At 33.7% G+C, this 286870-nt stretch overlaps 26 protein-coding genes, 1 long non-coding RNA gene and 2 pseudogenes across 41 annotated transcripts; 16 read left to right on the top strand and 13 right to left on the bottom strand.

Moving 5' to 3' along the window:
* The first annotated feature begins 13793 nt into the window (after positions 1-13793).
* LOC131174741 (uncharacterized) lies at positions 13794-16039 on the top strand. The gene is made up of 3 exons (XR_009144972.1): positions 13794-14377; positions 15121-15177; positions 15734-16039. It is a non-coding gene; the product is annotated as an uncharacterized LOC131174741 (long non-coding RNA).
* A 3280-nt stretch (positions 16040-19319) lies between these two features.
* Positions 19320-23043, bottom strand: LOC110643879 (beta-amylase 1, chloroplastic). Its single transcript, XM_021796405.2, has 4 exons — positions 22346-23043; positions 20671-20881; positions 20445-20561; positions 19320-20262 (listed from the first exon to the last, which is right to left on the bottom strand). Exons 1-4 carry the CDS (start codon positions 22882-22884, stop codon positions 19465-19467), a joined length of 1665 nt encoding a protein of 554 aa, XP_021652097.2. The 5' UTR covers positions 22885-23043; the 3' UTR covers positions 19320-19464.
* A 33157-nt stretch (positions 23044-56200) lies between these two features.
* On the top strand, positions 56201-59917 carry LOC110643863 (luminal-binding protein 5). The gene is made up of 8 exons (XM_021796381.2): positions 56201-56401; positions 56967-57234; positions 57318-57532; positions 57636-57878; positions 58009-58488; positions 58620-58774; positions 58857-58939; positions 59041-59917. Exons 1-8 carry the CDS (start codon positions 56347-56349, stop codon positions 59534-59536), a joined length of 1995 nt encoding a protein of 664 aa, XP_021652073.1. The 5' UTR covers positions 56201-56346; the 3' UTR covers positions 59537-59917.
* A 925-nt stretch (positions 59918-60842) lies between these two features.
* On the bottom strand, positions 60843-67208 carry LOC110643868 (glutamine-dependent NAD(+) synthetase). The gene is made up of 13 exons (XM_021796388.2): positions 66702-67208; positions 66323-66628; positions 65992-66215; positions 65697-65800; positions 65377-65511; positions 64562-64730; positions 64173-64308; positions 63813-63951; positions 63117-63293; positions 62235-62402; positions 61626-61721; positions 61412-61540; positions 60843-61331 (listed from the first exon to the last, which is right to left on the bottom strand). Exons 1-13 carry the CDS (start codon positions 66893-66895, stop codon positions 61107-61109), a joined length of 2202 nt encoding a protein of 733 aa, XP_021652080.2. The 5' UTR covers positions 66896-67208; the 3' UTR covers positions 60843-61106.
* A 133-nt stretch (positions 67209-67341) lies between these two features.
* LOC110643867 (glutamine-dependent NAD(+) synthetase) lies at positions 67342-72066 on the bottom strand. 6 transcript variants are annotated; one of them, XM_058137562.1, is made up of 15 exons: positions 71949-72066; positions 71748-71821; positions 71465-71694; positions 70988-71236; positions 70675-70901; positions 70493-70596; positions 70167-70298; positions 69821-69989; positions 69198-69333; positions 68969-69107; positions 68627-68803; positions 68292-68423; positions 68053-68148; positions 67831-67959; positions 67342-67743 (listed from the first exon to the last, which is right to left on the bottom strand). In XM_058137562.1, the coding sequence occupies exons 1-15, from the start codon at positions 72061-72063 to the stop codon at positions 67576-67578; spliced, it is 2277 nt and encodes a 758-aa protein (XP_057993545.1). In that variant the 5' UTR covers positions 72064-72066; the 3' UTR covers positions 67342-67575. The 6 variants fall into 6 exon arrangements, with proteins under 6 accessions (XP_057993545.1, XP_057993544.1, XP_057993543.1 ...); XM_058137561.1 differs by having other exon boundaries at positions 71009-71293; XM_058137560.1 differs by having other exon boundaries at positions 70988-71293.
* Positions 72067-72491: 425 nt separating this feature from the next.
* LOC110643869 (ABC transporter F family member 3) lies at positions 72492-80305 on the top strand. Its single transcript, XM_021796389.2, has 18 exons — positions 72492-72888; positions 73420-73632; positions 74922-75111; positions 75264-75472; positions 75585-75743; positions 76063-76191; positions 76277-76378; positions 76466-76612; positions 77142-77204; positions 77311-77357; positions 77475-77534; positions 77777-77859; positions 78043-78137; positions 78467-78553; positions 78764-78851; positions 79107-79192; positions 79811-79873; positions 79969-80305. The coding sequence occupies exons 1-18, from the start codon at positions 72685-72687 to the stop codon at positions 80089-80091; spliced, it is 2148 nt and encodes a 715-aa protein (XP_021652081.1). The 5' UTR covers positions 72492-72684; the 3' UTR covers positions 80092-80305.
* Positions 80306-80923: 618 nt separating this feature from the next.
* LOC110643856 (uncharacterized) lies at positions 80924-81610 on the top strand. The gene has a single exon (XM_021796371.2). The coding sequence runs from the start codon at positions 81129-81131 to the stop codon at positions 81378-81380; it is 252 nt and encodes an 83-aa protein (XP_021652063.2). The 5' UTR covers positions 80924-81128; the 3' UTR covers positions 81381-81610.
* Positions 81611-86174: 4564 nt separating this feature from the next.
* Positions 86175-90546, top strand: LOC110643883 (trehalase). Its single transcript, XM_021796407.2, has 11 exons — positions 86175-86912; positions 87203-87322; positions 87939-88054; positions 88134-88234; positions 88342-88451; positions 88699-88771; positions 88857-89024; positions 89113-89200; positions 89629-89728; positions 89791-90004; positions 90162-90546. Exons 1-11 carry the CDS (start codon positions 86386-86388, stop codon positions 90243-90245), a joined length of 1701 nt encoding a protein of 566 aa, XP_021652099.2. The 5' UTR covers positions 86175-86385; the 3' UTR covers positions 90246-90546.
* A 5675-nt stretch (positions 90547-96221) lies between these two features.
* LOC110643872 (short-chain dehydrogenase TIC 32 A, chloroplastic) lies at positions 96222-98950 on the top strand. Of its 2 annotated transcripts, none has more exons than XM_058138519.1 (8): positions 96222-96818; positions 96905-97136; positions 97238-97317; positions 97410-97566; positions 97676-97757; positions 97916-98054; positions 98258-98306; positions 98398-98543. In XM_058138519.1, exons 1-7 carry the CDS (start codon positions 96698-96700, stop codon positions 98290-98292), a joined length of 846 nt encoding a protein of 281 aa, XP_057994502.1. In that variant the 5' UTR covers positions 96222-96697; the 3' UTR covers positions 98293-98306; positions 98398-98543. The 2 variants fall into 2 exon arrangements, with proteins under 2 accessions (XP_057994502.1, XP_021652085.2); XM_021796393.2 differs by having other exon boundaries at positions 96230-96818; positions 97916-98003; positions 98260-98306; positions 98398-98950.
* Positions 98951-99049: 99 nt separating this feature from the next.
* Positions 99050-101737, bottom strand: LOC110643877 (myb-related protein 308-like; annotated as a pseudogene).
* A 6648-nt stretch (positions 101738-108385) lies between these two features.
* LOC110643875 (uncharacterized) lies at positions 108386-112729 on the bottom strand. 2 transcript variants are annotated; one of them, XM_021796399.2, is made up of 9 exons: positions 112462-112729; positions 112257-112343; positions 110718-111945; positions 110480-110570; positions 110127-110284; positions 109988-110039; positions 109685-109764; positions 109494-109587; positions 108386-109258 (listed from the first exon to the last, which is right to left on the bottom strand). In XM_021796399.2, exons 3-9 carry the CDS (start codon positions 111903-111905, stop codon positions 108666-108668), a joined length of 2256 nt encoding a protein of 751 aa, XP_021652091.2. In that variant the 5' UTR covers positions 111906-111945; positions 112257-112343; positions 112462-112729; the 3' UTR covers positions 108386-108665. The 2 variants fall into 2 exon arrangements, with proteins under 2 accessions (XP_021652091.2, XP_057993849.1); XM_058137866.1 differs by having other exon boundaries at positions 112257-112701.
* A 10721-nt stretch (positions 112730-123450) lies between these two features.
* LOC110643857 (dof zinc finger protein DOF4.6) lies at positions 123451-125528 on the top strand. Of its 2 annotated transcripts, none has more exons than XM_021796373.2 (2): positions 123451-123581; positions 124171-125528. In XM_021796373.2, exon 2 carries the CDS (start codon positions 124177-124179, stop codon positions 124999-125001), a length of 825 nt encoding a protein of 274 aa, XP_021652065.2. In that variant the 5' UTR covers positions 123451-123581; positions 124171-124176; the 3' UTR covers positions 125002-125528. The 2 variants fall into 2 exon arrangements, with proteins under 2 accessions (XP_021652065.2, XP_021652064.2); XM_021796372.2 differs by having other exon boundaries at positions 123455-123743.
* A 1816-nt stretch (positions 125529-127344) lies between these two features.
* LOC110643858 (uncharacterized) lies at positions 127345-132120 on the bottom strand. The gene is made up of 3 exons (XM_021796374.2): positions 131651-132120; positions 129017-129165; positions 127345-127840 (listed from the first exon to the last, which is right to left on the bottom strand). Exons 1-3 carry the CDS (start codon positions 131825-131827, stop codon positions 127702-127704), a joined length of 465 nt encoding a protein of 154 aa, XP_021652066.2. The 5' UTR covers positions 131828-132120; the 3' UTR covers positions 127345-127701.
* A 16989-nt stretch (positions 132121-149109) lies between these two features.
* On the top strand, positions 149110-157642 carry LOC110643876 (transcription factor LHW). Its single transcript, XM_021796402.2, has 10 exons — positions 149110-149453; positions 153062-153151; positions 153334-153442; positions 153568-153609; positions 153726-153785; positions 154234-155871; positions 156248-156349; positions 156463-156609; positions 156709-156834; positions 156945-157642. Exons 1-10 carry the CDS (start codon positions 149359-149361, stop codon positions 157131-157133), a joined length of 2598 nt encoding a protein of 865 aa, XP_021652094.2. The 5' UTR covers positions 149110-149358; the 3' UTR covers positions 157134-157642.
* On the top strand, positions 149464-152059 carry LOC131174492 (auxin-responsive protein IAA27-like; annotated as a pseudogene).
* Positions 157643-166809: 9167 nt separating the features above from the next.
* On the top strand, positions 166810-169132 carry LOC110643881 (aluminum-activated malate transporter 10). Its single transcript, XM_021796406.2, has 6 exons — positions 166810-167302; positions 167392-167532; positions 167632-167904; positions 167981-168075; positions 168180-168323; positions 168418-169132. Exons 1-6 carry the CDS (start codon positions 166969-166971, stop codon positions 168889-168891), a joined length of 1461 nt encoding a protein of 486 aa, XP_021652098.2. The 5' UTR covers positions 166810-166968; the 3' UTR covers positions 168892-169132.
* A 1370-nt stretch (positions 169133-170502) lies between these two features.
* LOC110643864 (uncharacterized) lies at positions 170503-171064 on the top strand. Its single transcript, XM_021796382.2, is given in 2 exon segments — positions 170503-170748; positions 170750-171064. Coding segments are annotated over 2 exon segments (561 nt in total).
* Positions 171065-171575: 511 nt separating this feature from the next.
* Positions 171576-175573, top strand: LOC110643871 (plant UBX domain-containing protein 10). Its single transcript, XM_021796392.2, has 4 exons — positions 171576-172712; positions 174238-174408; positions 174611-174814; positions 175079-175573. Exons 1-4 carry the CDS (start codon positions 171876-171878, stop codon positions 175304-175306), a joined length of 1440 nt encoding a protein of 479 aa, XP_021652084.2. The 5' UTR covers positions 171576-171875; the 3' UTR covers positions 175307-175573.
* Positions 175574-181326: 5753 nt separating this feature from the next.
* On the top strand, positions 181327-184748 carry LOC110669499 (serine/threonine-protein kinase WNK8). 2 transcript variants are annotated; one of them, XM_021831190.2, is made up of 7 exons: positions 181328-182013; positions 182399-182436; positions 182579-182806; positions 182901-183121; positions 183211-183368; positions 183457-183859; positions 183933-184748. In XM_021831190.2, the coding sequence occupies exons 1-7, from the start codon at positions 181945-181947 to the stop codon at positions 184520-184522; spliced, it is 1707 nt and encodes a 568-aa protein (XP_021686882.2). In that variant the 5' UTR covers positions 181328-181944; the 3' UTR covers positions 184523-184748. The 2 variants fall into 2 exon arrangements, with proteins under 2 accessions (XP_021686883.2, XP_021686882.2); XM_021831191.2 differs by lacking the exon at positions 182399-182436 and having other exon boundaries at positions 181327-182013.
* Positions 184749-184756: 8 nt separating this feature from the next.
* LOC110669500 (protein yippee-like At4g27745) lies at positions 184757-187985 on the bottom strand. Of its 2 annotated transcripts, XM_058137707.1 has the most exons (4): positions 187831-187985; positions 187171-187316; positions 186575-186842; positions 184757-185026 (listed from the first exon to the last, which is right to left on the bottom strand). In XM_058137707.1, the coding sequence occupies exons 2-3, from the start codon at positions 187261-187263 to the stop codon at positions 186615-186617; spliced, it is 321 nt and encodes a 106-aa protein (XP_057993690.1). In that variant the 5' UTR covers positions 187264-187316; positions 187831-187985; the 3' UTR covers positions 184757-185026; positions 186575-186614. The 2 variants fall into 2 exon arrangements, with proteins under 2 accessions (XP_057993690.1, XP_057993689.1); XM_058137706.1 differs by lacking the exon at positions 184757-185026 and having other exon boundaries at positions 186409-186842.
* Positions 187986-198123: 10138 nt separating this feature from the next.
* Positions 198124-203770, top strand: LOC110669513 (oligopeptide transporter 7). Its single transcript, XM_021831215.2, has 7 exons — positions 198124-198512; positions 198621-199141; positions 199236-199333; positions 201800-202369; positions 202457-202712; positions 202846-203028; positions 203108-203770. The coding sequence occupies exons 1-7, from the start codon at positions 198461-198463 to the stop codon at positions 203717-203719; spliced, it is 2292 nt and encodes a 763-aa protein (XP_021686907.2). The 5' UTR covers positions 198124-198460; the 3' UTR covers positions 203720-203770.
* A 413-nt stretch (positions 203771-204183) lies between these two features.
* Positions 204184-209588, top strand: LOC110669519 (N6-adenosine-methyltransferase MT-A70-like). Its single transcript, XM_021831221.2, has 7 exons — positions 204184-205502; positions 205847-205945; positions 206780-206863; positions 207730-208085; positions 208227-208443; positions 208662-208741; positions 209138-209588. The coding sequence occupies exons 1-7, from the start codon at positions 204339-204341 to the stop codon at positions 209415-209417; spliced, it is 2280 nt and encodes a 759-aa protein (XP_021686913.2). The 5' UTR covers positions 204184-204338; the 3' UTR covers positions 209418-209588.
* A 676-nt stretch (positions 209589-210264) lies between these two features.
* On the bottom strand, positions 210265-212263 carry LOC110669521 (early nodulin-like protein 8). The gene is made up of 2 exons (XM_021831223.2): positions 211043-212263; positions 210265-210825 (listed from the first exon to the last, which is right to left on the bottom strand). The coding sequence occupies exons 1-2, from the start codon at positions 211233-211235 to the stop codon at positions 210434-210436; spliced, it is 585 nt and encodes a 194-aa protein (XP_021686915.2). The 5' UTR covers positions 211236-212263; the 3' UTR covers positions 210265-210433.
* A 144-nt stretch (positions 212264-212407) lies between these two features.
* LOC110669520 (uncharacterized) lies at positions 212408-216610 on the bottom strand. The gene is made up of 8 exons (XM_021831222.2): positions 216356-216610; positions 215747-215891; positions 215498-215666; positions 214966-215236; positions 213979-214244; positions 213664-213879; positions 213391-213499; positions 212408-212820 (listed from the first exon to the last, which is right to left on the bottom strand). The coding sequence occupies exons 1-8, from the start codon at positions 216504-216506 to the stop codon at positions 212765-212767; spliced, it is 1383 nt and encodes a 460-aa protein (XP_021686914.2). The 5' UTR covers positions 216507-216610; the 3' UTR covers positions 212408-212764.
* A 5700-nt stretch (positions 216611-222310) lies between these two features.
* On the bottom strand, positions 222311-225519 carry LOC110665917 (uncharacterized). 3 transcript variants are annotated; one of them, XR_009144957.1, is made up of 3 exons: positions 224613-225519; positions 223844-224529; positions 222311-223683 (listed from the first exon to the last, which is right to left on the bottom strand). XR_009144957.1 is itself a non-coding variant. In XM_058138554.1 (3 exons), exons 1-3 carry the CDS (start codon positions 223871-223873, stop codon positions 222549-222551), a joined length of 306 nt encoding a protein of 101 aa, XP_057994537.1. In that variant the 5' UTR covers positions 223874-225519; the 3' UTR covers positions 222311-222548. The 3 variants fall into 3 exon arrangements, 2 of the variants coding, with proteins under 2 accessions (XP_057994537.1, XP_057994536.1); XM_058138554.1 differs by having other exon boundaries at positions 222311-222704; positions 223564-223683; positions 223844-225519; XM_058138553.1 differs by having other exon boundaries at positions 222311-222734; positions 223564-223683; positions 223844-225519.
* A 183-nt stretch (positions 225520-225702) lies between these two features.
* LOC110665915 (uncharacterized) lies at positions 225703-227350 on the top strand. Its single transcript, XM_021826213.2, has 3 exons — positions 225703-226285; positions 226401-226761; positions 226862-227350. The coding sequence occupies exons 1-3, from the start codon at positions 225836-225838 to the stop codon at positions 227047-227049; spliced, it is 999 nt and encodes a 332-aa protein (XP_021681905.2). The 5' UTR covers positions 225703-225835; the 3' UTR covers positions 227050-227350.
* On the bottom strand, positions 227147-230126 carry LOC110665916 (uncharacterized). The gene is made up of 6 exons (XM_021826214.2): positions 229695-230126; positions 229406-229615; positions 229239-229318; positions 227820-227895; positions 227567-227695; positions 227147-227475 (listed from the first exon to the last, which is right to left on the bottom strand). The coding sequence occupies exons 1-6, from the start codon at positions 230109-230111 to the stop codon at positions 227332-227334; spliced, it is 1056 nt and encodes a 351-aa protein (XP_021681906.2). The 5' UTR covers positions 230112-230126; the 3' UTR covers positions 227147-227331.
* A 502-nt stretch (positions 230127-230628) lies between these two features.
* LOC110665919 (serine/threonine-protein kinase BLUS1) lies at positions 230629-240485 on the bottom strand. 3 transcript variants are annotated; one of them, XM_021826218.2, is made up of 21 exons: positions 240118-240484; positions 237793-238047; positions 237549-237673; positions 237427-237471; positions 236276-236357; positions 236080-236148; positions 235725-235895; positions 235561-235626; positions 234650-234718; positions 234471-234545; positions 234021-234364; positions 233579-233715; positions 233341-233435; positions 233233-233271; positions 233086-233145; positions 232580-232681; positions 232394-232445; positions 232248-232300; positions 231558-231622; positions 231424-231475; positions 230629-231226 (listed from the first exon to the last, which is right to left on the bottom strand). In XM_021826218.2, exons 1-21 carry the CDS (start codon positions 240289-240291, stop codon positions 231158-231160), a joined length of 2199 nt encoding a protein of 732 aa, XP_021681910.2. In that variant the 5' UTR covers positions 240292-240484; the 3' UTR covers positions 230629-231157. The 3 variants fall into 3 exon arrangements, with proteins under 3 accessions (XP_021681910.2, XP_021681909.2, XP_021681911.2); XM_021826217.2 differs by having other exon boundaries at positions 232248-232303; XM_021826219.2 differs by lacking the exon at positions 233233-233271 and having other exon boundaries at positions 232248-232303; positions 240118-240485.
* Positions 240486-280854: 40369 nt separating this feature from the next.
* On the bottom strand, positions 280855-282279 carry LOC110658972 (uncharacterized). The gene has a single exon (XM_021816771.2). The coding sequence runs from the start codon at positions 281792-281794 to the stop codon at positions 280985-280987; it is 810 nt and encodes a 269-aa protein (XP_021672463.2). The 5' UTR covers positions 281795-282279; the 3' UTR covers positions 280855-280984.
* Positions 282280-286870: the final 4591 nt, after the last annotated feature.

The raw sequence follows: 286870 nt of genomic DNA on the forward strand, positions 1-286870 counted from the left end.
TTAGATGTTATTAAAAAAAACAGTTTGAAAAAATTGTTTTGTTATTTTAATGTTCTTATAACTAAAACTTATCAAACTCAATTTTAAATTATTTTTTAATACTCTCTAACTAGTCTATCTGAAAAAGTAATTTTCTCAACAGTGATTTCAACAGTAATACCAAATAGGTCTAAAGAGAAGTAAGAAGAGAAAGGCGAGAACTATAATTATTTTTATTTTCAGTACCCATAAATTTACTCTCTTTTTTACCTTTTTTTTAAATAAAAAATATTCATAATCTCTTTTTATCTTTTTATTAATTCATTTTTTTAAATATATATATTTTTAATTATAACCCTTCTTATCTTTTCATTATTTAACTCTTTCCTCACCCTTTTCAATGAAGGATTGTCTTAGTAATCGAGTTCACTCACTCAAGCATCAAACACTGATAGATAATGGAAGCACATTTTGATAAAGTGAAATGTGAAGATAATTTTGACTCTTCCGGGCTGAGTTTCTCGGGTATTTCAAATACAATTACAAGGTGCCATTTACGCATGTGTCACGACCCGAAATTCTATATCATGACGGCGTATAATTTAAATATTCTTAAATCATGCAAGTCTTATCAAAATATCTTGAATAAATATATTGTTGCTTACTAATCTTAAAAAAAATAAATAAAATCTAAATAAATAAAATACTAAATAAACATCATAAATATCCCATAAGTAAACTGCAGAGTCTTTACGGATTTCAAATAAAAACTTAAACTGTTCAATAAACTAAACTAATTATTAGTCCGAGGAAATATGAATTCGGGCATACCATGAGAATAAATTAAAGATTGTCCCTCTCTAAAAACTGGACTGAATATTTGGATCAGCTGCAGAATTCTACTGATCTAAAATAGATAATAGACAGAGAAAACGTAGTTTGAGCTAATGCTCAGTGAATGATAATTATAGCACACAACGGAATAAAAACAGGTAAACGCTTAATTAATTTCATAATAAATTTTTCATTCAATTAAATCATGCTCATTCTATCAAAATCATTAATAAAATAATTCCATAAAACATATATATAAAAGAAGTTCATTCAAAAAAATTTATGATACAGTATACTAAGGTGATTAAAATCCAACATCACCAAAGGTTAAATGTAAAGCGCGCTATCAGATATTAGATAACTTTTTCCTCCTTCACAGATATCAATGCATATGATACTAATGTAACTCATAAAGTGCAATGATGCATGACTCAACAATGTAACCTAATATCGTAACAGTTCACGCGGTGGGGCCAGATAGCAGATACAGATACTGGGCACAGGTACCAATTCAAAATAGAAAATCAATTTGTACAAATCAATCAAAATCTATGAAAAATTTCAGATAGCAAATAATAACTGATAGTGCAATTCCAACAGTTTATTTCAATAATTTTAGAGAATCAATAAGATCAAATCGATCTCAAATAAATTTAGTGTAACACATCGATAAATTTTATAATCAGATATCAATAAATATAAAGACATTAAAGGCCTATTCCAGAAATTCTAATGGCTCTAATGCAGAGATAATTAACAAAATCAATTATTTAATCAAAATTGGAATAAAATTCAATAATAAAATAAAACTCTAAAAAATCACATGTAAAATAACTGTTAAAATATTGATTTAAAATTTCATTTAATAACAAATTTAATGCTAAAAATTTTTAAAAGGGAGTAAAACGGTGCCATGTACTATAATTACCACTAACCTGGAACATTCAAGACAATAGTTATTTTCAATGGAAGATAGATAATTTCAACTAACAAATTGAATATTCGAATCTCCTACACACCCAAAATATAAAATAAAAATATCAAATAAAAAAAAATAACTTTAATATATATACATATATATATATATATATATATATATATATATATATATATGTATATCTGTATATATGTATACATATATGTATACATATATGTATATCTGTATGTATGTATATATATACATATATACATATGTATGTATATATATATATATAAAATACCGTTCGTCCACTGTCCGTTCATCCTATGTCATACATATATTTTTTTCCAGTGGACATAGGATGAACGGACAAGGATTTAACGGTATATATATATATATATATATATATATATATATATATATATATATATATATATATATATATATATATATATATTTATTTATTTATTTATTTATTTATTTATAAAAATAAGCTATTGTCCAACACTAATCATGATCAATCAAATTCAATACCAATGATCAAAGAAAAAAAATGAATTTCTAGAGTAGTTGTAATAAATCAAGGAAATAAAATCAAATCAAATTCACCAATTATTGAACAAAGAACGAAAATTTTTACCTTAAAAACAGAATCGAATGTGATAAATAGAAAAGTAAAAATTTAGGGATTCTCTGCGCACATCAGATTATAAATCAGAAATTTTTATATATATATACACACACACATACACACACATATAACAATAAATAAAAGATGATGAAAATACATGTTGAGAGTATTAGGTATAAAAGGAGGTGATAAACAGACTTTGAGAACAAAGTTTAGCAGAAAGAGATTATTAAGTTATATATATTTCAAGAGTTTCATTAGGTATAGAATGGGATGAGAGTTATTATTGAACTGGGTTGTTCAGATTACAAATATATATTTAATTTCAATATATATATATATATAAAATAAATAAGTAGGCTATCCAATAAAATATTCCCTTTTTTTATATTATTGTTAGCTAATTAAAATAAATAGATAAATAAATAGATAAAATATTGGGTTTTCACATGCCTTCCCTTAAAAAAATTCGGTCCCCGAATTTAAATAGATAAAATTCTAACCTGAAAAATCAAATAAGTGAGGATATTTAGCTCGCATTTCAGATTCTGCCTCTCATGTGGCCTCACTACTGGAGTGATTATGCCACAAGACTTTGACCAAAGCCACTTCCTTAGATTAGAGTTTCCTAATTTGTCGATCTAAAATCTTTACTGGTTGCTCCTCATATGACATATCATCCCTAACCTCATGATTTCTTTCATAGGAGAAACTCTCGGAAATACATGATCACCAACCATAAACTCTACATCTTTACGCTTAGGGTCAGCATAACTTCTCTGTCGACTCTGAGTAGTTAAAAGTTTATTCGACCATATAATGCCTCGTACGGAGCCATTTCTATACTTGTCTGCTGACTATTATTATAAGCAAACTCTACTAAAAGCAAATGATGATCCCAACAGCCACCAAAATCCATAACACATGCACAAAGTATGTCTTCCAATGTCTGTATGGTCCTTTCTGACTGTCCATCTGTCTGAGAGTGAAAAGTAGTACTAAAGTCTACTCGTGTTCCCAAAGCTTCTTGGAATTTCTTCCAAAATCGAGAAGTAAACTGAGTACCACAATTAGAGATAATGGAAACTAGAACACCATGAATACTAACAATCTTGTTTATATACAACTGTGCAAGTTTAGCAAAGTCATATGTAGTCTTCACAGGAAGGAAATGAGTAGATTTTGTCAATTTGTCCACTATCACCCAGATTGCATTGTAACCACCTCGTGTATTAGGTAAACCCACAACAATGTCCATAGCAATGTACTCCCACTTTCACTCAGAAATAGGCAACAGCTGAAGTAACCCAAATGGTCTCTGATGTTCTGCCTTAACCTGTTGACAAGTCAAACATTTAGAAATAAAGTCTGCAACATTCCTCTTCATGCCACCCCACCAATAATGCTCTCTTAAATCATGGTACTTCTTAGTTGAACTCGGGTGTACCATGTAAGCAGAGTAGCGTGCCTCCTCTATTATCTCTCTTCTTAACTCATCAACACTAGGGACACAAAGTCTAGCACCATAATGAAGAACTCCATCATCATCTAACACGAACCCTTGAGCTTAGCCTTGATGGATACTATCTATATTCTTACACAACTGAGAATCTCTCTTCTGAGTAGCCTTAATTCGATCAATCAAGATAGGCCTAACTCGAAAATGTGCTAAGAAAGATCCAGCTACAATTTCAAACTTTACTTCCTAATCTAGCAACTCATGTAATTCAGCAATCAGAGGCCTCCTCTTGGTAGATATATGAGCTAAACTACCAGAAGACTTCCTACTTAGAGCATTAGCTACCACATTAGCTTTTTCAGGGTGATACTGTATGGTGCAATCATAATTCTTCAGCAATTCTACCCATCTCCTTTGCCTAAGATTAATATCACGTTGGTCAAAGATGTATTTGAGACTTTTGTGGTCAGTGCAGATTTCACAAGTCTCACAATACAAATAGTGCCTTCAGATTTTCAAAGTAAATATTTCTGCAGCTATTTCCAAATCATGAGTTGGATAATTCTGCTCGTACCTTTTCAACTGACAAGAAGCATATGCAATAACCCGTTCGTGCTGCATCAAAACACATCCTAAACCAATCCTATAAGCATCGCAATACACTGCATAACCCTCTGATCCAAACGAAAGGGCTAACACTGATGCTGTAGTTAAACGAGTCTTAAGCTCCTGAACACTTTTTTCACAAGCCTCAAACCACTGAAATTTCACATTCTGTTGTGTTAACTTAGTTAAAGGTATTGCAATAAGAGAGAAGTCTTGAACAAACCGTCTATAATACCCTGCTAAATCCAAAAAACTACGAATCTCTGACACAGTTGCGGGTCTAGGCCAATGAAGCACTGCCTCAATTTTCTTATTATCAACACACACCCCATCCTTAGACACTGTATGGCCTAGGAAAGCCACACTATCTAACTAGAACTCATATTTGGAGAACTTGGCATATAGCTTGTGTTCCTGTAAGGTCTGAAGGATAATTTTCAAATGTTGCTCATGCTCCTCTTTACTCTTTGAGTACACTAGAATGTTATCGATGAACACTATAATAAATTGATCTAAGAAAGGCTTGAAAACTCTATTCATGAGATCCATAAAAGCGGTTGGAGCATTGGTAAGACCAAAAGGCAATACAAGAAATTCATAGTGTCCATACCTAGTCCTAAAGGCAATCTTAAATATGTTTTCTTTCTTGACCCTCAATTGATGATACCCAGATTGAAGATCAATCTTGAAAAACACTTTGCACCTTAAAGTTGGTCAAACAGGTCATCTATGCGTGGAAGAGGATACTTATTACGCAAAGTCACCTTATCCAATTGCCTATAATCAATGCACATTCTCAAAGACCCATCCTTCTTCTGCACAAATAACACAGGAGCATCCCATGGAGAAACACTAGGGCAAATAAACCCCTTATCTAATAGGTCATGTAGCTGTTTCTTCAACTTCTTAAGTTCTACAGGTGCCATACGATAAGGTGGCATAGATATGGGCTCAGTTCCAGAAATTAAAGTCTATACCAAACTCTACCTCTCACTCCGGGGGTAAACCTGATAAATCTTCTGGAAACACATCAAAGAACTCCTTAATCACTGCAACATTCTCTAAACCAACACTTCCTGCTTAAACGTCTCTAACATAAGCTAGACACCCCTTATACCTCTTTCGCAATAATCGGCTAGCACTCACTACTGAGATAAGATTACTAGAGGCTATACTGCGATCTCTCTTAAATTGAAATTCTGCCTCCCCAGGAATTTTAAAGAGTACAACTTTATTATGACAATCTAATGAAACGTGATAAGTGGCTAACCAATCCATGCCTAAAATCACATCAAACTCAAACATATCCAAAGAAACAACATCTGCAGCTAATTCACTATCTCCAATGTGAACTATACATCTCCTATACACCATATCAGTGTCTATTGCATTCCCCATAAGTGTTGATACAGATAAATGATACTCTAACAAAGTATGTGGAGTACTAAATCTCATGGAAAAGTATGGAGAAACAAAGGAATGAGTGGAACTGGGATCAAACAGTACTCTAACATTAAATAAACAAATAGAAAGTGTACCTGTCACTACTACATTAGATGCCTGAGCATCCTGCTGAGTCAAAGCAAAAACCCTGGCTTGACCTCTACCACCAGATGTCTATCCTTGAGTTTGAGCAGATCCTTTACCACCAGAACCTTTACCACCCTGACCACGACCACCAGAACCCTGACTTTTACCACTATACTATGAAAGTGGTTAAACCTGAGAGGGAGTAGAATGTGCTGCCTGACCAGCACCTTGAGTCGTCCCACTAGTAGGATAGTCTTGTCTACGGTTTCCCAGCTGTCCACAACCAAAGCATGCTCCAGTGACCCAATGACAAGTGCCCTTATGTGGCTTACCACAATGCTGACAAGGAGTGGAAACAAGCCCAGTGCTAATCTAACTATACCGAGCATTCCCTGCATGAGTCATTTGCTCACGTCCCTGACCAACTCCAGATTGATGTGCCCTATTACCAACTGTAGACTGAGAACCCAGCTTATTACCCTGATAGGAGCCCTAATGACTCTGTCCTCTGTTAAACTGATTACCCTGACCATCTTTCGTAAACCACTTATGCTGCTCACGAGCCCAACGTTCATCATCATACATCTCCATCTGTCTAGCGTGATCAACCACCTCCTCATATTTAGGTAGTCGTAAAGGAGCTACGCGATCAATTAGCTTGTCTCGTAAGCCCCTTTCAAACCTGCGAGCCTTCTTCTCCTTATTTGGAATTAAGTGTTTACCAAAGTGAGATAATTTGGTATACTTCATCTCATACTCTATAACTGTCATGTTGCCTTGCTTCAAGGTTTCAAACTCCAAAGCCTTAGCCTCTTAAACACTAGAAGGAAGAAATCGCTCTAAGAAGAGAGAGTGAAACTCAGGCCAGAGGATAAAACCTTCGGATCACCCATTCTTCTTAGAGAGATACCACTCACGAGCAACTCCCTTAAGCTGATTTCCTACCAACATCACCATCCTAGCACTACTGTAACCCATTGTGCCATAACACCTCTCCATGTCATTTAGAAAATGTAAGGGATTAGCTAATGCATCCTCTCCAGTGAACTCCTTTGGTTTTAGCTTGAGAAAGTCTATAGAGTCAAGAAATCGAGCCCTATCCTGAGCTGGTGCTGAAATAGGGCTAACCACAAGTTGCTGTTGTTGAGTTATAAGGTACTCAGTTATAGTATTAACAGCACGATTCACTGCATGCAATCTCACTACCAGATCTACTATAGTAACCTGATCAACTCTAGGTGCTTGAGCTGCAGTAGCTAATTGGAATGGTTGTGCCCCAGTCTTAGCCATAGGCGTATGTTCAAATGTCTGATTAATAGTTTGAGATGATACCTCCCCTGTTGGATCCAAGTTTGCACCATTAAGACCCTTGGCCCTAACTCTCCTCTTACGTTTAACAGACCCAGGCACCTATTCATTTTAATAAACAAGAATTAAATCTAAAAATGTGAGCCAAATTAAGATAGGTGAAAAAAAAGTACGAAGGACGCAGATATCTAAAGCAATGATAAACTGAAAAGACGTTAAGGATCTTATGCTCTGCAAGTTTACTTGACCTAAATCAGGCTCTGATACCAATTGTAACGGTCGGGCTCCAACCACTAGAGGAATTATCCGCTTTGGCCATAAGCCTCACAGTTTTATCTCATAGGTGGAATGGAGAACTTCTCAAGAGGTCACCCATCCTAGGATTTCTCTCAAGCGAGCACGCTTAACCCTGGAGTTCTTCCAACTCTCCAAGCTATACTACCAAAAGGCACCTCTCGTGATTAGTTCCCCCATTTTATATATCATTACTTTTTCAACTCAAGACCATCTTCATGCTTTGCCGATGTGAGATTTGCCAAAGGAACCTTTCTCCCCCCCTTTCGGGACTTAGCGTCCTCGCTGAGGTTTGCCCCACCATTGCCCAAGAGGACATGTGAGCGGCTCTGATACCAACTTTGTCACGACCAAAAATTATGTGTCTTGATCTATACATAATTTAAGTATTCTTAAATTATGCAAGCCTTATCAGAGTATCTTGAATAAATATATTGTCACTTACTAATAAAAAAAATCTAAATAAACAAAATACTAAATAAACATCATAAATATCTCATAAGTAAACTGTGAAGTCTCTACGGATTTCAAATAAAAATTTAAACTATTCAATAAACTAAACTAATTATTAGCCCGAGGAAATATGAATTCGGACATACCATGAGAACAAATTAAAGATGTCCCTCTCTAAAAACTAGACTGAATATTTGGATCAGCTGTAAAATTTTACTGATCTGAAACAGATAACAGACAGAGAAAACATGATTTGAGATAATACTCAGTGAATGATAATTATAGCACACAACAGAATAGGAACAGGCAGATGTTTGATTAATTTCATAATAAATTTTCCATTCAATAAAATCATACTCATGCTATCAAAATCATTAATAAAATAATTCCATAAAACATATATATATAAGAAGTTCATTTAAAAAAATTTTATGGTACAGTACACCAGGGTGATGATACCCCACATCACCAAAGGTCAGATTGTAAGCGCGCTACCAAATATTAGATAACTTTCTCCTTCTTCAGAGATATCAATGCATATGATACTAATGCAACCCATAAAGTGCAATGATGCATGACTCAACAGTGCAACCTAATACCATGATAGTCCACATGGAGGGGCCAGATAGCAGATACAGATACTGGGCACAGGTACCAATTCAAAACAGAAAATCAATTTGTACAAGTCAATCAAAATCCACAAAAAAATTCAGATAGCAAATAATAACTGATAGTACAATTTCAACAATTTATTTCAATAATTTCAGAGAATCAATAAAATCAAATCGATCTCAAATAAATTTAGTGTAATACATCGATAAATTTTATAATCAGATATCAATCAATGAAAAGATATTAAAGGCCTGTTCCCGAAATTCTAATAGCTCTAATGTAGAGATAATTGACAAAATCAATTATTTAATCAAAATCGGAATAAAATTCAACAATAAAATAAAACTCTAGAAAATTACATGTAAAATAATTGTTAAAATATTGATTTAAAATTTCATTTAATAACAAATTTAATGCTAAGAAATTTTAAAAGGGAGTAAAACGGTGCTATGTACTATAATTACCACTCACCTGGAACCTCCAAGACAATAGTTATTTTAAATGGAAGATAGACAATTTCAACTGACAGATTGAATATTTAAATCTCCTACATACCCAAAATATAAAAGAAAAATATCAAATAATAATAAAATAAAATAACTTTAATATATATATATATATTATTTTTTTTTATAAAAATAAGCTATTGTCCAACAGTAATCATGATCAACCCAATTCAATACCATTGATCAAAGAAAAAAAATGAATTTCTAGAATAGTTATAACAAATCAAAGAAAAAAAATAAAATCAAATTCACCCATTAGTGAACAAAGAACGAGAATTTTTTTCTTGAAAATAAAATCGAAGGTAATGAATAGATAAGTAAAAATTTAGGGATTCTCTGCGTACTTCAGATTATAAATCGTAAATTTATATATATATATATATATATATATATATATATATATATATATAACAATAAATAAAAGATGATGAAAAATATTATTGAGAGTATTTGGTATAAAAAGAGGTGATAAACAGGCTTTAAGTGCAAAGTTTAACAGAAAGATATTATTAAGGTATATATATTTCAAGAGTTTCATTAGGCGTAAAATGTGATAAGAATTATTATTGAACTAGATTATTCAGATTATATATATATATATATATATATATATATATATATATATATATATATATAATAATAATAATAAATAAACAAGTTATCCAATAAAATATTTTTTTATATTATTATTAATTAATTAAAATAAATAAATAAAATAAATAGATAAAATGTTAAATTTTCGCACCACATAACCTTCTTTCTTCAGAATAATCATTAGGTACTTTCCTTAGAATGATCTTCTGGGAGTTATCTCTAGCATTTGCAAGTGGACCTATTCGTTTCGTGAGCTGACTTGCTTAGTTTAGGCCTTTTAATTCAGTTTTATGCTTTGATCAGGCCTGACCCAACCATATTTATTTCTATATTTATACAAATTTACTTATTTATATATATAAAACAAAGGAATTGCTATATACAAATAAAATTTTATCATATAGTACTTATTTTATCGAAATTATAATTGTAATAGTTATATTCTTTTATGTTAAATATTTAATTTTCATTTTATTTTCTTTTTAAATATTATTATTATTATTATTTCAATTTTAATATTTATTTAATTGTAAAATTTTTGTAAATTTCCTTTTTCATTTTTCTTAAATTTTGTACATTTCATTTAATTATAAAAATTTAAAAATTATATATCTTACAATCAATTTAAAAAAATTAAAATTTATCTATTTATTATATATATGAAGACAAATGTAATATCAAAAATTTTTAAATAATTATTTTTTATGTAAATTTTGATATTTTACTGTATTAAATATTATGGTATTTAATTTGAATTTTTTAGATTTTTAAAATAGGTTTTTACTTTTTAAAATAATTAATTTTAATAATTTTTAAAAATTTATTTAAAGACCATGTGGTAAGTTTAAAAATATTTTTGAACTTTGTAAATAGTTTTCTATAATTTTTTTAAAATTTTCGAGCATTATTTTGGATTCTAAGGCAGAGTAAAAATCGAATTTCAGGTATCCTGAATCAAATTGGCCAAATCAAACAAGACTGGATTGGACTAATGAAATCGAACTGGCTCTTTTCTTTTTTCCTCTCCTCCCCCTTCCTCACTGCCGGCCACCACCTCCCTCACCGGTGCACCATTGGCACACCTTCCCTGCCGTTTCCGCCTCCTTTTCAGATCAGAATCACCGCCCAAAATGCCCCTTTCTTTCACATGCATTTTTCCACTTTCTCTCATCATTTTCGATGATTTCAGTCACCAATCGGACCGGATATTGTCCCTGTTTTGTTCTACTCCTCGAGAGTTTTCTATAGACACTAATTTAATCAATTTTCATAGAGCGGTTTGTGCAAATTAAGTCTATAAAGTTTTAGCCCTTTTTGAATTTTGGTCAAGATTCCTCTCAAATCGTGAACTCTACCAAAATTCTGAGACTACCAGCGCGTCCTACTTGTCGAGAGCTTTCCAATGACATTAATTTAGAATTTTTCCAATACTAAAAATTTGGTGGGTCCCAAGAGCTTGCCAGTTCTTTTTTGGGTCCTTAATGAGTCTTTTTAATTAAATAAAAATTATATTCTAACTCCTGGTGTTGTGGGCTTTGTGTAGGTTTTTTCATTTCGAAAAAATTCCATCGACGACCAGGATTGCAATTTCGAAGCAGACACGTGGGCTATCGGACCCACTTCAGAAGTAGGTTAATATTACAATATTTTTCACCATTTTCAAATGCCCCAAACGTGTTCTAGGTGTCAGAATTGGTGTAGGCAAACTTGAACTTCAAATACCCCTTTTTACCTAATGTTGAGTTTAGAATAAAAATCCATAAAATATTCATGGGTAGTTAGAAAATTATAATTCCAATTATATTAATATAATAGCATTGTTAAGGACTGCGGGGCATGATCATAGGATTTTGGGGTTAGTTTGGATAGTTTTTACAAAATATTAGTTTTAAGTTTAAGAGCTGAATAATGTAAATATGTAAAATCTGATTGTTTTGGCAGGCCTAAGAGGCGCATTATGTTATTGTTGTGTTATGGACCTAAGGCCTTTAAATTAAGAAGTGTTATTTGAGCTGTTTTGTAGGTTGAGTAGGTTAATTCTAGGTGTAGAAGAATCTTTGTCAGATTTTCTGCATAAAATTTAGGGTGTCTTTAACTCTTTAAGTTCTTTATTTTATTTTATTATTGATAAATTCATAAATATAATTGTTTAGGTGATCTAAGTCAACCTTTCTCTTCTTTTCAACCGCCCAAGTGACTTTTGAATAATCAGTGAGTTTTTATTTGTAATTTCAATATTATTAAATTATATTCAAGGCATGCTCATGCATTCACGTATATATATATATATGCTAGGCACGTTTTTGTGTTGCAATATGTTCATGAACTTGTTTGTGAATGTCGCCTTAGGATAACTTGGAGTTGTGTATATATGTTAGTGTGAGTATAATGTGGATGTGGATATGGGTAGGACGGGTAACCGCGGCTGAAGCTTGACTCATTGGGACTTGATCCTTATATATGGATAAGTCGGGGTGTGCACGGCTTTGAGTTGATCTTGTTGGCCCCCGCACTTAGATTATTAAGTAAAAATTCGGCTTAAGTTGACATTGCTAGTAGGTATTGGATTAAGAGAGCTGTATAGGGGATCAGCTCTCATATATATAGATGTGACACATGGATGTGTGAGTGCTCCAAATTATTTTTTTGTGAATATTAGTTGAATTATTTGAAACTATGTTAATATGTTGCATTTCATACTTAAGAATGCGTTAGAATTGGATAGTTATAGAAATTATATTAAAAATCAATATCTTACTCTATGAGTCGAACGCTCACCTCTATTCAATTATTTTTTCTCAAGTGACATGTGGATTTATTGAGATTAACATGTTTTCTTTTTTTGCAGGTTTTACCAGAAACATTTAATTTTACTTTTATTATCTTTGTTCAATTCTATAACTCTGCATGTACCAGTAGTTATATTTTCTATATACGGTTGTAATAACTTAATTTTTCTAGAGTTGTAGACTTATTTATGTGAGAGTGCATAGATGACAAGGATATCTATTACTATGGATAGAGGATCTGAACTCTCAATGTTTAGTTATTTATTTTGAAGATAGTGAGAGTGAGTTGAGCTCCCCAGATTTTTGATATTATGTGTTACAAGTCGGGTGAGTTACCGTTGCCCGTTGGATAGTCCAATTTATGGCCAGACTGTCCGTTTATTTTCTTAGAATTGGGCTACTGTTATAAGCTTTGTGCATGGTTTAAGAATAGTTAGGCTTATTAACAGTTTTGAGGGCCTTATACTGACCCAAGTCCTAGTACCGGTCTAGCTTAGAAATCGGGTCATGACAACAAATTTTTGTATGGTGTTGCCATATGGATAGATTTTTTTCTTGGTACCATATAGTACTTACCAAATAAAGATAGTTATGCTTTATAATTATAGTAGTTATTATCTTTTATGCTGAGTATTTAATTCTCATTTTATTAATTTTATGTATTTTTATTGTTGCCATCATTATCTCAATTTTCATATTTATTTAATTTTTAAATTTATCTATCTATATATATAAGGCAAATATATTTTTTGTGGTGTTGTCATGTAGATAAATTTTCTTTTCAGTATTACCACATGACACTTACCATAAGAATTGTTATATTTTATAATTATAGTAATTATTATCTTTTATACTAAATATTTAATTCTCATTTCAATTTCATTATAAGTACCTTTATTATTGACATTGTTATCTCATTTTTCATGTTTACTAAATTATTTTTATTTAATTATTAAATTTTCATAAATTTGCTTTTTAATATTTCTGTAATTTTTATACATTTCATTTTATTATAAAAATTTAAAAATTTATATCTTAAAATTCATTTAAAATTTAAATTATATTAAAAAGTATAATTTTAAATATATTGTGCAATGCACGAGCATTTAACAAGTAAATATTATAAAGCTAAACTTCGAAATAGGTTAACACAATTAATGTAACAACTAGAAAAAAAAAAAAGATTTGACTATTGGCGTGTGACAGTGGGTTTCCACTGTCACTACCAACATTTAAAAAAAAAAAAAAAATTTCAAAAACAGGAGGAGGAACCCCCCCCCCCCCCCATTCTCTCTTTTCTCTCATCTCCTTCCCTCTCTTCTTCTTCTTTCTTTTTCCGGTGACCGACCGGCGACCTCCCGAGCAGCCCCCACCTGGCCGGCGACCCTCCGGCGACGGCCAGACCACTAGAAACTGCGGCAAGAGAGGGAGAAGAGAGAGAAAACGTCCGCATAGTGGGCAGCGGCTTTCCAGCGTGATTCCGGCTTCATCCGACATCCGATCGAGGCGATTCAGGTGGCGTTGAAAAACTTGTTCCGAGAGCTTTCTTTTGATACCCATTTTGCAGCAAATGGAGGTCGGATGAGTGAGATATGGAGAAGAGAAGTTTCGGGTTTTTCAAGCTTTTTCTTCAGATCTACGACGATCCGACCGTTGGATCGACGATCCGAGACCACCTATAGACTGAGGAAGATGAGAGGAACATGGTGGTATGATCAGATCCGGCAAATGTCGCCGGTGACCGGCGGCCGGCCACCGCGCGAGGTGGTTCCAGCGGTGGCTCCGGTGGGCTATGGAGATGATTCAACTTCCAGAGGCTTCCTCGTAAATTTTTGGAATTTTTGAGACACAGATAAACTTCGGGTAAGACAATTTCTATTATTTCTCGGTCTGTGGAGCATAAATACAGTGTTTCTTAAACAGGAAAAATTGGAGAAAAATTCTAAGAAAAATATATGATGAAAGTAAAATTATTTGGAGATATTCTATGGTATTTGTTGAATTTTTGAGTGATTGTAGAATATTTTTGAAAAATATAGATGGAATTTAGTTAGATTTTTAGCATATGGGCATATAAGATTATTTGAAATTAAGATAATTAAATTTTATATAATTGGTTGAAGCTTGAGGATGGAAGTTTAAATATGTGAATATTTAATTAGGTTGAATTAAGAATATGTTAGATGTTGAAAACTTATGGAATCGAGTAAAATTCTTGAATAAAATATTCATGGGTGATTAGAAAATTATAATTCATTTTGCAATAGCCTTATAATATTATTAAGGACCGCGGGACAAAATTTTAGAATTTTTAGAGCTTGTTTGAGTGGATTTTTGAAAAATGTCAATTATAGGGACTAAAACGTAATTTTTAAGATTTTGAGTATTGTCTGATTTGGAGGGCCCAGGAGGGGCCATGTGATATTGATGAGTTGTGGTTGTTGAAATTGAGAATTTAGAAGTATTATTTGAGCCTTTTTGCAGGTTGGGTAGGTCCCAGGTATAAGGGAAACTCTGCCAGATTTCCGGTATAAATTAGGCTGTCTATTGCCTCTTTAGAGTTTTATTTTGATTTAGTACTAATAAATTTATAATTTAATTATTAGGTGATCGAGGTCCGCTATTTTTCTGCATCCAGCAGCCACAATAGTCATCGGTGTACTGTGAGTAAAATATTAATTTTAATTGTAATTTCACTATTATTATATGTTCAAGCATGCTCATGCATCACTTATATACATATATTTATGTAGTTAAACTCTAGGCACGATTTATGTTGCATTCATAACTGTTAAAGTGCCATGGATGTTGTTGTGGTAATTTGGAGCAGTGTGTGTGATGTGGTGTGGACTATGGATAGGACGGGTAGACACGGATTGAGATCTTCGCTGGGACCCGGTCCTTCGGGGTAGACACGGCTTGAGTTCTTCGCTGGGACCCCGATTTGGTTATTAAGCGAAAGTCCGGCTTGAGTTCTTCGCTGGCATCAGGTTGGATTAAGAGAGCTGTATAGGGGATCAGCTCCCATATATTACGATTGATATTACTGGGTGTGTGAGTGCTCCAAATTAACTTTTTGCTGTTATGATGTGAATTTATTGCTGATGTTGCATTTCACTCTACAGGGTGCATTAGTATTAGATAGTTATAGAGATTATGGTTAAAATTGATATTTTACTCTCTGAGTCGAACGCTCACTCCTGTTCAATATTTTTCCAGGCCACAGGAGGAGACATTTTCAGCATAACCTGTCCCTTTCCTCACAGGTTATGAAAAGATTACTTAACTGTATTATTATTATCTAAATTTGTAATTTAGAACTCCGCATGTACTAGTAGTAGCATTAATCCTGTCAGGGATTGCATGAACTTAAGTTTTTGTATTAACAAATGAAAAATTTTTATGTGTTTTAAATAGTTTGTAAATTGTGTAACAGGGTTGAGCTGGGCTCCCCTAATTTTAGTTTCTGATAATTACTGGGCTAAGTTGGCCCAAAATAAAGTTATAACAGCTTAATTTAAATTATTTCATATGCATATTGGGCCTAAATTATGGGCTTACTCATGGGTTGAGGAATAGTTAGGCTTACTACGGGCCTCGGGGGCTTTAGGCTGGCCCAGGTCCTAGTGCCGGTCCGGCCCATAGGTTGGGTCGTGACATTTGCCAAGTGCTTATCATATTTTCTTGCCAAGTAGCATCTAATGTGGAGAAAACAAGTTCATCTGCGCGTATTCTAAGTCTATTTTTCCTTGCTTGCTTATCATTTTTCACATTAATAGATAACTTCTTTTGATCTTCCATCCCATTCAAATTTTATATCATGTTACAACGATAAAATACGTCTTTATTGCTAATTTGTGATTAGTTGTTTAAATGAACAATGCATTATGTTAAGGAAGCAACAAAACTGTGATTAGTTTGTCGAGATGGTCAATGCATTCAGTTAAGGTAGGAGGTTGTTAGCTTGAACCTCTAAGTGATGAAGATATTATTAATGAGGTTTCAACAACAATATCTAACTTTTTATGATCATCCCAGAAGGAAGTGAATGGTATTTTGTTAGCGCACTTTTCTTTTGAGATTGATACTGATGAAATATTTACATTAACTTTACAGCGCAAGCACAGTGGCCGACACCTTATAATTTCTTACATACAGGTACAAGTTGAACTTCCCAAGCACAAAAAACGCATCAATATACTCGACTTTGAGCCCTGTGCAATACATGTAATGGAATAAACGCTCACCCATTGCACAATTACTCTCACAATGAATAGACAACAATGATGGAAGAACTCACCACCTTGTACGAAATGTTAATTCTATTCAAGGGGGGATCATACATCATCCAAAACACCATCTCAACATCATTCTGATGTTCTATCCCTTCATAAATCGAATAACAGATATATAGCATAGCTCCTTGGCAAAAGGCAGTTGTCCACAGCAGATGGCTATTGATGTCCCATGCTCAAATCAGAGACCCAACATTTGCCTCCATCTACCTGCAGTTTCTAATGGTTCACGGGAATGTCCATCCGGTTGATCTGCTTCTCCTTTGGAAGGCAATCAATAGGAATATAAAAATATCCCTTAGGTAACTGCTGATTCTTCATAGATGATTGATCTAATGTCATCACCAGCTCTCTCTCAAATGTCTCAAAATGCTTTCTAAATTTTGAGCTCCATTCTCCATTGTCCAAAGGATTACGAGATGCTAGGGAAGCTCTATAAGGGATTTGCTTCCTGGCAAATGGCATTCTCTCCATAGGTTTTTGGGTAAAATGGTGTTGGGATATGGAATTATCATCTGTCTTTGATCTACATCTACGGCAACTCTAATTCGATGCTTAGTAGAAACAGTGTTGTTCACTATTGCGTCATCCGATCTTTGGGTTGCACATTGCAAGATTTATACCCATCTGTATTCCCTTCAAGGATATTGTAGATGATTTTGAACTAACATCCGAGAGAAAAAAAAAAAAAAAACATATGAACAAGCAAAGAACGAGCAACATGGTCTCTTTTGCAAGCAAGTATGCTATGTGAGCAAGAACCAAATCCCGCTACAAGAATCCATAAGAAAACAAGTGCTCACAAGATATGCTCATTGAAAATAAAATAATATCTACCAGACAGAAAAATATTAATAAGAAAATGAGAATGAATTCAAAAAGAAAAATGTTCATAAGAAAAATCTTACCTTCAGCTAAGAAACTTACCTAGATGCAATTAAACAAGTTGGTAAGTGAATGATTGTTTTTGGCGTTGAATATTGCAAAGGTTACAGCAAAAGAGAAAGAAGAGTGCAAAACTTTAGATCTCCGCTTGTGTTAATATTTGTTTTTTGGACAGGATCCGAATGTAATTTAAACCTAAAGGAATAAAAATCAATAAGAAAAGAAGAAGAATTCTTTATTTACATGACAACTATGCAAAATCCATGAAATAATAGAAGACAAAAAAGTCTACAACACAAATTCACTTTGATATAGAGACTTTCATTTGTGTTTTTCAAACTCTTCCCCTAAATAAATAAATAAAATTAAGAAATTATCGCTCCTAAAAAGAAAGTATGGATCAACTTGCTTTTGCTTTCGGTTTCTATACATATTGGCATTTGAAGTGCTACATTTGAATGGCAAATTTTTGAAGTCAACCAAAAACAATGGTAAGGAAAATAATCTTGGGTGGCCCTTTAATTTGACCTTAATATATCCATATTCTTAATCATGATAAAGTCGAGTGGCACACTTAAACTTTTAATGCATCCTATTTTCATATTTTATTTATTTTCTTTTATCATTAATAATAATTAATGTGTATATATTAAATTTAATTCATTAGTCTAATTATTAACATTAATTAATAAGTAACTTTTAATTTTCCGATACATATATGACATGTTAATAATGCTTCATGCTTCTACTTTTTAAGCTATATTTTTATCGTTAAAAACAATTAATATATACCTTAAATAAAATTCATTAATTTTTTTTTATTACCATCAATGACTATGTGACTTTTTGATTTTTTTAATATTTAAAATAAAAGGTTAATAGTAAATAAAATAAAGAGTTAAATATCACTTATATGCATGCCGATTCATTTTCTCTATGAATTTCGCGGGCCAATAAAAAAAAAAAGTTTAATATTTTTATATACATACCCATGCATTTTGTTTTTACATTAAAGGCAACAATTCAATTTTCAATATCAAATTAAAGTGATATTCATTATTTAGATAATTTTCGCAAAGTATAGCTAATACTAACTAATGTTTTTTATTTGGTTTTTCCTCTTCTCATATGTCAGTATTTGTGTAGCATCAACAAATATAAACAATGAAAATGTAACAAAAAAAAAAATAAAGTAGCACTCTAAAATTTTATATAATCATAATTTTAAAAAATTTTAAAACCTACACATCGTACGGGCAAATGACTAGTGTATATTATGGGCTTTACAGGTGGCATTCGTGTCCTATCATCACGTAAAAAGTTGGAATTCAAAGGCCAATCTGAATATTTAACTTCATACTGACTCTAGCAAGGACTTCCAAATTAAATAGCTAAGCTGCACCATTGCAGCTTATTCTATTGTTGAACAAATCTGAACTTCAGGATTTCATTCACCTCGTTAGGAAATTAGGATATCAACGATAAGCAATATGTGCTACCATAAGCAGAAGAAAGTATTTCATGCCTAGGGCAACTGGAGAGATGTAAAAAACAATATAAAGCCAACCACTTGAAAAATATTAGGCAGGCAAGGCATCATGATATACACAAACAGCTATGCAGCATAGTGAAAAAAATGAGGCATTTACTACACATTTCGCAACAAGAACAGAGATCATTGAATTATGTACTACTATAAGGTATACACTTCAAATGATGGTGGTCAAAGTATAAGATTTGCCTTGGTAGAGGAAATGGAATGGAGCTTCCTTAACAAGCTGCAAACCTTTCCCCAAATTTTGCATCATCTGACATCAAAGACAGTTGCATATCATCACCAAAACCTAAATTGGCTAGAAAAAGTTTATCATCTGACATTTTCCTTACAAAATTACTAAATCGAACCCAGTTACGTTGTTCAAACATGTTCTTTTCCATCCTCACAAAGTTGAAAGAAAAGGAGGGTCTTTTCAGACCATACGAGTAGAACCTTCTCATTTTTAGCACCTGTTGAAACGATTTATCATCCCAAATAGCAGTTGAATTTTCGCCTTCCAAGGGGACACGACAAATCCTAGCAGCCCATAAAAGCTTTTTAAGAAAACCCCCTGGACTACTTACTTGGTTCAGAGGATTCTCTTCCACATCTTGCATTTCAAAACCTGCACAGCACATGGTGAACCGATACCTACTGAACATCTGAGCAATTGGTAGGTACCCATCTCTGGTGGAAGTATTGTAGTAGCCAGCTGTTAACTCAGATGGATGAGACTGTGTGCCATAATGCCAGTGTATCACAGCCACTTTGGCAGAGGTATTAATGTCAATACCCCGAAAAATGTTCTCAACATCCATACATATCCTTTGCCCATGAAGCAGCAACATCCCTGAGTACCATTCAAGGAAAAATTTTCCATTCGGTTTATTCCAAGTTCTGTCATGACTTCTGAAAAATTCAGTATTCTCAGGATCATTTATCAAACTACTAACACCAATTGGACCTCCATTTCCCCATTCACGCAGCATTCCAGCTTCACCAGCACAAGCATTCAGAGATGCAAGTATGTACTGTTCATAGCACTCAGAAGGGAAAAAGAAAGACATCAAATCAATGATTTAATTAAGGGATGACGAAGGGCCTGGAGGAAGGGGTGGTTGGAAAGTGCAGAGAATAATATGGTTGAAGAAACCTACTCCAGAGGCTAGAGGAACATTTTAAACTTGTAAATAAAGCTCACATATTTGTGTACCTTATCATAGCAGTGAAACTCTCCAAGTTCACCTGATCGCCACGCCTGTTTTAGCTTCTCTGGTGGGCAGAAAGGATATCTCAGTTCACCTGCAGGACCCATCCCAACTTGGACTCCCTAAGAAATAAAGAAATCATAATCAAGAAAACCCACCTTTCCACATCACAGAATCTACCGCCAATAAATAAAAACAGAGATATATAACACTATATCAGTATCAACTTACCATAATGATTTCACCGAGTAGAGGCCTAAAAGTATCTCTGAAGTTCCTCATAAAATCGGCATATGCTTGGACTGGTGATCGTCCCCTTAAAACAGGAAGAGTATCACATCCTAGGGAAATATATTCAGTACTTCTTCTTCCCAATCTATCAGAGTAAGCTAAATCTGGATTTTTGTCAATCTCATTAAGCACCCAAGGAGGGAGTGAAATCCTTCAATCATAAAAGAAGTTTCAGAACCACTAGCAAATTAGCAGGACAGAAAAACAACCCAAATTTAGGAGGAGAAATTTTATTTAAGACAACCCGAAGCCACATGAAGGAACATGGAATATTGAAAATTACAAAAGGAAATTTATTGCGTAAATAAACCACAAGTATAATTTTACAAACCAAATAAAGATCTCCTTCATGCATGCCCCATGCTGAAATGACATATGCACCTTTATACAGAGTACTAAATGTATCCATAAATTATATAAAGCTAACCCAAATACAAAAGATGAATAAGGGATTTCTTTTTCTTCTTCTCTTTTCTCTCAAGAGCAAATTTCTTCTCCCTTTCTTCTTTCAATCTCAAGAGCATTACAAGTCGTTACCTTGAGACTTAAAAGTAGAGAAAATGTTTCTCTACTTATCCGTACAAAAACCAAAGGCAGTTGAACCTCTTTTCTTCTTGTGTTATTGGTGGCCAACCAAAGGAGAGACACAAAGAGAACTTGCGGTTCAAGAGTTGGGAATGTCGAACACAAAGGCTCATGTGGACAGACTAAGAAATCCCTAAACCTAAGTTAGGTTTGCTCTTTATCTTCTCTTAAGTTATCTTAAGTTTTCTAATGGCAAAATAGGTTAAATACTAATTAGTGTTATAAGAGTTCTAACCATATATTGGGAAAATTAATTGCTAACATAGAGATTAAATTGGGTTGCATTTAAAATTTAAAATTGCAACACTCAACCCCGCGCTTCCATGTGTGTGTGTGTGTCTCTCTCTCTCTCTCTATATATATATACCATTTGAGACCAATAATGCAGTGAGACTAATAGCACTATCTGAAGAATATCACTTATCAAGCATTTATATGATTATATCACAGGGAACCATACAGTAATCTATGTGAGACCTGCTGTCTCACGTCTCAGTACCTTTCACTGGAAAACACTTCGCATAATATAGTTGTATGTGACAAGAAAAGAATTGCAACCACATGATGAGCTCCTACCAGGTAGACATGCCAATAGAAATAAGGATAAATGCAGCCAAAAACTCTCACAGGTAGTACGATAATTGCAGAAACTCCAACTATTAACACATTAAAGCCACATTTTGGAAGCTACACTAGAAAGCATTTCTTGCTCATCAGTCCAGCAATTTAACAAATGCATAAAATATCCAAGCATATAACGAAGGCTACCCAAAATAATGAACACTAGGTATAACAAAATTCGAATTCACAAAATAATAAAGTGTGATATATCATTAATAATAACATAATCGTAATAAAGATAAAAGGAACGCATTCCAATTGGATGAAAAATGCTATTAACTCGATAATGAGATCTTTGGAGTGAAACAAGCCAGGATCACCAAGGTGAGGAGTCACATTACTATTGCAATTAACAATTAAATGCGAAATCAGATAACCAATCAAAGATTTCGATGGAATCAGGACTTACCAGTTGGGATCTTCAGGCCCGCTTCCTCTCTGATGAAAGGCCAGGACAACTCTCACCTTCAAGCCGCACTTCTCCACCATCTCCACAAGCTCCAAATAAGGTTGCCAGTTGTAAACCCCAGGCTGGTCCCTCTCCACCAGTCCCCACCACAACTCAATGACCACGCCCTCCACCCCGGCCACGGCCAGCGCTCTGAGCGAGTGCACCATGATCTTCTTTTTCCGCACCTGTCCTCCCACTCCCACTATGTCCACCGGCAGCATCACGAACACCGACGATCCCTTCTTCCTTCGCTGCGCCGCTCCAAATCCTTGTGGCATCTCGTACTCGTTGAACTCGTCGCCGTTGTCAGGAGAAACGGAGCCACCAGCATCCGAGGGTTTTGAGTGGACACGCGAAGAAATGACAAGTCGACGAGTTAACGGGAGATTCCGATGAGTAAAAGCGACGGAGAAGCAGCGAAATACAGGATTGAACTCAGCGCGTTTGCAGCAGAAGGAAGCTGAGAAGCTTGGAGTGGACGGAGACGCTATCGCCATTGACAAGATATTCAAGAAAATAGAAGGATAGAGAAAGGAACTGAAAGAAGAAAAATGGCAGTTTCTTGCAGAGAAACAGAATGAAACGATGGAGAATGAGGACTGAAACGAGTCAGTTATTAAGGGCGTGAGTGTAGTCTATAACGGTAGTGTATGTAACGGTGGTGTATGTGCTCCACAGGAAAAGTGGTTGGCTTTCACGCTTTGAGGAAATGAAAAATGCGGCATTTGATTTTGCTACTCAAATTATTTTAACGGCTCAGATTGCCCAACTTTCAATCAAGGTGGGGTCCAATGATTTAAACGGCTGATATTGTGGGACAAGTGTTACATTTTTTCTGATTGATAAGAATATTGGATAGGTTAATAAATGTGACTACGAAAGTCAGGGCGGCAAATCAGCTTAAGTTATTAAGATGATGACTTAAGGTTGGCTCTCATTTGGGAATTTTTTTTTTTTAGCTTTTAATCGAAGATATTAAAAATTATGTTTATTTGTAAAAAATAATTTTTTTTTTATTTTTTACAAAAAAAAATTAATTTCTTTCTAAAAAATAAAGAAAATATGTTTGTTTATTAATAAAAAAATAAATTTTTAATAAAATATTAATATCCTTCATAATTAAAAAGTTATTATCAAATATATTTAAACATTACTAAAAATAATATGTATTATTTATTTTTTAATAATATAATTAATTTTATATTACTATAAATAAAAATTTTTCTAAATTTATTTTTCTAATTTGAGGTATGTAATTTTTATTGTTATAACTAAAGTGGTATTCAAATAAAATATTTTCAAAAATAACGACTTTAAGATTCGAAAAGTAAAGTTCACTTATGATGAACTCACCCATTGATTCAATCAATTATTGATAAATTTACTTAATTTTACTTATGAACATATATAATATAATTTTAATTGTAAAATTTTTATTTTAAAAAAATATGAATACTAAATTTTTCTTATAAAAGAAAATAATAAAAAAACTTAAAATTTATTAATAACATATTAAACAATTGTAATAACCCAATTTTTCTAATAAATATATTTTTATTATTTTCTTTTATTGAGCTAATAATTTATTTATATTTTATTCATAAATTTAAATTAATATTTTACAATGATAATTTTTGTTAAATGGGTATTTTTTTTATAAGTATTATTATTTTTTATCATTATCATTATTATTATATTTATTTTCATTATTATTACTTATTTATATGACTAGTCTTAAACATCCATATTAAATGTTTAATGAAATATTATTATCAATTTAAATGTATTAAAGAAAGATTAGGGACCTATGTGAACAAATGAGAAAAGTTTAGAGATTTCAATAAAATTAAAAGTTAAAAAAAAAAAACAAAAACCCAAAAGCCCCCCCCCCCACCTTTCTTTCTCTCTCCCCGATTCCCTCGTTCTCCCTCCCTTCTCCTTTGCTTCTAGCCACCACCCCTGCCACCCATCGCCGGCCAGCGTTTCCAACCACCACCCCCGACACCAGTAACCTCCGGCGATGCCCCGATGGCAAGCTCCGGCCGTAAAAATGCAAGGAAGGATGAGAGAGAGAAGTCGCGCGCCGTCGGAGCTTTTGGCCTCGATTCTCAGTGTTTCTGACACCGGATGGCTGTAGTCCCATCGGCGTTCACCTCCTCATGACTTGGTGCACTTTTCTCGACCGGTGATGCTTCAAACTGTCACCAGCAGCCGTAGTTCCAAGGAAAGAGAAAGAAGAGAGAGAAAGTTTTGGGCAATGGGATTTCTGACAAGTTTCCGGTAAATCCGACTGTCGGATTGAAAATCTGAGGCCACCGATGGACTCAGGACGGCAAAATCTTTGAGATAGGACCAGTCCCGCTCCGATCGAATACTGTTTGAAAAAGGCGATAATCGGACGGTTTAGATCGTTTGATGAGATTTTCGAACTTGTTCAACTCCCAAAAATAAAAAATAATTTTATGATAATTATTAATAATTTTTAGGTATAATTTAGGTGCAATTGGATCGAAGATAGCTCACCGGTGCCAGGACTGCATTCTTAGCCAAATCCGGCTACCTTGCGGCTTGTCTCAGAACGTGGTTAATATTATAGTCAATCCTAGAATTTTCAGACGTTCTGGACGTGTTCCAGGTGTCAGATTTGGCATGGGTAAACCCGAACTCTACATTACTCAATTTTGTCTTGTACTGGATTAGAATAAAATTCATAAAATATTCGTGGATGATCAGAAAATTTTGATTCCTTTTGCAATAGCCTTATAATATTGCTAAGGACCGCAGAGAAAAATTTTAGAATTTTTAGAGCTTGTTTGAGTGGATTTTTATAAAATGTCAATTATAGGGACTAAAACGTAATTTTTAAGATTGTGAGTATTGCCTGGTTTAGACGGCCCAAGAGGGGCCATATAATGATGATGAGATATGGGTTGAGTTTAGAAGTGTTATTTGAACCATTTTTGCAGGTTAAGTAGGTCCTAGGTATAGGGAAAATTCTGCTAGATTTCTGGCATGAATTAGGCTGTATGTTGTCTTTTTAGAGGATTATTTCAACTTAGTACTAATAAATTTATAATATAATTATTAGGTGATCGAAGTTAGCTATTTTCCTCCATCCAGTAGCCACAATAGTCCTCGGTGTATTGTGAGTAAAATATTAATTTTAATTATAATTTCAATATTATTATATGTTCAAGCATACCCATGCATCACTTATAAATATGTATCTAGGTAGTTAGACCCTAGGCATGTTTTATATTGCATTCTTAATTGATGAAGTGCCATGGATGTTGTTTATGGTAATTTGGAGCAGAGTGCATGCGTTGGCTTGCATATGGTGTGTGGTATTAGATATGGATAGGACGGGTAGACACGGCTTGAGAGACACTCGCTGGGACTCGGTCCTCTTATGGATAAGTTAGGGTAGGTACATTAAGCAAAAGTCCGGCTTGAGAGACACTCGCTGACAGAGGTTGGATTAAGAGAGCTGTATAAGGGATCAGCTCCCGTATATGTACAGTTTGAATATTATTGGGTGTGTGTATGCTCTAAATTATCTTTTTACTGTTATGATGTGATTTGTATAAAATTTTTGATGATGTTGCATTCCACTCCTTAAGATGCATTAGCTTTAGATAGCTATAAAAATTATAGTTAAAATTGGTATTTTACTCTCTGAGTCGAATGCTCACTCCTGTTCACCCTATTTTTTCAGGCTACAAGAGGAGACCTTTTTCAGAATAACCTGCTTCTTTTCTCGCAGGTTATCAATAATTACTTAATTTTATTATTATTTTCTAAATTTATAATTTAGAACTCCACATGTGTTAGCAATAGTATAGACCCTGTTAGGAATTGTGTTAATTTAAATTCTTGAGGTTAATAAATAAATATTTGTATGATACTTAAACAATTTGTAAATGATATAACCGGGTTGAGCTGAGCTCCCCTAATTTGAGTTTCTGATAATTATTGAGTTAAGTTGGCTCGAAATAAAATTATAATATTTTAATTTAAATTATTTTTATATATATGTTGGGCCTAAATTATGGGCCTGGTCATGAGTTTGGGAACAGTAAGGCTTACTACGGGCCTTAGGGGCTTTATGCCTGCCCAGGACCTAGTGCCGGTCTGGTCCATAGGTTGGGTCATGACAAATGTGATATCAGAGCTTAGGCTCTAGATTCATGGGAAGTACATGTCTAAAGCTTTAAGAAGAGTCCAATTAGGAGTTCACATGTAGAGTATAGGATTCTGTTTCATTTTCTTCTGTAAATCCTTGTTTCTAGATTATGCGTTATTCCTCAGTTAGTATAAGAGTGCTTCAGTTCAGCACCTCGGTTTTGTGAAGTATATGGTAACGTGAAAGCATTAAGGTCTACCATAGAAACACGTACTCCAAGAAATACTATGTTTTTATCAGTATGGGTTTAAGTGGTGTGCCTATTTGGTGCAAGGCACGAGTACATAAAGGTGAGTCTTGAAAGTACAATTGCCCTAGATAAGGATGAGGATACCACTGCTGGCAGTCATCAGTGGATGACCCAGTCAGAATAAGTTTATGATATCAGTAGATTCAAGAGAGATAAGAGATTGGAAGACTTAGTCTGTCAGGATGTATCGTAGTAACTATACAATATTCTTAATGTCCACTCTATAAGTTGCAGATTACAGTACCGATATGAGATTATTGTGTAGAGCTACGTGCATCCTCGTGGTGCTTCATAATGAGGGTGTTTGTGGATGGCCTCTGTTTTGGTACAGTTATGCCATAACAAAGTTCTATATCTGTAGAAGAGTTGGGAACTCTTGGTTAGGGATCTAGAGTTAGAATATTGAAAGGTCACAATTTGGTAGTAACTAGAGTCAGTGACTCGGTTACCCTAGCATGAGCTAGAGTTACATCAAGAGTTGCCATCAGACCAGAGGTTTCGGATTAGTTGTAAAGTAAAGGTAACACCTATAGAGTGAGACCATCCGGTCTTCAGTATGGAATTTTGGATGGTTTTTGCAATACGATAGACGTTTTGCTTAGAGCTTAGTGAGAATAGTATACCCGGTGTATATCAGCAAGGTGTAAAGTACAACCCTACTACCTAGAGAAGGTTGGAACTGTGAATTGATGATTTACAGAGCTATGACATGATAAGAGAGTCATTAATTTGACATGGTTTTGGCAAGGTGGTAAATGTAACACCTTTGTTGCAGTAAGTTAGGGTATACTCCTATCTTTTCAGAAAGGATCGAAGGTTATTACTGATAATGATGGCTTATGGAATAGTGTCCCAAATGAGACTGTAGCGTGAGATAGAGAGTTGTTAGCTCAGGTGTTCTGGAGAGAGTACAGGTTCCATGTAGGAATCATAAGATGTAAGATCAAGATGTATGTAAGCCTTTAAATTGAATGATAGGTTTGGATACTTAGTATTTTAAGTTTCAGCTAATTAAATGGATATGAAAAATTAGAGTTGCTGCAGATCCCCTCCCTAAGGTAGTAGGAGGTAGCATGTAGTCCAAAAGGGTAAGAACAGAGATCACGAAGGAGAAGTATGATTGTTATTCCCTAAGTTCATCCTTAGCTTCTTAGTGCTTAAGACAAAAGTAAAATAAAAAAAAAAAAAAGACAAAAGTTAGCAAAGTTAAATCATAAATCATATATATATATATATATAGTGCGGTTCAAATGCAGTAGGAGAGATAGCCTAAATGCCAGTAGAAGTTTAGCTAGGGTAGTTAGAGGATCAATTCTGAGTAACATTGAGGTATATATGACGTGGTAGGGATAGTGTAAAGGTATAAGTTTCTGACATGACAATCAGGTTCAAAAAGAAAATAGAGCTAAAGAATAAAAGAGTGAAAGTTCGGATTTAGGTAAGATAAAAAGAGTTGGCTAAAGAATAAATTGAAAAAACAGATTAGGATAAGATTAGGAAGAATAGAGCTAAGATACCGATGAGCTGAATGTGGTTCTAAGAAGGGTAAACGAGATATATAAAAAAAAAAAAATGATAGAGAGCGTAAAAAAGGATGGCATTAGGAAGAACACTGTCAAGTTATGGAACCCAGAAGTACAGGACTTAGTGAAGGAGCAGAAGCGTGAAAAACATAAGTTTATATCATTGAATTCAAAAAATTTTACCTAGGATCACATGCATCATACAAGATTCATTTTTATCTATTTAATTTCAATGATAAACCGCATATTAAAACTCTTTTAATATGTTTTTGGATCTACATTTGCCATTTAAGATTTTAGAATTAATAAATTAATTCATTAGAACCCTATATTAGATCAAGAACAAGTGCACTAATCTTTTTGATGCACTGCAGTGTGTTTGGCACCTTTGGAATGCACCTAGGACACCAGATGTTATCCCTCTAGCTTGTCCACACCAAGATCACCAATGCCAGCCCCTTGAACAGCTTCTAAAACTTTTCCAATCAATTTGAAAATTAGGTTTTGCCTTTTGAGAGATTACAGATGTAAACAGGACACTAGAAACAATTTTTAATATTTTTAATTCAAGAGATTGTTGGCAAATCTCTTTGAATTGATGAGAGATAAAAAAGAAGAGAAGGGAGAGGTCTCCAATGTGGCGGCACAAAAAGAAAACCAGCAGTTTGTATTTTTGTTCTTTCATCCTTACACTTATATAGCTAGGTCACCACTTAAAACCCTTGCCACATGTCACCTTCTGGTTGGCTCTAAGTTTAATTGACCTAATCACATTGTGCCAAGTGTCAAACCTATATTTAATCTTGACTTTGATCATCTTACATGATTAAAAGACATATGGCAAACTTATGTGTAATGCTATGTGTCACCATTTCATGATATCACATGTCACCCTGTGAAATGACCAAAATACCCCTGTGTCTTAATTTTGAGTTCTCAATCCAAAATAATTATTTTTCTTCTTCTAATCAATTTATATCAAATATAAATTAATTAATTAATCTTTATTAATTAATTTCTCATTAATTAAATTCATATTTAAACACTTTAAATATAAATTTAACTTATACTATACATCCAATAACCTAGATTTGGTTTTAAGCCATGCTAGGGACTTTACAATCTAATTGCAAACCAAACCTATTTAATTAATTAATTAAACTCTTTAATTAATTAATCAAATCATATTTAATTTGGTGATTACTTGTGTATATGTGTGACTTACTAGGCTCATCACTAATTGGCAATGAGACGTGATATCAACTCTTAATATCATCAGAACTCTTTTTTACCATAAATAATTTCTCTAAATCATTTTATGTAGCTCATAGACTATGGTTAACACCTAGCATAGCATGCCATAGCCACCCAATCAGTAATAAGGTTTACCTTAAATGAACCTATAATCATATGTTACCATGCACTAGAATCTCTCTATTACAAAATCCTAATTCGAGCTGGAGTCGTGGTTTATATCAAACCCTATTTGCTATGAATATTATGTTCTCTTTTAATTTCAGTTCTTGATTAAAAAGATTTTCTCATCATAAACTCTTTTCTGATTAAATCTATAAATCCTGGGTCTCCGGCCGAGAACTTAAAACATCAAGAACAATTAAATGAACATAGATTTTATCCTATTTACTTAGAGAGGACAGAGATTCATCTTGATCAACACCTACCTCTATATAACTGTAGAGCCCAACACATGCCCATATTAATTCTTACCAGTTATTTTCAACCACGAAAGTATGAAAGTGGTATCAAACTCAAACCACCTATATACAAGATAACTGTGGTTACATTATCTAAGGTCTTATATAAAGATTATATGCAACGATATGATTTGATATGATTTGAAGACAATATCGACAAGACAGAGTAAACTCCATGTGCTTGTCATAAATGTCATCGGTTATGGATTCCGACCCACTTATCATGTATAAGTGTCATCATGTTATATGGCATGAGACTCACCATTTTATCTTATTTATATACACTTATATATAAATCTTAGGAACAAACATGATTACAATCTTTATCATAAGTAAGTATGTCACTTACATGTGAAGTATCTTATGATTGTGAACTTATTAGAAATCTGGCCACTGATAGATTCTTAACAACTTATGAATATCACACCATTTTCTTAACAACTTAAGAATAGAATTTCTAACAAACTATCAATAGACCTTTTCTATTACACATAAATATATTATGTAAAAAAAGATAAATTAATAAAATACATAAAGATGTACTAAATGATATGATTTGAGGCGTACACTAACTTCACAAGCTCCTACTAGCACTAGAGCCATTCATTACAATATCTTAGACTCATTTTCTCAAGTTTGTGACCTAGCTCAGTTAGTGATCAGGTTTTTGGATTTTCGCTGGATTTTCATATGCTACATTTTCATGGCTACATCGCTCGCCCAACTATTTCTCTAATAATTGTGGTAGCTTTCTATGTGTTTGGGTTTTTGGTGAGACTGTGGTTTATTGTTGTTTGCCCATTATTGTCACGATGGTAGTGGAATTTCAAATGCACTCTGTTTGGAATGCTTCCAACTGACTGCACCTCCATTACAAATGAACACATATCCAGAGGTAGACTTTTTATCATCGATATCTGATTGAAAATCAGAATCAGTATAACAATCCAATTGCAAGTCTCCACCTCCATATATCAAGAATAAATTCTTAGTTCTTCTCAAGTACTTAAGGATATTCTTGATAGCTATCCAGTGTTTCAAACCTGGATTGGATTGATACCTGCTAATCAAACTAACAACATATGCGATATCCGACCTAGTACACAACATTGCATATATCAAACATCCAATAGCCGAAGCATATGGAATCCTGGCCATTTTATCTCTTTCTTCAAGTGTCTTTGGAGACATCTCTTTAGAAAGGTGGATACCATGTCTCACTGTTAACAATCCTCTCTTGGAATCAAGCATGTTAAACCTTTTTAACTCCTTTTCCAAGTATAGACTTTTGGGATAAACCAATTATTCTTTTCGCTCTATCTCTATAGATGCGAATCCCTAGAATATAGGTTGCCTCCCCTACGTTATTCATGGAGAATGTATTTGACAACCATACCTTTACAGTTGTCAACATACCTGTGTCATTACCCATCAATAGAATGTCATCCACATATAAGACAAGGAAAGTGTAGCACTGTCACTAACCTTCTTATATACACATGGCTCATCCTCATTTTCGATAAAATCAAATGACTTAATGGCTTCATCAAAATGGATGTTCCAACTCGTCGAAGCTTGTTTTAACCCATAAATGGATCGCTTTAGCTTGCATACTTTGGAACCATCTTGGGATTCAAAACCCCTAGGTTGTTCCATGAAAATGTTTTCTTCAATGTATCCATTGAGAAAAGCTGTTTTGATATCCATATGCCAAATCTCATAATCATTGTATACAGCTATTGCTAATAGAGTCCTAATTGATTTAAGCATGGCAACAGGCGAGAAAGTCTCCCCATAGTCAATTCCTTGCCTTTGGCAAAACCCTTTCACTACTAGCCTTGCCTTATAGGTCTCTACCTTTCCATCAGAACTAATTTTCTTCTTGAAAACCCATTTGTTCCCTATAGGTACAATACCTTCGGGTGGATCAATAAGATATCAAACTTGATTCTTATATATGGAATCAATCTCAGATTTCATAGCATCAATCTATTTTGAAGAGTCTATATCTGATATAGCTTCTTCATAGGTAAGAGGATCATCTCTATGATCAACTTCTTCATGAGTAGACAACTCTTGTTCTTCTTCATGAAGGAAACCATATCTCACTGGTGGGTGAGATACCCTGGTTGTTGTACGAGGAACAGCTGTAGATGTTTCATCAATAGGTGTAGGTTGACTAGATGGATCTATATCCATCTGATCTATTGGTTGGTCAGAATTCTCCAATTCTAACTCTATTTGCCTTCCTTTGCCTCCTTCTTGAACAAACTGTTGTTCAAGAAATATGACATCTCTACTTATTATAACCTTTTGTGATGTAGGCAAATAAAAATAATATCCAAAACTATCTTTTGGATATCCAATAAATCGACCCTTTTTTGATATGATTTCCAATTTATCAGTGTTCAACTTTTTGATATAAGCTGGACAACCCCAAATCTTAATATGCTTAAGACTTGATTTTCTTCCATGCCATATCTCATAAGGTGTGGAAGAAACTGATTTTGATGGAATCCTATTCAGAATATACAAAGTTGATTTTAATGCAAATCCCTAAAAGGAGATTGACATATTTGTATAGCTCATCATACTACGTACCATATCCAATAGGGTACGATTTCTCCTTTCAGATACACCATTCAGCTGTGGAGTTCCTGGAGGAGTTAGCTGGGAAACAATGTCATGCTCTCTCAAGTATTCATCAAATTTAGTACTCAAATATTCACCTCCACGATCTGATCGAAGAGCTTTAATACTTTTTCCTGTTTGATTTTCTACTTCAGATTTAAATTCTTTGAACTTTTCAAAAGATTCATGTTTGTATTTCATCAAATACAAATACCCAAACCTTGGTTTATCATCAGTAAAGGTAATAAAATAATGAAAACCGCCTCTAGCCATTTCTTTAAATGGACCACATACATCACTATGTATTAGCTCCAAAATATTTTCAGCTCTTAGTCCTTATCCAACAAAGGGTGATCTAGTCATTTTTCCCTAAAGACAGGATTCATAAGTTGGAGTAGGCTCAGAGCCCAATGAAGATAAAGTCTCCATTTTCTCCAGTTTTGTAATCCTATCTTCTGCAACATTACCTAACCTTAAGTGCCAAATATTTTTTAAACTTGATTTGATTTTCATCATGGCATTGCATTCTTTTTAGATTGCTATACTCTGGGCAGTTCCCTTTCAGTGCCCATCCTGCTGGTAGTGGAAACACTTTTCTTTGCCTCCATTAGCTTTAGTATTCCCCTTCTATTTAGCTATTTTCTTAGAAGGACTAGGAATCTGAGGTTTCTTTTTCTTATTACCTTTCTTCTTGTTGGACTTTCTAGCAGAAGAAAATGCGATCAAAGCTATCTCTTTTCTTTTATTGCCTGACATGTTCTTTTGGGCAATAACCAACATGTTGAGTAAATCAGCCAAGGTGCATTCCTGCTTAGTCATATGGAAATTTGTCACAAAATTCCCAAAAGACTCAGGAAGGGACTGAAGGATCAAATCCGTTTGCAGTTTGAAATCCATGTTAAAGTCAAGATGTTCCAGCTGCTCAATCAGCCAAATCATCTTGTGGACATGATCCCCAACATTCTGTCCCTCAGACATCCTCATGCGGAACAGCTGTCTAGATATCTCATACCTAGCATTCCTGTTGTTCTCACCATACAACTCTTGTAGGTGAAGAAGGATCTCAATCGCACTCTGCATGTTCTCATGCTACTTCTGTAACTCATTACTCATAGAAGCAAGCATGTAATACTTGGCTCTCATATCATGCTCCTTCCACTTGTCCAAAGTTTCATGTTCCTCTTATGTGGCCTCTAAAGGTAAGGTACCAGGAACCTGTGAGTCTAGAACATATCCTATATGTTCAAAGTTCAGGACAAGTTTCAAATTTCTTAGCCAAATAGATAGATTAGGTCCTGTCAACCTATTATGATCAAGTATGCTTGCAAGGATATTGGATGGTGGTGGTTGTGGTGTGCTCATTATTATCAGAAAATTAATTACAGAAAATAACCAGATTAATTAGTAAATGTATCATGTAATTAACCAAAATGATTATGGTCTTTTAATCAAATTGGTCTTCCCACTAACTTAGCGAATCCTACACTTCCAAAGTAGAAAATAAAAATCCTAGTTGGATGGATTTCTAGTGGGTGATTGAATTCTTATAATTCTTTTGATCATCCTCAGGTACATCCATTATTGGAATTACAATAAACTATAAGTGAGCGACTCCTTGCCCATCACATCTCATGTGAGGTTCAATCCTTTACGTAGCCCTTAATGCTCAAAATCTCAGGTACATCCGTTATTGACTTATCTTGCATTAGTTAAGTTGATCCCATTGAGCCAGTAATTATGTTAATAATTTTAATGTCCTCGGGTACATCCAATATTGGCCACCAAACTATTTACATATTTACAACATCTCATGCTTAACAATTATTCTTCAGAAAATCTTTTAAATTAATTGCATCTTATGCAAGTATTTAAAATTTTTTAAAATAATTGCCTCAATGGAGGGTCCATGTTATAATTACTTTAATTATAGCATATCCAACTTAATTATTTGTTTGGAAGATTTTGTGGTCGTCCTAATTACTATTATGGTCTCAGTTTGCATATTATCCAATTAGCATGCATATATCATATACTTGCATACATTCCCATACATCTCATGCATTCATGGATAAACAGTAAATATGGTATGATCATGGACTTTTCTAAGGTATTCAATTCTGAGCCACCAAGAATTGAATCAGGGCATTCCTTGGTGCATTTCATTCATTCATATTACAAGAGTTGCTAAAGGAGTATATAATCAACACTTGATCTTAAATTCCTCTCACTGGTTCCACCAATGCTCTTGACCTCCTTGATCTTCTTGCAATCCAATTACATAATAATCCTTAGCATACCAAGGCGAATTTACAAGAACTAAATAAATGAAATTACAACCCAAAAGTATTACAATCTTAATAATACATGCCCAAAAACAAATTAAAATAAATTAATCAATTTACAACCCAAAGAAACATAAAAGAAATAAATCCAATCACATTGGTCTTTTATAGTCCATGATCATCCATCATGCATATCACTATTTAACAATTAAATGAAACATACATACTTAAATTAAATTGAATATCTCATATTCAACTTAAAAATCCATATTTGAATATGATTCAAACAAATTTAAAAATTCAAATTTGAATTTCATTCAAACAAATTTAAAAATTCAGATTTGAATCACATTCAAACAAATTTAAAAATTTCAGATTTGAATCAAAATTTAATTATGTGATTAAAACTCTAATTAAATAATTTAATTAGATATAAAATGGACAGATCACACAACACTTGCACACACAATACCCATCACTTACCATGCGCACCATGGTGGTGCACAAACCATGCGCACCATGGTGCATCCAAGCATGCCGCCACCTTATTTATTGCAACCAGCAATGATTTAATTATCTCATGATCAAATCACATAATTAAATCATATAATCAACAATCTAAATGGCAAATATAGTGGCTCTGATACCAATTGAAGGAGCGGAAGCGTGAAAAATATAAGTTTATATCATTGAATTCAAAAATTTTTATCTAGGGTCACATGCATCATGCAAGATTCATTTTTATCTATTTGATTTCAATGATAAACAGTATATTAAAACTCTTTTAATATGTTTTTGAATCTACATTTTCCATTTAAAATTTTAGAATTAACAGATTAATTCATTAGAACCCTAGATTAGATCAAGAACAAGTGCACTAACCTTTTTGATGCACTGCAATATGTTTGGCACCTTTGGGATGCGCCTAGGACACCAGATGTTGTCCCTCTAGCTTGTCCACACCAAGATCACCAATGGAAACCCCTTGAACAACTTCTAAAGCTTTTCCAATCAATTAGAAAATTAGGTTTTGCCTTTTGAGAGATTACAGATGTAAATAGGACACTAGAAATAATTTCTAGTATTTTTAATTCAAGAGATTATTAGTAAATCTCTTTGAATTGATGAGAGATGAAAAAGAAGAGAAGAGAGAGGTCTCCAATGTGGAGGCACAAAAAGAAAACCAATAGCTTGTATTTTTGTTCTTTCATCCTTACACTTATATAGCTAGGTTACCACTTAAAACCTTTGTCACATGTCACCTTCTGATTGGCTCTAAGTTTAATTGACCCAATCACATTGTGCCAAGTGTCAAACCTATATTTAATCTTGACTTTGATCATCTTACATAATTAAAAGACATATGACAAGCTTATGTGTAATGCCATGTATCACCATTTCACGTTGCCACATGTCACCCTGTGAAGTGACCAAAATACCCATGTGTCTTAATTTTAAGTTCTCAACCCAAAATAATTATTTCTCTTCTTCTAATCAATTTATATCAAATATAAATTAATTAATTAATTTTTGTTAATTAATTTCTTATTAATTAAATTCATATTTAAACACTTTAAATATAAATTTAACTTAAACTATACATCCAATAACCTATATTTGGTTTTAAGCCATGTTAGGGACTTTGCAATCTAATTGCAAACCAAACCAATTTAATTTGGTGATTACTTATGTATGTGTGTGACTTACTGGGCTCATCACTAATTGGCAATGAGACATGATATCAACTTTTAATATCATCAGAACTCTTTTTTACCATAAATAATTTCTCTAAATCATTTTATGCAGCTCATAGACTATGGTTAACACCTAGCATAGCATATCATAGCCACCCAATCAGTAATAAGGTTTACCTTAAATGAACCTATAATCATATGTTATCATGTACTAGAATCTCTCTGTTACAAAATTCCAATTCGAGCTGGAGTCATGGTTTATGTCAAACTCCATTTGCTATGAATATTATGTTTTCTTTTAATTCCAGTTCTTGATTAAAAAGATTTTCTTATCATAAACTCTTTTCTGATTAAATCTATTTGTACTGGCCAGGAACTTGAAACATCAAGAACAATTAAATGAACATAGGATTTTATTCCTATTTACTTAAAGGAACAGATTCCATCTTGATCAACACCTACCTCCATATATAACTAGTAGGAGCCAACACATGCCCATATACCCATACACAGTACAAATATGAAAGCAGTATCAAACTCAAACCACCTATATACAAGATAACTGTACTATCTCAGGTCTAAAGATTATATGCACTAATATGATTTAAGACAATACATTGATAAGAGTAAACTGTATGTGCTTGTCATAAATGTCACTAGTTCGGCCTACTTATCATGTATAAGTGTCTATCATGTTTGTTATATGGTATGAGACTCACCATTCCATCTTATTTATATCTCATATAAATAACTTGGGAACAAATATGATTATAATCTTTCTGGATAAGTCATGTCCTTATTGTGAAGTATCCTTGATTGTGAATCTATTTATGATACTCTGTGCTAGAAATACTATCACTCGTATTTTTAATAACTTAAGAATAGAATTTCTAATAAAATATCAATGGACCTTTTCTATTACACATAAATATATTATGCAAATGAAAAAGTGAAAATGCCTTTTTATTGATAAAACATGTACAAGATACATACTAAATGATATGCTCTATGGCATACTACTAACACTTAGAGCAGGTCATAATTGATGTAGTGTTAAGAGCCTGAACCTAGAGCTTGGAGTTACAAGATCTGGATTAGACCTTATCTATTTTCTACCCCCAAGGTAGGATAATGGGGCAATGATATAAGAACCCTTTTGGTTGTTGATAGTATAATAGAAATTAGGTGAGGTCTGCGACCAAAGTAGGTAGTAACTATTGAACGTGCTGTGGTAACTTGAATTTTATTATCAGATAAAGAAGCAAGATCAGTAGGAGTAAGTGGGATAAAAGTCAACATAAGGGTTATAAATATGCAAGATGAGGGATAATGTCACAGAGGCTTGATGTTAAAATTTAGAGTGGTGAGACCTAGAGTCTAAAATTGGAGTTAGACAGATATTTTCAGTGTGATCGATAGGATAATTATGTAAAAAAAAAGAGTAATAATAAATAAATAAATAAATAATAGTATGATACTGTGTAGCAGAACGCTAATAAAGGTTAGAATAGGACAAGATAGGTATAGGTGTAATTATAAGATATTGAGAAGTACATGGATTAGAGGAGTGATTATTGGTAAGATTGGAGTAGATCTAAAAGAATCTGTGAGTGCTTTTATCTTCTAGAATATAACCAAGTATAAGGAGCATTGGACAAATAATTATAAGTATGGAAGATAAATGAAGAGTAAAAAGGAAATAGTAAATTCTAAGATGATATGTCAGGTAGGACAACAGTATAACAAATGGTAAATACAACTGATATCTTGTAATAAAGCACAAGAATTACAAAGAAATAATGAAATTAAAAAGGGAGACTAAGGGGGTATGAGCTAAACCTTGTTTATGAAATAATGGTATACCATAAATGGTGGGAGAACATTTCTCCTTCTTTTCAAATTGGCTCGTGTTTCGATTCTAGGAGATTATGTTAAGAAGAGAGGTTGTGTCAAAGTGACTCAATTAATTGAAAATTTGATGGGCGTTAGTATATATCCAATCTTTTGAGGCAAAAATGACGATAAGGTTGTATCTAATTTTAAGTATGAAAGGGCGATCGGAGTAGTGACAGGAGTTAAATTGAGTTAGTTATGAAGGCTTGCAACCATTTTAAACTATGAGCTAGAGGAAGTACTAATTGTGGATGAGTTTCAATAGATGAAATTATTGCTAATGGGAAAAGTTGAAGCTGAAGTTTGAAAAGCTATGGGCAGTATATGTGATTTTATTAAGGAGAATGAACACGTGAAGTATCTTATTTGGAATTAAGGCATGGCACACATTTCCCACAGCTGTGTTAGTTCAGATGGAACTTATAGTTTCTGGGGCTCCTATCCATCCAGGATGAGCAATTCCCTACTAAGGTTGGTAGGGAATGATAATGTTCTGATAGTTAAGTTGGGAAAGGGGATACAAAAAGAATTTTCTATGGTTAATTCCAAGTGTTACATAATGTGAAGAATATGCTAATAGGAGTCAATCGTAAGGTTAGAATTCTCGAAGTAATGGAACTAGTAATCAAGATAAGACTAAGAAATAAAAAGAAAGTTAAAGTTGATGATGGGATGGACATCCTTGAAGGAAAAGGTGTAAGGGTGTGAAAACCCAATATTTATCTATTTATTTATTTATTTATTTTAATTAGCTAACAATAATTTACTATATTTATCTATAAAAAAAAGAATATTTTATTGGATGGCCTGCTTATTTATTTTTATATATATATTATTTTTGAAAATAAATATATATCTGTAATCTGAACAACCCAGTTCAATAATAGCTCTTATCCCATTTTACACCTAATAAAACTCTTGAAATATATATACCATAATCATCTCTTTCTGCTAAACTTTGCTGTCAAAGCCTGTTTATCATATCCTTATATACCAAATACTATCAACAGGTATTTTTCATCATCTTTTATTTATTGTTATATATATATATATAAATTTACGATTTATAATCTGATGTGCGTAGAGAATCTCTAAATATTTACTTCTCTATTCATCACCTTCGATTATATTTTCAAGGAGATTCGAATATTCAATCTGTCAGTTAAAATTGTCTCTCTTCCATTGAAAATAACTATTGTCTTGGAGGTTCCAAATGAGTGATAGTTATAGTACATGACACCGTTTTAGTTCCTTTTAAAATTTCTCAGCATTAAATTTGTTATTAAATGAAATCTTAAATTAGTATTTTTAACAATTATTTTACATGTGATTTTCTAGAGTTTTATTTTATTATTGAATTTTATTTCGATTTTAATTAAATAATTGATTTTGTCAATTATCTCTGCATTAGAGCCATTAGGATTCTGGGAACAGGCCTTTAATGTATTTATATTGATTGATATTTGACTATAAAATTTGCCGATGTGTTACACTGAATTGATTTGAGATTGATTTATCTTATTAACTCTCTGAAATTATTGAAATAAACTATTGGAATTGCACTACCAGTTATTATTTGCTATCTGAAATTTTTTATTGATTTTGATTGATATGTACAAATTGATTTTCTGTTTTGAATTGGTACCTGTGCCCAGTATCTATTTCTGTTATCTGGCCCCACCGTGTGAACTATCACGGTATTAGGTTGCATTGTCGAGTCATGCATCATTGCAGTTTATGGTTTGCGTTAGTATCATATGCATTGATATCTGTGAAGGAGGATGAAGGTATCTAATATCTGGTAGCGCACTTACCATCTGGCCTTTGGTGATGTGGGGTATCATTACCTTGGTGCACTGTACCATAAAATTTTTATTGAATGAATTTCTTTTATATATATGTTTTATGAAATTATTTTATTAATGATTTTGATAGCATGAGCGTGATTTTATTGAATAGAAAATTTATTGTGAAATTAATCAAGCGTCTGCCTGTTCCTATTCCGTTGTGTGCTATAATTATCATTCACTGAGTATTTAGCTCAAATCACGTTTTTTCTGCCTGTTATCTATTTCAGATCAGTAGAATTCTGCAGCTGATTCAAATATTTAGTCCATTTTCTGGAGAGGGACAATCATTGGTTTGTTTTCATGGTATGCCCGAATTCATGTTTTTATATATATTACAATCATTATTGTAACACCCTAGGCAAATCCCACATCGGCAAAACACGAGAGAGATGTTGGGTTTATAAGTTAGCGGTTCGTAACCCCTAGTAACGCGTTTTAAAACCGTGAGGGCTTCGGCCCAGAGCGAACAATATCACTAGTGGGCTAGGCCATTACATTTGTGGTATCAGAGCCGCTCCGAGTGCAACCTTGGGCGATGGTGGGGCAAACCTCAGCGAGGACGCTGAATCCCATAAGGGGGGTGGATTGTAACACCCTAGGCAAATCCCATGTCGGCAAAACACGAGAGAGATGCTGGGTTTATAAGTTGGCGGTTCGTAACCCCTAGTGACGCGTTTTAAAACCGTGAGGGCTTCGGCCCAGAGCGAACAACATCACTAGTGGGCTGGGCTATTACATAATACCACAAATGTAATGGCTCGGCCCACTAGTGATATTGTCCGCTCTGGGCCGAAGACCTCACAGTTTTAAAACGCGTCAGTAGGGGTTACGAACCACCAACTTATAAACCCAGCATCTCTCCTGTGTTTTGCCGATGTGGGATTTGCCTAGGGTGTTACAAAGGGTGAGACAGGACTAAGATTAAGGAATAAGTACAGCAGGTTGAAAAGATATCAACAATAGCAGAAATAGGAAAAGGAAGTGGATAAGATCCAAAGGACAGGAAGAAAGCTCGGTAGAGCTAGTTATAATGATGAGGATAAGAAGGAATAGGTATGCTAGGAATACACTAAGAGATGTTTGAAACAAGTTATTATGAGATAATAGATTAAAGGAGTAGTGGAGCCTCGATCTAAGTGCCAATATGTCAGAAGTAGGCCATATACTAAAAAGCTTTGGGAAGAAGTCTAGATATTTCCATTCCAGATAAGGAGTGGGAAACGATAAAGTTGCATTAATTGGGTTATCAGGGAATACAAATACATTTGTCCTATTAGGGAAGAGGCCTAGTTTACTCTCTAATATTGATAGATGGTGTAGGGTACACTTGACACTTGGATAGAATTCTACCTGACTAGTTACCTAAGATGGACAGAGGTTGGTCTAAGTACCTTAGTGATGACACAAATAGATTGAAAATTTGAAGTATCATGAAAATAAGAAGATGCATAAGTGTTGACTATTAAGGTCATAGGATAAGTAAAGATGTTGAATGTCATGACCCAACCTATGGGCCGAACCGGCACTAGGACCTGGGCCGGCATAAAGCCCTCAAGGCCCGTAGTAAGCCTTACTGTTCTCAAACCCATAACCAGGCCCACAATTTAGGCCCAATATGCAAATAAAATAATTTAAATTAAACTGTTATAATTTCATTTCGGGCAAACTTAGCCCAGTAATTATCATAAACTAAAATTAGGGGAGCCCAGCTCAACCCCGTTACATCATTTACAAATTATTTAAAACTCATAAAAATTTTTCATTTGTTAATACAAAAACTTAAATTCATGCAGTCCCTGACAGGATTAATGCTACTACTAGTACATGCGAAATTCTAAATTACAAATTTAGATAATAATAATAATACAGTTAATTAATTTTTTCATAACCTGCGAGGAAAGGAACAGGTTATTATGAAAAAGGTCTCCTCCTGTAGCCTGGAAAAATAAGGTGAACATGAGTGAGCGTTCGACTCAAAGAGTAAAATACCAATTTCAATCATAATCTCTATAGCTATCTAAAGCTAATGCACTCTATAGAGTGATATGCAATATCCTCATAAATTTTTCATACAATTCATATCACAATCAGCAAAAAGGCAATTTGGAGCATTCACACACCCAACACTGTCAAACAATACATATATGGGAGCCGATCCCCTATACAGCCTTCTTAATCCAACCTCTGCCAGCGAGTGTCTCTCAAGCAGGACTTTAGCTTAATAAACCAAATGCGGGGTCCCAGCGAGTGTCTCTCAAGCCTTGTCTACCTCGAAGGACTACATCCCAGCGAGTGTCTCTCAAGCCGTGTCTACCCATCCTGTCCATATCCAATACTATACCACACGCACGTCAACGCACACACACTGCTCCAAATTACCACAAACAACATCCATGGCGAATCATCAATTAAGAATGCAATATAAAATGTGCCTAGTGTTTAACTACATAGATATATTTATAAGTGATGCATGGGCATGCTTGAACATATAATAATATCAAAATTATAATTAAAATTAATATTTTACTCACAGTACACCGAAGACTATTGTGGCTGCTGGATGGAGAAAAATAGCTGACCTCGATCACCTAATGATTATATTATAAATTTATTAGTACTAAGTCAACATAAAACTCTAAAGAGACAACAGACAACTTAATTTATGCTGGAAATCCGACAGAGTTTTCCCTATACCTAGGACCTACCCAACCTGCAAAAGGCTTTAAAATATACTTCTATATCCGCAAATTACACAATCACAACCCAATCACATCACAAAGCCCCTCTTGGGCCCACCCAAACAGTCAATAGTCATAAACTTGAAAAATTACGTTTTAGTCCATATAATTGATATTTCATAAAAATTCACTCTGACAAGCTTTAAAAATTCTAAAATTTTGCCCCGCGGTCCTCAACAATATTATTGAGCTAACACAAAAGGAATTATAATTTTTTGATCATTCACGAATATTTAATGAATTTTATTCTAAATCGGTATTAGCAAAAAATGAGCAACTTAGAATTCAGGTTCACTTATGTCAATTCTGACACTTGGAACACATCCAGAACGTCTTAAAATGCTAGGATTGACTATAATATCGATCACGTTCTGAGACGGGCCGTCGGATAGCCGGATCTGGCTGAAAATGCAGTCCCAACGCCGGTGAGCTATCCTCGATCTGATCGCACCTAAATTAATTCCAAATTTTTTAATAATTATCATAAAATTATTTTTAAATTTTGAGAATCGAAAAAGTTTGAAAATCTCACCAAGCGATCTTGATTGTCCGATTATCGCGTTTTTCAAACGGTGTCCGATCGGAGCGGGACCAATCCTATCTCAAAGATCTCGTTGTCCTGAATCCATCGGTGGCCTTGGATTTCCGATCCGACGGTCGGATCGCCGGAAAAGTGGCCAAAAAGCCACTGCTGTCACTTTCTCTCTCCTCTCTCTCTCTTCGAAACTCACCAAAAACCTCCATGGAATGGAGCACCGCCAATCGGGATGGGAAGCCTATGTCCCCAGGAGTCGAGTGCCACCCCTCCCATGCCGGTAGGCCGCCGGAAATGGCTGAAAATGGCTGAAAATGGCCTTGGAAGTCCTCGCCATTGTCTCTCTCTCTCTCTTTAATTCTCATCGCCGCCGCCGTCTTCCGTCACAGTTTCTTATCCACTGGTGGTCGTCCGGTCACGCTGAAGCCACTAGGGTGGTCACCTACAGCGGGTCCCTTACCGGCAAGAAGAAAAATGGGAGGGAGGAGGAGAGGGAGTTGGGAAGAAAGGAAAGTGAGAGGGGGGGGGGGGGGGTACGGGCCTTGGGGGCTTTAAGCTGGCTCAAGTCCTAGTGCCGGTCTAGCCCATAGGTTGAGTCGTGACAACGATTAAGCTTTAAAAGCCTGAAAAAATATTCTAAAGTTTTTTTTGAATTACAAGTGTAAATAAGAAACTCTATTCCCTTATAAAATTTTTATATAAAAAAACCTACTATAATTTTCTTTGAATGATCCCATATTATTTAATTAAAATTTGTTAATATTAAATAATAAATTTAAATTAAAATTTTTTTTTTTATTAAATAAATGAAATGACTCGAGTCAATTTATATAAAATTAAAATAGTTATGAATTCAAGATTCCTTTCATATTTTAAAAGGAAAATTAGATATTATCTTGAATAAATCAATTTAAATCATTGTTTGTTTGAAAAAAAAAATACACTTAGACTTAGACATTTTGAAATTTCTTATGTCTTAGCTAAAAATTTCTAACCACTAGCAAAAACATATTTTCCACATTTATAGCCTGCTTGGGTTTGGGTTGGAGGTTTGGAAAAGCTAATGCAAGTTTCATACTCAATAGCTACTCTAAATAAAAATACTATACAGCGGTTGTTCAATTCGCACACCTTTTCAACTATTATATTTTCAAAAGTTGTAAAATTATAGGGTGTTGGTTCAGTTGTTGGACATAACCGATAGCTGTTGGATATTAAAATAGTTAAACTAATATGTTTGGTAAATTCATTAAAAAGATAACTAATGGCCGATAGAGCACCTATCAGGTACATTTTCTACCAGCTCTATAATAGAAACTGTTCATAAATTTTTGTGTAATTTTTTTATTATTTGACAAAAATACCCTTAATCCTAATTTTAATTCAACTAATTCTTATATCTTTAATAGTGACACTGATTTTTTTTTATATATATAATATCATCATTTATAACATCAGGTTTTAAATTTTTTTTTTTATCTTTGTTAGTGATATAAAACAAAAAATATTTATTTATTATGAAAATACAATTTTTTATGTGTAAAATTTAATATTATAAGATTGTTTTAATATAATTAATGTATTGTTTCAAGAAAAAATATAATTATTATATTATTTTGCACTTACATTTTTAAAAACCATTTAATTTTTATTTATTTATTAATAAAATAAATTATATAAACATAATAAAACAATAATGGTATATTTATTTTAATAACATAATAAATTATACGATATAATAAATTGATAAATATATATTTATTTTAATATATATATATATATATATATATATATATATATATTGGTCATTTTATATATTAACAGCAATAACTACACTACAGTAATAGTTACACATAATTTTACCAAACACTTTACATAAATCAGTTATTATCATGTATCATATATTAGTTATCTGCTAATAATAACCGTTATCAGCTGTCAGTTATTAGTTGTATTGAATAGTTATACTAAGCTGGTCCAATAACTGCTTTCAATCAGTTATTGCTGTTCAAAATAAAATTATCACTTTACCCTCTCTCAATATTTATACATCTCCGTATTATGTATAAAACTTGCTACTTATATTTTTCTTATACTATTTATTTATTTAAATAATAAAATAAATAAGGTAAAATAAATAAAAAAATTGTATATTTGTTTAATAATTAAATAAATGATATGATGTAATAAATTAATAACTATATATTTATATGTTAATAAAATAATAATTATATTTTTATTTCAATAATAAAATAAATTATATGATATATATTCGTATTAATCATTTTACATATGATAAGATAAAGTTACACCAAATACTTAACATAAATCAACTACTAGCTAATAAAAATAATTATCAATTATTAATTATTAGCTGCATCCAATAGTTAAATTAAACAAGCCCAAAAAATAACAAATTTAGTGTTAAGGTTGACTCTTGGTTGCTTATTTATTTATTTTAATTTAGCTCCTACATGAGTTTAAATGGAGATACTAAGAATTATATTTACTTGTAAAAAAATAAAATTTATTTTTAAAAATTTTTAATTTTGTTCTTTAATAAAAAAATAAAAAAAAATTCATTTATTAAAAATAGAAAATATATTTTTCATTGAAAATTTTATAAAATTATTGATGTCCTTCATAATTAAAAAATAAACTATTATGAAATATATATAATTTTTTTCAAAATTTAACATGCATTATTTATCTTATAATAATATAATTATTTTTAATTACTATTTTAAATTTAATTATGAAAAATTATAATATTATTTTTATTATAAAATAACATTATTTTTTTAAAATAAATGAAAATGAAGAAAATTATGAAAACTTAAAATTTATTAATATTAAATATTAAATTCATATTAAAAAAATTTATTTATTTAATAAATAAATAAATAAAATGACTCGAGTTGATTCATATTAAAATAAATTGATTTATATAAATTTATTTATTTATAAAATTAAAAAAAAAATTAAAACTAAAAATAATTGTAAATACAATACTTTCCTTTCGTATTTTTTATGGGAACACTAGACGTAATTATATTGAATAAATCAATTAAATCATTATTATTTTTAAATTACACATGATTTAGATATTTTGCTGGCTAGAAATTTCTGACCACTGTGACTCGCAAAAACATATTTTCCACGTTAATAACGTGATTAACCATATATAGTCAAAAGTACAAAATTTAGTGCCAATCTCACCGATTACCGCTAAGTTGTCGCGATGCGTAACTGCGTGTCATCGTCATTATTTGCTAATATTTAGTACATAAATAAACTAAGCCTCAATAATGAGAGGACTTAAAAAATTAACATCTGATACAATTTTTTTTTTTATATATAAAAAAAATAAATTTATCATATTAAGTATTATTTTTTATTTAAATATTTTTAAATTTTAAGACATAAAAAATAATAATTACCTAAAATTTTATTCACTACAATTTTTTAAGCTTTTTAAAATTCTTAAATTTATAATTTTAAATGTTATAAAACTTTATTTATCATATTATATATCTCTAAAATTAGTTATTTTTTATTAATTTTTAATTGGATTAGATCAACAGTTAATTATGTAACAAAAATTATATTAATATATATATAAATAATTTTTTATAAAATTTGAAAATTATTTTTAAAATTATTTTTTATATTTAAAATATAAAAATTTTAATAATGATATTTTTAAAATATTCACATTGCATATGTATTTCTTTTTCTACTTTATTTATCATTTTATTGACATATTTCAATTAATTTAAAAAATTATTATATTAATTAACTTATTTATTTATTGTCACTGGAAATAAAATTATAATTAATTAAAAATTTTATTATTAACATAATTTTATAATATAATTATAAAAATATAAATATAAATATATATTAACTTATATTATTAATATAAAATAATAAATAATCACACAAAACAACTAGTTAAGAAATAAATTCATTAAACAAAATCTAAGTATCCCAATAATATTAATCCTTAATAGCTTAAGTTAATTTGGATTTCTAATTATCACAAATTGGGCTGGCGTGATTTATTGACTTTAATTCAACTCACATAATTTATGCAATTTTAGATTGTGACATTGATACTCATTATCCTTTTCATCTCTTCCCCTTTGTTTGGATTCTTAGTTATGTAGAATAAATTAAGAATGGCAATATGACAGATCAGAGCAGAAATCGCTCCTCTCATCCCCATCCCCCAAATGAATTTAGAGTCGAGCCGAGACAGAATGTTTTTCTTGCAATGAGTTTTTTTATTTTATTTTAATTTGTTAGTATATAATATAAATTTATTTATTTATTAAAAATAAAATATAATTAGAAATATAAATTTTAGACATGATTTTAATAATATATTTATATTTTTTTACTATAATTATAATATTTAAATATATAAAAATAAATTATTTTTAATAAAAATAATAATATGTTATTATATAGGACGGATTACGAGAATTCGAGTGGGGAGAAATTCTTTTCATCTCTGTCCCTAAAAAATTGAGTAAGTTCTGAACTAGTCGGATTGATTTTGAAAACTTTTTTCAGTCTTAGAGAAAAATGAGGAGAAATTAAAAAGAAAAAATAAAGAGATAAAAAAAAATTATTTTCTATTGTTTGGATGTCTTTCTAAAATTAAGGAGAAATTAAATTTCTCTCATCATATAATCACATAATTGTTTTGAGTTTGTGATTTTGTTATTATATAATATTAAGAGTGTATAATTAATTTTAATATATCTAGTTTTTTCTATGACATACGTTACATGTTATTGTTCTCATTATAAATACTTGTGTTTTAATTTTTTATATATAATTTTTTTATTAATTCTTATATATTATATAATATTATCATAGTATTATAAATATTATATTTAATTATTTAAATTAAAATATTATTTTTAATGTTATTTTAATAATTATATAGATAAAAGTATTTATTAATTTAAAATTATTATATTTTTTATTGAATCATATTTTTATGAAAGTTATGTGTTATATTAAATAATAATATAATTATAAATTTAAATGTAATATAATGAAAAAATTATATAATAATAAGTTTTAAGAATATAATAGGTAGAGATATTTAAAAGTTGAAATAAATTAACAAAAAAAATAAGTTAGTTGGTTGAATTAAATTTATTCAAATTTTGCTATTTTACTTTTAAAAATTTAGATTTGTCTATATTATATTTTATTATAATTTAAAATAATATTAATTTGCATAATAAAGTTACATATATAATAAGATTAATGTTAAAGAAAATTATTTATAAAATTATAGAATAAGATAAATTTTAAAATGTATTTTATAGTTTAGTTCATTATTATTTTAAAATTTTCACTTTCATTATATTGATATCTTGAATTTTTATATTATCGTATTGTTTAATATAAATAACTTTAAAATCTATTTAATATATTTAATAAGTACTTTTATTTTTTAAAATATAGATTCTATTATATACATTTTAAATACATTATATATTAAAATATAAATATAAATTTAATCATGCATCTTTAGTTAATTTATATTAATTATATAATTAATACTTTTAAGTAGTCAAATTGTTTTTTTTTTTTCTTATTTTCTTATTTTTATCTTCCTTTCATTTTCATTATTTTAAAAATCCAAAATATAATAACTTAAAATTAATGTTGATAGGAGTATAACTTTTCACATAAATATATACAAAAATATAATTAGATTTTCTTATAACCTTATAGCCAAAATTAATAATCTAAGTAAGATTGACAAATAATTTAAAAATAAAAAAGTGTTCATGCTCATAAGGAATTAAGTATATTAACAACTTATAATTAATCTATATTTAAATTAAATAGAACCAAGAAAATTAAAATCTTATACAATCATATTTAAAAGTAACTAGTGACTAATTTTTTTCACTAATTTATATTATTAACGACAAATATATACAACTGTCGCTATAGATATAATTTTTATTGGTATTTTTATAAATAATATAAATCACGAAGGGCATTATTACCTCTAAATTGGTGAGAAATATTTTGGGTACAAAAGAAAATGTGAAATATAATTTACCTTTATTTTTCTTATTTATTTGCAAATATAAATAGTATCTATTTACCATCCAAACAAACAAGGGAAATCTAACAAATCATATTTTTTGTTTCTTTTCTCTTCTATCCATTTTCGTCTATCTAAACAAAGGGTTAAGGCAGGGTTATGAGCTATATTGTCAGTACCCCATCCATTTCATGATCTAACAAGAATCCACCAATTTGTAAATAAAAAACTAAGCAGCCCCGTGAGTATTTCAAGTACATGCTTTTAGCAGCCTCATTAGTAACACCAAAGCTTAGCAGTTAGCACGTAGGTTTTAGGAAAGTAATATTTTTTTCTCTCAAGATTTTGATATGATTCGTTAAAAGGGAAAGAAAAAAAAATTATTAAACGAATTTGTAGATTAAGTATTATAACTTCACAACCTCATAGGGTATACATAGGTAATCCTTGAACACCAAGGCAACTACAAACTCATTATTTTCAAGTTGCAATTAAATTACACATACTATTTAGGAAACATATAGAAGCCAAGCAGCTAGCCACCCTATCTTTTGAGCCAAATCAGTTTCTTGTTGTAAGAGAATAACTAGCTAGCTTGTTGACATAAAGGCAATGGCAGAATATTCTCGACATAATTAGTGACGGTGACGTCTTTGCAAGACATATTAAAAGGATCATAATTAGGCAAACCAAATATTTGGACCCTCCTAAAATTACCTTTTGATAGATTATAGTATAATACATAAAAGGGTGTAAATGGTGTAGATAAGTATTATGGTGCTATTATGATCTCACCTGTATCAATGGTTCCTGAAACAAAAAAGTTGAGTCCAATTATTGTTTTCTTCAAATATGATGGAAAGTTGATGTAACACTTGGTCCAAGTCTCATTCTAGTAGGCCTTTAGCAGCCACAAATAATAATGCTCACGATCAAGTTTGTAGTCAATTATAACCAAATGCCTTGCTACTCGAATCAAATAAGACATATCTATATTTTGTGGTGCACCTCTAGGAAGATTGATCACTAGAAAACTTTCAGTTTGGACATCAAAAGAAACCATAGCTGCCACCCAACCAGTGGTTTCTAAACTCATCTAACTCCTAAAGAAGATAATCCCATTTATACAAATGCTTTCCCTTTGAGCAAAGTAATTAGGGCCACCATGCACTCGTCGCCATTTCTTTGTCCCTAATGTGAAAACTCTATATTATGTAGTGCCCATTTTATAATTACCCATTTTATAATTCCCCCATGAGTTCAAGACCTTATATTGCTTGTCATTCAGATTGAATCCTAAAAAGTTTACTTAAAAGTAGGCAGTGGAAACAACAACTGAATTCTTTGGACAAGGGAATGGGATACTAATGGCTTGCCTTGTGCTAGGATTGCAAATTGTTGCACAAATGCCAAAATCCATGCACCATATGCCATTAATTGATTGTGTAGTATAGCGAGAAAAACGATGAGGGATAGTTAAGCAATAAGTGGCTCGGCCACCATTTTGACTCGTCGTGAAGAATATTTGCATTAACTGAAGTTTGGTGGCGCAGGTGAAGAGGAGGCTTGGTTTTGGCCTGGGATATGGTTGATGCACAAGTGCAAATGATGGGTAAGTTATGATAATGGAGTAAAATTTGACTACTCACCTGAATCGAATGAGAGATTTGACTGGAAGTCTTATGAATATACCAAATATAAGATTATAAGAGACTGGTTTTGATGAGGATGAAATGCTTCTCACCTCTAAGATTGATTTTGAAGGTGAATTTAGTGTCACCCTTTTTTTTCCTTTCCTTCTCTCACTTTGGTGGTTGAAATTGTAAACTTCTTATTAAACTGATTCTTTAACATTGCTAGTTCTCTAATAAATTTAGGCCTACAAACACAATTTATCCCTCGTTAGTAACAAATTTATAGGGAGAGATTCATGTAATTTATTAAGATTTATTGAATTAATAGTGCGCGATGTTTCTGTAATTTATCAAATCAACAGTGATTTGACGGATTTATCAAGAACCATAAATTAAAGAGAGAATATTTTTTGACAAATTGCTATATATGTATGGGGCTAATTAATACTAAGGATATTATATGGTTTAAGTTAAAAAATCAAACTGAATGGATAAAAATTGTTTTTTTTTGTTAAATTTAATTATTTTAATTTTCAATATTTTTGCTATTATTTTTCAACAATTCAATTTTGTTTTGGCTTTGATGCTTAAAAAAAAATATTAATTGAATTGAGCAAGTTTATATAGAATAAACTTTTAGTTTTATAGTATCATCTTATCTCTCTAGTCTATTCCAATAACCTATTTTCTCTTTTTATATTCACTCATTGATTAAAACTCCTAAGCAACTTATACTTTTTACATTCAGTGTGTTGATTTGAATCAAATTAACGTTTCATTTCATTTACAAATGATTTTTATATAAAAAATTCTTAATTAAACCCGTAGTTGAACAAAGTATAATAGGTTTAACAAAAATGGCAAGTAGTAAATGTTAAATGATAAATTGAATTTATACAACAATATGTCATGTATAGTAATGCAATACTTTTTTATGGAAATGTGGTAGATAGGTAGAATTCAACATTGCTTAAACAAGATTCATATTTACGTCACTCTTTAGCTCATTATAGCAATTTTGATATGGAAGAGACTGAAGGTCAGGTGCTAGTTGAGATTTGAGCCCCAATAGCCCTTTAGTGCTTGTGCAAGTTTTCTTTTAGATTTTTAGGCTTTTGTGGCTTTCTATTCTTGTTGGCAGTCTAGATTGATATAGATAGAAGAGCGGTGGCGCTTGTCTTCTTCTTCAATTCTAGGGTTTTTAAATAGGAATTTTGGGCTAGGTTACCACTGTGTATGGGTTGTGAGCTTGACTTTGGACTTCATTTTCTCTATTTGCTTCTGTTTTTAGGTTCATATTATGTAATTGTGCCCTCCTATCAATGTAATTGCAGTTACGGATGTCACGACCCAATCAATGGGCCGGACCGGTACTAGGACCTGGGCCAACCTAAAGCCTTCGAGGCTCGTAGTAAGCCTAACTATTCCTTAACCCAACTCTAAGGCCCATTTGGGCCCAATTTCAGGAATTCAACCGGATAGAGTCCGACCATAAAATGGACCATTCAACGGGAAGTTTTTAACTTGTCCGACCTGTAAACATAATATATAATAAATTGGAGAGCTCAGCTCACCCTCCACATAATCAAAATGTCATAACTCAAATAGGAGCTCAACTCTCTCGTCCAATTCCATCATGCATACAGTTAATAATTTTACAGGTCCAACATAACTTTTATAATACAGGCCCAAAATAAAAATAAGTGTTTCTAACACATGCGGAGTCTAAAATTTAACTCAATTTTACAAAATACATTAAATACTATCAATGGATCTGCGAAAAAAAAGAGCAGGTTAGCCACAACAAACAATCCTCTTGTAGCTTGGAAAAAAATAGATGAACAGGAGTGAGCGTTTGACTCAGAGAGTAAAATATCAATTTTAACCATAATTTCTATAGCTATCTAAAACTAATGCACCCTATAGAGTGAAATGTAACATCGTCATAATTTTCATATCATAACAGCAAAAAGGCAAATTGGAGCACTCATACACCCAACACTGTCAAACAATACATATATGGGAGCTGATCCCCTATACAGCCCTCTTAATCTAAACTCTGCCAGCGAGTGTCTCTCAAGCCGGACTTTCGCTTAATAAACCAAATGCGGGATCCCAGTGAGTGTCTCTCAAGCCGTGTCTATCCCGAAGGATCGGGTCCTAGCGATTGTCTCTCAACCTGTGTCTACCCGTCCTGTCCATATCCAATACCATACTACACGCATGCCACACACACACACTTCTCCAAATTACCTCAAACAATATCCATGGTACTTCAACAATTATAAATGCAATATAAAATGTGCCTAGTGTTTAATTACATAGATACATATTTAAAAGTGATACGTGGGCATGTTTGAATATATAACAATATCGAAATTATAATTAAAATTAATATTTTACTCACAAACTTGAACTGAGGTCACTGCAGTGGCTGGGCGGAGGAGGAAGGTTGTCCCGGCTCGCCTGACAATTTCATTGCAATTATTAATATATTTGACTCAATACAAGTTTAGAAAAGACCAAAGATACCGTAAATTGTGCTGAAAATCTGGTAGAATTTCCCCTATACCTATGACCTACTCAACCTGCAAAATGGTTCAAATAACACTTCTAAACTCAACCCACATCTTATCATCATTATATGGCCCCTCTGGGCCCTCTAAACCAAGCAATAATCACAATATTAGATAACTCAATTATAAGACTTCAAAACTAATATTTTTAAAAAACTATCCAAACTAACTTTAAAAATTCTATAAACCTGCCCCGCGGTCCTTAAACAATATTATAACGCTATTGCAATAGGAATTGTAATTTTCTTATCATTCACGAATATTTTATAAAATTTATTCTAACCCAGTACAAGGCAAAAATTGAGTAATGTAGAGTTTGAGTTTACCTATGCCAAATCTGACAACTGGAACGCGTCCAGAATGTCTAAAAACGGTGAGATAGCCTATAATCTTGACCCAGTTCTAAAATGATTCCAGCAGTTTATCTGCTCAGCCCGAAATTGCAAATCCAGGTGACAATCGAATTTCTACGAAATGAAAGTACATATGCAAAGTTCACAATATCAGAGTTAGCATTGTTTAGTACTCGATCATATGCTTTCCATGTCTCACATTATATTAGAGTTTCTACAGTTGCTGTAAGTCCTATTATTTTTTAACACACACACACACACGTATATATAAATGATAAGATTACTATATATTAGGATTTACAGCAACTGTAGAAACTCTAATATAATGTGAGACATGGAAAGCATATGATCGAGTACTAAACAATGCTAATTCTGGTATTGTGGACTTTGCGTATGTACTTTCATTTCGTAGAAATTCGATCATCGCCTAGATCTGCAATTTCGGGCCGAGTAGATATATATATATATATATATATATATATATATATATATATATATATATATATATATATATATATATATATTAATAATTATTTGAAATTAGGGATGTTACAACGAATAGAAAGAAAAATAGTAATCTTATCATTTATATATATGTGTGTGTGTGTGTGTGTTAAAAAATAATAGGGCTTAGAGCAACTGTAGAAACTCTAATATAATGTGAGACATGGAAAGCATATGATCGAGTACTAAACAATGCTAAATAAAAAAAAATTAAGTTAAATTAAATTAATTTTTTAATTTATCGATTCAATTTTTTTATAAATTTTATAATTAATTTTAAATTTAAATTGATTAATTTAATTAAAAAATTGAGTTATAAAATTAACTTTTATAATTTTTTTAAATTTTAAAATCGATTCAGTTTATGCTCATATGTTGTGTTTGTTGTTGATTGTTTATGTGTTTGAGAACTCTTTAAGGAGAATTGTGTGTTTTGCTTTTGTATGTTAATTTTTTTTTTTTTTTTTTTATCTCACTTGGATATTGACACTTGATAACTCTTACATGTATAATGTGAATTGAAAGATCAATGAACTAAATTGGAATTATTTTTTTTATATTTTTTCAATTCAATTTGATCTGTTTCTTATATTTTAAATTTCTTATTTTTTTTAATTACTCCGATTCATAATTAAACTGATAAATTATATATTCTAAATAAAATTTGAAATTTGAAATTTGAAATGACAACATAGACAGTATTCATGAAAATTATCATTCACAAATTTAATTAATATTTTCAGTGTTTATAAATTCAATTAAAATTTATTACAAATTACACATCAATTTCAAATTTAATTATATTATTTAAATACTAAAACTCATTTAATTTTTATATTTTATTAATAATTTATATAAAAACCTTTATTGATAATTTATATTTTAATAATCTGATAATATTGGAAATATAATATTTAAAAAATTATAAATATTATTATAAAATACACTTTTTATATTTAATTAATTACTTATATAAATAAATTTAAATAATAAATATTTAATATATAAAATTTAAATTCAATAATAATATTATTTTATGTTATATAATATTCAAATTTGAGGCTTAATTTTCAGCCCTAATTGGAGCTGTTGGAATTCGTAGCCGAAATCATTGGAATTGGGCTTAGGCTGGCAACGGAATAGGCCCATCATGAACCGACAAAGATTAGGAAAAAGAAAGAGTTTCAAAATTGGAGCAAGGGAGCGAAACGCAGACACGTAGATCTTTCCAATAATCATAAACGGCCACGATTCTACCAACACGAGAACCAATTTAATTGGCTGAACTCTTTCATTTCGAAAATTGATTGGTCCACGTCATCAGAGATGACATATTCCCTTCTCGTCGACCTGACCAGCAGAAGCGGCATCGTGCTGAGTTTCTATAAGAAGTTGAAGCCTCTCACACGCGATTTTATGGAGAAACACAGTGTTAAAAATAGCAATAAAAATTGAAACACACAACTTGAAGCTGAGATACAGAGAGAGGTAAGGAAAGAGAGAAGAGTTCATTTCCATGGCTGGCTCTTGGAGATCTCGTGGAGTGATTGTATCCGCTATCGTCTTCTTAGGTGAGTGTTGCTTCTCGTGATCAAAGATCTGATTTTCAATTTTTCCTTTTTGTTTGTTCGTTTTTGTTGATTTGTTTGTTCATCTGAGAGAAAATAACTGTCACAGATCGGGCTTCATTTCATTGTTTTGATTACTATTTTCAGCTATTAATGATCGATTCAGTAATGCGTTAGATCTGTTTGGATTTAGTTGTTTATAATGGAAATGTTTGTTGTATTTACAGTAACCAATACTGAGATACTAGCGATTACAGTGTTCTGTCACGTGCTAATAGTGTCGATTTCTCCTGTTTTCAAGAATTTTAACAAGTAGTTAGTGCGCGTTTGATTTAAATCGTAGTGGTTGATACAAAGCCATCATGCATGAAGCTTTAGCTTTCATGTGTATTGAGGCTTCTTAATTCTTGCGTTCTACGCTGATAGTTGTTACCTTATTGCAGTCGCCTTTTCGCTTTCTAGATTTTTTTTTTTTTAGCTTCTATGATTACGCCACTGGAGTTAATAGTTTTCAGTTTAGAATTGTTGGAATTTGTCCAGTTTTAACGTAGTTTTGTCTGCATTTTAGGATGTCTCTTTGCAATTTCCATTGCGAAAGAAGAAGCCACCAAGTTGGGAACAGTCATTGGGATAGATCTTGGCACTACTTATTCTTGTGTTGGCGTTTACAAGAACGGCCATGTTGAAATTATAGCAAATGACCAAGGAAACCGTATTACCCCATCATGGGTTGCTTTCACTGACAGTGAGAGGCTTATCGGTGAGGCTGCAAAGAACCAGGCAGCTGTCAATCCCGAAAGGACCATCTTTGACGTCAAGAGACTTATTGGAAGAAAGTAATGCATTCCACTCAATTTGTTAATCTATGTTTATGGGATGTTGCTGAGTTGTATGCTTATTGTGGCTTCTCTTTTTAAAGGTTTGAAGACAAGGAGGTCCAGAGGGACATGAAGCTGGTTCCATATAAGATTGTGAACAAGGATGGCAAGCCATACATCCAGGTTAAGATTAAGGATGGGGAGACCAAGGTCTTCAGTCCTGAAGAGATCAGCGCTATGGTACTGATTAAAATGAAGGAAACAGCTGAAGCATTCCTTGGGAAGAAAATCAAGGATGCTGTGGTCACTGTTCCTGGTTAGCAAAGCTATATTCATATGTTCCTGGTTAGAAAATTTATATTCAAATGTTCTGTCAATTCTTTACTTTTACTAATTTGGTCTTCCTGTTCATTGTGCAGCTTACTTCAATGATGCCCAGAGGCAGGCTACCAAGGATGCTGGTGTTATTGCTGGACTAAATGTGGCAAGAATTATTAATGAACCAACTGCTGCTGCTATCGCTTATGGTTTGGATAAGAAAGGTGGTGAGAAGAACATTCTTGTCTTTGATCTTGGTGGTGGAACATTTGATGTCAGTATCTTGACAATTGACAATGGTGTTTTTGAGGTTCTCTCGACAAATGGAGACACTCATTTGGGAGGTGAGAATTTTCTATGCATATTCTGTTACTTTTCTTTGCACTTGTATCTCTAGGCTATGCATGCTTTGTAATCACATTGCTATCATTTTCAGATGTCATGAATGTATGCATATTGTCTATTTTCTTCCAGGTGAGGACTTTGATCAAAGGGTTATGGAGTACTTCATTAAATTGATTAAGAAGAAGCATGGAAAGGATATCAGCAAGGACAACAGGGCCCTTGGAAAGCTCAGGAGGGAGGCTGAGCGAGCCAAGAGAGCTCTTAGCAGCCAGCACCAAGTCCGTGTGGAGATTGAATCTCTTTTTGATGGAATTGACTTCTCTGAACCACTCACCAGAGCTCGGTTTGAAGAATTGAACAATGATTTGTTCAGGAAGACCATGGGACCTGTGAAGAAGGCCATGGAAGATGCTGGATTGGAGAAACGCCAGATTGATGAGATTGTTCTTGTTGGTGGCAGCACTAGAATTCCAAAGGTTCAACAGCTCCTTAAGGATTATTTTGATGGAAAGGAGCCTAACAAGGGTGTGAACCCAGATGAGGCTGTTGCGTATGGTGCTGCTGTTCAAGGTGGCATCTTGAGTGGAGAGGGTGGTGATGAAACCAAAGGTAAGTGCTTGGTGATTCTCATTTAATTGTGAATGATATGTCATTGCTAATGAAAATGGTGTTATGTTCTTGTGAAGACTGCAATTTGACCTATATGACTTACAATGGATCTTGTTGCATGCTGGATGCAGATATTCTTCTTCTGGATGTGGCTCCCCTTACACTGGGTATTGAAACAGTTGGTGGGGTGATGACCAAGTTGATTCCAAGGAACACTGTTATCCCAACCAAGAAATCTCAAGTTTTTACAACTTACCAGGATCAGCAGACTACTGTCTCCATTCAGGTATAATTATTGTTATATTTGCTTGCTTTTTGATGGATTGTATGCTTGAATCTTAACTTAGTTGCTTCTGGTTTGATACCAGGTCTTTGAGGGTGAAAGGAGTCTTACAAAGGATTGCAGACTGCTTGGGAAATTTGATCTGACTGGAATTCCTCCAGCTCCAAGGTCTATTTCCATCTTTAGTTGTCTCTTTCTTCTGTTTTTTTTTTTTTTTGAGAACTATTGCCCCTTCTGGGAGTTTAACATTCTTTGATTCTTTGAAGCAGAGGAACCCCTCAAATTGAGGTTACGTTTGAAGTTGATGCCAATGGCATCGTCAATGTGAAGGCCGAAGACAAAGGCACAGGTAAATCAGATAAGATCACAATTACCAATGACAAGGGTCGACTTAGCCAGGAGGAAATTGAACGAATGGTGCGAGAGGCAGAAGAGTTTGCTGAGGAGGACAAGAAAGTGAAGGAAAGGATTGATGCTCGTAACAGTCTGGAGACCTATGTTTATAACATGAAGAACCAGATTAATGACAAAGACAAGCTTGCTGACAAGCTTGAGTCTGATGAGAAGGAGAAAATTGAAACTGCTGTGAAAGAGGCCCTTGAGTGGCTTGATGACAACCAGAATGTTGAGAAGGAAGACTATGAAGAGAAGCTCAAGGAGGTTGAAGCTGTTTGCAACCCAATCATCACGTCTGTATATCAGAGATCTGGTGGAGCCCCAGGTGGTGGATCAGCGGAAGATGAAGATTCACATGATGAGCTTTAAGAATCTTTGCTTCGGAGGGAAAAAAAATGAGGATGTAGGCTAGGCGAGGTTGATTGAGAATACTGTAAAACTCTGATGGTAGAAGCTAAAGGGAAAGGAATTTTCCCTTCCTTCTCCTGTTTTTTTTTTTTTTTTTTTTTTTTTGGAGGTTAAAATGCATTGAAGAGATTCCTTTATGTTTTTACTATTTCTGTAGTTTCTTGCGTTAAAACATGCCTTATTTTGTTTTAGCTGTCCTGCTGAGTTTCAAGCTATAGGATGGGTTTGGCTTTTGCCAAAGTATAATTGGATGAACGCACTATTATTATGGAGGGTAAATTGTTCCTAAATTTAGGATGTTATTTTATTTTTAAATCTAAATTTTAATTTGTTGTAATGAAATTACAATTTCATTTTTTTTTATTTCATATTAATAATTAAATTAATTAATAATTATTGATGGATGGTGATTGTTTAATTTTATTAATTAACTTATAGATTTAATCTAATTGTTTAATTCAATTATATTTTTAAAAAATTACTTTTCAAAATTAAAGAGGATAACTACGCTAATTGATATTTAAATTATTTAGTTAAAATTAAAAAAAAATTACTAAATAGTAAGGTTAAAGGTAAATTGATAAACTCAATTAAGGTTTAATAAAATTTAAATTAATAATTAAAAAACAGATAAAATATAAACTAATGAATAATTTTTTTGTCAATAGATTTAATAAATGGTGCATTTAAATAAAAAATAAAATAATTTTGTTAATAATTAATTTAAACATAAAAAAGAAATAAAAGAGAGTAAGTAAAACAATAATTATATATTTTTACTTTGTTAACATACTATTGTAAGCAGAGAGAATTTTTTAAAGATAGAATTAAAATTGAGATGCTTTATTTTAATAGTTTAAATACAAGAATGAAAATGAAATAATTTTCTAAAATTCATTTTAAGGTTGAATAATCACTTTATGTTTTAATTTGAATTAGTTATGCAAGTATAATAATATTTAATTTGACTAAGCACATACTGTTAAACATTTAAATTATTTAAAAAAGTTCAAAATTCATAACTATTTATTTTTAAATTAACAAGTAAAAGTATATTTTAAATCAAAATTAAAAATAAATAATCAAATCAAGACTCAATTTGTGAAAGTTTAAAAAATAATATTTTAAAAAAAAAATTATTTTCCTTAATATTGAGTCTCCCAAATACTAGAAACTGTAAAAAATATATTTTCTTATAAAACAAAGTCTTAGCCTCTAAAAGTCTACAATTTCATTTAATATTGGTCATTAAATTGTTTCACATTAATTGATAGAACTGTAAATTTTGAAATTGTATTTGGTAAACCTTGTAATTTAGTCACATTGAAAGTTATACACTGCTGAATTTGTTACTGCTTACAAAAAACGGCTGGAATGTTGAAAAAGAATATAAGTTGGGTCTGGCCAGATGGTTGAGAAGAGGCAATGAAACCATGTTGTATGCCTTTGATAGAAATCAAAATGGACACGGGCAAACAATTTATTTGCATGTTATTATTTCTGGTGCAAGTTTCTACTTCGCTCTTTAAAATTAAAGGCCAGCTTTTGGATCACCGGAGCCTGCTGCCACAACCCCCATCCCTACTACTCCGTTTGAAGAAGCACCCAATTTTTCCTTGTCATTTGATTCTCTGAAAGCAACTTTATCCCCATTTAATTCCGGAACAAGTTGATCAATCTTACGGAATTGATAGGGCCATCTTGCATTGTACAGAAACTGACGAAGATCGAACCTGTTATCCTCTGGTGAATAACTCTGCAACCAAGATAGGCATAAGTTCTTTGAACAAAGATTTGATAAATGGACATTGAATTTTCTCTTTGACATTGAAATACCTCCGCATGATAAGAAGGTGTTAAGATGGTCATTTTGTGGCGATTAATGGAATAGTACTTGAAGAAGTGTTTCACTTTATCAGCCACCTGTGATGGAGTTAATCTTGAACCCCATTTGTAGCAGAGATTCTGTAACAGTCACCATTATACAAAACAAAGTGAGATTTTGAACACAATAAGCCATTTATGAAATATGGTGAACTCTGAACCACACCTCAAACATCGACACTGGTCCACAGCGGAAAATTTTGCGCAACCTTCCATAAACTGAGAGCTCCTCATATGTCATTCCCATGTCAACTTCATCAAGCTGTTCAATGCAGCACATAGTATTAGAGCTCCAATTATCACTTGAATAAAAATAATGCTTCTGGACAGTGAATAAACTGCCACATTAGCCAATTCCAGTAAAATGATTTATATTATGATTGGAGTGGAAGAATGAATGGAAGAAAGAAATTTTGGCTGTTGAAGGACAAAGGAATAATCCAACTGCCAGCAAGTTCCCTACTTGAAAAAATGATGGTGAATAAGACTAGCAGCCAACACATGTGAAATTAATCAGACCATCTAGCTAAATTGTCCATTTAACCTCACGTATACTGGCTACCTAGGAACTTCAACCATCATTTTTTATTGAACAGAAAATTTGAGGCAAAAAATAAACAGCGGTAAGTGGGCAGATGCAGACAACACCCTATAAGAGAAGTAAAATTTTTAAATAGCATGGGAGACCACCAAGGAAAGAGCCAAAAAAGGGAAAGGAACGGGTTTAGCAGATCTTGACACAAGGGAAATAATTAAAGACAACAAATGAGTATACCTGACTGTAGTTTGAACGTATAGGCTCCAATTCAGCAGTTGGAGGTGCTGCTTCAACTTCTGCCAAGGATAAGTAACCAAGATGGATGGCAGCCCATCGCAAAAATGCCCGAAGATCCTGCTTGCTAATACTTCCTATTGGATTTATATCTGCCGAGCTACAATCATACTGCAAAAGAAATAAAAAAGTGAATTCTTGTTAGAAACAGTTAAGACAGATTAACTACCAATCGCGTCAATTTCAAGTTAGAAATGAAGAAATCATCATCAAACTGAAAAAATCAATGGCCATGATCAATTTGGCTTTTTTTATCAATGGGCACTTATCACTAAATCTAACATAGTCATTATTCATTAAGCTTCAATTTGTATGAACAAAATCACATGTCTGTGATTTTGTTTCAATAAGACCATGACTGCCAGATTTTTATAAAATTTCAACTAAATTTTTTGCATCATAACCAAGTTTTTTTTAAACATATTCCTAAAATTAAAAATTGATTTTAGAACTTACTTTGCCAACACAGTACATTTGACTACATTTCTATAAAGAGTGGCAGTAGTGACCATACCGAAACAAAATTAAACCTTAGTATTTTGTTGATACCAATTAAGGGCTAATGGCCGTGTAGTAATTTATTGATATGTTTAGTGATTACAAGTAAAATTAATCCTATCTAATTTTCTTAACTTATGAAAAATTGAACAAGATATTTGAGGCAACAAACAACATTTAAATGGTTAGGAAAAGTTAGCGAACTATACTCCATCCATACGTGGTTAGAAATGAAGTACCCAAGTTTGCTAACAAAGAAAAGCAATTTCGGTTTGAACAAAAAAAAAAAAAAACTGAAAATTATCCAATTAGTAAATAGGGTACTACCTTTGTCAGGTAACCACGCAGTCCTTCATCCACATTAGAGCTACCCAAAACGAGATAAAAACCTGATTTATTATGAACCCAAGGCAAGAGTGAGGCTAACATAAATGCTAGCACCATTCTGATTCGAGCTTGAATGTTCTGCAACCCTAGGTTCTCAATATTAGAACCCCCATCTACCTGTTAAAAAAAAAAGCTGATTGAAAATTTTAATGAAAGGATTGGTGCTTGCCCAAAATCAGGAAACCGTGGTAATGATTGAAACACAAGAACAAACTCAAATGAAAAGGAAAAAAAAGGCTTTTAGTTCTCAGAAAGAAAATTTTGAAAATAAAGTTATAGATAAGATTTCAGCCCATGATTAAGATTTCATTGATGAAATGAATAATTAGTGCACAATGCAGATATATATATATATATACCTCCTATGAAGACCTTCACACAATTAGAGGCAGAAGCATGAAAATGAGAATAAAAAAGTAATGTCCTCCAATCAAGCTAAATAATGCTTAAAGAACCATAAGCCCATAGAGAAGCTCTTGAAGCATAAGCTCGTAGAGAATCTAGAATAACCACCTTATCTCATAAACTGACTTCTCTTTTGGGCAAAGAATCCTTAGATGGCAGAGAAAAATGCTGATTGGGGTTGGAAAGAATCTTCACACTGAACTGAAGGATAATTTATAATAACCTTTTTACCTTGTAACGTGGTCGCTTTCCAGTTAGGGTTTGAAACAACGATAGCAATGCAGAAATAACACCATCTATTGAAACATCAAGATGCCATGAACCAATCTCATCTGCTAGAACCTTTGCCCGCTGTCTTGTGGCTTCAGAACTGCAGAAAACAAATCCTGTTACTGCAAATTAATGACATTGTAACAATCAAAAACCAGAAAGTTCTTCATTCAGCAATAGAACAAATAATTGAAAAGTCAAGTGCTTGTCTTTGATACTACTTTGATAACTATGATATTTTCTGAATATGAATGCAAGTCTAACAAAACCACAAGAATAAACAAAGTAAGAAATGCAAAATATCTGTCTGCATGTACCAACCTGTTTTCAGACCCCATAAATACAGTATAAAATATTCGCTTTGCAAATTCTTTGCTGTCGGTAGGAAATTGCCCATTGGTGTAATGTCCAATTCGTATTGCATCAGCTTTGACTTGTTCATCCCCATTTGCAATCTCTGCAAGCAATGTGACCAACCAATGAATAGTAATTATAGGATTCATGCTTGAGGATCATAGAATAGGAATAAGCCTTTTTATCTCTGTTGCACATATAAACTTATGCTAGTTGGGAGCAAAGATACTACCTGAAAACATTTATTGGTGCATTTTTCTACCCGTCTCATAAACAATAAAATCAAGGCTCTCAAACACTAAACTAAGAGACAGTACTAGAACACAAAACCAGCACTTTAACTTTATAATACTGACCTTTCACAACAAGTTGGCACATGCAACCAACAATAGCAGCCACAGAGGAACTATCCGCTCCACCAGAAAGAGGAAGCAGAAATCCAGAAGCTCCACTTCTTCTTAGATAGTCCCAGAGCCAGCAACCAGGGCCAAAGGCTATTTCCTCTTCAGGAGAATGATAGTTGATCTATAGATCATAAATCATTGATTAATTTAGCAAACATGGTTGTTGACTTGCAATTGTCATAATTGATATTTCAATGATTAGTTAATACAAAGGATTGTCAAAACATACTAATTTCCACATACAAGGAAACCAAAAAATAAATACTAATAAAGATAGCAATACTTTAAAAAATGAACTCTGCTGCTGCCCAAAAGAATAGTCTGTGAAGGCTATAATATATCAGCTACAGGATCAGTTTCTGCAGTTGTTTTTACCAAAAGATTATATCAAGCATACTAAAGAGCACTGTGGGTGCTGTTCTATTGCAAACAATCTTCTTACTGAAAATTTAAGTTAGTGCTAAGCCATGTTTCCATCTTTCTAAATGGATTTGCACTAGGAAGGACCAAAACTGTGAGCCAAGTCTATTCTAAAGCATCAGCCAGTGCTAACTCAGAAGAAAGAGAAAAAAAAAGGAGGAAATTCCATAATTTCAAAAACTACATTGGATAAGCAGGATCTTATTGCATTGAGCATGTCAGACAGGATAGTAGTTTCAAAAACAAACTTCAATAAGACATGTAAAGAACAAAATAATCTGGCAACAATTTTAGGTGTTGAAATCAAGCAATCTTGATTTAACAATAGTGCTGCATCAAGACCAAACCTTAAGGGGGCTGGAAAGGGACATTTGCAGGTTAAAGGGCTGACAGAGATTGTACGGCACTGCTACTGATGATACTGTGGTTTTGCAACTTGCTTGTTCTTGAAAACTACTTATAGATCCTCTAAGGCTAGCAACCTGCCATCAAACAAGAGACAGGATGTATTAGAGCCAAATCTTAATAGCAATAATGAAAATATAACAGTGACAAGTTTCAAAATGGTACATAATTGCGTCAAGAAAATTTCGGTGACAGTTTTATGTTGCAAGATATTTAGAGAATGTAAATGCACAAACAAGCTACCAAGCATCATAGATCATACCGCATCCAGATCTACTTGGGCAATTACAACTTCAACATCCTTTAAAGAAAATTGGGATCCTTGGGCAACCACTTCTCCATTTACAATAATGCAAGAACATCCATCTGAAACAAAGAAATCATCAACATGCTGAAGCATTTAATAAAAGGATAGTTATTAAAGGGTATAAACAGCAAACCAGAAAACAACAATAAAGTGTAGTGCTTGATCAATAACGTGTTGAAGATTCTTGAGATAAGCAAAAGACCAACAGCCTGAAAATTAAATACATGCCCAACTAAGAGCATTTATATACCATAATAAAGGCGGCCACCATCACATCCTTGGTGATTACTGTACATATAAACGCCTCCTCGAGTATGAGTAGCACCTATAAAAGCACGAAGACGAAGATCAAGCTTCCTCAATTGGTGGTGACTCCCACTCGCATTCATAAACACTTCTACCCCATTAAGGGCAAGCTCAGCATGAGGTGGGATAGGGGTGAAAAGTTCTTCGCAAACTTCAGCAGCAACAGCTCTAAGGAATAAAAATGAAAGAATTAGCTTCTTGCTAAGCAGCCGATCAGTATGCCAAGATAGCAAAACCAAGAAACAGATTATCAAGACACATCTTTTATTTCTTACGTATCTAAAAACTGAATGAAAGCATAACCAAAAGGCACTGAATCCTGATTTATAGCCTTTGAAACTTCATTTGGGAGATGAAAGTCCACAAGCTGATCATTTTGCTTCCATGCAGTGAACCATCGAAGCTCCCTGTAATTACCATCATTAGCGAGCCACATTTTTGGGCGTATCATTATAATTTTCCTGTTCAAACACAAAACTTGACAATTGTAACGCTCTGATCCTTTAATAACCGGCATCCCGAAGCTGCACAATATCCCATCAGTCCAATCCCCCAGCAGAATTTCTTTCAAGCAATCCCATCTGCAGTTCAAATCACCCCAATTAAACAACATTGCATAATTATCGATTGAAAATTAAGGCTTCATTGACCTACGCGTGAGTGACGGTATCGAGCTCCAAGAAATGATCTTCACAGCCATAGCCAGTGATTTCAAGCTCAGGGCCGAGTCTAATAACGGCACCAGCTTCTTTGGCCTTGGCTATGGACTCTTTAATGTTCTTTAAATTGCAGTCGAAATCCATCGCCCACTGGTTCAAGTTACAGGTAGCTACCTTCAACAGCCTCATCTTCTAATCCTTAAAAAAAAATGCGAATTTTTGCTACGGACACGAAATTTGATGGCTATATGGTAGGCGGGTAGGCCTCGGCGAACAGGAGGAGAAATTTGTGGCCCTGTTTGCTTGGAATCGTCGGAATTGGACTCGATATTGGAATTTTGGTGGGGACTTACAATGCTTTATATAGGAATTTTGAGACACTGCGTCTGCGTTTGATTTAACTCGACTTTAACCTTTCCCAAAAAAAAAGAAAGAAAACTCGACTTTCACGGTGTTTGAAATCTGGTTCCCGGACCCTTGGACGGGTTTGGCCCGGTGTCAGAACAATTTAGGCTTTTTTGACACGTTTCGTAGGTTGACACGTTTCGTAGACTGACACGTGTCAACTGGGCATAAATTAATTTTCTATCAGTTTCTTCTCGTTCTTTTCTCATAGAATATTTCATTTTAAAGAATAAAAATAAAAATAAAAATTTCATAAAAAAGATCGAACAAATTACCAAATAAGATGTAACGCACTCGTGACATATTTGTTCCACAAACTTCTTGTAGTACATCAAGAAAGGAACTGTGGGTAACTGATTATGATTAATTTCCAAATAATTAGCTCAAATGCAAGCTTTAATTTTGTGCTAAAGGCTGGTTTTAGGATTGCCTTATTAGCCTGCTGCCACAAGCCACCCCTGCGATCAGCCTAAAGAAGCTCCAATGTTTTCCCGGTTACTTGATTCTGTAATGCCAACTTTTTCACCTTGCAAGTCCTGAACAATTTCATCAATCTTACGGAATTGATAGGACCATCTCGTATTGTAGAGAAACTGACGAATATCGCATCTGTTATCATCTGGTGAGTAACTCTGCGTGCAATTGGATTGATTATAAGTGCAAGTTAACAAAATAACAATAGTATACTCTCTGAAAATTGTTTCTTCACATTGAAATACCTGAGCATGATAAAAAGGTGTTAAGACGGTCATTTTGTGCCGGTTAATGGAATAGTACTTGAAGAATTTCTTCACTTTATTAGCCACCTCTAATGGTGTTAATGTGGATCCCCATTTGTGGCAGAGATTCTGTAACAACCAATGTACATTTATTAAGCATAGCAGAAGTTTTGAATGCCATAAGCCTTTCATTCATAAGTGACGATGAGCCACAAGGCACACCTCAAACATTGATACTGGACCACACCGGAAAATTGTTCTCCACTTTCCATAAACAGAAAGTTCCTCAGATGTCATTTCCCTTCCCCGATCATCAAGCTGTTTCATGCAAGATGAAGTATTATGCTTAAGCCTATTGACTTTTACCACTACTTGGATAAAAATAAAGTACGTTCCATATCCTATATGTATGGCAAATGAGCTATATGGATAATGCAAATCGCAACATTAATTTTACTGACAGTTGGGAGAGCTGCTTGAATTTCTGCCAAGGATGAGTAACCAAGATTGGTGGCAGCCCATCGCAGAAATGCATGAATATCCTGCTTATTGATGCTCCCAATTGGATTTATATCAGCTGAGCTACAACCATACTGCAAAAGAAATAAAAAGTAAACTCTGGCTAGAAACTAGTTGGGACAGATTAAAGATATACTGAACATATCCACATTAAAAAGTGAAGATCTAGCCTAGGGTAGAACATGATTAGGAGGATAAAAATCCCAGTTTAAAACAAGAATGGACTTGGATAAAAATGACGGAGAAATCAAATTTACTAAATTAGATAAATGGGTACCTTTGTTAGTTGACCACTCAATTCTTTGTCCACATTAGAGCTACTCAAAACAAGATGAAATCCTGACTTCTTGTGAACCCAAGGCAAGACTGAGGCTAACGTTAATGCTAGTACCATTCTTATTCGCGCTTGAATGTTCCGCAACCCTTGAATCTCAACATCAGAACCCCCATCTACCTGTGAAAAGGAAACCGGATTAACAAAATCACAACAAGAATGATGGTGTTTAATGTTTACTCTAATTCAATCAGTAATCATTGCGGATAGCGCATTGCTTAAACCTTCAAAGTCATCAGAGCACAGCAGAAAAAGCTTCTGATGCCAGAATAACTGCTTATTTACCTTATTGAGTGTTTGCTTGCCTGTAAGTGTTTGAATGACTGATAACAGTGCAGAAACAACAATTTCTATTGAAACATCAAGATGCCATGAACCAATCTCATCAGCCAGAACCTTCGCCCGTCCTTTGATAATTTTGGAACTACAAAAAATGGAACCCGTACTGTAATATCATATCAAAAATGTGAAAAAGTTCGTCAAGCAATTTTTCTATCAGCATATGCCTGCCTACCTGTTTTCGGACCCCATGAATACAGTGTAAAATATGCGCTTTGCAAATTCTTTGCTGTCTATAGGATATTGTCCATTGGTGTAACATCCAATTCGCATTGCATCAGCTTTGACTTGTTCATTTCCTTTTGATATCTCTGCAAGCTTAATCAATTATTAACAATCATAAGATTGCAAGGACAAATTTTCCAGGTTCCTAAGATGGGAAAGAGCCTTTCTATGTCTCTACTGCACGCAAATAAACTTTAAAATACCTAGCAGCCAAGATACTGTACCTGAAAACTCCTCTATATAACTCTACCAACCAGTCAAATCTAAGTCAATTTTTTGAATTGCATGATAGTCTCCAATTCCAACTTAGGACCCCCACCTGAGTGGGACCATAGAAACTGGATTTCCTTCTCCTTTCTTTTACTTGGCAGACAGCCATCATATGTCTGCCACTAGTGAAGAATAACATAATAACAAGCATCTGCTCCATCCCTCATACCAAAAGATGGATCATTTATAGCATAAAGAACCATATACCCCTAGATTAATGAAGTTGAGATTTAATTGGGAATGAAAAGGAAAAAGATGCAGTATTAGATTAGTAAAATAATGCGTGAACTTCATAGAGCTGACCTTTCACAACAAGCTGGCACATGCTACCAACAATAGCAGCGACAGAAGAACTGTCAGCTCCACCAGAAAGAGGAAGCAAAAATCCAGAAGCTCCACTTCTTCTTAAGTAGTCCCACAGCCAGCAAGCAGCGCCCAAGGATAGTTCCTCCTCAGAAGAGTAAAGATTGATCTACGAGTAATAATCATGGCCAATTTAGCAAACTTGGATAGTTGATTCATAAGTTCCAGAACAATTAATTTCCCATATGCCATGAGAATTTTGTTGGTATAGGGAAACAAATAAAAAAGAGAAAAGATAAATCAACTCTACTAAACAGCGCTAAACTAGTTGTGAACTGCAATAAACCTTAATAGGGCTAGAAATGGGCATTTGAAGGTTAAAAGGTTGACAGAGTTTGTATGGTACTGCTACAGACGATATTCTGGTTCTTCCATTTTCTTGTTGAAAAACACTTGTTGATCCCCTTCTAGCAGCAACCTGCCATCGAGCAAGACACTAGAGGACATAAACATGGAAGGTTTCGAAATGCTACAACCATATATGTTGATGTTTTATGATTTTTCAATTAAAACACAAATCTAAATATCCTCTTTCATTTCAAATCTAGATTTATCCAAATCCCAAGATCCATTGACGTAGTTACAAATTACAGATATCTAAGCATAGCGTACCGCATCCAAATCCACTTGGGCAAGCACAACCTCAACATCCTTCAAAGAAAACTGTGAGCCTAGGGACACCACTTCTCCATTTACAAGAACACAAGAGCATCCATCTGCAACAGAAAACTATTTGTAACAACATTTCAAAGAGTATGCTTAAACATATGCCCAGTGGCGGTGGCTCTGTGTACCGTAGTAAAAACGACCGCCATCACATCCTCGCTGATTGCTGTACATGTAAACACCTCCATGGCCACGAGTAAAACCTATCAAAGCGCGGAGACGGGTATTAAGCGCTTTTCCGATTTGGTGGTTGCTTCCACTTGCATTCATGAAAACTTCAACACCATTGAGTGCGAGATCATCATGAAAAGGCAAAGGGGTAAATAGCTCTTTGCAAACTTCTGCAGCAATAGCTCTAACAAGGAATAGAGAATACAAATATAACATTACCCATCTATATACCGCAAGCACATCAAATTAAAACAGATCACTGTTCCTCACGTGTCTAGAAATTGAATGTACCCATAACCAAAAGGTACTGATTTCTGTGATATAGCCGCTGTTATTTCATCTGGCAGCTGAAAATCCACTAGCTGATCTTTCTGTTGCCATGGCTTGAACCATCGGGGCTCCATGTAACCATTGCCATCTGCAGGCCTCATCTTTGGGCGTATCATTATAATTTTTCTGTTCATGCATAAAACTTGGCAATTGTAACGTTCTGATCCCTTGATAACTGGCATTCCTATGCTGCATAATATTCCATCCGTCCAATCATCAACAAGAATTTCTTTCAAGCAATCCCACCTACCATTTTTGCATAATTATCATAATTATCAGTTCAATCACCATAGATCATGAGTTCAAATGCTCATATATTTCACCAAAAGCAAAACACACATATAACAAATGACACTTCCACAACCTTGTAAATTCATGGGTTTTCTTGCAAAAAATAATAATATAGAAGAAACTTACGCGTGAGTGACAGTATCAAGTTCTAGGAAATGATCTTCACAGCCATAACCGGTGATTTCAAGCTCAGGACCGAGTCTAATAACTGCACCAGCTTCTTTAGCCTTAGATATTGACTCCTTTATGTTGTTCAAATTATAGTCAAAATCCATTGCCCACTGATTCAGATTACAGGTTGCTACTTTCAACAGCCTCATCTCTAAATCTTGAAAATGAACAAAAAAAACAATCAACTGATCATAATCTAACACATAAAATGAAACTAAATGCAAGATTAAACTCTTACTTTTAGGTAGTTCACAGCAAGTGACAGCAGCAAAGGAAGAAGAAGAGAGTCGCGCGTAACTAACCCCCAAATTTCTGGACAAAATGTCGAAATCCACATTAAACATGGATTAAGCAGCACTAGCTACAATTCGACAAAAAAAAAAAAATAAAAAATAAAAAATAGCACTAGCCACTAGTACTTATTGTTGTTAACACTGACCAATGCGAAACAGCTCATCTTTTAAGCGAGAAGGAGTTCTGACCAAATAATTTACACCTTGCTTTAAGATCTGTGTTGGCCTGGTGTGCATGGGAAAGGAAAATGAGTCGGACATGTCATAAATTTATTCATTTTTAAATAAAAATTTATAAATTAAATGTGTATACACACCCTAGATTTTTTTATTATAGAATAATTAAGTTAGGAGATGCCCTGTGATGTGATGTCTTTTTTTTTTTTTAGTATATATTATCAACGGCATCTTTAAATCAATTTTTATGTGAGCGATTCTAAAAGTTCAGTATTTTATATTAACTTAATATATTTAAAATAAAAAATTATAAAGCGTTTTCGATTAAACCAAATGTAAGGTTGGAAGGCCTGAATTTGATTCCCAAGCAAATGGCCGAGCCGAAGAATGCCATGCGGCCCATCTCTCAACACACAGTCTAAAGCCCAACTTTTCAAAACAAAATGGCTCGCAGCATTAGATCAGCCTCTGTTTCTCTAGGCTTCTTTTATTTCAGAAGGCCGGTGGGTCTTGTGAGTCTTATCGTATACCCAGGTTTATCAGACACTCCTTGTCTCTGTTATACGACGCCGTGCACTCATTGAGCGGAGGAGCTCTGTACCTCTTTGTCTCTCAATTGAGCTCTTCCTGTATTTGTAACCTTACCTGCTTTCCGTCTTTGCAAAACCTAAGTACCATTTTCTTCTTTGATTCGAGTATTCGGCCATGACTGAAGTGGCCAGCTCAGCGGTGCACGAGGTGCTCGGCCGCCGAGTCCAGGATGTGGATCAGCCAATCATCGATTACATCATCAACGTCCTCGCCGATGATGATTTCGATTTCGGCGAGGAAGGTGAGGGTGCCTTTGAAGCTATAGGTGAACTCCTCGTTGGTGCCGGCTGCGTCTCCGACTTCTCTGAATGCCGTTTGGTAAAGAGCTTTCAATTATTGCTTGCTTGCGTTTTGTTTGGTTTTGCTACTCAATTTCCTTTTATTCTAGAAGCAGCGATTTCAGCTACTGTACGATTGATTTCATTAGTCTTTTAATTGGCGGATAGCCGCCAGGTTATGTAGAGAAAGCTAAGATATTCCAAATTGTGTACTTCGTGTTGGTTAGCTTATTAGAGATCTAGCTGCTGTGTCTTTGGCCTTAGCTAAGCTAAATAACGAAGTATTATCTCTTTCTTTATTTGGTGGCTGAGAAGATGTGGAGAAATGAAAACCGTTGGGACTGGGGAGTAAAACTTTAGATAGTAATAGGAATTCCGTGCTTCATTTGCTTCTTATTGTAGGAATTGGGTATCAAACCTTTATTAAGCTATACAGTTGTCGATAAGCACATTTCAATATAGGCCTTTGTTTTTTTTTTTTATAGATGTGGATACACAAATTTAATTTATGTGGTGACTGCCCGGTTTATTCTTCATCTCCCCTTTTCATCGTTTTTGGAATTTATGATAGGTTTGTTGTAAGCTATCTGAAAAATTTGGAAAGCATGGGTTAGTAAAAGCAAAACCAACTGTACGGAGCCTTACGACGCCCCTAAGAATGAATGATGGAATGGATGAGGAGGTTCCAGTGAAGAAGCCTGAGGTTATGGATGGTCCTGTTCTGTCTGAGCGTGACCGTGCAAAGCTAGAGAGGAGAAAGAGAAAGGAGGAGCGGCAAAGAGAGGTAAAAATTGGGCCTTATCCTGTAATTGTGCTACTTCAATAGCGAGCAAGTCAGTGGCACATGACCATGCTCATCTTTTATTTTAGTATTTTTAAGTGCTGCTTCCAAACTTATGCTTCACATAATTTGGTTTTGTTTTATTTTAACTTTTGGGAACTTGGTTTTAAATCGCGGTCGCAGTCGCAGTCGCAGGTAACGGAAATGGGCCTATAACGGCTGTAACGTAACGATAACTGCTTGGCGCTACGCAAATTTTTTTGAAAAATTTACAAAATTCATAAAATGAGTAGATATTGTTAGAAATAAATAAAATTAAGGTATACAATTATATACTAAGCATTTATATATCAAATAAAGACGTTATTATCTATCATATTTGGACGTCATTAACTAATTTAGACCTGAAATAATTATATAAATTGTAAATAACTAACTTTATTACCACCAAAATGAATGTTTAGGAGGTTCTTGATAGTCTTGACTTTGATCCTCACTTTGTTGATATTGACTCAATTTATAATATTGTGATGGATTGAAACTAAATAAGGAATTAACGGGTTGTGGAAAGTATGATTGCTCTGAATATATAGGAGGGGGGTAATTATATGGATATGGATTTGAGTGTGCTTGTCCATGTCCATATCCATATCCATAATCACTAGTAGACGTAGATGATGAGCCTCCATGTATTATATTTCCACCATGACTATACCCATAGCTAGATTCAGAATCAAAAGAACACTCTCTATGTTGAACACCTTTGCCCTTTGATGACGTTAATTCAGCACCCCCAAAACCCCATGATCTACGATGTCGATATGTCTATGGCCATTCTGGAAATGGAGCTTCGCCACCAGGCACTCCACCACCTTCGCCACCACCTCCACCACCTTCTTGTAATTGTGAAGTTTGAACTAAATTATCATTCTGAATTATTCTCTGCTATTTTGGACTGAAATTAGATGGTTTTTGAATTGTTTTGGACTGATAAAATCATGTGATTTCTGTCCCCCACCAGTCCACAAATTCTGCCACATTGGTAACGGCCGTTACCGTTATTTAAAGGCCGTTACCATAATGGTAACAACCATTATTCTGCAAATTAAAATAGGCCCGTAAATAACAGCCTAAAGGGTAACGGCCTCCTTTAAAACCTGTAAATAACGTTACGTTATTTGATTCCATGTTTGGGAATGTCTACTGATTATGTATAATATATGATCTTGATTCTTGAATGTTTACTTTGGTTTTCACAATTTGTTTCCATTTAATTTTTTCTAATTCAACAGGCACAATATCAAATGCATCTAGCAGAAATGGAAGCAGTTAGAGCTGGCATGCCAGTTGTATGTGTGAATCATGATATTGGTAGTGGACCAACCGTCAAGGATATTCATATGGAGAACTTCAGTATCTCAGTGGGTGGCCGTGATCTCATTGTTGATGGTTCAGTCACACTTTCTTTTGGAAGGCATTATGGTTTGTTTTCTTGCATTTCCCACATAAAATATCTTGCATTAGTGTCAAGACATTAAAGAAAATAAGAAGGAATATAATATCTGTTAAATAGGGTTTCTCATAATTGTTATTTAGTTGATAATATTTTATACTTTCTTGTATTTTGCTTGCAGGCCTTGTTGGAAGAAATGGTACTGGGAAAACAACTTTCCTCAGGCACATGGCTATGCATGCTATTGATGGTATTCCTGCAAACTGCCAAATCTTACATGTTGAGCAAGAAGTGGTTGGTGATGATACATCAGCCTTGCAATGTGTTCTGAACACTGATATTGAGAGAACCCAGCTTTTGCAAGAAGAAGCTCGTCTACTTGCACAACAGGTGACATTGTATCTTTTGTTGCGGAGGAATCTATGGTCACAATTTATTTATTTGTTGTGCTTGATGTGATCAGTCCTTTTAATCTTGCTGACATATTGATGATTTCCTGAAGAGAGAATTGGAATTTGAGGGAGAAAATGGAGATCTCAAAGGGGATCACAATGGGGCAATTGACAAAGATGGTATTGCACCAAGGCTTGAGGAAATATACAAAAGGCTTGAGTTTATTGACGCATACTCTGCAGAAGCACGTGCTGCTTCCATTCTTGCGGTCAGTTCTCTGCTCTTTTTTTTTTTTTTTTTTTTTTTTTTTTTTCTGGCGGTTGTGGTGCTCAGTTGACTTAGACCTCTAACTAATACTGGAATGCTTGGATCTAAAAGAATAGTAGAAACAATAGTCTAAAAAAGACTTTGGATAGCTGATAATGAAAATAAGGGAAATTTTAGGATTATCTGATTTTTTTTTTTTTAAGTGACATTATGGATCATTTGGCAAAAAAAGATACTACTGTACAAAAAGCCTGTAATTGTCTGGTTTGAACAGTTAACCTCATCTTTATATATTCTCACCATTTCTTGAATATTTGCAGGGCCTCAGTTTCTCTCCAGAAATGCAGAAAAAGGCAACCAAAACTTTTTCTGGAGGATGGCGAATGAGAATAGCTCTTGCTCGTGCCCTTTTTATAGAGCCTGATTTATTGCTACTCGATGAACCTACAGTGCGGCATATATTTATGTGCTATTTGAGATATTTGTTCTATTTATAATGACTTGGTTTATAATTTTGTTATCTTTTTTCTGCAGAACCATCTTGATCTTCATGCTGTCCTATGGCTGGAATCTTACCTGATGAAGTGGCCAAAAACATTTATAGTTGTTTCTCATGCTAGAGAATTCTTGAACACGGTAACATTCATACTGCTTATTTAGTATTAATGGATTGTCATGATAACCTTTGCCTTCTCTTTCTATAACTTTGGTTTGGTTTCTCAGGTCGTCACAGACATTCTCCATCTACATGCGCAAAAGTTGAGTGCTTACAAAGGTAATTATGATACATTTGAGAAGACACGGGAGGAACAAATTAAGAACCAACAGAAAGCATTTGAAGCAAATGAACGATCAAGAGCCCATATGCAGGTCTTTGTGTCAAGCCAGCAAAAGAAGCAATATATTTCATTTGTTGTTTATGGTTTCACTTTTCTTTTCTGTGTGCCTTTTCATGTTACTTTGTATTTGTATGGCAATAAAGTATTGAGGAATAAAAGAAGTTTGACAGCATTTGTTGTTGAACGCATGTAATCATATTTACTTTCATCAAGTGCATTTTCCATAAATTGTTTCTGCATAAAGCTTTACATGATGCTTTCTCCCTTTTCTCCATTTTCCATACCTGTATGTGGGCATTCATTAGGTCCATTCACTGACTCCTCAGTTATCAGGTCCTAAAAACTAAGAGTGCTGTGAATGTCAGACTCATGATATCATATCTACATTATACTGATAATCTACTGTCTTATGATCTCCCCGACATAACCTTCGCTTTTTTTTTTTTGGTTGCTTTCCCTATACTTAATGCTCTTTTGAAATTGGCATTCAATATTATTTCAGGATTTCTGAATTATAAATCTTGTGTTTAACAAGCAAATGTTATTTTTTCTTCCTGCAGTCCTTTATTGACAAATTTCGTTATAATGCAAAGAGGGCATCTCTTGTCCAGTCACGAATCAAGGTGCTTAATGTATTATGGCAGATGATCTTAAATTGAATATTGTAAACCTTTTACTGCTTCATTTGCTTGATATACCTGTGTTCATTCTTTCCCTGGACTTAAACAGGCATTGGAGCGAATGGGTCATGTAGATGAAATTGTTAATGACCCAGAGTATGTATTGCTCTCCTTTATCACTCTGGTCAACTCATACGGGTTTTAGATTTGACATAATTTTTCTTTTTATTTACCCTCTCTCTACTTAGTTGTTTATTTTTTTTCGTTGCACAGCTACAAATTTGAGTTTCCTACTCCAGATGATAGACCAGGTCCCCCTATAATAAGTTTCAGGTTAGATTTGCAACTTGTGGAATTTTTATGGTAAAGATGGAGTGCGGTGCCTTGCTTACAATTTGTTTTTTTATCACTGCAAACTTGAAATCCTATGCTTCATGTTTCATTTATATAAAGTAATGGCCTTAGTAAATTATTTCAGTTGATTCAAAATTTAGAAATGTTACTTTTATTTCTACTTACTAGTACTGTGTTTGACTAGGATCAAGAGCTCACATTTACTGTGATTGTGATTACAGTGATGCATCATTTGGTTATCCAGGGGGGCCCATGTTATTTAAGAACTTGAATTTTGGGATAGATCTGGACAGCCGCATTGCAAGTAAGCATGTTTTTCAAGATAGAATATTCCTTTTTCCAGCCTGTTCAGTGTTCATATATGTATTAATGTCTACCATATAAGAATTAGAGCAATCTACCATATAAGAATTTGGGCAATTAATCTATTAACTTATATTAGGCATATTTGCAATAATCTGACAGGTTCTTTTCCTCATTTATGTAGTGGTTGGGCCAAATGGCATTGGGAAATCAACGATCCTTAAATTAATAGCTGGAGAACTACAACCAAGCTCTGGCACCATCTTTCGTTCTGCTAAGGTGTCTTGCTTTTTTCTTATGATTCCACTTTTTGCATACCAATTTATAATTAATTATAAAACCTCCATCATACATCTATAAGTGTTTGTTGTTCTACCAGATAACGTCTCAACTGTAAAATTTGTCTCTTTCCAAGGGGGGAAATTGAAAACAGAAAAGCAGCCTGTTTACACTGTTTGGTGCTGGTCGAATGGAGATTTTCAAAATTTTTCTTTGTTTAACCATTTTCTCTATTAAAATTGTGTTATGCTAGTTATTGTGCTATTGATGACTTAAAGTCTGCTTTCTATATATGAATCTGATGGATACTTGTATTGTCCTGTTTGAAGGTTCGAATTGCCGTGTTTAGTCAGCACCATGTTGATGGACTTGACCTGTCTTCCAATCCTCTTTTATATATGATGCGCTGCTTCCCAGTGAGCTCTTGCTTTGACCAATTACATTTTTATTATGATTTTCCTCTGAACATTTATTTCCTAAATTTTTCTTTCAATCCATGGTTTAATGATGATATTGAGAGGAGTTCTTTGAGCTTTTGATAGAATTATAGTATTCATGTATTTGGACGTCTTTTTTGTTTGTTTTCTGCTTTGCAAGCCATTTTATTTGAAGATTCCTTCTTGTAGGGGGTGCCTGAACAAAAGCTTCGTGCTCACTTGGGTTCTTTTGGGGTAACTGGAAATCTGGCACTTCAACCAATGTACACACTATCTGGTACATTTATCATCTCATTGTCCTTCATTATTTATATTGTAGACTGAAGATCAAATTTATCCTCTTGAATTTTGAAGAAGCTTTCCTTATTGGCTGTGTGATTTGAGTTAAAGGCTTACCATGATGAATATGCAAATCACATGCTATTTGAGTGCTATGATAGAGCCAATCTCAGTTATGACTTCTAATAGCTCTTGCATGAAGCTTTTCTCAGATACACTGTTTGTATGTGTTTGTAATTGCTCTATACATTAGGTGGTCAGAAAAGCAGGGTTGCATTTGCAAAGATAACTTTCAGGAAACCACATATAATATTGTTGGATGAGCCATCCAACCATCTTGTAAGTCATTTTCTCCTCTTCCTTTCTCAATTTTTTTTTTTTTTCACTAGATGTTGTTGGGATTTTGGAACCTTTGCAATGAGCTTTTGCAGGGGAAAGACTGCTAAGGTTCCCAAATTTGCTGTTCTGAAATTATTTAGTTTTCATTTTATTATTTGATGAGCATTTTTTTTTTTTTAATTTGATGGGATGAATCTCAAGGAAGAGCACGTTTTATTTAATGCAAATTGCATTATTCTGCGACTTTCAATAATTATACTAGAGAAAAAAGGTTATGAAACATGGCATATAATCATGCTTGGAGAACATTTGAGCGTGAGCTTTACCAAATTATATATTTGTTTAGTGAAGCTTTCTTTTGATAGAGAGTTAGAAATTTTGCATATGGTTTTTGTAGGGATAAATACAACTGTTAACATATTGGCTTGCGCATTGCAAATGCTTATTTAGCAAAATCCCACATTGTCGATGTTAAACCTCATAGAGCAGACATATTCCTGTGTTTTTAGTTGATACAATTGCAGCCTTTGAAGCAACCTTTTTCTGGAATGCTGCATCAATACGACATTGATAACATTTTCTACTGCTTTTGACATGCTTATACATGTTAAAATGTAGGATTTGGACGCAGTGGAGGCACTAATCCAAGGCCTTGTCTTGTTCCAAGGAGGGATTCTCATGGTATTGTGCCTGTTGTCCTGATGGTTTTCATTTTCTGATTCAGTTTCTCAAAATAAATGATCAAATCAAGCAATTGTTATCATTCTTGCTTGCAGGTTAGTCACGATGAGCATCTAATATCTGGAAGCGTAGAGGAGCTATGGGTGGTTTCACAAGGAAGAGTGACACCTTTCCATGGAACTTTCCAGGATTACAAGAAGATACTCCAGTCATCTTAAAACACATTTTGTTGACTTCATAGCTATTCCTGCTGCAGTTGGCAAGGAGCAACATAGAGATTGATTGCTGCTGCAAATTACATAAGATGATACAAGTACCTGCAACGGAACGGTTTTGAATTTGTGTTTATCGTCATAATTGGGAGTGGGTTAATTTTTTCATGCGAGAATGAGCTTCAATAGAGTCATTTTGCAAATGTTTTTAGCAACACAATATGATTGTGGTTTTTCTTTTTAAAAAAAAGAAAACAAAAAAGAAAAAAACTAAATTTCAACTCAAAAGGTTTCTTAAGCTTGCTTTTTACTGCAGTATATCGCAAATGATTAGAAATTTAATACCATCTCCAAATCAGAAATGTCTGGAAGATTCGGTCGGTGTGGAAGCAGATTATTATTATTATTATTTTTTCTGATCGGGATTCGATTATTAAAAAAATTATATTAAATTAACGTAAAAGTAGAAATATTTTTATAATAGAAATAATATATATATATATATATATATATATATATATATAATTCCTTTATAAAATAATGTAATAAAATATGATTATAAATTAATAATATGTTTATTACAAGTATTATAGCTGTATAACTTATTTTTTCGTGAAGTGTTATATTTTTTTGTTAATAATAAATATAGATGAATAGAATAAAATCATAACATATAGCTAAGATTACAAAGTAAAAAAAAAAATATAATAAGAAAACAAAGTAATAGTAAAAAGCAATCGATAAACTCTTAAAAAGAATAAAATAACCATAAAAAATAGTAATAGGTGAAGTATTTAATTTTATTAATCGTAATTACGGAGGAGATCAATGCATTAAGACAAAATAAATAAAAATAAAATAAAAATGAAACCATATTTCTTTCTGCTTACAACCTACCCCTCTCTCCCTCTTGATTGTGCATGTCGGATCCCTATCATCCGCGCACTTCATACAATTAGGGTTCAATCTTTCTAAATTCTTTTCCCAACAACGAACTTCATTCCATTATTGAAATTATCAGCCCTTCACTGAGATCATAAACAATGGAAAACGACAACAACGCCACCACAAACACCACCGGCATCGTATCCATGGAGAACCTCAATCAGGTTGCCAACTGGGTTAGCGCCACCGTGATCTCCGCCTTCTTCTCGTCCCTCGAGCGTTTTTCTTGCGTTAATGTTGCTACCACCGACCCCGACGACGATGATAATGAAGATGATGCCAAGGACAGTCCTCTCGCTCTCACCACCAACCCCCATCAACGCGACGATGTCTCTGACCTCCCAGTTTGATTATCCAATCAAAAATTCCCCTCGCTATTTGTGGTATCGCTTCCCTGCTTATCCCCTCTCAAAAACCCCAAGGCCCCCAAGTTTCAACATTTGTGTTTTGTTTGTGGATTTTCTGGGTTTTATTAATACAAATCGTTATACCGTGATTATTGTTATAATGATTGTTACCCTTATGAAGTTTGAATTCGTTTCTGTCATGTGAGGCTCATTGCTTAATTGAGCTTCTTCTACATTGGTGTGTTTCGATGATTTAGTTTTCTTTTTACTATATATAAACGTGCCTATTCTAGAGTTAAATATTTTGACGATAATTGTCTCTCTGTCCTTCTCGAGATGATAGGCAAGTAAGAGCTGGTTACTATGAATTATTAGCGAAACTAAACTGAATTTCATTTGAATTTGCCATCCAGTTGCGGAATTATTTACCATCTAGTTCCTGTTGTGACCTGCTGATGCTTGAAATGAAAGGGCACAAAAGCCTTGTGAAATCGGTCACATGAAGTGTCACAATATCAAACTGGAAAGAGTCATGTGAGTATGTGTGTTCGTGTGTGTGTGTGTGTGTGTGTGTGTGTGTGTGAGTACGTGTATGCTTGGTTTCATGGACATATGACATTAGTAGTGACACAGAGCATTGGAAAGCAGTAACACGTTGAGTATCCAAATAAATAATTATTTGATTGATTATAGATTAATAGAAATGAGAAAAGAAATGTATCTCAGCTAGCGTGTTATCACAAGATATGCAACAGTGATTTTCCTTTGGCAAATTGTGCTGTGAACTCCCATTTCAGGAGTCATCGCTGAAAGTTTGTTTGAACAAACTCCTTCCTTGCATGATGAATTTTTTGGGCAGTGTTATCTTGGGTGATAGCCTGACCTCTGTGGTTATGAATCTAAAGGTCCTGGATCGTCCTACCAATGGAGCAATTATTGCTAAGAAATGTTTTGGGTTTGATTTCATCCTGAATAGGATAGGGGATGATAGAAATTTTTATGTCCACTCAGGCAGTTAGGCTACTATCTCACTTGACCCCTTTTTTTTTGGTGAAATAATCTCACTTTACACCTTTGTTTCCTTATTTCTTGAATCCACTTCCTTCTCTTTTTTCAGATTGTCTGCATTAGTTTATCAGAAGTAGCATCTACACTGTATGTGGGAATTATTCTGTCATATTGGTGCAGCATTACCCGTGCCCAAAGAAATGACATACCGAGAAAATTTATATACTTTATAGCAAAAAAACAAAAAAAAAAAAAGTAGAATTATGTTGCCAGTATCATTCGACAGCTTAAAGGACTATACCATGGACTTCCTTTATGATCTTACTGCCTCTGCTCCGCCTCTACATGCATTTATCAATTTCTTCTTTGTCCCCATTGTATGCACACTAGGTTCCTACTTCCTAGTATAACTAAACAAAAGTGCTACATAGCTATTCTTGAGCAAGACGGAAGTCCGGTGAATGTTCAACTTACCAGCATTACTTATCTTCATGCTCCTTCCAGCAAAGCAGCATAGTGATGCACCGTCTGATTATGTAGAGCCTTGCTTTCGTCCCTTTCAAACCCTTCTTCTTTGTCTGAATTTTGGTTTGCCTCTTGGGGGATGTAATAGCTTTCTTGCTTTTGGAAGTCGACAATTCCATGGAGTTGACTCTTTTTCAGGTGTTTCTTTCCGTTTTCTGTCACAGCCTCTTTTGCGCTTGTTTCAGTCTTTATAAAGACTTTCTTTTTTTTGTTTCCATGGGAATCTTCTGTAGCAGTTACTAGAGTTTATTTCGGTTTTATTTTGGAATTAGTAAAGAATTGGTGAAAATAGAATGGCTGAGTTACTGACGCTACTAAGCTTTTGCAGTCAACCAGGGAGCTGGTTTTCTGTCATCTGCTTCCCTGGTTAGCATCCAGATTTTCGGGGTAATTGTCTTCTGTATTACCCGAACCAGTATTCTGCTTCCAAGATTTATTGCCTAAAAGACAAATGAATTAGTAGGCCTTCTATACATATCCGGCAAGTATTGTCTGTATGAAGCTTATCTCAATACCTTAGTCATTCAAAATTTTTGATGGTTGCTGCACAAGTACCTTAGCCGAGTTAGGCCTAACCCTTTCCATGTCATGAAAAAGGCAAGACCTGTCGTTTTGACCTAGTATAATGATTTTCTTTTCAGGTTAAGTGTTTTTTTTACTAGTTACACTTGAAAGATTTTTGTTTCTTTGTCCAGAGAATTTATGTGGTCAACTTAAGTTTTGGACGCTTAAACTGCTCGACAATTTAGTTTTCTATAATTGATATTATTGACTCTGCAAGTATGAGAGGTATAACAAAAAAATCTCGTTTAAAGTATTTGGTGGTGGTGATTCCTAAGACTCAGTGGTGTTCTTAGGGGATTATTTTTCCAATGTTTTTCATTCATAATGAGTTGTATAGCACAATTATTGCCTGAACCTTGCACAGAGCAGTATTACCAACTCATGAGCCTAAACTCTCATTTGGTTGATTTATTATTAGGCAGAAAACTGTGAGAAATAGGGGTTACAATGATGTCTTCAAGCAGGGAAGCAAGCACAGTATTTTTCTTTCTACCTATGCCTTAGTAAGTTAAATGTGACAAATTAAATACTAACAAGAAAATAGCTAGACGTTGGCGGGCATCCTGATGGAGAGTGATGGCGGCTCTAGAATTGGGTTTAGTAATATGCGAGAAAACAAAAAGGTATGTTGCTGGGTGAGGGGACGCTATGCTGATTTCCAGGGAGAGCTGGTTGCTGAGAAACACTTCTTGAAGTTTGAGAGAATGAATTCCCTCTACAACTTATGCCTTTCTATGTTGCTGAATTTCTTTCAAAATGGGGGGAAAAAAATAAAATTTTGTCCAATTTGAGAAGCATATGTATTATAAGGCTAAACTTGATTTTTAAGAGGCATCTTTCTTTCCTGGACAGGGTTGTATCAGTGAATGTGAATAGAGAAATTAAAAGATTTCATGCCTAGAATATAATAGTAGTATAGCATTAAACTAGGACAGGTATGAGGACAAACAAGGGTGTGGTGGTTGAATGATGTGATCAGAGTAGTTGTACAGTTTGCACAAATACATACTATTAATTATACAAATATGGCTTCTTGTAATTAATCTCCATAACTACCCCAATAGTTAACCTGTTATTGATGCCTTTTTTTTTGTCAGTTGGGATCATCATGTGGTAGTCATGTGATTATCACTTGAGACTCTCCTCCTTGGACTTGGAGCTCACATGGCTGTAAGCCTGGACAGGTTTGGGTTTAATGCGAAATCAGATGGATTTAATTTAAAATCAATTTAAATTATTTTGAATCCAATCAAAATTGAATAATTCAGTTTGATTTTGAATTAAATTATATTTTAAAATTAAAAAAAATTAATCATTAATTTATTAAAATTTAAATAAATTTAAATCAAAATAGAACTAATGGCACTTTCCATTGCCCTTTAATCAATAAATTAAAATAATTGATTTTAGCCCAAAATTGATCAAGCCAAATAGGCAACCAGACCCTCGTGGCTCAGTCTGACAGGTAAACTAAATAAATAAATAAGTTAAAAAAGAAAAAGGACAGTGCATGGGCTGCGAATTGGGCCTCTTCGCCCATATATATATATATATATATATATATATCCTTAACAAATGAGCTCATTTGGGGTGGGACAGGAAATTTGGGGTTAGGGTTGGAGAATTTTCTCTTTCGAAATTGAATATTTAATAAATGGCTCCGGTGATGATTACGGCGACATGCCATCTGTTGTTCCAATTTCTGAAGCTTACGCAGCATGAGCTGAATATAATTCTCTGAGGAGCTTCATTTTCTGACCCTTCCTCATCTCTCTCTCTCTCTCTCTCTCTCTCTCTCTCTGTCGATTCCTGGGTTTGGCTTTCACGTATAATCAAGATTCAATAATACATGTTGTCATCTTGGATTGTTTGAAACATTAAACGCTGGTTTATGGTTGATTCTTTCATCTGTCTTCTCATCGTTTCTCAGAGAAAATGCTTTTTATGTTTCGTTTCGTGATAGCGTCATCTACTCGAAGGCTTCCTTCCATTATAGTTTTTGGTAAAAATTCCTGATATAAATATGAATTGGCAAAACTTTCTTAAATTTTTAGAATTCTTTTGTTATTAAATATTATCACAATAAAAAACTAGAAATTTATTTTTTTATAAAAACCAAATTTTCAATAAAAAAGTATTCTTTTTATAAAAATTATTAAAAAAAAAATTTCCGATAGAAGTTTCAAAGAAGGCTCGCACGTGATCCACTGAATGTTATAATTATATTCCTTCTTGACTGGAAATTTAAAATATATGGCTTTGTGAAGCAATCAAAGTCAATAATTGAAACTTTATTTCCTACAAAAAGGGGAACATTTACCATTGGAACTTTATTTTTTATTAAAAATAAATTTTAATTTAATAATATTAAAATTATCTTCGATGAGTGCTTGAATAATTTATATCATTTTAAAGATTTTTTAAAAAATAATATTAAATTTTTTGTATGATGATAAGCTAATTTATATATTTCTTATTAAATTATAATTTAAAATAAATTTACATTGAAATGTACCTACTTTTCAAATGCAATGTGCTTAGGGTCACAATCATCGCTCAGAATATTTAAGGTTTTTTAATTATCTTTGATATTTAAAATTTTTTATTTATATTTAATTTATATATTAATTATTTACCAATGACTCATAGATATGAATAATTTAAATATTTATAAATTTAAATTATCTATTTATAAATTAATTGTCGTAAACCAAAGCAACGTTGTTCCACCACCCACAGAAAATTCCAGCGACAGAAGAGCCTTGAAAGCTTCATCAGACAAAAAATTCCAGCCAAAACCCAAGAACTTTCAATTGCTGGCTTCTTCTTGAAATTCCCCTCCATTATCTATCCAAATCCAATCGTAGGTCCATCTCTAATTAAACCTTCACTGTCACTCCCTTAATCAAGAATGGCCAGCTCTCATCAATCTCAAAATCTTGATCTTATTTTTATATGCAAGGAGACAACTCCCTTGGTTGCCTTTCTTGAACGTGTCCAAGAAACTGCACTATCCACCTTTGTGGACAGACACTTTGATCCAAAGTTTTACGTTGATTTGTCCTTAAAATACAGTCTCTCAACCACTGAGAAGGCCTTTGATGGGCTTCCAAGGACTGAAAATGGGGCTGTTTCGGTTAAGGACTTGGAGGAGTTTTTAACAACGTACTTTCAGGATGCAGGGAAGGATGCGGTGCACTATGATCCACCTGATTTTCTGCCAGAGCCTGTTGGGTTCTTGCCTAAAGTGGAGAATCCAGAGGTGAGAGCATGGGCGCTGGATGTTCATTCTTTATGGAAGAATTTAAGTAGAAAAGTCTCGGATGAGGTTCGGAAGCAACCTGAATTGCATACTTTCCTTCCCTTGCCAGCGCCGATGATCGTGCCGGGATCACGTTTTCGAGAGGTTTATTATTGGGATTCCTATTGGGTGATCAGGTTAGTCTTGGTCAAATTGTTTTGTTTGTTTGCATATTTGTTTACATTTTCTTGTACTTTCTGCATTTCTCTCTCTGAATTCCACAATACAACGAAGTTTCATGTATTGAGCATATTTTAGGAATTAGAAAAGAGTTTGGATCTAATTCTGGCCATCATCTTATTAGGATTTCTTCTAAAAATGCAATGATGTTTCAGTGTGGCGTGGATCAAATTTATTGTTGGAAAAGAAAGTAGTTGTGTGTTCCAATAGTTTAATGGTGTTGGTGATATAAAAATTTCTCTTGCAGGGGCTTGCTTGCAAGTAAAATGTATGAGACTGCAAAATCAATTGTGACTAATCTCATTTCCCTTGTAAATGTATATGGCTATGCCCTTAATGGAGCAAGGGCGTATTACACCAATAGGAGGTAGTATTTCTTTTAACTTTTTTAATTGTTGGTCTTTATCTTTCTTTCTTTGTTCTTTTTTCTTTTTTCTTTTGTTTTTCTGGAGGTGCTTGTCTGCATTTAACTCTGCTACAGGACTTGTTTCTTCACTTGCAGTATATACGGTTTCTAGACTTTGCCCCTTCTCATTAATGCTTGTCCTGTTTCTCTCTACCATTCAATTTAATCAACAATTTACTAGCTCAAAAGCTACTGCCTTTCACATCTCTTATTTTATGGGAGTCTAAATTGCAGCCTTAGCCACTTACGTTTAAAAGGTGTTTCATAGAGACTGAATGTGAGCCTGCTGCAATGGTAAGCTTGCTTGCTCCATTATGACTTGGAGGTTTAATATTGTGGTATGGAAAGTCTTGATCACTGAGACATCCTAGGCTTTTGCAACCTTTACAAAGATATATGCTTTCTGTTAAGTGGATATGTAGACTTTTGAAATGTGTGAAAAGACTGCTGCTGAGATTTAATGGTATTCTTTTTGCACAATGAAGTTACATATGTGCAAAAAAAAATTAATATATTTTTTTCATTTGTGAACTCGCATATCTATTTATTAGTTCCACTATTGGGGTAATTTTTGCAGCCAGCCTCCACTTCTAAGTGCAATGGTCTATGAGATATATAATAGGACTGGTGATATGGAATTGGCTAAAAAGGCACTGCCTGTATTGCTCAAGGAACATCAATTTTGGAATTCTGGTATGATGTTATATTGCCTTTGCTTTGCCTTCTGCGCTTCGTTTTGAACTTACGTAACAGACACATTTTCTTGCTGCAGAAATACATAAAATCACCATCCAGGATGCTCAAGGTAGAAACCACACATTAAGTCGGTACTATGCAATGTGGAATAAGCCCAGGCCTGAGTCTTCAGTCTTAGTGTGTTCTCCCCTCTAGCTTAATTACCTTAGCATATTATTTTGCACAGTAGACAATATGGTGTAGAATCTTGGAGTTACAAATTGTTAGCTTAAATCCTCTTTCAGGACAAGAAATATGCTTCCAAGTTACTGAAGGTCTCTGAGAAACAGCAATTTTACCGAGAACTGGCTTCAGCTGCTGAATCTGGATGGGATTTCAGTACAAGATGGATGAGGTAATATTATACAAAATACGTGGTTTATGAAAGTGTTTGATTTTCTTGTCACAAAAAATTCTCCAGAGTTCTAAGCTTTTGGCTGCCAAATGGGTCTTATCTATTGAAATAATTGTGCATATGCTCATGAAATATCAGTAATGCTCAATTCTGCTAAGTTTGCAGTACTCAGGCCTGAGTAAAATTTGACATTGGAATACCCACAAATTGAATAAAGACATTCCATTTTTTTGTTTTATTATTTCAGGAATTCTTCAGAGTTTACGACGTTGGCTACAACATCAGTCTTACCTGTTGATTTAAATGTATTTATACTCAAGGTACGACTTAGGGTACATGATTAGAAGTCTTGATATTAATACTTTCTGCACTTCATGTGACAAAGTGTTGTATTTAATTATGCAGATGGAACTAGACATTGCCTTCTTGGCAAATAAAACTGGAGAGGAAAGCATAGCAGCGAGTTTCTTGGAAGCTTCTCAAGCAAGAAAGAGGGCAATCAACTCTGTTTTCTGGAATGAAAAGATGGGACAGTGGCTTGACTACTGGCTCACTACTGGCACCACATGTCAGGTGATATGCTCTTGAAGTGCTGCTAAACCTGTATCTGATAAACATTTTCTGCAATTCTTTTACTGATTCTTTCATTTATTATGTTCAGGAATCTCAAACATGGAATGCTTGTAACCAAAATCAGAATGTGTTTGCTTCAAACTTCTCTCCTTTGTGGATTGATATGTTCAATTCAGGTTAGTAACTCTCGATGTCCACTTTGAAACTTTGTGTGTATAAGCATGATATAGAGAATTACCATTACAGCATAGCTTGAAGTCTTTGCCTTGAGGTTGCAGTGGAAGTTACTGCAATTTGAAGCGCAAGCTTAAAGTGCGATGAAGGTCATCTTTTCCACTTCATTTTGAGCAAAATATGTTTTTAAGCAGCTTTTTCAGCTCCACAGCCCCTTTTTACTGTTTACCAAGCATCATCCATTATCAAGACAAGTTCGATGTGCACTATATCTAGATAACTCATCTAACAACTTAGTTGGAACATTGAACTCAAGCTTTTTGATTAATGAGATAATAATTGATCTATCAGTCTATGTCAAGTTACAATTGTACATTCATTTATAACTGGATGAATTCTGACGATGCTTTTGTTTTGCACATACTCGAAGATGCAAATTTGGTGAAGAGTATCATGAGAAGTCTTGAAAGTTCAGGCTTACTTTGTGCTGCTGGAATTGCCACGTCTTTAACAAATTCAGGAGAACAATGGTATGTAACATATTTTACACTTGCCTTGTCTGGCAATATAATTTTCAATGATGTACCAACAGGGATTTTCCAAATGGTTGGGCTCCATTTCAACACATTATAGTTGAAGGTCTGGCAAGATCTGGATCACAAGAAGCGAGGTCACTGGCAGAAGACATAGCTGTGAGATGGATCAGAACCAACTATGTCACATACAAGAAAACAGGTGCAATGCATGAAAAATACAATGTAGAGAAGTGTGGAGAATTTGGACGTGGTGGTAAATATGTACCTCAGGTATATACATATACAAAAGCCTAAGCCTATTTTTGTAAGAACATAAACTGTGGATTCATGTAATGGTTTTGCTGCTGATATTTATGGACCCACGAGAAGGGTTATACTGGTGTATTCCTACTAACTTCTTGATGTCTTTGGTTGGTTGCAAATGCAGACTGGCTTTGGTTGGTCAAATGGAGTTGCATTGGCATTTTTGGAGGAGTTTGGATGGCCTCGAGATCATAGGATAGATTGCTGATTTGGTTATGTATGTTGACAGATGAAGAAAATGTTACACTCAGATGGATCTGCAGACGATTTTTCTTGTGGTTATGATATTATGATCATTAATCCAAGAAATTAGGGTAAGATTTTATGAATCCTATAATATGTCGACAAGCTAGTGTTGTTAATTAGAGAATATTAGATTTCCTGATCATGACACAAAGCTTGGATATGCTTCATAAGCAGTATTAGTAATAATAGCATTGATCGCACAATAATGCTTCCAAAGCTGGTGGAGCTAGTTGCTTAATATTTAATAAGTAAGTTTATGTCAACATCCAAAGGAACTGAAGATAGATTATACTCAGCATCTTAATTATAATTAATTCTCGCAGAAGATTGGCAAATAGGCTTGTAACACTGCCAACTCAAATGTGGCCATCTTTGTAGACTAATTGCAAATGAGAAAAGATGTTGGGCCAATTGGATGGTAATGGGTCGATAGTGATCCTATTTATTTTTCTTAGCCATTTATAAATCTCATACGAAAATCCGATGGGCTTGAGCTGATGGGTTGAGTTGTGTTGTGGTCTTTGTACAAGACAAATCCAAATGAAATGAACTTTTTGGCTATAAGGTGTGATCCTCCTGATCCCTGCAGGCAGGGTAACCGTTGTTAATCCATCGCTATAACGACAAGTTGAGACTTAATTATATCATTTTAGCCTTCTCCTTCTGCATCATGGTTTGATTAGAAAATTTTAATTAACAGAGCTGAATGTTAGGAAGCCTTGGGGAAATTGGCTTCTTTTTTTTTTTTTTTTCCTGATTTATTAGGTATTTTCGGTGTCTTTTTATAGTTTATAGAAGATTAATCAATTCAGAGTTTTAGATTATTCCTTCCAATAAAATTCTTTTCAATGATTGAATCCAAATCTCTTCTTAGAATTACAGTGACTTTTGGCTAATGATTGCCATGTTCACTACTCTATCTCACTTCAAACTAGGAATCGCAACGGTTTGGTTGGGTGGAGATAACTCTCTCATTTTTATCTTATAGGAGTTTGAGGTTAGAATGGGTTTTTTCGCAGGATTTTTTTTTTTCTTATTTTTTATTTTAATTTATTATTTTATAATATAAATTTATTTATTAAAAAATAAATTATAAACTAGAAATATAAATTTTAAATAATAATAATATACTTATATTTTTAAAATATTATAATATTTAAAAATATACAAATAAATTATTTTTTAATAAAAAAAATATATTATTGTATAGTGGGTTACAGATATTTTTGTCTCATCCAACATAATATCAAAATCGAGACAAAATTAAATTAAATTTCGAAATAGTAACCTTCCAAGTTACCTTTATTTTTCCTCTATACTACAAAAATAGAATGAAAAATCTTTGGTCTTTATTACGCTCTATTTAGAAATTTTTTTTAGTGGACAAATAAAATAGTGATAAATAAAAAATATTTATCTTTTTTTTTTGCTCTTATTAGAAAAAAAAAATAAAAAGAGAAATAAAATTATGAAAAGAACTTTAAAAGGGTTAATTTTATAGTTTTCATATCCAAATTACACTTTTCTCCCTATTTTTGTTATTTATCTTTAATTTACACAGAAAATAATAAAAAAATAAAAATTATTTTTTATTCTTCCCTTATTTTTTTTCTTTTTTTTCTGTTTTTTTTTAAATTATATATATATATATATTCTTTTTTTTTTCTAATTTTCATACATCCAAACAAAGGGCTTTGTCTTTATCTATTTTATTTAAGTAAACAAAATAGAGGGAGAAAAAAAAAAAAGGGCAATCAATGGATATGCATGGGTATTGATGAAAGTGCTGCAGATGAGGTTGGTTATCTTGATACAGTAGTCCTTCTTCTGCACTGGCACTTGGCAGAATCTTAACGTGAAGTCAATGTCATTGCCATGTGCTTTATCTTCAAGGAATTGTGTGGCCTGCATTGGCCCTCAAGAGTCTACATTCAAATTTAAGATTTATGTTGACTTGAATGCAGCTTTGATTTGATAGTGTCATCACATATTCTAAGGAGGGTAATTACTAATTGAATATGGTATTCGTTGGATGTTGATGTAACCATAACCAATAAGGTTTCCTTGCTAAATCATTAACATTATACATGGACTGCCTTGCTGTAGTCTTTTGTTATATATATATATATATATATATATATGAGGCCTGTCCCATTAATTTCTTATACAATATAAGAAATCAAAAGGGTCTAGTATAGTGGTGAATGTGTACTGTACTAGTATAATAGTATGGAGAATGCCTCACTTTGCATGTCTAGTATCATTGTCAGAAAGGATTAATATTCTGTCAATAGTAAACAAAAACAGTAAGTATTTTATAACTTGGGGATTGATGGTTATACGAGATAATGACATGTGGCTTAAAGGTTTGGAGCAATACAAATGAATGACTATTCTTTGGCTTGATACAACTACCTTTGCTATGGCATGTGATACATTATAATTAGAATAGGTCTCTTGATAAAGGATGCATGCACAACTTTTAAAATGAGACGTAATACGACTTTAAAGACCAAAGTATAAGGGGTATTCGACCAATGTGAGATAGAGAGATAGAGCCTCTTGAATTCATATAAAATGGCTCGGACTCTTAACGCGGTACCAAGATATATAAGGGGTCAACCTCATTCATCTAAGCCTAACTATATCATTACCCAGTCATCTTGGGGTAATTTAATTTCAATACCTAGACCACATAGGACACTTACCCCATTAAGCCCCACTAGAACCAGTTGGATTGCCTAGCAGAATGATGAAAGAGTCACTGGTATGGTCACTAAGAGGTAATAGTATTGCCATGACCCATGCATTAAGAAAACATAGGGATAGGTAGCTAAGAAACCACCTAGCTAACTAAATAACAAAATATCAATTATAATAAACTAGCAAAATGGTTATTGTGACTTAGGGAAAATGAGCATGGAGGCTAGACAAGAATCCGAGTACTTTATGCTCTTGATGACTGGTTTGAGTGAACGTCTCTGTGAGAAGGAGTTGGAAGACCCTCCCCAAAAGGAAAACCAGTTGGATGAACCATTCGTAAGTCCTACCTAACTAACTAATCCTTTCCATCGTAGCTGAAGATTGTCAGAGTAATCATGATTCATGAAATAACTTGATTTGACCATGAAATAGCCGTTAGTGATTGGGACAACTCACTTGCGCACCCTTTACACATGCCGAGTAAATATTAGTTTCTCAGTTTTATAAATACACGTCTTCCCCTACTAGGGGATCAAACCTTTTTCGAGCCCATATTATGTCTCAATCAAACCATCTTCATAGAAACTCCTCTTAGATCACAACTGTAAGGTAGTAAAGTCAATCCCAAGTTCACCCGACCATCCTCATTAACCTAAACACGTGTCAACATCTCATAAACCTACTTGATCGAGAGTTATCAGCATGATTCTATTGTTGCCTTTTCTAGAGAGAATTCTATTGAGACATAATGAAGTCTAAGTAAAAATATGACCTTTCTGTGGAGGAGGACCATTATTTATAGGATTAATGAACTAATGTTCATGAGATGCTTGTAAAGCCCTTACAAGTGAGCTGTCTCAATCACCAATGTCTTTTCAAGGTCTAATCAGGTTGCCTTTAAAATAATGATAGCTTTGATGGGCGTGAGTTGATTTTATTAGTTCACAAACGATCGGATTGACATGATAGATGGCTCATCCAGTTAGTTTTTTTTGGGTGAGTGGCTATACCGACCTACTAAATGAGAAATTTCTAGGCTCATATCAATCGGAATGATACATAACTCAAATTTGGGTACCATGTTTGTTCTTAAATCATACTCCCCATACCTAGGATTGGGCATTTGGTGAATCTCTTAGCTTTTATCGAGATATCGTGTACTATGCTGACTCGTCCTTCCATTATTTCGAGTACTTTATCTTTGGTGTTTATTACAACTAGCAAGGACATTGTTAATACCATTTCCTAAGGAATAAAATCAATGACCTTTTCATTACATAGGCCATTTGAGCTCTACTATCTCTAGGATGGATTAATCAACTTCTTTTGATTTAGGACTGAAATGAAAATCTGACCTAGAATGACTATATTGTGGATTGGGTTTAGGATTTGGGTCGAGTGAAGGAAATCTAACTCCTTTTATAGCTTGCGCGCGTGATACAATCTTAACTGTCAGTATTCAGAGTGCAGATGATCTTCTCATATGAGCATGCAGGCTCTTGAAGCACAATTCTTTAAAGCGTGCATATTTCTGACTTTTTATGTATAATACACGTGTCATTCATTCAAAAGCTCATTTTATTTTATAGTATATCAATTATCTTAATTAATACAATTAAAAAAATAATAATAAACTAGAAAAATATATAATTGAAAGCACATCACGTATGAAAATAATATATAAAATATAATGTTACGAAAATTAAATTTATTTTATTTGAATTAGATTTTCATTTTAAATTAAATTAATTTGATTTCAAATCAGCCCTATATTGATACCGGTACTGTACAAGTGGTCCAAAAAGCTGAAATGTCTTTTTTTTTTGTTTTTTCATCAAAATATGGAACCTTTTGGCCCTTATTAAAAGGGGTTAGTACAACAGATAATCGTGCCCTAACAAATAAATCCTATAATCTTAATTTCCTTTTCTTTTTAGCATAGCTCACTTCCATATTTAATCACTTATTATTGTTCATTACTTATATTAAATATTAATTTATTTCTTTAAACATCAAAATAAATATTTACTCATTTGTCATCAAAATGATTTTTTCATTAATGGCACATTTCATATTAATTAACATCTTTCTATAAAATTTAAAAACAATATGAAATAATAGAAATGAATAGCTATTAAAAGTATATTTAATAATAAAATAATTATTATTTTAAATAATTATCGTAAAGGTATTTATTTTTATTAATTAATAAAGAAATACTCTATGCAAGTAAGTAAAGAAAGAGTGCGGAGGTTCGAACAAGCATGATTGACCAGGTAACTTTACATCCCGAGGAAATGCCAGATTCTAGGCCGTAGGATTGACCGATCTGCAAACCTCACGTGCGATTCCTCTTTGATAATTTACTCAGTCTCCCACCTCTACCATCGTGCCAACGATTTTTCTCCTTTTTATTAATCGCCGGCTCATCTCCCATCCAATCACTGACTCACACTTTCCAAACATATCAACTATTTTATTTATCCCTTTCGTTGTTTAACCATAAAGAAGTACTCTTTCCAACCGATCGCTAATGTAAACTTTAAGTTAAAACCAATATGGAACGAGTTCAATATATTAAATATTTATATTTGAAAGTATATAAAATTAATTAAAAAATATATTTAAAATATATAAATAAAAAATTTAATCTGTTGATTAATAAATAAATAATATTACCTCTAATTATTTGTATCTATTACTTTTCAAATTTTATTTTGTCTTAAAGTTTAATTTATAATATTTAATTTAATTTTAAAATTTATTTATTTAAATTGATTTGTCTGATTCATCTATAGTATTATTTATTTATTTATTTAACAATATCAAATAAAAAGTTATATTTCAAAGCATTATCATATTTGATATTTATTTATTAATTTAATATAATAAATTCAGTTAAATAAGTATTTTCTAAATTTTTAATTGAGAGATCATATCAATTAGAAATGTTAATTTATTTTAAAAGATATTTAAGTATTTTCACTATTCACAAACAATAAAAATTAAAAAAATAAACAAAATAAAAAAAAATGCATGATAAAATTAAAATTTAGAGATTTATTTTTTAAAAAAATCTTTTTGTTTTAAATAAGTAGAATTCAAATGTTAATTATACAAAAACACAGAAAAAAAGTTATTTATTCCTCTTAATATATGATTATTACATCATTTACAACGTCATCTAGCCAATATATACAGTAAACAAAATGAAATTTGACTGCTCATTTGCGAGAACAACATCATGCAATCCCCGAGGATAACAATACTTATCCATGCCAACCCCAAAGTCCAACTACGCCGATCAATTGCCGATATTTTAAAATTAGGATTATTTGATTAAGAAATTAAAGATTAAGCATTGGATTAGGCAAACAATAAAACAAACACCATAATCCAATCACTAATGAATCAGAAATTATAATCTTCCCTCCGCCTTATACCTTTACAAAATCCACGCCCAATCTTCTCTTTTACGTTAGCTCTCTCTCTCTCTCTCTCACTGTGTGAGTAAATGCAAAGCGGCGTTGGCTGCGAAATCTCTGACAAAAAACAACGCCTTTTTTCGCTGCTTCCCCGACACAGCACTAACGCCACTCTGCTCAAGACGTACTGCTTTGTTGCTTGATTTGATTCCATATTGCTTGTCCATGCAATAGTACTACTACATCTGTTAGTTGCACAAACGAAACCAGTCAAAAGAGGAGAGAAATGCTGGAAACTGTCAGCTACCTCATCGGCTCAGCCGGCCCCACTGGTTTCGGCTCTAAGTCCACAGCCGATCAAGTCACTGCTAGCTGCGATCTGCGTTCCATCACTGCCATCATCACCGGTTAGCCAGTCGATACAACGGTCCATATGCACCTAATATTCTCTTCTTTTTGAATTATTTGTTTGATCGGCTGTTTGGTTTTCCAGGCGCCACTTCAGGAATAGGAGCCGAGACAGCGAGAGTGTTGGCGAAACAAGGAGCGAGACTGGTACTCCCGGCTCGCAACATGAAAGCGGCCGAGGATACAAAGGCGCGTATGGTTTCCGAGTGTCCCGATTCTGAAATCATTGTTATGGCAATTGATCTTAGCTCTCTCAACTCTGTTCGAAACTTCGTTGCAGAGTTCGAGTCTCTCAATTTGCCCCTCAATCTCCTCATGTAACTCACAAGCAACGCGGATTTCTTCATTTGCATATTTATTTTCTGTTTGGTCGCTAGGAAAAGGAAGTTAACTGATTTTAATTCTCCCTTTACATCAGAAATAATGCTGGCAAGTTCGCAGACGAACATGCTATATCGGAAGATGGAATAGAAATGACCTTTGCCACTAATTATCTTGGTAAAATCATGCAAAGAAAATGCATGCTTTAGGTAATAATGTTGAATAAAAAAATTAGACTTGAACTTTCGGCTTTTGATGGGTATTTTCAGGTCATTTTCTGTTAACGAAATTGTTGTTGAGGAAGATGATCGAAACTGCAAAAGAATCCGGCATCCAAGGCAGAATCGTTAACGTTTCATCAACTATTCACGGCTGGTTCTCCGGAGATATGATCCAATATCTCGCGGAAATATCCCGAAATAAATGGTGAGTGACCAAATCACTATTTCGCAGTACATATGTGCATCTTTTGGTTTGACCTTTTTCTTCTGAATTTTTTATCTTCTTCTTCTTCTTCTTCTTTCTTTCCTTCCAGTCGTTACGATGCCACACGTGCTTACGCTCTCTCGAAGCTGGCTAACGTTTTGCACACCAAGGAGCTTGCTCAGAGATTGAAGGTGCTACCTCAATTATATTAGTATTTATTTATTATTATTATTTTTTTTAATGCTGAGGAAAAAAAGCGAAATTAGTTGTTTTCTTTTTAGTTTATTTTTTTTTCCCTCCCTTATCCGGGAATTAATTGGGTCATTAATGTTTTCTTTAATTAGTGCAGCAAATGCAAGCCGACGTGACTGTCAATTGTATCCATCCAGGAATAGTGAGAACCAGACTCACCCGAGAACGAGAAGGCCTAGTCACAGGTCTCAAACAAGTTCCTCTAAAGCCTATTTGGGATTTAAGTTGGGGGGAAAAGGAAAGTAATGAATCAATTTAATATTATTTTAAAATAATTTTAAAAAAATTGAAATCTTTATATTTAAAAATATTAAATCTAATTTTAAATTAATTTGAATACTTTATAATTAATTTATTTAAAGAATTATTTTTCTCAATCGTGGTGTTCCTGTGTAAATCGTTTCTGTCAGTTCTCGTTATTATTATTTTTGGAATATGCAGATATGGTGTTTTTCATGGCGTCCAAGCTCTTGAAGACAATTCCTCAGGTGATAATATATTATTGAAATTTTAAATTAATTCTCAACTTTTTATACAAAAATTTGATGGGGTCGACGATAATTTTGTTACTGTAAATAGGCTGCTGCAACAACTTGTTTCGTAGCAACTCATCCGAGACTGTTGAATGTGTCTGGAAAGTATTTTGCCGATTGTAACGTAGCTTCAACGTCGAAACTGGGATCCAGCTCAACAGAAGCTGCACGGTTATGGTCCGCCTCTGAAATCATGGTTTCTACGGACGCAAATGCAGTTTTTGATGCACTCAATACCAAAGAATATGGTGCACAAACAAAAAAAAAAGTAGGTTAAATATATAAACGGGAAAAACACATATTTAGAAATTAAAGATGAGGTGATATTAGATTGTTAAGTTTCATATTCAAATTTCAATCAAAATTAAATAAAGAAAAATGATATTTAACAGGTATTGGAGGGAAAAAGAAAAAAAAAATGCTACAAAAAGAGAAATATACAACAGTACACAACTTGGAGCATGCTATGGAATGCTATAGATGTACTGGTTGTTCTATGTAAGTTATATTAATATATAACAGGTATAGTTCTGTAGTATGTACTTTGGTTATTTAGTTTGGGATTAAGATTAAAGAATGTTGGCTTGGCTTGTTTATAATTACACAATGATTGTGGAGTAGAGCTTAATATGGGTATGTGGTATTTGATTGGAAATGAAAGTGTTTGGAAGGCCTAGGAGAACATGCTTATACTTTTGGTGTCAATTTTTTTTTTTAATAAGTTTGAGATTATGCAAAATGATCGAGATTACCTTGTTATAATTATAAAATGATGTTAATGAGTCATATAACAAACGAAGGATCCAGGAATCCATAATAATCAAGGATTATTAATATGTAATGCTACTAGTTGATTTTGCATTAATAGTATAGAGAAATGAGGAAAGTGGGCAATGAGAACATGGGGTCAGTACCATATGGTGGTTGATTCTTGAAATTTGAAGTGTATCTTTGAGGTAATGGTGCATGGGTCTCTACTCCCAACTAATTAACATGCGCCAGGTGATTGGGGTTTGAAGGGAAGCATGCTATTGAGGAAAGCATGCGCCAGGTGCATGGGTCTCTACTCCCAACTAATTTTGAACATTTTGGATGGGGTGAATGAAGTTAAGGTCTTCGTATATGTATAGGACATTTTGCTATGATAACTAGTGCTTCTAATTTCAAATGGGGACCTGCATTTCCTTATAGCACAAGAGGTAGTCCTGTTGGTATTGGTTGCATGTCCCTCTCATGCACATGCATTATATGCTTTAAAAACACAATTATCATTTCTCCTATTTTGCTTACTTGTTCGATGACAATGAAGTGAATCTAGTAAATAGTACAGCAGCATTCAACACCATCCTTCACAAGCAACAATGGATTCATAGGCCCATACTGTTTCGTTTAAAAGAAGCCCCAATTTCTATCAAAATGTGCAAATTCATGATAGCCTTATACGTATTGGACTTTACATCTCTGCGTTCCAGTAGAGCGAAGTATTTCTTCACCTCTCTCTTACACTTAGTACACTAATTGAAGTCAAACTTTTTCTTGTTATAATAGGTATTAGGCTATGGTGAAAGACAAGGAAGAACAGCAAAAAGAAACAGCCCGTGCACGAGTAAAAGCTGGGGAAGTATAATATTCTCACCTTTTCGGAGAGGGAGGCAAGTTGCATTTGGGTGTGTAGATCAATTATTCGAGATGGCTCAGAGGAATAACCTTGAATGCATATATACAAGCCTTTACTCATAATTTGCTTACAGCTCTAATAACAACAGGAATAACCTTGTATGCAAATTTATAGAGCGAAAACAGGCAGAAAAGTACTCTACTTGTTCTAAAACACTTGAAACCTCCCCTTACGCAATTGATGTTAGATCACATTATGTTCCAAGAAACCTATGATGTCTACTTTTGCTAACATAGACTAGCTCTGTTCAACTTTTGATGATACTGACAAATTACTTAGGTCTCTCACCTTTTCTGCAGATACAACCAAACATGTATAAGCTCTAGGTAAGAAGTCATGTGCCTAAATAGAAAAAGGTATGCACATGTCGTGTGGAGGTTTTTTAGGTTCTTTCTTGTGATTTTATTGCACATACCCTAAAGGTACAAAGGAGAAAAGTGATCTACATATAGTTCTTGTTTTACACTTACAACCACATACAGAATAATGATGACCTGCCGATCGAGAAGGGAAGGATCGGACATTAAGACAAGACTAGTAAGTGGAATCTAAACAAAGCAGGCTATAATATAATAATCCACACGAGTTTTCATTTTATTTAGCACTCTCAAGCCAGTAGGGAATCAATAAAGGAGTCCAATTGAGCATAGTTATCAGTCTTGCGGAGCTGCTCATATTCCTCAAACATCTCATCCAGCACGTTTTCATCTGTGGATATGTAATTTTGGCATGAAGGGGCATAGCCATCAACAAGATTATGATTTTTATTGCAAGGTAAAGGCTCTCCATCATTGATACCATTTCCAGCCTCAAGATTAGAGTAACCCATTCCTAACCATGGAAGATTATGGACTTCTGTATCACCTCTTCCTGCATGACTAGATGAGCTACCTCTCATGCTATTAGTACTGCTTGTTCTAGTAATTGAGACTGAAGTAACCCTGACTGCCTTTGGGAGATCAATCTTTGTCTTTGTAGTCTTCCCATTTGCAGTACCTTGATTACCCTCCTTGTTCTTGTCGTTCTTCTTCTTCTCCTTGCTTTCGCTGCTGGAACTTCTCTTTCCTGAGGTGTTTGTTGAGTCTGTTGCTGAGATGGGAGTCCCAATTGAGTCTTTTGCTGAGATGGGAGTTCCAATAATTCTTGATTTCATTATCAGTTCGGCCCGGTAATCTTCCGCCAATGAGTGACCAGCGGTTTCCGAGAAGGGCATGGGGCGGATGACAAGATCATCCTCATCAGGAGTGATGTTTCCTCTCTTGATATCTGGTCGGAGATAATTCATCCATCTTAGCCTGCAACTCTTGCCACACCTGAGTAGACCTTAACGTAAATTAACACAGAAACAAGAAACCAACTTAATTTAGCTTAAATGAACTATATATGATGACAGGATTAAAGAGGAATGAATCTGTTAAGCAATGATTAAGTACCAGCTTTCTTGGGCAGAGATCTCCAGTGACCTTCACCATGTGCACGAATATAGTTAATGAGAAGCTTGTCTTCTCTAGCAGTCCATGAACCTCTATCCAAACCCACCTGAGAGCAGCATGGAGCTCTCCCCATTTTTGAGTTTTCAACTTTCTTGGAAGATATAGCTAGCTACTATTGCTATACCGTGATCAAGAACAGGATCGAAAGTGGGAGAGATATGCTCCAAAGAACACTTCTTCTTGTTCTCTCCTAGACCCCAAACCCCACCACCACCACCCACCCCACCGCCCGCGCGCCCCCCCCACCCCCTTCCGCCGCGCCCCGGCTGTTTTCTTTATTAGCCAAAACAAGGAGACAAAACAAAGCAAAAGAAAAGACACTCAGATCATCAAGTCTGATCAATGCAATAGACACCACCATTATTGTATGCCCTTAATATCCAAGATTCATAAGGTACGTCTAGGTCTAGACTAAAAATTAGTGTTTATATTTTGGATTCTTTTCAAAAAATTAAATATTCGATGAGTAGATTAAACTTACAAGTGAAATTTACGTAGTGTATATAGAATTTGTTTCCCTTATTAGCAGTGGCAATGGGATATTATGTGATACAACATAAAAGAGACCATATAAAAAGCATTATGGAAATGTAATGATGTATAATGGTTGAACAAGAAATATATTCAAATAGAAATTCTGAATATTAAATCATTATTATTTTTTATGCCCTATGATTGGGGTTCAACTTGATCCACATTTAATGCGGATTTAATAAATTCTCAGTGATATAAAATGTCTTATTTATTCTTTATTTTTTTTAAGGCAAAGTTTCCTTCTTATTTACACTCTTTCGTTTTTCTATGATTTTCCTCCAATTATATTTATTGATTCTATTTTCTATTTTTTAAATAAATAATAATAAATTGTGTTTTCATTTATGAGAAAAAAAAAATTCAAACTTCTTCTTTATATTTATATTTTTTCTCTCTATATATGTATAGGTACACACACCTCTAATCTTTATATATGACCCTGATGAGATAACCATTACTCTACTCTGCGTATACCTTTTTTCTTGATACGTCTAAAGCACTACTTTGGTGAAATATCAATTTTGAACCATCTGCTAGAGGTTGTAAAATCAGAACAATCCTTGAATTTTAATAACATATACATAATATTTAAATTTTAATTTTGAACAGCCATATACATATATTTATTTGTTGTATAGTACATAGAATCAACTTATATTAATAATATATATTTAAGTTAACTGTGATATTTATCATTTAAATAATTCAATTGAGTATGTGGCGTGTTATCCTATATTGATTATATATATTTTAGTCAATTGAGTCAACTTAATCAATTAATTATGTGCAATTTTACATTGATCATATATATTTGACATTTATCATTTAATTGATTCAATTGAATATATATTTAAGTCAATAAATTTGAGTATGTGACATATCACATTAATCATATTTTAGTCAATTGAGCATTTAATTGAGTAAATTGAATCAATTAACTATTTGTAATGTCATGTTAATCATATATATTGGAGTTAATTATAACAATTATCATTTAAATGATTCAATTGAATATATAATTTAGTCAATTAAATCAACTGAGTATGTAACAAGTCACATTAATCATATATTTTAACCAATTTAACATTTAACTGTGTCAATTTAACCAATTGATAATGTATAATATCACATTAACTATATATATATATATATGAGTCATTTATGATAATTATCATTTAATTAATTTAATTGGATATGTATTTAAATCAATTGAACTAATTTGAGAATGTGACATACCACCTGATCATATATTTTAGTCAATTGAATCATTTGATTATGCACAATATTGTCACATTGATCATGCATATTTAAGTTAATTATGAAAATTATTATTTAATCGATTCAATTGAATATGTATTTGGGCCAGTTGAATCAATTTGAGCATGTGATATGCCGCATTGATTATATATTTTAATCAATTAAACATTTAATTGAGTCAATTGAAACAATTTATTATGTGCAATGTTATATTGATCATATATCAATTGTACAATTATCATTTAATTGACTCAATTGAATAAAAATTTGAGTCAATTGAATTATTTTAAGTATGTAATATGTCATATTAATTGATCATATATTTTAATCAATTGAGCTTTTAATTAAGTCAGTTGAATTAATTGATTATGTGTAACATTATATTGATAATATATATTTGAGTCAATTATAATAATTATTATTTAATTAATTTAACTGAATTAATTTGAATATGTGATATGTCACATTGATTATAAATTTTAATTATTTAAATTTTTAATTGAGTAAATTGAATAAAAATACATTATTTATTTATACAAAATAAAATTTTTGTAATTGAGTCCATTGAATTCATTTCAAATTATAATATTAATTATTTATTTATTATTATATATACATTAATTGAGTGAATTTAATCAATTTAAATTTAGATTGATAATTATTTAAATATAATTAAGCAATATATTATATTATTTTTTAATATTGATATTCACACTCGCACGAATTCTAATATTAACTTGAAAAAAAAGTATATATGATTCATTATTGCCAATAAAAAATTATGATTAAAAATTAATTATAATATGATGATTTTTATAGAAAATAATTAAATTACGAAGATTAGAATTAAAAAAAAAATACGAAAGAGAATTTTATATTGAGATTTGTTGGAGTTTCTATTCTCTATGCATTTTTTTTTTTATTTACATGAATAATTTTTTTTTAAAATTTAATTTACATGAATAAATGGTTTTTTTTATGAGAATTGATAGAAATAAAGTAGTTGGATATATATTGAAACTTATGATATATTTATATTAAAATTTGAAATTACAATAAATTAAGTAGACACAATTTAAAATTTAAATTTTAAATATTTATATTTTCACATGAAAATAGTATAAAGAATATTCTAGTAAAGTAATTTAATTTTTATATATGAAATAACTTTATTATCCCACTGATTATGTAACCCCTAAAATTTTAAATTTTATTATTTTATGAGCAATTTTGGTATTTTAATTTTATTTAAATTTTAGGAATTTTTTTTTGAAATTTTTCGGATTTTAAAAATCGGGTTCGATTTTTCCGAAAATATAAACTTTGATGATTTTTAAAAATTAATTTAAAGACCATATGGCAAAACTAAAAATATATTTGGAATCTAAGAATTTTTCTGAGTTTTCTGGAATTTTTTCGGAATTTTTGGACCTCGTTTTCGGTCCCGAGACAGAGTTAAAATTCAAAATTTTGTATTCCGAATCGAACCGACTGAATCGAACCGGATCGGATCGGACCGATCGAATCGGACCAGCTCCCTTCCCTTTTTCTTCCTCCCGCGCGCGTCTCCTCCTCCTTCTCTCTTTCTCCCGTTTTCTCTCTCCTCCCACCCTCGGCGACCACCTCCCTGCCTCCCATTTCACGCCACAAACGGCGGAACGCGCGTCGCTCCTCGCGAGTGCGACCGTTCACCTTCCCGGCCAAAATTCGGCTGATCCAGCCACCAATTGGACCGGGTCTTGTGTCTAAAATCATCTACTCGTAGAGAGCTTTCCATAGACACTAAGAACACCGAAATCCATCGAGCGGTTTGTCCAATTTTTGCCCGGGAAGTTTTAGCCCATTTTGACTTTCGGGCTAGATTTCTCGCAAACCGTGAACCCCACGAGAAAATCGAGAGTACCAGAGTGCTCCAATTGTCGAGAGCTTCGCGGGGATATAAATTTCAAAATTTTCCGATACCGTTTTTCGGTAGGTCCCACGGAACTTCGCAGTGTTTTTCCGAGCATTAAATGAGCTTAGAAAATTCTAAAAAATTTATGTACTAACCCCCGTGTTGTGGGCTTCGTGTAGGTATCCTCAATTCGCGGAAATTCGATAGTTGACAATTTCCAAAAGTCTCCGAATTGGACCGAGGTTTTGGCTACCCCCCCATTGTCAGACATCCCGAGCGCGTTCTCGAAGTCGGAATCGGCAAAGGTAAACCTGAACCTTGCTTTTTCGTAATTTTCTAGTGCTTAAATAGGATTAAAAATCAATAAAATATTCGTGGTAGCTCGGAAAATTATGATTCTTTTTGAAATAGCCTAGTAATATTGTTAAGGACCGCGGGGCAAGGTTTTAGAATTTTTAGAGCTTATTTGGGCAGTTTTTGCAAAAATGATCAATTATAAGGACTAAATTGAAATTTTACATACTGTAATGAATGATTGATTTGATGGGCCCAGGAGGGGCTGTGTGATGTGATTGAGTTGTGGATATATGGATTGTGAATATAGAAGTGTGTTTTGAGCCATTTTGCAGGTTGGGTAGGTCTTAGGTATAGGGGAGACTCGATTTTCCGACTTAGGACGTACTTGGTCTTTTCTTGATTTGTATTGAGTCATTTGTATTAAATAATTGTAATGTAATTTTCAGGTGAGCCGGGACAGCCTTCTTCCTCCGCCCAGCCGCCATAGTGACCGTTGTCAAGTCTGTGAGTAAAATATTAATTTTAATTGTAATTTCACTATTATTATATGTTCAGGCATGCCCATGCATCACTTATATGCATATATCTATGTAGATAAATTTTAGGCACGATTTATGTTGCATTCATAACTGTGAAAGTGCTATGTATGTTGTTGTGGTAATTTGGAGCAGTGTGCGTGCGTTGGCGTGCGTGTGATGTGGTGTGGACTATGGATAGGACGGGTAGACACGGCTTGAGATCTTCGCTGGGATCCGGTCCTTTGGGGTAGACACGGCTTGAGTTCTTCGCTGGGACCCCGATTTGGTTATTAAGTGGAAGTCCGAGCTGAGTTCTTATTGGAATTAAGAGAGTTAGGGATCACTCCCATATATATTATGATTGATATTAGCGTGAGTGCTCCAAATTACCTTTTGATGTTATGATGTGAAAATGTTATTGATGTTGCATTTCACTCTTGCATTAGTTTGAGATAGTTATAGAGATTATGGTTAAAATTGATATTTTACTCTACGCTCACTCCTGTTCAATATTTTTCGAGGATTTTATTGTGGTTAACCTGCTTTTCTCCTTCGCAGGTTGTTTGTCAATATTTGTGTAATTTTATTTACTCCTAGAATTTCCGCATGTGTTAGAAGTATTTATTTGATTTTGGTCTGTAATATTATTACCATGTTGGACCTGTAAACGTATGATGATGTGCATGTTTGATGGACTGAATGAGGGAGCCGAGCTCCCATATGTTTTTATGATGATATGAGTATGTGGAGGGTGAGCTGAGCTCCCCAATTGAGTATTCTATGTGTTTAGGTGAGTCAAAAACTCCGTTGGTAGGTCTATTTTATGGTGATTTCTTGAAATTGGGACCAAATGGGCCTTAGAGTTGGGTTAAGTGAATAGTTAGGCTTACTACGGGCCTCGGGGGCTTTAGGCTGGCCCAGGCCCTAGTGTCGGTCCGGCCCATAGGTTGGGTCGTAATAGATTATAGATCAAGTTGATCTCTCAATAATTTTCATTTTTTATATTCTTGTCCTTCATTTTCTAAATTATGTCTTTCTACCTAACATTTTTTTCATCCATGCAAAAAATATTTAACGTGTTTAGTTAAAACCATATTTTTTATTTCCATGAAATAATGGATCAATCACAAATTAAATATCAAGGCTATTATATTTTTATAATACATAAATAAATTCTCTTTTTAAAATTCATTTATGGATCAAATATCTAATTCAATTAAGGAATTCTTTATTTTATTTATTTTTACAATAAAATTTAGATGAAGTAAACTCATCGGTTCAGGGCAAATTATATCATCAATTTCACGATTATAATAGAATTTACAGATCAGCAAGAGAAACAATTGATAAAATTGTTAACTTATTTCATTATTATTAATGGAATACACTTATTCAACTCTATGACATGATATTTCAAGAGCATTCAAGAATTCCCAAAATGGAAGTGGACAAAAGATCTCCTTATTTTCATCAAATGTACACGTAAATACAGGGAAGCAAAAACACAAAAATTACATCCAACAATGCCTGGGATGACAAACCCCACAAATGTCATGCAACAGAAGCTAGTTTAGTTAGCCAGTAGTATATGTACACATCCCAATAGCCTATAAATAATGCACAATTCTAGCTTGTGATGATCGATTACACCAAGGAAAACATCAATGGGCAATTGTAAGTCTAGTAGGTCCCAAGCAAGGACTAGTGAGTCACATTCAATTGTTGTTGACAATAGGGTTCCAAAATGGGAAAAAATTATAAAATTTGGAATCCCATTTTCATATTGGGAGTCGCTGTTGTTTTTGTTCGTAGTAAATTCTACAATTAGAAATCTGTGTGATTAATCATTTTGGCTGTGCACTATAATATAAATAGCGTATCCACTACTATACTTTTGTCAATTATAGTAGTCATTTCATTGTCATTCGCGGTCGTCAATTAAGGGTATGATAATAGGATGAGTTTAAAAAAATTATAAAATTAATTATTATATTTAATAAAAATAAAAGTAAAATTAAAAAAAATTAATTAATACTTTTTAAATCGATAAATAATTATAAATTTGCTGACCATTAACCTATCACGGGTGACGGTTGAAAACCCATTAGAAGAAAATTTGTTTTATAAATAATAAAATATTTATTTTATTTTTAATTTTTATTTACAATTAAAATAAATATATAAAATTATAATTTATTAATATTTTATTATTTTTCTTTTAATATATCTCCATTAATATTACTTTATTAAAAATTAAATAATTCATATTATTTTTTTAAATTAATGGATTTTAGTAAATAAGAATATATTAATAAATTAATGAATAAACTATTATTTTTAAAAAGAAAGTGCCAAGACAGATATGTCAAATCATAGAATAATGTAATTAACATGTGTATCAAAATCGAATGAGAATGTAATTAAGGCCTGGTCAATTGTGAAACCAGGGTAAAAGATATGCTGTAATTTGTACTTCCACCTGAAATGATCTACTTTTAACTATACTAAACAACTGTAATTGTCATGTATGGTGCCTGCCCAGAACCACAAGGGCGTGCACGGCATGGCCAAGGCCAACCTTTGATGATACTACAGAAACGACACAAAACTAAGCCTTTGACAATTCTGTCAAACCAGAAGGCATCAAATGCGTAGAGGTAACCCATAATTGAGGTATGTCCTAATTCTTCCGTCCCAGCCAGCAGTTACAATCACCAGACCCCACAAGTGAGGAGAACTGAAGATATTATGGCAGGCATTCTTCAAAAACTTGTATTCAGATTTACTCTTTGTAGGTGAGACAGCAACAGGGCTTGAATCAGTAAGTTTCTCTTCAGGCCAAGTTGCAGATCCCCTAGTTAAAGAATCCAACAAAAACCCACGAGTAAGAGAGAAACAATCTGATGAAGTCGGAAGCATTTTGTGGTCCAGCTCCCCCAAAAATTTATGATGGTTGTGCCCGTGCTTTCCATTACTTCCCAGTATATCCCTACCAGATGTGGGAGATACAAGTGTTCCTGGTCCACTTTTAATGCCGCACCATGGTATAGCAATGGACACATTTCGAGACATGAAGCTTTCATAAGACTGGACGTTTTTCTCTCTAGAGAGACTCTTTTCTTGGCTATTGTAGTTCCAAATGTAGACATTAGAATCTTCGCTTGTTGAGACAATATGTTTCCCATCTGTGGTAAAAGATGCAGACATTTGGTTCGCTGCAATACCAATGCTAGACACTGAGAAGGGAAAACAAGTTAATGGTCAAAATAATGCGAACTGCAATGCTAATGAAATTCATGATTTAACATCCTGGAACAGATGATAAAGTGGCAAAAAAAAATGCATATTTCACGCTAGGAACATTATCTAAGATGGTAATTTGCAAGACAAACCAGAGGATTATCTCACAAGTAACACCAAATAAAGAAGGGGCAAACCAAAAGGATCAAGTCAATAGCAATAGATACCAACCTTTAAATTTGCATATGACATCCATGCCATTCAATACTCGTACTATTGAATCAGCCGAAGTTACCAATACTTTGGTTGGATCACCTGGGGAGAACTGGATGATAAAAGTGCAACAGTTAAGTCTTTAGCCAACTAAAATCAATATAAATGGAACAAGTTATTTTAACAAGAAAGGGACAAAACTTGACCACCTCAAAGCCAGTAATCCTCCTGCCTGATAACTTCTTTTTGGCCTGTAAGGATATTTGAGCATCCAGTTGCAAGCAATTATCTGCAACATAAACCATGATCCAAGGGTGGTCAGCGAGGAACCTCTCTATGCAAATGATATCAAGGAATGGAAAGTCGAAATTAATCTATGTATTTATCATTGCTAATACAAAGAACAATAACTAGAAGTGTAATTGTTTAGCAGCATCACAAAATTGCCCCATTCAATTAGTTTTGTGGTAGAGAACTAAAGAAATTTTCCTTTATATCATATAAATTCATACCTATGATATCATAAAAAAGACAATTTCCTGTCAGTGTGCCCACTATTCCACCCTGCAGAATTCAAGCAAAGGATTTTTAAATTAAATTAATCTGAAAGAAGAAAAAATGATATTTACACCTGGAAGCTAAAATTCCCACCTTTCCATCAGGACGATAAGACACAGCAGTAACAATTTCCCTTATAACTGTATAATCAACAACCTGGCAACCAAGCACTTCCCAGATGCGAATCTTTCCATCTATTGAACCACTGATGAAATAATTATCATCAACAGGATTGAAGTCAACACAAGTTACTGCAATGAAAATGATAGCAATATTCAATTATCTGAATATCAGTGTAAAACAGCCAAATGAAAATGGAACAAAGAATGGAGATCAGACTAAAATAAGTCAACCAACTGTAACTAAATGGTTTATACCAAACACTGTAACTAAATGGTTTATACCAAACACGTTAAGGAGAACTTCAGATATAGCAAGAGACACACCATAATTATTATGGGAAAAAATTCTCAGGCATCTGTCATGTCCCACTTGCCAGAGGCGAATTGTCTGATCAACAGAAGATGATAGCAGAAACTGCAGAATTATAAATAAGATAAAAAGAAATTACACTTCTTTCAGTCAAGGAACTTTATGCAATATTAGAGCACAGCCTAAAATTAAATTTCTTCAAATTCCAGAAAACTAATTGCAATCTTTATCCAATAAAACTGGGATACTAACCCTTTTTTTAGACCATGAGAGATCCAAAACCTCACCATTGTGTCCCTGAAACTCATGCAGAGGTTTCTCCAATACTTTGAAAGCCTTGGGTGGAAAAATAACACAAGTGGAGTCTGATGATATGTGCCTCTTTCTTGTATCAACTTTCATTGTATCCACATCAAGAGAAGCTATCTTGGAAAGATGATTCATTGAGAAATATAGAAATGAAGGATCATCAGATGGCATGTGAAATTGGTCTAATCTATCATCTTCAATCACCCTCCACACACGCACAACACCATCTTCACCACCACTTGCCAAGTATTGCCCATCATGACTGAATTTCATTGTCAAAATTGATCCATTATGTGCTAAAAATTCCTGCTCAGCGTAGAGCGAAGACAATTCCTTGCACCGCTTTTTGCATGAATGTACTTTAACTCTTTGCATCTTTGATCCTACAGTTGATTCATAATCACGGGGCTTCAAAGCTGCTGCCCCTTGTCTATCAGCAATTGGTGCTGCATGACTTAATCTTCCTAATCTTCTTAACCAACTCCTCTTTGCTTTCTTTTTTGCTTCCATCATAACCATGGCATCACTCGCATATTTATTCATAAGTCGCTGAATCAAAGGAGATGCCCCAGTCGTCCTCTGAAACTCTTCAAAACTAAGAGATTGGTTGGAGCCTACTGCACGTAGTCTGCTAAGCATCCCATTTTGATCAAGTTCATCCACTATAAACTCCGTTCCATCATCCAAGTTTCTAATTTTACACAGAGTCGTATCCTCCACTGTACCATTTTCAAATGAATCTCGAGTTTCAGTTGAGGGAGAAGACAATGGAGACTGAGACGACATACGAACATATTCAAAACCTGACGTCCTCAACACTGCCCCACTACTATCCACCATTCTATCAATACCCAGTTGGATTTCGGTCAAGGATTGAACAGCTGACTCCTCCTGGGCGATTTTATTTTGATCCGAACTTAAGCCCATCCACTTTAGGAACCTCATGCGACGATCATGAACACTTTCTAGTGTCCTAAACCAAACCTCGTACTGAGCAAAATTATTATCAAACTCAACACTAGAACTGCAATCGTCATAACAAGTTGAATCCGAATCGGACACAGAAGAAATATCCTCGCGGCTATCAAAAAATCGTTCCTCTTCCTCTCTCTCTTCACTGTAACTCCCCATTACTTTTATTTATTATTATTTTCTATGAACCCATAAAATCCTGAATAATTCGAGGGGAGAAAAAGATATAGCGTTAAACCCTTGATTTCGTCCAAAACTCTTGAATAAACAGTACAGATTGCAATCCAAAATACAGAATCAGAAAATCAAATAAAATCCAGAAGAAAAACAGATCTCGTAACAAGGACTTTAGCCTCTAGAGCTCTGAAATGAAATCCCTTTTTCTTCTATTATTAATAATCAATATCCAAACTGATGGGATTCATTAAAATCGTAACAAAAAAGGGATTGTTTGCTAGTGAAAACAATATCAACAATCATAGCAGAAAGAAGAGGCAGAGATTTGCAAACCTGGGTCGCCGTGAAAATTTCGGTCAAAACCCGGAAATCAACAAGCACACCCGGCACTTCCTCCCTCCCTTCCTCTCCCTCACAAGTCTGAATAGAAGTTTCGACTTAGGATGGCAAAGCATATATGCCACAAACGAAGAAAATAATAATAATATAAATGAAAAGGGAGATGTTAAATTAAGAATTGAGGAAAAGAACAAACGACCTCGGAATCAGCGTCGGTACGAAGAAAGAAATTAGAGGAAGGAATAGATCCAAAATGTAAGAAAACTATAAGAAACTCGTTATTCCCTCTCTGGCTCTGAGTTCTGAGTCTATTACAACAGATTTCTTACAGTCGCTTCAGTTGGTACGCAGCTGTTTCGTGTGACGTTCCGGTGATGATATGTTTTCTGGACTTTTCGTTTCGTTTCACAGATGTTTACTTTTCACTCCTTGAAATTTGCTACTATTTCAATATTATCCTCTTCGTGGCGCCAAACAAACGCGGCCGTTTACCTCACAATATATTGGCCACGTTGACTTAGTAGACACGTCATATCACCACATCAATGGAAGCGTTGAGCATCTCTCATTTTTAGGTTGACTGGATCAGATTTTCCACCAACGTGTCATTTCAGGAGTCCACTTTGAAATTTCAATTTCTAGTGGTCATCATTAATTTTATTCTTTTTTTAAATCATTATTATTTTTCAATTTAATTAATGCAAAAAAAAATATATTTTCATAAGATTTTATGAGTCTTAAAATCGAATTAATTAAATAAAAAAAAATCTGTTAGTAAATTAGTTTGTTAAATATTTAAAAATAAAATTGTTAAAATTTTTAAAAATAATTAAATTCAATTGATTTAAACAAATTACATTTTTTTAGGTTCGAAATTTAAAAATTATAAATATTTATATTTTTCATAAAAATTTTGGTTTGATTATATGCTTTAAATCGGACCAATTATACAATTCGACAACGGTCCACTTTTAAAAACATCAGTTCTGACTAGTTATTATATTAATTATATTGGCTCCAAATTCCTTAAGCTCTGTTTGGGAAAAAATTAGTGGAATGAAAGAAAATAAAGAGAAATATGTGAATGAAGAGAAAATGGATATTTTACACTCTTGTTTGTGCGAGAAAATAGAAGAAAAATAAAAAAAATGAATAGAATAATTTTTTTATTCTTATAAAATTTATTTTTAATAAATTATTATACAGTTTTTTTGGTGTCAATATGGTGTGAAATTTTTTTAATAAATTCCAAATGAATTTTCCACCCAAAATTTTACTTCCTATTTATTTTAATGGATATTTTTTAAAATTTTGTCAGCATAACTTTTTTCTTAATTCAAGCAAACTTAATACTTGAGAAATTATAAAAATATATACATTTTACAATTTTATATTTTCACACTTAAAATATGTGATTGAATTAAATTTTAATTTATTCACCGTAATATTAATGGATTTTATAATCTATTGTCTTGCATATATATTTCATGTTTTCTAATAAATATTAATTTATAATATTTTATATTAATAAGATTTAAATCACATAGCCAACTGCTTCATTAGGAGTATATAAATTATTTTATATAATGTGTTTTCTTTTTTTATACATTTAATTTTTTTTTGGAATTGAAATATTAAATTTTAAATATAATATTAATATTATTGAATTAATGTTGAATAATATATTTTGTCATTAAAATCTGTAATAAATAATTGTTGAATCTAAATTATTACAAGCTACATATAAATACATTAAGAAATTACTTGTGCTAATACACGTCGTGATTGATAATTTTAATATATAAATAATTTTAATTTATATATTTTTTAATTTTAATATATAAAAATTAAATAATATCTTATTTTTTATTAATTATTTCATATTCTATTTTTTATATATTTTATTATTTATTAATTAAATATTATTTTATATTTTTTATTAATTTTTTTACCTCTCAAATTTTGTAATAAAATTTCATAATAAAAATAATAATGATATAATAATATAAGAGGAACGTTGTTCAAAGATATATAGTTATTTTTTATATTTTTTATTAATTAGATATTATTTTATATTTTTTATTATTTTTTTATCTCTTAAATTTTTTAATAGAGATTTCATAATTAAAATAATAAAAATATAGTAATATAATAGGAACATTGCTTAAAAATATATAACCATTTGAAATTGATTCAACCATGTGATTATTTTTATCATTTTAAATTGTCGCATGGTGTTTTGCAGTCGCCTGGACGAGTTCTCACCGAAGTGGGAAAGAGTGAGGAGTCGCCACTTTAATTTTGAGGGAAATTAAAGGAAACTATTTGTACACAAAAAAAAAAAGATTAATTAAAAGAAATCACTTTGAAAACAGAGATTCTAGGTTCGAGGTCCATATACGGGCGGGGAAGGTGTTAAGCACCCCGCCTCGTCCCTCTATGAGGGTAAACAGATTTAACATTATGCTATTTACAAATTAAAATCGGAAGTTAGGGGGTTAGAATGATAGTGTTAATCCCTTTGATAAAAGGGAATATTTGATTTTTCACTGTTTCAGGTTACCCAGATACATAAGTACATGAGATGACCCTTAGTGAGTTGGTGTTGCGTAGCAATTTTGGTTTAGAGGGTTACTTTGCGTGTTGTGTTATTTTAGTTTGGATTTGAGAGGATCCGGGTAAAAGCCTCTCCGGAACTTTAGGAATAATCTGTTTAAAGTTTGAGTGAGGAATTTCGGATGAGAACTCTCCTCCGATTTCCATATGTTTATTAAAATTTTGATTGAGAATCGGATAAGAACTCTCCTCCGATCTCTTTAAGTTTGTAATTTTAGAGTTTTAATGAAGGATCTCGGATAAGAACTCTCCTCCGATCTCCACATATTTATTAAAATTTTGATTGAAAATCGGATAAGAACTCTCCTCCGATCTCTTTAAGCATTTATTAAAATATTGGTTGAGAATCGGATAAGAACTCTCCTTCGATCTCTTTAAGCATTTATTAAAATTTTGGTTGAGAATCGGATAAGAACTCTCATCCGATCTCTTTAAGTTTGTAATTTTAGAGTTTTAATGAAGGATCTCAGATAAGAACTCTCCTCCAATCTCCTACTTTGTTTGATGAGGATCGGGTAAGAACTCTCCCCCGACCTCTTAGAATTTAGTTACGATCGTATATCGTAAGAACCTTAGACTAAGGGTTCTGGCATCCGAAAATGCTGGAACCCGAACGAGGCTTCTTTTAACCCGTTGATACCTTATAACTAGGTAGGGAATACCTGACTGAATTTTTACCGATCTCCTTTGTGATCGCCTTACCAGTACCTTTTGATAGATAATGTTCGATTTCTTTCGCTTACTAGTCTGAGATCCGATCTTACCTCGATCCCCCACTATACCAGGCTATCTCCTGAGCTTGTTTAGTGGTTCGACTTCATAAATTTTCCTCCGTAATGACAGCCGTACTAGTTTATGCCATGGCTTATTTCAAATTGCCTTCTTCCTTTCACCGAAGTATTAATAGTATGGTTGCAAGATTTTGGTGGGGTCAATTGAAAGAGGAAAAGAAGATTCATTGGGTTGCTTGGAGGAAAATGTGCAATCCAAAGTCCTAAGAAGGGCTGGGCTTCAGAGATCTAGAAGATCTCAATCGAGCCTTATTAGCAAAGCAGGGATGGAGAATTTTGACTAACCCAAATTGTCTTCTAGCTAAGGTTCTTAAAGGGAAATATTTCCCTCATGCTTCTTTCATGGATGTGAGATTGGGGAGCTCCCCCTCATGGGGGTGGCAAAGTATCTTATAGGGTTGAAAAGTGTTGGAGAAAGGAGTTTGCTGGCATGTTAATAATGGTAATTCTATTTTGTGTAAGCAAGATTTGTGGGTTCCTAAGTCTTTCCTGAATCCTCCTCAAGTGAAGCTTAATCATAACCCAGCAGTGTGTTGGGCGTCTTAGTTAATGAAAGAGGGCACAAATTCTTGAGATATGGATACCCTTAATCAAAATTTTAGTGTAGAAGAAGTTCAAAAAATTATTTCTATTCCTATCCTATAGTTTAGGGGGGCAGATAGAATGGTATGGCACTTTGAGAGGAGGGGGATGTATAAATTTAATTCTGGGTATCAAGTAGCTAGACAGCTTCATGGGAGGAATCTCAATTTTACTAATGCAGGTCCAGGGCCAAATTCTCAATAGCAGAATTCCATTTTTTAGAGAAGCATATGGAAAATTCAGATTTCTTCTAAAATAGCATTATTTATTTGGAAGTTCCTAAAGGAATGGCTTCCAGCAAGAGAGATTTTGCAAAATAGACTCCCTCATATTCCAACTGAATGTTCTTTTTATGGTCAAAAGGAAACAATGAAGCACTTGTTCTTCCATTGCCCGAGAGTGGTTCAAGTCTGGTTTCACCCTCTTCTCAATTTGCGCTCAACTTTAATTAATGGGGACTCTATAATTGATTGTTGGTCAGAGATTGCAACTGCCTTACCCCACTTTTAAGCTGATCAGGATTATCTTCCTTTGGTTGCTTTTTTGTTGTGGCATTTATGGAAATCTAAAAACATGCTTACTTTTGAAAATAAGCAAATGCAATTCCAAGAAGTGGTTTTAACAGCAATTCAATTTTTTTGAAGAGTTTTAACAAGCTCATAAAGCTTCTCAATCACTTCCCACTCAATCACCTTGGCCTTCATCTAGTTGGTCCCCTCCTGCACCTGGTTGTTTCAAAATCAATTTTGATGCAGCTTTGGCAAAACACAGAAATGAAGGATCTATTGCAGCTATTATTAGAGATTCTTCTGGACAGCCTTTAGTTTGGTACTGTAAGAAAGTGTCTAATCTTCTTTCTCCCCTTGTTCTTGAAGCTTTAGCTTGCAAACTAGCAATTCAGTTAGCAATTGATAAAGGAATCAATGATGTTATTGTTGAAGGGGACGCCTTACTAGTAATTCAAGGTGTTCAGTCTCAAGAACCTATGCTAGAGATCCAAGGGATCATTCAAGATGTGGCCATTCTGACACAATCTGTCCAGCGGATTAGCTTTACTCATGTTAATAGGGTTTGCAACAAGGCTGCTCATAGCCTTGCTCAAAAATCCTTGCATGATCTTTCCTAGGCCTGTGCAGTTTTTGGTGAAAATTGAAAAACTGAATCGAACTAAGCCATTTCGGTTCAATCAATTTGATTTTTTAGTCCTATCAATTTGGTTCGATTTGAAATTTTTAATATGTTCAGTTTTCGATTTGATTCGGTTTTTTATCCTATAAAACCGATTAAACCGAATAGTAAAATGACCTAAATAAATTTTCAGCCCAAGATGCATAAGCCTCAAGGCCCAGTATGCATAAGCCCAGCCTAAAGAATAAAAATTCTAATATTTTTGGTTTAATGCAGCGGAATCGAACTGAACAGTTTTTTTTGGTTCGGCTTGATTCGGTTATCCTTAGGTGATCAGTTCGGTTCGGTTTACATTGTAAATCGATTCGATTTTTTGATTTTGGTATTTGGTTCGGTTCGGAACCGAACTGACTGAATGCTCTTCTCTAATCTTTCCTTTTTGTATAATCCTATGATGCAAGTAATGTTTGTAAGTTCTTTGATGCCTCCTTAGAGGCTTAGTAATGAATTTCTAACTTTAGTTATAAAAAAAAATAAAAAATAAAAATAAAAAAAATAAAAAAAGAGAATTTACCCATCCAACTTGCATGCAGCTTGTAAGGGAGAAGAATTCATTGCTTGAGCTACTTAACCACCTTTGGTCTATCGTCTACCACAACAACAATATGGACAAAATAATTAACACACATATACACTTTGGATATAAATATCTAATTTAAAAATTATTAAGCTCATTTTATATGAAATTAAATTTATAAAAGATTATTAAGAATTTTATATAATTTACTTATCAGATGACAACACACATTCAATACCTTTTTTTAGTAAAGAAATTATAAGAGTGAAAACTTAAATATGAGTATGATATATTTTTAGTCATTAAATTGAGCTAGATTAGGCACATATTTAATACTTATTATTTCTTATTTTTAATTTGGATGATTAAGTTCAACAAAGTTGACTGTTGACTTTGAATGTGAAGTTATTTTGAAGAGTCCAAAAACCTTATTTGGTGTCTTTATTGACGTAAAACATGGGGTTACATTCATTAGCCAACCCTAGCTTTGGCGGAGTCTTAATTTTTGTGTTGAATTCAAGGTTTAATTGAAGAGTGGTGTGCCCAATTGTGTTGACCTTTCGCAATTTCTGTCTTTCCTCCTCCGGTATATACATCTAACGTGTTTTTGGTCAAATTATTCTCAAGAACCAAACACATGATATAAGCCCAACTCGTCATTTGTTGTTGGGCCTTGGTGGATCAAATATCTATTGTGAAGGCCTCTAGCTGCTATTACACACAGCAGGAAAAGAGGATTATACTGTATTTTTATCCAAGTAATGTTCATGACATATTACCTAGAGAATCCTCAATCAAAGCATTAGATTGTGTACTAAGATTTTTCCTTCTATGGTCCACAATTATTAAATTAAGGTGACATACCCTGCTAATAGTAATTTTAGTACACATATGGGCAAATTCAAGGCTTCATTTCTTCAAAGCAAGTTCAACCTAAGTGGGCAATCAGACCTCACATGCCAACCTACCATGTGATGTGGGTACAGTTTAAGATTCAAATTATATTAATTTAATTTAATTTTTAAAATAAAATTAGTTTAAATTAAATTAATTAAAATTAAAATTAGACCTGAATTGATCAGTTCAATTTTCAATTAAATTACTGTTTTATTCTCCAGCTAAAGTCCAAATACAAATGCGGCGTGGTCCCCTTTCTTTCAGAAGCGCCGACCTTGGTCCAATTAAAGCCGCGTTTGTCTCGTTACAATTATTCAAACTATAAAATTCTAGTAATATTTATTTAGCCATAATGGTATATTTATTTAAATTGTTTAATCACAACATAATGAAGATAAATAAAATTTTAATTTTCATTAAAGTTATTTTAAATTTTTACACCGTTATATTGAGCCATTAACAGAATATTAACTTGACAATAATTTTGGAATTATGTGATAATAAATTATTTTTATTAATAACTTCAAAAGAGAATATAAAAGAAATTAACTCAATATAATTTTTTAATAAAAATCAAAATTTTATTTTATTTTTAAATGATAACGCATTAAAATATGGACATTTATGAAATCATTTCATTAATTTTAAAAATTAAAATATTTTTTAAATAAAAATAAAAATGCTAATTATAGTTATAGTTAGTGTATGGTTTGCAAGTTGCTTAGAGTATGTAGAGACTAGTATTTTTTAACTGCTGACATGGAATGCCGTCCACGTCAATCGCGTTGACAGCATCACTGCAGGCTAAGATTGGGTATTTTCTTCCCATCTAACGGTTCTCCATAGATTCTTTGCTTGGTCCGGTAGGTTTTTGAATTGGAATGGAAATTTTCGCATGCGCATGATGTGGGGCCATCTAGAAGGACCCCACCACCGCCCGCCGCCCACTCGTTTTTTACATTTTAAACACCGCACATGCACACCGTTAATAACGATTAAACAGTGTTGAAGAATCGAAGAAATTTAGAGATGAATTGAAGAATTAGTATTATTGGAATTTTTTATATAGATTTAAAACATTTAATAATTATAAAGTTTACATTATTTTTAAAATTAAAAAATTAAAAATTTGAAATTAATAATATAATTATGAAAATTTAAATTTCGATTAATAATTTTTATCCATCAAATTCTCAACTGTTCCTTAACTAAAAAGCCCTTGATTTTATGGGATGAGACAATGAGACTTCAAAAATTACATGCGGCACCGTTTCTCCCTCTCACACTCTCTCTTTCCCTGTAGGGTCAACATCGGCGGACACGTGTGCTCCGCTAAGCCTGTTGTGGTGCTTTTCTTAGGTGGGTCCCTATCAGGGAAGATGCCCCACATCTGACGGCTTCTATTCGCCGCCAATTTCGGTCTCTGATCTCTTACATGGTACACCACTGGTAGTTGTACAGTGATTTTTGTTTTGTAGGTGTACATAATAATATCAAGCTAGTACCTCGTATTCCACTGTATTATCAAAAAACCGTCGTATTCAACTGTCCTTTGAAAGAAATTGTTAATAAAATATTTATTAAATTAATAAAAATAGATGAAGTAAATAATAATACTAAAAAATTAAGGAGGATAATTTATACGTGCAAGGTATGTATGAAGTACTAAAGTAGCATGATGGGAAGGAGCTCAGGAGAATGTGATTGATTGGATAAAGCCGTTAGATGTAATCCACGTATGCATGTTAAAAATCGGATGTCCTGTGACGAAGCATAGAGATGGAAATTTGGGTGGACCAAGATGAAAATAAAGTGTGATAATAGATATGTATATGGCTGATGATGAAATGATGGGGTTTGTTAAAAAAGGGGAAGAGAGATGGACCCCACGGTTGATAAATCAAATGGAGGAGGCATTAGATCAAAGAAGGTGATGATTACTAGAAGAAATAGAGGCAATCAGCACCGTTTAATCATTCAAGCTTAAGGCAGGATGTGACTACACAAAGCACATGAGGATGAGGCTGCCTATAGCAAGAGGAAGAAGACTACTCTTTTGTAACTTGCGTGACAAGTGAAGTGATACAACTAGTGTGCATGTGATTGTAAGTGGTGAGCTTGGTAGGAATTCTAATTTTCGCCTAATTATTAAAATTAAATATTTTTAAATTTTGCAATTATATGAAAATTTTTGTAAAACGTTAATTACTGTGATACTTCAATATGATTGAATGGGGTTGAATTTAATTGAAATTAAATGAATTAAAAAAAAAAAAAGATATTGATTGGGTGTTTAACTTTTGAGTTACACTTTTAATTTGAAGCTTGTAAGAAAAGAAGAAAAAACAAAGGAAGATAATGGTGTCGTTTCCATTGATAAAGGAGTTAAGTTAACGAGTCTATTAAATTGCCTTAAATGTCCGTACGACCAAATTATAACATCTTTCTTCTAACAACCTTTTACCTTTTGGGTTTTACAGAAAAAGAAAAGTGATATAATTTCATTTTCAGGATTTCAAAATTCTATATATAACCAAATAATAATAATAATAATAATTAGTGAAAGTAAGAGATTTTCAATTAAAATTTTCTTATTTACAAAGAAAATAAGGCCTATCAATTATACTTTGAGTGCAAGTATTCAATTTGTTTTTGTTGATTTTAATTGCTGATTTGTCATGAAAACCTAATAAGATTCCTTTAATTTGACTTACGTTGCCAGCACTCTTAAGCTTCAAGAAACTTAGCTAGATTCTTTACTTAATTAATAACTTATTAATGATATTTCCTTATATTTTTTTTAGTTCATTATTAATTTCCTGCACATTTTAATATTATAAATAATTGTTTTTTTTTTCCTCAAAATGTGAATTAATGGTGTTTGTTAAAATATCCTTTGGGACCATACTTGTTTGTTTCTAGAGAAGAATTCAAAAGTGTTGTGATAATCATAATAGATCCATTGAATTAAACATCACAACATAGAGTAATTAGTGGCTAGTTTTTGTATCATTAGCTAGAAAATTAACCTTATTTTTCCTGTTTTACCTAATGAAAGTTATCCCATCCAACAATGGTTATGGAGCTATAGCTAGGCAAGTAGATCCCATCATTATTCATGGTTTAATTCAGAATTAAAATCAAATTATATGTAATTTAATTTAAAATTAAAATCAAATCAAAATTTGCTAAAATTAATTTAATCGAAATCAATATTGAATTAAGTTGAAATTCAACAGTTTTAGTTTAAAATTATTTTTTCTAAAAAAAAAATTCAACATTTTAATTTTAATTCTCTAAATTTTAAATTGAAAATATTGACTCTATATATTATATTAAAAAAATTAAAATATATATATATATATATATATATATATATATATATATATATATATATATATATATATATTGAATATAATGGTTGGCTCTAAGCTTATCTCACTCGTGATGGATTATTACCTTAACCTATTCACTTATTTCTCTCTCTTGTTTATAATATAAATTATTATATTTTTAAAAATAATAAATCATCAAACCATTAATTAAGTCTATTATTTTAAAAAAAATAATAATAAAAAAATCAACATAATTAAAATATTAATATATTATTCAATTTATATATATCATGAAAAATTTGTGGGGCCATGGCCTCTAACCCCACGCAGCTCCCCCAGTGTATATTTTTGAACAAGTTAAGAGTATTGTGCAGGGAATTAATAGAAATTCAATTAGTTAAATTGATTATAATGGAAAGTTCGAGAGCTTCAATTGAAGTGATCATCTTGAATTATATTTTATTAATGTATACATGCAATAAACACCAGCAGAAAAAATAACGTGATTTATTAATTACTTGCTATATCCTATTTATCACATTTTTTTTGTTGCCCAGTAAATTATTTGGAATAGATTGGGAAGAACGTTTAATTAAATTAATTATATATATATATAACTATTTAAAAAAATTAATTTTAATATGTAAAAATTAACATGAAAATATCTATTATTATAAAAAACATTATATATTTTATTCAATAATAACTTTTAAGATAGTGTTTAGTATTTTGATTACAGTCAAAATACTATTTTAATATTTTAATTACAGTCAAAACACTATTTCTTTTATTTAAATTGTTCGGTAAAATAATATTTATAGTAATATTTATATGTTGAAAAAATAATTTATGAGAGAGTATTTTGACCGGGTCAACAAGATGATATAACTATTTTTATATTTAAAAGCTAACTTAATAGTTATTTTTATTAAACATTTCTTGTATAATTTGCTAATTGTTAATAATTAAAAACTATTGAAATAGCTAATATTGTCCAATAAAATCATAGTCGGAGAAGGTAAATGAATGGATTTTCTTAAATCTTAATTAACCCATAAAGTGAAGGAAGAAAACACAGCAACAAAAATGAGTGAAATGGATCTGCTGACCTAAATTAAAGCAATATGTACAGATGAATTCTGACTTTGTCCAGTTCTATGGTCAGCAAAGAAAGACACCATTAAACGATGTATTAGTACACAAGCCATCAATATTTATACAACATAGTTTCATAATGTGAAAGTAAATTATTTATATATATCTGCGCAGACAAATATTCCCCACTTTAGAATTAAAATGCTAAATTGATAATGTAAGAAGGCAGGGATATTATAATTAGAGGTCTCTCTCTCTCTCTGTGGCATGTACATACGCACACAGCTCATAAAGCAAGGTGGTACACACGCATAGGGCTTCCACTCAAAACCATCCCAAACTTTCCTTCTTGCTTTTGAAACCAATTTCAAGAAAAGGGTGTTTTTATTTTTCTTTCTTTTCATCAACAATAATCTCTGAATCTTCAGTTTCATCCATGGATACTGCTCAGTGGCCACAGGTAGATGGATCAACTACCTGGTGCTTGATCTCTTTTCAGAGACCTTTTTTTTGGGTTTTCATGGAGATAACTTATTAGCCCTAGATTGTATGGTTTCTGGTTTTTTGGGTTATCTTTTTCGCAAAAGGGATGATTGATGTTCATGGATGGTGCAAGTCCCCACTTATTTGGATTTAGTTTCTATCTGTTTCTTCACCAAATATGGCACTTTATCTTTCTTTTTTGCTTGAGTGAGAAAGAAAAAAGAGTGCTATTTTCCTTTTCCTTTTTATGGTCTGATGAAATGTTGAAAAGTGTAAAAGTAGCTAAATTGTTTTATTTGTTTGTCTATCTTTTCTTTTAATCTTGAGTTGTTTGATCTTCAAGCTAGCCATGGTTTCTTTCTTTATGTCTATTTTCATTTGTTTCCTTTATCTTCTTTTTTTAGGAGATAATGGTGAAACCAATAGAAGAGATAGTCACAAACACATGCCCAAAGCCTGCAGCTTTGGAGAGGAAGGCCAGACCTCAAAAAGAGCAAGCCTTGAACTGTCCAAGGTGCAATTCAACCAACACTAAGTTCTGTTACTATAACAACTACAGTCTCACTCAGCCTAGATACTTCTGCAAGACTTGTAGAAGGTATTGGACTGAAGGTGGTTCGCTCAGAAACATTCCTGTCGGTGGTGGTTCCAGAAAGAACAAGAGATCAGCTTCTTCTACTTCTTCATCTTCTTCCTCTTCATCTTCTAAGAAACTTCCTGATCTTGTTACACCTCCAAGTTTGTCACAGTCTTCTATTCAAAACCCTAAGATCCATGAAGGCCAAGATCTCAACATAGCTTTCCCATCTACTCAAGGTATAAGAAGTTTCTCTGAATTGATTCAAGTACCTAACGTTGAAACCAACAACAAGAACCAAATCTCTTCTTCTTCTACATCCACTACATCTCAACTTTCAGCTTTGGAACTGCTAACGGGAATCTCTTCAAGGGGTTTGAATTCTTTCATGCCTATGCCAGTTCAAGATCCAAACTCAGTTTACACATCTGGGTTTTCTCTTCAAGATTTCAAGCCAACGTTGAATTTCTCTCTGGATGGGCTTGGAAGTGGGTATGGTAGTGTCCAGGGGGTTCAAGAGACTGGTGGGAGGCTTTTGTTTCCGTTTGAAGATCTAAAGCAAGTCTCAAGCGCAACTGATATTGAGCCGAACAGAGAGCAGGGAGATTCAGCTGGATATTGGACAGGAATGTTGGGTGGAGGTGGAGGATCATGGTAAAGCTAGACAGATGAAGAAAATAAGTAATCTGGGCGGTTTTTTTTTTTTCCTTTGGATTTTTTAAAAAAAAAAACTTTTTATTAATTTGGGTGACCTGTTTGGATTTCTTCATTACTAACAGATAGGATACATGGGTTTCTCTATATTTGCTTTGTTATTTTAATTTCAATCATCTTCTTTACTATCTTAATTAAACTCTGGATGTTTGAAGCTTCTTTTAGATTGGCTTCATTTTAAGTGGGGAAATGGGGTTTGTATAAGATACAAGAAGAAGAAGAAGAAGAGATCAAGCTAAGCCCAGATTTTTTTTAGGGTATGCAACGAGTACAAGAGGTCATGAACCACGTACATATGCTCCACTTCATATCATGTCATGTCTCTTCCATCACTAAAGCAAGAGCTAGCAGGAAGGCTTACCCATCTAGCTATTATGTGTCATTGGTTGTAGCTTGGTATAAAAAACAAAATAATGTATGATGTGAAAATTTGTAAGGAGTTCTATGGATGAAAGGCTTTGTTCATTATTAGTTTCTTTCAATTTCTCAGGCATGTTAATTACTAATAATATATTATTATGTTAATACATATTCTTATAACCTCATCAAATATGGTTCCAATGATGGCCTTGAATTTTTTTTCCCTTCCTCTCCTGTTCTTGAATATTTGTAAACAGGTTTGGAGTGTATATGGTCTCATGAGGAGTAAGATTTTTTCAGACGTTAGAAAGCAAATCATGGAGCAGGTGGGAGAGTTGGAGATGATGATGATGATGATGATGAACCAGGTAGGAAATTCTCATCCCTAAAAGTGAAATTGTAATAATATGTAAAGAACTCTTCAGTAAAGCAACTGAAATTGCTTGTGTAAATTAAATTTGGAGACACTGAAACTGGCTCAACTGTGAAAGCTTCACCTACTGACTGCCATATCCAAGCAATTTTCAAGACTCACATTACCCCATTTTCCCCTGAGTTATCATTGTTTCCATGCTATCTTCTTCTTCTTCTCCTTCTTCTTCTTCTTTTAAGAAAAAAATAATTTGGAGATTGAGAAAGCTCTGACAAACCTTCTTTCTGTGGTCCGGGTTTTGGGACCCACAAACATTCTCCTAGGCAAGTGTGCTAGAGAATAATACACCCCACTATAAGTTCTGATCCATCTAGATCTAGAATTCTTATAAAATTTATATAAAATTAGTCCATTTTTGTTTCTTTGCTGTAACCCACTTAATGTGCATGATAACTAGCGAGAGTGTTAGATATACCACCACCTCAGCCCCTCCATCATGGGATTGGAGGGGTCTCTTTCCTGCCAAATTCAGAGCTCTATTTTTTGCATATGACCCATTAACCCTACCTTGCTTTTCTTCCCATGGGCTGTTTGGGCAACCATATATATATATATACACACACATCCAACTATCTGGTCCAAACCGACAATTTCATTTTCCTTTGATACAAAGGATAGCGCCTATAATTCAAGGTTTTCTCAGCAAGGTAGCTCTATTTGGGTAAAGATCAATATAAAAGGAAGGGTGGAAATAAGGGGGAAAACAAACACTTATATGGTTGTTAAATTGCTTTAATATACTTTCTCCAAAACAATTTTTAGTGGTTCATATCCTTTCATACTATTTTTAAGGAGGATTTATTAAGTCGTTCTCAACGCATATGCTCTCTCTCTCTTCCAATTAGATAAGATCCATATGTCCTAAAAAATAGTATATTAAAAATTAGTGTCCTGAGAATGTCTAATAAATTTTTGGATGTTACAAGTATTAATGCCATTGTTTGGGACAAAAAAAAATTACGAAGTAAAAAAAAAAAAAAAGAAACGAAAAACGTAAAAGAAAGATGAAGAAAGACTCTTTGCCTTAATATAAAGCATCACCTAATTGGGACAATGTTTTGCGGTTCTGATGGAATTAACGATTGAAGCAATTTGAGCATAAGATTTCCATACTGCACAGGGCCTAGACCACATGTTAAAGCAAAGAGAAATTGCCAAACAAGGCATTTTTGTTTAGGATTCCTTTGGAAATGGCAGTTAAGCTAACATAATTGTGTTTTAGGTCACATTGCTTGATCCAGTAAAAAGACCCTGTCACTTATTACCAGTCAAAGGCGTGTGCATGTGCTTTATCATGAGAGTAGATCAGAGTAGTTATTGCCAAGTGTGTGGCCATTTCACTTGCTGTACCAAAGAGGCTTACTGGTACACTGACACAACAATACTCCAACTACTTGGGCCCTTCAAGCCTTTCATTTTGGATCCTGAAGTACCAGCATTGATTTTCAATGGAAATAAAGTAGCACCAATAATTTTCAACATTATGGATAAAACTTGACAGATTTAAAAGGGCAGGATAGGATTAAGGAAAGAACCATGTTTACCTTACAAGCGTCAAGGGAGGATATTGGGCTTAATAAACTTTTGGTTTCACCAATACAACACAAAAGCAACCAAAGGAAAAAAGGAGGAGAAGAAGAAGAAGAAGAAGCAAGTAAAAGAGAAATTATAGTGACCATTCCCCACCCCCCCATGTAATCAAGGGAAGTATACATATTTGCTTCATAATAAACAAATAGTGATAAGCGATAACCCTTCACAGTTCAGTATCTGTACAGGGATAATATCATATCAGAATGCCAAATTGTTGGATCTTGCTGCCAGTAAATCAGACATGAAAATTTTTGCAGTTCAGTGATCAGCATTGATTCCGAATATGCGAACCTTGTGCATGTGAGGGAACTTAGCTACCACCAATACGAATACTGCCAATGTGTTGAAGAACAACATTGGATTTTGATAGTCTGTTGTGTGTGAAGCTATCAAATACCTGTCAAATGAAACGAGCAAAAGATGGTTTAGCTAATTAAAACTCTTGCATTCTTGGGGCACTATTAGTTGCAGATACCATCAACTAAATATTTTCTAATCACCTAAACTATTCAATATAGGCCCCTTTATTACCCAACACCACCGCTCCCCAGTCCCCACCCTACAGAGAGACAGTAAAAAAAAAAGGAACAAGAAAGAGAAGAAAACTAAGTTTTCATCAATTTTTATCAGAAGTCGCAGGTTTAAAGCAAGCACACCATGCTTTTGTCCTCTTAACGGTTTAAATCGAAAAAAAAAAAAGAAAAAGAAAAGAATAAGAAGTAGAAGTCTAAACAATTCTACCTTGGAAACTACGGGAGCAGGCAACATACTTTTACCAATAGACTTGTCATTGAAGAAAATAGTGCTTTGACAAAAGCCAGCAAAAGGGACCATCTAATTATGAGAAAGCAAAGCACCGTCCAGTGACAAAGATATATCAACTTTTGAAACAATCATGACAAGTCATTGCCATCAGCCTTTTAGAAGATGGTTTGTTTGCCAAGCAGATAAAAGTCAAAATGTCAATAAAAAATGACACATACAACATAATAACAACCGCATTACAATAAAAACTTCAGTTTCAACATAATAAACTCTGTACATGCTGCTTCTTTTTGGCAGTGTATCTGCTGTATATGCTTTCGTTGAATTGCTTTCAGAAACCTACCTTGCAGTCTGGCCCAAGCAAAAAACCTAACTAATTCAACCAAAGGAAGGAAACAAATTGGGGAACAAAAGAGCAGCAAGTAAATAGATTTTAACCAACAGATTATATGATAAATAGTATGTTTCCTATGAAAGAAGAGAAGGGATTGTTCTCAAATCTGAGGTTCGAACTCAGACTATGTGGGAGAAGGCTGGAGGTTTTAACCCGTGCTAACACCAATGGGTCAATCTTATCAGAAAGTTTATACATAGACAGATCCTGTTTTGCTTAATCTTAGACAAACTATTCTCTTTTAACAGGGGCATTAGCTATACAACAACATGCGATTTCATAATCAATGAATATTGTAAATCATTTTATTGTACATTTTTTTTTATCAAAGCATTTTATTGTACCTTACAAACCACTAACGCATATAAATTTTTGTTTCAGTGTCCAATTGAAATTTAAGAGCAAAGTACTCACAGCACTACAGGTACAACAGTCAAAAACTTCCTATTGCGAGTCAGTTGCTTGCCATTTTCTATCTGCTCCCACCAAGTCAATCCATTGTAGATGCCCTGGTCATCAGCGAATGGAGTTCCTTTCTTCCAGTGAAAAAAATGATAGGTAATCTGAAGCAATATAACAATAACGAAATTAAGAGCAGGAAGATTTTAAGACTGCAAAGAGAAATGCGCCAGTAATTTCTTGCCACATCAATGGGTGCTACAAACAATTTAAACAGTGGAAACTAACATCTCTTGCAGACAGAAAATCTTCTTTCTAGAAGGCAAAACTATTCGAAGTAACATATGACAAAAAGCAAATGAAAGCAAAGTTTACACTAAGAACCAGGCAAAATGACACATTATCCCATTCAAGTAAATGAGTTTGGCCACAAGACATGGAACTGAAGAGTCAAGTGAAACACAGTCATTAAAGAACATGAGCCATAGAAATAAAGTAATGAATAAATAATTTGTAGAAACATATTATCCTCACCATCTGCATCCTGTTGGGTGGGCAGGAAAGAAAAGCATGACAAAAAAATTACTAAGGAGAACATATTTTGGGAGGATTTAAGATTCATTAAGTTTAAAAAGAAGAAAATTCTGATTCAACCACAGGTTCAAGCCGTAATCAAGTTTATAATTTACATGTTATGCCGAATCTGATAATAACAATGGTAGAACTATAGACTAAAACTATGTAGCATGGAAATGGAAACGCGGACACAAGGAAATGCAAAAACGGACATGGGAAAATGGCATTTTCAAAAATATATGAAATGGAAACGTGGGAAAACACACACACACACACACACACACACACACACACACATATATATATTATCCAAATGAAAGATATCCAATAATAAATAAAGTCCAAATCAGCATTTAAATTCAACCATCAAAAAAAATACACGTTTAAAAGTTTCATAGTCATAAAAAACATAAAATACAACACGTTCAAATTAAAAAAAAAAAAGATAATGAAATTTATGGGACAATTTGATGTAAATCAATCAAGCTGTCCCAATTTGGTAACAAAAAATAATTTTGAGACAAATAAATTGGTGAGGGATTTGTCCCAATTCGATAACAAAAAGTAATTTTGTGAAACAAAGTGGAAGATTATTGTCACCTAATCAGATTAGCACAATAACTTTGTTGGGCAATATAAAACAAAAATCAATCACGTCATTCACAAAGCAAAACATGAGCATGGGATGGGCTTAAAGGCAAGAAAGAGAAACAGAGCATAGATCGATCCTTCACTTGCTCTGCGTGCGTTGCCGCTGTCGCCGCCGTCCCTCATCCTCCTCCTCCTCCTCCTCCTTCTTCTTCTTTTGTCCTCTGATGCAGGGCGAGTAGAAAGTCTACATTTTTAATCTAAAGTTTTTTTTTTTTTTTTTAAGTCATGCATGTCCGGTTTTCAGAAATTTCGGAAACAGCCCAGAAACATCTCGCTGCCGTGTAATCCCATTTCTGTATCGGATAGCGTTTCCGACACGGGGAAACTCCAGCCAGTGGCATTTCTGTGCATTGTCTTAAGCTTATGCATACACAAAATTTTTGCCAAAAATATGATCGAAAGAGATAAACACGAAACATCCCAGCACAACATTTTGTGGAAGTTGGAATCCATACTTAGATTGGTAAACTATTAAGATAGTAAACTACTTTCCCAAGCCAGTAAACTAATTTCCCAAGCCTAAGCAAATAGAGGGTAACTCTGAGCTAAGTTGATAAAAAATCTTTTGATTCTCCAATAGGACTCATGTTCTAACAAATATATGCCAATGCTTAATAAAATTAAAGAATGGTTCTCTGGTTGTTAAAATCAGTTTCCTAAGTAAATCTTAGTACATGAAATTTGGGCCGTCCTGTACATTGTAGTTGTCACAAATACCTGCAGCCCATCATCTAAAATGAAAAATGCCAGCGTGCTAGTTATCAGGCATATCTCTAGCATATGTAATTGTCTACTAGATGCAATTTAGAAATTATTTTAACAAACAGTAAGTTACAGGCAACTAAATGTCTCAATTTATTCCCTTTAAGTTACATATTCTGGATGGTATTGAACCTACCAGTGCGCACTGGAAATCAAAACTAAGATCAGTTGCAATACATGAAAAATGCTTGTATGTGCAGTGTGAAGAAGAATATGATATAGAGAATACCATATCTGTTTACCATAATCCTTCATTGCTGTGTTAAAGAAATTGGATTACTAGCTAAACAAAAAGAAAAAGATAATAATAATTTTGCGGCTCTTGTATCAGTCAATTTCACATCTATCGCTAATACAGGATACAAAATTAACCTACAAGCTCAAACTCCATGCTCTGCTAACCTAGACCTCTAACTAAACAATTAACGTTCAGGAATAGAAATACAAATTCTAAACAAAAATATTGAAAAGCCAAACAGGACTCCAATAAAAAAGCATCCTAATCCAACAAACAATCAGATCCATAACAATGAGATGAGCATCAATCGTCGAACACAAATTTAAACCCATTAAGGAAAAGTAAAGAAATCAAAAGATTTAAAAGCCAATTTCGAAAATTGTTGGAGAATTAGTGGTGAAAGTAAGAAAAGAAAATCTTACAAGGAAATGAGCGAGATGGACAATGGTCCAGGCCATGCCAGGAGAGCAGCCAAAGAGGGAAAGAACGATAAGCCAAGACATGAAAACCATGAGCATATAGGTAGTCCACACACCAGGGTACGTGAACCACTCGGTGTTCCTATTCAAATCCGTCGGTGGAACCGCTTTCACATACATTCTCCGCACAGGTGATAATAAAAATAAGAGCTTTTAAAAGAGAAAAGAAATTACGATTGCCCAGAAAAGGGGAAGGTGACCCAGTCAAATATCGGATTTGGAGATATCTGGTCTCTCTGTATAGCTTCTTAGGACGTGACGTTGCAGAACGCGGACGAGAGGAAAGAAAGCGAAGATCTTTCAATGTGGATACAATGGGCAGGGTTGGAGCCCATCCAATATCGTCGAATCGCACAGCGAGTTGAATGTATGTGAGAGAGAACGTGTGTAAGATGGATGATTAAGGGAAGCTAGTTGGTGAACCATTTGTTAAGACTTGTTTAGCTTAACAATTTTTTATTTTTCCAAAAAAAAACGATATGCCGTTTGAAAGACACGTGAAACAACCTGACTTGTTCCTTTTTTTTTCAAAAAAAAACTGACGGTAATAATTAGATTTGCGTCCTTCAAAAAAATATTAAGGTCAGTATTTCAATTTATAAATATGTAATAATAAAATATTTAAATTTTAAAAAATTTTATAATTTAAATAATGTGAAATTTTATAATTCTTTTAATTGTTTTTTAAATTTTTAATGTTGATGTGGTTTTATTAAGTTAAAAAACTTATTTTTATAATTAATTAATTAAAAATAATATTTATTATTAATTTTTCTCTTAAGTACATTTCAGGCCCAACTTATTCTCTTTCCTAATATTAAAAACCTATCTCACACCTCCACTCTATAATCTCTCCCATGTTTTCTCTCTTGATTAGGGATTGACAACAGATCAAATTTTTATGAGTATTTAATCTAATCAAATTATAATAAGATGAGTTTGAATATTATATAATTAAATTTAAAACGAATTTGATTTTGAAAAATGATATTAGTGATAAGTTCAGGTCAGATCGTATTTTATATTACATGTTAAAGTATTTATTACTCAAATTCGTTTATATAAATATTTAATTAAACATAAAATATATATTTTTATAATAATATTTATAAATTTTTATATAATTTATTTTATATAAAATGAAATTTAAATATTTTATGAAATTATTACATTTTTAAGATATAGATTATTGATTAAAATAATTTTTTATGTAAAATATTAATTAAAATATATAAAATTAAATGGGTTTAGGGTTTCGAGTAATAATTAATTAAAATATGTAACAGCCCGATCCTTCTCCAGTTAGTATTGTCTGCTTTGGCCTATGGACCTCACGGATTTGTCCCTTGGGAGGTTTCATTCCCAAAAGTGCGCTGACCAGGTGAGGAAGGCTCCCACATATATAGCCCAAATCTTTTCTTCCCGTTTCCGATGTGGGACACGAAGTTTCTACCCCAGTGCGTAGTTGGTTGAACAAGCACGTCCCAACCCCATCCTTGGGTCGTGACAAGCCTACCAGCTTCCGCCTGGTGCGTCCTCGCACCACACACCGTACTAGAGGGAGTCCAGCTCTGATACCAAATTGTAACGATCGAGCTCCAACCACTAGAGGAATTGTCCGCTTTGGCCATGCTCGAGTTATGACCCAAAACGATTACTGTTCATGTGTACTGTTCATACTGCAGAATTGCCAACTGAACAGTAAACTTTGTAAGGCTATAACTCTCTCTAGAAAACTCCGATTTAGGCGATTCTTAAACCGATGGAAACCTAAGACATAGTAGAATATTTCATATGAAGAATGTTAGGCCAAATTATGAACTTAACTCAATCAAATTGCGAAACGAATTCGGGTCACCGAATCTGCCAGAATCTGGGCACCTAAAATTGACCAAATGAATAGTAAACTTTGCAATGCTATAACTCTCTCTAGAAAACTCCGATTTAGGCGATTCTTAAACCGATGGAAACCTAAGACATAGTAGAACATTTCATATGAAGAACATTAGACCAAATTATGGACTTAACTTGGTCAAATTGCTGAATGAAGTTGGATCGATAAATCTACCAGAACAAAATCTGCAGCATGAATAGTGACGTGAACAGTAATGGTGTTTTGGGCATAACTTGAGCTACACAGCTCCGAATTAGGCGATTCAAAAAGGAAAATAAAGTTAAGACCTAAATGAACAATTTTCATGAAGAACACCTCACCAAATTATGATTGAAACTAGGTAAAAATTGGGTTCAAAGATTGGGGCACCAAGCTGTCCTAAAACCAAAATATTCTAAAATTTTCAAAGCTAACTTGGGATGCATTAGACATGCATATAATGAGTTCTTGGCAGTAATTGAGATTGGTATTGAGGTATTCTATTTGTGTATTTTCAGTAGAAAAAGAAGTTGGAACGTACAAGGAGAAGTAGGTAACAATAAAGGAGAGCATTGAAGGTTTGTGCACAACTAACATTTTCTTCGTTTTTAAATTTGTAAATTGCTTGGAATGTGTTAAATTGAATGAGTTTGTTTTGAACAAGTTTACTTTGACTGAAATATGGTTTTTCTCTTGCATTTAAGAAATTTAGGTGTTACTACCTTTATTTGGATATTATGATGAATTTAAATGTATTTATTGGTTTATAAATGTGATTGTTGAATGGAAAATTTTTGGAAACTGTTTTGAAACCACAGTTAGCATGACAGTCCCTTTCGGAACTCCCCAGTAGTAACGGCTACTTGGGGTTGGTAATTGATATTGATTATGTCTTCCATTAATAACGGTTAGTAGGGTAAGACTATATGAGTACTCATTAGCTAGCTAGCCCTTCCCTCATTAATAACGGTTAGTGAGATTGAGATTGCTTTGTCGTGGTGTACAACACGACACTGATCGTGAAATTTTGTGTCATGGCCTGAACTGTGTGTTGATGTTGGCAACACTAATGCTTTGTGAATTGTGATTTATGAAGTGTGATTTCTCATTTGAAATGTTATTCCAATAAATGGCTCTTATGAACTTAGAACTATTGTGAAGTTTTCATGCTTAAGAAAAATGTGATTTATTATGCTTTGACAAATTATGTTTTACTTTAAGTTTTAAAGTTATTAGTTGTGCACCACTGAGTGATATACTCAGCGATAGCTTCTTTATCTTTATCGCAGTAAGGGAAAGGAGAAGGCTGCCGAGTGAGAGACTTGGAAGCAGCATTTTGGTATTGTTTGTGGGGATATATTGTAGTCATACCCTGTAATTTTCTTTTGATGTATTTTGTACCTATATGCATGGATGTACGGACGTTGAGCAGTTTGTATTTAAAAACCTTGCATTGCTATCACATTTTGAGTTTGTAATTATTTTGTATTTTACTTTGAGACTTATGAAAATGTAACTTTTGCAATATTTAGTCTATCATTATTTCCAATGAATGTTTGCATGGAATTTTAACTATTCTCATACAGTTTTCCGCAAATGAATTGATAAGATAAAAAGCTATGGTTTGTTTTAAAATCCTTTGTAGCATAACTAATGGGTTATCGGTAGGTGGAGTTCGGTGATTCATTAGGCATGCTACGGGAACATGTCATGCCTTACAAGGGATAAGGTGTGACATGTTTTAGTGGTATCAAACGCTGAGTCCCATAAGGGGGGTGAATTGTAACACCCTAGGCAAATCCCACATCAGCAAAACATGGGAGAGATGCTGAGTTTATAAGTTGGCGGTTTGTAACTCCTAGTGATGCGTTTTAAAATCGTGAGGGCTTCGGCCCAGAGCGGACAATATCACTAGTGGGCCGGGCCATTATATTTGTGGTATCAGAGCCGCTCCGCGTGCAACCTTGAGCGATGGTGGGGCAAACCTCAGCGAGGACGCTGAGTCCCATAAGGGGGGTGGATTGTAACACCCTAGGCAAATCTCACATCGATAAAACACGGGAGAGATACTGGGTTTATAAGATGGAGGTTCCTAACCCCTATTGACGCGTTTTAAAACCGTGAGGGCTTTGGCCCAAAATGGACAATATCACTAGTGGGCCGGGCCATTACATTTGTGGTATCAGAGCTGCTCCACGTGCAACCTTGAGCGATGGTTGGGCAAACCTCAGCGATGACGCTGAGTCCCATAAGGGGGGGTGAATTGTAACACCCTAGGCAAATCCCACATCGGCAAAACACGGGAGAGATACTGGGTTTATAAGTTGGCGGTTCGTAACTCCTAGTGACGCGTTTTAAAACCGTGAGGGCTTCGGCCCAGAGCAGTGATTTTCATGGATACCTTACTCGTTGTCATCCATACTCTTGATATTATTAAACAAATATTTCTTCCCCCCTCGAAAATTAGGATCAATCTTTCTAAAGCCTTGAGACTTTTTTTTTTTATTATTGAAAGGGAGAGATTTCATTAGATTAACGGAGCTACAGCCCACCACCGAGCATGGTGGCTTAGTAGCAAGTCTTAAGAGTTAGAGGCATCCGACTCTCCGCACTTACATTGATCACTACGAATGGATAAATGAATTAACTGCGGATAATCTATTCTTGTGACTCTTTAGGAGCCCACTATAGATCAGTGGGAGGTCCCTATGAGAGTTAATCAATGGTTAGAAAACCATTTAACCACAAACCCTGTTCTAGAAAGTAATGACTATCACATCCAAAAAACTCCTTTTTTTTTTGGCAATTAAAAAAAAAACTATAGCCCACATATCAAGAAAACAACTTGTTTATAAAATGTTCATGACCCAATGTAACAAAACCCCAATTCTAAACCACACAATTTCAGGTCCAAACCGGGCAACCATTAAATCCTAACGCAAACTCTCGGGTCTTCAACCTAATAAGAAAACATCTGCAACTCACCCTTTATCGCCGCTCAATGTATGAGCACTATAGGAAGGACAAAACGATTGCGTGCAAATCAGGAAGGCCATCTTCGTATAGAGACAAAGCATCGCAGTGTAGAACAAGGGCATAAATAAAGTGTAGAACCAAAGCTATGAGCCAAGAACTGTTGTAAAGCTGTGGATCCATGAGAGCAGCACTCTAAAGGATAAAAATTATTCCATAAAAATAAAATTTTTATTAGCCAAATGCTTGCCATTATCATATACCTTTGCGTGGGAAGAAAACGTGTTGTCTTTTACTTTGCAAGTTTTGAAGTCAGATATTTTGGTATGGTAGCTTGTTTTATTTGTTACACAGAGAGAGATCATTTGAATTTTCCAAGTCCAAATATTCAAAGTTACTTTCATAGAAAGATTTGATCCCTCATGTATCATTCTTGGTCATATCCTAATTAAGAGAAATTCAAATGGCTTCCATGGAAGTCCCTAAACTCCTTTCTCTCTCTCTCTCTCTCTCTCTCTCTCTCTCTCTCTCTCCCTTACACAAATACAATCAATTTATGCCTTAGAAAACATAAATGGGCTTGAAGGAAACTCACATGTTACAAGAAGATTTATTATTTGAATAAAAATTATGATTTTGTATTATAAATTAAAATTAAGATATTTATTATTATGTACATTTAAATTTAACGTATTATCTATCTAATTTATCTTGCATTTTTATGGTCTCTCAATTTCACAATTTCGCCTTCTTCTTTTCCTGTTCATTGTGTGTTGTTTTAAACTAGTTATATTATTAGCTCTACAATAAACTTAATTCAATAATATTATAATTTTTTACAAATAAAAATATTATTTAATTAATAAAATAATTAAACAATGTTTATAAATAGTATTTATATTGAAAAATTGTGATCTAACCTTACAAAATAATCTTCCACACAATTCACGAATTGCTTTGATGTTTTAGCAATTTTTTAATAGAAAATTTTTTAGTTGAATATATCTTTTCTCTATTAAACTATATATATATAAAAAAAAAAATCTTATTGCACCCTAAATTTTTAAAACGTCTAATTACACACTTAAACTCTTTAAAACGTCTAATTACACACTTAAACTATTTATATGTGAAATTATAATAATATTCTTGTAATCCTCACAAATAGGGAACGCGATGAACAAACGCACTAACATTGACTAATTTAGATGATATGCAAAAGTGACAGGAAAAGTATGAATAATTATTTAAATAAGTTATGGGCAAACAAATTTAATGGCAAAATTTTAATTTTTCACAAAACTAAGAATAATTTACAAACTGCCCCTCCTCCTCCTCCTCCTCCTCCTTATTCTTCTTCCCCTTTTGAAATCCTTTTTGCCTCTACCGTTCGGTGCCTCCTTTAACAAATTACTCCACCCATTAGCCTGCATAATATCCTTGTAAATTCCCTACCATGTTCCCTTAATTTTTATAGATTCATTGAGCAGAGTCCACAGAGTCTTTTGAACAAATGGGAGCAAGTCATATCGAAAATTATTGTCGCTGCTAGAAACAATAATCATCTTTAAGACGACCTCTATTTTGTCTCAAAACTATAGGCATGGCAATGGGGCCGGTTGAGGGCTGGAATTGCTCCCCCAATTCTCACCTCACAAGAGTTCAGGCCGAGGCAAGACGGGTTTTTCAGTGGGAAGTTTTTTTTTTTTATTTTAATTTATTAGTATATAATAAAATTTATTTATTAAAAAAATATAATTAAAAATACAAATTTTAAACATTATTTTAACAATATATTTATATTTTTTTCTAAAGTTATCATATTTAAATATAAAAAAATAAATTATTTTTTAATAAAAATAATAAAATGTTACTGTGTGGAGTGAGCTATAAGGTTTCAGGATGGGGAAAAGGTCTTCCCTTCCCTACCCCACGCAAATCAAGATTGAGAATGGATCAGAGAAAATTGATTAGATTTGGGGCGAGTCAGATTGGTTTGAAAACTTTTATCATCCCTGCTAAGCTACCATGAAGGTCTCCAACACCCACCACCATCATCAACAACTCTACCAGATTCTCAAACTCTTAGGCGATGGAGAATTTATTTAAGATTGAGATCCTTTTCATAATCTGTTTAAGAATGTAGGATTGAACGCTTACTATTGTATCAAAAATTTAAACTATTAGTAGAGACATAATCCAAATCGCTTATAGCATAATAACCCAAAAGCTATAGGACCGATGAGAATTGGACAAGATACAAACCCACTGAGTTATCCCCACTTAATGCCAATAATTATCCAGTGCTTATCAATGATTTGAACCCATGACCTTAACTTTGATACCAATTATAGAATTGAACGCTTATTATTATGCTAAAAATTTAAACTGTTAGTAGGAACGTAACTCTAATACCTTATAGCATGGCAACTCAAACGCTATGAGATGAAAAAATCTGGACAAAATGTTAGCCCATTAAACTATTCCACTCAATACCAACAAAAGGAGTTCCTTTTCAAATTGATTAAAGTTGAGGTCTTTCAATCTCTTTTCCATCTCACTGTAAACTTTTGAAAAGGGATTTAGTGAATTTGCTGAAATTTTTTCAAAGTTTATGATAAGCTCGTCTTCCTTCCAATTGCTTTTATGGTGCTGTTCAATTAACAGCCTTGAAATGAGTTTCATGATAAAATCAGGATTTTTCCTCTATGGTAAAATTGGCTCTTAATTTCTTCTATTATTTGCTTTTGATGATGTTGAGAAGGAATCGTTATTGGCTCATTTGAAAAGCTTCCATCAATGTAATTTTTTTTTTTTAAGAATAATTGTAGAGCTCTTTTGAATTTACACCATTTTGTAAATATTTTGAGATGAAACTTGATTTTGTACAAGTGAAATTCTAGGCAAATTTCTTTGCTTGGATTTCGATCACTGCAAACCTTGGATTAAAATTTCTTTATTGTGTAGTGAAAATCTAGATAAAATGAGATTTTTAGATTTTATAAATAAATTTATTTATTTTATTATTTATTTTATTTTATTTTCCATCTCAGTATTTTTTAATTCTTACTCTCTTCTTCATAAGTGTATGCACACTTTCTACTGACTAGTATTGCTGAATCCACTTAATTTCACTTTTAAAGAGTTCAGTTGTATAATCAGATAATTATTTTTTATAAAATTTAAAGATGAAAAGATGTGTTTGACCAAAGTTTTTATAAGTAGGGTTATTTATCATAATTGTTGTAATTTTTTTTTGATAGATCATGAGTTCAACAATAATCCGAAATTAATGAATTATTTTTTCACAAAATATATGAAAATAAGAAGTGGAACAAGATACTAATATAGAAAAATCAATATCATAAAAAAAAAAAAAGAACTTCATAAAACATGAGAAATAAAAGAATAAGAGTAACAAAAGCAGATTTGTGACTAACGTACCTAAATTTATTGCATGCAAATAAAAGGAAAAGAGGTAGGGTTATTGCTAATCAATAGTGGCATCCTCAAATTAAATTTAGGGTTAGAAAGTCTAAGGAGAGAGAGAGAGAGAGAGAGAGAGAGAGAGAGAGAGAGAGGTGACAAAGAAACCTTAATTATAATCTCAAACCTTAGTTATGTCAAAATTGCACAGTAATGGGATTTCATCCAAAAAAAAAAAAAGGAGATTGTGGGGAGAGGCTGAGAGCCCAAAAGCAGGTAGGACAATTGCTTTTCAAATGAAGAAAAGGCTTTCACAAGGCCCATAGCTAGTTACCTAAAAGTTAAATCTCCCGGTTAAATCCTCACTGTTATGGGCATTGCTATTGGACCGACTTTTGAATAGTAACACAATTGGCCCAAAGATGAGACCACCTTACCTGTCCCGGCTCTACTTTTGTGCGTTGGTAAGCCCTAGTTAAATTGCATTCTACTTTTGCTTCAAGTGCCACGTTTATAATCCTAAAGACAAAAAGATCAGTGATGACGTCAGCTGTCATCATCATATCTGACACAATCATTCCCACCAACACCATGCATGACGTGGCACCACAACATCCAATCAATACTTACATCGCCATCTCCACTGGGACCCACAAACAGTGAGCCCTTCGCTACAATCTGAAACCTCCGGCTCTTTGTCCCCTACATCGCCGACGCCTAACTCCCTCAGAACAATCCCGTTCATAGTCTAATGGACGCTTTAATCAACGTCAGAATCAAGAGGCAACTGTCTGGCCGTTTTAAGGAAATCTCATTTTCTTGAGTCTCGAGTAACACCAAGCAAATGGACCAATGGTCCATAGACATGTCTTGTCCGTAGCCTGCAGATTGGCACTGTAACCCGGTGAGGATTCTCCACCGCTAGATCACATAAAATAAAAGAAAGGCTCAGAAAATGTATGAAAGAGAGTAGACATTCTTTGCAGAGGGTTACTGAAATCGTGGGCCTGCTTGCAGAGCAGAGCAGCATAAAGCATAGGCATGATAGGTTCATTAGTGGTTAAAACTCCTCCACCACTTTTGCCAATAAATGCTCCTGGGCCACCAGCAGTTTTTGGTTTTACTTTTGTCACTTTTCTTTTTTCCTTGTAATACATGTACTTAAGAAGTCTAATTAACCCTTGATTAGCATCGAATAATTAATTCTCAACTTTATCTTAGTGTCGTGCCACAACATTTTGCATGAAAAAAAAGTTGATTAACTTTGGAATGGGACATGAATGACATTTCCAGTTGGTGTGGTCTGCAGTTGTTTGGGCACACACTCCTAATATAGTTATCATAATGCACACTTCCTACCATCACGAATAAACATACACCATTTTCTTTGGTCTCACAGCCACTGCCCCCCAGCTTTCACCCATTTTCGCCTAAACATACATGGGCCCTAGAGTGGATTCTTAGTTTCATAATTCACCACTTACTTTATAATATATGTAATTAGAGATTAAAAATTGTCGAAGAGACGGCTCTGTATATGTGATTGTGATGAATGCGTGGGCGAGTGATTGGAAGGGTATCCTTGAGATTAGCATTAGTGTTAGGCTTTTATTGGACAGTGTAAAGCTTGTGTGGCAAAGTTCAATTGAAGTGTCAGCTTTCGCTTCCTAAGCTTCCGATAAAAGGAGTGAGATTCCCTGTAAGCTTTTTTTGACGACAATATTTCTATAGCGATAAAACCTAATTTCCTTTTCATTGAGACAATTGATTCAGAGAATGCCTTCCATTTTCACCCTTTCTTTTACTCTATACTTTATATACAGTACGTGTATTACAACGATATATAGGTCATTATTTAATACAGTATTTCAAGAGTATATAGATATCATTTGCAATCGTCTTATAACATCATTATATATTGATATAATGTTTAAGAACTCTATCATTATGCAATTTTCAAAAAACAAAAAAAGATTATATATGTCAATAATTAATTTTCAGAAATTATAAAGGGGCAAAGTGATGCTTCTTTTTGTAAGATGTTATGCAATGATTGAAAATAAGGAAGTGCTTGAAGATAGTTATAACTATGTGGGTAGAAGTCAAAATTGCATAGAAGGGGTATGAATGAAGATAAATTTGTAATAATCTCGTTATAAATGATATGTTATAAAAATCACACCCACACAAAATAAAGAACACAAAATTTAACGTGATTCGGTGTAAACTTACTCCACCAAATAAATTCACTACCAAGGAAAAATAATTACAACAATTAATGATTTTTCTCATCCTCAAAATCACTCAAGTAAAACTCACGGAATTAAATACACCTATCCACTTTATGAGCTCTTTACAATACATTTCATATAATGATCAACCAACTATTCATATATACAGGCAACTAAAATTTAGTCCTTTTAGGACTCTAATTATTATACCTTATAATTTAAATTCTACTAAATTTTTTAAACTAATTATACTTCCTAATTTCAATTGGATTTGGACTCTAACAATCTCCACTTCCAAGTCAAATGTAATTAGTCTTCTTAACTTCTGTAAAAGTCAATTTTCTCTTGGGTACTTCCTTGCACATTGTTGATATTACCTCTTACTTCTACTTGTATTCTTCTAATCAATGTGTTTTGCCATAAACTGAAATTATTTTTTCCATCGCACCAACTCAAATTTTGTGCTTGCCATCTTTGATACCTCGAACTACAATTTTGATACCACTTGCTGTAAAAATCACATCCACACAAAATAAAAAATACAAAATTTAACGTGGTTCAGTGTAAGCTTACTCTAGTAAATAAATCCATATCAAGGAAAAATAATTACAATCACTAATTATTTTTTTTTACCCTCAAAATCACTCAAACAAAACTTATGAAATTCAATACACCCCTCCGCTTTGTAAGCTATCTACAATACATTCCACATAATAGTCAACCAACTATTCATGTATAAAGGTCACTAAAATATAATCTTTTTAAAACTCTAATTATTAAACTTTATAATTTAAATCATACTAAACTTTCTAAACTAATTACATTTCCTAATTTTAATTCAACTTAGACTCTAACATGGTATTTGAGCATGCACGATTCTCGTAGAAGAGCATCTACAGCTTGAGTAGAATCATAACAATGCACGTTAAAGACACACTTTGACTATGATTCTGCTTTAATTTTCCTTTATAATGTCAAACTTCCTTTTGTATAGTTCATTGCCACGTATGTTTCTTTGGGTTCTATAGAGTACCTCTCTCATGTCATCACAAGTTACATTTCTTACTGTTGGTATTGAAGGAAATTATTGGCATATGTGTACTGATAGATTTAAGTACTTTTTGAAGCATGCAGCAATGTATGAATATTTCTAAATTTTTATTTTAAAAAAATTATAAGTGATAAAAGAAAAAAAAATATCAATTAAGATAATCCACTTAATTTTTTTTAATTTTTTAAGTATTATCAGTCAAAAGATTTTGACATTCAATATTTTCATTTATCTATTTTAAAATTATGATAACAAAATAAAAAAAAATATATCTTTGTACAGTTGTATCTCACTCATTATAACTACGTAAATCTATTAAATCTAAAAAAAATAAAAAAAAATAGAATATATCCTTTCACCATAAAAAGAAAATTTTATCATTGATAGCAAAATAAGTTTCAGATTCGATGATCTACAGAAATTATACATGGCCAGTCCACCACCCTACAAATATAAAATAATATATTTTTTTAAATTTTTATTCCCGAGGATGTATGAAAAAGATAATAATTAACTTGAAATTGCCTTCTTTAAAAGAAAAAACCTAAAAATTGCCTTTATTGCAATTTCCAAGTCAAAACTTACAAGAAGACGAGGAAAGCAATCACATGAGCCCGTCGGCCACAATTAGTAGAAAAGAGAGAAGAGAAGGGTAAGGCATACCATGAAGATGAATAAAGCTTAGACATTAATGGAGTATTCAACTACAACAAAACAAAATGTTTAACCACAATTAATGTTTGTTGAATCATCATATGTGTAGGGACAGTAATGCTGGATTCAAATTCTCACAAAATTCAAACATCAAATTAATTAAACATAGTTTTAAAAAACAAAAAAAGATGGAGACAATTAACAAGCTAAATCTTTGTCTTAGATTTAAGTTGTAAAAGGAGTGGAGAAAAGAAAAGAAAAAGCAAGCTTTTCATTGATGTGCCGTTGACTTACTTCTCAACGGCCATGATTAAGCGTGTGTTGTCTCCAGGAGACAGAATTATAAGCTTTGCTTGCTAAAAATGAAGGGCTGTGATGGTGAGAATAATGGTGTAACTTTGCGTCTGCAATCACTTGGTGGGTCTCTCTCTCTCTTGCTCTCAGTGACAAATTCTCACCTACTAAAACAATGTATGGGCAGCTAGGGCAGTGAAAACCCAGACCTTATAATTGTGATGTTAACTAACTAATGAACAAGGAAATTAGTAATGTTTTACAAAGCCCTATTTTGGATAATTATCAATCATGTTTTGCCCATTAAGTGCAGGTTTTTTTTTTCTTTTCTTTTCTGCTTGGCATTTATTATCAAAATCCAAAAGTGATAATAATAGTGGTTCTTGGATGGAAGAACTCATTGGACCAGAGGTTCAGAGATGAAGGGTTGGGATTTGCTGAGAAGATAAAGATATATATGGTAGTGGTGGTCCACTGGAGTACTGTGCCTGTCATGGAGAGATCACTGGGACACCCAGCATGAAAAATCCAAAAGAAGGAATGAAAGAAAATTTGTAAAGAAGAGATTTAGGCTGATAGGTGGTATAGATAAGTCAAGATTCTCAGACTAGACTGAGAGATTGAAATATATGGGGACCCATTACCCATTTATACCCAATACCTCATGCAACATTTTCCTTAATTAATCAAACATTCCTTTCATATTATGCAGATTAATGCGTCCATAATTACATGCCGCACAAGCATTTAAGGACCTCGGATACTCTCTCTCTCTCTCTCTCTCTCTCTCTCTCTCTCTCTCTCTCTCTCTACCACATGTACATGAGATATTAAAAAAGAATACTACCATGATATGGTAGTTTATAGAAGTGGAAATGGTATGTATATGCATTTGTAATTTCTTTTATTCTGAATAAATTATTGATATTATGAGATCTCCAATTTGAATATCAACTTAAATGATATATACATTTGTTTAACTGAAGTCCCTTTCATTCATTTGTAAACTAATGAAAGCAAAAATGAAAAGTGTATGAAGAGCTAGGATTGAATCGATTGATATCCAGTAATTCTTTGGATGAGTGCTATCTGCTCAGCTATATATATATATATATATATATATATATATATATATATATATATATATATATATGTGAAATTTCAATGAATTTTGGACTATATTTAATCTATCCTCATTATGTTTTAGGGCGGTGGGTGTTTCTCGTCCGGGGGACAGGCATAAATAAATAGGCTTTTGGTTTTGTACATGTAGTAACTGCATTTTAAAAGAGAGTGTGGACTAAGAAACAGACATATATATGAACATATAGCTGTGAGATGATGCGAGAGCAAGGCTAAATATAGAATAGTTGAGACCACAGTCAAATGATGACGCATGAAGAAAAAAGAGTGATGGGTGAGTGGCAATAGTTAGGCTCCAAGAACTGGAGTTGTAGAGACATGAGATTGTTCCCACACAGTAGAGTGAATATAGAATCCAAGTATTTGTTACTATATGCATAGGGCATATGGACTATATACTGTAATAGTACAAACTTAATTTATGATATATTTATGTTCTGGTTTATTTGAGATAATTTAATTAGGATTAGTTTCAGTATAAATTTTAGTGAGAATTTCTCCGAATATAGATATATTCAGTAAAATATTTTTATTGAAGAAATAAATTCATTCATTTATCTATTCTTTATAAGAAAAATAATAAATTATATTAAAATTGATTTTTTATCACAGGATGCAAAGAATTGATAGTGTGATTAATTGACAGCAGATTGTAATTTATTTCAACAAGGTTGTTATTAATTTTTAATTATAGTTTAGTTAGTTCAGTTAGGAAATTTGTTCTTCGAGAGCAATGACATCTTCATTGCCTTAGCCCAAAAATGATAATTCTTTCCCATGAGAATTGGAGAAATTAGAACTAACGTTAGACTTTCATCTAATGAAAATAGAAAGAATTTGATGGATTTTGGAGGTAATCATTTGCATGATTTATCATCTTTAAAGAAAACAAAAAAAAAAAAGAAATTACAAAGAAAATTGAGAAAAATAATTTTTGAAAGAAATAAAGCTCTGTTACCATACTAGAATTGTGAGAAAAGGGAAAACTGAATGAATTGAATTAGTAGAGTTAGCTCAATATTTATATACAAACAACTAAGCTAACCAACTAAAGTGGCAGGAAATAAAAATTTTCTATTTGAGCTACTAAATTACAACTAAATTAATAACAAATTAACTTAAATAAGTTACAATTAGCCGTCAATCTATGAATAAGTAAGTTATAAGTAATGCAACTAAGAATCTCATAGAAAGTTTGATCCTAGCTCATAAAGAACATTGACGATATGCTTAACACATGCAAATCGAATTAAAAGTAAAATTTTCAATGACAGACAGGTGAATTAATCACATTATATATTCTTTGCATCCAACGATAAAAATTACATATGTTTGAAGTTGAATTAAAATTGAAACAACTATTAAAAATTAACATTATTACATATATAAAATTATTATTATTATGATTGTCACTCATAAGCTTAATTTTTAATTGAGTGGAAATTTATACAATATCAGAATCATTTGTAAAGTGAATATATAATTATTCACAATTAATTAAAATTTAATAGATATTTATATGCAGATTGTGTCAAAGATATAAAATTATTACTATTTTGATACTCATAAATTTCAATTGATAGGTTGAGTGGTTAAGTGGGATGAGAAAAAAAAAAAAAAAAAAGAGGTTGATTGCATATATAATATAAATTATTTAATTAATTTGATGATGAGATTTGAGACATGTGTGTGGTGGATTAACCAATGTTATAGCTCATTTAAACAATTTGACCACGCTATAACCTTTTACTTTAGTGGACCACTAATTAAACCATCTCATCATCAATGCAAATCTTTATAATTAGTGGTGGATTAACCAATATTGCTTACAGTAATAATACTAATAAATGTCAATTTTTAATTTCTTAATGTAAGCAACGAGGCGAGGAGGCAATGGCAGAAGGTGGTATCAGAAAATGATCCCTACAAACCCCACAAGCTCTCCACAGGGGACCACCACCCTTTTATAATGTTTCACTTCCCGAGGTGGGACCCCCTCCGCAGACCCTCCAATTAGACAATCCACTCCGACCGGAATATTCTATGTGACCGATCGCCACCGCTTGCCGCAGCCACTATTTCCAACATTGTCCTATTATAGACTCCTGTGCCACTATGGGACGCTTAAAATACACTCAACCTTCGAAGAAAGGAAATAATATTTAACTGCAAGGAACAGACAGAAAGATGGTAGAATAATGCACACTTCTTTTTTTTTTATATTTTTTATTTTTTTAATGCAAAATGATCGATACTTTTCTACAATTTCGAGCTTTCAATTGGGTATTTCATACTATTCTTCTTTGGAAAAAAAAAAGGTATTTAAATAAATATTTATATTAAAATTCCTTTTTTTTAATTCAAAAAATTATAAATATGAATTACTTACGGTCAATTCATTCATTTTATATGCAAAAATAATATTTAATCTTTAATATTAAAGTAAATAGTCAAATTAGAGTCAAGCACTTCTAATTTTAAAGGCTTCTAACTTAGTCATCTTACACAATGATCCCTATAAAATAAACTAAGGTGTGTATATATAATTAAAACAATGAATTTATAAAATTTTCATATAAATATTAATACAAAAATTATTAAATTTACTTTTATATAAAATTAGACTTGTAATATAATCACATAAAAATTTAATATAAAAAATCCGAATTAAAATCATTGAAAATAATTTTTTTTTTTCAAAAACAAGCTTTTGATGTGTGATTGTATATGTGATTGGTCTTACATTGACAAATAATTATACCATTGAAACAATGAGTAAAGCTTCCATCAGCGTTGGATATATTAGTTGGTGATGATACTATCGTAAATTGAGCTATACACAGTCGCTACAGAAGCAAGCGTCCACAAAAGTTGCATGGACAATATTCTAATTTTTGAAATTTTAAATTAAATTGAAAAATTATATATAGTGAAATTAATTTATTTTAGGTTTTTAATTTTATTAAAATTACTCATGCTGAATCATAATTAATATAAAAAATACAATATATATGTGTGTGCGCATACACATGCAATTGACTGTGATAATATATATTATAATAATAGACTATATTATAAAAATTTAATATTATTTTTATTTTTTAAATAATTTTTATTATAAATATATTAAATTTCTTTATAATATGTATATTAATATAATATATTTAATTTTGAATTACATTTATACCTTATATTTTTGGAGATTTTTGAGAGTAATTGTTGCTCTATTTAATTAAATGTATTAAAATTATGATTTATATATGTAAAATAATGTGATGAATAAAATAATTTTCAAATAGTCACACATAAATTACCAATCAAATGATGAAGATATTTTATAATAAATTATGTCAGTCATCACTTATATTGCAAGTCTCATTATTGTTGTGACAAAGAATGATGGACAAATTTCTTTAATTTGAAAATCTACCCATTTAATTAATATTTATTATATGAAGTAGTATTATTTGGAATTTATTTTAATAATCATAGAGAGAAAAGCATGTAGATTAAATTCATGACTCTACCATATAGCTATAGCCAAGCATTTTCAAAAAAATAAAAATAAATTATAATATCTTTAATTAATTAATTTTATTACAGTAACTTTGGTGGTTGAAAGTGTAATAAAGTGCAAGATTGTTAGAAGCAGAGAGTCCACAAAGCGACACCGCCCATGTCCTTATTTTAGTTGGAGATGCTAACTTGTACCGTGCCTCGAGGCTAAAAGTAATAAAATTTGTGACGGATTGGGCGCATATTAGCATGGACGACCACTCTCTGTTTCCATATATTCTCTTTCAAGAAAACATTCTGTTTTGCAAGAACACCTTTCTTTGGTGCTCCTGAGTTGAAACCCTTCAAAGTGCTTGCTTCTTTCTCAGTTTTGTTTCAGTGTTTTTTTTGCCAGAAGGCATTTTACTTTGAGACAACATTTGAGCTGGTTCACTCAGACTGGGAAATGGGGTGCTGAGTGATGAGCTTGGGATCGTGAAGTGAAACTCAAATGGGTTCGGTGTTGAAGGACACGCTTAAGGGTATTTGTTGCAGTAATGGGTGGTCTTATGGGGTTTTTTGGCGCTTTGATCAAAGAAATTCCATGTAAGTTTTTTTTTTTTTTTGGTTTCTCAGTCCAATATTTACTTCCTCTTTTGTCTTTTATATATATAGTTTTCCTTTTTGTTTGTTTCTTTAAAGTTTTCAAGCTTTTGGTTTCTGGGTTGTTTCAAGATTTAGTTCTCCCTAATTTTGCAATTTTGTTTTTGAGATTTGCTGTTTAATTTTTTTCAGAACAGACCTCATCTATTATGAATTTGAAACATAAATATGTAAATTTTATGTGAATTTCATTATTTTATATTGTGTCTGAATATTTTCTCTCCATCCAATTTCTCCTTTATTTCCAACAAAGAAATTGAAATATTCTCCCATTTTCTCCTCCCATCTTTCTCGTCCTCCACTTTCATCCCTTCCAAGCATACCATGAAGTTTTGTCACAGCATTTATTAGTTGCAAGAAGCATAAGACACACACGCGCAGTTGTTCATTTTTGTTCCATTACTTTCTGCTCTGTTTCTGTGTATGCTCTTTTTTTTTTTTTTCATCCTTCCCTTTTCCTTATGCCGGCGAGTACTCAATGAGCTGTCGGTGGAACCCTTCTCTTTTAATATAAACATTACATATTTTGGATTTTTTTTTTTAACTGCAAAGGCATTGCATTAAAGAACCTGAGAGCATCAAAGAACAAAATAGACCACAGTTCTTGTGGGATGGCTCTTAGCCATTTTGAATTCAAGGACCCTGCAAGAACTTGTTTAGCTACAAAATCAGCAGCCTTGTTGGCTGTTCTCTTAACTAAGGAAAACATAACATCAATAGAATGAGGCTTAAGAGAATTAATTGCTAACACCACAGCTTGAATTTCCCAGTAACCCGAGCCATTTCCTGAGCGAAGAGCTTGGAAAAGAGCAGTTAATTTAGGAGAACTGCTGCCCATATATTTTAATAATCCATTCATGGGAATTTCATTATTTAATACATATATAATCCTTTTTCAATCCCATCATACTAGCATTTCTCTTAATTTAGTTGTTGCTGCTGCACAATAGATTGAGTGCTACGCCTTGATTTAATCCTGTAAGAATACTTGGTTCTGATAAATATAGCTAGCAGAATCCATTTTCCTGGTAAGTTGGTGTTTACCTGAATTAACACTTAACATAGCCTAAGAAACTGTAGAACTAAACTGGATATGGCATTCTTGATCCCATATCCTAAAGTCATCATGCCTTTACTTTGTGGTAACGCTGCTATGGAAAAACTTTAGAACTCAAAAATAGGCTAAAATTTTTTTAACAAAAGTCAAATATTTATATATAAATGAATATTAAAGTAGTAGCTAGAGAAAGGCCGGAGAAGCTTCTTTTCTGCATCAACAAAAACCAGCCATTGCAAAGCTAACCAACAACCTATTTCCCTCTCTCTCTCTAACCATTGTCCTTGTCTTGCTCATATACTCCTCTCAACGTTTTTCTATGTATTTTTCAAGTTCTTTCATCGTGAACAATTTGATGTCTATATCACAAGAACATGATTACAAAGGTTTATCAGAGAATTCTCCTATGGAAAGAATCTCTGACAAGCTCTCCTCTTCCCCTTCTTCCTCCTCTACTCTCTCAACAGAAGAGAAAGGCAACAAAAACAAGCTTCTTCTCTAAACCTGAAAGAAACTGAACTGAGGCTTGGTTTGCCTGGGTCTCAGGCCCCCTGACAGAAAACAGTTGCCTGGAGTGTCTCTTTTTGGTAAAGATATATAGACCAACACTAATGGGTATTCTCTTAGCCCATTAAAGAATTTAGTTTCAGGTGGTAAGCTAGGTTTCTCAGTTGCTATTGACGGGTCCTCTGGGAAATGGGTTTTCTCTGTGAATAATGGATCTGACGCAAATTTGAATAAAGGGGCAGTGTTATTTTCTCCCAGAGGCGATGATGGTAATACCCAGAAATCTTATGTATCTAAGAGGGAGGTTGTTGGTGTTATTACTCAATCTTCAAAGCCAGTTCAAGAGAAGAGCAATCACGTATCTGGTGCAAATGAGAAAGTAATGCTCCTGCTGCAAAGTAACCTCACCCAACCAACTGTTTAGAGTTGGTTTCTTTGTCTGGGCTGTTTTGGTTTGTTATTCTGTTTGTTGCCTTGCAGTGAAAATTGTGGGAAAGGGTAGAAAACAAAACTATGTCCCAAGAAAAATGAAACAGTGAACAAATCAAACCATTTTTCACATTGTGTTTCTAGCTGCTCTGGTTTGTGGAAAGAAGAATGAAATGACTAATCTCACGTTTAGGCATGAGTGTTCTACTTAGCACAGAAAAGTATTACTGAGGTGGTTTGGGACCTAGAAAATAGAAATTGGGAAAACATCCTCTTCCTTTTCTTGTCATGTTCTCATTTCATTTAATTTCTTCATAAGTTTTTTCTTTTACTTTATTTTATTTGGTTTAATTAATCTCTAGATATATAGTTCTCATAGAAAGACATGACTAGGTTTTTCCCTGCGCACACGTGGGTATAATCACTATTGATATATTGTTTAATTAAATAAAATAGAACTATATAGATCTTCTTATATATTTATACTTAATTTATTTAAAATGTTTTAAGAGTAGTTTGTAAAATGAATATAAATAATAAATAATAAGATACCAATAAGCAATAAAATGTATATAAATAAATTCTTAGAAGATGGAGATTATCTTGGTGATATTTGTGTAAATTGTTCGCCATCTTCCATTAATACTTTGATTACTAAATATGATTTGATAGATTAGAGAGAAAATCTTGATTAAACAGCTTATTTTCTATTTGCATTAGGAGATGACTAATTTGATTTTTGATATATGATATTGGTTTCTATAGTTTATAACTATGTCTTTTAGTTTTCGTAATATTAATTAACTTATAATTATTGTCATAACTTTTTTTTATTGTAAAGAATTAAGTACATGATTTTATAATTAAGTACATGATTTTATATAATTTATAAGTTTGACCCTTAATTTTCCTAGTATTAATTAAATTTTAACTATTGTCATAATTTTTTTTAAATGCCTTATAGGTCTATCAGTATTTACATGTCACTACATGTAATCAATTGATATTGTAAAATTGTTAGGGAATAGGGGCAAAATGGACAAATAGAGAAAAAATTTAATAGAGTGTCACGCTACTTGTCGCATTTTGGTAAAATTTATTCTGAGATAAGTTTTATTATATCCATATAGATATAGATATAGATATAGATATAGATAGGTACAGGTTATGGATCACCAATTTTCAATGTAATCTTGTCTTTATATTCTAAATATTTCTCCTTGGATCAGTGGCAAAAAAAGGCTTAAAAATTGGTAAAGAACAACATTTGAATCAGGATATATAGTTCACGGTGGCTAGTGGCAGGATATGCTGTTTTATAGTCAGTAAAGTTTTCTACTCATGTGTACTCTAGTTTTGATAACAGTTCACGGCTCCTAGTGCTTGTTTTATTTACAGTTTCTATCTAAGATTAGGTCCTTATTTGAGCAAGAAAACCTTCACCTTTACTATCTGAACCCAATTCTGAAAGTAGCTAATGGTTTCAGATTTGACATTGATTTTTACCATGTTGGGTGTTTTGCTTACCTTAAAATTTAATTCTTCGAGATGCTGCCAGGTTGTTGACTATTGAAGATGCACACTGTGAAGAAGAAATGGAGGCGGTAGTTAACAATATGCTTCTACAGGTCCACATGATAGGCGAAGGGTAAGCTTAAACTACTATTTTGTTCCGGTTCTGCAATGACTTTTTTCCCTTTTTTTTTTTGGGTTAATTTTTGTTACTAAATTTCCAAAATGCATTTCTTCAAAATTTCCAAAGCTTAAACTAGTTGTTCAGCATTTTATTTAGATTTGATTTGCTAATTTGGTTGTCATTGTCTAATTCAGAATTGTTGGCCAAGCTGCCATGTCTGGGAAGTGCCAATGGATTTTCTCAGATAACAGCAATGGAGGACGGAATTCTGCTGGTTCTTCTGGAATTAAAGATATACACGAGGTAGTTCTACTTTTCTTTATTCTTTAGCCATTAACTAACATGCAAAGTATTTGTTTGAGAGAGTTTTTGTCAAACAAATCATATTGTGGCTATTTCCACTTATTTGAAGATTTTTTTCCTTGCAGGATGATTCTGAGGTTAATTGCCAATTTTCCTCTGGACTAAAGGTAGCGTTTAGAAATTATTCTTTAATTAATCATTTCGCACAACCATTTGAAGCTATATTAATTTTTTATCCAAGATCGTATAACCATTCTCACTGACGGTAAAATCCAATTTGCAGACAATTGCTGTAATTCCTGTGCAATCACAAGGAGTGATACAATTTGGATCAACCCAGAAGGTAAAACATGTCAAATAATGTTCATTGAGTGTCATGCAGCTTTATACTTTCTGAGACTTTTTTGGTCAAGTAAATTTTTCATAAATAACTATTTGGGGAAAGAATTTTCACTCATTTATTTTTTTTAGATACTTCATAACCTTCCTAATGGGAAATTAACTAATTTTGGACCTTCAAGCACAGGAGCATTTTGCCTTCCATAGGGTTCCCAAATGACCATGCTATCTAGTTATAGTTGTCCTTGAATGGGTTGAATTGCTATTGATCTCAAATTTGCTACAAATCCTATATTGACGTCTGATTTACATGGAAAATTCAATTTCTGTTTGTGCATGCTTTTTATGGAATACAGTTTGTACACAATACTTAATAATTGATAGGGCATATTTCTTTAAAGTACCATGCCATCATTGAATGTTAATGGACTTTAATGCTGTAACCGTTGCAGATTTTGGAGACGCCAGAATTTATAATTCGAATAAAAAGATTGTTCAATGAGGTGGGAAATATTAATGGTCTCACATCACCAGAAAACCCAACTTCATCTTTGAACTATGAAAATTGCGATCTAAATGAGTGGTTTACTTCTTTCTGCAATGGTAATATCACACCCATGCATGGTGGCAGCTGCGATGAACTGATGGAAATAGCTCATACTGCCTCAATAAATCTTACTCAGTCCTCTGGTCCCACTTCAGATTTTCAACAAGAGAAGATGAACCCATTATGTTTGGACTCATCTAATCTTAGTAGTCAATTGCAGACTGTTGGCACCGAAGCTCAAATGATATTATCCAGCAATCCTGATACTCAGTTCCAGCATTTGTCTTCACAATATGCCTTTTCTGTTGAGAAGTCAGCTGCAAAAACCCCTTGCATTAGTACTTGGAGTAGTGAAGGTTCTATATTGACTTCACTAGAGTCACAGTTACCATCTGAAATGAGAGTCCAGGATTCTCTAAATGTTTCTTCTAGAAAAGAAAATGTTCCGGTGTTCTGTGGGTATTCAAAGCAGGATTTTCAAAGGGACTCGACTGTTAGTTCATTGTATAGCAGTGGGGGATTGATTAATGTAGAAAAAACTATTCAACAAAATTCTGCAAGATCAATGAGCAACTGTCATTCTGCTTCATCATATCATGCTAAAAAAGGTGGATCTCTGGAAAGAGAAACTAGCCTACAGAAATTTGCAGAAGAGTTTAAGCTAGATGATTTTGCAACAAATCTCTCTAACTGCTTTGCAGTGGATAATCTTTTTGAGTGGTTTTTGTCTCCATCAGGGCACGACATCACAATGAATGAAAATCTCTTACAATCAGCAGGAATTACTTCAGTGTCATCCAGTTTGGTTGGAGATGTTTTACTTGACATTCCATTCACACAACCAACTAATTCAGTGCAAAGTTCCATCACTGATGCATTTATTTGTGATGGACAACAGAAACCTGTATTTCTGAATGATGCTGGCGCTGATATGTTTAATGGTTTGGGACTAGAATATGGGTGTGGACAATCTGGGGATTGCCAAGAAAATGCAATAAAGCTTGTTGTGAGTAGTGGTCACTTAGCTGTTAGTACTGGTGTTTCAGAATGCGTCTCAGAGTTGGATGTTAATCCTGGAGTTGGCCACCGAAAAGGATTATTCTCCGAATTAGGTCTTGAAGAGCTTATAAGTGGAGGTCATAATTCTAATTGCATTACCAACTCTAGAAGTGACGATCAGCTTTCCACTGCCAAGAGAAGAAGATTGGAAACTTCATCTTTCAATCATGTTCAGTTAGGAAGCGTTTCTTGCTCTGTTGGCAGCATGGCTATGCAGCCTACATATTGTAAGGGCACGACAAACAATCTTCTTTCAAAAAAAGAGGTGTCCCCAAAATCACAGACAGGCTTATGGATTGATGATAGCTATAGCATCAACAATGGAGGTGCTATTCTAGCAAAATCTAAGAAGCTTGAGGAGCCTACAAAGGCAACCAAGAAACGAGCCAGACCTGGGGAAAGTATTAGACCAAGGCCAAAAGACCGTCAACAGATCCAGGACCGCATCAAAGAGTTGAAAGGAATCATCCCTGATGGTGGAAAGGTATGCAATCTTAAGTCTTTGCTTTTAAGAAACTAATCCTGTAAAGAAGCGTGCCTGATTTATTTGCCATCTTGAAGGATGATATGCATTCTTCCCAACAAGAACTTGTCAGAGTCATCATCATATTTTGGCTTTTTTAGAACTTATCGAACCTCTTACTCATAGTTAAGCTAGATGATTATAAATGGATCACATGCTTGGCACCATATGTTTGTTTAGAGAAGCAAATTGAGCAAGGGATGCATCATATGTGAAATTCATCTTTTCATGTTAGCATTATGCCACTTGGCAATGCTAAATAAAGCAATGACATATATGTTGATGCTTATGTTACCACATAAATCATTGATGTGTTCTTGTTTGGTTAATGTAACAGTGTAGCATTGATGCATTGTTGGATCGTACCATCAAGTACATGCTTTTCTTGCAAGGTGTGACAAAATATGCAGACAAGCTTAAACAAGCTGATGAGCCAAAGGTAAATAGTTGTTGTTGTTTTTTTTCCTTTCTTCTTCTTCTTGTATGCTGACAAGTAGACAATGTTGGATATGATGATATAATTCACTGATAATGTGAATTCCACTTTTATAGCTCATTGGTGAGGAGAATAAAATGGTTTTGAAAGACAACAGCACAAGTGGTGGTGGTGCCACATGGGCACTGGAAGTGGGAGATCAATCAATGGTTTGCCCTATTATAGTCGAAGATCTCAGTACACCTGGCCTGATGCTTATTGAGGTATGCAAGATTGAGAGAGCAAGGGACTGTTTCCTGATAATAGTATATCAACCTTCAGCATCTGAATCTGCTGAATGTGTTTGATCTATTCTATTGCAGATGCTTTGTGAGGATCGAGGATTCTTTCTTGAGATAGCTGATGTAATTAGGGGATTTGGATTGAATATATTGAAGGGACTGATGGAAACTCGAGAGGATAAGATATGGGCACACTTCATTGTTGAGGTATGCAAATCAGCTTAGATCCTTTATATATATATATATATATATCTTCTTTTTGGTAAAACAATGGCATGATAGGATGCTAAGGGCGCTGTTGTTATAATGTATTGTAGGCAAACACGCACATAACGAGGATAGACATATTATGGTCTCTTGTCCAGCTTCTACAACTAACATCCATAAGTGGTATGGACTCAACAAATCAACCTAGTAATGTTATGAATGGCAAGGTTGCTCTTTTAAACAACTGCCAGCAACCTGCATTGCCATGTCCTATCAACTTGGCTGAGACACTGCAATGATTGATCTCATAAATAAGGATTTCTAGAACACTTATTCACACATTTTGAAGTACTGCTGTGATTAGTGTCCTGCTTGAAAAACCTGAGAATGAAGTGGGAAAGGAGGTAGTGTCCAATCCTTTCAACGACCTTGGAAGTGGAAAAGAAATGTGAATACCTTTGATAGATGGTAAATACTTTTGAAGGAATGGCAAGTGATCTTTTACTCTTTACATTTTACCAAAAGATACAAATGGAGCATACCCTGTGCAAGACATGATGAGTGCCCTTGTGCTTGATCGGTGATCCTGATGAGTTTAATTAGTGGATTTATCTCATTTGCATTATGACTGAAACAAAAACTAGGGAAGTAGATATGTTTGTGCTTTTAGTTCTTAAGCTTGCTCCTGCCATAACCTGTTTATAGTATGAAGTTTATAAATTAGTTGGTTGTAGGCTAACCGCTTATTTGTTTGTGGCCATCTGCTGTTGTTTCACTAGTATAATAATACAAAATTGCTCTCCCTGTCTGACTGTCTCTTTCTTAAGAATGTGCCAATGCATTGATTTACCAACATACATGTACATCTTCCAGGTCACCTTATCACCATTAGTATTTAACTTTCCTAGAATTCTTGTTAACAGCCAAAGGAAATGGCTTTGCTATACCAGATTCCATTGGATATTAAAGTTTTTGGCAAGATTGTACTGGCATGCTGAAATTTATCAGTTTTCAGTGATAGACTGATGGGTAAAATAACAATGTGAATCTCAGTGTAACTTAATTCACCTCCATGTGCTAGAGATATTATTCAGTGCATCTAGCGAATTAATCACGTACTCCGAGTTAACAAACAAGCTCAAATAATCAATTCAGTCTTCTAGTGGTGATGTGTATATTTTTAACAGGCCAAAGCTTGAGAGAATAATGGTGACCACAAGAGCATCAAATGTAGATCTTAGTAGCTTAATCCTATAATAGAAAACAGCCTTTGAGCAATCAAGTAATCACCAATGAGCATATGCAGTAAATGATTTCAAGGCAGTCCCTTGTGATCGATGACAAGTGTGAATTGTACAACACATCCTGGTGCTTCCTCCTCAGCTGGGCCATGATTTGATTGATTTCTCACTCAAACAACCATACATTTGTAGATTAAAGATAAATCCCTGTTTGCTGAAGCATATGTTAGTGCTTGATCAATTGACAATTAGCACAAGCTGACCTTCCAAATGTCAGTATCAGCTTTTGGAATACTGTTAGAGCAAGTTCTAGTGCATGATGTCAAGCATGTGAAAGCCACACTTGTGGGAATGAGAGGCAACTTTTGATAGTTGAGTGTGCCTTTCAAATCAGTGCACTGGTGGAAAGGCTCAAACTCTATTAGGGGGATAAGTGGTCTTTCCATTCAAGTGAAAACCATCATAAGCCAATTAAGACACTAATGCTCCAGTTTTATATACATTAAACCTCGATAAGTCATAGTCATGACCTAATTTGAATGAAAAGTCTTACAGTACATACGGTATTATAAGCATGGGAACAATTGAACCTACAAACGACGTGGGCGGACCACTTGTTGGTTGATGTGCTATTCCACATTATATCCTTGAATTTTCTAGACCTATATTGGCCTCTCCACTTTCACTCGATTCCACTATATCACAGTTCACAAATTTAATTAGCAAGCATGCTCAACACAAATTGCCTTAATTAATTCATTTACGTACTCATTTATCTTGAGATATTGAGCTCGAATTTCAATCAAACGAAACTAAATGAATAAAAAAAATTATTTTATTCAAGTTCAAATCTTTGCAATTCCCCCATCTTATTTATCTTTTCCCTTGTGTTGTATGCAAAGCACAAGCACCATTAACTCTTTAGTTTTCCGTTGCTTTCCAGTTTAGTATATGAAGAAATTGCTAAGTGATACATGACATCTTCCCATTTTGTAAATTAAAATTATATTCATATTAAAGAAAATATATATTTATTTAGAGTCTCAGTAAATCGGTGTTTTATATGCCTAAACTGTTAGAAATAAATTAAATCGTTATAGATTATATGATTAGAGAATATGTGTACCTGAAAATACGCTTATGTCCATGATTTTCTATGAACAATGAAGAACGGAAGCGAAAGGGTAGGTTCACAACTCTCAATATTCACAGCCTTCAAAATGAAAGGGTAGGTTCACAACTCTCAATATCCACAGCCTTCAAATTCTATATAAATTTTATCTGATATTAAATGGGGTTATCAGAATATATATATATATATATATATATATATATATAGGATTGAGAGTTGGGGTCTCTTCCTTAGTGGACTTATGGAGAGCCTGACTCATTACAGGCTTGCTCAATCATATGACCCAATCCATTTAGATATTGCCAATTACTAAACTTATTATTTGATATCATTATTTAATCTGTCAATGAGCCTAACAATTGATTAATATTAATCCACATCCAGATATAAATAAATAATCCAACAATCTCCAACTTGGATAGCAGTAATTAATTTATTAAACTAAAAGTACAGATTAATAAAATACAAAAAAATATCCAATAATAAGTAAACAATTTAACCTATAAAATCTAGTTAATGTAATGGCAAACAAAATAACATTGAATCCGATAGGGAAAACAATATTATATACATATGTGCCAATAAAATCTCAAAAACAAAAAACTGAATTTAAATGAAATATGCGACAAGATATGTCCAAAAACAATGGTCTAAGCATTTCATACAAATGCTAACCCAAATGTAACATAAAATAGACTTCCACTAAACCAAAACATTATCAAAAGTTTTCACTACACCCATATGCGCAACATGCTTTTGAAAAATACCAATGGGCAAAACTTTGGTTAATTGATCCGCAATCATTCGGTCTATAGTAATATGTTCAATCCGAGTCTGTGATTCATGAATCTTCTCTCGAACAAACAGGAATTTGACATTAAAATGTTTAGTTCGACTAGAATTCCTGTGATTTTAAGAGAAGCAGACAGCAGGAATATTGTCGCAATAAATGGTCAAGAGCTTTGAGATGCTCTCAATAACAAGTATACCATAAATCAATTTCTTTAACCAAATAGATTGACAAGTGGCCTCATAACAAGCAACATACTCTACTTCCATAGTGGAGGTAGAGGTAAGTGTTTGTTTGGCACTGTTCTAAGAAACAGCTCCTCCAGACATTATGAAGATGTAACCAGAAGTAGATTTTCTATCATCTACACAGCTGCAAAGTCAGAATCAGAGTACCCAATGACTTCCAAATTGCTAGATCTTTTGTAAGTCAACATATAATTCTTAGTACCCTGCAAATATCTCATAACTTTCTTTGCAGCTTTCCAGTGACTCCATCCAGAATTACTCAAGTATTTACCAAGGACATTAATAACAAATGCTATATCAGGACAAGTGCATACTTGAGCATACATCAAGCTCCCAACTACAGAACTATATAGAATCTTTTCCATTTCAGTCCTTTCCTTGTCATTCTGAGGACATTGAGCTTTAGAGAGTTTTACACTTGAAAGAACAGGTGCAATAGAAGATGAGCAAGTGTGCATGTTAAATCTCTTAAGAACTCGATCAATATAAGTTCTTTGAGACAAATCCAATATGCCTCGAGACCTATCACGGTGAATTTAAATACCAAGAACATATGTGGCCTCACTAAGATCTTTCATGTCAAAGTGACTAGAAAGCATGTATTTTGACTCATTCAAGAGATTGATACTATTACTGACAAGAAGAATGTCATCAACATACAACACTAGAATAATGAAATGGCTCCCACTCACCTTCTAAAAGATGCATTGATCTGTAGCATTCTCCTTAAAACTAAAAGAAGTCAAAACTTGATCAAACTTTAGATACCATTGTCTAGAAGCCTGTTTCAACCCATAAATGGATCTTTTCAACTTGCACACTAAGTGTTCTTTACCAGCTTCTATAAAACCATTAGGTTGAACCATATACACATCTTTAATACAGGTCTCCATTTAAGAAAGTTGTTTTAACATCCATCTGGTAGAGTTCTAAGTCATAATGATAAACTAAAGCCATAACCACACGAAAGGCATCTTTAGTGGACACTGGGGAAAAAGTTTTTGTATAATCTATACCTTCCCTCTAATTATAACCTTTTGCTACTAGTCTGGCCTTATACCTTTCTATTTCACCTTTGACTCCACGTTTAGTCTTAAAGACCCATTTACAACCCATAGCTTTACAACCATCTAGTAATTCAACAAGATCCCAGACTTGATTGTGATACATAAAAGATAGTTCATCCTGCATGGCTCTCATCCATTCTGAAGAATTAGGACCACGTATAGCCTCCTGATAAGAAATAGGATCAGAAATATCAGCACCATCAAACTTGTATTCCAGTAAATAGACCATATAATCATTTGATATTGCAGGTCTACGAATCCTTTGAGATCTCCTCAAAGGTACAACTTCATCAACTATATCAGACCCCTCAGCATCTATAATTGGTGGTTCTAAATTGACATCAACAGGATTCTGAACTTCATCATTGCCATCAGGAGCATTAAAATCTACTGAGGAAAGCAGCAAAGGCACAGAAAAGACAACAGTCTCATCTCTAAAATTGATAACACGAGGTATTTGACTCCCATTACCCATCTCATCCTTAAAATAAACAGCACGATCTGATTCAATCACTCTAATAGAATGAGTTGGACAGTAGAATCTACTACATCTAGAACTTGTACAATAGCCAATAAAAAAACCACTAACAGATTTAGTATTTAGCTTTTTGATATGAGGGTTATATGGCCTCACCTCTGCCTTACAACTCCATACATGAAAATGTCTCAAATTGGGCTTCTTACCAAACATTAACTCATAGGGAGTCTTAAGCACTGATTTACTAGGAACTTGATTAAGAATGTACACAGCAGTTTTCAAAGCATCACCCCATAAAAATTCTGGTAAAAAAGAATGACTAAGCATACATCTCACCATGTCCATCAAAGTACGATTTTGCCTCTCTACAACTCCATTTTGTTGTGGAGTCCCAGGCATGGTGTACTGTGCCTCAATCCCACATTCTTGTAAATACAAAGCAAAAGGACCAGAATTTCTACCAGTCTCGGTATACCTACCATAATACTCACCACCCCTATCTGACCTTAGACATTTAATCTTCTTTCCAATTTTTAGTTCAACTACAGCCTTAAATGCTTTAAAGGCATCCAAGGAATTAGACTTTTCATAAAGAAGATCAATCCAACCATATCAAGAATAGTCATCAATAAAAGTGATGTAGTATTTAAAACCTCCCATAGTAACAAGAGAAATGGGTCCACAGATATCTGTATGAATCAAATTCAACACATCTTCACTCCTAATCGCCCCCTTATTTCTAGCTCTAGCAGGAAATTTTCCCTTAATGCAATCAACACATGTATTAAAGTCAGAGAAATCCAGACTATGCAAAACATATTGTTTAACCATCCTTTCTAATATTTCCTTAGAAATGTGACCCAAACGTCTGTGCCATAACATTGAAGAGTTCTCTTTAACTCTTTGACGTTTGTGCCCAATAACAACATTAATAGGAACATCAATAGATTGAAAAGAAACTGAATTTAAATCCAACATGTATAAACCATTGCATAAAACAGTGGAACCAACAATATCATATTTAAAATAAATAACAATTTTTCCATTGCCCTGAAGAAACACATAACCACACTTATCTAAAATAGAACTGGAAATTAAATTTCTCCTTGAAGAAGGAACATAAACAGTATCCTTTAATTTCAACACATGTCCAGAAGATAAATTCAAAGAAACAGTCCCTATGAGTTCTACTACTGCAACTCCATTTACTCCTAAAACAGTCTTCTCCTTTTCACTTGGCTTCCTCATGTTTTTAAACCCTGCAAGGAATTTGAAACATGAATGGTAGCACCAGAATCGAACCACCAAGAATTTGAAGGAATATCAACAACATTTAATTCAAAACATACTAGAGCTAGAGGGGCAGGTTCTAGATTATTACCTTCCTTCTCATGCTTCTTCTTAAGCTTAAAACAATCCTCAACTTATGGCCAAGCTTCTTGCAATAGTTGCATTTGCCTTTGAAGGGCTTCTTCTTAACTGTTAAATTATTATCATGCTTACCACCATTCTTGTTCTCAAATTTAGCTTTAGGTTTATTGTCCTTCTGAAATTTCTCATTAGTCTTGCTACTAGACCCTTTAAAAACATAATTAACAAAAGGAGTATTCCCTTTCCTCATAGATTCCTCTTCTTGGCACACAATGGCTATCAATTGATCAATTGTCCACTCCCCTTGTTGGGAGTTGTAAGAAGTCTTGAGAATTTTGAATTGGGGTGGAAGAGATTCAAGAATGCACCAGACTAAAAAACTTTCTCCCAAATCAAGATCAAAAGACATGAGCTTGTTAAAATAACTTATAAGTGTCATGATGTGTTCCCGTACACCACTGACACCATCATATTAGGTGTGCTCCATCAAAGAAAGATAATGACTCTTTTGAGCCTTGTCAAACTTTTTAAACTTTTCAGCAACAGCCTGCAGAAATTTCTTAGCAGTCTTCTTATCAGAAATACCCTGTCTTATTGACTTATCTATAGTATACTTCATCACCATTAAGCAAATCCTATTCGAATTTTGCCACTTCTCATGATAAATCTTTTCAACAATACTGGATTCATTAGTAACTTCAGCAGGTGCATCAACCCTTAAGGCTAAATCTAGTTGGGTTATTGCTAGGTACATGCTCAGAGACTATTTCTAGTAATCAAAATTGGAGCCATTCAGAGTTTTCACAGCAGATAATTGCATAAAAACAGCAGCTGGAATAAAACAATAAAGAAAACTTGAATTATGTATATAACGTAATCATAAAACTAAAGTTTCCTTTCAGATCCAGCTAAATAAGCAATTATGAATAAAACTGTTATTTTATTATAATCCTGCCTAAGGGTCCCGGATTACAATAAATCAATAAAAATCATTGAACTCATCAATATATATATGTAAACCAACATCTTTAACACTTTTATACCGATAGGGAATTAAAAATATTAAAGACAATTAACAAATAATATTACAACCAACAGTAACTTATTATATTAATAGTGCTATACCGATGGATATATCCACTATTACTATAATCCAAATAACTCTTGAAATCCATGGAATAAATTCTAACCAAATTAAAGAATAATTTTATAACTAGTCCCACGATAGGTGAGTTCATAATCATAAAAGTGTTTACCATAATCAAAATTTCCAAAGTCACCATATTATGTGGATTTTGAAATTCAATATATATATATATATATATATATATATATATATATATATATATATAAGTATTTAACATAAAAGGAAAATTGTTTATCAAACCATTTAATTATATTCAATATTTGTTTGCAGAGATTAATATTCAAACAAACAATAATGAAATTAACAACAAAAAAAATATAATCTCTAACCATGGCTCTGATACCAATTGTTTGAAATAAATTAAATCATTATAGATTATATGATTAGAGAATATGTGTACCTGAAAATACGCTTGTATTCATGATTTTCTATGAACAACGAAGAACGGAAGCAAAAGGGTAGGTTCACAACTTTCAATATCCACAGTGTTCAAATTCTATATGAATGAAAGGATAGGTTCACAACTCTCAATATCTACAGCCTTCAAATTATATATGAATTCTATCTGATATTAAATGGGGTTATCATAATATATATATATATATAGGACTGAGAGTTGGGGCCTATTTCTTAGTGTGCTTATGAACAGTTTGACCCATTGCAGGCTTGTCCAATCATATGACTCAATCCATTTAGATATTGTCAATTACTAAATTTATTATTTGATATCATTATTTAATTTGTCAATGAGCCTAACAATTGATTAATGCTAATCCACATCCAGATATAAATAAATAATCCAACATAAACCCGATTCATTACTGACTCAAGACATAAAATATATGATGAGATTCATAAAAAATTTTCCTATTTTATTTTATATTATAGTTTTGAGATTGTATTGTTTTTAATATTAAAAATGAAAATCCTACTTATTTATTGATGTCTGAAAAAAAGAAGAGGCATAAATAGAAGAACCAGCATAGAAAAATATCAAAGGAATATTAAAATGGGTTTTATCTGAAAATGGTGCTCTTCCCTAATTTTCTTATCCAGAGGAGACAGATTTGAGAGGAAGCTGATCAAAGACCCACTCACAATAAACATCAATTGTGCAACACACATAACTTAAGGTTCTTATGATCCAACTCATCAACTCTTTCGTTCACCTTTTAATTTTAGGTCACATTCTCCCTCCCCATATTTACAGCATCCCCTCTCTCTCTCATAAGAAATACATATTTATGGGGTGTTTGATTCACTTATTGAGTGCAACTGATAATTGATAGGCACCAAAATAAATAAACTAGAGTGTTTGATAAATTTAAAAATATAAAACTAATAATTAATGGATAACTGATATGATACACATCAGTTTGTATTAACTTTATTTTTAGAATTATTTCTCATCGACTGATAACTGATTTGATTTTATTTTTTATTTAGATCATATTATCTTTTTTCACTTAAATAAAAAATTAATATTATTAATACTTTTATCCTTTTTATTTATAATATTAACATCTTAATTAACGCATTTTAACTTTGTTAAAATATTTTTTTATTAATTATATAAAATATCAAATATTTATTTATTATAAAAAAATGTGTTTTTGATATTTAAAAACTTAAAATTAATTATAAATTTTTTTATCTACAATAATAATTACTTTGTTGTTTTATGACTATATTTTAAAAGTTATTTAATTATTTTTTAACGAATTTAGTTATTTTTTATTTTAATAATAAAATAAAAAATATAATATAAAAATTTATAATATTATATTTATTTTAATAATAAAATAAATTATATAAAATATACATTTATTAATCATTTTATATATCAATAACAATAGTTAAACATAATTTTATCAAACACTTAACATAAATCAATTATCAAATGACAATTAATAGTAACAGCTATCTATTAACAGTTATCAGCTATATCAATAATTAAATTAAAAAGGCTTTTAACGATCAAATACATGTAAAGATTTGTATATATTCAACTGTGATAATCTTATTTTCTAATAGCTTCTATTTAATTGAATTCATGTACAGTCATATATTTTTTTATTTCTTTTAAAATAAAATTTTTTAAATTAAAAATAATTTAATTTTTTATTTTAAATATAAAAATTAATAAAAAAAATTAATTAAATTAAATATTTATAAAATTCTAAATTAAAAAAAAAAAAAGAATCCAACTAGCTATCTTAAAAATTTTCCGTATATATTAAACGTACAGATGAGAGAGAGATAGTGCTGTCCTGCACAATCCAGGCCTTGCCTACCTAAAAAAGAATCAAGAAATGACACCATAGAATTCCATGCCATTGGATTTTTTTTTCTCTCTCCTTTCACATTGTCTACTTTATCTTTGTATTCTTTTTTTTTTTTTTTTTTATTAACAAAGTCAGCAAGTGATACCAAATAAACACAGCCTTTAAATATGAGCTGCGACAATCACCCAACAGACGACATTAGCTATCAGCCATCAACTTCCCTTGATTTGCATGGCATGAAGAGTCTTGGCAACTAGCTTTTTCCGGTCCTCACTCCTCGTACCGTACTTTTTTCTTCCCTCTCATATCACAATTCCTGTTTCTTCCTTTTTAAGACAAAACCCAACAAATATATAACTGTAACTAGCTTGAAATATGGCTCAGGAGAAGAAGGAAACAACAAGTAGTGGATTGGAGTGGAGTTTAAATGTGGAAGATGGGTCATCAAAGATTTTGGTCCAGGAGGCAGGACTTGCCACTAGAGCCTGGCTTGGCCTGAAAGGTTTGTTCTTGAAAGTAAGGAAATTTTTGGAGAAAGCATATGATATTGGGGTTAATGACCCAAGAAAAGTGGTTCATTGTCTAAAAGTAGGGATGGCACTCACTATTGTCTCTCTGTTTTACTATATGAGGCCTTTATATGAAGGGATTGGAGGGAATGCTATGTGGGCTATTATGACAGTTGTGGTAGTCTTTGAAAACACTGCGGGTAAGTTGTTTATATGGGGATATATCACCCGAAACCTAGATAAAAATGTTTGTTAGACTTAGTTAATGTTAATTATATTTTAATTGCAGGTGCAACAATATCTAAGAGTTTGAATAGAGTGTTTGGAACTTGTCTTGCTGGATTGCTTGCCTTTGGTGTCCATTGGTTGGCTTGTAAATCAGGAGAGAAATTTGGGCCTTGGATTGTTGGAACCTCAGTTTTCTTACTAGGTGTGTGATTTTTCAGAGATGACTTAACTGTTCTTTAATCAATTGTTTTCCATCTTGAAGGAGATTATAGAATATTTACTCTTTGTTGCCCTTGTTCAGCTTCTGCAGCAACCTTCTCTAGATTTATTCCCTCTGTGAAGCAGTTGTTCGATTATGGTGCCATGATCTTTATCCTCACTTTCAGCCTGGTTGCTGTCTCTGGTTATCGTGTTGATCAATTGTTTGAATTGGCTTATCAAAGACTATCTACCATCATCATTGGTACTTCCTTATGCATTCTTGTTAGCATGCTTATTTGCCCCATTTGGGCTGGTCAGGAGCTATATGCTTTAATCACTAGCAACATGGACAAACTTGCCAATTCCTTAGATGGTAAGTGCCTTGGCAGACGGACATCTCAATTACAAATGAAAAATTGCTTGTTTCACTAAAGAATTTTCGATTTCAGGTTATGTAGCTGAGTATTTCAATCCTGATGACAGTAACAAAAACTTGCTCGCTTACAAATGTGTTTTGAACTCAAAAGCAAGCGAAGAATCCATGGTAGGCTGCCATAATCCATGGAAGACTAATAGAATTTTTCCATGACATAATCTTGCACAAGCTGAATTTGTGGTTGATTTGATATGCTCACTCTGCTTGGACAGGCAAATTTTGCCAGATGGGAGCCGGCTCATGGTTGTTTCAGTTTTAAGCATCCTTGGAAACAGTACCCAAAAATTGGGGCAGCCATGCGCAGCTGCGCTTACTGCATTGAGGCTCTTAATAGCTGCATTGATTCAGAAAATCAGGCAAGCCATGTTCCTAAAATCTTTCTTAAAGCACGATTAACCCTCACAATTTTTTCATGCTAATACAAACTGCAATTCCTTTGTCTAACAATAGGCCCCTGAATTCATAAAGAAGCAACTAAGTACTGCTTGCCTGAGAGTGAGCTCCAATTCCTCCAGTATTATAAGAGTGCTAGCAGAAACTATCAAGGCGATGAAAAGATCATCCAAAATAGAGTTTTTGGTGGAAGAAATGAACGGTGCAGTAGAAGAGCTCCAAGAAGCCTTAAAATCTCTTTCTGAACTGTCCAATCCACCAGCATGCAAGAATACGGAGACTGTCTCCTCAGCAGCAATGGAGACAATCCCTTTAATGGAAGTTATGCCAGTGGTAACTTTCACTTCTTTGCTGATAGAAATTTCTGCAAGGATCAAAGGCATTGTTAAGGCAGTGGAAGAATTAGCAAAGGTAGCTGCATTCAAGGATGCAGCTCAGGACAAGTGCAAAGAAAATCAACCCAACAACAGACTAGAACAACAAGGTCAGACAAAAGATGAAGAGACAATGAAGGTTCTTCAAAGGGTCTGAGTTTCTCTTCGATATTTCTTGGTTCAGTAGTTGGTCGAGTACCAGCAGAACGCCATATATGACTGTAATGAGAATGAAATTTCCAACTTATTTGGAAGACTCCTTCAAATATTGTTAGTTGGATCATGGATGTCAGGGCCTTATAGCCATAGTTGATAGTCACCGCGTACATCCCAATGGCCTGAAAAGAGTATCAGATAGGCGCTGCAAATAGCTGTTAAAATTTATGTAACAATCCACGGAATCATAATAAAAGCTATATATTTATGAGATTGATACTGTTTAATTATTATTATTCAGGGGTGAGCACTGTTCGGTTTGAACCAAATAAATTAAACCAAATTGTCTTAATTTAATAATTCGTTTCGATTCGGTGTTACATTTTAAGAATTTCAGTTATTTCGGTTCGGTTGAGTTTTGAAGAGAAAAAATCGATAGTTTTGAAGAGAAAAAATCGATTGAACCAAACTGAACTAAATTACTTTATTGATTTTTAAATTGATTTATTTTTATAGAAAATTTATGAATTATATATAATTTTATATATATAAAAATTATTTAATTTTATTTATTAATAATTATTAGATTTAAATCAAGATCAAAATCAGATTAAATAACTTAAAAATCAAGTTTAAATTAAAAAATTCAATTGAATTCAAAAATCGATCGATTCAAATCGAATCAAATCAAAATACAATAGTTCAATTAGGTTTGATTTATTTATTTATTTTAATTTAATTTTTTAAATATAATAATTTAATTAATTTAATTTTAATAATTCAATTTGATTTAATTCGTTTTAAATCGAATATTCAGTCTTATTATTATTATTATCATTGTTTTCCATAACGAAGAAACACCAATTAGAAGTGCTCAAGCTCTTAAACTTGTTTATGGGTTTCGGCTCTGTTCAGGTCCATCTCCAACACCGAGCTTGGATGTAGAGTTTTTCCATTAAACCCAACCCAGTTTCTTTATGCTACATAAAGAGAAGTCTACTAAATGGGCATTCTGGACATGAGATTCAGTTGGATTCCAAAGCTCAAACGCTAGGTTACCAATCTCAATTCCACCCGCTTACACCCAACTAGTTTCTCTTGATATTGTACGAGTGAGGATACGAGAAGATTTTGACCAAATCACAAACTCCGTTTAATAATAATATATTATTATTTTTATTAAAAAAAATTATAATTTTAAAATATTATTAAAATATATACATATATGTATTATATAATGATAAATTAAAATTAAAAAAAAAAAAAAATTTTGAGGATACCCATCCCATCCCATTTTTTGGTAGAGAAATTATCGCTCTGATACTCCGTAGAGCGAGAACGGAGGGGAGTTTTTCACCTCCATCTGCCAGTTACCATAGATTTTTGGAAACTGAGGTCTTGTTTAATTGGAGTAAATAAGTTAGAGAATTTTAATTTCTCAATAAATATAAAAAATAAATGTTTACTTACCGAAGTGAAAAAAAAATCTTTTTTTCACTTATTATAAAGTAAATTAGTTAGCTAATTTAGGTAATTTTGTTTGCACCAATTGCACTCCTAATGAAGATAATATTTAATTAGTTAGTACAAAAGATTTTGTCCCTTAACCCAAATGAAAAAGCTTCTTCCCTCTAAAGAACCATCACCATTGTTAGTTGTTCACTTGGTTAACATTATATATAGCGACTGCTTCACATTACGGCTCTACAATGGAGACTGGCAATCAGATGCCACAGGATCAGCTATGGTGATGTTGAGTGCATCTTCTGTCTTGAGTCAAGCTGGGAAGCCAGAAACAGTGATGGAAGCTGTGTCTTACTGCTTGGAACAAACTTGCTCTCCAGACTACAGGCATATGGGGGGGACTGCAATTGGGATAGGGTCTGATTAACGATGTAATAAACCTACTATCATTGGGGGGTCCTGCTTTAATCTGTGCACTCCGTGATTTGCAGAGGCTAATTCAGGATGGGGAGAGGGAGGTGAAAGCTGAGAAATCAAGAACTTCAAGAAGGTCAGAAATCAGAAACAAGCTGAAGCTTGCTGATAGGAAGGTTTATTTCATAATGCGTTGGGTGCATGAGCAACTAGGGGAAGGCTGGTCTTCCTTAGCAGCCATTGTAGAGGCAGACAGAAGGAAAATCTTGGAGAATGGAAAAGATAGAACTTCCTAAGAGTGAAGAATGTTGCAGGGAAGAATGCTAACCACTTTTGTATGATCAATGCCAGTAAATGATGTGTAAATTTAGTTTGTATAGACCTGGTGGATGCCATTCACTTTAAACTAGCTAGGATTAATAAAATCCCCAGAAAGAAATCTGTTCTGGTATAATTTTAGGCTTTCTTGTATTCTGAGGCTGAGTTTGACGGTTTTTCCATTTTAAAATTTGACACAAATGGATCTGATTGACCAGTTACCCTTACCCTTCAACTCATCTGCCATGGGGCCTACAAAGACATGGCGCCGAGGCATTATCACCCGCAATAGGAATGTAACCGAGAAAGCCCATAATGAGACCTTGAAACTTGTGGACATTCCCACGTCATTGGCCCTAACAGGGGCATGGCTGCATGCTTTCTGGAAAATAAACGTCGTGCCGTTTCGAGAGCCGACGTCTGTTTACATAATCGTTTCCTTGCTTTCCCATAGCATAATTTTTAACAGAATTAACATATAATCGATTAATTCAATTTTTTCATTATTTGACGGATAATGGCACTCTCGTAGTTTCGAAACGAAACTGCGCCCATTTCCGGTATTCCGTTCCGAAACTATATGAAGCATCATCTGCCTGCTCTCCGTCGATAGCATCATAAAAGCATAAACCCGCAAAATGACCCCTTTTGGAAGAACATTCCAGTACTTCTCCAGATAACAATAAGGAAGACAGAAGCACTATATCTGTTCTCTGCTCTCAATCCAAAGAAACCCTACGAATTCTGCATTCTTCCAATCCAAAGAAACACTAAGAATTCTGCGATATAATGGTTGATGTAGCCGATAAATTGGCGTATTTTCAAGCGATCACGGGGCTTGAAGATCCCGATTTGTGCACAGAGATTCTCCAAGCCCATGGCTGGGACCTCGAACTCGCGATCTCCTCTTTTACATCCACTAACAACGATAATGAAACTGACAACAACGTCGCCTCCACTACTACTACTGCTGCTGCCACCGACATCGGAAATTCCGCCGGAGAATCGTCGAATTCAGCCTCTCGTGATCTCTATGACCACTCCAATTCTGTTGCCGGAGCTGTGGCCGCTGCTTCCCCCGGTTTAGCCTGGAAAGTGATTACCTTACCATTTTCTGTTATTTCAGGCAGTCTAGGGTTAATTTCTGGTGCTGTTGGCCTTGGTTTATGGGCTGCTGGTGGTATTTTGTCTTGTTCGCTTGGAATGATCGGGCTGGGACCAGGTGCGGTTCGGAATGGGGAGTCTTCCGCCCGATTAGTTTCGGTGTCTCCCGCGGCGAGAGAGGCGATGGAATTTGTATCGGTGTTTGAAAGGGAGTATGGTTCTAGAAGGCCCAATTTTGTAACTGAAGGGTTCATGGACGCCTTGCAGAGGTCGAGGAACGTTTACAAACTGTTGTTTGTGTACTTGCATTCTCCAGATCATCCGGACACGCCTGTCTTTTGCGAGAGGACTCTGTGTTCAGAGGTTTTCACTGCGTTTGTGAATGAGAATTTCGTGGCCTGGGGAGGGAGCATTAGAGCTAGTGAAGGATTTAAGATGAGCAATAGCTTGAAAGCTTCCAGATATCCGTTCTGTGCGATGGTTATGCCTGCCACAAACCAAAGGATCGCATTGCTTCAACAGGTAATTAATGATGAAATGGTTAGTTATAAGTTCGGTTCTCACATTGCTGATTCTCCCACACTCTTTTTTATTTGGTGTATAAGCCTCTGGTATCTAATGTGGAATGGGAGCTTCCCATATCCTATTTGCAAGTGTAGTGAATCATTTTTTTATTTGAAAGATTATAATGTGCTTTTGTGTGTGCATATGTGCTCAAAACTCTTGAAATAACTGTTGAATAAACAGTGTTAGACAAAGTTTTTGAATGTGTGATCTGAAGAGAATGCTGCCTGCAATCCTACAAGGAACAAACAAAGATTCATAGAGTTGTCTGCCTTTGATTTATAGAAGTTAACATGCTGGCCAATTTAATAATTTGTTTGGTTGTCTGGGAAATTCTGAAGGGTAACGCGTCATTGAAAATGAAGTAGCTGTGGAGTTGAGTGATTATCTTATGTTAACATTTTGATATCGATTGAAAGGAAAGAACTTCAATATGGATATAAATCCCTGGGTGTAGCTAGTATCTCTGCTCAATCCTATTCTAGTAGGTGGAGTGGTTGAAGATGGTGGCACAGAGCTCATGCTTGAAGTCTGATTTTCTGAATGCAAGTTTGTTAGATGAACATGATAAGAAAGTTAATCATTTTGGGAATTTCTCCCTTTTCGTGGGAAGAGCAGGTATTTCAATCTCTTAGTTGCCAACTATGAAGGAAGAATTCAAAGTGTTTCTGTTGTGACTGAATTACTTTAAACAGACAGATAGTTTGAGGTTAAAAAATCATTTTAGATAGAAAGAATGAATTTGAAGTGATTTTTACTTAGTATTAACTGGAAAACAAATGTAATCATGGTAAAAGTTCATGATAATTCTTTTTGTTTGTTTGCTTGATAGATGGATGAAGGTCAATTAGTTGTAGAATTTGTAACAAGCTTATGAAGACATTTGTGGTGGTTTTTTTTTTCTTTTTGTTTTTTTTTTTTTTTTTCTTTTTTTTGGGGGTGTGCAATATGAAAAATGAGGAATTTGTTTGTCTTAGCAGTGAATGTAAATTATGAGATCTTTATATATCGTTGTTGAACTGCATTTGAATATGCATGGAGGAGGCATGTGGCTGAGGTTTCTACTAAGTAAGGCATGATATTATGAGAATTGAGGAATTTGTTGGTCTTTGCAGTGAAAGTAAATTATGAAGTCTTTATATTGTCTTCTATAGCTCTGTATAGAGGGGTGCCTTTAAGTTTTCTCCTTGTTCCAAATAACCTTGTTACTCCGTATTTAAAAACCAAAGACAGTCAGGTTTCAGGGTAAAATGCATAATTGACAAGGCAGTCTAGGTTTATTTTCTTCTTTATTTGGCTCTCATATTTCTTCTATCATTATATCGTGTTTAAGGAAGTGCTGGATTTGGTTAATCAAAGTTGTTGATAGTCACTTTCTTATGTTTTCTTTGTTTAATTGGCTAGGTTCCAAAAGAAAGATGGTTCTGATTGATTACTTCATAGTGTAGATCACAAGTTTGTTGTATTTTCTATTGCTCTGCAGGTTGAGGGTCCAAAATCTCCTGAAGAAATGCTCATGATGCTACAGAGAGTGCTTGAAGAAAGCGCACCTGTCCTTGTTGCTGCAAGACTTGAAGCGGAAGAAAGAAGAAACAACTTGCGTTTGAGGGAGGAACAGGATGCTGCTTACAGAGCAGCACTTGAAGCTGATCAAGTATGTTGCTTTATAACTAGATTTTTTTTCATTGTGTCATGTTATTATAGTGTGTACCAGATATGATGTTCCTTTTGATTTTCTTCCAATTTGCTAAAAGCTAAGAAGTATGTGGCTGATGATTTCCTCATTGACTTCTCCTTTTTTCTTTTTTTTTTTTTCCAATTCTCTTGGTTCTCTTACCCCCACTTTTGTCAATTAGGCCAGGGAAAGGCAAAGGAAAGAAGAGCAGGAACGTCTAGAGAGGGAAGCAGCTGAAGCAGAGAGGAAGCGCAAGGAGGAAGAAGAAGCTCAACAGAGAGCAGCTCGTGAGGCTGCAGAAAGAGAGGCTGCCTTGGCTAGAATGCGGGAGGAGAAAGCCCTATCACTTGGTGTTGAACCTGAAAAAGGACCTGATGTTACTCAAGTAAACCCCTCAGCACTCACTTATTCTATAGTATTGCATCGTTACAGCGTATCCCTTTTGATTCATCAGTATTTTGTAGAAGGAATATTTTTTTGGATTGTTAATCAGTTACGTATCAAAATCGAATGAGCTTCCCATATATCAAACTTGTGTGCAAATGCACTTCACTATGTATGCCTAGCCCCTATTCTTACTAGTCCTGTGGTCAAGATGTGAATGTTTTAGAAACTAATGTCTCGTTTTCAAAATCCCTTCATTAATCAGGTTTTGGTACGCTTCCCAACTGGAGAACGGAAAGAAAGAAGGTTCCACAGTACCACCACCATTCAGTCTCTTTATGATTATGTTGATTCTTTGGGTTTCTTAGAGGTTGATGCATACAGCCTAGTCTCAAATTTTCCACGAGTTGTGTATGGTTCAGAAAAACTGTGTGTGTCCTTGAAAGAAGCCGGATTGCATCCTCAAGCCAGCCTTTTTGTGGAGCTGAGCTAGGAAGTGTAATGCCGAGTAGCGTGATCAAGATGGTCCAAAATGGGACACGCAAGTAGGGTAGTTTGTTGTGTTTCTCTTTCCTATTTCAGCTCTGTGCAGCAATGATATTCTGTCAGGCGAGATAGCTCCTTCGCTGTTTGAATGTTGGATTCTCTTTCATTGCAAAGATTCAATCAAAAGAAAAGGAGCTCAGGGGGAAAATGGGGCTGCAATAATGATTTACAAATTCTGCACAATATCAATTTGAGAAATTCTATTATTAGCTGACCCTTGTTATTGCTAAAAATAATGCAGCGAAACCCATTGATTAATAATTCAAGTGGTTTGCGGACTTGTATATATGTAAAAAAAAAAAAAGGGGTAAGGGAGCGCCATAAATACTTTTTAGATAATGCTACTTTCTTTTGAATGTTATAATATTTTTTTAATAACTAATTTATATTATTATAGATTAATTGGATATAAAAGATCAAACATCCATGTTAATTAAACAATAATATTTAGGCGATTAAAATGATTATATATTTAATTATGTTATATTGTTTAAAAAGTTATGTTATAATTCATCTAATTATTAATATATATATATATATATATATATATATATATATATATATATATATATGATATTAATATAATTATTAAATATAATACAATAAAATAAACATTATGATATAATTAACATTATGTTTTTAAAAAGTATGAATGTATAAAGATATTACTTAAAATTTAAATAAATTAATGTATCAAGGCAATATTAAAATTAGACAATATTTTAAAATGATTTATGTATCGAGGCTATATTAAAAATTTTTACGTATCAAGGTTATATTTGTTAGGTTATAAATTTTTTAATTCAAATAATCTCATTCAATATTATAAAATTAGTATATATGTAATTTTTATTATTGATACTTTTTTATCAATGATTTCAATAAACTTGCTTTTGAATTAATTATAATAAAAATAATTGTTGAAAATTAAAAAAAAATTGTCATGCTGATCAAAGTAATTAAAATAGTCTTTTTTTTTAATAATTAGACTATATTAATTAACTTAATGCAGTTATCTGTGAATATAATTTACTTTACATTACTAAAATTATAATAAAAATTACATGTTAATATAATTAAATATATTCATATATGATAGGAAAGAAATTCATTACCTTTTTTTAAGGTATAAATGATAATTTTTTTTTTTGAGAATTATATTATTTTAATAAAAAAAAAAGATTTCTTTTCCATTTAGAATTACTAATCTAATTAAATATATCCAATCCCAAAGGCTCTAAGAAGCCATGTCATAATGCAAGATTTCTTTTGAAACAATTGTTATAGAGCAATATTTTACATTTAAAAATAATATTTGAAAGAACTTGGTTATTTAATATACCAAAATTGAAGGACATTAGAATCAATGTACGGCGCCCATAACTCTTTATAACTATCCACAAAGACTCGACAAGGTTTCTTCTTAATATATATATATATATATATATATATATATATATATATATTTAGGAAAATTTAAAATTATAATTGTATTAGAATTTCAGTCTCCTCGAAAAGTTGGTAGTTGATAGGAATTCTTCTTAATGATACAATGTGCTATGCATGAAAAGAAAATTCTTTTTTCTAGTGTCTAATTCATTTTTACTCAAACTAATTTAAAAAATAAGAAAGTATAATTGTTAATAATAGAATTAATAATGTTTGCAGGATTTAGATTATAGAATTACTTTATTAACAATCACAATAAGATTTTTTTTATATAAGTATAATTATTATTAAAATAATATTAAAATTTTAATTTATATTAATTTTAATGATGCTAGAAAGTGAATTATATAAGAATTTAGTGGCATATAAGTCATTGTTAAAAGTTATTAGCAACGAATTATAGATTATGGCTCATCTATGAATAAATCATACTAAATATTATTAACTATAAATTATATTGATTAATGACAATTTTTTTTATCACTAAACTATATTATTGGGGATGAGTTTATATAACTATCGCTAAAAATATATTTTTATTGGTTTTTTTTTATAAATAATTTATTCATGATCATAATTTTGGATATATTTATGACTATAAAAAAAAAATTATTTAACAATTTTATAATTATTCGATTGTGTTTTAGATTAAAAAATTTTTACTAATATTTTATAAAAATTTATTTTGAATTATAATAAAAATTTTAATTGAGGAGAATTTATGTACTAGTTGGATTAAAAATTTTAAATTTATAATAAATTAATTTTAAAATAAATTAATTTTAATAGCCAATTAAATTTTGTAATAATAATCTCAAATAATCACGGATACTTTTGTCTATTCCAATGCTCCTTTTCATTTATTTATATATATCAATTTTTTTCAAAAAATTTATTATACATTGTTTTGCAGTACATACTCATAATTTAATATTTTTATATAAAATTTTTATTAACTTTTTGTATAATATAATATTATTATAATATATTGATTATTATTGTAATAATATAATATTTTTTTTATAACATGTATGTTGTATGTGCAACTATAAATTTTATATTAAGTTAATAAACACAAAATATATAAATGAAAATAAAAAAATTTATAAAAGTAAAATTTATTATGAAAAATTTATTATTATAATATAATTTTATCATTAATACTTTATAAATATATAAATTTAATTATTTATTATTTTGTTGGTTCATATATTTTCGTGTTAAATTTATTCAATAATAAAGTATTAATTTATAGGACTAATTAACTTTAAACATTTTATAATTTGTATAAAATATATATAGTTAACATGGAAAATTTAAACTTTTTTTAAAGCCTTTTAAGAGTTTTTATATATATAATAGTAAAATATATTTAATTTGATATAATTTTATATCATATTAATTTTTTTATTTCTAGTTATTTTCATTCGATTTTTAATTTTATTTACTAAAATTAATGGTAAACATCTACATAAATAAATATTAATATTATTAAATTTTATTTGATATATAATGTCTTAAATAATTTTATATTTTTTATGATATAGAGAAAAACTTTAAAATAAGATTAGCAAATATATTAATACTAATAAATTAATAATTAAAATTTTCTTTTTACATAAAAAATAAAAAATAAATGTTAATAGAATAAAAAATACCCACATTAATATATTATTATTTTTAATTTGAATAATTATAGTAAAAATATATAAATAATTATTGGGTTTACAGTAAAATACTTAGCAAACTAACTCATAATATATGTTTAAATTAAATTTTTTATATTTTTTTTCTAAAAGTAAACATCAAATTTCAATAAAGAAAATTATTAAATCTTAAAAATAAAATTTTATCAAATAATGTGTATGTTTAAATTAAGTTTTTTATATTTTTTTTTTCTAAAAGCAAATATCAAATTCCAATAAAGAAAATTATGAAATCTAAAAAATAAAATTTTATCTAATAATGTAATATTTATATTCATATAAAAATTGGATCATTTTTATATCAAATATTAAAATGTGTTTATATTTAAATATAAATTTATTAAATCAAAATAACTATTATGCGTCTAAAGTATGATTCTTAATTTTTTTTTATAGGTAAATTATAATATTAAAAATTATTATATTTTTTTATATGTATGCACATTAATATTTTTAAATTTTTAATAATGTACCATTTTAAAATTAAAAAAAATTAGTATTATAAATCTAGCCATCCTATTAATTATATTAATTTTATAATTAAACTAAATATTTTAAATAATATATATTTATCTATTTAAATTTTTTCTCATATTTATAATTTATTTTTATGCATAATTATATATAATTTAAAATTTTTAAATTCATATAATTTTATTATATATTACATATTATAGTTAAATATTTTTTTAAATAAATGAAAGTTAAATTTTTATACTATTTTTTTGTTGTTATATATATATATATAGCTTATCAACTTATATATTAATTAATAATTAAGAATTTTAAAAATATATCTATAATTAAAATATAAATTTATTTTATATGAAATATTTTTAATAAATTTATAGGAAATTAAATAAAAAAAATAAAAAATTAATAAAAGAATTCATATATTTAGCTGACAAAAATTATTTTTTTTCTTTTTTTTACATAAATTTAAATATTATTATATTAAATTTTTTTTATAAATAATTATAATTATGATAGAGATAAAAATCTATTAAAATTTATTAAAAAATTATTTATATAAATAAAACACTTTATATTTTTGTAAATAATAAAAGTTATGAAAGTATTTTTATAAAATTTATTTTAAATTTTATTGTAATAAAAATTTAATTAAGTAGAATTTAAATACAAGTAAGATTAAGAATTTTAGATTTATATAAATTCTAAAATTATATAGATAATTAAATATTAAATCATAAGAATTTTAAATTTATATAAACTTTAAAATTAAATTAAATAACAAAAAATATATTTATAAATACTATAATAATGAAGGACAATTTGGGTGAAGCTAATGTTTTCTCTCCCTTCATATATTTATATATATTTATATTTACATATAAATATGGATTATAGATTTATAAATAAATAAAATTTAATTGCACTAAAATTCAAACATTTTTAAATATATAAATATGGATTATAGATTTATAAATAAATAAAATTTAATTGCATTAAAATTCAAACTTTTGGGGAAAATATATGTTAGTTTAGATATTTTGATTATGATAATTTAGATTAATTATATTAAATTGGATGAAATATTATCTAATTAATTAAATTGATTAAAATTTAGTTTTAACAAAATTATTTAAGACGAAAAATATAATTTCCTCTCTTTTCTTTCTCTCTTTTTTTATTATTTTCTGTTTTTCTACTCATCATATGTTATATGATAGGTAGGTTGAGTTTAAATAAAATATATATATATATATATATATATATATATATATATATATATATATATATATATATATATATTTCAAATAATAAAAAATTTTTTCTTCTGAAATTCTATTTAAAAATTTCTATTCTTCAAAATAATTTTTTTTAGAAAAATGTTCCTCGTTTTTTTGAAAAATTAATTTCATTAAAGAACATTATTTCTATGGAAATTTAATTTTTAGAGAAGTTTTCTTTAAATTTTATTTTTAAATATGAAAAAAAAATATTTTTCTTAATTATGAATATTTCTGAAATTTTAAATATTTGACTACTCATTGACTAAATGAAAAAATAAATAAAAATATAAAAAATAAATATCTTTATTAATATTATATGACATAAGGACAACATTAATTTGGTTGTTAATGTGTTCAAGTGGAAAAATACTCTTATAATGAACCTCTGTACTCTAATTGTTTGATTGGGAATTATATATAATAAAACATTTTTATATTTTAATTAATTTAGAATTCTATTTATATTAGACTTTTATATTCTTTTAATGTCGATTTTCCTTTTTAATCTAATAGTTTGATAGGGAATAATAAATTAGGAGCATGAAAATTTTCATTAAAATATTTTTTTTTATCATAATTAAATTAGAATACTATACGTATTAGAATTTCATATTGTTTAAATGTTCAGTAATGTATTTTTTTTTTAATTTAATTATTTTTATTATGTTCAAATTTTTAATATGTTAATGGATCCGTTTATAAATTTGTTCCTCATTCATATATGTATATATAGTAGAGATTATTTAAATTATTATTAAAAAAATATTTTTTTTAAATATATTAATTTAAAATGTTAAAAGTTAATTTAAAATTAAATAAAATTAAATATATTTTAAAATTTAAATATAATTAAATAATTCAAATTTTTTAACAATTTGAATTCAAAGAGAGCACAGTGTTTGATTTGTGCTACAATTCCTCGCTACAAACCTAATCCAAATCCGGTTTGAATTGGAAGGCAAATCAGAAACCTATCTAATAACAATAAACAGTAAAAGCCCAAAAGGGGCAACTTTCTTATGACTGATTCCGTAAATGGAGGAAAAAATCTCCGTAACTATAAAAGGAGTTGGTCGCACGCCCCTTTGGAAACGCTTGGGCTTTCTTCGCCAGACGCATTCCTCATAGAGCTGAGTTGTTTTTTTGTTTCCATTTCCGCCTCCCTCTCTTTTCCCTTTTGAGTTTCTCGCTATTAGGCTTCTCAATTCCTCTGCTGTGTCTGTCTTCACTTATTTCAAATCCTATACCTTTTTCTTCTTCCTTCTTTTTCTTTTTAGGGTTTTCTGTGCCGAGCCTTATCAGATTTGAGGGGGAAGAACAAAATATGTGGATGGTGAAAATAGGTTTGGAATGAAGATGTGGAAACCGACTCACAATAGGAATTTGCTTATGGATTTGAAATCGCGGGAATCCCAGATGAGTTTTTTCATATTTGCATTCCGATTCCGATTTCAATCGGCATTCGATTCCTATTCGGTGGCCTGTGAGGCTTTTTCTGAACAGAGACAACGTCACTTTTGTTCACCCTCGTCTCCGATTAGTGTTACATTCAAACTCCTTTGATAGGGATTTCTTCTTCTTCTTCTTCTTCTTTTTTGGTTTTCTAGTTGTGTGTGTGTTTGTTTGGCTCTTCTGTTTCCTCGTTTTGGAGGCTTTTTCTTTCCTTATTTTGGATAATGGATTTGGTTTCGTGTGAGGATGATGGTGAGTTTGCGGAGAAAGACCCGACTGGTCGATACGTTCGGGTATGTATTCTGTGAACCTTTTTTTTTTTTTTTTTGGTTTGGTGGCGAAGAAAATTGAACGATTGAAGATAAAGTTTATTATTATTTTTAATTATTTTGTTTTGATTGCTGAAAGGAAATATCAATTCGATCCTGTGAAAAAAAAAAAAAAAGGTTGTTTAAGCTCAGCTGAACAGGGATTCTCGGGATGAATCGGAAAACGTGAACTAGTTAATGCTTATAATTTGTGTCTAATGAAAGTCTATGTTGAATGGGTTTGTGATGATTGGCGTTAAGAACTCAATGTCTTGTTTGTCTTATTGGAATTAATGATTTGGTGGAATGGCTTTTTAACTCAATGCATTTAGTGATACGATCTTTATTTGTTTTGTTTTTACTCCTTCAGTATGATGAAATATTGGGGAGAGGTGCATTCAAGACTGTGTATGGTTCTTCAACCTATCTTCTTTACTTACCTTTATTTTAGCTCTTGTGATCTTCTGTTCGCCCCTTTAGCTTTGTAAAAAGAATCTATTTGCTGACTTGGCATTTTCCTCCCTTGGATCACTTCTTTTATTATGATTAGATATAAAGCATTCGATGAAGTTGATGGAATTGAAGTTGCCTGGAACCAAGTGAGGATTGAAGATGTGTTGCAGTCACCCGACCAGCTGGAAAGATTATATTCAGAGGTTCATCTGATTAAGTCACTGAAACATGAAAATATCATGAAATTCTATAACTCTTGGGTGGATGATAAGAATAAGACAATCAATATGATAACAGAACTTTTCACTTCAGGGAGTTTGAGGCAGTGAGTTCCTTTTTCTTTTTCATATTTTTTATTCCACTTCTTTTGTTCGTCTTGCCTTTTTGCTTATATAATTCATGGGTATTTTGGGATGTAGGTACCGCAAGAAGCATAAGAATGTTGATGTCAAGGCCACCAAAAATTGGGCAAGACAGATCCTTCGAGGTTTACAATATTTGCATGGTCACAATCCTCCTATCATTCATCGTGATTTGAAATGTGACAATGTATTTGTTAACGGAAACAATGGGGAAGTTAAAATTGGAGATCTTGGACTAGCAATTGTCATGCAGCAGCCTACAGCCCGAAGTGTTATAGGTAATGTAATGGGTTCAGTTTCTCTTTAATACATGACTGTAGTCCAACCGCCTTAGATTCAAAATTGCAATCCATTTTTGATTTTGCAGGTACTCCTGAATTCATGGCTCCAGAGCTCTATGAAGAGGAATACAATGAACTTGTTGACGTCTATTCTTTTGGCATGTGCATGTTAGAAATGGTTACCTGTGAATACCCATATAGTGAATGCAAGAACCCAGCACAAATATATAAGAAGGTTACCTTGGTAAGTTTAAGAGTTTAAGGCAATCTGCAATTAGCATTTTTTTTTAAATTGGTTGTCTCATCATCTCTATTGTTTTCTTTTATTGCAGGGTATAAAGCCTGCTTCTCTTGGTAAAGTGAATGACCCCCAGCTTAAGCAGTTCATAGAGAAGTGTCTAGTTCCAGCATCTATGAGATTGTCTGCAACAGAACTCTTGAAAGATCCATTCCTAGCAACTGAAAATTCTAAGGAAATTGTTCCTGTATCTCTGCGGATAGCAGATCTTATGTCCAAACAAGTCAACACACTGCAATCAGAATCTCATCCCATGGATATTGACAGTAACATCAAAAAACTTTCAATAGGTTCTTGTACAAAAAGCATGGATGAGGTTCTGCCTTTCTCAACTCTAGAATTGCGTAGGTTCACTGAGAACAATGAGTTCAGGTTAAGAGGAGAGAAAAATGGTGATAATACTATTTCATTGACTCTGCGCATTGTGGAACGATTTGGTATGTTCATCTACTTTACAAACTGGATTTTTTCCCCTTTAACTGCAATCTAATTTTTTTTTCCCCTTAACAGGTGGTGGAGTGAAGAATATCCATTTTACTTTTTATCTTGATACTGATACTACATTTTCAATAGCTGAAGAGATGGTTGAACAACTTGATTTGTCAAATGAAGATGTGGCTATCATTGCCGAGTTGATTGATGCCTTGGTGATGAAGGTTGTTCCTTGCTGGAGTCCTTCATTTGTAAGTACATCTTCTGGAGAACAAAATGATGCAGCTTCCAAGGCAGTTAGCGAAAATGATTTCTTGCCTTTGGTTAATGTGATTGGTCAAGAGACTCGAGAATCATTCAATTCAGGCATATCTGCTGAATTTCATATGACAATCGCCTCTGATGCCAGCACTAACAAGCCCTTGGAATCTTCCTACTGCACTGTTCAATTGAATACAGCTGATTTTGGGATGCATGTTGATGGTATATCTAAATATGCTAAATCCATAAAAAATTCAGAGAATACTCCTTCTGACCTGAAGATGGAGCTTGATGCCATTGATATGCAATATAATCAGTGCTTCCAAGAACTCTTGAGGATGAGGGAGGAAGCAATAGAAAATGCCAAAAAGAAGTGGATAACAAAGAAGAAGATACCCGTCATGTGATATGCTAGATTTCTTAGGATTTTTTTCTCCTTTGCTCTACTGGTAAGACAGGCATTGGAAGTGGCCATTTTTTGGCACCTTCCTGTTTCATTTTTTTATTTGGATGCTTGTTGACCAGTTGATTTAACTTTGATCATAGCTATTTTCTTGTATATAGAGAATTGGGGCACTCAAGGGTGCAGCTTAATTCATTCATTAATGGTATATTTTATCCATCCACTCCAAATGAAGAAATATATTAGCACTTTTCATTTAAAGCAGATATGAAAGTAACATTGATATAGAATAAGCATGGTCTGGAAGTAAATAGGTGTCATGAGCCCTTTAATACAATCACCGTCTTCCAAGAAAATATTTGGAAGACGAATTAGGTTCCTTCCAAGCTCAAAGCTGTACTGGTCAATTCAGTTACGTGGTTGGTTCCTTGCCTGGCCAGCTCCCTGTTATGCTTCCCCGTCTCTGTTACAAGCACCTTTTTTTTTTTTTTTTGGTTATTTTGTTACCCTGTAGTTGCAAAGGTAAAAAGTAAACATTCCCACCTCTAGTAAATTTACTGGAATGCTATGCTATCTTATTGAAGATGGATGCTTGATACTACACACTTTTAGGTGCTTAATAGTAATACTGCTGAACATGTAAGCCATGACATTAAATGATAGTTTTATAGCTTTAAGCATTTACGCCAAAGCTAGGAAAGCCCTCATTGGGATTCCATTTACCTACGAGTCATTATTTTACTTGCATAACAAATATCCTTTGACGTGGAACAAAGCCACTGTTTTTCCTTGAGCAGCAAAAGCAGGACAACTACTCTGCTTAAAGAGGTTTTATTAAATAATTCAACTAATATTATTATCCATTCAGGAATCGAATTTTCTTTGATTGATATTACTAACTGCTTCGGCATTTTTTCTCAAATATTCCTATTCCCAAGTCCCAAGCTTTTGTTATGATTTCCATGCTACTAACGATGGAGCATTCGGCTGATACATGACATTTCTCATTTGCACTTTCTCTGATTTTGAACTAAGCAATTATGGTCACAACCTTCTGAAAAAAGGTGTCTCCTAACTTCCCCAAAAATCAATTTCTTCCACTAATCAAACTTACAGCAAATTCACCTTTTGTACTCAATCAAGTAACTAGCAAGAATATGTTCCACATCAATATACTTGGGCATTCAAATTTGGACAACACATACAACCCTGATGGTGCCTCAGTCAGCTCTTCTTCGCACTGCTACTAAATTCACTTCTTACTTCAAACTTCTTGTGCACTCAGTCATACAGTTTTTTTACAAGTTTTCAATGTAAAAATCTTGTATCAGATACATTCAGCGTTTGAACACATATTCTCAATTCTCAAATGGTTTTAATATACCTAAGAAGAGCCATGTTTTTCTAATATGAAGTTTTTGATTTTCCCTCAACTTAATATTCTGCAAATTATTTAAGCATATCACTTCAGCCAACTGCCTATTTTTATGACAATATCATCTTCATTTAACGTGAAGTTCTTTATCAGTCCCTTATAATGTGTCCAAGCCATGGATGGACACACACATGCCACTGGCAGAGACAACTCCTATACAATAATCACTAGATGATCAGCATTTAAGTTCGTAAAATTATCATTGGCAAAAAATCATGCTTTTGCCGCTTTGCAGACCTAAAAGACTTTTACACACAATAGGTGACAAGTCTGCAATTACTCCACCAGAGTAGAAGATAAGGCAAACTGCATTACTTCCATAGTTTAAGAGAGGAACATATTGAGTTAGTCATGAAAAATTTCAAACAACCAGTATTACTAATCCATGACAGTTGCATCAAAGAATCTCCTTAGGGGCTAAATATTCAATCTCAAAAGAACAAATAACAACTCGATACAGAATTATTCACAATTTATTGCAAACTAAATAACCTCCAATACATATCCACACAAGGAACACAGCAAGAATGCACATTGAGGAACAATGAGAGAATATTTGCAATTTATGATATTTTCCTGGTCCTAGACAAGATGAATGTGTAGTAGCATCCATACACTTACACTGACACGATGAGGTGAACAGAATGCTGCAGGAGTGCTGCTACCAGTTTTCCTCGACTATTTTGGACTTCTCAAGTATGAACTTCCCTTCCTTGTACTTCTGTCCTTCCTCATAAGCTCGTTCATATTTCCAACCAAGCACCTCATGACAGTCACAGCAATAGACATCAGCAACTGTGTGGAGGCCGGTCATTAGCTGCCTGTCCTCCTTTGGCCCGACCACAATGTTCATTGTATGAGAGAACAGAAAGGCTCGACCATGTATTCCCTAAGATGACAATATAAGAATTTATTGGATGCAAGAAGGGAAACAGTTGATCATGTAGGTCAAATCATACAAAGTTTTTGAAGCAAATGCATACAAATCCTTTAATTAAAGTCATCTTCAAGCGATGGAAAATAGACAAAACAAATTTTCGTACACTAAATTAGCCTCAGTTTGGTTCTTCATTTTGTTGTAGTCCTTTTGTTCTAAATTTGATTCTCATTCCTTTTCTTCTTTTACTTTTTTAACAGTGCTTTCTTGTTGCCACTTGATGAACACAAAAAAGGTTAATACAAAGTATACCTAAATTAGAATCAGCTTTAAGCTTCACCTGAAAAGCCTTGGAAATGACATCATCGTGAAGGGCAACATGGTTTCTACAATTACAGCAACTGTACAATCTTGGCCCAATCAACTCCGCCATTGATGCCAATTTAACAGCATTCACCCTCCAACCAGTTTCTCCAAATTAAGATCCTTCAAAGGAAGACATCCAAATACCACAAACAGCATTATTCCATTGAAACAAAATTGAATCAACAAAACATATAGTACCTAAAAGTGAACAGAAACGTAATTTCTATATCAACCAGCGATACCACACATCATTCTAACTTCTTTTTGACAAAACATCTGCACGCAGATACAAAAAAGAGCAGCAAAAGAAGACGAAACATCAAAATTTGAGCTGGGGAGATGAACAATAAATGACCAATAACAGTAAAAATACCAAGAGAGTGAGAACAAAAACACCCAATAGGAAATGACACGTGATCAGGGCCAAGAAACTGGTAAAACCCTGAAATTGAGACTACTTTTCTAAAGAGAAGCACTTTAATCATATACCAAAAGAATTGAACTTTATGGAACTCTGCTTAAAGATTATGAATTGGGTATTATAGCGATCATCTCATCAATGAATGTAAAGATTTAGTTTAATAATGAGATTGATTAAAAAGAGTTCTGAGGTGTAATGTGTTAATAAACAAACCTGCCCACTGAGCCATGGATGGGTAAGTATGCAGAAGCCAGAATGTGTTAAGAGAGAAAGTTTTAGGCTTTAGGGTTCTGTTAGCTCTGCGTTAAGTTTGTCTTGAGTTCGGTGGGTACCTGTTCAGAAAGTTGACAAGTTGCATTTTGGAGTTTGAAGGAAAATTGACACTGGATTGTGTTCAAAATTACAAAGCAACCATTTTCTCTCCCTTTTTCTTTTAAGAAATATAAATTATCCATTCCAAAGCTGCCACCAAGCTAGTTTAGTTGAATTCACTGTGTCAGTCACTTTGGTAGTGTTTGTTGACGGTGGCTTTGCGCCTTTGCCTGCTCATACTCAGTCCCTGGTCTTTCCTTTTGTTCTCGTTTATCCACTGTAAGGGTCCTTAACGATTGAAATTTCAGGTAATAATGTTCTATAATAGGAAAAACCAAAAGCTCCTACCTCTTTATTATTATTATTATTATTTTGTAAGGAATGGCACCAGCGGATACCGCTCCTCCGCTCCAGAGAAGTTTAGAATAGGGGCGAGGATTTTTCCACCGGGAGCGGGACGGAACAAGGATGAATTTCATTTGAAACTTTTTTTTTTTAATTTATTATTATACAATATGAATTTATTTAATAAAAAATAAATAATAATTTAAAATATAAATTTTATACATAAATTTAATAGCATGCTTATATATTTTTTAAGTCTATAGTATTTAAATACATACATATATAAAAAATAATAATAATAATATATTATTATGTGGAATAGGATACGGCGATTTAAGAACGAAAAAAGGTTTTTTCATTTTTATCTCACACAATATTGAAATCGAGGTGGAGCCAAAAAAAATTAATTGAGCGTGAGGCAAGTTGGATTAGATTTGGTGATAATTATCATCCTTATTATTATTATTATTTTCAAAAAATAGAGATTCATCGATAAAAAGAAGTTTAATACAATTTATGGGCTTTAAACCAAACCCAATAACCAGACCCAAAAGGTCACAAAGAAATAACAGAAAAGAAGCCCCCCAAAAGCAACTCAACCTTAAGCCATACAAGGCCCACGGCCTATTAATTCCAAAAACCCTAGGCTAGCTTTTGTGGAAAGAAGAGGACTCAACTCGCCAATTGGATGAGACAATCGTGGCCTTTGGCATAGAAGTAAAGCTCCCAATAGCTTCCCGAAAGCTTCTTCTAAGTCAGTGTAGAGTCTCAAGAGCAAGCTCATAAATATTCTCTTTGTGATCTATGGGCAGGTCGAATACTAGAGCTCCCAATGGCTTTTTGCCTTGAATGGTCAATGGACTTGCTAATCAAGCTTGCAAAAGGACCCTGGAGATAGTCTCCCTCATGACATTATTTGCACCCTCCTGCATGCAGAATTAGTAGCCGTTCAAACCCAGAGAAAATACTATTGCAAGTCACTAAGTCAAGTATTCTTTCTAGTTAATAGCTTAATCTGCATGCAATATCAATAATGAGAACCAAAAACATATATACACCTAATCTGAAAGTGGGGAGTATGGACCCACGTTAAAGAGAGGCAAGGAAAGCCACCAAAGGCCAAAGGAGACGCTCATAAGAACAAAGAAAAACCTACAAAAAAAAAAGAGATTTTTCTCTTTTTAAAAAGGTTAGATAGAGGTTTTACCTCTTTTTAATTTGCTAAGAATAACTCTCGTCTATTTATTTATTCCTTGTTCATTTTAGAAATTTTTTATTCATAATTTATCAATAATTATTACTATTTTTAATTTATTGCTCTACAAGTGGAGCTACACAATCTCTTAAAAAAATGATGATTTTGCAAATTGAAGTTGTGACAAAAATTGGGCCAAGCCTATTAGCCTTTTTTTTTTTTTTTTTCGAAAGATGATTCCATTAAAAGCCTTAAGAAGGCAAATCATAAAAAAAACAAAGTAATATTGTGCTAGAGGATTCTGCTTGAAAGACTCATCCTGCATAACGTTAAAGGCTAAGGTGTGAGCTGCCCTCTTCCTATCTCTTCTAACAAAACAGAAAAGAGAAGATGAAAAATACTAACACTATATTTGGGAAGAGAGGAAAGTAAGAGGGAAAAGAAAATGTGAGGGAAAAATAAATTTATTTTCCATTCTTTTGTTTGGATTGAGTAGAAAATGAAGGAGGAGAGAAAATATTAGAGGGAAAATATAAATATTTTGCCTTTTTCTCCTTTCTCTCCAAAATGGGGGGAAAATAGGAGGAAAATGTTTAAAAGTGTAAAAATACCCCTATACTTAATAGTTTTTTTTAAAAAAATTTATGGGTAAAATAGTAATTTTACTATTCATAAAATAACTTTCCCTCTAATATTTTCCTCCAACAATCCAAACAAGGGGAAGGAAAATAATTTCTTATTTTTCCATTTTTATTTTCCTTCCCTCTTTTATTTTCCTTCCCCCCTTCCCAAACATAATGTAAATAAAGTACAAATTATCCTGAACAATTCCTTGGGTGTTCTGTGGAATAGAAACACCATTGAGACTGTTTATCACTGTTTGAGAATTGCCTTCTATGATAATGATCTGGAATCCTTTACTTCTAGCTATTGAGATAGCTTCTTGACAAGCTTGACCTTCAAGGATGAAGGGATCAGATATGCCTGAATTTTCCTTGCAAGACCAGGCTATGGGACTACCCAAGTGGTCTCTGGCTATTGCATGAGAATTAGTTGCTACATCAAAGTTAATCTTGATTGTACCTTGGTTAAGGGGAGACCAAGGTTGACTAATCAAATCAGTTGCTTCGGATGGTAGAAAGGGTTCTCGAGCAAGAAAAAATTCCTCAAAATGGTTTGATGCAGCTGCTAACACTTGTTGAAATGGCAAAGGTTGGTAATTGAAAACTTGTTGATTCTTGTTCTTCCAAATGTGCCACAATATGAAAACAAAATAAGAGATCAAATCTTGAGCTTAAGTGTGGTTGTGCATAGAATTAAACAATTCAGTCCAATAATTAATCATTGACTGCCCATTAAGAAGGGAGGATTTTAATCTAAAAGGTGAGTTCAGCCCGTCCTTAGTTGCCTTTGGGCAAGAGAAGAAGATGTGCTTTAAGGTCTCCTGTTTTCCATAATAAACACATTCATTAGGCATATTATTGAACCTAATCTTTAACAATGATTTGGACAACAACCGTTCTTTGAGGAGGCACCAAAGAAAAATACTCAGTTTAGGTGGAAGACAAATCTTCCAAATATTGTGCTAGAAGCAGTTCATATTAGCTTGGGCTTTAGGACCAGGACCTATGGAAGCTTGAACCACATTAGCTAATTTGAGTTGATGTGCCAAATGGTAGCTTGACTTAACTGAGTAGCTGCCATTTTGAGTGAAATGCCAAGATAGTCAATCCTCTCTATCAATAATGCTTATAGGAATAGATAAATTATTGGAAATCTCTTCTTCCTAAAAAACTTCTCTAAGAACTTGTACATCCCATTTGAAGGAATCCCAATCAATAAGGCGAGAGACCAAGTTAAGATGAGGGTTGGCATTATCCTTAAGAGCTGGCAAATTTGGAAAAGATTTGGGTACCCATCTTTCTTCTTTGCATATGATAGATTTCCCATTGTTAACTTGCCATCTAAGCCCTTTGGATAATAATTCTTTGCCCCAGAGTAAGCTTCTCCAACCCAAAGAGGGATTCCCTCCCAACAATGCCTATAAAAAAGATGAAGCATAAAAATATTTCCCTTTGAGCACTCGAGTTAGGAGAGAGTTGGGATTATTCATGATTCTCCAGTACTGTTTAGCCAATAAGGCTTGATTAAAGCTTTCCAAATCTTGAAAACCCATTCCATCACAAGCTTTTGTACAACATAAGTTATTATAGGAAATTTAATGTTATTTTTTCTCATCTTTGGATTGATCCCACCAGAAGTTGGAAATCAACTGATTAATTTCCTGGCAAAGAGAAAGGGGGAACTTGAAGCATGCCATGGCATACAAAAGGATGGCTGTTGCAATAGATTTGATCAACATTTCCTTGCCCCCTTGTTCCTTCCACCCAGCTAGTTTATTCTGAATCTTTTCAATGATGGCTGCCAAGAATTTAGTTACAATAGCTGGCAAGCCCAAGAATTTATCCTATCCTCCTAAGTTATGAACACTAAGTGATTGAGCATTGGATTCTCTAATTTGAAGTGGCATGTTCTTGCTAAAGAATAAAGAGGATTTGGCATAATTGATTGTCTAACCACTAGCTTGTGAATAAGTGTGAAGCACCTATCTGATGGTTTGTGTAACATCCTCACTTTAGCTAATCCGTACGTTTTACTGTTCCAGTGACCAGTGTCAGTCCGGGCAGCTAGAATATTTGGAATCATAATTAGACTAGAGTGAGGAGTTATAAATAAACCAAATAATTATAAGAAAAATTAAGTAAAATTTTTAGAAATGAAATGCACTAAGGTTAAATGAGCCGTAGCCCCAGCGATGAGTGACCCTAACGAAAAGTGGCGGTGAAGGCCGTTAGCAACCCTAGACCCTAGGGAAACCCTGTGAAATAATTTTTAGGATTTCAGGGAAGGATTATTGAGATTTCAATGACAATAAATTGTTAAGAAAATACAAGAAAAATTAAATCGATCGGTACACACGATTTTAGCTCGTAAAGCCAAATAGAGGGCATTTTGGTCATTTCGTCTTCAGAGATGATTTTTGACCAACTTATCCAATTAAGTAAATAAATTATATGAAATAAAATGTGAATAAATATTATTAAATATTTAATTAAAAATGAATAAAAAGAAGAATAAAAAAAATATTTGGAAGTATTTTCCACAAGTTTCGAAGAATTGTTTTTTCTAATTTTAGCCAGCATTCTGTCGGATTTTCTGAAAAATCTTTGAAACCTCAAATTAATTTAAAATTTCAATAAATGATGTAAAGGACATTAATTTCAAAAAAAAAATTCACTTAGTGACCCATAATTAAATAAATTAAGAAATGATAAATATCAATAAGATAATGTGGTGCTCCGGCACATTGTGTGGCACATCTTGCTTGGCTACACTGTAGATAGGTAAGGGGTGTTACAGTTTGAGCTTCCCTGGTAGTTGCTTTTGAGAATATGATAGAATCATTAGCAAAAATAAGATGTGAAACCAAAGGACTATGTCTGGCACTAGAAATACCATGGAGATTAGCATTCTTCAGCAATGTGAGAGAACCCTTCTACACAAATAAGAAAAAGGTAAGGGGATAGTGAATCCCCTTACCTCAATCCTCTTGCTGGATGAAAGAACCCCACTCGGTGGCCATTCAATTGAAGAGTGTAAGATACTGAGGTAAGGCAGGACATAATCCATTGAATCCAGATAGAGTGGAAGCCAAATTGATGCATTACATAATGGAGATAATTCCACTCCACGCATTCTTATGCCTTATTGATATCAAGTTTGAGAGCCATGCTATAGTTCTTGGATCTATGCCTGGTCTTGAGATGATGCATAATTTCATGACATAGCAGAATATTATCAGATAGAAGATGCCCTTTTGTGAAGGCGCTTTGCTCACCATTAATGATTAAAGGCATGATAGGCTGCATTCTGCTAGTAAAAATTTTACCAATAATTTTATAAAAATAGTGCACAAATTAATGGGTCTTAAGTCCTTCATTGACTTTACCTATTGTACATTGGGAATAAGAGATATGAGTGCGTATTGAAACCTCTTGGCATGGTAGCCTGCTGGAAAAAGTTTTGGATAGCTGAACACACCTCATTTCCAATTATACTCCAAAATCTTTGAAAGAAAAGCCTTGTGAGACTGTCAATTCCTAGAGCTTTAGTGGGGTGTATGGAGAAAGCTACTCTTTGAATCTCTTCTGTTGTGACAGGCCTAATGAGATTCACATTCATATCATTAGAAATTCTGGCTTGAATCTTTGCTGCAACAGAGTTGAAATCACTGGGATTAGATAATGAATATGTCACGATCCAACCTATGGGCCGAACCGGCACTAGGACCTGGGCCAGCCTAAAGCTCCTGAGGCTTGTAGTAAGCCTAACTATTCCTCAATCTAACTCTAAGGCCCATTTGGGCCCAATTTCAAGAATTTAACCAGACAGAGTCCGGTCATAAAATGGACCTTTCAACGGGGAGTTTTTGACTCACCCAACCTGTAAACATAATATATAATCAACTGGGGAGCTCAGCTTACCCTCCACATACTCAAATGTCACAAAAATTAATGGGAGCTCAGCTCCCTCATCCAGTCCAACATATATGCATATAATAAGTTTACAGGTCCAACATGACAATTTATATTATAGACCCAAATCAAATAAATATTTCTAACACATGCGGAAATTCTAGGAGTTAATAGAATTACACAAACATTAATAAACAACCTGCGAAGGAGAAAAGCGGGTTAACCACAACAATAATCCTCCTGTAGCCTGAAAAATAATGAACAGGAGTGAGTGTTCGACTCAGAGAGTAAAATATCAATTTTAACCGTAATCTCTATAACTATCTAAAGTTAATGCACCCTGTAGAGTGAAATGCAACATTAGCAATATTTTCACATCATAACAGCAAAAAGGTAATTTGGAGCACTTACACACCCAGTAATGTTAAATCATAAATATATGGGAGCTGATCCCCTATACAGCTCTCTTTAATCCAACCTGTGCCAGCGAAGAACTCAAGCCAGACTTTCGCTTAATAAACCAAATTGGGGTCCCAGCGAAGAACTCAAGCCATGTCTACCCCGAAGGACCGGGTCCCAGCGAAGATCTCAAGCCGTGTCTACCCGTCCTATCCATAGCCAACACCACATCACACGCACGCCAACGCACGCACACTGCTCCAAATTACCACAACAACATCCATGGCACTTTAACAGTTGTGAATGGAGCATAAAACGTGCTTAGAGTTTAACTACATAGATATATACATATAAGTGATGCATGGGTATGCTTGAACATATAATAATATCGAAATTACAATTAAAATTAATATTTTACTCACAGACTTAACAGCAATCACTGTGGCGACTGGGTGGAGGAGAAAGGCTGTCCCGGCTTACTTGACAATTATATTACAATTATTTAATACAATTGACTCAATACAAACCAAGAAAAGACCAAATACGTCCTAAGTCGTATCGAAAATCCGGCAGAGTCTCCCCTATACCGAGAACCTACCCAACCTGCAAAAAGGCTTAAAACACACTTCTGTATCCACAAACCATATATCCACATCTCAATCCCATCACACAGCCCCTCCTGGACCCATCCAAACAATCATCAATTACAATATATAAAATTACAGTTTAGTCCTTATAATTGACTATTTTTGCAAAAACTACTCAAATAAGCTCTAAAAATTCTAAAACTTTGCCCTGCGGTCGTTAGCAATATTACTAAGCTATTGCAAAAAGAATCATAATTTTCTGAGCTATCACGAATATTTTATAGATTTTTAATCCCATTCAAGCACTAGAAAATTATGAAAAAGTAAGGTTCGGGTTTACCTATGCCGATTCCGACTTCGGAAACGTGCTCGGAACGTCTGACAATGGTGGGGTAGCCAAAATCTCGATCCAATTCCAAGACTTTTTCGATAGTCGGTCTGTCTGGCCGGAAATTCACAGACCAGGGCAACTGTCGAATTTCCGTGAATTGAAGGTATCTACATGAAGTCCACAACACAGGAGTCAGTATATAATTTTTACTGAATTTTCTAAGCTCATTTAATGCTCAGAAAAATATTACGAAGTTTCGTGGGACCCACCGAAAAACGGTGTCGGAAAATTTTAAAATTTATATTGCTGCGAAGCTCTCGACGAGTGGAGCGTTTTGGTACTCTCGGTTTTCTCGTGGGGTTCACGGTTTGTGAGAAATCTAGCCCAAAAATTAAAATGGGCTAAAACTTCCTGGATAAAAATTGGACAAACCGCTCTATGGATTTTGGTGTTCTTGGTGTCTATGGAAAGCTCTCGAGGTGTAGATGGTGTTTGACACAAGAACCGGCCCAATCAGTGGCCGGATCGGCTGAATTTTGGCCAGGAAGCTGAAGCGTTGTCCGCGCGCAAAGGAAGAGTTCGCGCGCGTTTTCCGGCCACCTGGGACGACGGCCGGCCGTGGGGAGGCACTGGGGCGGTGCGCCGGCGAGGTGGGGAGGCTGGGGAGGTGGTGGCGCAGCCTGGAGGTGAGGGAGGAGAGAGAAAACGGGAGAGAGAGGAAAAGAGGAAACGCGCCCAAGAAGAAAAAGAAGAAGAAGATGGAGCTGGCCCTATTAGGTTGGCCCGATTCGGTCGGGTTTAATTCTGCCGGTTCGATTCAGGGTACCCGAAATTGAATTTTTACTCTGCCTTGAGATAAAAAATGAGGCCCAAAAATTTCGAAAAAATTCTAGAAAACTCAGAAAAATTCGTAGACTCTAAATATATTTTAGTTTTGCCACGTGGTCTTTAAATTAATTTTTAAAAATCATCAAAGTTTTATATTTTTTGAAAATCAAACCCGAGTTCTAAAATCTGAAAAATTTCAAATAATTTCCTAAAATTTAAATAAAATTAAAATATTAATATTACTCTCAAAATAATAAATTTAAAAATTTGAGGTGTTACAGAATAAATGTTCTGAAAATAATTGATGGCAATTGAGACAATATCATCAAAGTTATGCTTCCATGTGCCATTAGAGTCCCGAAGTGCCTAAATAGAGTTCCTTCTTCTTCGCTGAACCACCTGCACATGAAAGAAGGAGGCGTTTCTATCACCAACTTTTAACCATGACTGTCAAGATTTTTGAGCTCAATAGATTTCCTCTGCCTTAATTTCATTAATTAATTGGTGCTCAACCTGACGAACTGTATCACCATGCCATTCCCCATGGTTCTTTTAATTCGGTCTAGATTATCTTGCAAGGATTGAAAGTCTTGAGTTGTGAGTGCTTCTCTGATTTTAGTACTAGAGAGCATTTCGATAGTACTTCAATTTCCAGTACATTTTTCTGATTAAAGGTCTGTCTGTCGAAATTTGCTAAGCAGAATTAACTGCTAACCAAAATAGAAAGAGAGAAGGTTTGACTTGAAATGAACATGTATTGTCCCCTTAACCTGTAGAACAAGAACTTGTTCTAAAATACCCTGGATGGAGCTGATTCCTTTGAATATGACTCAACGGAATTAAAGGGAAATTTTTGTACCCATTCGGTTTGAAAATATTTTTCTTTGTAATTATAATTTCTAAAATTTACTTAATTATACATCGTATAGTTAAGTTAATCCTTTTCAATTTTTAATCATATTTCAAAATAATAATTATTATTATTTTTATGGATATACAAATGCTTAAAATGGTAGCTAAAAAGATTAGAGCTTGGAGCCAACATCCATCACTGACTGAAACTATAATGAAAAAAAAATATATATATCTTATTCATGAGTAGACTCAGGCGGAGCACATTCCCATCATGATGAATGATGATCATAGATTAATCCAGATATTTGGTGTTATGATTCCCTTCATCACATTCATATTTGATTTGTAAAACAAGTGGGCTCATCTCCAGGTTGTCGCTTGCATATTATTATGATTTAATTCATTGCAAGTTGCAATGATGGATTAAAATAAAATTTTAATCAAAAATAAAATTATTATTTATTTATCAATTAAAATTAAAAATTAATAACTTACACTTTTTATATTCCTTTTAAATATTATACATAAAATTAAATATCATGTTCATCGCTACTTCGATGTATTATTACTTTTGCATCAGAATAATTATATTTTTCATGCATTTAATATATTTTTATTCAATCTGTAAATCACACGCATCACATTATACAATATAAAAAGATTTTATTTTTAAATAATTCATTAATATGATATGCATGATACATTAAAATTTAGCATTTAATAATCTCTTCTTTTTAATAATTAAAAGAGTAGTATTTAAATATATATTTTTTTCGTAAAATAAACAATAAATAGATCATCTTTCTTATGATTAAAATAGCTAATCTTAGGCTTGAATTGTCATATTGAGTTCTTATTTTTGAAGGCTGGTCATGCAAATACAATATATATAGTTAACCCAGAACAGTAAGCATTGGTGGTAGATGAGTATGCAACGTGGCTCTACACTACAACCCATAAAACAAAAAACAAAAATTCAGGAATATTTATCCAAGGCTGCTTTTAGAATCCTAAAGTATCTGGTTTTTTAATATTTTGACCAACCAGTATACCTGCCAAAATATGTAGTTAGTTGAGAAAAGCTGTAACTTCTTTGTTTGGTATGGCCTAAATCAAGAAAGTTAATTTCTAATATCAAACACTAAAATTTTAGAGAATAATTAATCAAATATGTTAAAACCATTTTCGTTTCATTCTTTTTATAGTCATGAGTGAATAGATTAGATCAGCTATAGAAGAAAATCACATATTCTACTTTCAGGCTCCAACCCGTCTACTTGAAGCCTACCATAAAAAGGAAAGGGCCAATAAAAATCTTGCAATTATATATCCTCCATATTCATCCTCTCATGTGCATGGCTTACTTGTATTGCTAAAATACATAATTAAGGAAAACCAATCCCTTTTATGGGTTCGTGCTGAAAGAAGCAACAGTTGAAATCAGAACCTGAAAGAAATGGAAAGCAAAACCATGGAAGAAGAAACACATGAGATCAGAACCCCTCTAAGTAAGTCTCTCTTTGCTTCTTCATCACCAATAATTAGACTCGATTCTTTTTTCTAAATATGTTAATTAACTAATTGTTCCTTCTTTTGGTGTTTATTAATTTGTATAGTAACCAAGGATGAGAAAGTTGAAGATCCCTCATCATCAGAAACCATAGCAGCAAATTCTAAATCCGAGATTGACCAACTACAAGAAACAGAAGAGAACTCACCAGTCAAACAAGTTGCCTTAACAGTGCCAACCACAGATGACCCTTCTCTACCAGTCCTCACATTTCGAATGTGGGTCTTGGGCACCATCTCTTGTGTCCTATTATCATTTCTTAACCAGTTCTTTTGGTACCGTACAGAGCCTCTATCAATCACAGCTATCTCTGCCCAGATTGCTGTGGTGCCTCTTGGCCAACTAATGGCTGCCAAGATCACAGATAGGGTGTTCTTCAAGGGGACTCGCTGGGAATTCACGTTGAATCCTGGACCTTTCAATGTGAAAGAACATGTTCTTATCACCATCTTTGCCAACTCAGGAGCTGGCAGTGTCTACGCCATTCATGTTGTTACTGTTGTTAAGATGTTCTATAAGAAGCACATCACATTCTTTGTTTCCTTGGTTGTTATCACCACAACCCAGGTTAGTTCCTGCTTTTGTCATTACTACTTCACGATTTCTTTTCACTTTTTTTTTTTTAGTCACGAATTTGTTTTTTATGGGGTTTGAATGGTAGGTGTTGGGGTTTGGATGGGCTGGGATTTTTAGGAAGTACCTCGTGGAACCTGCAGCTATGTGGTGGCCAGCAAATCTTGTTCAAGTTTCATTGTTCAGGTATTTTTCATCTGCAATAAGTTTTTGTTTCCTCTTCTTCTTCTCTTATTCTTCAAGAAAGAAAGAAGAAATCATTTCTGGGATTCACTCGTAATAATTCTTTAATATTATTATTATTATCTTTTAAAATTCTGATAAATATTGAGGGGTGGAGTGAGTTTGGTGGGCGAAGGCTAGCAATGGATGTTGACTAGTTAATATCTTGAAATGATTTTGTTCTTAGTTTTAATTAGGACAATTTCGGATCAAAGAAAAAGAATTTCAAAAGAGATTTTTAATTTCGTGTTAAATTTAACTAGGAAAATTGGTGATTAGGGTCAGGATGTAAATTTCAACTCTAAATAATATCAATAGATGAAAAAGGAATTTTTATTAATGAAATTGATGTCCACGTAATAATTTTATTATAATAATTGATTATGATAAAATTTACGTGAAACATATCACAATTGATTGTTATAATAAAAAATAAAAGTGTATACAAATTTAAGTAGAATTTCTCAAAAAATATTTATATTGATAATATCAATTTTGTTTTTAAATTACCCCATTGACATATTATAAAAGAAATTAATCTATCAAAATAATAATAAATTAATTACTTTTTAATTAATAAATTAATTTTTATCATTTTAATAGAAAATTCCTTAATTAATTTTTAACTGATTCTCTTTATTTTTTATTAATAAATTAATTTTCACCCATTTTAATAAAAAATTCCTCAATTATTCTTTTTCATTTCTTTCCTTAATTAATAAGTTAATTCTTTAGTTGTTTTTATATGCATATGTGAATATATATATAAAAAATATATATCTTAATTTAATTTTTTAATTCTTTTATCTGTATTAATAGGGAAAAAAATGATTTTCTATACATTATAATTAATCTAAAATTAATTTAAAATCCAACCATTCATTCTAAAAAAAAATTAAAAGTTAATCGTTATTTTTTTTTATCTTTTTAAATTTCACATGATCATCAATAATATCATTTTCTTTTCTTCTTTATAAATTTAGAATATACTATTTATAGTTAATATAATTTTAATATAAATAAAATAAGTCATAAAAACGATATATAGAGTAATTAATTAAAAAATGTTTTTTAAATGTGATAATATTTTTGAATAAATAATATTAAATATATAAAATAAATTATTAGTTATTATACAAAGCATAAAAATTTAAATCTATAAAAAATAAATACAATTTGAGAAATTAAAATTCTTAAGTATTATTTAATTATATAATTTATTGTTATACTTTCACTCAATACAAAAATTTAAAGTTTATTATATAAGATTATTTAGAGAATAAATTTAATAGATACACTAAATTGATTTTAAAAGATATTTAAGTAATAATATTTAATATATATATATATATATATATATATATATATATATATATATATATATATATATATATATATAATAATAAAAAAAGAACTTACATGTGATATTGGATTAAAAACTCAACTAAGCATGAGAATTTTTGTCCCCAAGCTTCATAAGGGTCTTGCTTCTGCCCCATCTGTGTTTTGGTGAAAATTTTGGGTATCCCAAGTAGGAGATAATTAAGCTGAAGCATTAAGGTAACCTCTCTTAAACAAAACTGAAGCCCCTTTCAGGAATCCCAACTGAAACCAAAGTGAATGGTTGTGGTATATCTGCAGTCAACATTTTCAAGTACACAAGCTATCTTTATTCATTCAAATTAGAATTAGGCATGTTTCATTGAAAGTTAATTCATGTGCTAAGCAAATTTGAAAATTTTTTTTATGATATTTATCTTAAAAATTATATTGAGTTTGGAATTATGAGTGACATTTATTTTTAATTAAATTATCAATACAACAAATATAGGCTTCAACATCACTATTTTAACATCATTTATACATGGTGTTAAAATAAAACATCAAGGTAAAGTATTTATACATTAACATAACATATAAGATAATAAATAATATATACAATATTATATAGTTATTAAATTAATATAAAAGTGTTATTAAAAATTTTAGGTTATGTGATTTATACATATCATTATATGCTTGCTGATAATTTTTATTGATAATATTGAAAGCTAAATTTATTATGGTGGATGACCAAATAGATCTATGATTTTTTACTAAATAATAAATATTTTAAATAAAATTAAATATATCCATAAACAAATTTTAAACTACAATTTAAATTAATAATTACACGAGGTTCTAAAAAATGACAGGCATTTTTTCCATGTTTTGAGATTATAATTTATTACTATTTATTATCAAGCATCTATTTATAAAAAATAATATTTCTTGTAAAATAATACATTTTATAAAAAAAAAATAACTTAACTCACAAAATTTTTAATCCAGAAAATAAAAAAAATATAAATTCTTAATCACATTTATTTAAAAATTTTACTAACCTATTGAGCTTTTCTTGTGCTTGTAAATTTACATGTGCTGATACAGGGCTTTGCATGAGAAGGAAGAGAGGCCCAAAGGTGGTGTGACTCGTATCCAATTCTTTCTGATAGCCTTCATATGCAGCTTTGCATACTATGTCTTCCCAGGCTATCTCTTCCAAATGTTGACTTCCCTCTCTTGGATTTGTTGGATATTCCCCCATTCTGTCCTTGCCCAACAACTGGGCTCAGGCCTTTATGGACTTGGAATTGGTGCTCTTGGAATTGACTGGTCCACCATCTCCTCCTATCTTGGAAGCCCGCTTGCTAGTCCATGGTTTGCCACAGCTAATGTGGCAGTCGGATTCGTCTTTGTCATGTACATTTTGACCCCATTATGCTATTGGCTTAATGCGTACAAGGCCAAAACGTTTCCTATTTTCTCAGATGACCTCTTTACATCAACAGGGCAGGAGTATAACATTACAGCTATAATTGATTCCAATTTCCACCTTGATCTTGCTGCCTATGAGAAGGAAGGGCCCCTTTATCTCAGCACATTTTTTGCAATGACTTATGGAGTTGGTTTTGCTGCCCTAACTGCCACAATTATGCATGTTGCTCTGTTTCATGGGAGGTACTAAGCTGAATCCTCAAGGTTAAGTTTAACATAAAGGGTATATGTAAATGCAATCAACTTAGTTACTTCAATTGTGAAATACAGGGAGATATGGGAGCAAAGCAAGGCAAGCTTTCAAGACACAAAAATGGACATTCACACAAAACTGATGAGGAAGTATAAGCAAGTTCCTGAGTGGTGGTTTGTGTTAATCCTTTTGGCTAACATTGCAGCCACCATCTTCGCTTGTGAGTATTATAATGACCAGCTTCAATTGCCATGGTGGGGAGTTTTACTAGCTTGTGGAATTGCCATTGTATTCACTCTTCCCATTGGCATCATTACTGCTATCACAAATCAGGTACTTCTACCATCTACTGCCTGAAATGCAGGAAGTCTCGAGTCTTGTGCACTGAGACCCCCCTTTTTTATTTTTTTTTTATACAAGAGACACCCTATTTTTTAATTACTCATCTCATTTCTTCTGATGAAAGACACCGGGCTTGAACATCATCACTGAATATGTAATTGGGTATATCTACCCAGGATACCCAGTTGCCAACATGTGCTTCAAGGTGTATGGATACATAAGTATGACACAGGCCGTAACTTTCCTGCAAGACTTTAAACTTGGCCACTATATGAAGATTCCTCCCAGAACAATGTTCATGGCACAGGTCAATACTTTGCAGCATATTCCCATTTTCCCATTCCAATTAGGTTTCCTCTAATTAATTTGTTTTTAATTTTGGTTAGATTGTGGGAACCATTATGGCATGTCTTACATATTTGGGCACTGCATGGTGGCTAATGGAAACCATCCCAGATTTGTGTGACACAACAGCCTCCAATAGCGTCTGGACTTGCCCAAGCGATACTGTATTCTACGATGCATCTGTGATTTGGGGTTTAATTGGACCTCGCAGAATTTTTGGAGATTTAGGCACCTATGAGGCAGTCAACTGGTTCTTCCTAGGTGGTGCAATTGCACCTGTTCTTGTGTGGTTAGCTGCAAAGGCTTTCCCTCAACAAGAATGGATTAGACTTATAAATATGCCAGTGTTAATAGGCGCAACAGGAATGATGCCACCAGCTACAGCAGTTAACTACACTAGCTGGATAATTTTGGGTTTCCTCTCTGGCTTTGTTGTGTATAGGTACAGGCCAGACTTGTGGCAGCGATACAATTATGTTCTTTCAGGGTCACTGGATGCTGGTCTTGCCTTCATGGGTGTGCTAATATATCTTTGCCTGGGGCTAGAAGATATTAGTGTTGATTGGTGGGGAAATAACCTTGACGGCTGCTCCCTAGCTACTTGCCCAACGGCCAAAGGAGTTGTTGTTGAAGGCTGCCCTGTCTTCAGCTAGAAATATTGTAATTATTATTGTTTTATAAGAATTCCAATTTAATTATATAAAGATCAATTGATATACCAAAGTATATTTATTTTACTGCAACCCACTCAAATTTCTTTATCATCCATTCTTTATAAAAAAATAAAATAAAATCCTTATTTCAATAGTATGAGATCTTTTGAAATTTCATATAAATTATAGATAAGTGTGTCAACTTATAAAAATTAACACTTTATAATAAAATTATTATAATTTTATTAAAATAATATGTGCGCATGTTTATCTTCCATTAAAAAAAAAATATTCCCTTCAATAAGAAAGGAAAGTCTTCACGTGGCTCAGGGTTAAAAATATTTTTTTTCATGGGGGCATTCCGTTTACAAGTCGTTTAAACTCATCTCCTATGGGGGAACATAAAACGACGTGTCGTACCAAGTGAAATTGTGTGGGCAACTTATAGCGGCTTGATCGAGAAGAAAGGGCCGCTCACCGTAGTGTGTTGCGCCTCTTAAACCCTCACGGGTGAAGAATCAGGGGTCAACCCCCAAAAGATATCTTGAAAGCATTCATTTTTCCTCCCTGACGCCCAAATCAATAGCTAAAAAGAGCAACTCAGACGAGAAGCAAATCAATGGAGACTCAATCAGATGGCACCAACAGCAACAATGACGACGTTGCGGTATCCTCCATCAAAAGCATACGTTCTCAGCTGGAATCTCGCATAGAAACCCAGCACAGGACCCAACTCGACCTAATGGCCTCTCTCCAGTCTCTCGTCCCTAACATCGTCTCCTCTCTCGACATGTCTCTCCAAATTGTTTCTTCCTTCAATCACAAACCCTTTACCCCTACGCCCCCTCTCCCTGCTCCAACTAAAAAACCTGTCGAAATCGCTAACCCAGCCAAAAATCCTTCTAGTCCTCGCGCTGGTATACATTCTAAGTCCGCAATCTCCAAGCTTGAGAGCTCTAAACCGACCCAGTCGAATGGGAATGACAAATTTAGTATTGATGACAGTGGGAGTCCTTTGTCGGTGGTGAGGGTGATGGTGGCGGATTGCTTGTTGCAGAGGGTGCCATTTGATCCCATAGATTCGTCGACAGTGTTGAGGAAGCTGGAGAATGACCAGAATGCGACTCCAGCGGAGAAGGCGGCGCTGAGGGAGGTGGGTGGAGAGTCTGGCGCTATTCTTGCGGTGGAGATGGCTTTGAGGTCCATGGCGGAGGAGAACCGTGGGATTGAACTCGAGGAATTTGTGGTTAGCGGTAAGTCTAGAGTTATGGTGTTGAATATTGACCGCAATAGGTTAGTTAAAGAATTGCCTGAAAGTGCACAGTATCAACAACAGTTAGAGTCTTTAAATTCTAGTGATTTAAATCAGAATCAGAGTCAGAGTAATAGCGGTAACAATGGCAGTGGTGGGCTTGATGTGAATAATAATAATGGAGTTTTTGGGATGGGAGGGCCGGTGGTGCCTAGACCAATGCCGGCAGATATGTGGATGGCTGGCGGTCCTGGTGGGGATATGTGGAATGGGCCACCAAGGGGAGGAATGGTGGGTCCTAGAGGGATGATGATGGGGCCTAGAGGGATGATGCACAGGCCGCCTTTGGGGCCTTTGTCAATGCAGCAGCAGCAGCAGCAGAAGCCGAGAACTGAGGAGGATGATATGAAGGATTTGGAAGCTTTGCTCAATAAGAAATCATTCATGGAGATGCAGAAATCGAAGACTGGGGAGGAGCTTTTGGACCTCATCCATCGACCTACTGCAAGAGAAACTGCTGTGGCTGCTAAGGTGTTAAAGTAGTAGCCTTCAATTTCAGTTGTTTATGTTTTGCTATCTTGCTTGACTCTTTAAGCTCTTGGTTTAAATTGAGAGTGGCCATCAAATTTTTAAGTTAGTTTGTATACAAGTACTTATTATGCAGTAATTAATTTTATTGAAAATTAAAGCTGTAACTTTTGAAATGTTTTCCATTGTGTAAGCGGGATTTAGCTGCCCTTTTAAGGACGTGTAAAATGTAAATTCACTTTAGAATAGATTTATTCTTTCATAAGTCTCCATTCCTTAGCCTTCTTTTCTCACTTTTTTTTTGGCCTGGTACTGACCATATCATTAAATGTCATTGTGGGTTTCAGTTCAAAACTAAAGGTGGCTCTCAACTGAAGGAGTACTGTTCTGCTCTAACAAAGGAGGATTGCAGGCGTCAATCTGGTTCCTTTATGGCATGCGAGAAGGTCAGTATGAATCATATTGTGTCTGTATTGTTTATTAGCATGAAACAGATGTTAATGATCTGGCCATATTATATCTTTGCATCATAACACATCATTGGCATAGAGGCATCTTGCCAAGCTCCCTGGATTCACCAGGGTCCTTAGGCCAAAAGAGTGCTCTAAATTATCCTGCTAGTTATAAAGTAAACTTTAGAGGATCCTGAAGTAGGAATTTGTTTCTCTCTTGGATGCAAGTTTCTTTGAGTAGAAGTATAAATTTTTGTCCATCTCTTAATCCAATTACCTACCTCCACAACGCAATTTTCTATATGTTTGCTTAAGTTTTCTGATTGTTAGTTAAGCTGAAGGTTTGATAAGATCATCGTAAAAACCATTCAGTATGTATTCCTTGTAAAAGCTATAAATAGTTTTGAAGCTAACTAAATAAATTTTGGACTGAAGCTGTTATGATACAATAAGTAGGTTCCTGAGCCCTTACCATTTATTACAGATACACAGCTAATTATCTAGAAAATGTACAAACTAGCAAAATGAAAGAGAATGTGATAATGCAATATAGAAAATAAAGTGATTGCATGACTAATACGGAAATAAGGGGAGGTGATTGAATGACAAAGCTGCCTAAAGCATTTAGACTTCAGTTGTTATTAATCAACCAAAGGTGTCTGAGGAGAAATCTCATCTGCAGACTGATATTTTCTTCAACTGCTATTATCTTTAGTTACATACCAGTGTTTTTTTTTTTTTTTTCTCAGTTAGTTGTAACCTCCTGGTTCGACTGTAACCTTCATTTAACTTTGCATTCTGCATTTTGGATATTTAAACGCTTTACAGGTTCATTTTCGGCGAATTATTGCTCCTCACACTGATGTCAGTCAAGGGGACTGTTCTTTTCTAGACACTTGCCGTCACATGAAGGTAAAGTTCTTTTGACCCACTTCTATTTCATTAATTTTAACTGAGGATTAGGTGCTATACTATGGTTGTTGTGGTGGGGGTTAGGGCTAAGCAACAATAAATGGTTATAACTGAAAAAATGAATCAATTGAATTCAGTTTTCCAGTTTAATTTTTAGAAGTTTGATTTGGCTTTTTTAAAGTTCGGTTTTGTTTTCGGAATATTGAGAACATTAGTTATTTCAGTTTGATTTGTTTGTAAGGAAAAAACACAAAATAACCAAACCAAACATGTATATCTATATATAACTTATGCTATGTCGCTTAGATTGGGGTTGTTCTCTCCTCTTTCTGTCTTTCATGCGTGAAGCCTCCTTCACAGCCCCCACCTCTCTGTTCTTTCTGTGACTTGTGCAAAACCCCACACCCCACCCCCCCCTCTCCTCTCTCTCTCTGCTCTTCTTCTTCTTCTCCTGTGTCTTTCATGCGTGATGTGAAGCCTCCTTCACAGCTCCACCCTCTCAACCACACACTTTGATTTCTTAACAAAAACATTGATGGGTTTATGTGATTAATAATTTGTTTAAGGGCTGAATAGGCTTGCTGTACAGGGTGAAAACTGAAAAACCAAACCGAACTGAATTATTCAGTTCAGTTTGGTTCTATCCATAACTTCAGTTCAGATCTCAAATTTTAGCATTTCGGATATTCGGTTAATTCAATTAAGTTTGGGTCCAAACTGATTGTTTGCACACCCCTAGAGGGACCCTCATGCACTGGGGTGCCATTTTTCTGCAATAACTTAAATATTTTCTCTTCTTGTTCCTCTTCTTTCTTGTGAAATATTTGCTATCTTTTGAGTAATATAATTCTTGTCTCCTTTGATAGACATGCAAGTATGTTCATTATGAGCTTGACCCTACTCCTGATGTGCCACCTATGATGATGGGCGCTGCAGCACTTCCTCCCCCAAAACCTTTAAAGCCCCAGCGTGCAGAATATTGTTCAGAAGTAGAACTTGGTGAACCACAATGGATTAATTGTGATATTCGCAATTTTAAGATGGAGATTTTAGGGCAATTTGGAGTCATAATGGCTGATCCACCATGGGACATTCATATGGAACTACCTTATGGGACAATGGCTGATGATGAAATGCGGAATCTTAATGTTCCTGTTTTACAGACTGATGGTCTGATTTTCCTTTGGGTTACTGGGCGTGCAATGGAGCTTGGTCGTGAGTGGTACGTGTTTATATTTGGTCACTTGTTGCTAATTTTTGAACTATCTTCGTTCAGTAATTATTTTGCCTGAGAGGCTTGAAATTCAAGATGCATTTGAGTACCTGGCTCTTGATCGAATGCATATCATGATGGCTCTTGCAGTTTGGAACTTTGGGGTTACAAGCGTGTTGAGGAACTGATTTGGGTAAAGACTAATCAACTTCAACGAATCATTAGAACAGGCCGGACAGGGCATTGGCTGAATCATAGCAAGGAGCACTGCCTTGTTGGAATTAAGGGAAACCCAGAAGTAAATAGGAACATTGATACTGATGTGATTGTTGCTGAGGTTCGAGAGACGAGCCGCAAGCCAGATGAGGTTTGTATTTGCAATGTTCTTGGTAGTCCATCCATTCCTTGTTACCTTCGTAATTCATCGTCTTTCAGATATTAGGTCTTCTGTTACTTTACTTGTTGAAGGCTCTGATTTCCTTAGAATTACTATCTCACAGTTATTATGGTTCTGAAGTTCTTTTGAAATAATTCAATTCCAATTTTGTGAGTGCAAACTTAATTAATTCAATTAAATTGTTGCAGATGTACCCTATGCTGGAGAGGATAAGTCCAAGGACAAGAAAGCTGGAATTGTTTGCTCGCATGCACAATACTCATGCTGGGTATACTTTCTTGAATTATAGTTATGCTTCTTGGTATATGATCCTTTTTAGTAAATATTTTATTTTGGCAAAGTTAAATTTGATGAGATTGGGTTGCCAAGAAAATAAATATTGATCACCTAGTTATAGAATGGTCTTGAAGGGTCCCAAATATGACAAATAGTTAATTATCATTTCTTATGATATTTTTGGCATAATTAAGGTCTTTTACTCGGGAGAAGCCCATAACCCAAGGGCATGACTATTTTTCCTTCTCATTCCGTGTGATCTCTGCTATTTAAGTTCATCTCATTTATCACTAAAAAAATATGGGGCATTGCAAGTCTCTGTTGACATTGTAAATGAGCATCGTTACATTAGCACCTTTTCAGCATTTCTTTTGATTTTTTCCATCAGGTGGATGTCGCTTGGTAATCAGTTGGATGGAGTCCGACTAGTTGATGAAGGCTTGCGAGCTAGATTTAAGGCTGCTTATCCAGATGTGGTGGTGCAGCCTCCCTCTCCTCCACGGGCTTCTGCAATGGAAATTGACTCCACGGCTTCTCAAATGAGGAGTCCTTATGCAGTGACAGAATCAAAGTCTACAGTGGCACCGTTGGCAGATCATGGAGCTGCAGGGACAGCTTATGCTTCTGAAGATAAGTTCTTGGGTGTAGATACTGATATGGCTGGCTAAATGCACTGTTATTTAATCAAAGCTTCATTCCATTGTACTCCTAATAGTTTTTGGTGCTAAGATGTACGTGATTATAATTTTAAGTTTGTAAGTTCATGGGACAGGGATTGTATTATGACCATTTTTTGTCAGTTGTAAGTTATATTTATCTCAGAGAACGGGGTTGATCTATTTCTGTTTGACGTATGTGGCAGGGCGTGTAAAAGTCGAGAGCTACGATTGATACATTGGGTGTCAGTTTACTGTACGCAATATTTCTGCCCAATTTAATTATGGGCCAATCTAAGCAAGGTCCATAGTGGAATTTCTTAGGTTTGGGCCCCATAGGGTAACCATTAACTAATAACGGTTTAACTAGGTAAACATTTAGCATGTGTCAAAGTTTTGCCGTTTCCCATGTTCCTTGAGCCTCCATGATTTCCGGTACTCACCCCAACCGAGCAGCTGATTGGTAACACCCCTCTCCTCTCTCCCCAAGCTAGCTAACTTCGTTGTTGTGTATTGTATTCGCTCCCAGTTTGGACATTTTGTTGAATGAAGCTTCATTGATAATGGATTGAAAAAATAATAAAAAGAAAGAAAAGCATCTCAATTGTCAGCCAAAAAGGGGAAAGAGATAAAGACGAGAAGGAGGAGGTCGTCTGTAGGGCACAAATCAACACACAACGCCAACTGGGATAGTGTGTCTGGGCAAGCCAATAAATTTCATCTTTTTGGCCATGGACAATCGCTTGTCTATTTTCATCTTTTTATTGACTAAAGGCTAAAGCCTTCTTTTTTTTTTGCACTGTACAAGATCATAGATTCTCTCCCTTCTCTCAACGTGGAACTTAAACGAGCAACAACAGAAAAGAACCACCATTTTATTCTTTCTCTTGAATCACTGAAAATAATAACACCACCAAAATTTTATATATGAATCAATATGCTGGACCTGAAAAACCAATAAAGTGATATGTATATATATGTGTGTATGTGTGTATCGATCCTCATTTGTGTCCTGGTAATTGTGTCCTTCACATGAAGCCATTGATCATTGCAGAAATCGCTGCGCCAATAAAGGCAGATAAGAATATTGAAAATCTCTTTGTTGGTGAGGAAGAAGGTGGCAATGGGATTGTCCCAAACACAGTGGGGTAAGAGGGTGCTGCAGTTTCTGGCAATGCACTAGGACCATAAGAGGGAGAGTAAGCTGAACCATTCCCAGAAAGCAGAGATATGCGTAGCTTCTGCTTCTGTTCACAGTGCCCTGGAACTCCACTGGTGAAGTAGAACACCCCGGGTGCAGTGATGTTAAATAAAGAATTGCCATTGTTCATGTACAATAGTGGATCTGTCAGGTTGCAGGAGTTGTAGTTTTGTTCTGTGACTTGAATCACGGAATCTTGACTTGGTGGGTACAAGAACACTGGAAATGATGAGAAAAAATATGATGAGAGCCGGCCAATAATCCTTTTTATGAACAAACAGTATGAAAAATGTGTCATTTTGATTGTATTTATTGGACTTGACGTCTAACATAGCTGAATCTAATTAGTTTGGGCTTAAGCTTAATTGTTGTTTGATTGTATTTATTGTTAGAGTGAAGATCTTTGGGGAAGAATGAAAAATGAAGAGGAACTTACAGAGAGAATCTCCAATCTGAAAGGTGTGGTATTTGGGCCAAAAAGAGTAGACTTGTGGGTTTGCTGAAGTGGGAATACCCCAAGCATCTAAATCTCCAACCTTGTACTGGTAGCAGGAGACTTGGATTTGCACCAAAAAAAATAACTGAAAAGAATATAGGACCAGGAATTTAGGACTTCTAAGATTGGCCATTTCACCTGCTCTCGAGCAAACTTTTCTGTTCTCAAATTTAGGAATGAAGCAGATCACTGGAAGGTGAAATCTTGTTGGCCCAAATATCCGTAGATAGAAAAGAACCAAGTTGATGATGAGTTCTCTTGATTGCCCCTCTTCCTAGCAAGCGAAGATGATAGCCACTTCGATCTGTTCCTTTAGATAGTCAAAACCTTAAATAATGTCAAGCGTGGAGTACAAATATCAAGGAAATGAATGGTGAAGATGGTCTTCTTTGCATCAAATGTCAGATATAAGATATTGGGTTGAGGATAGAAAGGGAAAACTAAAAGGTAAGAGGGGTAAGATGGCTTTAAATCAATCATTGGGCCAATAATGGCACGTGGGCCAGCTGAGCAGTCATTCTTTAACTCTACTCAGCATGTGCTTGTGTAGGGTTGGAACTTGAAGGAGGGAGCAGGGATGTTGCATAAATTTGCTTGAATTCTAATTCTTTATCATTTTTTCAACATATGTTTAGAAGAAGAGAGAACTGTCAGGCTTGTCTTCTACCACATGGTTCATGATCGGACCCTGAGGTTAAGCCATCTCCAGTATGTCTCCTTTGCATCATTAGACAAATGGTCTTGATTATATTTGGAAGCCAATGTCTGAAACCAGATTTTTAGTGACGTAGCAGTCGATCAGTTGGAGTAAATTACTAGATAGTCTGGTCAAGTCTAGTTCCTCCATCTTAATGTGAACATCACATGTGAATTCCTCACAGGGGACCCAATTTTATGTGAGATGATCGAAGAATTCTCTGCTTCTAAATAACATTCCCTTTCTCATTGAAGATTAAGTAGGCACCGAGCTACCTCAATTGGTAATGCGGACTGTGGGTGCTAAGCAACTCCTAATGTCTTCTTAATATGAAAAAGTTGCTCAATGAATAAGTTCATCACAGTTAGGCTTAGGCCTGCAAATAAAAAGAATTTGTACAAGAGTCATCCATTTACAGCATGAACAAAAGTCTTTCCAGTAAACAGATGGGTATTGACAATGCCCCAAAACTGTGGTATCATCGAGTCGGATATGCAATGGAAGTCCCACAAAGAAAATACATATTGTAACTATTGATCCATTCCAGGATTGCTCTGCAGTACGTCCTTGAGTGTGAACAATAACATGGTAAAGAAGAACTCGCCAAATAACAAATTATGAAAACCTTTTTTTAATTCTTAAGATTTAACACACCATAAAGTTTCTAACATTAATATCTACGGTAGCGCAACGCTGGATTACAATAGCACCAGTCAACAAGATTTCAAAGCAATGACTTTTCATACGTTCTATGCACCTAAAAATCATTTCTTTACTGTCAACTACCTCTTAGCCCGCATAAAATCCTCTACCAGCTCTTATCAAAAGTAGGACTTAGCCCACAATCGTCTGTTATTGGTTGGATCGCAAACAGCTAACCAAGTTGGCTCCAACGTGCACAAGGAGCAAAGGCGGCTGCTCACAATCTTGAAAAAAATTCCAGAGGTTTATTCCTCTAACATCAATCAAGCATTTAATGGCTCTGCTTCCATCTCTTTCATTGCTGTCCAATCTTGTGATCCTGCAGTGAAACAAAGCATTCATAACTCAAAAACACTTAAAATAATTACAATAAGAGGAGGGAAAACCAGAAAAGATAAAGGCAAACACGTATTTTAAAAATCAGAGAGGAGATATTTATGATAGACTTGTCTTTTTTCTTTGGCTTAATACATAAATTTGCCCATGAACCAATCAGGACCATCCTTTTACGCATAATCCTTTATTTCAACTAATTGCACCTGTATATTTTTATATTTGTCCTATTGGACCATTAAGTTTTTCAATTTTTTTTAACCAACGGACAGCATACCACTACATAGAGCTGTGAACTTGGGAGTTTTAGCATAAGATATTCAAGGTCCTTTTAGAGATCCAAAAACATATAGATAGAGTTTCCCGCTCGGTTTTTTTTTTTTTTTTTTGGGTTGGTGGGGGTGTTGTGTCCAAAATGGTACAGTTAAAAAGAAAGTGTATATAGTTTGGTCTCAGAATCTCAAAATATAACAGATAAGCCAGAATCATATCAACTCCGCATGTTATATCCTCGTATGCAAGCAGAAAGTAGAGTCCAAGGCAACCAAAAACTTACTCGGTTTTTGACTTTCTGCAATAACCAGAAGCCGCCTCTGCAAAAGGGATGCCACACAGAGGAAAATGGAGCACATGCCAAACATGACAATAATAGGAAACGCATCAACCTTCAAGAAGCAAGAGACAAAGCAGCTGTTAAAATATAGAAAGAAGAGATTGACAATGCATGGATCCATGAAGAAAACCTTCATGCAACTTTTGCCTTAAATACATATTCTATTTTAGCATTTTCCCAAAAAGTGATGATGATGAAAGTATATAAGAAACTCACATTGTACAACACAACACACACAAATATGTTGAGAGGAATGCGGAAGAAATTCATGATGGTGCTTCTAGCCTCCTCAGGAATATATTGGGACCTCATCTTCATGATAGATGGCCAGAATATACCCACACAGGCCTCAAATGTGCAGAAGCCAAGAAGCTGGATAGACCCTGAAAATGAGATGCTTCCACCTTTCTCTCCAGTTGGAACTATCAAGAACTGTTCAAAACACAAAGTAAAATTTTCTGTACTACAGGCTTTCGTATGTTAATAGTGAAAAGAAAGAAAATGAGGGAGGAATCAAGATTTACTACATACACTTGTTATAACAGGAAGCAGAAGGGACGCAGCAGATATTACAAAAACAATCTGCATATAGCTCTCAACTTTGGGGGAAGAGTGAGCCAACAGTCGAGATGCAATGGAGCTTCCCAACATCGAAGCCAGCATGAATGTTGCAAAAATGAAACCATGAGGAATGTCCTCACCGTTTGGGCTTAGAGCAGGAGTCCATAGGAACACAAAGGTGTACATTGAACCTTCAAATAGGGACTGTATGGCACCCAGCAATGCAATTTTCTCATCTGATTCCACATGGAACATAATATCAACAGAAATAGCCAGAAGATGGTAAAAGGAAGAGAAAGAATGAGATTACTTGGTACATTATGTAAAAATTGAAATAAAAGTTACATCATTTGTATGTTTTTTTTTTATATATTTTTCCACATAAGTACAAATCATACAGATACTGTTTAGTAAAAGAAACTTAATGGAGAAAATTCCACACGATCACCTGAATGATGACACCCAAAAACGCCCTGACTAATACTTAGGATGAAACTAAAACTTTGCCACAATTGAATATCATGTTGAAAATGAGTATCTAATATCAGCTCAAATGTTATCATCATCAAAGCAGAGTTCTTTTTTCAGCCTTTGACTATATCTTAGCTTAAACAAGTGCACAGAAAGAAAAAAAAAAAAAAATATATATATATATATATATATATATATATATATATATATATATATATATATATATATATAGAATTTGATAATAAAATAAGGTTTTTTTTTTTTTCCTTCTTCCAATGTAGTCCACTGAATCCTCTTCACATGCTGGAATAAAGCCAAGGTGCCAACAATGACAATGGACATGTTATGTCTAAACTTTTGATTCTTACTTGTCTTAACCAATTATGCAGATATGAAGATGATAATATAAATTTTCAATTGATATTAATTTCATTAACCTATAGTATGCACCAAGATAAAGCAAGAAATAAAATGCCAGAGAATCACCAGAAGCAATAGCAACAGCAGCGCCCTTGAATTGGGTAAGTAAGTCCTTGTTTTCTGAAGCGTCTCCATAATTTTCAGTCCATGATGATAATATAATTGTCATACCAATAGCAAGAAAGCAAGCAGCAGCATCAAATGGAGCAACAGGACCAAGCCCCAAGTTATCTACTAGTAGATTACCGAACAACCCAGACATAATGGCAATCAAACCATTGCCAAGAAATATTGCTTTTGAGAATGTTATTGACAACCATTGTTGATCAAAACCCCTCTACAAAATTGAAAGGGAGCAATAAGATATATAATGTACTTAGCATGTGAAAGTCGACTTCATGGGTCTTAAGAGTCCAGCAAATTACTTATTAAATCAACTCACAGGCAAAGAGAAGAGAATTCACAAAGTGAAACAGTTCACTTAAGTGTCTAACCCAAAACCTTTAAACAGTTAAGAGGAAAGAATTCAATTGAAGATGTAGAATATCAAACCCCACTACCACCAATAACAGTTAAAAAAATTCAACTCATCACAAACCTTAAAGTGTTCCGCCACAAGCCAAGACTCAAAAGCTGAAAAGAGCAAAGAAGTGGCAATGCCTCCCAATACACGTCCCAACATTAAGACTTTGTACTCAGAAGAATGTTTGGTGATGCAGCTCAGAATGTAAGTTATGCAGTAAGTAATACATGCTCTCCTTCGACCTCTGAATTCAGAACATAAGATTATATAGGGCTCCATAAAATTGTAATAAGCAAAATAAACCAAATCAAAATGATATCTTACTGCTTATCAGCAAGAGACCCAACAATTGTCCCGAACAACATAGAAGATCCAAAGCCAGCAATAAAAAGCTGACCTATCTCTCCCTTTCCAAACCCATACTGACTGTATAGGTAGTACACATATGGACCCTGCAACCAATCCCCGGCTGTTGCCACAAATCAATTGAATTAGTTCCCCAAAAAAATAAGTTATATAGTTTTCAATTACAAATAAATACATATCCAGACAATCTCTTACGTCAGAATTTAAGTAATGGATCTAGACGCCCTACTGCAAAACCAAGACAATGATTTATGAGAAGAGACTTTTGATCACAGAAGCTAAAAGAAAGCATACGGAGAAAAGTTTGATCTGCTATGTTAACATAGAAATCAAGCTGACATTTTACTACCTAACAATTTTCGAAGCCAATATAAAGTTGTTAAGGGCAGGAATTCTCTTGCAAATATAATCTATTCGCTCAGGTTTTAACTGGAAGTGGAGTGGCGCAAACCCACATCAAAAAGACAAGCCAGATGACCTTGGCGCGAATTTGATGAGAAATGGGAGCAATACACAAGCGAGATATAATGAGGTAAGAGGAATGATCAGATCTAAGAAGGAACATACCCATCATGAGAGAATAAACAAGAAGGTAGTTGTTTTTGAAGGCATTGAAAGCAGAGGATGTGTTGATGCGGTCTCTGCTTGTTTTGCTGAGTTCAAGCCCTGCCACCACGGCCGCTAGGCCACCAAATACCAGGAAGTAGAAGATCTCCATTGTTTGGTCTCCTCCTCTTTGGAGATGGATCTGCAAAGACTGGAAGAGAGAGAGAGAGAGAGAGAGAGAGAGAGGCAGAGTATGAGAGAGAAATTGAGAACTGGGCGTTAAAAGAGAGTGGCCATTGAACCCCCAAATATCAGTATTATTTACTCGCTCGGTGGTTTGGTTTGGACGTTTAGACGGAGATTAAACCCACTTACCCAAACCGAATCAACCCATTTCAATTTTTTCAAAATAAAATTGATTGCGCTTTCAACAATTAAAGAAAATTTTGGTGCAATGTCACATTGTTTTTGAAATTAGGAAAAAGACCTTACGCACATTAGACTTTGAAAACACTGTCGGTGTTAAATTGAACTTATATGCACCTTTCTAATTGCATTTTAATTTATTTTCATCTCACAAGTGATGGATGCTTGGCTTTCATTAACTTAAACTCCATTTCATAGCTATTAATTTCTTTTTTTATGTATGTAAAAATATAATTAAATTTCCTTATAATCTTATTGTCAAAATTAACAATTTAACTATGATTAATTAATAAATTAAAAATAAAAAATATGCTCATACACATAAAGAATTAAGAATATTAATAACATATAATTAATCTATATTTAAATTAAATAGAACAAAAAAAATTAAAATTTTATAGAATCACAAAATGTACTTTTTATGTCAAAATGATATTAATCATTCCAAATATTATAGGATATATCAATATTAAACATAAAATATATATATATATATCTTAAATCATATAAATATTATTAAATTTGTAAAGATATTTTGATATTGACAATAATAACAAGATTCAAGTGATCACATTCATATGTACCTACTCTTGTAAGAATAATACTTGTAATATAAAAAATTTAAAAACTTGTAAATACATTTTTTCAGTTAAAAAAAACATAAAAATGAAATGAAGAAAGAAAAAAAAAATCACATTATAAGTCAAAATTAATTAAGTTTAAGTCTTATTACATGAAAATAGAGTATGTAAATGTAAAAATTATTCATTGCTAATATTAAAAAAAAAAAAGCTATAAATTTATAACAAATAAAATATTTGTCATTAAATAGGATTAGAATTTATGTCTATTGATATAAATACAAATTTTTTTATTTAATTAAATAGCTAATTTTAATAATAATTTTACAATTATGTTAATTAAATATAATTATTTATTAATAGTAATTTTATAATTTAATATTAAAGTTTATAAATGTTTAGAATAATTAAAATAATAAATTAGTATAAGTGAGTTTCGGTATTTAATATTGTTAATTAATTTTATGGTAATAAATTATAATTAATTATTACAAAAATTAAAAAATAAAAAATAAAATTATTTATAATTGTAGTGTGAATTTAAACTATTTACAAAAATAGTGTTTACTTCAAAAAAACGTTATTGGTAAGAGAGGTTTAAAAAAAGGTTTATAACAAATAAAATGCTATTCCTAACAAAATTTTTAAGTACATCAAAACTTGCCTTGGAGGCTATGAAGAGATGATTAATTATTAAAATAATGTAATTTAAAAACTAGTTACAAATATAATGTAATTCTAAAACTATTTATCAAAATAATATTTGCATAAGAAAATACTACTTGAAAAAGTAATTTTAAGTGATATTATATTATATCAGAATGCTTAAAAAAATACTATTTGAAATAATATTTTTTAAGGTAATATTACATCACATTAAAGAATGTAAAAATTACTTAGGAAATGTTATTTAAAATGGTATTTTCTAAAGTGGTGTCACATTGTAGAAATTGCTCAAAAAAATACCGTTTGAAATTACATTTTCTGAAATATTTATCTAAGTTTATTTATAACTTTGGGAATATGTTAAATTTAGATAATTTATTATTTACTTATTGTATTATCTACTCTACAATCTAATTTTATTTTTTTTTATAAACTTACTATAGGAAATAATTTATCTGGCTACTAATAAAAATGTCAATAATATAAATGAAAATAATAATTTTTATTTTATTATTAATAAAAATTAATTTTTTAACTATTTGAGAAAAAAGTTCTAATTATAATTTATTGTTTGATATTTATTAATTTAATAAATGTTTATCATATTAAATAAACATAAAAATATTTTTTTATGTTATTATTTCTTAAATAATTATTAAATTAATAAATATAAAATTTTAATATTTTTTTATAATTAAAAAATCAATTTATATTAGTAATAAAATAAAAAATTATTATTTTTATTTATATTACTAACATTTTTAACAATAACTGAAGAGATCATTGCATATAATAAGTTTATTAAAAAAATTAAACTGAATTATAAAGTAGACGGGGTATAATGGATAGATAATAAATTCTCTAAATTTCACTCATTTCAAACGTTGTTTTCATATTAATTATTTAAATAATATAAATTTAAAAATATTTTATAAAAATAATGTAAAATTTAAACTATCTATCAAAATAATATAGTGCTATAAAAACTACTAATTAAAAAGGTAGTTTCGTGTATATTCATCTGAGCAATAAATCGCCAATTGAAATAATATCGTCGTGGTTTTTGTCGGTACTAGCAAAGCAAAATTACTCTTAAAACCACCAATCAAATTGGTAGTTTTTTATGTTATCCCATCACCTGTTTATATTATCACATCAACTAATTGTGTCAATTTTTTATACTAAAACCCTCATTCTGTTTAACGGTTTCAATAGCAAATTGCAACCCTCTAATGGTGAATTGGAAAAGAAATACTGTAGGGATGCAGGGAATTTATTTTCTTTGCTCACGCATGAGTTTTTGTTCCCTGTGAATTGTTGCTGACTTTAAAAGTGTGAAACGAGTCTTCAAATTTGAAGACTTTCCATTTCTTAAGCATCAGGTGCTCTCCTCTTGTCGCATCTTCTTGATTTCTTTCTTTCTTTCTTTTTTTTTATTTGTATTTAGCATCTTTTTTTTTTATCCAGTATATATATATATATACCTTAATCGCAAATATTTTTACTTTTTAATGTGAAAATTCAAGTAGGAAATGTGAAAATTCAAGTAGGAAAATAATTTAAATATATGATTTCTTTCTTTCTTTAATATATGATTTCTTTCTTTCTTTAAAAATATTTTTACTTTTTAATGTGAAAATTCAAGTAGGAAATTGAATTTTCACATTAAGAAGTTAAAATATTGTGATTAAGGTACATTTTTAACTTTAATGTAAAATGTTATTATGATATTTGATATGATATATTTGTTTAATATTTGAATTATGATAATTTTATTAATAAGCATGTCAAATTCTATGATAAATTTAGTATTATGTGTTTAAACTATTGTAATTAGTTAAAATTTAAATTAGTATGCTTATATGATGTGAAATAGTGTGATTTTACTTTTTATGCTATTAAGTTTGTGATGATTGGAAAAAATAAAATGAACATGTTTTTGCTAATATGTTGATGTAGTGTACAAATTTTTGTAATACATATGATAATTTTGCGTAATTTTAGTGATACAAATGTTAATTTTTAAAAAATTTTGAAAAATAGAAATTAGAAAGATACATTGATTTTTTTTATTGATATATATTGCGCATGTAAAGCTTTGATGAATTTTTAAAAATATATAAAAAAATTATATTAAAATAAAGATTTGAAAATTTTAATGTTATGCATGCAAAGTTTTGATAAATTTTTTGCAAAAAAATATAAAATTTAATTTAATATTTCATTTTAATTATTGGGACATAAAAATTATAAATATAAATTTTAATTAGAATTTATGTGCTATCACGCATTCCAAGGTTCTAATAAATTCTGACGCATGCTTAAAAAAAACCAGTTAAAATGACATTTTCATAAGCAATCTGATATATTATAGAAACACTAATTTGACTGGCGATTTTGTGTATACCTAATGCTAACACTCTGACGCAGACACACCGACTTTACTAATATGAAATTGACTGACTTTGTCAATAAAATTGACTTTTGAATTAACGGTTTTATAGTTATTAGTTAAATATTGAAATTGCTTTTTCAATTGGCCTTTTTAATGCATATACTATATTTGTAAATAGTTTTATTTTCACATTATTTTAGTAAAAAGTTTTTAAAAACACATTATTTAAATTATTAATATGAAGATAGCTCGATTAGCCTTTTATAGATAAAAAGAGCCACTAAAAACACCATTAAGAGTGATATTTTTATATACTTATGAAAATATCACTCTCAATGATGTTTTCATAAGCCATTCTCTATCAAATTACTGTCTAATAATTATTTCCTATTTCATTCCCAAGGAATACAAAAGTTGCAAAGAGTGATATGATATAACTCTAAAAATATTACTCCTAATAACGTTTTCAAGAGTATTAACTCTACATTGAAAATTCTATATGCAATAGCATTTTTATAAGCAAAAAAATATTATCTGTAGAGCCTTATATATAAATTTGGATCTACTTGAAAATTCTTTTGGAAGTGGCAATTTCTTTGTCATAAACTTTTCTTTGAAACCTCTCTTTCCAATATCGTTTTTTTGAAACAAACACTACTTTTATAAATAGTTTCAATTTTACACTATAATTGTAAATAATTTTTTTCCACATTTTTTAATAATTAATCTAATAAATTAATTAATTTTTAATGAATTAATAATATTTATAAAATTAAAAATATAGAATTATAATATTATTTTTAGTATAAGTATAATTATTTTTAAAATAATATTAAAATTTTAATTTATATTAATTATAATAATATAAATTAAAATTTTAATTAAATATTTAATATCACATCAATAGGTTTTAACGAAGAAAGATGGAAAGTAATAATTTATTAATGGAGCTAAATCTCAATTATCAATTTATCACAAAGTAAATTATAAATTTTAAATTAAAAAAATGAGTAAAATTACATATTATTTTTTTGTTATTTCATTTTTTTTTTTTATTCATATCAACTCTATGTCAACAAAACTGACCGGACTCTAGGAACCCAATTGAGTCCGATCAAATTGGACCAGATGAGGAAAATCAGTATTCAAGGGGCCGAAAAGCATGATGATTATGTCATAACAATTCATTGGTCTCAAACCTTTCAACAGCCCATGCACCTTCTTTTTAAGTTCATGGGCACCATTGTAGTCCACAGTAAAAAAATTTTATTTAAACTGGGATAATTATAAATTGAAAATACAATATAAATAATAAAATTTATATAAAAAATGAGTAAAATTTATATATTTATATTTCAAGCCTATAATCCTTTGTTTAGGTTGAAAAAAATAGAGAGAACAAAAGAAAAAAAATTTTTAATTACTCTCTATTTTCTTATTTGGACATTAAATCAAAGAGAGAAATGAGGAGAAATTTTCATTTCTCAAATCCTTTGTAATTAAATTATTAAATTTCTCTCTAAATTGATAAAGAAAAATGAGGAGAAATTAATGTAAAATACTTACACGTCCTTCTCTAATATAATAAATATAAAAAAAAGAAAAAAAATATAATAATTATTTTCTCTCTTTTTAAAAGAAATCATATTTCTCTTATATTCTAATAATTTATCCAAACAACATAAAGTAAATTAAATTTTCTCTCTTTTTATTTTTTCTCTTCAATTCTCTTATTTAATTTCTCTTCAATTTCTTTGCATGATTAAGGATCCATTGTACAATGGGTAATGGATCAAGATAAGTTTTTTCACTCCCTATTTATGAGGGGGCTTTTACAGCTGCAATTGCAAGCAAAGCAATAAATGCGTTAAGAAAAATGCAAGACGTGAAACATCCTAGTGAATGCAGTAGATGTTAGAATAAAATGTCAGTAGTTCTTATATGAATGAATGCCAATTATAACATCTCAATAATAAGTTGACTGCAGAGCTACCTACCCCATTGGCAGAAAAATGAAAACAACACAAAGTAATGAATTCATTCAGGTCCAGCAAAAAAATCTGGAATTTTCCTTTGATCGTGACAGCAATGTGATAATCCATTCTTCTCTGTTTTCAGTGCGGTTCTTGACATGGTCAGAGCTCCCTCATAAGTTTGATTTCCACCTGTGAATCCGCTCATATGGACAAAAACAGAACCAGGGATTCCAGACTCTCTTTGACAGCTCGTTAACCCTCAGCCCTCGCCAGTGAGCTGGTAGAGGCCTCCGGCTTTCAAATCTATCTGGAGCTATCACCACTGCCTGCACTCGCCAATGTTCGCTCCTGTCAGCCTGTATATTTATTGGTGTTGAGACTTCTGAAAGCTCATCCGAGACAAACTTTATTTTCATTTTCCAAGGAGAAGAGAGAGGGGGAAGGTAAAGAATGGCTACATCTGAATTCTTTTTAAAATTAAGTACCTCATCCTCATTATACCCTAAAGGAAACATCAGTTGATAGAAAATATTTGAGAGGCAATCTGGTTTTCTTTTGTGTAAAAATGACCAAATAACAGGACAGTGACTAAAGCAAAATATTGTCCTCCAGAAACACATGCACTAAAATACCAAGAAGGAAAGAGTGCCCTTCAAAAGACATTCTAATGTTCTGATATTTGCAAAAAGTAATTTTACATTGTAAACACTAAGAGAAAAATCTGATAGGTGAATTAAACAAGTTATGCACAAACACGAATGCATCTGATAAAGAACATATTTAATTGAAGGGTCAGTATTCAGTTCCTCCTAAAGCTCAAATAAATGAAATTTCCACTGCAGGAAAAAAAAACTAATTATAATTTTCTGGCCAGAACCAGACCCATTAAAGAACCACCAATATCAGCCAAAAACTTCCATCCACTAAACAGAAACACACATGCCAAAATCCATTACTTGCATTTTTTTCAGATCACATGTGCCACAACTCTTTGATATCAAGAAAAAACCAAATGTTCTGCCCTACCTCTCTAGGTTTTAAGCAGTTTGGTTGCACATATGATAAATTGCAGTGATATACCCACATAAACAAATGAAAGTGATAAATAAAGCAACATTATTGATAGCATAACTAGAATCTTTGCAGTACATAATAAAGACCGCAGACGCTGCACAGTATACTTACAAGACAAAATGTATCCAAAACCATAATTTCACCACCAGGGTCAACATCAAATCTAGCTGCAGGACACTCCATTACAATTGACTGTGACAGTGACCAAGACCTTGCATGATATCGAACACTCTGAAAAATAACATATGATCGGATAATGGGCAAGTATTAATAACTCTATTTCTATAGCTCAGACTATAAAAAGGGAAAAAAGAAAATACTAAAAACAAGGTTGAACATCCGCCTAGTTCATACAAGAATAAATAAATTTTCAATTGAAATGAAAACTCACATCTAAAAACTCACTGCCAGCCAGAGCCATTGCTTTTTGGAAGGTCTTGTTCTCCTTCTCAGGTGATTGCTCAGGCTGTATCCAATCCAAATTCAATCTCCCAACCCTTGAAGACAAATGTGTATTATTCACATATCTTGGAGGCTGGTCTGTATCATACTGATTGATTCCATTGTCAATGGCATAAATTGCCCGCAGAAGGAAAACAAAATGTCCACAAATAAAGGGGGGGATGAGCCAAAGTTGGAGAAGTTAAATTAAGAATCTAACTTGAAGCAAAACTATCAGAACTGTGAATGGTACAGGTAATATATGTCTAATCATTTAAGGTCAAGCATGAAGACATGTAAATAACATTATATTAGGAGAACAGGTATGGACAGGGGCAAAGCCAGGATTTTAGTTCAGGGGGACAAAATTTTAATATTTTTTTTTTCATAAAAATAAACTAATGGAGACAAAATATACTTAATTTGTCTTTACCATTTTCTCAACAAGATCACTAATCACATTTGAAAACTCACAATTGGACTTCGCATCAATAATATATGTCTGATTATCTACCAAAACTGAACAGAAGTTAGCACCTCCATGAAGCTTTTGTAAACAGCCAAGAACGACCGATGCACATCTGGGTGCCCTTCATCAACCTGAAGCTCCTTAGCTATTATCTCCTTCCCAAAGTGCTAAAGAAAGAAACTATCAATACAAATTAGATGAATAATAAACCATCACATAACTGCCACAATGAAGTGAAATTTGCACCCACCCCTTCTCTTTTTCTCAGAAAGGACTATCTTATAAACAAGACCAGCACTACTAAACTTGGTAGTGAACCCATGTCCAAACACCTCCTAAAATCCCTTCTGATGGTGATCATATCGGTCACGACTTGGATCATAAGCGCCCCCGACATCATTCACAGCATCCAGACCATCTAACACCCACATTTCGCCATTAAATCTCATACAACCTTCAATAAAGCACAAACTGCAAGCTAAATTCTTGTTTGCCCGCTACGAAGGGAGAAAATTAGTATGCATTTCAATATTTCATCACAAACACCGAAAAAGCATGTGGGAAAATTCTTTGCAAGAACTAAACTCTCTAAGCAGTTAAATCCCTCTTCATATGGATTCAAAGGTGGTTTTTTTTTTTTTTTTTGTCCTTGCAAAGTTAAAACATTTGCAGAAGAAAAAAAGAATCATGCTTCCATAGTCGCTAATGTAAATATGTAAAAGGACCACCAAAGCTGCTATTGCAAATTAGTATAAAAAGGGTCGGGCTTCTTGGAACCTGAAGGTAGCGGGAACGAGCAATTTCGGCGTTGGAGAACCTGAGCCTCGTCGCAGTGGAAGCTTCCATTGTGAGTACCTACTCGATTAGGATGATCTTGGTAAGGGGAGCCAGTGGAGTAGGCGGGAGACTGTCCAGTCGGGGGAGCAGCCGTGAGAGGGAGAACGAGTAATATACTGTTTGGATTGAGGGCAGCGTGGATTATTTTCTTTATTAAATTTTAATTTAGTGCAAAGAGTAAAATTTAGTCCAAGTTTTATTTTGTAATTTGGTTGTTCATCTTTCGCTTGCATAGTTGAAGTTCTTGGTGGATCCTTTTTGGGTATGATGTTTCTGCTAAGTTTTTCTTCTCTGTTTCTTTGTCTGAACAAAAGCTTTGTTCTTGATTATTCTTCTTCATGAAAAACAACAAATTTTGGGTTGTCATAAAGAATGATTCTCGTTTTATCAATTTTCACCGTTTGAGGGTAGTCTTGGTTTCGAGCTTTAATCATTTTCTCACACTAGCAGGAAAGAACTGAAAAATGATAGACGACGGAAAAGTTTCCCTCCTGTATGTGAATACTGAGACAATCTATTCGCTCCTCGAGGATAGGCGAAAGGGGCTTTAAACGACAGGTCGCTAAGTCGAAAGCTTATGAATTTTTTAAGGGAAAAAGAAAAAGGAAAATCGAAAAGATCATGGGCAGACAGTAGATGGGGTCTATACAGTCCTCCAATCTCATCCAGTTGAACAGCATCATGGCCACCATAAACAATCCTTCTTCTCTCCACTCTCAAACTCCAAACCCCAAATCCATCCTCTTAAAACCCTTATGCATCACCTCACCTGTTTATCCAAGACTCTTCCGCAGAGCCACTACTTCGCTGCCCAAACCTCTACTCTCAAAATGCAGCAGCAACAGCTCACAGGATAAGGAAACCAGTTCCAGTAAAAATTTGAAGGATGCGTTATCTGGTATGGTGGAGAAGCAAGTAGAGGATCTCTTGAGCAGAGAAGATAATAAGGCATTATTTGATGGGTTAGAGAAGGCATCGCAGAGGGTAGAGAGGGCAAAAAGAGAGCTTGTGGAGATTGAAAGACAAGAGCTTGAGGCTAAGCAATTGAGAATTTATATCAATCAACTTGAAAGCAGAGCTTCCGAGGTCTGTTTGCTCTAATTTGTATTTCTTGTTTTCTTTATTTAAAAAAAAAAATCAAAATGGAAGCAGAATTTATTTTAAAATGTTTTTAATTGAAATATTTTGGCAAAAAAAAAAGATTGCAGAATGTCAGCAGGAGATCTTAGAGACAAAATCTAAGGTTGAAGAAGCGGAACAGTTTCTTTCAATGAGTAAAAATGGAGACAGAGACGCTATAGGCGGAGAAGAGGGGATAGACATAGATCAAGAAAGATGGGAATCCATTAAGGCAGCTTGTACATCTGCACTTGTTGGTACCCTTGCAGGTCTTCCTTTTTTCTTCACTCAGGTGACAGATACTGCACAACTAATACTTCCTTTGGCAACCACCTTCATTAGCTGTGCCTTGTTCGGGGTAACCTTTCGCTATGCTGTGAGAAGAGACTTGGACAATTTCCAACTCAAGTCAGGGACCTGTGCAGCTTTTGGATTTGTCAAAGGTATAAATTTTCATCCAAGTTCACAAAGAACGGAATCAAGTGTAAACACGGGGTATTAAACAGTTTAGGTATTGATCCGAAAATTTGATTTGTAATGCAGGTCTTGCTACACTGGCCGGAGGACCACCACTGGAGTTAAATCCTGGAAGTTTATTGTCCCATGCTTTTGATGGTGGAATGTGCGTATCCGAGAATCTCTTGATCTTTGCCTTTGCTGCTGTTAGCCTGGATCTCTGCTTCAAAATGAGGCTTTTAAGCCCCTTTCCTATGAAGCAGCAAAGTTCATGATGAATCTCCTCAAGGTAGCTATGGATTTCGGATATCATCCTATGTTGCAATTGTGACTAACGTGCATCTTTCTAGAGATCACTATGAAAGCATCAAATTTTCACAAAATCCTACTAAGAAATTTTAGATGATAACGTGACCAGCTTCTCTGTCATGAAAAACTGCATACTAAAAAAGAGTAATTTTTTTTCAAGCATATATTACAGTAATCAATTCTGCGACGGGTTAATCACAAATGTTGCAAGGCAATGAAAAATTATATATTGCAACCGAAGCAGATTTCTATTGTTTCCTCTGATCATCATTATCCCAATCACCATTTGAAGGTTCATGATGTTCTGAGGGCTTTCTGGGGGCTCTCCACTCCCGAATCTCATCTCTTAATTGTTCTTCAGCAGATGGTAGATTCCTGGGTTCTTGTCTACCCTGATGCATCAAGTTAAAAACAAAATCCTTTCATATAAAGCACATAGATAGTATGAAATGAAAATACAAATAGGACTTCATTGACTGATACCTCATCAAATAGTTCCTCATGCTCTTTCAAATTAATATCTTTCCTTTTCATCATTGATGAAAAAAAAACTGACGCCTTGTTGAATAATTGAAATCCCTCAAGATCTCCATTTTTGATACTCGCTTCCAACTGAGGAAGGAAAAGCAGTGTTAGGAACACATGAATATATCAGTATGATTTCATAGATAAGCCTATGAGAGACATGAACAAATATCTGGTTCAAACAGGTAAGGATAGATGATATGAGTTATACCTGTACATGAATGATACCAAGAACAATGCTAGCAACAGGAAGCCAACTCTCCTCAGGGGACAGTGACATGTTTGACCTTCAGGCAAAAATCACCCAATCAAATTCTTTTACCTATTAAATAACATATTTGCATGATATGGTATCAAATAGGCAATAAATATCAAACAGGAATATATAAAGTTCAGAAATATTCATTGCAACCACAAAGTACATTGTAAACATTCTAGTACACCAATGTTTTGTAGGCAAGCTTCCACTGCTAACATGTCCACCCTTTGTTAAGTAGCATTGCTGGAATTTATTATAGGCAAACTTTTGATTCATTGTCTATCTACCATCTATCACTATCTAGGTACCATGAATATGTGACAATATACTTAGCAAGTGACAGCAATGGTTATTCCTAAGAACACATTTGCGCGTAAAATAGAACACATCACCTTCTTGAATCAGCGTTCTCATACTGGAAAGAGTTCCCAAATTTTGTTCATCTGTTATTTTTCAACAGATGGATGAATATGCACTAAAATTCATCACCAAAGAGAAAATTTGTGAGTGGACTAATGAACACACACACACACACGCATGCACTCTTTGCTGGCCCCAATGTATACACGTTTGTAAGTATATCTCCGTGTGTGTGTGTGTGTGTGTGTGTTTATACTGCATAAAAAGGAGATGAATCTCAGATCTGTGGGAATATCATACACTTCTAATGAACCTGGAGAGAGAGAGAGAGAGAGAGAGAGAGAGAGAGAGAGGATTTGAAAACGGTATAAATTACTGAAAGAGAGAAAAACTCAAACACTATAGAAGAAAAGACCACTTAGATTTTCTTAGTGAACTTGATGAAAACATGGTAAAAGTGTGGGTACATATATATATACACACAAGATAAAAGATTCTTAAATAAACACCGTTTGTACAAGCTTGCAAATGATTTTGAATTTAAACTATGATGGCTTCATTTGGTAAATTTATGTTTAGCATTCCCTTTTTCCCTTTTGCCATCTTCAAAGCGAAAAATAAGAAAGCAAGGTAAATTTATGTTTAACGTTCCTTTTGTAAATTTATGTTTAGCATTCCTTTTTTCCCTTTTGCTATCTTCAAAGTGAAAAATAAGAAAGCAATGTCTGGTTAATAAGTTGGAACAAAAGAAGCCTAATGTTTCCTTCTTTTATTTTTTTTATTTTGTTTTTGTGCTAATATGACTTATTGCTACTCAGTTAACTAGAAAATATTTATTTAAAGGATAAACCTGAAATTGCCAAATTGAAAAGATTGTTTATATGTCCAACTGAATTGCCAAAGCTAAGTTAAGTTGTAAACACAAATTATTGCTCTAAAGTCAATGTTAGTCATCAATGACAGATTTACAAATACGCATCTCATAAACTGTTATAAATTAGAAAACCAAACCTGAGGTATGGAGCCATGTATACAAAAGCATAGACAGCATAGCGCCGTTTCCCCGTGTCAAGCCATGCAAACACCCAACTCTATCAACAATAAAGACAGAGAGTTGGAAAATTATATGACCAAAAGATGGAGTCTTTTCTATAAGAAGAAGAAGAAGAAAAGTTCACCAGCCAATTAAAGTAAGGAATGAAACTAATGATCCCCATCACCATCAATCTGGCATCAGTCGAATCAATGGCGGAATCACCATCCTCGTCCATGCGAGCAGTGTTAGGCAAAAACAGCGAAGATAGCATAGACACACCAATAGCCGCAGCAAACGGCGCGTCGCGGGAGAACTCCGCCCTGCATATTCCGTTGTTCTTAAAAACCTTCCTCTGTAGCACCAAAACTAACAAGAACCAGTAAGAAAGGGGAAAAAAAGTGAATTCTAGGGTGAGTATCAGTAATTAATACCTTAATTAGCCTGTTACTGTGGTGATTAAGTCTGGAGAGTGACAAGGTATGAGGCTTGAGAGAGAGCAAAGTAGAAGAAGAGGAGGGTGAAGTGAAGACGAGAGTTATCATAGCTAGAGACAGAAGTGGGGGGCTTTCTCTATCATGCGCCCCGCGCGAAGGAGAGAGCGATGGAAGAGGAGAGAAACAAAGAGGAGGCAATGGAATTTCGAGCTTCGCACTTATTGGGAATAGGGAGTGACGTGTATATATAGTATGAAGGCATAACCGGGTCCGGGTTTTCCAACCTTGATCCGAGAGACCCATAGACCTGTACCATACACTAGATATTGCGGAAGGACCCAGCCGAAGGATGTTCGGCCCGCTACAAAAAGCCTTTTTTAAACTTGACACGCAAGAGGAGCAGAACACGTCCATCTTATTTTTGTTTAAACAAGTTAATTACTTAAAATATTTGAATAACAATTCCTCTTCAATTATTTTATAAATCTATGACTTTAAAATACAATTTAATTTAGACAGCTCCAAACATCTATCATGCAAGATATTTAAAGAAGGGCCTTTTGAGTTCTGGTTAAACTAAATGGATCATTCAATACTTTTTTTCACCAGCTCATTCTAAGACTTTAAACTTTTAAAAATAGTCATTTAAGTTTAAGCTTTCTAAAATAATCATTTACACTTTTAAATCTAAAATCTTAACACAATTAAATCTTCATTAAAAAATAAAAAAATAAACATTTAAACTGTCAAAAAATTAACTCAAAGGTAACTTAAGCTCTATTGATTAAATTAATTTAATTTTCAAATTTTAATAATTAAGTTTATAAATAAATTATGTTAATTTACATTGTTAACAAATGAATAAATAAGCATAAATAAACACAAAACAATCCAGCAAACAGTCGACGACCATAATTCATAATTCATGAGCTACAGAATCATAGATTGATGACTTCGTTTATTACCATTTTCAAAGAGCTGCAAAATTCCAAACCGTTGCTTCATACTTGGAACTAGCGCAACTTTATAAATAAATACGAAAAAGAAACAGCACTAGGTTCTACCAACAACATATACAAGATCAGGTCGCTATGAACAGAATAATACACTTGAATAAACACTATAAAGAGAAGATGTAGATTTGAACACTCGAAGCTTTGTATTCTCTCATGGCAACTGATTCACAATGCGGGTTAAAAAAAAATGTTTTTTGGATACTATTTCACACAGTGCAAGGAGGAGCTCAATTCCACTTGAATTTGATAAACTGAATGAAAATGCATTCTGATGTAGCTGTAAAGTTTGCTTAGTTGTCATTGTGGCGAATGGAATCTGCAAGGAAATATGTATAACAGAATTGCAGTCCAGCCAAGAAAAAAGGATGATGTATCTGCATGATGTACATCTCCTCCCTGAATTTACATGATGGTTTCACTTTACAGCAATAAGCATTTCAGCTTTCAGGCATCCAGTTCCCTTCTTTCTCCATTTTCTTCCTGACCAGGTATGGATTTCAGCTGCTGCTGCAACTGTGGACAATGGTAAAATATCCATAAAATAATTCCTCTGTATACAGGTACATAATATATTTTCAAGTTCAACAATCTGGGGAGTTGGGGTGAATCCTATTAAACGTCAACACCACTGACATGAATCATCAATGCATAAGATTATAAGTGAGGCAAGGCAAAAAGAGTAAAAAAAATAAACCTCTTGAACAGCTCACCTGCACATATTTCAGCCTTTCAGAATTAAGTTCATCAGTCAAATTGATCATCCTGAAAAAATGAAATGAGAGCATTAGACAAACTGATATGTTAAAATAGCTAAAGAAAAAGACAGATCACCAAAATGATCAACCTAGCTTGAAGCTCAGAAATTTTCATCAACAACAATCGTTCCCTCTCAGAAGGTGCCGCTTCAACCTGTATCATTGACATATCAGACACTATACGTTCCATCTATAATAAATCACTCAACGAAATTACTATTTCACACCACATTCTTCCATCAATTAAATCATTACCAATGAACAATTATTTATTTATTTGGCGATTAGGACGGAAAAAATAAATTTAAAAAAGAAACAAAAGTTTTACCATAATATCTCATTTAAAAAAATGAAATCTGCAGTGAATATAATTAAACCATCTCAAATAATCAAATCATGACCTGAGAATGTCAATTTCTGTGGAGAAGAAAAATCAAAAGACAAAGTTTTTCAAAAAGACACCAGTCCACAATATAAAAATGGTATCCACACAAGTGAAATGAATATCTGACCGTCCTTAGCTAAATCCACTAGCATGGTAAAATACCATTATGACAAAACATTGTATTTTGAAAAGGATATCCTCTTCAAAAGGTCTATGACCCAAGAAAAATGCTTAAATAAATTCATTAAAACACATGTAATCATGCAATAAGTTGTTTTTCTTAACACTAGATGTCAAATTCAATAACTTGGTTATCATGACTTATTTTCGCGTTCAGGAGAAGAAATAGGGAGTGGGAGAGGAAATAACATGATAGGAAAAATAAAATACTTACACTTCCATTATTCTCTGAACCACGAGGCAATGGTGGCAACTTTCCATTTTGTACTGCTAATACAAAAAGCACACCATAACTTTTCAGTTGCTCATTTCAGAATATAATTACATCAAGTATCACACAATTCCAAAACTTTTACTTACCATCTACAGCTTCAGCTGGTTGCAAGCTATTGAACAAATTCACAATAAGATCCTGCCAACGAATGAAAATTTTCCAATTAGGAGCGCGCCACCTTTAGCATTTACATGCTTGATGGTAAACAGACTTTCCACTGGAGAATAAATACAAAAAATTGTTGTGTCAACTGTACAGCATTCTGCCTTTACCTGTTGAATTGAGGTCTGCTGAAAAAGGTTCTGCAGGTAAGGCATAAGGAGTGATGCAGGTAAATTGCTATTGCTGATCTCCTTGGGAGACTGACTGGTAGACTGAAGAAACAGAAAAGGACATGATATTCATTGAATAAATAACTGCAATGGGTAATCATTACAATGGCAAGCATAATAAAGGAATCTATGAATTCTGCAGCACACAAGCTCCACCTTCCTGTCTCCAAATATGTGTATGTGAACTAAGGGGGAGGGGAAGAGATAGCTGATTGTTGAGAAATAATGACATCAAACTGTAAAACTGATGAATGCATGGGCATCTGAATTACAACATCTTGCTCACTTAAAGCATTGCGTGCAGCCAGACACCCAAGCACTGCTTTTATTGTTTTCGAAACCATTTTTATTATTACAAGCTTCAAGCTAGTTGAAAAAAAATGAGGCCATAATTTATTTAAAATCAAGAGCTAGATTACATTGAGATCAAGAGTTCAATGACAAACCGTTTGTTTGGACTCAAAAATCCAATCACCAACACTTGCAGACTTTCTTAGTGGTGATCCCTGAAAACCATAAGAAGAATACATCAAGTTAGAAATAGAAAGCATATGTAGTTACTTAAAAGTACCGCATAAAGACTGGCAACCTACCTGTGAAGATCGACGTGGAACTGTACTTAATGGAATATCCTAGGGCACATTATTTTAGTTAGTGACAGTCATATTATAAGAAAGTATACCATAAGAGTTAAGCCTTACCTTTACGAGATCTAAATTTTCTGATGTTACTGAAAATCGCCCCTTGATTTGCACTAGATTAGCCTTTGACTTCTCATCCAAAGAATCTCTAAATCCTATTAAGGACAGATGATCAATGATATAGAATTTTTAAATCCCATTGTAACAAAATTGACAATAAATATTTAGTATTTTAACCAGAAGAAGGAATGGAAAAAAACAATTATAATCTTCAATGCTCACTGCTTGAGTTATGTACCTCCTGAAGATTTTATAGGAGCTGATAAACTGTTTGCAGAAGCTCGGTTTGGAAGCATCAGTGGACCACTAAAGCTTGGAGCTTTTCGAACTTCACGAGTGGTTTTCTCTGTTATTGGCTTACTGTCATTCTCAGACCTAAAAACTCACAAACATAAGGTCAAAGAATTATTAGGCATTTGTAGTTATGCTTCTCAACAAATCGATAATGCATTAAAACAAGTTGAGCACCAGAATCCATGTTCCCTTGATAATAATTAGAATACATTTGCATGTGAAGGTTATAAAGAAAATTGTAACCATATTAGCAAATTTAAGGAGTGCAACAATTATACGTCTCAACAAATAATACCACTACACAAGCAACAAGCATCTGCATCATTCCAAACAGCCCTGCACATTATTACTGCAGCAATATAAAATGAATACTGAAGTACACAAACCTTTCCCAAAAACGCCCCTTGTCTGACAATGAATGGCCAAGTACAGCACCAGGCACAAGTGGCCCACTCTGACTTTGGCGGCCCTTCACCATTTTAGCCTTATCCTGAGTCATGTCCCTTTCAGAGGTTGATACTTTTTCATCATTGGTTGCATCATTTTTCTTCCAACCAAATTTCTCTTGGATCCCAGTTTCTAGAGTGTCACTTTCAAGGAGCTTGCCCTTTCTGATCAAGCTCTCAGCATGCGACAATTCATCTGCACCCGTCCGTGCTCTGCACTCAACTTGCTGTATTTCACTATTTGAGTTCAGTTTCACAGAACTGGATTGACCATCAGACACAGACTGCCAGAAATAAACAAGAAAATCATAAAGCAAAGTCCAATGCAGCTGAGTACAATGATTAGAAAGTTGTAAAATACATAATAGTAGTTAAACACAAATAGATAACCTTATCACTACCAAATTGTTTCATGCATTCATCTTCTTCCCTTGTCTCAGGCATATCATCATCATCATCTCGCACCTGTAAAAAGGGTGTAAAAAACTAGTTCAAATTCCAAAACCAACAAACAACTATTATTTAAAAGCATTATCTAAAAGAATAAAAGATCAAGATAGTTCACTTACAAGTGACGCTTGAGCTTTTAAATCCTCTAGGTCAAAATTCCAAGCACTAACTCCTCTCTGATACTCACTCTGATTATGGCAGGAAGACAAACTTTTAACACAAAAGATCAGAATGGAACAAATAACATGATACAGAAAGTACCAAATTCAAATACATTAACTTTATTTGTCCCTATTATATATTAACTCCCCTACTGCTAGAACCTAGACATTGTTGTTTGAGCTGCTGTTGAGAAAAACACTTCCTTAAATATCTTAGGAAGAGGCTATTGAAAATTATTTTTATATTAAATTCGACATATTTTAGTTATAAAAACCCCAAAACAACTAAATATCCTTTTTAAACTTTTTTTTCAACAGCATCTAAAATGGTACTTTTCCAAAAAGCAAGTTTCAATCTTAATGCCAAACAGGCTCACAACAGCCAGCAAATAACACAAAAAGACTTGTGTGAGATTCAGAGTTAAAATAAGTGTCTCTGTTATAGTACAAATATCAAGAGTCTGTTCTGCTGGTATGACCATGGGAGGAAATACCATGACTTATAGAGAATTGCATCATTGTTTCTAAACATTATGTAGCAAAACATACTCAATCAAGGGTAAGAAATAAAGTCTTTCTTAAGGATCGTCCTCAAAATTTCTCAGAAATTATGGCCAAGTATAGTAGAAGAAATTAGAGGGTCAGAAAAATACCTCAGGCTCAAAATTATAACCAAAAAAAAAGTCTAACTATTACAAAAATGCTCGAAAGGAGAAAAAAGGAAAATAAAAAGAAAATTCCTATGCTATAGACCGTATATAACAGCAAGTGATGACAAAACAAAAATAAACAAGCTTCTCAAGAACATCCATTCCCACAGAACCATAAATCAGATTCAGCATCACATGATTTTCAGAAATGTCTCTAACCTGGGACAAAGCTTCTTGTTCTGCTGAAGGCATTTTCTTTAGAGCTAGCTGTGCAGCATCTTTAAGCTGCAATATTTTAGCAAGTCCATCATATAAATACCCATAGAGAGAAAGATAAGACAGAGAAGGCACAAATCAAGCCTCCTATCAGTATGGCAACAAACCTGAAGGGCTTTCACACGATTCCAAAGAGAGGGCAAATCTGCAAATAACTTTTTCACAGAAAGCTCTGGAGGCTTTGCATGCTTGAAAAAGGAATGCTTTAATAACTTCTCAGCTGTTGGCCTCTTTGTTTGATCTTTTACCAGGCACATTGCAACCATTTCTTTAAAAGACTGATCACAACTGGAAATACTCTAATAAGAATCTTAATAAATATGAGAGAGGCATCGCTAACATCAATTACTTTATAGGACAATGAACATCTTACCAGGAAATGGCATAGACAGTGTACCAACTTATTCTATATGCAAAACAATCTTTTGACTACAATAATCTAACCAGAAAGAATTCCAGTACCTTAGAGAACTTTTTATCACGATCATAATCAAGTCCAGGAGGGGCATTTTGTATGGTCATCAAAAGAACCTGTCAAAAAGAAAAAGAGTAAGGCAAATGTCAAACATTTTTATGAACCAATTAAAATAAAATTTTCCTTGAAGTTCAAGCAGTATCTTAGTGAAAATTTTTGTGCAATCCTAATGAACAGAAGTACCTTCATTGGAGGGTATTTTGAGAAAGGAGCATGACCATGTGCCAACTCCAATGCTGTTATACCGAAAGACCAAATATCAGCCCTGTACAAGAATGACCAAAGAGATGAATAAAGTCGATATGACTTCTCTTCTTTCTCAATTTTTAAGTTGTAACAATTTTGTCTCACAGATCAAGGTACAAAGTGTAACGGCCAAGGACTGGGACTCAGTCCCACATCGAGAGGCTATGGGATTTATATGGGATATATAATAAGTAATAACCTTAGCTATAACTACTAAATAATTTAGGTTAACATTTTTGGACTAGTAACTTAGGGCCTGAAAGTTATTTGGGTCAGTTCAGCTGGGATATTACAAATGGTATCAAAGCCACCTAGGTCAGAAAATTGAGCGGAGCTAGTGAGCTTTGAGGAGAGGGCTACCCGTAGCAAGAGATGAGGTAAAGCCACACGAAACACTAGCAAACCACAATATTCAAGGGTCCGGTCCTGGCTTAGCAATTATACCGGGAAATTAACATAGCATCGGCATCGATTGCAACAAGGACATCCCAAAATTCAAGGGGAGAGATTGTAACATCCTAGGACTGGGACTTAGTCCCACATCGGGAGACTATGGGATCTATGTAAGATATATAATAACCTTAAATATAACTACTAAATAACCTGAATTAAACATTTTGGGCCAATGGTTTAAGACCTGAAAGTTATTTGGGTCAGTTTAGCCGGGGGTGTTACACAAAGTCACCCTTTAACACACTATTAGCGCATATAAATAAATAAAAGAATTGCAACTGCAGCCAGTCAGTCTGGCATTGAAAGAAAAGGCAATGCATCCGTTAGGCACACTAGCAAGTGCTCAAATGCATAACTGCAGTGACCAACAGATTGATGCTGAAATTAAAATAGATTTCCGTAAACCACCCTTCCCATATTCTCAATGGAGAAGTACATCATCAAGGATAGATAATACAAATACACATACATATACATTTATGTATGAGCGTTTATGTATGTGCGTCTCACTGCAATTTTGATTTTTGTTGCAAATATAAATACTTCTTTCTGGGAAAATCTTAACCTCCTAAAGAATGTTTTAGATTGGTGGGGGGGGGGGGGTTGTGGGTGTGGTTGGGAGGGGAGAAGCTCACTTGGAATTATATCCGCTTCCTGGCTGCAAAACCTCTGGTGCCATCCTGCAAATTCAAAGATAAAATCCAAGGATCAGAAGTTCAGAATAGAGACTACTTCTAGAAGAATTCTTAATACATACCAGCATGGAGTCCCCACAAAAGTATTTCTAGCACGTTGTCTATCACCTGTATCAAACATGCAAGCTGAAACACCAAAATCAGCAAGCTTTACCTCGCCATTTCCATTCAATAGTATGTTTCCAGCCTGTAAGCACAATTGAAACAAATAACAGTTAATACCCAAGCACACAGGGATAATAATAGAAAGATAAATAAGCCATTCAGACTCAGTAAAATAATGTGCTAACTTAGTGCTTATCTGACCTTAACATCCCGATGAATATGCCCTTGTCGATGCAGGTATTCCAAAGCCTTGAGAGTTTCTTTCAGAATGGAACCAATAGCAGCCTCTTCAAACCCATCCTGATAGGCAATCTTCATTAGATGCAAGCAAGAACCCTGATCCATGTATGGCATCACCACCCAAAGATTTTGGTCAACAACAAATGAGCAAAATGCCCTAATCACATTTGGATGGTCTATCAAACGCATGGTCTGTGCTTCCCTTCGTATGTCATCCTAAAAAAATAACAATCAGATGGACCACTTCAGATAACCATAAATGCAAATATGAGCACAAAAGCATCATCAGCAAGGTTAAAAAATATCACAATTAAACTAGTGCAAACAGCTATTATAGTAAAAAGGTTGTTCAAAAATCTAAAAAGAATGAATATTATGACCTTCCCCACAATTTTAATGTAAAATAATTAACTTCTAAGAAATAAACTTACATTTACATTTTCTTGATCAGTTTTCTATATGGTAAGCCTATATTTATATGTGTGTGTGTGTGTGTGTGTGTGTGTGTGTGTGTGTGTGTAAACTCAACCGATAATCTGGGTCTATATCTGTACATTAGGTAACTGGAAATACTCATTCTCTGTGTCTCGCTATTTAGATCAGTTGTTTTTCCTTTCTGCCCCTTCTCTTTTGTATCAAAGAAAATAGCATGACATTTCCCGGTAATATGGTTCACAATAAGACCAGGTTTTGACCAATTAAGTAGGTCTTGGAAAACAAAGCCACCTTTCGAACAAGCACAAGTCTTTTACATAGTTACAGTCCCTCAAGAACGAATGACAGTTAATCTATCCTCCAATAGTTTATAGTTGAGAAGCTAGATGCTCACACATCTCTCTTAAAAGAAAAGAAAATAAGGACACAAGCTTATGAAAAGATGCATGGCAAAAACAAAAGATAGGAGATGAGACAAAAACAAAGAAATTAAAAGAAAAAAAGCTTCCAGTACTAAAGGATGAACCATGAAAATGAAAATGCTGGAATCATTTCTCCATGAAAGAGATCATATTTAACATTTTTGTTTCACTTCTAGCAGGGTTTCTTTAAACTTATGAAGAATGATATCATTCAACTTTGGCTAACATGTGAACTCAATTTTATGAAGATACACATACACCTCTTGCTGTGAAAATTAAAAACCTTGTTCTTTATCAATAATGCCAACTCAAGCCCATGTCCCTAATATGTCAGAACAGAGACAATGAGCATGCATGATCACCTGCGCACACACAATGCAAAAGTTACTTACAATTATTTGATAACCTGTATACATATTCTTACAGCTATTTCTGGACCTTTGTGATGTTAGATATTATGGAAAAGGTGTCAAACTGAGTTCCCTTCACCAACACACGACTACATCACTATAATTCAACATCAAACGGCAATTTGACAATTCTTAGGCTTAATACCTGTAGTTGTTTATTCATAAAAATGGGTGATGAATCCAAATTAAACTCTGAGGCGCATAACAAATTTGAGGGCTAAATTATTGTAAATTTTAATTGCACTTTTTTTCCTTCAAATACTATATTATTGAGCATGCACAAAACTTATTATACATAACAATTAGTGCACAAAAAACCTTAGATCAAAACCCCTGAAGTCCTAATTTAGTCCAATATTACTTGGAAGTCACAGAACAATTCCAAATCCAATATCTTTGAAAATTGTAACCATAGGTCACAACTCTAGCAATGAATTCAATTAGAACCGAAATACCAAATAAGCCACTACTTTACTCTACATTAGCTCATTTAAAGCAACAAACAATATGGGAATCCATACCATTCTACACAAGCAATTTAGTGCCTGTTTGGTATTACTTTTGCAAGTACAAAACTGCTTTTCTGAATAAAAGCACCTTTTAGAAGGCGTTAAAAAAAGCAATTTAAAAAAATATTTTTTCATATATAATGCCAGTTAACAACAATGCCAAACAGCCCTGAGAGAGAGAAACAAGAAGAATAAATAAAAAAGAACCAACTCGTATGAACAAAACTCAATTAATAAAATGAAAATTTCACAACTCAATTCCCTCTATTGTAATTCCGCTAATGGAATCAACTGAATAATATTGACTCCAATTAGTCGAATCCAACTACGAAACACTGCAACAGCTTCCGAACACTGAAATTAAATCAAATCAAATCAAAGTCCCAAATCCAACCTAAGACAAACACGATCAAATCTCAAAAACAAAGTAATTTTGATCAAATAAACCTAATTGAAATATAAACAATCTGTCAACAGAAGTAAAGAGCAAGTCAAAACAATATCACCAACCAGATTGCTATTGCACCGATCGAGATCCAAGCACTTAACGGCGACGACATCGTTGAAAGGAAGATAGATTGCTCTATACACAGTAGCACTCGCACCATAGCCAACCTCTTCTAGAAGCTTATAGTCATCGGGATTCACCGAGTACGTCATCTGACTACCCCCCATCCTCCCCATACCCTAAAAAAACAGCCCTGAAAACCACAGAGCAGCACCGGAAACCGCCTTCCAGCAATCGAGAAACCACTAGAAGTTAATTATTATTCTATTTTTCTCGCTACATAGGCTGGAGCATATGGACTGATTACAAGCTGTGTGGGATAAAAGCCTTTTGTGTAGGGATATGTTTTTTTTTTTTTTTTACCAGTTGACGCCCCGAGAACCGGTGTTATGAGTAATTTTTATTTTTAAAATATATTTAAATAAAAATAAATAAATATTGATCATTAATTATGCTGACCTGGTGTAGTGGTGCCAAGCGATTGGCGACACGTGGAAGAAATCATATGGGACGGGTAGGATTAATAGTGTTTATTATGTTTCTTAATTTTACTAATTAATAGGGAATTTGGGGGAAAAAGGTTTTATTAAATACTTAAGATTTATTCTCGTTTGGAAAGGTGAGTGGGCAAACTCGCATTGACAAATTCGGACAATCCTGATTGTGTTGTAATTAATCATATCATGGCCACGAATATTTTCCTCGCTAAATCTTGCTACAATTTTGTTAAAATTTTCGTAATTTTAGATCATTACTTTATATTAATTTAGCAAACCCAACCATTTTAAGAATTTTTGAAGTCATGAAACGATTATATTAATTTCGGAACTCTAAGGCAAATTCATAATCACATATTTGCTAAAAGGGAAGAAACGATTAATGTTAGATCAATTTCTACTTCTTTACCGCTTTATATTTTGTTTGGCGCGTGACAAATGTTAATAGCATAATTAATTATGAAACAGTAATTAAAAAAAATTATTTTTACGAGAACACATTCGTAATTAATTAAACTATTCTTATCTCATTTAATTACTTTAATTTATTAAATTTGAAAAATTATATAAATATTTATTTTATTTAATATAAATAAATGTAAGCTTTTTTTTTTTTTTTTAATTTTAGCGTGACTTAAAAAGGTGAGAGAAAAATCCCATTATTGGTAATTATTGGTAATTAGTGATTTTACACAAAATGAAGTCTATTCAATTAATTTTCTTCAATTGTCTATATCACGACCTGATTTCGAGGGCCGAACCGACACTAGGACCTAAGCCGGTATAAAGCCTCTGAGGCCCATAAGAAGTCTTACTATTCATAAATCCACAATTAGGGTCAAAAACTGAGGCCCAATATATAAATAAAATAAAATATCAAAATTTTAATTCAAGTCAACCCAACCCGATAATCATTAGGGGAGCCCAGCTCAATCTTGATACCATCATTTATAAATTATTTAAATATCATAAAATTTTTCATTTATTATTGTCAACAAAAACTTAAATTATTATAGTTTCTAGCAATATCAATGCTACTATTAGCACATGCGAAATTCTATATTATAAATTTAAGAAATAATTATACAAATGAATAACTGATAACAAACCTACGAGAATGTAACACCCCTGATTTTTTTATATATTATTATTGGGCTTCGTGTAGGTATCTCAATTCGCGGAAATTCGGCGGTTGTGGGATCATGAATTTTCGGCGAACAGGAAAAGTCTCCGAATTGGATCGAGATTTTGGCTACCCCACCATTATTAGGCATCCCGAGCACGTTCCCGAAGTCGGAATCGGCAAAGGTAAACCCGAACCTTGCTTTTTCGTAATTTTCTAGTCCTTAAATAGGATTAAAAATCCATAAAATATTCGTGGTAGCTTAGAAAATTACGATTTTTTTTGCAATAGTTTAGTAATATTTCTAAGGACCGCGGGGCAGAGTTTTATAATTTTTAGAGCTTATTTGAGCAGTTTTTGCAAAAATGATCAATTATAAGGACTAAATTGAAATTTTACATATTGTGATGGATGATTGATTTGATGGGCCCAGGAGGGGCTGTGTGATGTGATTGAGTTGTGGATATATGGATTGTGGATATAGAAGTGTGTTTTGAGCCCTTTTACAGGTTGGGTAGGTCCTAGGTATAGGGGAGAGTCTGCCAGATTTTCGGCATGACTTAGGACGTATTGGGTCTTTTCTTGATTTGTATTGAGTCATTTGTATTAAATGATTGTAATAAAATTGTCGTGAGCAGATGACCTTCTTCCTCCGCCCACCGCCTCGGTGACCACCGTCAAGTCCGTGAGTAAAATATTAATTTTAATTGTAATTTCGATATTATTATATGTTCGAGATGCCCATGCATCACTTATATGCATATATTTATGTAGTTAAACTCTAGGCACGATTTATGATGCATTGATAACTATTAAAGTGCCATGATGTTGTTGTGGTAATTTGGAGCAGTGTGCGTGCGTTGGCGTGCGTGTGATGTCGTGTGGACTATGGATAGGACGGGTAGTCACGGCTTGAGTTCTTCGCTGGGACCCGATCCTTCGAGGGTAGTCACGGCTTGAGTTCTTCACTGGGACCCTCGATTTGGTTTATTAAGCGAAAGTCCGCTTGAGTTCTTCGGCACCGTGTTGGATTTAAGAGAGTCGTATGGGGATCGGCTCCCATATGTTATGATTGATGCTACGAGTGCGTGAGTGCTCCAAATTACCTTTTTGATGTTATGATGTGAAAATGATGTTGATGTTGCATTTCACTCTACAGGGTGCATTAGTTTTAGATAGTTATAGAGATTATGGTTAAAATTGATATTTTACTCTCTGAGTCGAACGCTCACTCCTGTTCAATATTTTTTCAACAGGAGGATTTTATTTTTGGTTAACCTGCTTTTCTCCTTCGCAGGTTGTTTATCAATATTTGTGTAATTTTATTTACTCCTAGAATTTCCGCATGTGTTAGAAGTATTTATTTGATTATGGTCTGTAATATTATTATCATGTTGGACCTGTAAACATATAATGATATGTATGTTTGATGGATTGGATGAGGGAGCTGAGCTCCCATTTATTTTTATGAGGATATGAGTATGTGGAGGGTGAGCTGAGCTCCCCAATTGAGTATTTATTATGTTTACAGGTCGGGTGAGTCGAAAACTCCCCGTTGTAAAGTCCATTTTATGGCCGGACTCTGTCCGTTTGGTTTCTTGAAATTGGGCCCAAATGGGCCTTAGAGTTGGGTTAATGAACAGTTAGGCTTACTACGGGCCTCGGGGGCTTTAGGCTGGCCTGTGTCCTAGTCTTGGTCCGGCCCATAGGTTGGGTCGTGACAAATGTGGTATCAGAGCTTAGGCTCCAGATTCATAGGAAAAAATCATCTAAGTGTTGGGAAGAGTCTACTAGGAGTCACATGCGGAGTATAGGATTACATTTGCGTCTTTTCCTGTAATTCTTTGTTTCTAGATTCTACGTTATACCTCGGGAAATATAAGATTACCTCAGTTAGTGTCTTGATTTTCGTGGAGTACATAGAAATGTGAAATAGAGTTAGTAGACGTGTGAGGTCTATCATGAGGATACGTACTCCAAGAAATGTTATATTTTTGTCAGTATGGGTTTAAATGGTGTGCCCATTTCGTGTAAGGCACGAGTACATAAAAGTGAGTCTTAAAAATACAGTTGCCTAGATAAGGATGAGGATACTACTCGCGGTCATCGGTAGATGACCCAATGTAATAAGTTGGTGATAATAGAAGATTCGTGAGCGATAAGAATTGAGGAGACCTTGTCTGTCAGGACGTATCGTAGTAACTATACACTGTTCTCGATGTCTGCTCTGTAAGCTGCAGATTCTGATGCAGGCATGAGATTATTGTGTAGAGTGCGTGCATCCCCATGGTGCTCCATAATGAGGGTGTTTGAGATGGCTTCGTTTTGGTACAGTTATGCGAGCAGTTACGTATTTGCAGAGGAGTTGGGAACTCTTGGTTAAGAGTCTAGAGTTAGAATATTGAAAGGTCACGGTTGGGTGATAACTAGAGTCGGTGACTCGATTACTGACATGAGCTAGAGTTACATCAAGAGTTGCCATCGGACTGCAGGTTTGGACTAGTTGCAAAGTAAAGGTGACACTTATAGAGTGAGAATAGTATACCTTGTGTGTATCAAGATGGAATAAAGTACAACTCTACTACCTAGAGAAGGTCGAAACTATGAATTGATGATTTATAGAGCTATGATATGATAAAAGAGTCATTAACTTGACATGGTTACGGCAAGGTGGTAGATGTAGTACCTTTGTTGCAAGTTAGGATATAGTCCTATCTTTTGAATGGATCGAAGGTTATTCGATAATGATGACTTATGGAATAGTGTCCCAGATGGGACTGTAGAGTGTGGTAGAGAGTAGTTGGCTCGGGTATCCTGGAGAGGATACAAGTTCTATTATAGGAATCATATATAATCAGATCATGATGGATGTAAGTCCTTTGAATTGGATGACAGGTTTGGGTGCCCGGAATCTTAAGTTTTGGCTAGTTGAGTAAACATGGAAAATAATAATTATAATAGTGTTAAGAGTAATAAATTAGCGAAGATAAATCACAGAAGGCCAATGGATAAAGAAAGTGCAGAATGAAAGTTTGGACAATTGATTGCAGATGCAATATAATCTAAATGCTAGTGGAAGTACTAGCTAGAGTGGTCAAAGGACCAAATCTGAGTAGCACAGACATATGATAACGCGATAGAGACTCTGAAAGATATAGTTAGCAAGTACTGCTATTATGTTAGGAAAAAGAATGGAACCAGGGATAGAATAGTCAAGTTCTATTTTGGGTAAGATAAAGGAAATAAATGAAAGGACAACCTAAAGAGCGCATAATAAAAGGAACAAAGTTAAGATATAGGATAGGCTAAGCGTTATTCTTGGCAAGGAGAATGACAAGGATGGAAAACCCAAAATGGGACCACATTAGTGAGAAAAGTGATGGAGGTATGGAATACAATAATAATGAGTAAATGTTAGAAGGTGTGCGATGGTATTGCGGACTACCTAAATAGGTAGAGAAAGAGAAGTTAGTAAGCAGTAAGTTGAATAAAAGTCAGTCTAAGGGATCAAATATGTATGATGAGAGGAAAAGAATGATAGATAATGACACATAGGTTTTAGATTAGACTTTTGAGATAGTGAGAAGGTAGTCAGGCAAACATTTTTAGTGTGATCAACAGAATCACTTTGTAGTGAAGCAATAACGACAGGACAATAGTAGGGGTAGAACGAAAAGTGACAAGTCTGGATGGTTATAAATCACTAGAAAGTTCAAGGATCAAATTAATGACCCTAGATAAGGGTGGAATTAGTGTTGGAAGAATTTATTAGTGAGAGAAATCTTTCAGGAATCAACAAAAGTTAAGGGCACAATAAAAACGATGATAGATATGAATCATAGGTCGAGTATAAGTAAAGTTAATAAATTATAAATTATTATGTCAAGAAGGAAAATGGTACGGTAAAGGGTTCATGCAGATGATACCTTATAGGTAGAGCATAATTGTGCTAGGAGATGATGAAATTTGGAGAGAAAGACCAAGAAACTTAGGTGAAACGTTATAATATGACAATCGGGTGTAGTTGAATATAAGAGAATATTTTCTTTCTTTTCAAGTTTAGCTTGTGCTTTTGGTTCTAGAAGGTTATATAAGGAACAGAACCGAGTCAAGGAGACATATTTATTGAGAGTTTGGTAGGCACAAATTCATACATAATTTCCTGATATGAGAATGACAGTAAGTGCATACCTAGTATTAAGTATGAAAGGACAAACAGAGTAATGACAGGAGTTAAATTGAGTTAGCTACTAAGGCTTGTAACTGTTTTAAACTATGAGCTAGAGGAAATACTAATTGTGGATGAGTTTCAATAGATGAAATTATTGCTAATGGGTAATTTGAGGTTGAAGTTTGGAAAGTTGTGGGCAGTATATGTGATTATATTAAAGAGAATAAACACGTGAAGTATCTTATTTAGAATTAAGGCATGACATACATTTCCCACAGCCGTGTTAGTTCGGATGGAACTTATAGTTTCGAGCTCCTATCCATCCAGATGAGCAATTTCCTACTAAGGCTGGTAGGGAATGATAATGTTCGATAGTTAAGTTGGGAAAGGGGTTACAAAACGAATTTTCTATGGTTAATTATAAGTGTTACAAAAGGTGAAGAATGTCTTTGTGAGTAAGCCGTAAGGTTAGAATTTTCGAAGTAATGGAACTAGTAATCAAGATAAGACTAAGAAATAAAAAGAAAGTTAAAGTTGATGATGTGATAGACGTCTTTGAAGGAAAAGGTGTAAGGATGAGATATGACTAAAATTAAGGAATAAGTACAGCAGGTTGAAAAGATACCAACAATACCAAAAATAGGAAAAGGGAAGTGGATAAGATGCAAAGGACAGGAAGAGAGCTCGATAGAGTCAGTTATAATGACGAGGATAAGGAGTGTCTAACCACTGCCCCTGTGTTAACACTACCTATGAGCGGTGAAGGATACACCGTGTACTGTGACGCCTCCAGAGTTGGCCTAGGGTGTGTTTTGATGCGGAATGGAAAAGTAGTGGCTTATGCTTCAAGGCAGCTGAAGAGGCATGAGCAGAACTATCCCACCCATGATTTTGAAATGGCGGTTGTAGTCTTTGCACTAAAAATCTGGAGACACTACCTGTATGGTGGAGTGTGCGAGATATACACCGACCATAAGAGTTTGAAGTACATCTTCCAACAGAGGGATTTAAACTTGAGACAGAGGAGATGGATGGAGCTTCTGGAAGACTATGATTACACCATCCAGTACCACCCTGGGAAGGCTAATGTAGTAGCAGATGCTTTAAGCAGAAAATCTTCTGGCAGTTTGGCGCACATTTCAGCAGAGAAGAGACCGTTGATTCAGGAAGTACATGAGTTGATGGATCAAGGTTTAATCCTACATCTTTCAGATGAGGGGGTATTGTTGGCTCATTCTTCAGTGAGGCCAGACTTGCAGGACAGAGTTAGAGTTTCCCGACAGACCAACAATTAATGAAGATCATAGAAAGAGTACAAAGAAGGTGAAGGTGGTGAGTTTGGATTTGCCAATGATGGTGCCCTAGTGCAAGGTTCTAGGATATGTGTGCCCGATGTGGACAATCTCGTAGATGAAATCATGCGAGAGGCACACTATACACTGCATAATGTCCACCTGTGTTCCTCCAAGTTGTACCTTGTTGTGTAAGTTAGCTATTGGTGGAATGGCATGAAGAGAGACATAGCAGACTTTGTGTCCAAGTGCTTGACTTGTCGAAGGTGAAGTTTGAACACCGAGACCGTCAGGAAGTTGCAAGAGCTCCCTATCCCGGAATGGAAGTGGGAAATGATTTCTATGGATTTTGTGATGGGTTGCCTCGTACCACGCGAGGATATGACTCGATATGGGTAATTGTAGACCGCTTGACCAAATCAGCTCACTTCTTACCTGTGACGACTACAAATACTGTGGCACAGTATCCCCGGCACTACATGCGAGAAATAGTCCGATTGCACGGAGTTCCGCCCATAATATCCGACAGAGGGCCCAGTTCACTTCTGGTTTTGGAGAAAGTTGCAGGAGGCACTTGGCACACGATTGAACTTCATGCGGCTTTCCACCCTCGCATGCACGGACAATCCGAAAGGACAATCCAAACACTGGAAGACATGTTTCGCATGAGTGTTTTGGATTTTGGAGGTCAATGGGATGAGCAGCTAGCTTTGGTGGAGTTTGCCTACAACAACAGTTATCACTCCAGCATAGGGATGGCACCCTATGAGGCACTATATGGAAGAAAGTGTAGGTCTCCTCTGTGTTGGACAGAAATGGGGGAAGCGAAGGTGCATGATGTAGACCTAGTGCAGTACACTTCAGAGGTAGTTCCTTTAATCAGGGAATGACTGAAAACAGCTTTCAGTAGGCAGAAGAGTTATGCAGACCCCAGACGGAGGGATGTGGAGTTTGCAGTGGGCGACTATGTATTCCTGAAGGTTTCTCCAATGAAGGGAGTCATGAGATTTGGAAAGAAGGGCAAGTTGGCACCTCGGTATATTGGACCTTTTGAGGTTACTGATAGAGTTGGAGCAGTTGCCTACCGGTTGGAGCTACCACCCAACCTTTCTCACGTTCATCCCGTGTTTCACATCTCCATGCTCAGGAAATACATTCCCGATCCTTCTCATGTACTGCAGCCGGATGTGATAGAGCTAAAAGAGAACTTGACATTTGAGGAGCAACCTGTAGCCATAGTGGACTACCAAGTGAGACAGCTAAGATCAAAATAGATTCCTATGGTTAAGATTTTGTGGAAGAGCCAGTCAGTGGAAGAGTGCACCTGGGAGTCAGAACGGGACATGCGTAGCAAGTACCCTTATCTGTTCAATGTGTAATCATATACTTTATTCTGCCTTGTGTAAAATTCGAGGACGAATTTTCTGTAAGGGGGGAAGAATGTAACACCCCTGATTTTTTTATATATTATTATTGGGCTTCGTGTAGGTATCTCAATTCGCGGAAATTCGACAGTTGTCCGGATCTGTGAATTTTCGCCGAATGCACTACAGGAAAAGTCTCTGAATTGGATCGAGATTTTGGCTACCCCACCATTGTTAGGCATCCCGAGCACGTTCCCGAAGTCGGAATCGGCAAAGGTAAACCCGAACCTTGCTTTTTCGTAATTTTCTAGTCCTTAAATAGGATTAAAAATCCATAAAATATTCGTGGTAGCTTAGAAAATTACGATTTTTTTTGCAATAGTTTAGTAATATTTCTAAGGACCGCGGGGCAGAGTTTTATAATTTTTAGAGCTTATTTGAGCAGTTTTTGCAAAAATGATCAATTATAAGGACTAAATTGAAATTTTACATATTGTGATGGATGATTGATTTGATGGGCCCAGGAGGGGCTGTGTGATGTGATTGAGTTGTGGATATATGGATTGTGGATATAGAAGTGTGTTTTGAGCCCTTTTACAGGTTGGGTAGGTCCTAGGTATAGGGGAGAGTCTGCCAGATTTTCGGCATGACTTAGGACGTATTGGGTCTTTTCTTGATTTGTATTGAGTCATTTGTATTAAATGATTGTAATAAAATTGTCGTGAGCCAGATGCCTTCTTCCTCCGCCACCGCCTCGGTGACCACCACAAGTCTGTGAGTAAAATATTAATTTTAATTGTAATTTCGATATTATTATATGTTCAAGATGCCCATGCATCACTTATATGCATATATTTATGTAGTTAAACTCTAGGCACGATTTATGATGCATTGATAACTATTAAAGTGCCATGATGTTGTTGTGGTAATTTGGAGCAGTGTGCGTGCGTTGGCGTGCGTGTGATGTCGTGTGGACTATGGATAGGACGGGTAGTCACGGCTTGAGTTCTTCGCTGGGACCCGATCCTTCGAGGGGTAGTCACGGCTTGAGTTCTTCATTGACCCTCGATTTGGTTTATTAAGCGAAAGTCCGGCTTGAGTTCTTCACTGCACCGTTGGATTTAAGAGAGTCAGTATGGGGATCAGCTCCCATATGTTATGATTGATGCTACAGGGTGCGTGAGTGCTCCAAATTACCTTTTTGATGTTATGATGTGAAAATGATGTTGATGTTGCATTTCACTCTACAGGGTGCATTAGTTTTAGATAGTTATAGAGATTATGGTTAAAATTGATATTTTACTCTATTAGTCTAACGCTCACTCCTTTTCAATATTTTTTCATTCTAAAGGAGGATTTTATTTTTGGTTAACCTGCTTTTCTCCTTCGCAGGTTGTTTATCAATATTTGTGTAATTTTATTTACTCCTAGAATTTCCGCATGTGTTAGAAGTATTTATTTGATTATGGTCTGTAATATTATTATCATGTTGGACCTGTAAACATATAATGATATGTATGTTTGATGGATTGGATGAGGGAGCTGAGCTCCCATTTATTTTTATGAGGATATGAGTATGTGGAGGGTGAGCTGAGCTCCCCAATTGAGTATTTATTATGTTTACAGGTCGGGTGAGTCGAAAACTCCCCGTTGTAAAGTCCATTTTATGGCCGGACTCTGTCCGTTTGGTTTCTTGAAATTGGGCCCAAATGGGCCTTAGAGTTGGGTTAATGAACAGTTAGGCTTACTACGGGCCTCGGGGGCTTTAGGCTGGCCCAGGTCCTAGTGCCGGTCCGGCCCATAGGTTGGGTCGTGACAGAGAAAGAGAGCAGATTACTCTGAAAAAGAACTTCTTCTGTATCCTGGAAAAATAGGGTAAACAGAAATGAGCGTTCGACTCATAGAGTAAAATATTTATTTTACATACAATTTCTATAACTATCTAATTCTAATGCATTTCAAGAAATGAAATCCATCATCTTCATGCGAGCCATATAAATTATATTAAGTCACATCAAAGATAATTCGGAGCACTCACGTACCCATGTCAAGTCCATACTCACGCATACACATATGAGGAGCTGAGCCTCCTACCTAGCTCTCTTAATCCAAGGCTTTCCAGTGAGATCAACTTAAGCTGGACTTTTGTTAATAGTCCATATGCGGGGGTCAGCGAGATCAACTCAAAGCCGTACTTACCCCTACTTCTTCAAAAAGGACCGACCCCCAAGCGAGACTAGCTCAAGCTGATTTGCCCATCCTACCCATATCCATATACACCACATACATACTCACGCATACACACAACTCCAGATTATTAAAACACAGTAACCAAAGTAATATCATCAAGTATAAATGCAAAGCATGACATGCTTAATATTTAACTATATAAATATAAGTATAAGTGATACATGTGCATGCCAGAAATATAATAATATTGAAATTGTAAATAAAATAAATATCTACTCACAGTACACCGGGGGCTATTGTAACTGCTGAATGGAAAAAAATAGCTAACCTCAATCACCTAGATAATTATATTATAGATTCATTAGTACTAATTTAAAATAAGACTCTAAAGAGACAACAAACAACCTAATTCATGTCGAAAATTCGGTAGAGTTTTCCCTATAACTGGGACCTACCTAACCTGTAAAATAGTTTAAATAACACTTCTAAACTTAACCCATATCACATTATCATTATATGGCCTCTCCTGGACCCTCCAAACTAGGTAATAATCACAACATCAAACAACTCAATTATAAGACTTCAAAATTAATATTTTTCAAAAACCAACCAAATTAACTTTAAAAATTCTATAAACTTGTCCCGTGGTTCTTAACAATATTATAAGACTATTGCAAAATGAATTATAACTTTCTGATCATCCACAAATATTTTATGAATTTTATTCTAAACCCAGTATGAGATAAAAATTGAGCAACTTAGAATTCGAGTTTACCTATGCCAAATATAACACCTAGAACGCGTCAAGAATGTCTGAAAATGCTAGGATTAACTATAATATGTCGTCGGACAGCCAGATCTGGCTGAAAATGAGATCCCGATACTGGTGAGCTATTTTCGATCCGATTACCTAAATTATGCCCAAAAATTGTTAATAATTATTATAAAATTGTTTTTAATTTTTCGGAATCGAAAAAGCTAAAAATTTTCACCGAACGATCTAAACAATCTGATGATCGCCTTTTTCCAATAACGGCCGATTGGAGTGGGGCCAACCTCACCTTGAAGATTTCATCACCCTGAATCCATCAATGGTCTCGAATTTCCGATCCGACGGTCGAATCGCTAGAAAAGTGGTCGAAAAGCCACTATCATCATTTCTCTCTCTTCTTTCTCTCTCTTCGAATCTTGTCGGAATCTCCATTAAAATCAGCGAGTCTTGGTCGGACGAGGAACCCTGAGCTGCCAGAAGCTTGCTGCCGTCGTCCCCTGTCCTCTACTCGTCAAATGTGACCGGAAATGGCCTTGGAAAGTCAGCTTGCCGACGCATTCTTCCCTCTTTTTCTTCTCTTCGTTTTGAGGGCTGGAGGAGCTTTCGCCGACGTCCATAGCCGCTGGAAGGAGGCTGGTCGATGCTAGAGCTATGAGGGAGGGTCACCAGTCTGGCACTCCTCGCTAGTAGGAGGAAAACGGGAGGGAGAGAGAGAGAGAGAGAGAGAGAGAGAGAGAGAGAGAGAGAGAGAGAGGGCATTGGGAAGAAAATTTGTTTGGGGGGAGGGGGTGGTGGAAGACGCAGTACTGTGTTTTGAATTTTCTTTTTTTCTTTTTTTTTATTTACTTATATAAATATTATATTAACATAAACCTAAAATATATAATCCATTTTAATACTAAAATAATATAAGGTATGATATAATAAGATAATACAAATAAATACACTTATAATTTTATTCTTTCTTGAATAATAAATTCAAGAATAATTTAAATAAAAATCTTAATATAGTGAACAAAACAAATCAAAATTTCAATTAACATAATATTTACAATATAAATGATACTATAATTAAAACTTTTATTCTTTAATAACCAATAGATTTCAATGCACTTGAAATAATGATATTAATTATTAAATCAACAATAAACTAAAATATTGCATCTAATATAACAAGTTTTATTAATATACTTAGCTCAAGCAATAATTTAATAAAAATTTAATTTAATACAATAATAAATAAAACTTTTAAATTTAGTTTCAAAATAATAATAATAATAATAATAATAATAATAATAATAATAATAATAATAATAATAATAATAATAATAATCTCATAAAATATCCTTAAACAATACAATAATATGAGAAAAATTATATCTTTATAGGAAAGAAAATTTCCGGTTGCTACATTCTTCCCCCTTAAAAAAATTTGTCCTCGAATTTTAAATAAAAAAAAAAGTACCAAGGAGAATAAGGTGGTTATTCGTTGCTTTTTCTGACTCTGCTGTAGTGTCCTATTTTGATTACTAGTTCCATTACTTCGGAAATTCTAACCTTACGATTAGCTCCCACCAGCACATCATTCACATTAGGTAACGCTTGTAGTTGATCATAGAAAATTCTTCTTGCATCTCCTTTCCCAACTTTACCATCAGAATATTATTATTTCCTACTACCCTTTGTAGGAAACTACTCTTCATGGTTAGATAAGTATTCTTGAATCTATAATTTTTACCTGAACTTTCATAGTAGTGAGAAATGAGTGTTGTACCACAATCTCAAACAAGATATTTCACGTATTCGCTCTCTTTAATATAGTCACATCTACGGCCCACAGCTTTTCAAACTTCAGCCTCAAATTTACCCATCAGTAACAATTTCATCCACTGGAACTCATCCACAACTAGCACTTCCTCCAGCTTATAGTTCAAAACGGTTGCAAGCCCTTGCAAGTAACTCAATTTAACTATTGCCACTAATCTAATCGTCCTTTCATACTTAACATCAGGTACATACTTACCGTCATTTTTACCTCAGGAGATTGAATACATATTAGCGCCTATCAAATTTTTGATTAATTGGGTCACTTTAACACAACCTCTCTTTTGATCTTTATACTTTCTAATAACTTATGAATAATATCTATACCTATCTTGGGTTATCCTGACCTATGCTAGTGCTCTGCTACATATTATCATACTATTACTCATATTTTCTTTCATAATTATCCTGTTAGTCACATTAAAAATACCTGTCTAACTCTAATTACAAACTCTACAATTACTGTCTCGTCATTTTGAATTTTAACATCAAGTTTCTGTGCCATTATTCCTCATTCCTTTCCCTCATCATGCATATTTGAATCCCTTATGCTGATTTTTATTCAGCTTACTTCTACTGACCTTGCTTCTTTATCTGATAATACAATTTAAGTTACCACAACACGCTCAACAACTACTACCTACTTTAGTCGCACATCTCATCTAACTTTCATTATACTATTAACAACCAAAAGGGTTCTTATGTCATTGCCCCATTATTCTACATTGGGGATAGAAAACAGATAAGTTCCTGTAACTCTAATCTAGATCCTGTAACTCTAAGCTCTAGGTTCAGGCTCCTAACACTGCATCAATTATGACTTACTCTAAGTTCTGTATTTTTGGGTTCCATAACTTAACAATGTCCTTCCTAGAACCACATTCACCTTCTCGGTATCTTGGCTCTATTCTTCCTAATCTTATTATAATTTGATTTCTAGTTTATTCTTTAGCCAACTCTTTTTATCTTACCAAAATCCGAATTTTCGCTCTTCCATTCTTTAGCTCTATTCTCTTCGTGAACCTGATTGTCATGTCAAAAACTTATACCTTTCCACTATCCCTACCACGTCATCTATACCTCGATGTTACTCAAAATTTGTCCTCTAACTACCCTAGCGAAACTTCTACTAGCATTCAGGCTATCTCTCCTGCTGCATTTGAACTACACTCCTTATATATATATATATATATATATATATATATATATTCTATGATTTATTGATGTTAATTTTTGTCCTTTTTCTTTTACTTTATTTGGAGTATACTTTTCTCTTGAGCATTAAGGAGCTAAGGATGAACTTAGAGAATAGCAGTAATACTTTTCCTGCATGATCTCTGTTCCTACCCCTTTGGACTACATACTACCCCCTACTACCTTAGGGAGGAGATCTGTAGCAATTCTAATTTCTCATATCCATTTAATTAGCCGAAACTTAAAATAATGGGTATCCAAACCCATTATTTGCTTCAAAGGCTTACGTATGTCTTAATCTTACATCTTTTGATTCCTACATGGAACTTGTACGCTCTCTAGAACACCTGAGCTAACAACTCTCTACCTCACACAACAGTCCCATATGGGACACTATTCTATAAGTCATCATTATCAGTAATAACCTTCTATCCCTTTTGAAAAGATAGGACTATACCCTACATCCCAACTTACTACAACAAATGTACTACATTTACCACCTCACCAAAACCATGTCAAATTAATTACTCTCTTATCATATCATAGCTCTGTAAACCATCATTTCACAGTTCTGACCTTCTCTAGGTAGTAGGGTTGTACTTTACACTTTGCTGATACATGTAGGGTATTCTATTCTCACTAAACTCTAGGCAAAACGTCCATCGTGCAGCAAAAACTATCAAAAATCCCACACCGAAGACCAGATAGTGTCACTCTATAGGTGTCACCTTTACTTTGCAACTAATCTGAAACCTCTGGTTTGATGGCAACTCCTGAGGTAACTCTAGCTCATGCTAGGGTAACTGAGTTACGGACTTTAATTACCACCCAACTGTAACCTTTCTATCTTCTGACTCTAGACCCCTAATTAGGAATTCCCAACTTCTTTGCAGATATAGAACTTTGGTCTGGCATAACTATACCAAACAGAGGCCATCTGCAAACATCCTCATCATGGAGCACTAAGGAGAAGCACGCAGCTCTACACAATAATCCCATGTCGGTATTGTAATCTGCAGCTTATAGAGAAGACATTGAGAACATTCTATAGTTACTATGATATGTCTCGAGAGACTAGATCCCTCAATCTCTTATCTCTCTTGAATCTACTGATATCATAAACATACTCTGATTGGGTTATCCACTGACGACTACCAGCAGTGGTATACTCACTCTTATTTAGGGTAACTGTACTATCAAAACTCACATTTATGTACTCGTACCTAACACCAGATAGGCACACCACTTAGACCCATACTAACAAAAACATAGCATTTCTTGGAGTACGTATTTCCATGGTAGACCTCAACACATCTGCTAACTCTATTTCACATCTCTATATATTTCATGAAAATCAAGATACTAATTGAAGCACTCTTATATTATCAGAGGTATAATGCAGAATTTAAAAACAAGGACTTACAGAAAAAGACAAAACATAATTTTATACTCCACATGTGACCTCCTAATTAGACTCTTCTTAAAGTTTTAGACAGGTACTTCCCATGAATCTTGAGCCTAAGCTCTGATACCACTCTTGTCACGACTCAATTCCATCGACCGGACCGACACTAGGACTTAGGCCAGCACAAAGCTCCCGAGGCCCGTAGTAAGCCTTACTATTCGTAATCCACAATCAAGGCCAAAAACTGAGGCCCAATATGTAAATAAAATAAAATAAAATAAAATATTAAAATTTTAATTTAGGTCAACCCAGCCCGATAACCATCAAGGGAGCCCAGCTCAACCCAGATACCGTCATTTACAAATTATTTAAATATCATAAAATTTTTCATTTATTAATATTAATAAAAACTTAAATTATTACAGTCTTTAACAAGATTAATGCTACTATTAACACATGTGAAATTCTAGATTACAAATTTAGGAAATAATTATACAAATGAATAACTGATAATAAACCTGCGAGAAAGAGAGTAGGCTACTCTGAAAAATAACTCCTTTGGTATCTTGAAAAAATAGGGTGAACAACAGTGAGCGTTGGACTCATAGAGTAACATATTTATTTTACATACAATCTTTATAACTATCTAATTATAATGCATCCCTGGAAATGAAATGCATCATCTTCATACGAGCTATACAAATCATATTAAGTCACATCAAAGATAATCTGGAGCACTCACACACCCGTGTCAAGTCCATACTCACGCATACATATATGGAGAGTTGATCCCCCTACCCAGCTCTCTTAATCTAAGGTTTGCCAGTGAGATCAACTTGAGCCGAACTTTCGCTTAATAGTCCATATGTGGGGGTCAGCGAGGTTAACTCAAAGTCGTACTCATCCCGACTTCTTCAAAAAGGACCGGGCCCCAAGTGAGACTAGCTCAAGTCGATTTGCCCATCCTACCCATATCTATATATACCACATACATACCCATGCACACACATAGTTCTAGATTATCAAAACACAGCAACCAAAGTAATATCATCAAGTATAAATGCAAAGCATGGCATGCCTAATATTTAACTACATAAATATAAGTATAAGTGAGTATGAGCATGCCAAAATATAATAATATTAAAATTAAAAATAAAATAAATATCTACTCACAGTATATGGGGGGCTATTGTGGCTATTGGGTGGAAGTAAGGGTAGCCACAGTCCGGTTTCGAATTGGAATCGATTTCGTCAAAACTAGACCGAAACTGATCAAAATCGGAACCGGCTTCGAACCAGACCGAAACTGTCATTCTATGGTTTGGTTCAGATTCATATTTTTTAGAAACCATGAACCAGCGGTTCCAAAACCAGATTGAACCGATAGTTCTGAATCGAATCAAACTAGCAATTTAAATACAAAAGAATTCAATAAATACCTCACTCCACTCCTAATTCATTTATATATATATATCATTAATTCTTTACACAATTATTCTCTACACTCTCTTTAATTCTTAATACTCTTTCAATTTCTTTCAAATTTTCTAAATAATTATTTTCTACACTCCTTTTAATTCTCAATACTCTCACATTCTCCTACTTTATTATTTTATATGCCCACTGAAATTTTTAATACTATCTCAATTACTTTGTTATTATTTTATATCTTCAATAAAATTTTCAATACCCTCTATTTTAATTTTTTTTTCTTTTATACTTTTTTAATTATCAATTATTATATAATTTTTCAAGAAATGGCAAGAAAAACTCAACTCAACTAAACTAAGCTTTTATCTTAAAAATTTATTGAGGTCGACTATATAAATTATCTTTCTCCGCTCTAAATGATTTTGGGTTAAATTCTCGAAAATGTATAATGCTTCTAGGTCATGTTGTACTACTCTCCTCCAAGTCAGTTTAGGTCTACCACTTCTTTTTTTTCTATCCTCTAACCCAATGTGCTCTACTTATCTAACTGAAGCCTTTATATGTCTATGCTTCACATGACAAAATTACCTCAATTTCCTTTCTCTTAACTTATAATTGAAAATTTTGATTCCTCTAAATTCTAAAGGGATACATAGGCGAAATTAAGTTCATGCACCTTTTTCTAATTAAAAAAAAAAAAATTTTATCTATAGTTTTTTAATAAGTTCAAGTCTTTGCTTATTAAATTTTTCTTAAAAATAAGTTATTTTCATTCTTTTTTTTCTTATTTTATTTTGATTGAAAGATTTCTAAGAAAAATTAAAATATTTTTATAAATATAACTTAAATTCTAAATCAATAAAATTTTCCTCTAATTTTTTCATTTAAGTCACTCTTAAACCGCCCATAAACCGCTTTCAAACCGTTTTGAATCGTCTTTTTTCGAACGGTCCTTTAAACCATTTTAAACTGAGGTTTGAACCAGAACCGGCAATTCAGGAACTGTCTTTTAAACCGTCCCATGACAGTTTGGTTTAGGTTCATGATTTCATTGAATCTGAATCGGTAGTTCAGGAATCGTACTCGGCGGTTCTTGAATCGTGGCTACCCCTAGGTGGAAGAAAATAGCTAACCTCAATCACCTGGATAATTATATTATAGATTTATTAGTACTAATTTAAAATAAGACTCTAAAGAGACAATAGATAGCTTAATTTATGTCGAAAATCTGGCAGAGTTTTCCTATACCTAGTACCTACCCAACCTACAAAATGGTTCAAATAACACTTCTAAACTCAACCCATATCTCATCACCATTATATAGTCTCTCCTAGGCCCTCAAAATTAGTCAATAATCACAATATCAGACAACTCAATTATAAGACTTTAAAACTAATATTTTTCAAAAACTATCCAAACTAACTTTAAAAATTCTATAAACCTGGCCCGCGGTCCTTAACAACATTATAAGGCTATTGCAAAAGGAATCATAATTTTCTGATTATCCATGAATATTTTATGAATTTTATTCTAAACCTAGTATGAGGCAAAAATTGAGCAACTTAGAATTCGAGTTTACCTATGCCAAATCTGACACCTGAAACTCGTCCAGAACGTCTGAAAACGCTAGAATTAACTATAATATTGACCACGTTTCAAGACAGGCCGTCAGACAGCTGGATCTGGCCGAAAATGCGATCTTAGAGCTGGTGAGCTATCTTCTATCCAATCTCACCTAAATTATGCCCAAAAATTATTAATAATTATCATAAATTTATTTTTAATTGTTGGGAATCGAAAAAGCTGAAAATTCTCATCGAACGATCTGAACCGTCCGATGATCGTCTTTTTCCAACGATTTCCGATCAAAGCGATGCCGATCCCATCTCGAAGATTTCGTCGCCTTGAATCCATCGATGGTCTCGAATTTCCGATCCGATGGTCAGATCATCAGAAAAGTGGTCAGAAAGCCACTACTATCATTTTCTCTCTCTTCTTTCTCTCTCTTCAAATCTTGCAGGAATCTCCATTAAAACTGGCGAGTCTTGGTCAGACGAGGAACCCTGAGCTGCTAGAAGCTTGCTGTCGTCGCCCCTTGTCCTCTGGCCATCAAACGTGGTCAAAAATGGCCTTGGAAAGTCCCCTTGCCGGCACACTCTTCCCTCTCTTTCTTCTCTTCGTTCTGACGGTTGGAGGAGCTTGCGTCGGTGTCCATGGCAGCTCAACGGAGGCCGGTCGATGCTGGAGCTGTGATGGAGGGTCACCGGTTTGGTAGTCCTCACCGACAGGAGGAAAACGAGAGAGAGGGAGAGGGCGTCTGGAAGAAATTTTTGGTGGGGTGGGGTTAGGGGGGGCGCGGGGAAGACGCTGTACTGAGTTTTGAATTTTTTTTTTATTTACTTATATAAATATTATATTAATATAAATCTAAAATATCTAATCCATTTTAATACTAAAATAATATAAGGTATGATATAATAAGATAATACAAATAAATACACTTATAATTTTATTCTTTCATGAATAATAAATTTAAAAATAATTTAAATAAAAATCTTAATATAATGAATAAAACAAATCAAAATTTCAATTAACATAATATTTATAATGTAACACCCCTCATTTTTAAATTTATTATTTTTTGGTAAATATTGATATTTTATTTTATTTGAATTTTAGGAAATTATTTGAAATTTTTCGGATTTTAGAAATCGGGTTCGATTTTCTGAAAATATAAACTTTGATGATTTTTAAAAATTAATTTAAAGACCATGTGGCAAAACTAAAAATATATTTGGAGTCTATGAATTTTTCTGAGTTTTCTAGAATTTTTTTGAAATTTTTGGACCTCATTTTCGGTCTCAAGACAGAGTAAAAATTCAAAATTTTGTATTCTGAATCGAACCAGACCGGATTGGACCGGTCGAATCGGACTGGCCTTTCTTCTTCCTTTTTCTTCTCCCCACGCGCGTCCCGTCCTTCCTCTCTCTCTCTCTCCCGTTTTCTCTCTCCTCCCACCCCAGCCCGCCGGCCAACCGTCTCCCCCGCCACCCCAGCCCGCCAGCCCACCTCCCTAGCCGCCCCAGCTCGCAGGCTGCCGCCTGTAGCCCCGGCAAGCGTCGCACGAAGCGACGCGACGCGCAAGAGCAACGCGACGCGCAAGCGCGCCGCTTCGTCTTCTCGGCCGATCCGGCCACCATTTGGGCCGGGTCTTGTGTCTAAACCTATCTACACCTCGAGAGCTTTCCATAGACACCAAGAACACTAAAATCCATCGAGTGGTTTGTCCAATTTTTGTCCGAAAAGTTTTAGCTCATTTTGACTTTCGGGCTAGATTTCTCGCAAACTGTGAACCCCACGAGAAAACCGAGGTACCAGAGCGCTCCACTCGTCGAGAGCTTCGCGGCAATATAAATTTCAAAATTTTTCGACACCGTTTTCGATGGGTCCCACGAAACTTCGCAGTGTTTTTCCTAGCATTTAATGAGCTTAGAAAATTTCGTAAAATTTATGTGCTAACCCCCGTGTTGTGAGCTTCGTGTAGGTATCTTCAATTCGCGAAAATTCAACAGTTGTCCAGGTCTGTGAATTTTCGGCCAGACAGACCAGCTATCGAAAAAGTCTCCGAATTGGATCGAGATTTTGGCTACCCCACCATTGTCAGACGTCCCGAGCGCATCCCGGAGTCGAAATCAGCATAGGTAAACCCGAACCTTACTTTTTTGTAATTTTCTAGTGCCTAAATGGGATTAAAAATTCATAAAATATTCGTGATTGCTCATAAAATTATGATTCTTTTTGCATTAGCCTAGTAATATTGCTAAGGACCGCGGGGCAAAGTTTTAGAATTTTTAGAGTTCATTTTGGTAGTTTTTGCAAAAAGAGTCAATTATAAGGACTGAATTAAAATTTTACATATTCTGATGGATGACTGTTTGGATGGGCCCAGGAGGGGCTGTGTGATGTGATTGAGTTGTGGATATATGGATTGTGAATATAGAAGTGTATTTTGAGCCCTTTTACAGGTTGGGTAGGTCCTAGGTATAGCTCTTCTGCCGGATTTTCGGCATGACTTAAGACGTATTTGGTCTTTTTCTTAATCGTATTGAGTCAAATTTATTAAATGATTGTCATAAAAAATTGTCAGGTGAGCCGAAACAGCCTTCTTCCTCCGCCCAGCCGCCACAGAGATTGTTGTCAAGTCTGTGAGTAAAATACTAATTTTAATTGTAATTTCGATATTATTATATGTTTAAGCATTCCCATGCATCACTTATATGTATGTATCTATGTAGTTAAATTCTAGGCACGTTTTATATTACATTCATAACTGTTAAAGTGCCATGGATGTTATTGTGGTAATTTGGAGCAGTGTGCATGTGTTGGTGTGAGTGAGATGTGGTGTTGACTATGGATAGGATGGGTAGACACGGCTTGAGATCTTCGCTGGGACCCGGTCCTTCGGGGTAGACACGGCTTGAGTTCTTTGCTGGGACCTCGATTTGATTATTAAGTGAAAGTCCGAGCTGAGTTCTTCGCTGGCACAAGTTGGATTTAAGAGAGCTGTATAGGGAATCAACTCCCATATATTATGATTGATATTACTGGGTGTGTGAGTGCTCCAAATTACCTTTTTACTGTTATGATGTGAAATTATTGCTGATGTTGCATTTCACTCTACATGGTACATTAGCTTTAGATAGTTATAGAGATTATGGTTAAAATTGATATTTTACTCTCTGAGTCGAACGCTCACTCCTGTTCAATATTTTTCCAGGCCACAGGAGGATATTTTTGAGGTTAACCTACTTTTCTTCCTCGCAGGTCATCTATTCATGTTTGTGTAATTCTATAAACTTCTAGAATTTCTGCATGTGTTAGAAATATTTATTTGAATTGGGTCTGTAATATAAATTGTCAATGTGGACCTGTAAACTTATTATTTTATGCATGTGTGTTGGGCTGGATGAGGGAGCTGAGCTCCCATTTATTTTATGTTGTTATGAGTATGTAGAGGGTGAGCTGAGCTCCCCAATTGATATATATTGTGTTTACAGGTCGGGTGAGTCAAAAACTCCCCGTTGAAAGGTCCATTTTATGGTCGGACTCTGTCCGGTTGAATTCTTGAAATTGGGCTCAAATGGGCCTTAGAGTTGGGTTAAGGAATAGTTAGGCTTACTACGGGCCTCGTGGGCTTTAGGCTAGCCCAGGTCCTAGTGCCGGTCCGGCCCATAGGTTGGGTCATGACAAATGTGGTATCAGAGCTTAGGCTCCAGATTCCTAGGGATTGTTTGTCTAAAGTGTTGGGAAGAGTCTACTAGGAGTCACATGCAGAAAATAGGGTCCATATTCGTCTTGCATTGTCATCTTTGCTTTTAGTTTCTGCTTTATATAATTATGTATAAATATGAGTCTATAGAGCTGTGTAACATGTTGTTTTGAATATTGGGGGCTAATGCTGCTGAATTTCTGAAAAATGCGTAGAAGCAGGAGAGCTGCCATCGCACGAGAACGGATGTGCTCGAGGTGTCGGCCACAGATGAGGCACCGCCAGGAGGCGGGGTAGGCGGCCTAGAGCCGCTCAAGTAGAAGAGCGTGCCACCAGTCGAGATCGATCTTTTATGGCACAAGGTCCCATGGACCCCATGGCAGCTACTCTAGCCGGGTTGCAGAGAACTATCGATATGATGGCGCAGTATATGGTCCACCCTCCATAGCAGCAGCAGTACACCGCACCAAGAGAGGAACCTTACAAACAGATCATCAATTTTAAGAAGTTGGTGCCTGGTACTTATGATGTGTCAGACGATGCCTATCGGTTTTTGGATTCCTGCAAACAGGCAGGAACAGAGTTGCAGTTGACTGATAGAAGACTTATAGAGTGTATGCAGCATGTCATGGGGCCTATGCCTAGACAGTGGATGAATGACTACATATTATCTCTGATGGAGGGTTTGTCGTGGACTCAGTTTGTGGAACTGTTCATCAATCGGTTTGTACAAGAAGAGTGGTTTTAGACACAAATCCCGAGGGTTCAGACAAGGGTACGGATCTAGCAGTGGTCACAGTTCGGGGTATAGCAGTTCTGGGTCTAGGTCAGGATCTTCCTTGGCACCTTGTGCACAGTGTGGAAAAGGACATTCAGGACCTTATATGATGGGTTCAGGAGTATGCTTCAGTGAGCCACAGATGGGGTCACAGGGTTCTGTTATAAATGTTCCTTGTCAGTTGTATCCTGGTGCTTCGAGCATGGTAGGTAGTTAGTTCAGTGGCCAACAGGGCCGAGGACAAGGGGGACGTGGATTTAGAGGCAGATCAGGAGGTAGAAGTCAGTATCAAGGTTCTGCCACTCAGGGTAGGGGTCAAGCTCGGGTTTTCACCCTGACCCACCAGGATGCTTAGGCTTCCAATGCAGTTGTGGCAGGTATTCTTCTGGTCTATTCCTATGAGGCTCGTGTTTTAATAGATCCGGGTGCTACGCACTCATTTGTCTCCCCTGTGTTTGCCATGAGATTGGGTAGAAACCCTACCACTTTAGAATGCCCTTTGTCTGTAGCTATCCCACTTAGTGACAACATAGATGTAGATATGGTTTTTCCGGGTAGCCTAGTAGTAGTGGATGGAAAGATCCTCCCAGCAGACTTGGTTCCTCTACCAGTAATGGATTTCGATGTAATCTTGGGAATGGATTGGTTGGCAACTCGTTATGCCACTTTAAACTGCAGGAACAAAAAGGTGTATTTCCACATACCTGGTGTGGAAGAGTTTAGCTTTGATGGTGACAGGAGCGTAGCTCCATATAATTTGGTGTCAGCAATTAGTGTTAGAAAAATGTTGAGGCGTGGATGTCAAGGGTATTTGGCATTGGTAAGAGATATATCTGTAGAAGGTGTCAATATGGAAAATGTTCCTGTTGTTAGAGAATTCATGGATGTCTTCCCTGAGGAGCTTCCAGGGTTGCCACCAGGAAGGGAAATAGAGTTTTGCATTGATGTTGTGCCGGGTACAAACCCCATAGCAATGCCGCCTTACAGAATGGCACCAGCAGAATTGAAAGAGCTAAAGGAGCAACTACAGGAGCTTTTGGACAAGGGTTTTATACGTCTAAGCACTTCACCCTGGGGTGCTCTGTGCTACTTGTAAGAAAGAAAGATGGATCATTGAGGTTGTGTATTGACTATAAACAGCCGAACAAGGTGACTGTGAAGAACAAGTATCCACTTCCTCGGATCGATGACCTGTTCGATCAGCTCCAAGGGGCTAGATTATTTTCCAAGATAGACTTGCGATCAGGCTACTATTAGTTGAGAATCAGGAATGAGGACGTGTCCAAAACAGCATTCAGGACAAGATATGGTCATTATGAGTTCTTGGTGATGTCTTTTGGACTCACTAATGCACCAGCAGCCTTCATGGACTTGATAAACAGGATGTTCAAGCCATTTTTGGACCGTTTTGTCATCGTATTCATAGATGACATTTTGGTATACTCTCAGACCGAGAAGGAACACGTGTGGCACTTGAGAATGGTGTTGCAGACTTTGAGAGAGCACCAGCTATATGCCAAATTTTCAAAATATGAATTTTGGCTAGAAAGCATCTCATTCTTGGGACACGTGGTTTCTAGTGAAGGTATTCAAGTGGATCCCAAGAAAATTGAAGCTGTAACTGATTGGCTTAGGCCTATAATAATCACTGAAGTGTGAAGTTTTCTGGGCCTAGCTGGCTACTATAGGCGTTTTGTGCAGGATTTTTCTAGGATAGCGGCTCCCCTAACTAAGTTAACTCAGAAGAATGTTCCATTCATTTGGACAGATGACTGTGAGGAGAGTTTCCAGAAGCTTAAGGAGTGTCTAACCACTGCTCCGGTGTTGACACTACCGATGAGTGGCGAAGGATATACTGTGTACTGTGACGCCTCCAAAGTTGGCTTAGGGTGTGTTTTGATGCAGAATGGAAAAGTAGTAGCTTATGCTTTAAGGCAGCTGAAGAGGCATGAGCAGAACTACCCCACCCATGATTTGGAAATGGCGGCTGTAGTCTTTGCACTAAAAATCTGGAGACACTACCTGTATGGTGAAGTGTGCGAGATATACACCAATCACAAGAGTTTGAAGTACATCTTCCAACAGAGGGATTTAAACTTAAGACAGAGGAGATGGATGGAGCTTCTGAAAGACTATGATTGCACCATCCAGTACCACCCTGGGAAGGCCAATGTAGTAGCAGATGGTTTGAGCAGAAAATCTTCTAGCAGCTTGGCGCATATTTCAGCAGAGAAGAGACCGTTGATTCAGGAAGTACATAAGTTGATGGATCAAGGTTTAATCCTAGATCTTTCAGATGAGGCGGTATTGTTGGCTCATTTTTTAGTGAGGCCAGACTTGCGAGATAGAGTTAGAGTTTCCCAACACAGAGACCAACAATTGATGAAGATCATAGAAAGTGTACAGCAAGGTGAAGGTGGTGAGTTTGGATTTGCCAATGATGGCACCCTAGTGCAAGGTTCTAGGATATGTGTGCCCGATGTGGACAATTTCAGGAATAAAATCATGCGAGAGGCACACTATACACTGTACAGTGTCCACCCAGGTTCCACCAAGATGTACCATGATGTGAAAGATAGCTATTGGTGGAATGGCATGAAGAGAAACATAGCAGACTTTGTGTCCAAGTGCTTGACTTGTCAGAAGGTAAAGTTTGAACACCAGAGACCGTCAGGGAAGCTGTAAGAGCTCCCTATCCCATAATGGAAGTGGAAAATGATTACCGTGGATTTTGTGACTGGATTGCCTCGTACCACATGAGGATATGATTCGATATGGGTAATTGTAGACCGCCTAACTAAATCAGCTCATTTCTTGCCTGTGAAGACTACATATTCTGCGGCACAGTACGCCCGGCTCTACATTCGAGAAATAGTCAGATTGCATGGAGTTCCTGCTTCCATAATATCTGACAGAGGGCCCCAGTTCACTTCTCGATTTTGGAGGAAGTTGCAGGAGGCACTTGGCACACAGTTGAACTTTAGCACTACTTTTCACCCTCAAACAGACGGACAGTCCGAAAGGACAATCCAAACACTGGAAGACGTGCTTCGCATGAGTGTTTTGGATTTTGGAGGTCAATGGGATGATCAGTTAGCTTTGGTGGAGTTTGCCTACAATAACAGTTACCATTCCAGTGTCACACCCTACCCCTCTGTAAGGCATAACATGATCCCGTAGTATACCTAATGAATTACCAACTCCGTCTACTGATAACCCATTAAATACACTACAAGGGATTTTAAAAACTTTTCTTACTTCTTTTACAGTGGTGAGCGCTATTTACAGGTGTTAAAAACTTTGATGAACTGAAGTGAAACAACTAACTCATTTGGTTTATTTGGAATTTTTGTAAAAATTTTGGCAGAGTGCCATCTGTATTTTGGACAAAACAGTTCTTCAGAAAACCTGTAAAAAGCACTTCAATAATTTTCCAAATCTCAACTCCAATACATTTCTCAACACAACAATTTATCAACTCAATTCCATAGAAATTTTTCAAAGTCTGAGATAAGGAAATATAATACAGCTTTTACAAGTCAAAACAGCTCAAAATTATTTTACAACTTCAAGGTACAATTTGAATTTACAACTGCTCAAAACCAAAACAAAATATACATACAGTGAATATACATTACAGTACAAAATGCAAAATATTGGTATACTCATTATACCAGGTAATCCCTCGCTGGATGTATATGCAACTAGTCTGCATCTGTCTGTCATCTACTGCGATAGCAATAAAAAAAAGCTATCGCTGAGACAATGTCTCAGTGGTGCACAACATTAACCAATTACAACTTAAATCACAATTCATAAATCATTTAAATAGTGGATACTTAAAACCATAGTCAAATTTAAGACAATAAAGGTCAATAAGAATTTAAACTCCATTTCTCAATATCACAATAGATTTTCATAAGTCAAGTCATGTTTGAATTCAAAAGACAATATATGCCAATAAGAGTTTAAATTCATTTCACAATCTCACAATGCAAATCAATAAATCACACACAGCTTAATCATGATCCATAGTTCAATTTGTCCCAAAAGCCGATGGCTAATGAGGTATTCAATTCGTCCCAAAAGTCGATGACTAATGAGGAATAACATGGCTAGCTAGCAAAAATATGAGTACTCATCCAATTCGTCCTCAACAGGCACACACCTCAACACTTCAGCCAGAGAGGGAATTCAATTCGTCCCACTAGAAAAGTTAATGAGGAATACAATCAATATACATGATAGCTGTGGTTTCAAACCATTTCCAATGTTTTTCAATCAATAAGTATCCATCAATGTCATTCAAACAATTTTTCACAGTTTCAAACCATTCACAATATTTTTCAATCAATAAGTGTCCATCAAACTCATTTCCACAATTTAAAATAATAATATACAAATAGTCAATATTTATTTCAATTGAAAATAATTCAAAAGAAACAGTTGTTGTGCACAAACCTCTGATATTTGTCTCCTGGTCCTGACTCAGTATTTCTTTCCCTTTTGCTGAGTCCTTGTTAACTGAGAAACACAATTTGAAGTGTTTCAGTGCTAAATTAAATTGTTTCTGACGATAATGTTCGATAAACAATTCACTGAATACCTTTATTTGCTTAATCACCTAATATACCGACCCTCGACGTGTTCTAGGTAAATTAGGTCTTAGTGTCATTAATATGTCATATTCGATAGGGTTTTAGGTTTGGTATGTTTTGCCAAACTCGTTTCTATGTATACTGCGTTTCCTTGCATTTTATTGCAAATTGCTGGATTCCGGGATACTAGTTTGACCTAGCCGGACTGCCTAGTTTCCTCTGTTTTCGGGTTTCGGTCAAAACTACAAACTTGTAGATCTATGTCTTATGGACCGCGGTGCAAAATTTTAGGTCAATCCGAGTTAAGTAGACCAAGTTATGGTCATTACACTATTGCTGGTCAAATGGCATCAAATTAGGTCATTTTTTTGGTCAATTTGGTCAACTTTGGTTCGGCCAGTTTTTGGACCCGAACTTGTGCAAGCTTTTTGACTTGCTTATGGTCATTTCTGGGCTTTGGTATCTTCATAAGACTTGTAGGTATGGGTCTTAACTATTCATGGTTAAAATTTCAGGTCAATTGGACCTGTTTTGAGTGAGTTATGGCCTAAACACTCACTGCTACCCAATTGGTCATTTTTCAGGTCCTAATTGCACCTAATCCGAATTGGTCATTTTCTTAGGTCACCTTGCAAGCAGAATTTTGGTATGTTTTCTCAATGAAAGTTGGCACATTTTGTGCCTGTTTCACTTCCAATTGGTCTCATACCAATTGAGGTTACACATTTAAACTTATTGGCTAAAATGTACACTGCCCTTGGTTACTTTGCTTAACACACATCAATCACACACATTTACCTTGCAATATGTTTACTTCCCTACCAAATCTGTTTTGGTACATTACCAAAACCACATCCCACTTTACATTATCCTCACTTTGGACAGATTACAATTATCTTCAATACACCAAATATAACTCTAATTCCCAAAGTCCAAACACAATTACACATACACATAACATTACTAGTTTTTACATACTCTTTACACAACAAGTTCATATACATATCCATCAATCCTTCTATGTCAATATTCTGCCAACACTTCCATGAATACATACATCTATTCAAGTGTCCCCAAGCTGCCGAAAATCTTCTTCAACACCAAATTGTCCTACAATTCATCAATTCCCATCCAAGTGCCAAAAATCACCATATAAATATGAAGTAATTCACTAGGTTATTAAATCATCACAACCAACATAATTCTCATCAATTATATGCACAATTATTTCATCAAATACATGACTCCATGGCTGTCCAAAATGAACACAACAATAACTCTTCAAACTCAAAAATTTTCTTCACAAATCCAACACCCATAACATGCACACAAAACTTAACAAAGCTATCTTCAAAAATACTAACTTACCTTATGGTTGGAGCTTGCTAAACCTTGCTTAAACTTCTCAAATTTGGTATCAAACTCTTCCTTGTGATGAGTAGACAAACTTTCATGAAGCCACTTAAGGGATTGGAGTTGAAAATGGGGAGGTTAAGTGAGCTTGCATGAAACGCCCATGGAGTTTTCTCTCATCCTCAATTCGGCAACTTTGGTACAATGGAGAAGATGAAATTTTCTGATGGTGTAATGGAAGTACACCTGCCCCACTATGTGTTTAATTAATCCTTTAATGGTCCACTAACTCCAAATAATCATATAATAAGCCAATTGTGCATTTATTCCACATTAACCCATGATTTTAGCTATTTGTATTAGGTACCACTAAACTAATTTTTTATTTTATTTTCTAAGTGTAATATTATTTATTTTTAATGGAAATTTAGGTCAAAAGACACTTCGGGATGTCAAATGACCATAATGCCCCTGTTCGGGTTGCATTGACGATTTTTGTGTTAGACCGGGTTTTGTCCGTTTTTCGATTTCTCACTTTTCTTTGTACTAATTATTTAATTTTTCTTTGATCTTTCTAATGATATTTATTCTTCAATAAGGGTCTATTTAAGTCCTAAAAATGTTTTTCAGGGTTCCCCGCAGTCCAGGGCTAGTCAACGGTCCACGCCGTGGCTTCCCGGTGCGGTCACCCATCGCTAGGGTTTCCGGCTCACTTAACTTGGTTACATTTCTTTGCTATGATTTTTCCTTTGTTTTTCTTGTATTTTCTTTTCTTGTATTTCATTATTTTATGTCTCCTCACTCATATTAAAGTGTGGTTCTAGGCATCCTAGCTGTCCGGACAACACTGGTCATCGGAACAGCAGAACGCACTACCGAACTTAGGGTTGTTACATCCAGCATAGGGATGGCACCCTATGAGGCACTATATGGAAGAAAGTGTAGGTCTCCTCTGTGTTGGACAGAAATGGGAGAAGCGAAGGTGCATGATGTAGACCTAGTGCAGTACACTTCAAAGATAGTTTCTTTAATAAGAGAATAATTGAAGACAGCTTTTAGTAGGCAAAAGAGTTATGCAGACCCCAGACGGAGGGATGTGGAGTTTGTAGTAGGCGACTATGTATTCCTGAAGGTTTCTCCAATGAAGGGAGTCATGAGATTTGGAAAGAAGGGCAAGTTGGCACCTCGGTATATTGGACCTTTTGAGGTTACTGATAGAGTTGGAAAAGTTGCCTACCGGTTGGAGCTACCACCCAACCTTTCTCATGTTCATCCTGTGTTTCACATCTCCATCCTCAGGAAATACATTCCTGATCCTTCCCATGTGCTACAATCGGATGTAATAGAGCTGAAAGAAAACTTGACGTTTGAGGAGCAACCTGTAGCCATAGTGGACTACCAAGTGAGGCAGCTAAGATCAAAACAGATCCCTATGGTTAAGGTTTTATGGAGGAGCCAGTCAGTGGAAGAGTGTACCTGGGATCAGAACGGGACATACGTAGCAAGTACCCTTATCTGTTTAATGTGTAATCCTGTACTTTATTCTGCCTTGTGTAAAATTCGTGGACGAATTTTCTGTAAGGGGGGAAGAATGTAACACCCTTCATTTTTAAATTTATTATTTTTGGGTAAATATTGATATTTTATTTTATTTGAATTTTAGGAAATTATTTAAAATTTTTCGGATTTTAGAAATCGGGTTTGATTTTCCGAAAATATAAACTTCGATGATTTTAAAAATTAATTTAAAGACCATTTGGCAAAACTAAAAATATATTTGGAGTCTATGAATTTTTCTGAGTTTTCTAGAATTTTTGGACCTCGTTTTAGTTCTCAAGGCAGAGTAAAAATTCAAAATTTTGTATTCTGAATCGAAGCGGACGAATCGAATCGGACCGATCGAATCGGACTAGCCTTTCTTCTTCTTTTTTCTTCTCCCCGCGCGCGTCCCGACCTTCCTCTCTCTCTCTCTCCCGTTTTCTCTCTCCTCCCACCCCAGCCCACCGGCCAGCCGTCTCCCCCTTCACCCCAGCCCGCCGGCACACCTCCCCAGCCACCCCAGCTCACCGGCCGCCGCCTAGAGTGCCGGCAAGCGTCACACAAAGCAATGCGACGCGTAAGCGCGCCGCTTCTTCTTCTCGGCTGAAATTCGGCCACCATTTGAGCCAGGTCTTATGTCTAAACCCATCTACACCTCGAAAGCTTTCCATAGACACCAAAAACACAAAAATCCATTGGGCGGTTTGTCCAATTTTTGTCCAGGAAGTTTTAGCTCATTTTGACTTTCGGGCTAGATTTCTCGCAAACCGTGAACCCCACGAGAAAACCGAGAGTACCAGAGCGCTCCACTCGTCGAGAGCTTCGCGGCAATATAAATTTCAAAATTTTTTGACACTGTTTTTCGGTGGGTCCCACGAAACTTCGTAGTGCTTTTTCGAGCATTTAATGAGCTTAGAAAATTTCGTAAAATTTATGTGCTAACCCCCGTGTTGTGGGCTTCGTGTAGGTATCTTCAATTCGCGGAAATTCGATAGTTGTCTGGGTCTGTGAATTTCGGCCAGACAGATCGGCTACCGAAAAAGTCTCCGAATTGGATCGAGATTTTGGCTACCCCATCATTGTCAGACGTCCCGAACGCATCCTCGAAGTTGAAATTGACATAGGTAAACTCGAACCTTGCTTTTTCATAATTTTCTAATGCTTAAATGGGATTAAAAATCCATAAAATATTCGTGGCAGCTCAAAAAATTATGATTCTTTTTGCATTAGCCTAGTAATGTTGCTAAGGACCGTGGGGCAAAGTTTTAAAATTTTTAGAGTTCATATGGGTAATTTTTGCAAAAAGAGTCAATTATAAGGACTAAATTGAAATTTTACATATTGTGATGGATGACTGTTTGGATGGGCCCAGTAGGGGCTGTGTGATGTGATTGAGTTGTGGATATATGGATTGTGAATATAGAAGTGTATTTTGAGCCCTTTTGCAGGTTGGGTAGGTCCTAGGTATATGGGAGACTCTGTCTGATTTTCGACACGACTTAAGATGTATTTGGTCTTTTTCTTAATCGTATTGATTCAAATTTATTAAATGATTATAATAAAAAATTGTCAGGTGAGCCGGGACAGCCTTCTTCCTTCGCCCAGCCGCTACAGTGATTGTTGTCAAGTCTGTGAGTAAAATACTAATTTTAATTGTAATTTCGATATTATTATATGTTTAAGCATGCCCATGCATCACTTATATGCATGTATCTATGTAGTTAAATTCTAGGCACGTTTTATGTTGCATTCATAACTGTTAAAGTGCCATGGATGTTGTTGTGGTAATTTGGAGCAGTGTGCGTGCGTTGGTATGCGTGAGATGTGGTGTTGACTATGGATAGGACGGGTAGACACGGCTTGAGATCTTCGTTGGGACCCGGTCCTTCGAGGTAGACACGGCTTGAGTTCTTCGCTGGGACCCCGATTTGGTTATTAAGTGGAAGACCGAGCTGAGTTCTTCGCTGGCACAGGTTGGATTTAAGAGAGCTGTATAGGGGATCAGCTCCCATATATTATGATTGATATTATTGGGTGTGTGAGTGCTCCAAATTACCTTTTTGCTGTTATGATGTGAAATTATTACTGATATTGCATTTCACTCTACAGGGTGCATTAGCTTTAGATAGTTATAGAGATTATGGTTAAAATTGATATTTTACTCTCTAAGTCGAACGCTCACTCCTGTTCAATATTTTTTCAGGCCACAGGAGGATATTTTTGAGGTTAACCTGCTTTTCTCACTCGCAGGTCGTCTATTCATGTTTGTGTAATTCTATAAACTTCTAGAATTTCCGCATGTGTTAGAAATATTTATTTGAATTGGGTCTGTAATATAAATTATCAATGTGGACCTGTAAACTTATTATTTTATGCATGTGTGTTGGGCTGGATGAGGGAGCTGAACTCCCATTTATTTTATGTTGTTATGAGTATGTGGAGGGTGAGCTGAGCTCCCCAATTGATATATATTGTATTTATAGGTCGAGTGAGTAAAAAACTCCCCGTTGAAAGGTCTATTTTATGGTCAGACTCTGTCCGGTTGAATTCTTAAATTTGGGCCCAAATGGGCCTTAGAGTTGGGTTAAGGAATAGTTAGGCTTACTACGGACCTCAGGGACTTTAGGCTGGCCCAGGTCCTAGTGCCGGTCCGGCCCATAGGTTGGGTCGTGACATATAATATAAATGATACTATAATTAAAACTTTTATTCTTTAATAACCAATATATTTCAATACACTTGAAATAATGATAATAATTATTCAATCAACAATTAAACTAAAATATTGCATCTAATATAACAAGTTTTATTAATATACTTAGCTCAAGCAATAATTTAACAAAAATTTAATTTAATACAATAATAAATAAAGCTTTTAAATTTAGTTTCAAAATAATAATAATAATAATAATAATAATAATAATAATAATAATAATCTCATAAAATATGCTTAAACAATACAATAACATGAGAAAAATTATATCTTTATAGGAAAGAAAATTTCTGGTTGTTAATGTCTATTTAGTTATATATTTTTTGGAACAAACTTTTTATATGTATAAATTGATTGCATCGACGAAGCCAGTGTATAAGTATTACGAAGCCAACGTATAAGTATTACATTTACCCCTCAAAACCATGGCAATAAGAGTTTAACACAATTAACGGGAAAATATATATAGAATAAATAAAACTATTATTTAAACACAGCAATTGACTTATAGTCCATAGCTGATCAATCGTACTAGAAAAATAATAAAGCCGAAGGCGATCGCTAATCCTAAAAACTAAATTAAACTACGCCACTGGAGCTTAATCTGTTTTTCCAATTTCAAGATGAACCCCATCTTCATGCGCCTGGCCCTGGGCAACATGAACCAAAGAGCCCATTAACGTTGGTGCTGGAATCTCCCAATCGGTCAGTAACAACTAACAATAAGCAAGCCCATGGGCTGGGAGTTAAATGTGATTGCAATGGCAGCTTCATGAGAAAAGCCTCTAAGATTATAGATGGGGACGATGGTCTTCAAATCTCCCAAGTGGAAAAGCTGTCATGACAGGAATAGTAGAGTCCATTTGCAACTCCAGAGTCAAAGAAGCCAGTAATCCACTATACGTTGGGAGATAATTATTGCATAATTTTGATTGGATGGGAAATCAGTCATGGGAGGAGTAACAATAGCCATCAATTTGAGATGGGACTTGGAGGGTTGGAAGATTTACAGACCATAGATAAATGCGATGAGTTGTTTGGATTGAGGAGCGGCCAGTGCTGCCATGCTTATGTTTGGAATGGGCACACCCATTGTAGAGCTTGAGCCATGCGACCATGGGTTTTGATGCCCAAGTTGCACATTAGGAATGGCCGCTACCCCAAAATAGGAAAAAAATTACAAAGTATAATTATTCTGCATAGAGTAATTGTATTATGGCTATTAATTTTAATGGATTTTATCGTAATCAATTATTAAAATGTATCATTGTATATATTACGAATATATTTAATAAATTTTATAAAAATTGATATTTATATATTGAAATAGGAGATAATTTAAGGATTATTGAGAATTTATTTAACGAGATGTAGCTATGAAAATTGCATAATTTATTAGTTTTGATCAGAAATAATATTTCCAAACTCGTGAAATAAGAGTAAATTTTATTTACCGTAATTGAATTTAAAGTGTTGTAATAATCATGTTCCAAAATTTTAATTTATAATATAAAATTTTGTAAACATTAATTTGAATAACAATAGAGCCATTATAAACCTATTATTGTCAATTTTCCAATTATCTTGCTGATGTGGCACAAATTAAAAGAAAAAAATCTAAAATTACTATTTTACCCTCAAATAAAAATAATCATATATCTTTATCTGTCATATTCTCTGTTATTTTTTCTTAACGACCTCTTTCTTTCCACCTTTTTTTTAATAGATTTCAATGATATATAAAGAGTTATACAGCCTTAAGCAAAAGGAGCTCAGTTTACAACATAAAAGACTAAAACAAATAAAAGACCAAGGCCCAAAATATAAGACAACCCTAACCCATTGGAGTAACCCGAAATTTCATGTTGCAAGGCGAAGGAGGACATGCAAACCAATAAAAGTTCAAAGGCGGAGTTCATGGACCCGAAGGACAAGAAATGGCGTAGAGACATGATGGAGTCCTTGTGGGGGTGGGGCGTGAGGCGAAATATCATCCATTAAAATTATATAAAATGCACCAGGTAATGCCCAGGAAAGATGGTGGAGTTACAATGGTCTCACTTAAGTACCACCTCCTTAGACAGCATTTCCTAGACATGCACTTCATACAATCCTAATAGAATCAAACCACTGGTAAGTACCGTCTTCCCATAACACTACCACGGTACTAAGGATTTATGCCACGAAGGCATAGATAGATAGGAGTCGCTACGCGGGTAATAACCGGGACATATTCAGTGTTTCATCCGAGGGTCATGGATGGCAACTTACTCCTTGCAGAGTTTCCACAACCGTCATTACCATAGCCCAATGTCTAGGTTCGGGATAGTGGGTACGTAAGGGGAAGGTGTTAGGTACCCCTTACGCCTGGTCTAACCTCGTTAATTTGAGTGCCAGTCCTCTAGTAATGTTTCTAGAAGTCTTGTTTATTATTCCTTTATTAAACTTTATTTTAAAAATGCAATTCTAATCCTATACACGCAAGTAATTCACAAAAGGATTATTGTTTACACACAATTTTCATGCACAAGTAATTCCTATCTATGGGGTTGCTAATTATTTAAGTGATATTTACCAGATGACTAAAATTAATTTATTATTGAGAATTTAATTTACAAACAAATTCAATTTCAAATAACCTTACGTTTCTATTTAACATAATTAATTAATTTTCACCAAGTTACCCTAAGGATAATTAAACTAAGTTAATTATGTACATGTGTAATTTATTCTAATATCACATAAGGCCCAAATAATCACAACCTAATAAAAATTTCTAACATGCAAATTTATTTTACAATTACCAAGTATTAAATTAAATTTATTCACATACCAAAGTTTAATTTACAAACAAGATTAATTTTAATTTATAAAGTATTTATTTAAATTAATTACATGCAAAAGTCAGTTAAATTAAAAACAAAGTTAATTTTAATTTACCAAATAAAAATTCTATTATTACTACAATTTCATGCCAATGGTTATTCGATAAGTTTAGAGTTACTTACTTGTTGGTAAATGCAAGTCAGATAAAGAGGAAAAATCTAGAATGGGAGTGATCGGGAAATGAGGGGGGACCCGATACGAGAGAGATCGGAAAAGGAGAGGGTCATAATAAGGAGATCAGAAGAAATAGAGATCAGAAAGTGCGGAGAGATTAAATAACTTTCAATCAACGCTCTTCATAATCAGAGCCGAGTTAGTTAAAGCGTTGCAAGCGTGATCAAATCTTCACCACACGCCTCATTTGCAGAAATGCCTACCTAGCTAACAGACGCCAAAATAGTTATGGCAGTCCTGTACATCTCGATCTCCACTGATGATCATAATTGTAAGGACGAACCCTGAGCCCCTGGATCAAAAAGCAGACGACAAGCTACCCTTAAAAAAGGATATTCTCTTCTAGTATGTTTGTAATAAAAAATAAAGAAAACAAAGAAAAGTAATAAAAGTACGAGAGACAGAAACTAAACATGTGCAGAGTTGTGTATCCCCTCAAATTAAACATGATTACATGATCTACATGAACATATAAAATAAATTGAAGATAAAGAGCATAGAATTAAAATATTGTGTGGCATATATCTTGAAAAGAAAACAATAAAAACTGACCTTCCAGAAATCTTGTATGAAAATCTTCTTGAAGAAAAGAAAAAATAAGGAAGAACTCAAAGAGTCTTGAATATCTCTAAATTTCTTATAGCTCTGAATTTTCTCTTCCTCTTTCCTCCCATCATCCCTTATTCCCTTCTCTAGTAGGGTATTTATAGGGTTTTGGGAGAGATGTGTGATAGGGTTTGGAGTCTTAGGATGATAAAGTTTAGATGACTTAAACAACTACAATTGCAGAATTCGAATAAGACTGGGATATGGGTGAGGTGTTTCAACCAATAGGAAGACAAGAAAAAATGGAAGGCACCAATAGGGAATGAGGAAGAGATGTGGTAGGATTTTGAGTCTTAGGGTGATAAAGTTTAGATGACTTAAATAACTACGATTGCAGAATTCGAATAAGACTGGGATATAGGTGAGATGTTTCAACCAATAGGAAGACAAGAAAAAATGGAATGCACCAATAGGGAATGAGGAAGAGGTGTGTTAGGATTTGGAGTCTTTGGGTGATAAAGTTTAGATGACTTAAACAACTACGATTGTAGAATTCGAATAAGACTGAGATATGGGTGAGGTGTTTCAACCAATAGGAAGACAGAAAAAAAATGGAAGGCACCAATAGGGAGTGAGAAAAAGAGTGGGGCCAAGGAGGAGAGAGATATTTTGTTATTTTAATTTTTAGAAAATAATTAAATGAGTTCCATTTAAAATTCCTAACTAGGATTTCTTAGGCTCATAGAGCCTAATTAAACTTAATTAGATCCATTTAAGAACTACCCATATTAAATTTAAACAAAATAAAATTTTATTTAAATTTAATTAAATTAATTTATCCAAAACTTTATTATTATTTTTTATTTTTTCAAGATAATGCCACGGAATTAATAATTCAGTTCCATGCCTCAAATTACATCTTACAGTCATATAATTTTTCATCATCACGTACTCATCACAAAATAAGGGTCTACAATCCAGAAAGAAGCAACTCACGTAGGGTGATGAAGCAAAGCTCTAAACGGCAACATGCCTTGGAGGTCGGCCACGAGGGCAAAGCTGACTAGAGACCTTTGAGTTGCCATCATCCCTTAAAACGATTATCCATCTCAGAGCTAGAACAGAGCATTCCCTGCATGCAAAACTCACAAAAGATGCAAATCAACAGAGTCCTCACAAATAACCATAGATTTGCCATCCAAAAGAAACTTTATTTATCTACAAACTACGTCAGAGATGGGAACGGGAAGACCCAAGTCCGAGCTGCGGAGGAAGGCCATTCCCTACTCGGAAACGGTAAGCAACGGCCGACAAGAGCTCGATAGAACAGAGACCATGAGTCTCAGAAAATACCCAAAAACGTGGGGAAAAAAAACAAACGAGGAATAGACTAAGTTCAATTTTTTTATGCTTTTTATTTCTCTATCTCTCACCCAACTCCCACCACCAATGCATCTACTCCAAGTGCAGCACTGTGAAGACGGGGAGGAAATTAGAAATGCAGAGAACAATTTGGAAGGGAACTTGTATCTGTACGAAAGTAAAGGCTAACATCTCCTCGCTAACCCATGATTACCGTTTAAATTGATAAGAGAATAGTGGAGATACTTCGCAAACGGGCTTCTGAGCATGGGCTTAAGACAAGCTCCCTTTAACAACCGAGTATTTCTGTCTACTGTAATAAAATATTGATTGATATATATATATATATATATATTATTTTTTTTTTTTTTTTGCCATAAGCTCTCTTCATAAATATTAGTTGCAGAAAGTTGAATTTGTTATCGATGTATGCTAGTGAGGTTTTCCTTTTTCCTCCCATCTTCACGGCATCAATGGGAATTGATCCAATGAGTTGGTTTTTAACCAAATGAATTATTATTGAAAGATGGATATGATTTGGCCAAATGAATTACTATTAGTGGGAATTGTTATTGTCAATGGGTTTTAAAATTATCCTTGGGTTGGATTTTCATTCTAGTTGGTTTTTTAGCCAAATGAAAATGAAAATGAATTGTTTAGGAATTGTTCAATGAAAAATTTTCTTCAGATTTGTTGAGGAAATGAAATTTTTGTTTAAATTTTGCTTGTGTTTATTTATGGCTTTGGGTTTATGTAATTTAAAAGAGAGAGCCAGAGGGAGACGGTGAGAGAGACTGGGGGAGATTCTGAGGCGGTGGGAGATGGTGAAGGTAAAACAATAATTTTAAGTTTTTTTTAATTAATTTACATAGGTGATCAATAAATAAATAATGAAAAGTTAGAAGGGTTTTATTGTTACTCAATTTAATGTTTATAGAGTTTTGTATTACAAACTAAAATTTATAAACAATATTATTATAAATCCTCGAGTTAAAGGGTATTTTTCTCTCTTATTTTCTTTTCTATCTCTTATTTTCTCATTATCTCTACAACTTCTTTTATATTCTATCTTTCCTTAAATAATATTATTATAAATCCTCGAGTTAAAGGACACTTTTCTCTCTTATTTTCTTTTCTATCTCTTATTTTTTTCATTTTCTCTACAACTTTTATATTATATCTTTCTTTAACTTACTTTTCTCTCTTATTTTCTTTTCTATCTCTTATTTTCTCATTATCTCTAAAACTTCTTTTATATTCTATCTTTCCTTAAATAATATTATTATAAATCGTCGAGTTAAAGGACACTTTTCTCTCTTATTTTCTTTTCTATCTCTTATTTTCTCATTATCTTTACAACTTCTTTTATATTCTATATTTTCTTAAACAATATTATTATAAATCCTCGAGTTAAAGGATACTTTCCTCTCTTATTTTCTTTTCCATCTCTTATTTTTTCATTTTCTCTACAACTTCTTTTATATTATATATTTCTTTAACTTACTTTTCTCTCTTATTTTCTTTTCTATCTCTTCTACAACTTCTTTTATATTCTATCTTTCCTTAAACAACGTTATTATAAATCCTCAAGTTAAAAGGGCACTTTTCTCTCTTATTTTCTTTTCTATCTCTTATTTTCTCATTTTCTCTACAACTTCTTTTATATTCTATCTTTCCTTAGCTTACTTTTCTCTCTTATTTTATTTTCTATCTCTTATTTTCTCATTCTCTCTACAACTTCTTTTATATTCTATTTTTCCTTAGCTTGAGAGGTATTTTCACTGATTAACTGTCTTTTCTCATTTTTTTCTTTTAAAATTTTCATAAATAAGTATTTTTTTTACAGATATCTAAACTCTATCAGAATTTCTCCTCATTTACGAGACTTTTGGTGGATGCTTTTGTATTGTCTATGGGTTAATTTTATTTTTGCTTCAAAGAATGGTCTTGGAGATTAGATATGAGTTGCGATCTGATAGTATTCTTCCTCGCGTGTGTGTTTAAGAATAGAACTGTGTTGATAGAATGTGTCTACAATTTAGTTTCAGTTGAGTTGTGATAACTTTTTATTATTTTTTCTCATTTTCTCTGAATCACTTCCTAATTTTAGTTGAATTATTGATATTTTTGAATTCGAATTGTTCTTAATGTCTATCTGTTATATTTCTTGTAATTTTCTTTAATTTTAATAAAATTCTTTTTTTTTATGTTAAAATTATTTTAAAAATAATGAAGCCTGAAGAAGTTTTTGGAACCAATTGCAAAGAAAAACAAAATTTTTAGAAATCGACGATCTACTGTTTAACTTGATAACATGCAGTGGAAGTTTTTTCTGTTTTGTACAATTACGAATCAAAGCATCCAAGGGTCTAAAAGCACAAAAATGGGCTAAAGCAGCCTCAGCCCGAGACGCCTCAAGCTCCGAGCAGACGCTTTGGAAACCAAGTACCCAACTCCCAAACACATTACCCATATCCCCACATCAACTGCCCATCTCATTCCTTCCAAATCCATCTCCATCAGATTGCAATCAGGGCCACAGACCTCATCTAATTCTCCATCGTTCCATCTGTGGTATTTGCAATCACAACAAATTTCACCGACAGATTCATCATCCGCTTCCTCTGTCTCCTCTGGAATCACCTCCAGTCTATCAAACCCCACCCTCCTTTCCTTCTTTCTCCTCGACACCATCTCCGCTCTCCCACTCAACGCAACATGGCCCTCCACCGCCACGCAAACGTCCGCTCCCACCGTATCCACTTCAGTGGCACCACCACCACCACCACCACCGGCAACAAGCTCTCTCTCAAGCCCACACTCACACTCCAGCTTCCATTCCTCGTCGTCTTTCCTAAAAATCCCCTCCAAGACCCTCTCCTCTCCCAAGTAAACTTCGAAGCGGATCCCCCCGCTTGCCCAAACCCGCTCTCTTGATCCAAATATTGCCTCTCCCTTCTTCGTCTTGACATTAACTACCCGATGGAGCGTCAAGAACGCAGGAGAATCGGGGCGGACCTCACACCCGTCTACAAGGAGCTCCGATCCGTTAATGCGAGGGAGATAGAGGAGTGTGAGGGAGTCGGGCAAGGACTTGCATGACTTGAAACCCGAAAAGCGGACAAAGAAACCTTTGATTTTCAAGCTATTTCCATTTCTGGGCTGGAACCCATTAAAAAAACCCATGCTTCTACACATCACAGCGTTGTTTCTGTAATATTAGAGAATCAATGGCTGCTCCGATACGTCTTTATATCAACTATTAAGGGTTGTGCGAAGAAGAAATGGTTGTGGGATTTATCATTGGCGAGTAGTGGCGGCCGTGAGTCGGCCTATGGGTTTGATTCGAATTCAGGGGGTGAATAGCACGCGGTTTTTGTTGATGGTGTGGTCAAAAAAGACAAAATTGGTTCTGGTGTCGTTTTGGCTGGATATACACGTTCTATAATATTTTGCCGCGTGCCAGGCGACCTGGCTTTGGACTTTGGAGGGTTTTGCATGGGATGTGGTTGGGTGGACGTGCAGGCTTCATAACCGTAGATATAGAATGGAGGTGAGTTCGTTGGATTTTGATGGATGGATGTGATGAAATCGTAAGAATTTATTTAATTGTAATCTATATTCCTTTGTTTTCCGTTCTCTGTGTGGCTTTAGTTTTCCGTTCCTGCAGGCAAAAGCAAAACCATGGCTGTGATTATAATACATCTACTTTTATAAATTAGATTGTGCAATTATCATTTAAAATTAGCGGAATATTCGTGCTATATGCACGATAATATAAATAAATATATTATTTTTTAATTAAAAAAATTTTAATACTATTATTTAAAATATTAATAATAAATTTTAATTGAATAATAACTATAATTACTCTCAAATCAAATCAATTAATTTAATAGTTATAAATTTTTTTAATAGTTATAAATTATTTTTCATATATTATAATAATAATAATAAAATTATTTTAAAATAATAAAAGTAAATTAAAATTTATTAAATGTATAAAAGGAAGAGATTTTATTTCAAATATGAAATTAAAAAAAGAAAAAGCAATCAGGGAATTAAAATCTTGTAAATTTATAAATTTCAAACAGAGGTATATATTTTTTAAACTGCAATTATCATAATTTTGGCTTAACAAAATAAATTTAATAATAATTAAATTAAATATTTTTATTTACATTATACACTTATTATATATATTAATTAATTTTACACAATTTTTAATATAAATATTTAATTTAATAATTATAAATTTATTCTCATATAAAATTTTTTATTATTTTAGTGACATGTGCAAACACAAATAGAACTAAACACATTTTAGAATGAAACTATATAATATAAATTTAAATATATAATATCAAATTAACCCATTGCAAGTGTCAATAAAAAATTCATTTATTTGGTATTTAATACCAATTTTCAAAGTTATAGTTTCTCAAAAAAATTTAAATATGCTTGATTATATTTAGAGTGGATATTTTAAAAAAAATTAAACTTTTAGTTATAGTAATAATTTGATAATTATTATAATATTAGTTGAGTTTTAAAATTAAATATATTGAATTGCTAAATTATTAGTAATTAAATACTAAATTTAATCACAATAAATATGTTCAAAAATATTTCACTTTCCTTTTAAGTAATTATTATAGACTTTTTAAATTTAAAAATAAAAAACTTGTAATGAATGACAATTATATTTAGTAATCAATATTTTTTCTATTATTTAAATTTAAAAGATCAAAATAATTAAGAGTCATATTGTCACGACCCAACCTATGGGCCGGACCGGCACTAGGACTTGGGCCAGCCTAAAGCCCCCGTGGCCCGTACTATTCATTAACCCAACTATAAAGCCCATTTGGGCCCAATTTCAAGAAATCAACCGGACAGAGTCCGGCCATAAAATGGACCTTTCAACGGGGAGTTTTTGACTCACCCGACCTGTAAACACAATAAATAATCAATTGGGGAGCTCAGCTCACCCTCCACATACTCATATCATCATAAAAATATATGGGAGCTCAGCTCCCTCATCCAGTCCATCAAACATGCATGAAATATTAAGTTTACAGATCTAAAATAACAATTTATATTACAGACCCAAATCAAATAAACATTTCTAACACATGCGGAAATTCTAGAAATTTATAGAATTACACAAACATGAATAAATGACTTGCGAGGGAGAAAGCAGGTTAACCTCAAAAATATCCTCCTGTGGCCTGTGAAAAAATATTGAACAGGAGTGAGCGTTCGACTCAGAGAGTAAAATATCAATTTTAACCATAATCTCTATAACTATCTAAAACTAATGCACCCTGTGGAGTGAAATGCAGCATCAGCAATAAATTCACATCATAACAGCAAAAAGGTAATTTGGAGCACTCACACACCCAATAATATCAATCATAATATATGGGAGCTGATCCCCTATACAGCTCTCTTAAATCCAACCTGGTGCCAGCGAAGAACTCAAGTCGGACTTTCGCTTAATAAACCCAATCGGAGTCCCAGCGAAGAACTCAAGCCGTAACTACCCCCGAAGGATCGGGTCCCAGCGAAGAACTCAAGCCGTGACTACCCGTCCTATCCATAGTCTACACCACATCACATGCACGCCAATGCATGCACACTGCTCCAAATTACCACAACAACATACATGGCACTTTCATAGTTATGAATGCAACATAAATCGTGCCTAGGATTTATCTACATAGATATATGCATATAAGTGATGCATGGGCATGCTTAAACATATAATAATATCGAAATTACAATTAAAATTAATATTTTACTCACAGACTTGACAGCGATCACTGTGGCGGCTGGGCGGAGGAAGAAGGCTGTCCCGGCTCACCTGACAATTACATTACAATTATTTAATACAAATGACTCAATACAAATCATGAAAAGACTCGTGTCGAAAATCCGGCAGAGTCTCCCCTATACCTAGGACCTACCCAACCTGCAAAAGGGCTCAAAACACACTTCTATATTCGCAACTCATATATCCACAATTCAATCACATCACACAGCCCCTCCTGAGCCTATCAAATCAGTCATCCATCACAATATGTAAAATTTTAATTTAGTCCTTATAATTGATCATTTTTGCAAAAACTACCCAAACAAGCTCTAAAAATTCTAAAACTTTGCCCCGCGGTCCTTAGCAATATTACTAGGCTATTGCAAAAAGAATCATAATTTTCTGAGCTACCAAGAATATTTTATGAATTTTTTTTATCCTATTTAAGCACTAGAAAATTACGAAAAGCAAGGTTCGGGTTTACCTTTGCCAATTCCGACTTTGGGAACGCGCTCGGGATGTCTGACAATGGAGGGTAGCCAAAACCTCGGTCCAATTTGGAGACTTTTCCGGTACCGGGTCTGTCTGGCCGGAAATTCACAGACCTGGATAACTGTCGAATTTCCGCCAATTGAGGATACCTACACGAAGCCCACAACATGGGGGTTAGTACATAAATTTTTTCGGAATTTTCTAAGCTCATTTAATGCTCGGAAAAATACTGCGAAGTTTTGTGGGACCCACCGTAAAACGGTGTCGAAAAATTTTGAAATTTATATCCCTGCGAAGCTCTCGACGAGTGAAGCGCTCTGGTACTCTCGGTTTTCTCGTGGGATTCACGGTTTGCGAGAAATCTAGCCTGAAAGTCAAAATGGGCTAAAACTTCCCAGGCAAAAATTGGACAAACCGCTCGATGGATTTCGGTGTTCTTGGTGTCTATAGAAAGCTCTCGACGAGTAGATGAGTTTAGACACAAGACCCGGTCCGATTGGTGGCCGGATTTTGACCGGGAAGACGAACGGTCGCGTGCGCAAGGGAGGGGCGTTCGCGTGCGTTTTCCGTCCGTTTGGGGCAGCGGCTGGCCATGGGGAAGGGGTGGGGCGGCGCGGCGCGCCGGTGAGCTGGGGTGGCGGGGTAGGTGGCTAGCCGGCGGGCTGGGGCGGGAGGAGAGAGAAAACGGGAGAAAGAGAGAAGGAGGAGGAGACGCGCGCGGGAGAAAAAGAAAAAGGAGAGGGAGCCGGTCCGATCCGGTCCGGTTCGATTCGGCCTGTTCGATTTGAAATACAAAATTTTAAATTTTTACTCTGCCTCGGGACCGAAAACGAGGTCCAAAAATTTCGAAAAAATTTCAGAAAACTCAGAAAAATTCGTAGACTCCAAATATATTTTTAGTTTTGCCACGTGGTCTTTAAATAAATTTTTAAAATTCATCAAAGTTTATATTTTCAGAAAATCGAACCCGATTTTTAAAATCCGAAAAATCTCAAATAATTTCTTAAAATTTAATAAAATTAAAATATCAATAATACTCATAAAATAATAAAATTTAAAATTTTGGGGTGTTACACATATTTAAAAATAAAATTATATAATAATTATATATTACAACTGTTTAAGAAATATAAAAAAATTATTATTAATAAATTTAATTAAAAATTGCTACTTGCTATAAATATGACAAATTTAAAATCATATTTTTTCTTGAATTTGTTTTATAAAATCTGAACAACTTCTTCTTCAAAAAGCGAATATAAAATATACATAAATTAGCATATGAGTGTTCATTCAACATAATTAATAAATTAATATGATTAACTCTTAATTTTTCCTATTTCTAATTAAATTAAGCTTTTTTAGACATTTGTAATAATAATAATAATAATAATAATAATAATAATAATAATAATAATAATAATAGCTACTTATTATAATATTAAAATGTAATAATTATATAACTTATAATTTACATATATATAATTATAAAATTAATAACTTAATCATAATTTATAGAAATTATATTATTAATTAATTTTTCTAAATAATAATAAAATACTATAACATTAATATTAACCAAATTAATAATATTAATTATTTATTAATATACTATAAAAAATATTAAAAAAATAATAAAATTGAATATTAAAATAAATTTATTGTTTACCATAACTATGAAAATAAATTTTTATTTCATTTTATTTTTTCACTATTCATTTTATATAGTATTCAATATACAATTAAAAATATATATTTATTAAATAAATATTAAAATAAGATAACTAAAAATAAAATAACATTAAAGTAAATTAAAAATTATTAAATATATAAAAGATAGAGATAAAAAAAGTAAAGTATTTAATTCAATGTGACTACTTTCATAGCATAATTTTAAATTATTTTATTAATTTTAATATATATATATAATTCTTAAATTTTCATAATTAAATAAAATAATTAAAATT

This window comes from Hevea brasiliensis, chromosome 16 (assembly GCF_030052815.1).
Source record: "Hevea brasiliensis isolate MT/VB/25A 57/8 chromosome 16, ASM3005281v1, whole genome shotgun sequence".
NCBI lineage: Eukaryota > Viridiplantae > Streptophyta > Magnoliopsida > Malpighiales > Euphorbiaceae > Hevea > Hevea brasiliensis.

What these genes read in the sequence shown, in the direction of transcription:
- LOC110669499 (XM_021831190.2), top strand. Translation starts at nt 181,945, where the DNA reads ATGGATTTGGTTTCGTGTGAGGATGATGGTGAGTTTGCGGAGAAAGAC. An exon ending in TACAGCCCGAAGTGTTATAG is followed by an intron (nt 183,122 to 183,210) that starts GTAATGTAATGG and finishes TTGATTTTGCAG; the next exon opens with GTACTCCTGAATTCATGGCT. An exon ending in GCGCATTGTGGAACGATTTG is followed by an intron (nt 183,860 to 183,932) that starts GTATGTTCATCT and finishes TCCCCTTAACAG; the next exon opens with GTGGTGGAGTGAAGAATATC.
- LOC110669521 (XM_021831223.2), bottom strand. Translation starts at nt 211,235, where the DNA reads ATGGCCAATCTTAGAAGTCCTAAATTCCTGGTCCTATATTCTTTTCAG. An exon ending in TCAGATTGGAGATTCTCTCT is followed by an intron (nt 210,826 to 211,042) that starts GTAAGTTCCTCT and finishes CATCATTTCCAG; the next exon opens with TGTTCTTGTACCCACCAAGT.
- LOC110658972 (XM_021816771.2), bottom strand. Translation starts at nt 281,794, where the DNA reads ATGTGTAGAAGCATGGGTTTTTTTAATGGGTTCCAGCCCAGAAATGGA.
- LOC110643879 (XM_021796405.2), bottom strand. Translation starts at nt 22,884, where the DNA reads ATGGCGATAGCGTCTCCGTCCACTCCAAGCTTCTCAGCTTCCTTCTGC. An exon ending in GGGCCTGAAGATCCCAACTG is followed by an intron (nt 20,882 to 22,345) that starts GTAAGTCCTGAT and finishes TTATGATTGAAG; the next exon opens with GATTTCACTCCCTCCTTGGG. An exon ending in TACTCGGTGAAATCATTATG is followed by an intron (nt 20,562 to 20,670) that starts GTAAGTTGATAC and finishes TTTATTTCTTAG; the next exon opens with GGAGTCCAAGTTGGGATGGG.
- LOC110665917 (XM_058138553.1), bottom strand. Translation starts at nt 223,873, where the DNA reads ATGGCTCTGGCTGGCAGTGAGTTTTTAGAT. An exon ending in CTGGCAGTGAGTTTTTAGAT is followed by an intron (nt 223,684 to 223,843) that starts GTGAGTTTTCAT and finishes GTTATTTTTCAG; the next exon opens with AGTGTTCGATATCATGCAAG. An exon ending in TTTTGGATACATTTTGTCTT is followed by an intron (nt 222,735 to 223,563) that starts GTAAGTATACTG and finishes ATAAATATACAG; the next exon opens with GCTGACAGGAGCGAACATTG.
- LOC110643875 (XM_021796399.2), bottom strand. Translation starts at nt 111,905, where the DNA reads ATGGGGAGTTACAGTGAAGAGAGAGAGGAAGAGGAACGATTTTTTGAT. An exon ending in TCTCATGGTCTAAAAAAAGG is followed by an intron (nt 110,571 to 110,717) that starts GTTAGTATCCCA and finishes ATAATTCTGCAG; the next exon opens with TTTCTGCTATCATCTTCTGT. An exon ending in TTTTTCCCATAATAATTATG is followed by an intron (nt 110,285 to 110,479) that starts GTGTGTCTCTTG and finishes TTTTCATTGCAG; the next exon opens with TAACTTGTGTTGACTTCAAT.
- LOC110669519 (XM_021831221.2), top strand. Translation starts at nt 204,339, where the DNA reads ATGGAGACTCAATCAGATGGCACCAACAGCAACAATGACGACGTTGCG. An exon ending in CGAGCCGCAAGCCAGATGAG is followed by an intron (nt 208,444 to 208,661) that starts GTTTGTATTTGC and finishes AAATTGTTGCAG; the next exon opens with ATGTACCCTATGCTGGAGAG. An exon ending in ATGCACAATACTCATGCTGG is followed by an intron (nt 208,742 to 209,137) that starts GTATACTTTCTT and finishes TTTTTCCATCAG; the next exon opens with GTGGATGTCGCTTGGTAATC.
- LOC110665915 (XM_021826213.2), top strand. Translation starts at nt 225,836, where the DNA reads ATGGGGTCTATACAGTCCTCCAATCTCATCCAGTTGAACAGCATCATG. An exon ending in TTGAAAGCAGAGCTTCCGAG is followed by an intron (nt 226,286 to 226,400) that starts GTCTGTTTGCTC and finishes CAAAAAAAAAAG; the next exon opens with ATTGCAGAATGTCAGCAGGA. An exon ending in AGCTTTTGGATTTGTCAAAG is followed by an intron (nt 226,762 to 226,861) that starts GTATAAATTTTC and finishes TTTGTAATGCAG; the next exon opens with GTCTTGCTACACTGGCCGGA.
- LOC110665919 (XM_021826217.2), bottom strand. Translation starts at nt 240,291, where the DNA reads ATGGGGAGGATGGGGGGTAGTCAGATGACGTACTCGGTGAATCCCGAT. An exon ending in ATCGGTGCAATAGCAATCTG is followed by an intron (nt 238,048 to 240,117) that starts GTTGGTGATATT and finishes TTATTTTTTTAG; the next exon opens with GATGACATACGAAGGGAAGC. An exon ending in TTTTTGAGTCCAAACAAACG is followed by an intron (nt 232,682 to 233,085) that starts GTTTGTCATTGA and finishes CTGTTTCTTCAG; the next exon opens with TCTACCAGTCAGTCTCCCAA.
- LOC110643871 (XM_021796392.2), top strand. Translation starts at nt 171,876, where the DNA reads ATGGTTGATGTAGCCGATAAATTGGCGTATTTTCAAGCGATCACGGGG. An exon ending in GGATCGCATTGCTTCAACAG is followed by an intron (nt 172,713 to 174,237) that starts GTAATTAATGAT and finishes ATTGCTCTGCAG; the next exon opens with GTTGAGGGTCCAAAATCTCC. An exon ending in AAGGACCTGATGTTACTCAA is followed by an intron (nt 174,815 to 175,078) that starts GTAAACCCCTCA and finishes TTCATTAATCAG; the next exon opens with GTTTTGGTACGCTTCCCAAC.
- LOC110643863 (XM_021796381.2), top strand. Translation starts at nt 56,347, where the DNA reads ATGGCTGGCTCTTGGAGATCTCGTGGAGTGATTGTATCCGCTATCGTC. An exon ending in GGGTGGTGATGAAACCAAAG is followed by an intron (nt 58,489 to 58,619) that starts GTAAGTGCTTGG and finishes TGCTGGATGCAG; the next exon opens with ATATTCTTCTTCTGGATGTG. An exon ending in AGACTACTGTCTCCATTCAG is followed by an intron (nt 58,775 to 58,856) that starts GTATAATTATTG and finishes GTTTGATACCAG; the next exon opens with GTCTTTGAGGGTGAAAGGAG.
- LOC110669513 (XM_021831215.2), top strand. Translation starts at nt 198,461, where the DNA reads ATGGAAAGCAAAACCATGGAAGAAGAAACACATGAGATCAGAACCCCT. An exon ending in GTTCAAGTTTCATTGTTCAG is followed by an intron (nt 199,334 to 201,799) that starts GTATTTTTCATC and finishes GTGCTGATACAG; the next exon opens with GGCTTTGCATGAGAAGGAAG. An exon ending in GTTGCTCTGTTTCATGGGAG is followed by an intron (nt 202,370 to 202,456) that starts GTACTAAGCTGA and finishes TGTGAAATACAG; the next exon opens with GGAGATATGGGAGCAAAGCA.
- LOC110643876 (XM_021796402.2), top strand. Translation starts at nt 149,359, where the DNA reads ATGGGTTCGGTGTTGAAGGACACGCTTAAGGGTATTTGTTGCAGTAAT. An exon ending in AATTTTCCTCTGGACTAAAG is followed by an intron (nt 153,610 to 153,725) that starts GTAGCGTTTAGA and finishes TCCAATTTGCAG; the next exon opens with ACAATTGCTGTAATTCCTGT. An exon ending in AATTTGGATCAACCCAGAAG is followed by an intron (nt 153,786 to 154,233) that starts GTAAAACATGTC and finishes TAACCGTTGCAG; the next exon opens with ATTTTGGAGACGCCAGAATT.
- LOC110643858 (XM_021796374.2), bottom strand. Translation starts at nt 131,827, where the DNA reads ATGTATGTGAAAGCGGTTCCACCGACGGATTTGAATAGGAACACCGAG. An exon ending in TCCATCTCGCTCATTTCCTT is followed by an intron (nt 129,166 to 131,650) that starts GTAAGATTTTCT and finishes ATATTGCTTCAG; the next exon opens with ATTACCTATCATTTTTTTCA. An exon ending in ACTGTTGTACCTGTAGTGCT is followed by an intron (nt 127,841 to 129,016) that starts GTGAGTACTTTG and finishes TTCATTTGACAG; the next exon opens with GTATTTGATAGCTTCACACA.
- LOC110669500 (XM_058137707.1), bottom strand. Translation starts at nt 187,263, where the DNA reads ATGGCGGAGTTGATTGGGCCAAGATTGTACAGTTGCTGTAATTGTAGA. An exon ending in TCATTTCCAAGGCTTTTCAG is followed by an intron (nt 186,843 to 187,170) that starts GTGAAGCTTAAA and finishes TTGTCATCTTAG; the next exon opens with GGAATACATGGTCGAGCCTT.
- LOC110669520 (XM_021831222.2), bottom strand. Translation starts at nt 216,506, where the DNA reads ATGGAGATCTTCTACTTCCTGGTATTTGGTGGCCTAGCGGCCGTGGTG. An exon ending in TGTTTATTCTCTCATGATGG is followed by an intron (nt 215,892 to 216,355) that starts GTATGTTCCTTC and finishes TTGTGGCAACAG; the next exon opens with CCGGGGATTGGTTGCAGGGT. An exon ending in GGGTCTCTTGCTGATAAGCA is followed by an intron (nt 215,667 to 215,746) that starts GTAAGATATCAT and finishes TTCTGAATTCAG; the next exon opens with AGGTCGAAGGAGAGCATGTA.
- LOC110643883 (XM_021796407.2), top strand. Translation starts at nt 86,386, where the DNA reads ATGGCCAGCTCTCATCAATCTCAAAATCTTGATCTTATTTTTATATGC. An exon ending in GCGTATTACACCAATAGGAG is followed by an intron (nt 87,323 to 87,938) that starts GTAGTATTTCTT and finishes TAATTTTTGCAG; the next exon opens with CCAGCCTCCACTTCTAAGTG. An exon ending in TTCAGTACAAGATGGATGAG is followed by an intron (nt 88,452 to 88,698) that starts GTAATATTATAC and finishes TTATTATTTCAG; the next exon opens with GAATTCTTCAGAGTTTACGA.
- LOC110643867 (XM_058137560.1), bottom strand. Translation starts at nt 72,063, where the DNA reads ATGTCCGACTCATTTTCCTTTCCCATGCACACCAGGCCAACACAGATC. An exon ending in TACATTCAATTTCTAGACAC is followed by an intron (nt 70,902 to 70,987) that starts GTGAGGAACAGT and finishes ATTCCTTGTTAG; the next exon opens with AGCTATTGCTGCAGAAGTTT. An exon ending in CCCAAGTGGATTTGGATGCG is followed by an intron (nt 70,299 to 70,492) that starts GTACGCTATGCT and finishes GCTCGATGGCAG; the next exon opens with GTTGCTGCTAGAAGGGGATC.
- LOC110643881 (XM_021796406.2), top strand. Translation starts at nt 166,969, where the DNA reads ATGGCTCAGGAGAAGAAGGAAACAACAAGTAGTGGATTGGAGTGGAGT. An exon ending in AGTCTTTGAAAACACTGCGG is followed by an intron (nt 167,303 to 167,391) that starts GTAAGTTGTTTA and finishes TTTTAATTGCAG; the next exon opens with GTGCAACAATATCTAAGAGT. An exon ending in GCATTGATTCAGAAAATCAG is followed by an intron (nt 168,324 to 168,417) that starts GCAAGCCATGTT and finishes GTCTAACAATAG; the next exon opens with GCCCCTGAATTCATAAAGAA.
- LOC110643856 (XM_021796371.2), top strand. Translation starts at nt 81,129, where the DNA reads ATGGAAAACGACAACAACGCCACCACAAACACCACCGGCATCGTATCC.
- LOC110643872 (XM_021796393.2), top strand. Translation starts at nt 96,698, where the DNA reads ATGCTGGAAACTGTCAGCTACCTCATCGGCTCAGCCGGCCCCACTGGT. An exon ending in GAAATATCCCGAAATAAATG is followed by an intron (nt 97,567 to 97,675) that starts GTGAGTGACCAA and finishes CTTTCCTTCCAG; the next exon opens with TCGTTACGATGCCACACGTG. An exon ending in AGCTTGCTCAGAGATTGAAG is followed by an intron (nt 97,758 to 97,915) that starts GTGCTACCTCAA and finishes TAATTAGTGCAG; the next exon opens with CAAATGCAAGCCGACGTGAC.
- LOC110643857 (XM_021796372.2), top strand. Translation starts at nt 123,720, where the DNA reads ATGGATACTGCTCAGTGGCCACAG. An exon ending in ATACTGCTCAGTGGCCACAG is followed by an intron (nt 123,744 to 124,170) that starts GTAGATGGATCA and finishes TTCTTTTTTTAG; the next exon opens with GAGATAATGGTGAAACCAAT.
- LOC110643868 (XM_021796388.2), bottom strand. Translation starts at nt 66,895, where the DNA reads ATGAGGCTGTTGAAGGTAGCTACCTGTAACTTGAACCAGTGGGCGATG. An exon ending in CCCAAGTAGATCTGGATGCG is followed by an intron (nt 65,512 to 65,696) that starts GTATGATCTATG and finishes GTTTGATGGCAG; the next exon opens with GTTGCTAGCCTTAGAGGATC. An exon ending in GACCAGTGTCGATGTTTGAG is followed by an intron (nt 61,541 to 61,625) that starts GTGTGGTTCAGA and finishes TGACTGTTACAG; the next exon opens with AATCTCTGCTACAAATGGGG.
- LOC110665916 (XM_021826214.2), bottom strand. Translation starts at nt 230,111, where the DNA reads ATGGACGTGTTCTGCTCCTCTTGCGTGTCAAGTTTAAAAAAGGCTTTT. An exon ending in ACAGTAACAGGCTAATTAAG is followed by an intron (nt 229,616 to 229,694) that starts GTATTAATTACT and finishes TTGGTGCTACAG; the next exon opens with AGGAAGGTTTTTAAGAACAA. An exon ending in ATGAGGAACTATTTGATGAG is followed by an intron (nt 227,476 to 227,566) that starts GTATCAGTCAAT and finishes TTGATGCATCAG; the next exon opens with GGTAGACAAGAACCCAGGAA.
- LOC110643869 (XM_021796389.2), top strand. Translation starts at nt 72,685, where the DNA reads ATGACTGAAGTGGCCAGCTCAGCGGTGCACGAGGTGCTCGGCCGCCGA. An exon ending in ATATGATGCGCTGCTTCCCA is followed by an intron (nt 78,554 to 78,763) that starts GTGAGCTCTTGC and finishes TCCTTCTTGTAG; the next exon opens with GGGGTGCCTGAACAAAAGCT. An exon ending in TCCAAGGAGGGATTCTCATG is followed by an intron (nt 79,874 to 79,968) that starts GTATTGTGCCTG and finishes TCTTGCTTGCAG; the next exon opens with GTTAGTCACGATGAGCATCT.